This window comes from Camelus dromedarius, chromosome 4 (genome assembly GCF_036321535.1).
Source record: "Camelus dromedarius isolate mCamDro1 chromosome 4, mCamDro1.pat, whole genome shotgun sequence".
Classification (NCBI taxonomy): domain Eukaryota; kingdom Metazoa; phylum Chordata; class Mammalia; order Artiodactyla; family Camelidae; genus Camelus; species Camelus dromedarius.
Window position 1 is genome coordinate 12727903 of NC_087439.1, and position 288358 is coordinate 13016260.

The 288358-nt window shown below is 41.8% G+C and overlaps 1 protein-coding gene, 2 long non-coding RNA genes and 1 pseudogene across 19 annotated transcripts; 2 read left to right on the plus strand and 2 right to left on the minus strand.

The window, feature by feature from the left end:
- Positions 1–6541: 6541 nt before the first annotated feature.
- Positions 6542–22614, minus strand: DDX18 (DEAD-box helicase 18). Its single transcript, XM_010979316.3, has 14 exons — positions 22455–22614; positions 20447–20911; positions 18223–18363; positions 16955–17090; positions 16488–16588; positions 16180–16379; positions 15972–16086; positions 13530–13669; positions 12510–12671; positions 12055–12207; positions 11232–11345; positions 9794–9850; positions 9306–9483; positions 6542–8297 (listed from the first exon to the last, which is right to left on the minus strand). Exons 1-14 carry the CDS (start codon positions 22537–22539, stop codon positions 8155–8157), a joined length of 2190 nt encoding a protein of 729 aa, XP_010977618.3. The 5' UTR covers positions 22540–22614; the 3' UTR covers positions 6542–8154.
- Positions 22615–24026: 1412 nt separating this feature from the next.
- Positions 24027–128094, plus strand: LOC105088470 (uncharacterized). 17 transcript variants are annotated; one of them, XR_010380551.1, is made up of 12 exons: positions 24027–24267; positions 96678–96901; positions 103425–103471; positions 104429–105000; positions 107208–107351; positions 107834–107899; positions 110663–110720; positions 117325–117491; positions 126109–126210; positions 126481–126608; positions 127450–127481; positions 127944–128094. It is a non-coding gene; the product is annotated as an uncharacterized LOC105088470 (long non-coding RNA). The 17 variants fall into 17 exon arrangements; XR_010380552.1 differs by having other exon boundaries at positions 126112–126210; XR_010380545.1 differs by lacking the exon at positions 117325–117491 and having other exon boundaries at positions 24030–24267; positions 104429–104661; positions 104899–105000.
- Positions 128095–176440: 48346 nt separating this feature from the next.
- LOC135321206 (uncharacterized) lies at positions 176441–180782 on the minus strand. Its single transcript, XR_010380769.1, has 3 exons — positions 180712–180782; positions 180443–180578; positions 176441–176645 (listed from the first exon to the last, which is right to left on the minus strand). It is a non-coding gene; the product is annotated as an uncharacterized LOC135321206 (long non-coding RNA).
- Positions 180783–189062: 8280 nt separating this feature from the next.
- LOC105088483 (large ribosomal subunit protein eL19-like) lies at positions 189063–189683 on the plus strand (annotated as a pseudogene).
- Positions 189684–288358: the final 98675 nt, after the last annotated feature.

The window sequence follows — 288358 nt, forward strand, 5'->3', positions numbered from 1 at the left end:
GATCACCATGGAATTCATCTACCCCTTGTTTGAACAGCCTCGAGGCTTTGTGTTCAGACTGGACTTTCTCAGGTTGTTACCTGTCTTTTCTCTTGCGCATCTTCAATCGTGCGATTCAGCCCACTTATTGCTCAGAGCATATCGCTATGGTAACCCATCCTGGCATGTAAAGCAGTTAGAGTTGATGAAAATGAAGGCGGACTCGAAAACTGAGGACTCCAAGCATTCCGTTTATTCCCCAAAGGCACTTAAAAGAATTAAGGGAGACAAATACACGTAGGGATGTCGCTGCCCTGCTCCATCACAGATGAGAAAGGGGTCAATCCAACCAGAATTAGCAGAGGACACTTCTCTGAAGAAGGGGATGGTGGTGAATTTAATCCTGGCCATGTGGGGGTTTGCAGAATAGTCTGTAATGAGACTGCCAGATGTCTAATTTGGGGTCAAAATACAGCTTGTTTAAAGTGTCTTCTTGTCCTATGGCGTTCTGTTAGGATTTAAACTCCAGTTTTTGCAGCTGTGAACCCTGTCCCAAGGTTGAATGCAGAGGTCCGTTTTTTTTTTTTTTTTTTTTTTTTACAGCTTCTCTTCCGAACAGTTGCCAAGAATCCTGGGAAACGTGCACACATATGAGTAAGCCTTTCAACCGGCAGCAGGGGAAAGATGCAAAATTAGTCTCCTATGGCTGCTGTGACGAATTGCCACACACGGTGGTGTAAATTGCCACCACATGGTGGTGCAATCAGAAGTCCAAACTGGTCCTGCCTTAACCTAAGTCAGCGTGAGCAGAGCCTTTTGGAGGCTCCAGGAAGGATGTTTCCTTGCCTTTTCCAGCTTTTAAAGTCTGCTTGTATTTCTTGGCTCAGCCTTTCCTCACCTTCAAAGCCAGCTGGGTAGTGTCTTCCAACCTCTCCCTGACTCTCTGACCTCTACTTCTGTTGTTACATCACCTTCTAACTCTCACCCTCATGCCTTCCTCTTATACTGACCCCTGTGATCACAGTGGGCCCATCTGGATCATCTAGGAAAACTTCCCATCTCAAGATCATCACTTAATTACATCCACAAAGTCCCTTCTGTCATTTAAGGAAAGACATTCACAGTTTCTGGGGATTAGGGTGTGGGCATCATTGCGGGGCTGTTATTCTGGCTGCCACAGACCCCAACACATCTTAGGCACCCCTGTCCTAACCAGAACCTGGTCTTTTCGCCTAGGTTCCTGGAAAAGCTTCCGGGCTCTGGTGCCAGGAGAGCTAGGACGCCACCTTACACTCCACAGCAAGGGTGCCCAGGGATGCTCTTAGGAATCCAACACCTCCTAAGTATCATTCAGAGTGGGGAAGAGGTCCAACAGGAAAGTGTCATATTTAACCCTCTTGCCAGGCTCCTCTGAGGCATCATTCCATCAACTACCCTCATTTTCTCTTTTCCCCCTGCAATCTCTCTCCTTTGCCCAAGGACATGCCTTTGTCTGTTCTACCCAGCAAAGGCAGAGCGCACGGCCTTTCCAGGACACGACAGCAGCCCTTTACCTAGACAAAGAACCATTTTATTTAATAGATCAGTGCTCACTACACAGGACACCGTGGGTCTGCTGTCCAGGACTCTTCACCGCCCTTTGTCTTTGTGTCAGCCTACGGATGCTTCCCACCCTTCTCCAAATACAGAGCCATGGCTATTTTTACTGCCCTGCCTCACCTGCCGTCCCCAGCTACACCCCTCACCATCCTCTCATGCAGCCCAGCCAGGCATTTCCACCATTTTCTCTTGGCACATGCTGTTCCCACTGCCTGGAATACCCTTCCAGTTCTCACTCTTCTCCTTCACCCAAGACATCTCTCCTAACCCTTCCTGTCTCTGGACAACGCTCATGTCATCCATGCATGCTGCCCATCCTCTGGGCTCCCACAGGCTCTGCTCACGATGGATTTACTTCCCCACATCTCCCTCTCCCATAGACCACAAGCTCCTTACGGGTAGGGATCGAGTGGTTCACTCTGCAGCCGCAGCGTTGAGTACAGTGCCTCTCACACTCAGTGAAGTTCTCATGGATGATGGAATGGCTCCAAATGTCCTCTCCTCCAGCTTCTAGTTCTCCAGGCCATTCCCCTGCATATACAGCTGAATTCTCAAAGTCGCTTGGTTCCAAATGAAGGCCCTCTTCTTCCTCATAAGTCAGCACCTCTGCCTGATTTCTTTTCTGTTCGACCCCTATTTATTAAACTCATACTCTATGTGCTGGACACAAGGGCTGGTTCAAAGAGAAATAAGATCCAGCCACTCCCACAAGGAAGGTCTAGGGCAGGGTTTCCCATTCTCGATGCTGTTGACATTTGGGGCTGGGGAGCTGTCTGTCCTGGGCCCTGCAGGATGGTTGGCAGCGTCTCTGGCCTCTGTCTGCTAAGAGCTAACAGCATCCACCTCCCAAGTGTGACAATCCAAAGCGTCTCCACACCCTGCCAAGTGTCCCTGTGACACAAAATCAACCTCAGTTGACGACCAGTGGTCTAGGCTCAGAGACATATATTTCAGTAAGAGGTAGATGTAGGCACCAAGGACAAGCATGATCTGTGAGGAAATTACATGGGAGACTGAAAATACCTGTGTCTACCCTGACGAGCTGGCCAAGAAGCTAACGCTTTGTCACGTGAAACAGCTAAAAGGCAACACAGATGGCCTTATTTCACTCTTTTTTATGGCTAAGTATTCCATTGTGTGTATGTGAGTGTATGTGTATACACATCTTCTTTATCCAGTCATCTGTGGATTGACATTTAGGTTGCTTCCAGGCAAGCTATGCTGTATACTAGAAACTAACACAACATTGTAAGTCAACTATACCTCAATAAAAAAGAAAAAAAAGAAAAAAGACAACACAAGACAGCATTTTCATAATGGGAGGTGAGGGCGTTAAAACTTACTTAGCCTTTGTTAAGGAGAAAATGCTATGCATTCACTGATTTTATTCTCACAATAATCCTGCAAGGCAGGGAGTATTTCCCACTAGCGAGGGGAGGAAAGTGAGCTTAGGAGTTAAGGTTACGGGTTTAAGGCTACACATTGGCTTGTTTGTATTTGCGAATGGTACCCCGTCTCTCCGTCACCTGTCCTTGTGGTCATCACTCTGCCTCCTTTGAGTCACCTCAGCATCAATCAGCATCGTATCTGGAGGACTGCAGTGTCACAGTGTCTCACATCTGTTCTTTGCCTCTCCAAGTCCCCACTCTCCCCGCCTCCAGCTTCCCCTGGTCGTCTCCACCCTAAACAGTAGCCAGAATGAATCCTAATGCACAACTGGATATTGCACCTGCTTTCTCTTCACTGCAAGCCAAATTCAAGGCAAACTTCATGGCTTGGCTTTCTAGTCTCCTTTCTGAGTTCCACCTCGTTTCCTAGCCCTGTCTCTCACTGCCTTCCTCAGGCATACATCGTGCTCTGCTAACAGTTAGTATTTCTGACGGGCTGATTATACTGGTTCATAGACTCCTCACAGCAGCCCAGTGAGGTGGATGGTGCTATTCTTACTTTACTAACGACCCCAAGCTGCTTCCTCTTTCCCTTTGCTCACGCTGCTCACTTGCCTGGACACCTCGTTTCTCCTTTCCTGCACCCCTTTGCTCAGGCAGAGCACCTGCAGGACTCAGCTCCGACGTCACGCCCTCCCAGAGCTGCTGGAGATCAGTTAGCGCTTGGAGACGGGGATCTTCTCTTTAGAGTGTATTGTCCTAGCACTCGTCCCATATGCCTCTCACAGCAAGCTTCTAGAAGGGAGCTGGAATCACCTCTACACCACTGTGGTCCCACTCTTAGGAGATGCTCAAATACACGTTTGAACAAACGAAACTTTTAAATTGTTCTCAATCACAGCTGCCCTGGTAGCCGTATGGATGGGAGCATCAGGGCTTCCAGCCAAAACTCCTGTGCCCTCGCCCGGCACCATCAGCTGTCAGGGCTCAGATGCTCAGTCCGCTGCTGTCTCCTGCCTGCATCTGAGGACACCCGGGGGTGGGGATGATGGAGCCTAGGGAGTGTGCCCCCCGGAGCTCCCTCTACTCGCCCCTCCCCACCCCGTTTCCTCTGGCCAAAAGGCAGGGGGAAGAAACCCCTTATCGTCTTCCTCTGCCAACAAAGACCAATCCTTAGAGGTTACTTCTTTAGGGTCTTACTTACAAGAAACAAAGAGCCGTCCTGAACGATTTAAACTGGAAAGAAATTAACTGAAATGACAGTGGATGGCTGAAGACCTCAGGAATAGGGGTAGGTGGATAACCCCCAGGACCACAGCCCGTCATGTGCCACAGCCAGCCTGGTGTTAAGTCCTGCTGCTGCCTGGATGCGACAGCCACGACCCTCTGCCCCTGACCCAGCCACCTCTTGCTTCTGCTCCTGTTTTAGTACCTGATTCACCATCTGGGGCAGGTATCTGGGTAAACCTGGGTCTCAGCCTCGTCCTGGCTACAGGGGAGGCTTTTCTGATGGGAAGTGATCCTGACGACCCTCTGGGACTTAAACGGCATGGTCTCCAAACACAGGAAGGGGTGGATGTTAGGCATCCCTTCAAACAACGCCCACTAGTGGTCATCCAGTTTAACATTTTTCACATCCCACCTCCCCTCCCTTCAATTACAGAGAAGACAGAGTCCTAGAGGGGATAATGGCTTTCTTCTCAGAGACATCTTCTGTGCCAACACCAGCCAACTGGATCCCAAAGGAATGGAGCACTGCTGGGGATCTTGAGGCTTCGTCTGGCTGGGGGAGGCGCGGGGGCCGAGCGTGTTACTGTCCCGCATTGTGCTTCTGCCTGCGTAAGGCAAACAGCAGCACAGCCATTACCTTCTGGAAAGCCCAAGTCTTAAGTGCCTCCCCTGGCCGCCCTGCTCTGTGGGTGACTACACACACTAACACCACTTCCTGTGCTGGGTATTTTTACTTCGCAAGATGAGAACATTCAAAGATTTAGCAAGAGCCCGGTTCAACATTTCCAAACCCAGCTGTGCACGAGAATCATCCGGAGACTCCTCCGTCCTGCTACAGGCCTCCATGACCATGCCTTGGGCATCAGGCAAGAAAATCTTAAGTTAGGGGCTTCCTGTGTGACACATTTTTTTGGGTGGCATTTGGGAACTCACCTCCCAGAACAAAAGCCAGTCTTCCATAGGCAGAGGTCCCACCCTCTCAACAGCTGAAATCCACCAGAACTCAAGGATGCAGAATTTCCAGGCTTAGAAACAGCTGGAACATTTCTCTCTGTATCTGCATCTGTCACATGACTTGGAAAACAACATCACAATTGTCCATGACACCTGTCTTCTCTAGACTAACCAGGCTCCCGAGAGGCACTCAGCCACAGACATCCGTGTCCTCGGCCGTAACCAGCACCTAGCAGGCTTGTAGTTCACGAAGATTTAGGTTTATCCAGAGTCACTGTTCCCTCCACCAAACACCCAGTACAAACCAGAGCAGCCTTGAAAACTGCATGAACCTATGAGGACAGTGGCCTCAGGAAAGTACCACAGGGCTGGAGAACCTCCCAAAACCTGGGTCTCATCTTCAGAATTCCAGGGGATTCAAACTGTCAGGAACGCTTGGTCTGTACTCCACAAGGCCCAACCTGGCTCAGATTTCTGGTGAGCCCCTGTGCCTGACGCCGTCGGCAGCAAGCCTTTCATGCGGGATCCAGGTTACCAGTAAAGACAGCTAATGGGCACAACGCACTTCACGCCGGGGCCTGCCTGAACACCACACGCAAGCTTGTTCAGTTCTTACCAGCCCAAGAGGTAGGTTTTATTACTTTCTTTGTTCTGCTCATTTAATAGGCCCAGAAAAGAGGGAGAGCTGGAATCTGAATCCAGGCACTGCGGTCCCAAAGAACTCACTTCTAATCATTTTGCATTTCTGAATAAACACAATCATTTTCTGGTTATTCTGAATTCAGCATTACTTAACTAACCTGGCCAGTTAAGCTCAAAATAAACGTATAGGAATGACTTACCACCAGCAGCTCAGAGGACCCAGAGGTTTCTATCTGCACGTAGTGGTCTGCGTGGCTCCTGGCCCACGCTGCCTGGCCTTCCTGAGGAAGCTGCTTAACCTCCTTTGTCAGGGGAATGGCCCCCACATGCCACCAGCAGCTGTGCCCTCAGCGCGGGGACCTGAGGCCGCCTTCTCCTTGCCCACGTGAGCCTTGCAGGTGGTGCCGCCCTGCCCTCGTATCTGACTCTCGTGATGGGCTCCCTCACACCCGAACCCGGGCCTGGTGGGTCAGGTCTGGTTGGCTGTCTGGATGTTCCCTGGCTGGACCGGCCTGCCCGCAGAATCGCAGAATCACACGGGGCTCCTGGCAAGTCCTGAAAGCTGCCGTTATTACAGTCAGTCCTTCCACCTCCTCTCTGTATACTTTTCTCAAAAAATCTCCAGACTGACTCACAGCAGAGGTCAACAATGGCAAGACGGGGGCACCGACACGCTGAGACAAGGAGGGCCGGCCTGGGATACGCACCGTCCACAACTCAAGTGCAGGCAGACCACGGGACACACCAGATACAAAACGGATGTCATTATTTAATGACGCAGGAGAATGACATGTTAGGAAATGACCTGGTTACAAACAGTGAGTAGAGGATGCCTTACTTCACTTTCGGTAAAAAAATTAAAAGTATGTATACAAAACACTGGAAGGTTATGTACCAAAATATTGACAGTATTTACTTCTGTTCAGTGATTAAATACTCTTCTCTTTGCTTTTGTGTATTTTTTTGAAACATGATTTCTGAAACAAAAAAGAAAACCAAATTACTGGAAAGAGAACTAGTTATTAGAAGCCAGGAGTCCAGCAGTCAAGGTCTGAACCCAGGACACGTGCAGCTGGGGAGACAGTGGTGGGGCCCAGATGCAGAGCATCGTTCCTTTCTTCTCCTCCTGGAATGCGGTTGACCGGACAGTTTCTTCCACATTTCATACTCAGTGTACTTACATTTAATAGGAATCTATGAATATTAACTTGCACGACAGCAAAATGATGCTAGCAGCTTTGGTTTAAAATTGCTACAAAATGGTTATTACATTATTACAAACACTAGAAACAGGACACAAAACACACTAGAAAATCAGGGGTTCCTACAGCAAAAACCCCACCTGACTAAAACACTGCCTCTGCTGCTCTGTTCCTTTTCAGTTTTCACCATAGATCTATTTTTCTTTCATGGATCTGGAAGAGGCAGTTTTTCTCAAAAGGATGTTCTGCCCTCTAAGCGCTCTGCAGATTTGGAAGGGCTCACCAAACTTCTAACACTTCAAACAAATCTGCCTAAGGACTGTCACCACCCTTTATGCCTTAAAACAAACAAACAGAAAAAACAAAACAAAAAGCAAAATTCTGCCAAGTTATCAAATGGAGAACAGCAGAGTATTGTACCTGTAAATGAGGCTCAGAACTCTCAGCTCTCCCTCAGCCCTACCTCCAATGCTGGGACTGCTAGGGATACTTTATTCAAGTGATAAAGACAACCTCTATTTTTACTCTTGAAAACATAAAAAGGAGAAAGATTCACTGTTCTAAAAGCCGGTGTTTATAAAAATCAGTGCCACCTTTAACTGAAGGTACTTCCCAGAGCCTCTGCCTTTTTACAGGGAAGCATTTTCAGGAGGGGTCAAGAATCACGGTCAAGGTCCAAGAAACAACCAAAATCAGAAAAAAAAAAAAAACAACAAAAACCAAACTCGAGACAATTTTCTGCATTACCACCACCACTACCACTGCCTGTCCAGGGTGCTAGGTCATTTGCCTTTGAAGGCAGGTTGGCAGAGCAAGCCGTGCCACAAGTCTTCAGACACCAGGGAGGAGAGATACAAAAAGAGTTATACTAAAACAATAATAATTTCGGGGAAAAAGATTTAAACTTAAAAATATTCTGTCATCACAAAGACTAAAAAGGTCCCTTGCCTTACTCTTGGGCAATCAAGAAATATCCAAATGTTTTATATCCCCAAATAGGAGACCTGCTGGAAATACCAGTGCTCAGCGCCTGCAACCCAAGTCAATTTACAGTCATGTAGGTCAGTCCAAATCCCAGAGCAACAAAATTCCCTCATCAGAGCAAGGGAAAAAAATCCACTTCAGGACAGAGCTCTGCACGATGGGAGGGGGGCGTGCCTTCAATGGGAGAACTGCCTCCTGTCGGAAGGTTTCTTGCTAATGTGTTTGAAGATCTTGGACTTCTCCACTTTCTTGGCTTTCTGGTAGCCGAACCCACCGCCGCCTCCTCTCTTTTTAAGTTTGCCGTCATTGCTGTTCACGTCTGAAGGTGAACGTTAAGGAAATCAAGCAACACACAGGCAATGAGCTCCAAGGTACCACCCACAGGAGAACCGCCGGCTGTGTACCACCGGCCCCCCCACCACCTCCCTGAACCACGAACATGGGTGACATTCCCGACAATCAGGAGTGGCCATGTGACCCTGGACTGAAACAGGTGTGATTTTTAAGCCCAGTACTAGTTAGATTAGTTATTTTCTCCCCGCAAGGAAGCAGAAGACACTTACTTATAGGGAGTTATGAGGTCAATCAGCAAGTTTGTAGGGACACATTAAAAATTACCCTCAGTGTCCAAATGACCTTTGCCCCTGCTCAGACCTGATCAGGAGGGCTTTGCCAAGGGAAGGAGCTGTTCTTCCCTTTACGGGACTGGACGCTCACTCCAAGCCCACGATGGGGACAGCCACCCCAAACTTGGTCCTCTGGTCCCCTCGGCAGTTACGACCATCGTGTTCATGAGCAGGCCTCGCTCTGGCTTGTGTGCAGTGAAGCACGCGTTCTAAACCCCAACAAAGCAGCCAGAGGGGAGTCCTCTGCCTTTTATCTTGAGTAGCACTTCTTTTACTCTCTTTTGCTGATCCTGCAACTTCCTTGTAGGAAATGCTCCAGTGGCTCTGCGAGGATAAACTCCTTCAGCTTCTTCAGGGTGTCCTGCTCCTGTGTGCCCTGTACAGGGAAGCTAACACCCGCCTGGCCCTGCCTGCCATTTTACCCCAAGCCTCTCTCCAGAATGTACAACTCTCCCCTCCGCAATCTTCCACTTCAATTCCTTTGCCTTTTTTAAAGTCTAAATCATGAATGGTCTTGTTTCTGCAGTCTCCACCCTGACCTGAATCCCTGCCCACCCCAAGCGGGCACTGACACACGGGCAGTGAGAAGGATGAACGCCTGGGCCCCCAGGCCTCAGCCAGAGCGCACACCCACCCAAGTGCTAAGCCCCAGTGCAGCCCCGAGTTCCTGGATGAATTCACAACCACAAAGAAAAGGATACTCAGGTCAACAAAAGGAGGCACCTTGAAACCGAATGACAGAGCAACTTGAGGCAAATTTAAGTTATTAACGTTAAAGATCTGCTTCAGAGAGTGGGAATCATACGCTCGGATGTATGACTTATACGCCTCTTGGGCTGACTTGTGAAGGAAATAGTTCTTTTCTATCAGTTTTTCAAGCTGAAACAGGAAGAAATACTGGTTTTAATAAAATAAAAAAGCACATTTCATATAAAACACTTGTTCCACTACACTTGCTCCAAGCTTTGTAATATTTGCAAAATCAAGTGAGAATGGTGACAAAGTTCTCGCAAGATATGGACTGAAATGAGGCAGACAGCAAGGGGCGTGGTGGGCAGTGCAGCCAGGAACCCACCCCTCACACAGGCCGAACCGCTCGCTTTATGAAGAGGGAGACCCAGAGGACACGGGCAATGAGACACTACAGAGGTGGCGCTGGAGTGACCTCCCCCGCCCGCCCACTGCATACCTGAGACTGAATGTCTGAAATTTTGGACCAAGAAAACTCAAATTCACTTAATGGAACCTAGAAAACAAAAGCATGAAGATCAGTAACCAGGACGGCACCACTGCTCACCAGGCACTGAAGACGGGGGTTCCTTGGGCCAGACACTTGCTCCCTCTTGTGGAGAAGCCTTACCTTACCTCTGCTCATTGCACGTGACCATGCTACGGACCTTCCTGGAAGAAAGGGGGAGAAACTGGACAAAGACAAGGAGTCGTCGAAGCCCTTTTCTCTAAATAAGGACCTCACCACAACGTGAACAATAAGCCTGATGCTTCCAGTTAAGACGAACCACAAGCCCTTCTCTCCGTGTCAGGAAAGCGGCCCTGTGACAGCAGAGGCCACCGTCCACAAACCCCTTCAGGAAGGATTTCTCACCAGCCATCACTTCTTAGGTAACTGCAAGAGTGCCAGACCCGTGCAGGTGCTGGGGGCACAGAGCAGCTGCCCCGTCACAGCCCTGCGACCCTCAGAGAGCCTGCAGCCTCGGGGGGGGAGACAGTGACGACAGCTCGGCGAGCACTCATGCTGGAGGCACGGGAAGGAGGGCAGGAGACCGGAGGTGGCCGTCCAGGGGAGACGGTGGCCAGCTGAAACCAGGGGCCATCAGGAAAGGCAGGAAAGGACATCTAGGACAAAAGCACCCCGGACACAGGGCAGTTTCTAGGAACAGTTCCCAGCTGGCTGGCAGAGGAGACTCCACCAGGCAGGACACTGCCAGGGAGGCCAATGAGGCAAATGCCACGTAAGAGAAGGCCTGACAAGCGTCCACAAGCCCGAGTAAGAAAGGGGCTAAAGCCACATTAGGGCGGGCTGGAGACCAGAATGAGTGGAAAGTAAATGGAAAAAATGTGAACCACATTTCAAAATGGCAGATTGAAGATGGTGACAAGCTGGAGCCACGCTGGAGTGAGTGGTGGGGGAGTGGGTTTAGGTCTGAAGTTATTTTTCTGCTGAGACTTGAGACGGTGAAGAGTTAACACAGGGGAGACACAAGGCCAAACAGAATTGATGAGTAAGGGACAGGAGGAGGAACAGGCAGGAGTGGCCAGGCTCCCCATGGCCTCGGGGAGGTAAAGGGCCAGCAGGAAGACAGGTGGAGAAGAAGGGAGCGGGAGGCACACCCTCACCGGCTGTGAGGGGGCCTCGGCGTGGAGGTTTCCGGCAGGGCTGCAGGGAGTGAGGCGGGAGACGGGGGACACAGACACCGAGCCATGGGGGTCATTTTCAACCATGTCAGTCTCATCTGCTGAACGGCTGGACCAGCCATCCTCAGCACCCCAACACTCTGGACTCCTCGGACACACCTAGAAATGGGGCCCAAGGCCAGCTGCCCTGGCAAACAACCCCTATCGGCAGGAATCAGCCCCCAGTGTAAGGTTTTCCAAGCAAAGCCCTTTACCTTGGATTGCTTCAAGTAGCGGAGGAAACCCAGTTCTTCCGGGCGCAGGATGAGCAGAGCGTGCCCTCTTCCATTCAGGCCCCGGGCTGTTCTACCCACACGGTGGATGTACTCCTTTGGAGGACAGAAAACCTGAGGTAGCACACTGGGCCCGGGGGCCGTCTGCCTCCCCAGAGCTTGCTTGGTGGCGGAGCAAGCGTGTCAGCACGTAGGTGTGAGACGGCTCCCGACCCCGACCCGGCAATGGCCTGTCACCACGTTCCCCGAAGCTGGTCCTCCACCCCTTCTGCAGGCAACACCCCAAAGAGGGAACAAGGCAATGACTGGGGCCAAGGAAAGCTGGACAAGATATTCACATCAGCTCTACGATCTAATCAAATGACTATTAAGTGGGCTTCATCTTCGAAATGGCTTTTGGAAACATGTTTAAGGCTGACTGTCAGCGATATAATCTATCGTTTGTTGAAAACACCGAACAGAACTTATTTTACTACATGTACTACAGAATCATATCTGGCTCTGTAAGCCAGTTTTATATCCTTCTGAGGCCCACTGCTCTTCACAGATCCTTCCAAGCCCGTAACATTCCTAGGTCCCACCATGCCTCTCAGATCTCCCTGCACACACCCTCTCTGGGTCCTGCCAAGGCCCTAAACAGGCATCAGCAGCAGAGAAATACTGCAGCCCTTGTACAGTGAAGCATGACTCGAACAACGACAGGATAAACCTTTGAATGTGGAACGTGGTACTTGTCAGGGAACCTGCAGGGTGGTTCACTCCCTGACGGAGAGCCATTCTCGGACACCCCGAGGATGCCAGTTACCTTGGGGTCATCTGGAGGGTCATACTGAACAATCCAGTCGACTTCAGGAATGTCCAGCCCTCTAGCTGCCACGTCTGTACACAGCAGTGTCCCCGAATCCGCATTGCAGAACTGGAAGAAGGTGGTCGTGCGCTTGTTTTGTTTCTGCCTTCCCTAGAGTCAAAGTGAGACACCCATTACAACAGGAACCTTGGGGCTACTTCTGGGGGGTCTCGATGAGGAACCCCTGCACTCGGCACTACTAACCTGCTTTATTTCAGGTTCACCCCCAAGGGACAGCGTCTCTTCCTCCTTTCTGGTCCTCTCCCTCCACCCCCAGCCCAGCTCCCTCCACACAGGATCCACCACCCAGTACCGCCCAAACTTCTCAGAACTACGCTGGAAGCCTCAAACCCCAACATCTATATAATGTGATAGACACAACCTGTTTTAGTAAACTGATCACAGTCACTTACATGAATGGCCAAGACAGGCAAATCGATGTAGTTCAGCAACTCGTAGTGGTATTTCACAGACATACAGGATGAAAAGAAGACCATGAGCTTCTTCTTCCGGTTCTTCTTAAGGAACGTAAAGAGCAAGAGGAATCTCTTTTCCGAGGGACAAATAACATATCCCTACGAGAGGTGCAAGAGAACAGACACAAAATAACAGACACTTGCAGCTTCACGAACCAACAGGATCTGACGGAGAGCACAGGTGAATACCGCACACACTGCCAGGCCTCACCTACAGCAGAACTACTGCCTTCGCTGTAACAAAGCATCCCTAAAGTAAGACTCATTTGGGCTCTTTTGAGTCCTTGTAACGGCTGCAATCACTGGATACGAAGCACTTTTCACATTACTGAGACCACTGGTTATCAAGTTCTTGCGGCCATCATAGACCAACGTCTCTATTAACTGGAACCCTCAGAGTGTATCAATGACCCATTCTTGGAAGGTCCAGCAAGATGTCACATAACCACAGCCTAAGTGTGTTGTCCTAAACAGAACAACAAAGCTGGATGAATATATTTTTAAAAAATTAAAAAATCCACAAAAGCCTTTAAAGCTAAACTGTTACAGAAAATACTTTATTCATCAAGAGAGTCAATCTCAAAGCTCTATTTTTAAGCAAACTCGTTTGGGTCTTCATCACCTCACTCCCACAGCTACATGCTTGAAAGCAGCCTCTCCATCTTCTAACTCACCTAATGGCTCAGAGCAAGAGATTATTAAACAATACATGTTTTCTTTTAACTTGTCTACAATGGGTAGTGATGTATTAATACCAACCCTGTGGCAAGCAGTGTTAAGAGACAAAGAGCTGATCAAATTAGAGTTAAAGACACTATACACCAGGAGAGTCAGAGACCCAATACCCAAGTTCACACATTGGAATTAAAAGTTTATTAACCGTTTGCTTTCTAGATGGTCCTCCAGATCTGCTGGGAAACACCAAAGAGCCTTAAAACTGAAGGTGCTGACAAGTACCTGCTCAAGACCATCCACTGTGGCGTTAGCTTTGTCATCATCAACACCAACGTACAAGGGCTCCTTTTTCAGAGAAATCCTCGCCAGGTCTTCAACCTTCCGCGTTTGTGTGGCAGAAAAGAGCATGGTCTGTCTGCGTGCTGAAACACACCCGTATAAAAATAACCTCAATCTTTCAGGGTCTCTTTAGAATCGATTCATAACCAAAATGTTCCAAGAATCATCAGGGACGAGAGATGTGGTATCATTGCAGATAGTAAGAAAAAATATCACCAACAACTTTCTGGCTATAAATCTGACAACTGAGATAAAATGGACAATTTCCTTGAAAAAGAAACTGTTAAAGCTCACTCAAAAACAAACAGCCTGAACAGCCTTGTATCTTATTAAAGAAATTATGGTTAAAATCTTCACATAAAGACTCCAGCCCCAATGGCCTCTCCTGGTGAATTCTATCAAACATTTTAGGAAGAAATATTTCCAGTACTTCATAAACTCTCCAGGACACTGTAAAGTGCTAACTCACCAACTCACACTTTTAACACAATTTTAGCGAAGCGAGTCCAGAAATACATATAAAGGATAATGCATCATGACCAAGAGGAGTTTATTCAGGAATGCAGGTTGGTTACAGGTTTAAAAATTAACCAGTATAATCTGCCATATTAACAGACTAGAAATTTAACATTTATTTCTCATTTAAGAAAAGTCTCAGCAAAACTAGGAATAGAAAGGATCATCCTCAGTCTGAGAAAGAGCATCTACCAAAAACCTACAGCTAATGTCACCCTTAACGGTGAAGACCAAATGCTTTCCCGCCTAAGACTGGGAATAAGACAACACTGTCTTCTCTTGCCAGTTCTATTCAGTACTGTTCGGGGGGTTCTGGCCAGTGCAGTCAGGCAAGGAGACAATTAAGTGGAGAATTTTATTTATTTTTTTATTTGTAGATGACATGATTGTCTCTACAGAAAATCTAACAACTAGCTGCATTTGGAGGGTCCTCCTACTGGACAACCCAGTTGGATATAGCAGTAAGTAACTTCCTGGATAAAAAACAATATGCGAAAATCAACTGTATTTGTATATATAAGCCACGAACATTTTGAAATTAAAATTTTAATGAAAGATTTAGGGATAAATCTAACAAAAGACATGAAAAAATCTGTACACTGAAAACTCTGGACCACTGCTGAGCAAAATCAGGGAGCTAACAAATGAAGATACACCTCATCCATGTGCTGAATGGGTCAATGCTGTCTCTTAACGATGATCTGCATTCAGCACAATCCCAACCGAGCCCCTGAAAGTGCAGAGACTGACGCACTGGCTCTGAAATTCACACAGATATGCAGAAGATAAGAACAGCCAACATAATTTTGAAAATGAACAAAGCTGGGGGGTCACATTGCCTAATTTCAAGACATACTAGGAAGAACCAGAGCTTCTATACACCGCTGACGGGAATGGAGAACGGCACCAGACAAACACACACCAGCCCCTCCACTCCTAGGTAATTACCCTACAGTACGGGGAACACATGCCCGTGAGAAGAGCTGTAGATGAATGTTCACAGCAACTTTCCTTACAGCAGCTAAAACTGTACATCAGCAGTTAAATGGATCAATAAACAAGCTGTGACACATTTATGTACTAGAACGCACTGAGGAATAAAGCAAAGAACCACTCATACGTGGAATGGCACGGGTCAGTCACAGAAGCATTAGCTGAGCACAAGGAGCCAGACAAAAGGAGAGTCATACTGTATGGGTCCATCCACAGAAATCCCTGGACACCGTGACCCAGGCTGACAAAGCAGATGGACGGTCTCCTGTGGGAGAGACACGAGGGGCTGTCGGAAGCGGTGATGGCGCTGCCGCTGAGAGTCACAGGGAGGAGTTAAGAAGGCACACAAAGAAACTTCGCAGGGGAATGGAAAAGTCTGCTGAACTGACTGCGGTGATGGTTTCAAGGAGTAAACAGGCCAACACCCACAAAATCGTGTATTTAAAGTAGGTACGGATTATACAGTCAATCATACCTCAATAAAGCATTAAAACCACATACTGCACTGAACCATGGTCTTATTACAGCTATAAGCAGCTTATAATGCTGCAAGGGCTATAGCCACGGTATAATGCAAACGTAACAGAAGGCAATGGTCAACAGCCACCTGGGAGATGAGGGAAGAGAAAGTAAGATGAGAGTGGAATGAGACGTACGTTAGGACTGCTTGACTTGCACTGTAACCGTTCATAGAGCAAAACCGCTGTATTAAGTTGCTAATAAGACTGGCGCTTGAATTGCAAACTACCTCTAAGGTTGACTGGCACCACTACTCGGCTATATTAGAATTCTGGCATTAATAGTTCTCATATAGGAAAAACTCTCACCTACTGCCAACAGCTATTTGCAACCCACGTGCAGATGCTACCTACTTACTTGGCAGAAGTTTAATAATTTGCTTTAATTCCTCTTCGAACCCAACATCCAAGATACGATCAGCCTCATCGATAACCAGACACTGTAGGTTTTTATACATAAACCCCGGGGTGTTCTAACAAGACAAAGGACAAGGAACAACTGTTAGCCGTCAAGTGTATGTTTCACACGAGACAAAAGACGGGCACTACAGACAGCGTCCTCTCACCTGCATGTGGTCCAGCAGACGGCCTGGCGTGGCCACAATGATGTTGATCCCATTGGCAAGTTTCTGTGCTTCGGCAGACCTGTTACTGCCGCCCATTATTAACCCGTATGTGTGAACGTGGTGTGTCATCAGCTCTTTAAGAACACCGAAAGTCTGCATGGCCAGCTCCCTGGTAGGTGAGAGAATCAGGACTCCTGTTCCTAGAAAGCAAACAATGATTCTGGTGAAAGTCAAACTGCGGTCATCACCATGAGTCCATTAAGAGCTCCAGTGAGACACTGGCAGAGACAATCGGACCACGGGCTTACCATTCCTGGGCATGAACTTCAACTTCACAATGAGTTCAACTGCGGGGATAAGAAATGCCAGAGTTTTGCCACTGCCTGTTTTTGCAGCTGCTAGAAGATCCCTACACGTTAAAAAGGAAAAGGAGAGAGACGCTCAGTCTACTTAAAAGTATTTACTGACTGCCCACCACGTGCCGTCACACACGCGGCAGGCACCAAGCCTAGATCGTAACAAGAACAAAGTCCCTAACTTCTCAATTGCTGAAATCAAATATGTAGGTCAAACACTTAACTCAGAAGTAAGAATTGTGCTAAAAGCAAAAGTCAACACTTTTCTCCAAATCTCGGTAAATAACCTAAAACCTATAATGAAGGCTGGATATATTACCCAACACGGTCCAAAACCAACAGAACACACTGGTATTTTCTTTCCAAAGTACGAGCACTAAAAACAGACACTAATGGCTGAACCTCAATGTTAATCATACCTGCCTTCCAGAAGCGGTCTGATACTTTTATGTTGAATTTCAGTCATGTTTGTGAAGCCCATTTCTTTTATTGCCTTCAGAGTGTTCTCATTAACAAGATTAGCTAGCGAAGCAAATGAAGTATCCTCAAAAGCTCCTAAAAAGATCATTTCTCATTAGCAAATTTAGCTTCTCTCCATAGCGAGCCTGCTCTAGTTACCCACACGAGTTCTGCTGAGGGGAAAGCCTTGCTGGGCTGCTGTCTAGCTTAGAAAAGCTTCTTCCAGTAAGAAAAGACAAAACCCCAGCCATTACCATATAGCACCAAGATAAAGACCCCACACTTTCGAAGCCTCTCCACTGCTGATGGCTGTGGGACTCAAAGCCCAGAGCCCACACTGTAACAAAATCATAAGGGAAGGAGAGGAGGTACCATCAAGGGACTTGCATGGAATGAACATGTCAAGGCGGGGTGGGGGTGGGGATGGGAGTGCAGGGGGAGAGTTCAGAGAGGAATGATATGTTTATGTTCTGTGGCATCTCTGACCTCTACCCACTAGATGCCAGAAACCCGCCTCCAGTTCTGACAACCAGACATGCTGGCTGCCAACCCTCAGTTTGCCGGGGACAGAGGAGGTTTACAGGATGCAGGACTTTGAATGCTTAACTGAGATGAGCTGGTCACCCTACCTGGGAGGCAAAACTGCCCTGGTTGAGAACCACTGCCATAACCTCTGCAACTGCGATTAAAGCAAGTCTCAATATTTTAACAAACCAAAAACTCCAACCAAACAACTTGAGTAAAGTCCAGACATTCCTGGTTGGAGCAACTGATTCTGGTCTAAACTCTTGACTTTTTATTGTAAAGAAACAGAGGCCAAAGGAGGTGACCCTGGCACAAGCCCCTCCGTGACGTTAATTCCATCCCTCTCTTTAGTAACCGAACCAGTGTTAAACCTCTGCTCTCCAGCTTCCAGGCCAGTGATCTTCCCACTACAGCGTGGAATGAGCCTGAGAAAGTGGCAAACCAAAGGAACAGAGGAAGGACCTCAAGAGCTGTTTGGGCGTATGTTAAAATATTTAGTGTTAGGAATAAAGAAAAAGGAAAAATAGAGATAGAAACCATCAGAACGAAGGCACACAGAATGGAAGACAAAAAGCAGCACTTGGATGTAAAATCATTTCCTGTCAATGCTTGTTTTTTCCAGGTAAATCAAATATCACCACTGAACCTCCAAACTGCACAACCCAGGGAGGCGTGACACTCTAGAAAATGCCCTGAAAGTTACCTGTCAGTCCCAGGGGCAGGCTGGGCACCTCGCTGCCATTGTCCCCGTCCTCTGGCTTCTCCACACTGTCTTCTGTTTCCTCAGGAGCCTGGCCATTGTCTTCAGAGTCTCCTTTGTCTTCAGTTTTTGCTTTTTTAGTATCTTTGGTTTAAAAGACAAAGTCCCCCCCCAATTTTTTCTTAAAATAAAAATACCAAATGAGATCACAGAATAAAAATGTATGATGCAAACAGCCGGATATGCAAAAGCTTAACACATTTCCAGTTTTAATTTGCCAAGAATCTCTTCTTCATGATTAAAAATTTGGTTACATTAAAAAACCTGGGGGGACATGTAGGCTTGCCAACAAAACTTTATTTTTAAGGCTTCTTAATATATTACACCATCTTAAGCAACCAAGAAATTCTTTCATAAGCTGAACTAAACTATTTAAGTATATTCATCACACCCAGGTCTATAAACTTCACTGAGGAAAAAATTCAAGGGTATGTGATTAATTTTTTTTAAAAAACTCATAACAAGCATCAATTTTTCCTCCTACTCTATTAAACATAGTTTCTATAAAAGCTAATTTTTAAAAAAAGATGAACAGAAACACCAAAGACTCTTCATGTTACCAGAGATAAACCTCAAAGCCAAGCACGACAATCTACTTAGCTGGACAGAAACTGGCCTGTTCCCCGAATGTCAGCAGTTGGGGGGATGAAAGGGAAGGCCGGATGGCTTTTTATTTGGACATTCACAACTTTCATGACATAGTCGTCTAAGTTACCTTTCCAGAGACAAACCGTCACACTCTTAAGTGTTCCACTCTGGGTCAAATGGGTCGGCCACCATGCTGGGGCTTCCATACCTTTACGGCATTAGTGATGCTAGTCAGAAGAGAACTGACTTACACCAGAACTCAGGACTCTCTGTAGCCCAGGACTGGCCTCTTCCTTGGGCCTTACCACCACCCTCCTGGGAGATGGTCAACTCTGCGAGACCCACACGTTCAAAGGCCACAGGTATCATCAGCTGGTCACTCAAAGGTTCCCAATAGGAGTTAAACTCCCAGCCCTGTACTATCATTCCCTTAGGCACACTCAGAACAAGATTCTTAAAGGCACTAATAATTCTAGAATAGGGTGCACAATCACTTTAAATCAAAACCGTAATGACAAATCCTTATGCTTTTCTCTATCTTGTTTCACTGTTTCTTTAAACAATTTCTCATAACTTCCAGGTGTGCTATAGCATATAGGCAGCAAACAGACAGCCATGCATGTTTGGAAAATTCAGAGCTCTTTTCTAAATGAAACCTTTATCTCAGATAGGAGCTGAATAGATATGCTAACCCAGGTGCTGGCAAACTTTTTCTTTAAGGGGCCAAATAACCATTTTAGTCTTTGCAGGCCATGGGGTCTCTGTCACCACAAAGGACAAGTAGACAAATGGGCACTGCGGTGTTCCAATAAAGCTTTATTTGCAAAAACAGCCAAAAAGGCGGACTAGTCTGCTGACACCTGTTCTATCCTCTCTGGAAATCTCTGCTTGCTCACATCTCAGTTAAGATGCCTACTCTTTCACCTAAGCTTATTCATATCCAAACATCTTCCGAAACAATACAGCGCCGCTGCCCCCCACTCAGCCCCAACACTATCCTGGCCATTCTACTCGCTTGGAAATTAAAGTTCCGTTTATTCAGACGTCTCCTAACTGCTAGTTATACATCTTGCGTATCCAAATTAAAACAAAGTCTCCTTTCAAAGGCAGAAATTTATAGGAAAAAGAAATGGGGCAAAATACAGGTAAATGCAAAGTCCTTTGATCCATAAGGACCCAAGAAGATAGATCTTACCATCAACCAAGATTTCTTCCATGACAGCAACCCACAACTCTCTCTGCAAATACGTAAACCTAAAATCCTACATCATAGTATGTGCTGTTCATCACAAAAGCCCAGTTAACTGCCAAAAAGAGCACGTTTCTGTCATTCTAAGGAGATTCTTATTTAAGAGCGAGGTTTTCTTCAAGGTTGTTAGACATGACATGTCACTAGGTAACTTGAGAAAACTTAAAATGCACCCCCACCAACGCTTCCTTTAGCTACCAGACTAGTTTCCAGTACGCCCGTGAGTATGGCGGAGTCTTGCACGTCATCTGGACAAAGTAACAGAGGAAAGGCAGAAAGATAAGTATAAAACACTGAATGGCTTAAGTTCAAAGCAAACAAAGCACGTACCAGGGCCAGCATCATCCACCATTTTTCTCTTTTTCTTCTTCTTCTTTTTTGAATCTGAATTGGGAGACTGCATCGCTGCTTCCTCACTGGTCAGTATGGTAGATTCCTTGGAGGATTTTTTAACTTTTACTTTTCCCACTGTTTCTTTAGCTACATCTCCATTTTGGGCTTCTGACAAGCCCGCATTCACAGACGATTTCATGGATTTTTTAACTTTTCCAACTCCTACTGCTTCTTTAGATATGTCTCCATTTGGGGTTACTGTCAAGCCCTCATTCATAGACTGTTTCAGGGATTTTTTAACTTTTCTACCACCTACTGTTTCTTTAGATACATCTCCATTTTGAGCTTCTGACAAGCCCACATTCATAGACTGTTTTAAAGACTTCTTAACTTTTCCACCTCCCACTGTTTCTTCAGACACATCTCCATTTTGAGTTTCTGAAAGGCTCACACTGGAGGCCCCTGTTAAGAAACAGAACACACACTGTGACAAAGGAGAGATTTACTTAAAAACACTAGAATCCCAAATGAGAAATTTCATGGCTACCAGGACTGAAATGATTTAACTTTTTACTTCCTTGTCACGTACGTTAAAACCACTTCCAATTTTACAGTGTTCTACTACAGGACAGGTACAAAATTTTTTTTAAGTAACAATGCTGGAAAAGGGAAAGCTGCATTGATTTCTTAACTTCAAAAAACCACATCTCTGTCTGTAAGGAGTTAAAAGTCCAGAACAAGAAAACTTCAATGAGGTGAAATATTTAAACAGATAAGGCCAGAAAATGGTAGTTACAAAATATACATTGTAATGTTAGGTATTTGATAAATATACTTTCCTAGGCATCAATAAACTGAAAATTCTGCCTATGAAACCACTTATCTGTCCCAATGTTTATCATATATAAATAACTAAAAATGTCTTTACCGAAGTTTCTGTTTATATATAGAAAAAGTTAGTGGCATCTTTTAATTCTCACCTTTAAATACCCAGAAATAGTTAGTAATGCTTTATTATTCTGTAGGAAAAGAAAATCTAAGGGAATTTCAAAAACATTATTCTTAAAACCCACACATCTCTTTTCTCCTCCAAGATTTTTTTTTTCAGTCAACTGATCTATTGAAATTGACTAGGGTAAGGCATTATGCCTCCAACACTGACCTAGGGGTTTACCCGTTACACAGAACCTAAAAAGGTTAACATGAACAACTTCAGGACGTCTGGTTCACTATCAGGAAACTAGGACTGCAAATGAGGTAGGAGAAAAAAGTGACGTTCATGTAAAATCCTTTTCATGTCAGTATGTGCTAAGGATGCAAATTTGTAGAAGCTCTCAAGAAATTCATAACGTAAAATTAGAAGTGACGGGAAGGCAGGGCAAGAGAGCATAGAAAGCAATTGGGGAGCTGAACGTGAGGAAGTTCTACAGGAGTTTGGATAGAGTGGAGAGCAGAGGAAAGCAACGGGATCAGGAACGCTTTGTGAAAAATGACGCTTGGCTTGTTTCCAAGCGATATAGACATGAACTAGATGGGGAGAAAGGGACAGGCGTAGAGGTGAGAAAGTCCCACGTGTCTGACTGGAAATGAGAACTGGGGGCTGGGGGGAATGAGGTGGTGCCTGAAGCTGGTGAGGGAGGCAGAAAGGGGAGGGTGGAAGTGGAGCAGGCAGGTTTAATCGGAATTGCTGCTGGAGGCCTGGGAAGGACCTCAAGAAGCCTCCTGCACAAACTCTAAGGAGGAACCGCCGCTCAGAAAGGTCAGGGGCGCATCTGGGGCCACGCGGAGAGTGGGCGCCTGCACCGGACCCGACTCGAGGCCGCCCGGGCTGCCTTCCGCGCCCCGCAAGCGTGCGTGCTCCGGGGGAAGCTGCCGGCGCTCCACCGGGGCCGCAGGGCTCCGCCACCCGCGCCGCGGCGCCCGCAGCAGCCGCCGCGCGTCACGGCCCACGTGCGGGCTCCCTCCGCAACCCTGGCCGCCGCCACACTCCGCGCGCGTATCTCACCCTGTAGCTTCAGGTTTCGCTGTCGCAATTTGAGGTTCCGCTTCTCGATCTTCTTGCGTAAAAGTTTCATCGGTAAATGAGACATGTTGTCGGTGAAGCGCCGTCACGGTGGGGCCACAACCTGGCTCCTCAGCGCTCTGCAGTGACGTCACTTCCTTCCAGACCGCACGTGCGCAGTTGAGCCAACAGGAAATGTATCGCAGAAACGCTTACGGTAGGCAGAAAGGAAATGTGTCCGGTCGGAAATGCTTCCGGGCGCCTGCGCGTCGTACCCTTGGAGAACGGATTCTTTGGAACGCCCTCTAGGGGAGCGGAGGCCCGGCCCTGCACCGGGTTCCCATCGCGCCTGAGCTGTCCGCGTACTGGGGCGATTTGGCCGTTTGAGTTTCCCCAGTGGAAATAGTGAAGAATCAAGGCTGAACACAGAGCCTTAGGGAGTCTCCATTTTTATGTTCCTACCCTCTTTGGATCCTGGATGATTTAAATTGAGTAATACCTAAATTTCATACATATATGTGTTTCTAAATTTGTGTGACCTCTCTCTTTCGTGAGAAATACACTTTCCCTGTCACTTGGTACTTGGTAATCCACACTAAATATAACATTTCTCAAAGCAATATTCTTACTCTTGTTTCACACTGATGTTTTTCCTTTGATGGATGTCACTCATTTCCTCCTAAATTCCAAGTCCATTAAAAGTTCTGATTAGCATGCATTTAGATTAATTTTACTACACTATTAATAGATTGGCTGCAGTTTGAAAAACAGAGGTTCATAATCCCCAGAGCTGTCACCCACGGCTCCTGTAGGAGTCCAGGTCAGAAATTAGTCTAACTGGCTAGTAGACATTGTTGTGTGTGTGTGTGAGAGGGTATATTAAAAAAAAAAAAAAAAAAAAAAAAAAAAAAAGATTGTTGCCAACGTTAAAAAATTGAGATAGTTCTTGCAGAAATTCGTATTTTTCTTTCAAAATTGGTCCCAATGGGCTCAAGTTACCTTTGGCAATAATCAATTTGAGCTGAACAATAATTGAAAGAGTCAATGAAAGCTGATTTGTTCACCTGGAGTGTCAGGGCATGAGCCTGTGGGGATTAGACACAATCGCAGAGAAGAGGGGAGGGGGAGAAAACTGGGGAGGGAGGTTAAACAGAACATAAATAAAGCGACTGAGAAAACACTGAATTGGACTAGAAAACTGAGACAAACAAACCATGATGTGCTTAAGTTGTTAATGATTAGGCAGGCTAAGGGATGAGAAAGAAATTTAAACTGGCATATAACACAGAAACACACATCTCAGTTCAAGTATATATGTGTCTGTTTAAATTGATATGTATCAGTCTTTATATATGTGTTTATGTACATTGTATTGTTTATATTAATTTTTTTATATATTATGAAGTTTTGACATCTTAAAAAAAAAAACCCTTTCTGGCTGAAAAGAGATTGCCCCTCCAGGGATTAGCCAGTTTTTAGAGCCAGCAAAAGACTCAGTCAGGAGTGCGCCTTTAAATATGCAAACTAACTAATCCAGAGCCACACCTCCTGCATCTGGCCTGTGTACCCGGAGACAACGTTCCTCTGCCTTAATCATCCCAAGGCCAGGTACCAAGCAATTTAGAATCCATCTAAATTATCCAAACCAGTCAACCCCAAAGTGTTTATTTTGCCTTGCCTCGCTTTTCTTGAGGACACACCAAACAAGTCTTGACCTAGTCTCTCCCTGTGGTTCTGCCCCTTCTGCCTTTATCAGATGCTGGTGCTTTTCCCGGTGGCCTTGCATGGTTTGACATGCCTTCTATTTCTAGGACCGGTGAGTATAATAGACTATGTTTTCTTGAGTCTCTCCTGTTCAACTCTTGTGGCCATACCTGACTGTCACATACAAGAGCACAGAATATGCATACGTATCTGTTTGTGTCTCCATTTTACATAATATATTTTTGCAAAGAAAAGAACAAATCTGACTTCATATTAGATCTGTTCCTTTGGCTCTAACACTGTGCTCTGTTTTCTGTACTGGTTCTGCACCTTTCATAAAAGAATGTTGCCTGGAGTCTGAAACATACAGGATCACCTATTCTCAAGGCCCTGAGCGGTATAACACTTTCCCATTCATAGAAAGATAAAAAGTTGCAGGACAGAAAATAACATTTGTTTCATTATAGATTTACAGGGACACCCTGACCTGAGCCATCTGCAAGAACAAAGGGTTCCGACACCAGAAAGTTTGCAACAAACAACCACACTCCCACCACTTTTTAGTATAAAAGGAGCCTGAATTCTGACTTGGGGAAGATGGTTTTCTCAGGCTGCCAGCTTTCCCAGTAAAGTTGGTATTCCTTGCCCCAACATTTCGTCTCCCGTTTTATTGACCTGTCCTGCAGTGTGCAGAACCAGCTTGGACTTGGTAACATTTTCACATGATTGCACATCTGAGTGTTGGGTCTGTGACTTTGAAATTCACAACCATCACTCTTAGGTGCAACAATTAGCGTATCTCCCATGTTCCCTGAAGGTGCTTGGAAATGCTAAATTTTAGGGATTGACAACCTTTCAGTTGACAGATAAAAGGCTAGTGATTCCATCCCCTCCCCACCCCTCCCAGATTTTAGGAAAGGAATAGGAAATGATAACCTTGCATCTTCTCTCAAAACCGGGGGTGGGAGTTTTAATAGAGTGCATTTCCCAGACCAGGTCTGGTCAACAAGTCAGTATCATTGGAATGGACTTAAGAAAATTACCTGTGAAGTTTGGGGAAGTGGCAAGTAATCACATGCCTCTGAAAATCCTTTGGCCCCTCACTGCTAGAGTCTGTTTTAGTACCTGTTCATTATAGGTTTAAGTCCTTAAAACTTTTTGCTTGGGCTTCCCATTTCAGATATCTCCCTCCCCAGAATATATTCCTTTCTCTATTATTCACTTATTGAACACTTATTTCCTGACATGTTGGTGCTAGGAGTATGTGATTGCTGTGTGCTAAGTTCCAGGAAGAGCATTGTGGGCCAGGATCGACATGGCCATCTTCTTGGAGCTTACAGGGCTTCCGTGGAAAAGATAGACAGTTAAACAACCAAGGGAGGCTGGTGATAAGGGAAGCCTGTGACAGGGCAACACCCTCATCTGGGAGTGGGGTTGGGAATGAGTTCCTGGTTCAGTACCCGCTGTGCACGTGCACTGGGCTAGCGGCAGACAGAGCAGGGAGCAGAGATGCTGCCTTTTACCTGCCTGCTAGAAATTCTTAAATTTAACATGGACCATGCCTTACCCGTAACGTTCTTTCAATTTCATTTGTGATCCTTAAACCTCAGACAAGTGTTTGTAAAATGAAAAGCAGGTTTGTGCGCGCATGGTTTCTTTTCATTTCAAATAAAAAAGGGAAAAGCCTCATCTCACTGGGAAAAGAAATCAGTCTATTTCACAAACCCCTTAGAATGTGAGTCAGAAATAATTGATCCACTCTCTCCAATCATTGCATTTGGACACATGAAATGACTTTTCTGGAAACTCTCAAATGCTATTTTCTAGAAGTTTAACCACCCGCTAGTGTGTAGGAAAGTGCAGCCTTACTGTAAGTAAGCAGGGAGTTGCATCCTTCACGTGTCTTGACCCTGGTTCTCTGCAGGTCTGCGTTGTACTAAGCAGGCAGCGGGTGCTTCACAAACGTCTCTTCAAAGAGCTGATGGATCTGAAAATGAGAGGAGCATATTGGGGAGTATTACCGCACTTCTCCAAGTGATTATTGCCACAGTAGTTTTAGAGGCTAGAATGGGAGTGACAGACTCAACAGAAATCTTTCTCTCAATAAGTGTATTCATTTATTACTGAAAGATCTACTCTGTGCCAGGTACTATTTTGAGCCCTGGGGATCAGCAGTGAACAAGACAGGCAAGATTCTTGATTCCAGGGAGCTTCCTGCCTGGAGACGGGAGACAGATATTAACAAGGGAAACACGTGAATGAACAAGGTAACTTTACACAGAGCTAAATTCAGAAAGACGTTGAAACAAGATGCTGTCATATAATAGAGAGATTTGTAAGGGGCGCAGACAGCATGCTACTCAGGATAGAAGGTGTTTTTGTGGAGACAAACTCAGCCAGGCAAAGACCTGAGGCCAGAGAAAGGGCCGGCAAAGATAAGCCTCAATATTTCATAAAATAACAATACAGGACTGGGAGTGGGGATGGTATGGCTCAGTGATAGAGCACGTACTTAGCATGCATGAGGTGCTGGGTTCAATCCCCAGCACCTCCATTAAAGTAAATAAATAAATAGATAAGTAAATAAATAAATAAGCAAACCTAATCACCTCCCCCCTAATAAATAAAATAAAATTTAATTAGTAAATTAACTAAGGAGGACAAGAGCAGCTGTGCAGGGGTGAGTGCAGGGCTTGGGCCAGGCTTGGGGAGTGAGGCTTGAATATTAGTAGGGGCTGGTGGTGGGGACAGTGAACCCTCCAGCCTGACCACGGATTCTTGGATCACAGACTGACCCTTGTTCATCTAGTACCTTGTGGAAATAAGAGTTCGGAACCGGGATTTATTTTTAATGCACTTTTTATTCGGCATGACTTTGGACTTACAAAAATGCTGCAATGATGGTACTCTGCACCCAGGCTCCCCTGGTGTTAACAACTCGTGTAGCTATGAGCCCTTTGAGAAAATTAAAACATTAACTTTGGTTCATTACTATTGACTAAATTACAGATTTACTCAGATTTCACCAGTTTTCCCACAAATGTCTGTTTTCTATCTCGGGATCTAATCCAAGATGCCATATCGCGGATAGAGAATTTTCCGAAATACGACTTTTGCCATTTCCTGAACAACCTGTGTGAGTAAATGTGGGTAGTGGCTACCAGCTGCAAGCTGGTAAGTTCTACAACTTACTTCCTAGCGGTTCATTTTTACTGCTGCTTTATTTCACGTGAGTACAAGCCACGTCTCCCCTCCCCTGTGTTTGCTCACCCCATACTTTCCCAGCGTAGTGTTGGGATTCACCTAATGGTCCTTTCATAGTGATTTTAACAACCACTGGGTCAACTTATTTCCTTAAAAGTTTTAAAAAAATGGACTACTTTTGCAGAATGAGTTTTAGGGAAGCAACCGCTGCCTCCCAACCCTTTATCTGGCTATTTCACTCCAGCAAAACCTGTGAGAAGTCTGACTCTTCATCACCTGGTTTTGTGCAGTTTATCAAACTACCTACCCGTATCACACCTGTTGTCTGGGTCTTTACTTCACAGCTAATTTCCCTCTCTTGAAGACAGGAATGTTATTTTATTCATCTTTAGAGACCGCCTACACTTAGAACGTTCCATTTATTCACTGATTCTTTCAAACTGGTACCTAGTAATTCACGGGGATGTGCCAGGTAATGGGCTCGGTGCTGGCAAAATAGAGTTGGATTAGCCAAAGCTCCCACCGCCAAAATGCTTGTGCTTTTGGTGGAAGTCAGAGATGTCTTTATTCCCATTTAGACTTCCCACACCAGCACGGCACCTGGAGTTAAGTAGGTGCTCCGTAAATGTTTGAGAAGAACTGACAGCAGTGGAGAGAACAGGCAAGATGCTCAGGTGTCTGATTCAGTGGTTCAGTAGGGTCATTATGAAGGTCATGGGACTAGGACAGAGTGAGTTTTGATATACTGTGTGAGAAAGAATTAGCATAGCTGGGTGACCAATGGGATGGGGGAGTTAAGAGAGAGGGAGGAGGAAGTATGCTTCTGAAATTTCCAGCGTGAGATATGTTGTCTGGGATACAGGAAGAGGAAGAAAGCTTGGAGAACGGTGGTGGAGAGGAGGAAGGGAGATGGGAAAATGAGTTTAGCAGGGAACATTTAGTTTGAGAAGAATTCCATATCATAGATGATCTGCAAATACCTCTTGGATGAGTGAAGGTAGGAATGGATTGTTACTTGAGTATCAGTGGGCAGATGGGGAGGATGGACTAAATGGGGAGAATTTTTTTTTTTTGGGTGTAAAATTCTGAGTTTATGGTGCCAGTGGCCCAGCAGTTTTGGCAGCTGGAGCAGGTAAAGGAGGGGCAAGGACAGGTGGCACAGGAGCTGGGCCCTAAGCATGGATGGAGTTTGGTTGGGGGGTGATTTAACAGAGGTGTAAGGTGGGCTTGAGCCTCCTGTCTGCAAGGGAGTGGACTCATCAGAAGTTTTTGAGGGAGAGTTGGGTAAGTACTAGTGAAGATAAGGAAATGTGGGAACAGATCACAAGGTCCTTACATAAGAGGCTGAAGTTTGGGCATAATTTCTGAGAATATAGGCTTTTGAGAAGAGCGGTGAGGGTAGTCAAAATTATGCATTTGGAGGACTTTTTTTTTTTTTTTTTGATCAGCGATGTTCAGATATACTTGGACAAGGGGATCTGGGGGCTGTTTGGTTAGTCCAGGAATAAAGGGAAGGGATTTCATGGTGCTTGTTTCATGCCCCCTTGTGGTCTCCGTTGCTTGGCACACCCTCCCCCACTTCCCTGCCTCCTTTTAGTTTTGCGCATGCGAGGGTCAGCCTCCTTCTCATCATCCCTTAAGACTCAGCTTCAGTGCAGCCCCCTCGGGGAGCTTCCCAAAACCCCGGGGCAGGACTGCTCCCTCCCTCCTTGGCGCTGCCCCTGCGCTGTGTTTCTATGCTCCTCTCACACTGGGTGGTAAAGTGTTCTCTTGATTATCTTACTTTCTAGTACACTGTGAGCTACTTAAGAGACAGACATACCATCCTTGGGTTCCAGAACTCTGCCTAGCACATAGTAGGCACTCAATCAATTGATTTAAATTATATTGGATAAATTAATGACAGGGAAAATGGAAAGAAAAGAATGAATCAAGGGTGTATTTGGAGGATAAAACTGGTAAGATTTAGTGATTAATTTAATTAAGAGAAGACCTGTAGAGTTGATGTATTCATTGAAGGTAGAGTGCAGGTGGTGAGCTGTCTGGGAGTAAAAATTCCTGCTATTCATAGTACATATATGATATTGTTCTGAAAAGGTACCATATATGTACAAATGTATAGTAATATATAATACATAGATATATTAAAATAATAAATATAGTACACATAAATATGAAAAATTATTATACATGTAAATTATATCCATAAAATGCTGTATATATAATGCATATTTAGTGTAAATAGTATTTTATAGTTGCCAAACTAAATGTTTTGATTCCAAGAGAAGAAAATTAAATTTAGTGGCTAAGGACTCAGGCTTGGAGTAAGATAGCTATAAGCTTGAATTCCAGCTCTGGCATTTACTGGCTATGTTACTTTGGGCAAATATTTATTCATTTTTGGCCTCAATTTCTCTATCTGTAGAAGGGACATAGAGCTGTGTGGGGCTTCAGTGAGATTATATTGGCTAGGCACATTTACTATGATGCTCAGCGTTTTAAGTGACAGCTGTCATTATCGTTCATGCACATGGAGCAGAATTAAAAAGAGAGTTAGGTAGGAACAGGGTCAGCCCGTTACAACTAACAACTGTGGGGAAGCCCTCGAGCTGAGGACTGGAATTTCTTCTAGGGAGAGAAAATGAGGGATGAGGGAAATAAATCTCTTATAAATTCATGTAATCAAGGAGGAAGGGAAGAGCTCAGTGGTAGAGCACATGCTTAGCATTCATGAGGTCCTGGGTTCAATCCCCAGGACTTCCATTAAATAAATAAATAAATAAATAGACCTAATTAATTCCCCTCCAAAGAATTTAATTAAAAAAATTTAAAATAAATTCATGTAATCATTCATTGAGTGAATGTAATTAAACTGCACTTATCAAAGCATCTGGTGGAAGAATTTCTGTATTTTGTACCAGAAATTCGGGTTGAAATTCTAACTACGTTCATGTGACTAATTGGGAAGAGTATATCCAAGCCAGGGTCACCTTTCTGCATCAGAGCAAAGAGAGTGTGTTAGCCCTGGGTAGAGAGTTATGATTATTGAGATGAGATTTTCTTGAAACCCCATGCTGAAAACTGACACTGCTTATCCATTTTTAGAATACAGGGGGGGGGGGGGAAATCTGGTTCCTGAAACCTGAGAGGAGTGCATCTTCATATACCTTAATTGAACATTATACTGAAAATATGAAATTTATGAGTAGCTGGTTTGATTCTCCAGCTGATGACCCGGAACAGTCTGTTGCAAACTTCCATAGGTTCCCTTGCTTAGGTTTATGTAAGGATGTGCAGAGACTAACTCATCCTGTTTGCCAGAATTTCTAACTTGTTTCCCCAAATGGGGGGCCTGGGAGCCCAATCTGGGATGAGAAAGCCAGGGGTATGGTGTCCGGGAGGACCCGTGGAATGCCAGGGCTGGACGGAAGGGTGTGGCATCAGCTCCTCAGAGCAGAGCCTCGGGGGGGGCATCTGTAGATTCCTTTCTCCTGGGAGAAGATGGAGCAGGGTTCCCTCTGATGCAATCATCCAGCTTGATGATTGCAGAAAAATTTGATTCTGTGTTCTTACGTATTCCACACACACTGGAAGGAGATAGTGAAATGGGGGTCACACATCTGGCTTTAGACCAGGAAAACAATTCTGCTAAAACAAGGGGGCCCCGTGCCCTGGGTAGCTCAAAGGAAGAATTAGGCCCAGTATTGGTTAGATCTTCACCTTAGCCTGCACCTTCAGGTTAAAATATATTTTTTTTAAGGCAAAAAGAAACATGAAGGTACATTTTCTTTATTTTTAAATTTTTTTCTGCATCAGTTAGCATCGTTTTTAAAAGTTTCTTTTAATTATTTTTTTGGGGGGAGGTAATTAGGTTTATTTATTTATATATTTATTCATTTATTTATTAATGGAGGTCTGGGAATTGAACCCAGGACTTCATGCATGCTAAACGTGCACTCTACCACTGAGCTAACCACCCTCTACATTTTCTTTAGATAATTTAATATAGCAATCTAGTTGTCCTTTAAAAGTTGTTTCTTACTATCTACAATTAATATGAACTGGGAAATAACAAAATACTGATGCTGGCTCAGTGGCCAGTCTGGCCCAGGGTTTAGGTGCAGATCCAAGTGGAAATCGTTTTCTTTTTCTTTGAAATCACAATGTTTATTGCCAATGTCATCTGTCACATGGGTTTTAATCCCATCTGTCACATGGGTCTTAATTGCTCGTTTCTGTCCAGGACACCCAGGATATATTTTATATCAGGTATTTATTAATGGCATTAATAAATTGCAAGTTTTATATCCAGTATCATTAATGGTATTAGAACATTGATAATTAGAAGTTGAGTTAGCCTCAAACTTGAATTATCCAGCTTAGGATTTTACAAAAATGCCTCATAGTCGGGATTTGAAGATACATCTTGAGATTATTTCCATATTCATTGAATAATTTTCCCCCCCATACACCAAATCCACCATAACTGGTTTGATGGAGGGATCTCAGGCTCACTGGGCTGCAAGCATGGTAGAATTTGGCTTTTTAACTCTTACCTTGTCCTGTCAGATCTCTGGATCTGCTGTGTTGTGGGGCCCCTTAAAAATATTTCAGTTTGATTTTTGTAATTTTTCATCTTAAGTTATTAAAAAAAATCTACCTATTGAATCTGTCAATCTCTTATTCAGTTCAGATCTCCCTCCTCCCTCTAGAGCAGTCTAGGTGGTCCTCGGCAAAGATCTGAAGGGGAGGAATGAGGCATTTGTCTGCTACTTTCTTCTTCCTTCCTCCTTCTTGTGCTTGTTCCTTGGACATTGCAGTGAGGAGGAGGAAGAGGAAAAAAAAAGTAAAGAGTCATTGACTGTCTTGATTTTCCTTGGTGAGCTGGTTCTGCTTTGTTTTGTTGTTGGTTGGAAGTGCTTTCTTCCCAGGCAAACAATCACTTATTGGTGATGGGTGGTTACCCTACCTGTTTTCCTAGTCGTCACCCCTTATCTAACTCCTTGCCTCAAGGTTGGAACAGGGGGAGGCCCCAGCCATTTCCATGGGCAAGGAACTGCCTAAGAAGTTCCCATAGGCATTGGAGGTCCTTCTGTGATGCACCTGTATCTTCCAGTGGATCCCGAGGTGGCAGCCTCAGTGCATTTCCCTATCATGCACATGCCTCATTATCCCCTGCAGTAGACATCTCTCCAGCGCGTCGACGGCATCAATCTCATCTATGTCTTCCGGGCCCTTTAGTTCCTGCAGTGGTTTATCTTCCACCCATTTTCTTAGATAAGGCACTGCAGTGGAGCTAAAGGTGCTAAAGAAGTGTACATGGTTAGTTATTTCCTCTTGCCTTTTTCCCCCTCTTTTTTTTAAAGTCCTCTCTGCTCACCCTTGTATGAACAAGCCTTATACTTAGTGCTTCATTATCATGCGCAACTTTTTGCAAGTAGCTGGCTATGCATTTCCAAGCATAAGACTTCCTGAAGGAAGAGGGCAGGTGTAGACAAGGGAGGCCTGAGCTCTGAGTGTGGTATGTTGGCTCAGTGCCTATTAGGGTAGCTGTGTTGGTGTTGTGCCCCTATGTTTGGGGAAATTCTCTGTGACTGTACAGTAAGACTGTCTCTTTATTGTCCTCCACCCTTTTCTTCTAATCTGCCTCATGTCTGTGAGAGAGGGATAACCAGCTGGCATCCCCTAATCCGACAGCGTCTTAGAGTCAGGCTGTATAAACTTGGGGCCAGTTACTTACATTTTTCTGCTTTGTTTCCTTATCTGCAAAATGAAGATGATGTTAGTAATTACCTCGTAAGGTTGTTCAGGGAATGAAGTCAGTAAATACGTGTCGAGGGCTTGAAACAGTGCTATCAATAAATAGCGTATAATGTCAATAAGGTGTTCCTTTGGCTTGCTATTTTGTGTCTTTAAAGAAACCCTCATGCAGGCTGGAAGTAGCCAGAGAGCTCATCAAAAATGTGCTTCCTGTACTCTGAGCTCTTGGCACATGTTCTGTTTGTCTTCCAGCACGCAGTGTGGTGCTTGGCACGTAGTCAGTACTCAGTGGGAAGTGACTGAATGAACAAACATGCTCTGAGTCCTCCTTTCCTCCTTGGCGTGCCCTCTTAGGCACACACACGTGAGTCATGCGGTACAGCTCAGACACCCTGGGGAGGGGAAGAGTGAAGCCTCTTCTGGGCACAGGATTTAAACCATTAAGCACTTGCAAAATCTTAGGGTCAGGCTATATAAACCTGTTTCTTTATATCGACCTGTTGTGCTAGATTACCTCTCTGCCGACCTCACCATTTACTTGGAAAGCTTCAAAGAATTTTGTCGTTGAGAACCTGCTTCCGTGGGTTTCTACTCAAAGCAACGTTAGGACTGAAGATCTTTCCACTTGCTGTCAAGGCTGCCAAGTAGGGTCAACTGAATCATGAGCAGATTAATCACAATTTCAGATGCTGCTTCTAACTCATTACTTATAGCCTGACAGGTTCATAATCCTGAACACCATAATTTTCCCTAGGGTACAGAACTTTTTTATAGTAAACTATTCTTTTTTTTTTTTTTTTAACATGAAGTCTATAAAAGAAACACAATCTCTACAATCTCTTTTTCTTCAGTAGGGTGCGCTTCAGTTCTGTATACCTATTCAGCTAAAAAAATATGTGTTTTAAGAAGTCACGGTGAGAGATGAATTCATGCATGTACACCCACAAGGAGACACAGGGGCTAAACCTGTAGACTTAGCTCACTGTTTTCAGTTCATAAAATAACTTATGGTCACGAAGTCACCCAAAAATGTGCAGTTTAGCCTTAAGTCACTATGGTTGTGGGTTTGAAGTTTTTAGTTCACAGTCTGCTCCAAAACCATTGTCTGATAAAATACAGCCCTAACTGCTGAAGTTCTGCACTTGTGTTTAAGATCTTGAGAACTTGGATTTTTTTTTGACTGAAACAGCATACTAAATTATACCATTTTTAAACAGGGCTTAGAATAAGATAAATGCATCCTTTAAGAGTTCATGTGGCTCATAGTCTTTGATTATGGACCTTCTTAGAAGCTTAAGTATTAAGAAGTTATCAAGATAATAGTTATATATAATGGAAAGAAAAAAGTATTGTGACATTTACAACAAAAAAATAAGTCTCCCACTCCAATCTTTATTCCAGTGGCGACTTCCTTTACCTTTCCCATCTCTCTCTTCTGGTAGATATTATGATGTTTCTAAGTAACTTATATATTGCCATGTCTTAATCTAAAACTTCTAGGCTTTTGTGGCTTTTATGATAAGAGCTTTTTCCTGTATTAAGTACAATCGTTTCTTAATTCTTCATACAGTTATGCTATCTTTCTTAACTGCTGATTAATGCTTCACTCATTGTACACATGCAAATGTTGTTTGACAGACACATGCAGTTTTATCTTTCTTAGACATTTCACTTGTCCTGTTTCTCACTTAAGTAATTGACTGTCTACCTATTTTTAATTTTAAAAAGATGTGTCATCATGCACATTTCATAACCATGGAATTATATTTTCACCCAGAGCCATCTCTTCTCTGTCGTGTTGTTTCAGTCTTGCCTGTTTGTCCTTCGAACCTGTTATCTAATGCCACAATTTTCAATAAATTGGGGCAGATTTATATGGCTTGACGATATCACCTTCTAAATCATAAGAAATATGTTGAGAGAAGAAACTTAAACATATATCAGTTTTAATGAGGACACCAAAAATGTGTATCTTTTTTCTCATGTGTGACTTGCGCTCAGCCCATCATGAACCTAGCGTGGTTCTGGCTAGTTCTCAATGGGTGTAACTTGCAGTAACCTGGGCACTCTTTCTGGTCCTGATAATCACATGTGACATAAAGCAGTAGTGATCTGAATGATTTCCAGGTGCCCCATGATCCTGGGTACTCGTAGTCCTTGTGAATAACTTGAAGGCAGCAAACTGAACCGGAAGCTCTTTTGTTTCCTCCTCCAGATTGGCTTTTATGGCACACTTGTGTTCTGGTCCTTTCAACCACATTTGAGGGATTATTACGGATGGTGAGGTTGGGCTTCTACCTTGGCATTGCTGTAAATGAAAGCACAAGCTTAACTTGGCAATTCTCAAGGAAAAAGGAAATGTATTAAATGTAACAGACGTTATGGACTGAATGTTTGCCCACAAATTCTTGTGTTGAAACTCTGCCCTCTTCATGTGATGGTATTAGGAGATGGGTCTTTGGGACGTGGTTGGGATTAGATTGGGTCACGAGGGTGCAGCCCTCATGAATGGGACTAGTGCCCTAATAACTATTTGAGCTTACTTTCCCTCTCTCCTGCCTGCCATGTGAGAATGCAGTAAGTCAGTTACCTGTAGCCAGAGATGGCCTTCACCTTGCTGGCACCCTGACCTTGGACTTTCAGCCCCTAGAGCTGTGAGAAATAAATTTCCATGGTTTATAAGCCACCTCATCTGTGGGATTTTGTTACAGCAACCCGCTCGAAGACAACAGGACAGATACACATGAACTCTAATGGTTAAGGCAGTGGTCTGTGTTGGCTGTCCTGGACGCTGGCTGGTGCCTTCTCTGGCACTAGTGCACAGCCAGGCACAGAGCTGTCTGCTCCTTCAGCACACAGCACCACAGGAGTTCTGTCCAATCATTTGTTCAGCAAAATGGAGTGCCCACTGTGTGCTGGTACCATGCAAAGCACTTGTATACAGTGGGGAGCAAAGCACAGACAGACTCTGCTTTCCTGGTGCCCTGGAGGTGCCAGATATTAGTTGAATATTTACATGTGGATGTATCATTACAAAGGAAAAGCAGGGTTCTGTGAGTACACATGGGATGTGTAAGTACCAAAGGGCAAAGGCTACTCTTACCTGCTCATGGGGGCAGGGCTGGCGCCTAAGAGGAACTTTGGAAATCCGCAGGAGCTTGATTGTTTGCATCTAAAAATGACTGGAGGCATTTTGTGGGAGAGAAAGAGTGTTAGACAGCCTACAGCTCCCAGGACAGCCCTCTACACGAAGTATCGTCTCACTTCACACATGACTTTCAAATATCCTTCTGGATACTTCTGTGTCTAATTATCTGAGCTTGGAACTGAACTCCACTTTACATAGCAATAAAACGTATTTTTGCATGATTTTAACATAACGTAGAATTTCCCAAGAATGTTACTTCAGTGTAAATTGTTATAAGAATATATACTTTATTTGTTTGCAACTTGAGTGGAAGTTGTTCACCACTTTGGAAAATGGTGCTTCTGGTGGCAAAGCTGCTGATGTCACCAGGACAACAAACATGTCTTGGTCTGCATTTGGGGCTCTTTTTTTTTTTTTTTTTCCTTTTTTTGTTTATCATTGTTCCCTTCCTCCCTCCCTCCCTCCCTCCCTCTCTCCCTTCCTTCCTTCCTTCCTTTCTCTCTCTCTCTCTCTCTTTCTTTTCTTCCTTCCTTCCTTCCTTTCTTCCTTCCTTTGGGGCACTTTCACTCACAATGTTATATGTATGGAATCACATGCAATATAAAGTATTAATTTACTAGACTTTTTCATGTGGTCACGACTCATCATTTACACATGGAAATACATACTGCTTTTTATTATATTACTTTTCTTTCTGCTCTATAGCGTGGCTTGGGCACTGCGTTGATTGTTTTTAAAATTTTATGTATAGGGAGATTATAGGATTTGTAAATTTAATTTTAAGACAGTAAAGGAGACATAAAATATTTGTCATAAAGAAAGTGTTGGGTCTTACAGAGTTGAGAAGTGCACGTGTGTAACAAAGAACTTTTCAGAATAAGTAACACTTCACTGGAAGGTTGAATGATAAACAGGGGTTAGGGGTTAACTAGGCAAGGGTGAGTGGAGGGCGGGATGGTGCGCAGTGTCAGACAACATGGGCCGGATCTCTCCGGGGGATGGAGGCAGGAAACTGAGAGAATGCTCGTGGGGTTGGTGCTCAGAGAGCAGGACAGAAAGTAGCATTAGGCAAGGCTGGTGGAGGCTGGGGCCTTCTAGGACTTGTAAACTAAGTTAAGTTAGATTAAAGCCATTGAAAGGCAGAGGGTGAGGTCATCAGATTTTTGTTAAACAAACAAACAAACAAACCTAAACTGCCTGTAGTGTGGAGAGGAAACTAGAAGGGTTGGAGGCGTTGAGATGCAGGGTGAATTGGGGAGAATGATAGTCCAGGTGGGAGATAACGGTAGCCTGGAATAGTAGGGAGGTGGTGGTTGTGAGAAATATTTGGGAGGTAAACAAATAGACTTTGGAATGAATTGATTGTTAGTTATGGGCAGAAGGGAGGGGACGGTGTCACTTGTGACTTATAGGACTTCGGCCTGTGCAGTTGGGCAGGGAAGCCATTCGCTGAGTGACGGAGCCCTGGAAGGCAGTGGACCTGGTGTGTGTAGGGTCAAGATCCCGAGTGTGGTAGAGATGACGATGCCACTGAAACCATGAAGTGGAGAAGCTGAGTAGGCAATGGAGCATAAAGGAAGCTTACAAGGGGTCTGACCTTGAGATAAACTTGGGGTCATTTGTGCAATTTAAGGGGAAGGCTTTGTTGTAACTGTATAGGAGGAGGGTGCAGAGTAAAATGAGGGGACAGCCTTGAGGGACCTCACAACGCAGTGGAGAATGGTGGTTCCCAGAATGTGGTCCTCAGACCAGTGGCAGCAGGGTCACCTGGGAACTTGTTCCACATGCAAATTCTTGGACCACCCCGCGCCAGACTTGCTGAATCAGAAACTCTGAGGGTGGGGCCCAGCTTGCTGTGTTCTCACAGTTTACACCACTGGTGTAAGAATGGGAAGGAGCAGCCAGGGAGGTTAGGAGAGGAAAGAAGAGAATGCGATAGCACAGAAGCCAAGGATAAAAGATGAGTCCAGAAGGTGTGAGTCCACAGCAAAATCCTGCTGAGAGGCCCACCAGTAAATTTGACACCTTTGAGGGTTGAGTAACAACAACAAAAAATATAACTCAGCAACTTTATAACTTCAAAGTTACCCTGTGAGCTCAGGTTTCATAATTCTTGTGAGCATGAGATTTCAAAATTTATGACTGGCTGCAACCCAACATATTAAATGGTGGGTAGCGTTTATGGTTGGCTGTGTTACAGTCCTGCATGTAATCACAAAGAGGAGGGGATGGCAAAAGCAGGGGAAGATGGACATAGAAAGTGACCCTTTATCTATTTTATATATGTTAGCTAGTATCTGCAAATCTCTAACTCCCAACTATGTTAAATATCCTGTAGTAACTTATGGTGGAAAAGATTATGAAAATGAATGTAAGTATGTTCCTGTGTGACTGAAGTATTGTGCTGTACACCAGAAACTGACACAACATTGTAAACTGACTAAACTTCAATAAAAATATATATTAAAAAATGAGAAAGATAAAAAAGAAAGTGACCCTTTGAAGTACGGACTCAGCCACATCCAGACATGGGAACAGCCTGACTGACGGCCTAGCTTAGGGCCCCTGGGACTAGTGTGGGGGTTCCCAGCCCTGACTCTCTTTAAGAATGATCTGGGGACTTTTACAAAGTACTCAAGTCCAGGCCTCACTCCAGGCCAGTCAAATCAGAACCTCTAGAAGTAGGCTGGCTTCCTCATGTTAAAAACACTTCCCAGTTGATTATGATATTCAGCCAAGGTTTGAACACCTTGTGCAGGTTCTTTGGTGAATTCGGTGTCTACTAATTGGACCATCTACCTCTCAGGTAGATTTAGAGGAGTGGTTTATGGGATCAACCTCACCCGGCTAGGTAGAGCATGCCAGATTTAATAGGCCATTGATTAGCTCCTTCTTTGGGGTTGTAATTCCTGTTGACCATCAGTTGCATACGCTTTTCTATCCTGTTAAATCCACCACTCTTGGCAACATATCGACACTTGAAATATTTAAGCGAAGAGTAATCCATTTGCCGGTGCTGCGAGTGAGTAAATAAGCAGATTCCACGCAGATTTATGAGTTTGTATTGCAGAACATTTAGCACACTGTTGTACAATATGCTTTTGGTTAAAATTATCGCAAGAGGGAGACAGGGAGATTTATTTGTGTCAAGGTGCTAACTGTTCATTTTTTTTTTTAAGTTGTAGCAAATTGAGAGGCACGAACAAACATTTTGTTGCGGGAGGCTGCATGTAGAGAGATTGAATCAGCTCCGGTTGAGGTGGACAAACTAAACACGCTGAAAACGCTGAGAGTCACGTCGAGGGGATATTAGTTTGTAGAGCCTGGTCTTAGGTCCTGGCTGCTTTGGTTTATTTGATTCATGATCATTTTTTATCTGGTGTCCAAGGTCTATAAATCACCACCAGGGGGCCCTGAAAGCGTTTCTATCTGATTTCAAGGATCATAGTCTCTTTGAATGAGTAAAGCTGATAAAATATCCCCAGTGCAGATTGGAGGGGTGCCTTGGTCCCTGTTTAAAGTTTAGCTTTCTCCCGTGGACTCTTTCGTGCAGAATGTAGCAGCAGCTGCTGAAATGGCTTTGATGGACTCTGGCTTTTATCTTTTTTTTTTTTTTTTTTTACTGTTAATGTTGAATAATCTTTTATGCCTTGACTTCTTTTTGATGAGCTAAAGTTTTGTATAAATTTGATACTTGTTGTGGTAAGAAAAAAAAGGTTTATTTTTTTTTTCTTCAATTAAAGGCAAAAAGAAAAAAGTTAACTTTGTTTTTCTACCTTTTTACTGAGTTAGAATAACAGGATTTGCAACGTCTGGGCTGAGTGTGTGGTGAGTTTTCTTAACACTCCATTCTTTGCACCAGATAGCCTGAATTTTCCTATAGGTCTATTTCAAGAACCTTGAATTATTTTCAAATGAATAATTACTTGTGGTACCTACAAGGCAACTGTTAATTGCTCAAAGAGGATATGATTTGTAGCCATAAAGTATTTTTATTAATCTCAGCAGTTCATTTAAATTTTTAGGGAAATATTTCTCACATTCTGATAGGTCTTAAAAGATTATGTATCAGTGGCAAAATATTGTTATTTTTTTTTAACTGATCTCTTTTCAGGAGGAGGGATTCACACTATTTAAAATGAGATACAGGAAGTAAGGCTCTATTACTGTGAAGAAATGGAAGATTATCTGTTTATTCTGCTTATATTTTGAATTGATTTCTGTAGATTTTATACATATGTGAAATTAGATACTATATTCAGTTTCATTAAAATTGTGGTTTCCCCAAACTCAATAGTTTTGTTATAGACAAAATGTTTTTTTGTGATGTGAAATAAACCTGAAGTTGAATTTGCAGGATGCTTAAGGCCCACGGAGAAATATACAGTCAGGGTTAAGTAACTGAACTGACTTTATTTCTATAACTGGTCATTGGATGTAACTGAGTCCAAGTGCCTTTATGTTTTGCTTGCTCTGTCCTGCCAGTATCTTTTAGATTTTCCTCTTAGAAGTGTATTTAATGCATTCTTTTACCCAATGCTCTCGTAATATCAGGAAATGATGTCAATTGACTAAGATGGCCACCATTATTAGGGCTCCAAAATGCCAGAGATGAACATATCATCTTTGAATGGATTTAACAATTTGATTTCTGGGGACAACTTTCACTCAGTGAATTCCAACAATTTTGGATTAGATGAAGGACACAGATTTCATGTTTATATGTGTGTGTGCGAGGTGGAGAATAACTTCTCCACCAGTATTTTATAAAAGTATATTTAAATGTACAGGAGTCAACCCAAATATTTGCATTTAAAGGTTACTAGTAGATACAGTTCTTAGTGTGTGAGATCCTAGAAATATTTCCTTAGTTGAGAAAACAGAATCACTACCTACAATGCTAATTCAGGCTCACCTTGATGGTAGAGAATTTCCTGACATATCTAAACATCCCAATCTTTTAATATACATTTGACAATACGGAAATTAGACAGAAAAGCTAATGTGTGACTGTCAAAATAAATACTCAAGGTCCAGAACCTAAAGCCCATGTCTTTTATTCAAGAAAGAGCTTCTCCAGTCCTTACCAGCCTTTGGACTCTTGGTCTACCCACACGCCTATGAAGAGTGGTGCCTTTGATTTCTCATCTGCAGAAACCACAGATGTGGGGTGGTGGGTGGGTGGAGGAGGGCAGATACAGGGAGCCACGAGATAGGCGGCAAGAAGCAATTGCTGATCTTGAGAAGGACGCTATGAAACACATTCAGACTTAAAAAAACAACAGCAATTTTGGATCATGTTTTAGGATCATTGAGCATGGGAGCAGCCGTCTGTCTCTTAGCAGCCCTTGAGAGTGTTACAATGCGGCTCCAGAAGTTTCTTGTGATGATTCCTGGAGTCTTGGTGTCCCGTGCTCTCCCAGGGGTGCCAAGTGGGTGGGATTGGGCCATATCCTCATCTCTCACTTCAACTCTTTTTAAAAAATCTTTTTTGTATGTTAAATAGTATAACAAGGCTTCTCAGCTAAAATATACAGTATTTGAAAGCCAACATTTTAGAGTATAGTTTGTTTCCATAATGAGGCTGAATCATAAAGAAAAGATTAAATTATGCTCAGCATTCTGTGTGTACAAGGCAGAGAAAGATAAAAAATATTTCAGAAATATTTGCATTAAAATGGTAAAAATAAAAGTTTTGGCATGGTAAGCTCTAATTAAATATTTGTTGAATCGATGAATTACTAAATGCCAAGAGAGAAACTCAATGTTTTGAAAATTCTGTCTTCCCTCACACACTGAATAAATAAATCAGGACCGAACATGGCTCCTTTGTTGAATTTTGTTGTGTTTGTAGATACTTGGGTTCAGTCTTCTAAGAACAACTCAGAGGGAAGTGACAACATCTGGCAAGGCAATTGCTCACAGTGCCCTCAAGTATCATCTTGCAATCTTTAAACCGTCTTTAAGAAATACATCATCAAAGTATTTGGGGTGAGAGCTGATGACCCATTCTCTTGCAAATGTGGAAATTGAGACTAATGTCAGCTCTAGAGGAAGAACAGTTTGTCTGTTTAATTAATGTATTTAACTAAAGAGAAAGGTGCTTGTTTTCTTAAAGGTAATTGATTCATTCATTATTTTGTGCATTGAGTGTCTCTTGCCAAGAATAAGGCAGAGTTAAACATGGAATATACATATATTATATATATATAGACACACATATATATACATAAATATATATGTATTTTACAATTTTAACTATGTTAAATTTTTACTATGTATAGTTAAAATTGTAAAATAGTACATGTGTGTATGTAAACGCCACATGTACATTCGTGTGTGTGTGTGTGTATCTCCTTGGTTTTGTCTCTTGACATCACAGCCTAAAAAATTTAATATCTGGCCCTTTACAGGGAAAGTTTGCCAACTTCTATTCTGCGGTCTCACCAACCAACATTGGATGTTGCCAGTCTTTTTAATTTTAGCTATTCTGATGGATCTGTAATTATGTTGCATTGTAATTTTTATTTTTATTTGTCTAATTTCTAAAGACACACATCTCTTTGCCTCCTCTGGGCCAGTACCACCCTGGCTTATTCTTGTAGCCTTATCATAAGTCTGGATACGCGGTACAGTAACATTCCATCCTTCCTTTTCCTTCAATATACATTGATGACCAGCTTGTCAGTTTACATACACACACACCCCACCCCATCCACACCCACACACACACAATCTATTGGAATTTTGCTTAGAAACGAATTAAATCTATAAATTGGTTTGGAAGAATTGATATATTAACTAATTCAGTGTTTCTCGAACTCCCCCCCCCCAATATTTCTCCTAGAGTCTTTTTTAAACATTTCCCCCAATTACCCACCCTCACCTCCATGAAATTTTAATGCCACAAGATATACCGTATATCTGTGCTTGTACATAAGGACAGTTAGATTTTTCATCCCCCTAGAACCGATTTTTACCCCTTCTGGGGGAGATCACCCACCATTGTGAATACGTACCTGAATCCACAGTATAGCTTTCCATTTATTTAGATATACTTTGGTTTCTGTTAGCAATATTTTCTAATTTTCTGTGCAGCAGTCAAGCAGACTTATTTTTAGTTGTTTGATATTTTGGAATGTAGGGTTCATGCCCTTCTGGGTTGGCTGTGCAGCTCCCTGCAGGCTCAGCTGAACAGGTGTGGTCACCGCTGTGCCGGGCACCTTGGCCTCTTTGCTCCGCACCCATGTGCCGGCCACCTGGCATGGCCACCTCATCGCCCCTCGATTTGTAGACTCCATGGTTCAAGACATATACTTGAAAGTCCTAGTGTAATTTCACAACCATTTGTCATTTGTGCAATAAAGGAAACCATATATGTGATTTTAAGTACAGAACAGACACCTGGAAGGGAGGGCCGCACCTTGAAACGCGTTGGTAATTAAGGCATCAACCACAGCGATGATTTTTTTCATGGTTCACAAGGACAGTGTGGAGATGTGTCAGTAGATGGCGCTGTTTCTTAACAGATGGAGAAAGGAAGCCCAAACGGGGTGGAGCAGGTTAGAGGAACATGGGTGTTTCCTTTTTGTTGTTGTTAAATTAGAATGAGGCATAAGATAAATAAAACCAGAGGAAGTTCTGCAGGATCCCCTGTGATCTACTTCTTTGGTGAGCTTAACTAAAGTCAGTGAAGGAACTCGAGCGCTCTCAGCCCCTCCCTCGTGGTGGCTGCTGCTCCGTGCCTTTTCCCAGGCCAGGCTGAAGTAGGCGACAGCATCGTGGGCAGTTGGTGTGGCCAGAATGAAATCACCCAGATGGAAGCCCCGGGTGCCCTCCTGTGTGTGGCCCTGTGCTCCTCACAGAAAGCAGCGCGGGCTTTCACTTTCAGAACCATCTGTGTGGGAGACAGCAGGCAACAGGAAAGGAATGGAACCCAAAGCCTCCCCTCCCTTTGAGAGAGTCAACGATTTGGTTGCAAATCCTGCCTCTGCCGCATCCTAGCTGTTTGATCTCATCAAACAGTTTAATCTCTCTGACCCCAGTGTCCTTACCTGAAAAACGGAGAAAATATCTCCAGGACACAGGGTGTTGTGAGACTAAATGAGGCAACATCCGCAGAGCTCCTAACCTGGCACCAAGGAATGACAGTGTCCTATTGTTGGGATTAGTCTATGCTCTTTGGAGCTTTGAAAGTGGCACTGAAAGTAGACCTCGTGGGTGTAAGTGGTAACTGTCATGTGCCCTGGTGACACATGTCATCGAACCTGGATACTTGTATTACTCTCAGGTTTTTTAAAAAAATTTTTTATTTGTATTTTTGGGGGGAGTGTAATTAGGTTTATTTGTTTGTTTGTTTGTTTGTTTAATGGAAGTCCTGGGGATTGGGCCCAGAACCTTAAGCATGCTAAGTGCACACTCTACCTCTGAGCTATACCTTCCTCCTGCTCTCAGGTTTGAACTCTGCAGCCCAGACATATGGCCTTAAACAGCAGGATCCAGACCCCTTTGCTTCCTGGTTCCCCTGAGGAGCTTGCAAAGAGCATCCATGCCCCAGCCCTAGGGATTCTGATTTAACTGGTCCAGGGTGTGTCAGATCTGAGGTGACCCTAGCTGGCAGTGACACTGAGATGCTCGGTTTACAGCGTGCCATCTTTACATGGGGTCACCTGCAGAGGTGAGACCTGGCCTCAGGCTTGGAGTGTGCTTGCAGGTTGGCACGTGTATGTCTGGGAGGTGTTGCGGCCCCTCCTTTCCTTCTGGGCGCTTTGCAGGCTGCTCGGGCAGCCGGCTCACAGGTCTCTTAGACAGCCGGTTCTGACTGGGCAGAGGAGCAGTTGGGATGTAAGGGGCATGTTTTCCCCTCAGATGTGCTCCCGGAGAGAGAGAAATGAAGCTCCACGAGCGAACTGCAGAGAGCAACATCTTTTTTCCTCTCCCTTTTTCTGTCTTTGTGCTTCTGCCTCTGTGTGCACTTGTCTGTGTGCATGCCTGTCTGCTCTTCCCGTCTTGTGTGTTTGTTTGTTCCTTTTCTTTCTGTCTGCCTCTGTCTGTGTGTCTCTGCTCTGTGCCTGTCTGCATCTGTTTCTGTCTTTCTGTCTCTCTGTCTGTGTGTCTCTGTCTTGATTCCTCTGTCCTGGCAGGGTCTAGGCATTTATGCACCCCAGGGTTACCGAGTATTCTGCAGAGAAACAGAAACAATAGGAGCTCATATATATGATCATATATATATAAAGAGATTTATTATAAGGGATCATGGAAGCTGACAGGTCCCAAGATCTGTAGTCAGCAGGCAGGAGACCTGGGAGATCCAATGTGTAAGTTTCAGGCTCAGTCCAAGTCTAAAGGCAGGCAAAGACTGGCAGCCCCATCGAACAGTGGTCAGGAAGAGAGCAAATTCTCCCTTACTCAACGTTTCAGTTCTATTCAAGCCTTCAACTGATTCCATGCTCCCCACCCCCCACACTAGGGAGGGCGATCTACTGATGTTAATCTCATCCAGAAACACCCTCACTGACACACCTAGAATAATGTTTGATCAAATGTTAGACATCTTATGGCTTGATGTAGTTGAAATTAACTATCACACCATAGAAGTCCATATGTTCACCACCCTAGAATTTCTGGGTTACCGAAGTCTTAAACTGGCTGACAGAGGGTCAGATCCGGCTCTCAGGCATGTCCTGTTGGTATCCCATTTTCATGCCTATGTTACGCCCAGTGATATTACATCCGCTGAGCTTCACTCTGTGTGTTACCTGCCTGATCACTTTTTCTAGGTCATGACTAGGTAGGAGGTCACTGAACATGTGACCTCTTTCCCATTGATCCTGACAGAGTATAGCAGAGTTTGGTTACTCATGGCTTACTTACATCGCTGAGAAAATCTAAACACATTTCCAACTTGCACTGGCAATATTACTGAACAGCTGAAAGAATTCAGCAATTTGACTATGCAACTACCTGGCTTCTTCCCTGTCCTCTGTCTTGAGAAAAGACCTCACTTCCTGACTGCTGTCTGTGGAAAGAAGAGGATTTCAGTCATTCACACCCTGCTTGCCAGGGTGAACCCCAGGGCATTTTAATCTGTTGTCCATCAGGAAAGAGGGTTTTCGCCCGATGCAATGTCTCCCCATCCTGACTCTTTTTTTTTTTTTTTTTTTAAGGTCATCTCACGCTCCTTCTTCGCTGGAGTTTTGCCTGACATCCCCAGATAGCTAAATCCTTTATCAACCAGGACACATACCCCTGGGCTGCTGTCTTCTGGAAATAGCTTAGAATTTGAAAATACAAGTTTGTCACTACCCAAATGTTTTGCTGTTTAAAACAGAACTTAAAAGGTTTTGAAACAAACTGTTCTATCCAATGGGCATAAAAGAAAAGGCAAGTCCATAACTGTATAATAGAAATATAACACCCTCAGCTAAAGACTGTATGATTATGCCAGTGTTTTACATACTTTTCTGAAAATCTTTGGGACAAATTATTACAATTTTCTTGTTTTATACGGTACATTGAAATGTTTCCAACAGTGCTGTGTTTTGGAAAGCGTAAGGTAAAAAGCAGTCTCAAATTATTAAAAATTAAAAAAAAAAGGAATAGTTTCTGTGCCCTTGCTGCTTGGCAGGTTGGAGACAGAGAGATGAGGGCTCTGGGACAGAGAAGATTGAAAGAGATACAAGTGTATAGAACTGGTTGGGGGTTGGGGGAAAGCAGAGAAGGCGAGGTGTGGACGATGGGAACCTCTCGGGGCTTCTACCCTCGGGATGTTCTTGACAACGCTGGTCAATGCTTAAACTATCCCAGACAACGTCTGTGTGCCTGCAATCTCTAGGAGCAATTTCAGAATCAATCCGGGCCATTTCCAGTCAATTCGGCAGTACATCTAGGTCTGTGATGGGAACTGGGGTAAACCAGGGCCATTCATTCTGCTGGAGTTCTTCAAGCCTCCCAATCAATTTAGAGACAGATTGTTTTTTTTTTTTTTTTTTTTTTTTTTGCACTTCAGAGGAATCCAGCTTTTAAAATAAGAATTGAATCAAGAGGCAGGGATGGCCCAGTAGCACTCTGTGTTTTAGGGCTGGCTGGGCACAAGTCAAGAATTTGGTTAGTGGCACCACAGAAATAGATGAGAAGAGAAACAAAGACTGTGTCATGAAGAGATGACTGATTTGCTCTGAGGAAACCTGTGTAGGAGGGCTCTAGGGATAACCTGCTACTGAGTGTCAAAAATAAGTTAAGTCTGGTACGTGGTTGGATCACTTCCCAGCAGCCTCTCTGGAGCACTGTCTCATGATCTCTGCCTCTCTGGTTTGGTTTCAGCAGTGACTCCCACAACACCTCTTGCACTTTTCTTGGCTACTTTCTCTGTGAGTTTACGGACCCAAAGACTCATTTCTGAGAACTGGAGGAAGCCTAGTGATTTGCGTGGTAGGAAACCCACAGATACATCTTGCCACACTGCAGTTGCTGACTCTTGTCTTTCTCTTCATTGAACTATAAGCTCCTTGCAAGCAGGGTGGCAAAGACTCTCTCTTTGACTAGTCCTCTGAACCCTCTTCTTGGCTAGACCCCAATTTAGACCTTGTACCTAGCCTGATTGGTTCATGGTTTAAGCAAAATTCCTGCTGAGTCCATTTAGGGAAAATCCCCTACCCTTGATATCCAGTCAAATTCCTTATCCTCCACCCTCAATATCTTACCACCCTGGTCTTCCTTCAGCAAGAATATTGTTGAGTTGGCTTAGCAAGAATTCCCCTTATCCTTACTATTTCCTCTTAGTACTTTTTCATCCACTGATCTCCACCCTGCTCTTTGGCTATAAATCCCCACTTGTCTTTGTTATATTAAGGGTTGAACCTGACCTCGTTCCCCTGTTGCAAAGCAACTCCCACCCTCATTGCCTTGAATAAAGCCTTCCTTACTGTCTTAACTAATGTCAGAATAATTCATTTTTTGAAAAGGGCCAGCTTGACTTTGCCTCCCTAGAATCTAACACGAGACCTGAACCATAGTGGGTGCTCCATTCATAATTTTTGAAGAGGCAAAGGAATGAAAGAAATAGGTAGCCTGATGTAGCCTTGCAAACAGGGGCTTTGAAACCCACAGACCTATGTTCAAATTCCTATTCTGATATTTACCAGCTATGAGATCACAGATAAACCATTGAAATTCCTTGTGTTCCACTTCCTCAGCTGTCAGGAATGAGGAGCAAATGAGATAATGTGAAATGTCAGGAACTTGGGTTTTGATCAACAATGGTTATCATTGCTGTTGCTATTAGTAACAACGATGGCAAAATGACCACCCAGCCTGGGACATGCAGGAAAGGTGTGGTTCTGCCTAAAACGTCTCCACGTCTCCCAAGGAGTTCCCATTCTGTAATGGACAAAATTGTGTCCCCCCCCCCCCCAAATCCATTTGTTGAAGCCCAACCCATACTCTGACTGTATTTAGAAATAGGGTCTTTAAGGAGGTAGTTAAGGTTAAATGAGGTTATAAGGACCAGGGCTAATCTGATAGGAGTGATGTCTTTATTAGAAGAGCAAGAGACACCAGAGAGATGCCAACCCTCTGCCCCCACAACTTGGCCATGTGAGGACACCATGAGAAGGTGGCTGTCTACAAGCCAAGGAGAGAAGTTTCACCAGAAACCAACCTTGGCACCTTGATCTTGGACTACCAGCTTCCAGCACTGTGAGAAAACACATTCCTGTTGTTTAAACCTCCTAGTTGGTGGTATTTTGTTATGGTGGCAGGAGCTAACTAGTGACCATTCTAAGCCCCCTGCTGACACCCAGCTCCCCACTGTGTAAACAACCCTCCTTTCCCCATCATAGGGTAATTTCTCCATCCATCACTGCATTCTTTACTTACTCAATCTGGTTTTTTTTTTTTAATCAGTTCCATCCAAGCCTTTATACCCTCTTCCAGAATTTGGCTTTTCAAAGACTATGATTATTTTCTCATCAAGCTAAGCTGTCTTTCAAAGGAAAATTCGTATCCAATATTTTGAGTTTCTAATTTTATGTGATCAAGGGACTAATTAATTTTGTAAACAAAGCTTGGGATGGTTAGAAAAAAGTACAGAGAATTAGTACAGATTAGGAGGTGCTATATCTTGTGCTAAGAATGGAGAGGAGTTTCCTTATTTTGGCCAAAGAGAAGGTGGACGGCAGCATTTTTTGAGACATTAGTATTTGTAATTCAACTTTTGAAAGAGTCAGTCCCTTTCCTTGACCTCATTTGGGTGAGTAGATGTTCCAGTTATTTGTTGCCTAACAAGCCAACACATAATTTAATGGCTTACAATAACAATGATTATTTATTTTGCCCATGAAGTCTGGCCAGGGCTTGGAAGAGACAGCACGTCTCTGTGAAGGGAACGGGGCCACGTCCACCATGGGCTGGAGGAGCCACTTCCACGGTGGCTCATTCACACGGCTGGCAAGTCTGGATGCTCAGCTGAACTCTGGGTCAGAGCCTTGGTTTCTCCATATGGGCCTCCCCAAAGGCTGCTTGAGCTTTCTCACAGTAAGGCAGCTGGATTCCAAGAATGAGGTCTTAAGAGACAAGAAGGAGGTGCAAGCTGCCTGTTGTTGAGGACGAGTCTTGGAAACTGGCACAGCATCACTTTTGCCTTAACTTATCGGTCAAGTTGTCATGGAGGGGCCCTAGACCTCTCCTCTAAATGGGAGGCACGTCAGAGGATTTCGGGTCCATGTTTTAAATCTGGCACGACAGTTAGTCTATATCAGAGGTTCTCAAATCCTGGCTGTATTTTACAAACATTTTGAAGTTAAAAATAACATACCAATGCTTGTGACCAACTCAAGAGATTCTGGTTTAATTGGACTGGGAGAGGCCTGGGAATTTATATTAAAACAAATTCAAAGTGATTATGACATGCAGCTTTGGTCTGTGGGCCAAAGTCCCTGTGTCCAGGGATTAACAAAAATGAGCCTTGAGCCTAAGGGTGAGAATGAGGCTCCTCCGGCCATCCGGAGCCTGATGTGAGGAGACACAGCTCAAGAAGTTGACCCAGGAGTTATTCCGACACCACTACCTACAAGATAAATTGCTTCCCAAAGAGCAGAGGGGAAAAACTTTCCAGGAAACTGGCCTGCCACCATCATACACTCTTTTTCTCATTTCACATTTTACCTGCAGTTTGTAAATATTACCAAAAAAAAAAAAAAAATCAATATTGCCTCCAAACTTTGATCATCTAATTTGTCTCTTCTGATTGTGTAAAGCATGGGTAGGCGTCTGGCATCACATTTCCAGACCTCAGAGAGCGATGTTAAACATTTATAGCACACTTAATCATCTGTCAGAAATGTACAAAGGCATAATGTCTCATTAATAATTATTAAATCATTGAGTTGCACGGAAGGCGATGGTCCCCCCTTCACTTACATAATGACCAGTAACCACTGAACGCAGGTCATTTCTGATGCACGACCAGCACATCTGATAGTGGAAGTCTGCTTGAGGAAATTAATAAAAAATCTTATTGAGTGATAGGCTTTTAGAAGGGAAGAAAACATGCATATGGATGCTGTGATATTCAGCCAGGGCAAACAGACGCTCCCTCCCTGTTTCGAGTCAGGTTAAAATTCAGTCAGGTAATTGCTAGGAGTGAAGAGATGTGAAAGGAAATGATCTTATTTGCTTTCGGAGGTTAGATACCTCATTTCAAAATGCCCAGCTTTGGGCTTTTATTCGTAAGTATATGTATCATTTTATGAATAAAAGACATACATATTTTGATTTGGAATGAGGCTGGGATGGACGGCACAATCTCATTTTTTTCAGGACTTGGGTTGTATTTCTGATGCTGTTCATGAGGGTTTTTTTTTTATTTCATAAGAACTTTTAATATCAGGCAATGTCATTTTTGCAACATATAATGAAAGAATTGAATTACATCTGTTGTAAATTCCACCCCCCTTCCCCGGTGTCTCCCAATATTCAGCCTAGAGAATTTAAAATTTTAGCCTTTAAAAAATTTACTGGCTGTATTTGTCTTTACAGCAGCTGAAATGATATCAGCTCTTCTTATTTTTCATTTTCAACCTTAAACTTTCTTCATGCTGAGTAAAAACGAAGCTTCCTGATCTAAACATGTGACATTTGCATGAGCCAGTCACCAAGGGGGTAGTTCAAGGTTGTGTGGAATCGTGATGGGTCTCACATGCCGTCTGTTTTGGCCTGATGTGACATTCGGCGCCACCAACATTCCTTTGGTCAAACTCTTAGAGTCTTTCAGACCTTGCTTCTTACCATGTTAAGGCTGGGCTTTGGCAAAAAATACAAGACACACAATATTTGCCTTGGGTGCTCATCCTTCCAATTCTGGGCCAATAATCAGCAGCCACATTCCTTCCTGCCGTTAGTAATCTCTCTGCACTGCTGTTAAGCACAACGGTACCCACAGACCTTTGACTCATTGTGGGTTGAAGCTCTTCTTAGTTGCCGCTTACGAGGAAGATCATCAGAGTGTCTTGTGTATGTTACCATGTCTCCCTAAGGGTTTGGGAAGGAGGACCATGTTTAAAATGCCTCTTAAAATTTGGTAAGATTAACTTTCACAGTAATTTGCCTTGAACAAATGAACACATTGCCCATGAATGATTTAAAGCACTTCTAAGGATACATGTAATTTTTTTTTTAAAACACCATAAATAGAATTAAGTGAGGAAACAAGAAGAACAATTACTGGTGGATATATGAAGGAACCAGGAATGAAGGCAAAACAAAAATGCAGACCATATGATCTGTTACTCTTGGAACAGATGGGCCTCAAATTGCCCTGTAAGTATTCTAGAAACTAAATGAAAAGAACATTTGATGGGTTACACTATTCAGAGTTCATGAGAATAAAAACAAACCCATCCCAAAGGAGACGCACAATTCATTCCGTTATTATGGCAAGAGTAACGTTCCTCCTGGGATTCTCCCTGATGAGCACACTGTGTCGTGCAACACTGTCCTCAGCCTTCTCCGCGTAGAGACCTGGGGTTCTGCTGGTCTCTTCTTGTATTTCACAGTGTAGACTGATGGTGTCACACCAAAGCCCAAGTCAGTGAAAGCCTCTGAGAGCATGAAAGGGAAAAGGGGGCAAAGACAGTCTTAATTCACAAGTTTCTGCTGGGCTGCCTTAATTGAAGAGCAGACTTTAGAATATCTGGGTAGAAGGATAAAAAGGATAGATTTTACCCATTCTGCAAAACAACTTTTTTTTGTCCTCTAAATTGAGGTTTTGGTAAATACCAGAAAGCGGCAGCATGTTTGAGGTTACACTTCTGTGCAGATGCTTCAGGTTGTGGGCATTTGTGTCACCAGTTAAGTATGGACCCAGAGACCCTAACAGGCAGTAGCTGGGGGTAAGGTTGACATACCCTGTGAAAACAGGTGCTCAGAGAGGGCTTACCTGAATCAATGCCCACTTCAGTCTGGAAGGGGGGAGCTGAAAGAATCTGTGTGTAAGGGTAGAGGGCTGAACTTTGTTTTACCATCTCTAAGCATTTTTGCAATTACTGTCACAGGAACAGGAGAATCAAAGAAGTCCGGCTGACAAATGGTAACAGTCAAGGTGAGTCACGGCCGGAGGCAGAGTGAGGGAGGCAGGATGATGGCTGATCTGTGCAGATGCTAAGATACATGTAAATGGAGCTTTCTGGCAAAGCAATTGGCTTACTTGTCCCTCTGTTCCTACAATACGAAGCCCTTGAGCACTAGCACATGGTAAGCATTGTCCTAGGTACTGGACATGCCAATAGGAAAGACACATGGTTTGGTTCTCTCTGTCTATTTTTTAAATTCTCACCTTCCACAGATAGATCGATCTCCCTGTACCTTCCACTGGAAGTCTTGGAGCGCACAATTTGTTTTCTAGCTTCTCAGCACCAATGACCCTCAGAGAGCAGGGGGCCAAGCCTACTTGTGTGGTCGCATACAGACTTCAATTGTATGTTAGGGTGATGACAGAGGTGCCGGTGTTAAGGAGAGCATTGTTTCCATTTTTTTTGTTTTAAAATTGAGTAACAAGGTGATGGTTAGGAATTACTGTTAGCAACACAGATATGAAAGGGTCATTCTCACTAGAATAATTGTTGGGAACCCATAGTTTTATGCTGAATGATTTTGAGACCTAATTACTAACTCTGAAAGGCTGTTTTTTAAATGTCAGTAATGGTAGAAAAAGATCCTTTATTCTTAAGGACCAGCAGGGATGAGCAGTACAAAATGTTCTCATTAAAATTTCCCTTCTCTTTTAAAAATAGATGATCAAAGACATCCCAGTGCTTCCATCATTTTAGGAGATGTGTACATATATGAGGAATGGCACACAGGGAGACTCAGATCTTTACAGTGGCATGTGGAAGTCCACAGAATAAGAGAAAATTCAAGCTGGAAGGCAAGGAAGTCTAGCCCAGCCTCCTCATTTTGCAGATGAGGAACCTGTGATCTAAAAGAGGGGCATGACTTATAAATGTCACACACTTAATGGCAGACCAAGTACTGAGTTCAGGGCTCCTCCTCCTTCTGAATCGCAAAGCCTGTCAGTGGTGTCTAGTAGATGCCAGTTGCCCCATTCCTCCTTGCTCCTATACTGTCCATGTGAATGAAAAATGTACCCTGCCATATCAGTAAACAAAGGACGTTGCAGCCTTCAGCCACTGCAGCCAACCCTGACGGTGAGCCCCGAGGGAACTCAGGATGGGAAAAAACAGGATATTGGCCCTAGATGGCTAAGGTGCATCTCAAAGGAATGATTTCAATGAGCCTGGACTCTTACATCTCCCCATACATAGAAGAGCGCTAAATTCCTTAACTTGAAATATCTAGTTTTCTTTAATTAAAAGTAATCTTTTGCTGTTCCAATTACCTGGTCTTTGTTGCAAAAACTCCTGTATATCCTGGCTCCTCCTTGCCAGACTTTGGAGCAGTCCCTTAGAGCTATCTGAGAGGCTGTCTCCCAGACTTGAATTCTTCAGAAAAATCCACCAAATAAAACATACTTCTCAACTTGTAGACCGTGCAGCGTTCTCCAGTCACATCTACTTTGATGTTGCCATAGTGTGCGCAGCCCCAGGGGGACAGATGGTGGCTGTCGTGGTAATCACGTGCCTCTTTGCTAACGGGTATGCTGCGGACTCTGATATGTAAGAGGAGCTTTGCTAGTGCCCGTTGGGAAAGTTTCACCTCCCTGACAAGATGCGGCACTTGAGATGAGAGCCCTCATGCTAATACCTCTCTTGCTTTCTCTTTTGGACTCTCTCATGGGAAGGAGCAAGGCTTAGAAGCTGTGACAGCTCCACTTGTGACCATAAAAGGAGGTTGTTGCCATTGTACTGGAGTCTGTAGACTAGAAAGAGAAAATTAGTCTAATCCTTGTGGACATAATTGATTTTCCGAGCAAGCTTGTGACTGACTACATCTTTTAATTAGGTTAGCAGAACACTCCTTTGCTTTAGTCCAGGCAGGAGGGTGCTTGGTATATCCCAGAATAAACAAGGGGCCCATGTGTTTGGAGAGCAGTGAATGAGGCAGTATGGAAGGAGATGGGGATAGGAAGTACCAGGAGACTGGATCAGGGAGGTTTTGCAGCATGGTAAGGATTTTTAGCTCAGTGAATGGGAAACCCTTGGAAAGGTGTGAGCAGAAGCATGGTATGTTCTGACTTATGTGTAACCAGATCACTCAGGCTGATATGTACAGACTGTGGGAGGTCAAAGGTAGAATCAGGGAAACCTATCAGGACTCTATTGTCATAATCCAGGGAAATGATGGAAGTAGCTTCGGCCAGGATAGTAGTGATAAAGTGTCTATAAGTCAGCAGATTCTGGATATATTCTAAAGGTAAAGAAAAGAATGAATCTTGATATAATAAGAGGAGAGCAATAGAGAGAGAGAGAAAGATAAAGAGATAGAGAGACAGATAAAAGGAAAGAGAGAGAGAGGGAGAGAGAATGTTAAGCTGACTATAAGATTTTGGCTTGAGTGATGGGAAGGATGGTGTTGCCATGAACATGAAGTAGACGGGGAAGACATCAAGAAGAATAGAAGTTTCAGGGGCAAGATCAGGAGTTTTGTTCTGGACGTGTGAAGTTTGAGGTGCATATTAGCGAGAAGTTAAGTTGGCCATCAGATCATGAAGTCTGGACTTCAGGGGAGAAATCCATGCTGGAGATGTAAATTTGAGAAATTTTATCAAATCGATTGTATTTAAAGCCATGAAGCTAGGTGTGATCTGCAAGGGGATAAGGATGGATGGGAAAGAGAAGAGATGCAGACATTGATGTCTGGGATGCTCCAACATTTAGAGGGGAGGAGAGACTGGAGTCTGAGAATGAGTAATCAGGAAGCTAAGAGGAAAATCAGGAGAGAGGGTGATCCGAGGCCAAACAAAGCATTCAAGGAGGAAGGAGTAATCAATGTGCCAACAAAGTCAAGTTGGCTCAAATCCCCAGCCAGGGCATAAGGGGATACTCAAGGTCTTCTTCCAATATTTTCTAGTAGTCTTGGCGGGGGTAGCGGGTGGAGAGGGGAAAGAGTACTTGAATTTGTACAAGTGGCCTTTGACTCCAAGACTTGCTTGTTTAGAGTTCTTAATCTCTATTTGCCTTTTGACTCCTCTGTGCACTGTCCCATTTTGCTACCACATCACTATACTGGAGACCTCCTAGACCACCCCCTTTTCCCAGTTTGCCAGCTCTAGGCTGGATGTGTGGTAGACTGAATGGAAGATTTAGGACTCCTGGGGAGTGGCATCACAGAGCAATACAGCATGCAATGGAATGAATCAGTCAGGATAGGCTGGGCTATGCTGTGGTAACAAATAACCCCAAATATCAATAACTTAAACCAAGAAATAAAACTCATCAAATGGGCATATAAGATCTATGTATTTCACTTTATGTAAATTTTGCCTAAAAGAACTGCAAACAAATATTGGGCTGTACTTAGTGATATGCATGCTGAAGTATTTAAGGATGATGTGTATTGATGTCTGTGACTTACTTGGAAATGCATCCAAAAATTAAAAAAAAAAATTTATGAGTGGATAGAAGGCTAAAAGGATGGACAGATCTGTCACCTTTTGTCACGTAGCCTCAGATCTTATGCAGCACGGCTTTCATGCATTCTGTTTGTGGAAGCTGTCACAAAGACTTGCTCAAGGTCAAGGGGAGTGGAAATAGATTCCACTGCTTGATGAGGGGAAGTGTCAACATCCTGGAAGAGTATGTGAAACCAGTGATACTGCTGTGGTCGTTTTTAGAATATGCAGCTGACCACAGCAGAATCTAGCATTTTTCTTAATGAGAATGTGTACAGGAGCAGTGTTGAGGAAGCCTCCAACAGCTGAGGTGATGGTTGGCCATGATGTAAGGAAGGATGGAAGCTGACAGTCTGCTTTAGGAAGGTGGGACATGTTTATTATTCCCATGTTGTATATGGGGGAAACTGAAGCACCGGGGTTGGTAAATACCCTGAAGGTCATGAGCTTTCATAAAGGAAATGCTGGAAGTGGTTTCCTGAACTTCAGCTCAGCTCTTAAGAAAGCCCAGAGGTTCTCACCCAGGTGTGAGGCACTTCCTCAACTTCCTCCAGGAGGCACAGCAGAATCTTCGAGAGTGGGACCTGAGAGCTTTATTTATCAAATGGAAAGATGCTTTTTAGAAAAGGTGAAAAATGCCATATTAGGTCTAACTGCTGCAATGAATTGTAGACCCTTTTGTTGAGTTCTTTGATTCTAAGATCTGTTCAATTAACCAAGAATCCTTAATATAAAATCCCAGATACTGGAGACTCTAGGAAGTATATTTGAATTTAATGAGGGAAAGAAAAACCTTTACTTCTTAAGTTAATTCCTTAAGGAGTTACCAGGTGACTTGACGAAATGAGTTTAGTGACTTACTGCTTTCCCCTTGTGTCTGATTTCTGTAAACCTTTAGCAAGTATTGAATGAGAAGAGTACTCTTTTTCCTTAGAGATCTTCAGGTCAATAAATGTTTATTGAGTAATTTCTCTGTGTTGGAAATTCTGTTATGTGTTGGGGGAACACAATGCACACACTATAGTATTTCCTCTGAAAAAGCTTACACATAGTTAATTTGAATGTCAAACAAGAAGTGCTATGATATTTAGTTATGTACGTACTCCTGGGCTGGTACTGAAATTGGTTTGGGAGGAAGGAGCAGTTCTGCAGTCAGGGATGCTAGGCAGAGTTGGGAAGGATGGGTAGGAGTTCCCCAGGCATAGCTGGTGGGAAACAAGTAGAATACAGCTTAATCTTTTGAAACTTCATGCAAACCAAGAATACCTGGAATGGCAAGAGTTGCGAATAAAATTAATTTCCTCTCCTTCTTCTGGTGCAGTAGATTCATTTGTCCACATCAGTGGATTTTCTTAGCCAGTGTTACCCTGTATGTTTTTGGATTGGATATAGAGCTAATCTGTTTTCTCATTTGCTTAAAATGGTGAAAACATGAATACAAGAAATGAGTAGTATTAACTGTATTTTAAACTTGTTTAGTTTTTAGAGCTGAAATTCCCATAGTTGATCAATATTAACCTTTCCAGTTGGTTTGGGTTTTGGATCCACGGAGTACTCAATCTTTAAGGACTAATTGCCTTGGTTATTCCAGAGAGGATTTGATTCCACTTTTAAATGTGTTTCTCTTTGTAGTCTCCTCCTTAAACTGGTTGATGGGCTGTGTCTTGCTTTAACAGTAATTTCTCAGTTTCAAGCAAGTTTGATTTGTGGCCACTGGAGAAAGCAGAGTCGAGGATCTTCAGACAGAAATTCCAGAGCCTAAACTTCAGTTATAGGCTTTGGATCTCTCTCTCCTGAGATGCTTTCTGAGATAATTCTCAGAGGTCCGTCCTATCTCAGGTTCTTAAATGTGCCTGGGCCATCACCACATGTCATGGCAAGACTGAGACATAAAGAAAACCAGTCACAACTTAAATGTCCAACAAGAGTGGAATGTCTACGTAAGTTACAGCACAGCCCTGCTGTTGAATGCATTGCTGTTGTTAAACCTAATGAGGTAACTCTGAGTGTTCTATCAGAGAAAGGTCTCGAAGATGTACTGTTGAGTAAAACAAGTGAGCTGCAGAGCAATATATGTTTGTGGGAGAGTTCCTCCCATAAAACAGTACTATATATTTCATGGGTCCACGTATCTGGATGTAAATACAAGGAGAACCACTGGAAGCAGAGACACCAAAGGGTGGCATTGGTTTTCTCTTTAGAAGAAAGGATTGAGGGTGATGGCCCAGTAGGGGTTGGAGCTTATCTGTAATAGTTGAGAGATTTCATTACTTGTCTTTTTGTTGTTAATAGAGAAGAGACCATACTCATGTATTACCCACATGACTTTAAAAACTAAATAGAAGTCAGTAAACAAGTGACTGTTCTAGGCAGTGGTTCTGGACCACAGGGAGACAGTTGCCATGGAGCAGGAGTGGGTGGTGGTGGTGGTGCTGGTGGTGGTGGTGGTGGTGAAGTTAACTAAACAAGGAAGCCACTAGACAGATATGGCTCTTCTGCTGTGGAGGTGTCAGGGAGGAAGAAATTTTCCTCTGTCCTTTTAGGTTCTTCTGATTGGTCTAAGAATTAAGTTGACATGAGACAGAGTAACAGGAGAAGATCAAACCAAAGCTTAATAACATGTAGACATGAGAGAGAATCAGGAAAACTGAGTAACACTTCCAAATGGCTGAAACCTTCACCTTGAGTGCCATCTTCAGCTAAAGACAAAAGAGGATGTTGGGGATAGTGGTTTGGGACTTCAAAGGGGAGGAAGGTAATTCACCTAAAGATGGCAAAGCAAATATTTGCTGGAGAGGGGATGTGCAGAGACAATGGGGCACAGAGTGGACTCTGAGCTATAAGCCCTGTGAGTTTCCCCAACACAGCTCATGCATATTTCTTGCAGATGTCTCTGGTGACAGCTCTATTCTGGGAATAGGCCCTCTATCTAAATTCTTTTAGGCAGTTAGGGGGAAGATCAAAGTTTCTTCCTCAGTCTTTTGAGCCTTGATTTTTTTCAGCTCAAAATAATCCATCTACATGCCAGAGACATTTTGGGGTGGCGAGTTTTGCTCCCCTTCAGGGGCAAACCAAAATCTAAGCTTGTAAATGCCTCTAGGTTACAAAATCAAGACACTTAAAGACAACCAGTCACAAACAACTAGCTAGTCTGTAAGCTTCAGCCAATCAAATAATTTCCTTTCCTTGCTTCTGTACTTTCTCTGTTAAGAGCTTTCCCCTGGCTCTTGTTGGTGGAGCTCTCTTAACCACTTCTGGTTTGGCACTGCCCAATATGAATTGATTTGAGCTTCAATAAAATCTTAAGATTTTAAATATATCTTATCTTTTAACAGGGGAAAAGCTGAGACCCCCTCAAACTCTGGTTCTCCTGCTCACAGCTGTGTTAATTTAGCAAGTCACTTAACTCTCTGAGCCCAGTAACCACCACCTTGCAGGATTCTTATGAGAATGATGTTTGATAATTTATGAAAAGCACCAGGTTCTTTTTCTTCCTGCTCATGTATTTTGGGTCCTGGCTTCGTGATCCCAGCTTCATTACTGGCCTGGGACTTTTTAGGGTTAATATCCACTTGGAGTCTCCTATTGTTTATGTGTTTTCAGTGCCTCAGATGGAAGGTCCTCTAAAATTCTACCTGCAGGGTCATTACCTCCATGGGATGGAGACAGTAGCCTCACACAATGGCATCCTTTGTCATTTAGATTCTCATTCATTAACACAGAGGGATGTTTTCAGTTCTTGGCACATTCTGGAGCTTAATTCTCTGCCAGTTGTTCTTTGTGTGGGAAGTGGGCATTTGTAAATCAATGGCAGTTTTGCCTGAGAGCAAACAGCAAAAAGAGAGCCAGCAGTGCCTGCAGATTTGTTGGGATCTGGTGCAAAAAAGGCAGCCTCTTCTGGGGTAAGTTGGCCATGATTACTTTGAGCAGGAGTGGGCCCGCTGCCTCTCCCTGGGAGAGAAGGGAGACTCCTAAGTTTGAACATTCGAGGGTCAGTGGAGGGTTTGCATGGGACAAGAACACTTTAGTTCCCTCCTTTAGACATATTTGTTGTTTTACAAAGTCTTTTCCCTTTGGAGCTTTCCAGGATGATGGGAAATGTGGGTTTTTAATTCCTTTTGTTTTTCACCCCATAACACACAGACAGTAGAATGATTTCGCTATATGCTTGTTGGTTTACAAAGTGTGTTTGAGACCCAGGTTCCTTTTATGCTTATTTCTTGTTTATAATATGAAGAATGTGAATTTCCTCTTGCTAATGGAGATGAAGGCTTTTCTGTGGATGCCTTTGGAAAGATGAACACTCAGCCTGAGGAAGTGTCTGCACTGACTTCTGGAAGGATTGGCTTCACCCACAAATGGTCCATCTGCTGCAGAAGAGTGAGAGTGTAGAAAATCTGGCCTCTTTGTTCAGGAATCAGCCTTTCTTCCTCATTCTTTTACCCTATTACCTGAAATTTCCACTGTTAATGTTGCCGGTAGATGCAACCAGTGTTCCAGGTTCTTGTCCCGTCCCAGAAAGAATTCAGAGATAAGACTTAGAGGTTAAAAAAAGGTAAAGTGAGGATTTATTAAAGGATGGATAGTACATTCTCCGGGGAGAGCGGGCAGGCTCAGGTGAGCGGCTGCCCTGAGTTTCTTTGGCAAGTTAGCTCCATAGGGTGTAAAAATGAATGGGCGGAATATTCACTGGGGAGGGAAGGGTTTGGGGTCGTATTCCCTGATTATCATCCCAACTCCACCTTCCCAAAGGGAGGAGGGATTTTTGTCCTTATTTAGTCTGGATCGGAAGTGTCATGGCGTCAGTGCATGATGGGTACTTCTGATCTGCAAGGCTAATTTTATTGAAATGAGGGCATAATGAGCAAAGGATTATATTCGGACACTAGAAATTCCTGCCTTTTCACACCTTTCTTTGTTCTTCTCCAGGCCACTTGTCATCCCAAAAAGCATGATCCCTTATCAGCCCCAAGGTTCCTGCTTTTCTTTCTCTGCCCAAGGATCCCTGCTGCTTACATGGTGTGTGGTTTCCTACATTTGGCCCGTGCCCCTCCTTTCTGCCCAATTCCTGCCATTTGGTCTGTGTCCCCCTTTCTCTGCTCATATCTAGCTATCTGCCTGGTCTAACATTATGAGTCTTACCCAGGAGTGGTTCCAGTAAAATGCAAGATGTGTTACCAAACCAAACCTGGGTCCACTCGCCTGTGTGCAATAAAACCAGTCCACTGACACTGGGTTGTGGTGAAAGAAAGTGCAGTGTTTATTACAGGCACTTTATCAAGGAGTCCAGGACAGCTAGTGTTCAGAACACCCGAACTTCCTGACAGGTTTCAGCAAAGCATTCTTAAAGGCCAGATGAGGGACGGGTGTCTTAGGGTGTGTGATCAGCCCTTGTGCAATTCTCTGATTGGTTGATGGGGAGGTAACAGGGCGGGGTTAACATTATCAAGCCTTAGGCACCAGTAGGTCTGGGGGCTACTTGCTCATAGTCACCAAATAGTTAACATCTTCCATTTGGTGGTGGATTTAGCATCTGTAAAACAACCCAGGACATGTGTATCAGGTACTAGTAACTTGGTACTTTGGGCAGGAGCCACAGCAGAGGATATGGCAGAGGATTCTGTCCCGGAAGTTCCCACAGGGTCCTGCTAGGTTTCAGATGGTCTAGGAAGGGAAACTGATGAAGTCAGAAATCCTCAAACAAAAAGTTTGTGTAATACGAACTCCCAAAATATTCTTGGAAAAAAGGAAAAAATGAAAAAAGCCTGAGAGATATCAGCGATCACCTATCAGATATTAATAACATAGATCTGCACAGCAAAGGTTTAGGAATTTCCAAGGAAATAAAGTTGTTTAAATTTATTTAAATAGGTGTTTTCCACAATACACAATTTTCAGGGAAACGTGTTCATCATCTTGAGGGATCAGTGTTCTCAGAGAATATGTTCAGTGGTATTTACCAACAACCTGGTGGAATTAGTTCCTTATTTTCTCCAGTCACCCTTGCAAGTCGGAGAGTTCAGGACCAGCGGAGGGCAGGCATTAAGAAAGGAACAAACCTGGAGTTTGCCCCAAGGGAGGTGACTGTTTTGGTGGTGACTGAAGAGCTCAGAGAGCTCTGGTTAATTGATGAGCAAGAAGAGAACCTCCTCTCTTTTAAATATTGGCCCAAAGTTTGTATTAACTTCAAGAAAACTTGGGTTTGGCCTGTAGGAGTGGAAAAAATTTCTGCTTCCTCCCTTCTAGGTTCTCTGGTTGGTCTATAATTAAGTTAATATAATACGGCTTAATAGAAGAAAAACAAATGACATTATATGTAGTATGTGCGTGAGCCCTATAAAGATCTGAAGACTCAAAAGGCAACCAGGTAACTGAAGCTTCATGACATCCTGAGTGAAGGCAAGGGGAGGAGTCTGTGGTTTCAAAGGGGAGGAAGGCCTTTCACAGGAAGGCAGAGGGGAGGTTTAGAAAATCAGGGTTGCTTTGTTATGCAGATACGGTTCTCATAAAAAGGTCTCTGAGGCAATGGCTCTCTTCCTGGTACAGCCCCCTTTTCCATTGCAAATGCAGGCAGTTGATGGGGAGGTAGGGAGCTTTCCCTGAATCTGCTGGGTGTTGATTGCCTTTAGTTGCTCGAAATAAGCCTCATGTCCAAGGGGCACATTTTGGGGTGGCAAAACCTGCTCTGCTTCAAGCCACGGACAGTTATTAACTTGTTTCAGAGTTTTTTGTTTTTGTTTTTGTTTTTGTTTTTGTTTTTGTTTTTGCAAACTGTGAATCCTAATACTACTTATGTGGAATAGATTCCAAATAGAATTATATACTAAACCCAACTTTTACTTCCTTTCTCCCTCCCTCCCTCTTTCCCTCCTCTCTCTCACCCTCCTTCTTTCTCCTTCTCTCTTTTTCTCTCTTTTTCCTCCTTCTCCTCTCCCTCCCCACCTCACCTTTTTCCTTTTTCTCTTCTCTAATTGGCTCATTTAATGAAAGAGATGGTTCCTTTCTCATTCTAGGCCCCCATTTGCCTCCTTATAAAGTTTTCTCCCTTAACCAGTTTGAATAGTTCATTCATTTCTCAGCTTCACTTGTCGTTTAACTCCTTTAAAGTTTCCGTGGTTGAGAGTTTTGTTTTGTTTGCAATAAAGCAGAGTCTGTAGAAATAGTGACTAAGAGAATAGGCCTTGGAGTCAGACCCAGGTTCAAATCCTGCCTTTGCTGTGGTAGACACTGCAGCCTGGCTCCCTCAATTTCTGTCTCCAAAACATCTTCTCCTTTGTCTTAGTCTGGTATCAGAGGCTATAAATGCTAAAGGCTAAAGCAGCTAGAATTGCCCCCAAGACACTGTTCTGGTCAATGAATTATTACTTGTTGATATTATTTAAAAATATGATGAGAGTGAGTGGGGCGAGAGTATGACTTGAACCATACCATACGGGGTACTGGGTGCATTACCACTTTCCATTTCTTCTATTTCCATGGGTGCTCTTGAGCAAAATTTGTGATCTTTTTTCACTGAAATGTTGCTGAAACCTTACTCCCCACATAGTAGAATTTAGTATAAGTTGAGGTCCACATACCTCTCCCAGCAAGTCCTTGGGGCTGAAGAGTCAAAGGGTCTTGGAAGATGGTGCTCTCAGCCATCTCTCTGCCGAGAGCTTTGGCTGCCTGCTTCCAGGTTGCGGGGAAGGGGAGTGGGGAGATTAGGGCTGAGCATCACCCTCAGGGAGCAGGTGCCCGGAGCAGGCTGCCTGAGCTGGGGAGGTAGGGTAGAAACAGCTGGAGTTGTGGCTCAGCAGGATCAGTGTCTAGAGGAACCAAGGTTATACCTGGAGACAGTGCCAAGGCTGAAGAACAAGATGAGGATGGAGCGCAAGTCAGCACACCTGTGATTAAACGTAGAGAGAGGGCCAGGGAGCAGCGTGTAAGTGGTGGCTATGCCGGGCCTCCGGTTCTACGGCCCTCGTGAGCTGTGCTGAGCGTGTGAGCAATACCCTGGCTCACACGAGGGATGTTGAAGCAGGTAGTAGCATTGGTCCTGTTTCCTTGGGGTGGAGTGTCATCATGGAGCATCCACCAAAAGATGTTCTCTATGAGTCTTAGTTGGTTGACAGCACAAATGTGTATCATCCACTCTCCTTGCCAGTTTCCCTGGATTCCTTTTTTCTAGCTCTGAGGAAGCTGGTATGATTAAATGTACCTTGGCTTCACCACATACCCCCTCCCTGGGCATTTGAATAGTCTTTTTATCATCCTCGTCCACAGACCGTGCCTCCTTAACCCTCTGCCAAACATCACTCAGCGAATGAGGCCAAATGTGGTTCTTTCAGTGCTGTGTTGACTCGGCGTAGGAGCCATTGTCTGAGCACAATGTGTGGGCTGTTTTCCTTGTCACTGAGCCGTAAAGGTGGCTTGTCCCTGGTTTAAGTGGAAAGCTGGCATTTGAGTGTTGATGATTGGCTTCTTTTCTCCCCATAAGGTAAGGACCTGCATACTTTTAGAGATTAAGAGAAGAGGAACTCTGTTATTTTTCATATTCATATTGGAGGCTTGTGGTTCACATTCTGATGGATATATCTCATAGAAGACTGCCTGGTGCATAATTCAAATTTGGAAACAGGCACTGTGAAAGCCATACAGAATGCATGCGTTGTCTAAGCAGGTGGACCATTCTGCATCCTCATCCTTTTGTATGGGTTTTATTTTGCATCCTGCTTTTTGCTGTTTGCTCTCTGCTTTCAGAGCCTCCACGTGCAGCCATAAGCTAGGTTTATCAGTTGTGCAGGTTGTGCACTGCAAAAAGGCACCTTGTCTAGGGAGGCTCCATTATGCTGTACATATCATGGCTTTGTGTATGTATTATTAAAATCCTCTGGAAGATGGCAATAAGTATCTTGTTCTAACAAATATGGAAAATGTTCTCACAAATGGCAGCAATGTGTCTTGAGAAAGGGGTACCTTTTCCTCATTTGTGCAATGGCCACTGATGAGCAAACTTCAGATAACCTGAAAGACTAAGGTTTTTTCCCCCTTGCATCAATATATGAAGGTAGCCAAGGGTCTATGTGGCCCTAGATGTTACCTGGGAGATAGAAGCTCCTCTAGCAGATGGATGGAGGTACTTTGAATAGGAGTTGGGGAGGAGGCAGTTCTGGTTTGGCTTTCTTGTTCTCCAGAAATTGGGATGGCTTCTCTGTGATCAGGGAGAGATTGGGAGTGGATGGTGGTCTCCATGAGAAGTGGAGACCCAAGCCCTGCTTGTCCACAGTACCCTGGATGGAATGGTGGCTCCACATAGCCAAGGGAGAGTGGATCCGCTTGGAAGTCTTGGCAAAATATCTCCGAGTCCCAGCTGGATATAGGCCAGGGGCATTCCAGCTCCTAAACAAGTCTGCCCAACCTGAGCAGTCAGCATCTTAGCAGTGTTAAAAAAAATCAAAATTCCACCCAGTGAATTTGAAGGTCTAATTGGCTTTATTTGACAATTCATGAATTAGGCAGCATTCCATCGAGTAAACAGAAAAGGCACTCTGAGGAGCTGTACAGAATAGGAGGATTTTATAAAAATGGGAGGGAGAAGGAGGTTATTAGCAGAAAAAAAGAAAGGATTGTTTTTGGCAAGTTTACCTCACTAGTGATGCCCAGGAAATTCTGGAAATTCCACACCTAGGAGAGGTCGAAGCTGTAGTTATGTCTTTGTTTGCTGTACTGGGGGTGAGTGGCTCCATCTTGGATTCTTTCTTTCTTTTCTTTCTTTCTTTCCTTTCTTTCTTTTCTTTTCTTTCTTTCTCTCCTTCCTTCCTTCCTTCCTTCCTTCCTTCCTTCCCTCCTTTCTTTCTTTCTTTCTTTCTTTCTTTCTTTCTTTCTTTCTTTCTTTCTTTCTTTCTTTCTTTCTTTCTTTCTTTCTTCTTTCTTTCTTTCCTTCTTCCCTTCCTCCCTTCCTCCCTCCCTCCCTCCCTTCCTTCCTTCCTTCCTTCTTTCCTCCCCCACTCCTCCTCCTTCTTCTGATTTTTTTTTTTTTTAACAGCAGCAGCCAATAGGGAAGTAAGAACATGGATCCATTCCTCAAATGTTCTGGTTCATGTAAGCCATTCCTCCCTCTGTAGGACTTCCGTATGAGTTCACATGATATTAGGCGTCTTACCAAATTAAATCTAAAGAAAAAATACAGCAATGTGATGTTTCTTGTACCCAAGTCCAGTGGCGGAGATTTATATTCTGTACACCTGAAGACAAATAGTGCATTTAGCTCAGAATCACAATATTTCCAAAGCAGATCCCTAGTGCCAGTCCCTGAAAGCAAGTGTTACTTTGGTTAAGTCTGTCTGTATCACGTTGTCTCTTTCTTTAAAAAATACCCTTTCTCATTTAGCTGCATTGGCTTCTTCATCCCACGATCCCAGCATGTATCTAGAGCATGTTTACTGCCACAGGTCCCTCTTCTTGCAGGAGGCGCCCCAGTCTCCTTCTTGCCTCACTCCTGACTCTGTCTAAGCATATGTGTCCTGGGACACATCTCTTCCAAACCGACCCTCTGGAAACAAGTCACGGGGGATGAATTCATGACGTGTGGGGAATTAATACGTTACCCTGCTGTCAAAGACCAAAACAAATCAGAGACCCAACTAATTAGTAAAGGCCCTTTATTCATAAGCCTATAGCTGCCAGGGAGCCACCCAATGTCACTTTCCTTTCAGCAGAGGTTTGAATGGGCTGGGAAAGTTTTATAGAATAAAAAGAGGAAGTCCTGTGACAGTCTCTGATCGGTGAGCATCAACCAAGGTGGCTTTCTGATTGGCCTTCAAGTATATTTGGTAGCCTTTAAATAGATCACTGTCCATTTTTTCACGAGGGGCAGAATGGGGAGGGCTTTTCAGCCTTTCCAGGTCTATCTTAAGCTATTTCTTAACTCTGGAGGGCAAGGTGGGATAACTGGGTGTTGGAGGGTGGGGATATTGAATAACATCCTCCGAACTGAGAAGGGACTTTGCGACTGAGAAATGAAGCAGGCAACTCCACCAAATGTAATCATGAAGTTTACTGTGGGTAGCTCACATACAGGCAGTACTGGGCAGGTGGTCATCTGGATGCACTCGTGCCTGCATGCCACACCACCCAAAAGGGTACAGAGGGATTTAAAGGGGCCAAAGCTCAAAATAGAGCCTGACTACTAAGGGAGAAGCTTGTCCACTCCGACAGGACCTGGGGTTTTACCTCCTCCGCCCCTGGGGAGGGGGGCGTCTCATGACCAATATTCTTCCTGGACCATTGACCATCTGCGTCAGCAAAAAGCATTCGCTCTTCTAGTTTTTATACCAAAGGAAGGGAAGAGTAAAATCTGATAGGGGGCTCATCTGCCTTGGGCACATTCCTTGTGAGCAGGGTAAAGCTCACTCATGCAGAAAGGGAGGGGGTAGGACTAGGGGCCTAAGATGGAGCTGACAAGATGGAGCCACAGTGGTTCAGCCACACACTGGGCCTGGCAGACACCAGGCAAGGCTGCTTTCCTTTGTGCAAGAATGTGTTTTAATCACTTCCAAGAATGCAATTCCTCAAGAAATAATTTCTCACCACCGGGATTCTATCCTTCCTTCAGTCCTATCTCAACAGCAGCAACAATGGTGAAAGGAAAATTAAGTCTACTGTGTTCTGAGTACTTCCTAAGTACTTCCTAAGTACAGATACTACAAGGTAAATGTAGTGATTCCCGTTCTGATGAAGGAGAAGCTGGGTTTCAGAGGGACTGAGTGAACTGACCAGGGCTCTTCAGTTATTCAGCTAGTAGGAGTCAGAATTGAGACGGATGCCAAGATCTTTTAACTGTACCACTTCTTCATTGGGTAAAGCCAAGGAGGAGACTGATGGAAGCACCTGGGGGAACTGTTCTGGGTAAACAGTTCCACTAACACCTTCTAAGGCAAACCTTTTGTTAGGACAAAATTTAGCAGCCAGCATGTAGCTCTAGTTTTGCACGTAGAAAGTGTCTGATCTGAAATTTCGCCTTCTTCAGTTTCAGCTGTAGTTGAGTTAGAGAAAAATGGCCAACGGTTGTTTAGGAAGAGGTGGACCTAGCTGAAGGACTCTAGGTTCTTGGAAGGGACAAGTAGACTGTGGCAACCCAACTGTTGCTAAATGCATTTGCTACTGGGATCTGCCACCACCAAAACCTGACATCTTGAGACAGAGGGTCAAAAAAAAAAAAAAAAAAAAAAAAAAAGAAATAAGAAAAAAGAAAGAAAGAAACCGTTCTTAAACTTTCAGAAGGAAAAAAAAAAAAAAATGGAGCAAGAGGAGCACTAAGTTCCAGACATTTTCTCCCTTCATGCACAATTGAGTGCATTTCTTCTTGAGTTTCCAGCTCAGTCACATGACTCCACACAGTCCTTTTATGGACTTATTCCTGCAGCAATTTGACATTCAGGTGGGGTGATAGGGCACTGTGTTGGAACAGCAGCCCCGGAGTGGAGAGAAGTGATAACAACAGAAGATAATGTTCTTTTGAAGTGTGTCTCTGACAGGACCTGATTGTATCATATCTTGTGGCATGTTATAAAAACTCCCCCTTCTTGGAGGTGGGTGGGTGGGTACAGCTCAGGGGTAGAGCGCATGCTTAGGTAGCATGAGCGAGGTCCTGGGTTCAATGTCTATTACCTCCATTAAAAAAAAATTTTCTCCTTCTGTCACTCATGCATCCTTAGGGACCTGATACCCTTGGATCCCAGGTGTCAAAGCCTGACCTAAAGCTCCCTTCTCCACACCCCTTAGGGCGCATACCTGGCGGGAGGCAGGGGGCAGACACTGGAGGATATTTTCAGGAACTCTTTGGCTTTTCATCCACCAGCAGGATGATTCCATCTGCAAATGGGGTATGCCATTCATACTTAAAACCCACCCAAGGAAACTGGTTTTAGTTACAGCTTGGTAAAGGGCCCCTCCGGGTGCACCAGGGGAAATGGAATCAGATGTTCGGCCAGGGGAGGGGTAGACGAGTTAGAAGTTCCTGCCACCCCAACCCAGATGTCTCATGAATGCGGATGGGAGACAGGGGACCAATAAACAGATGTCTCTGTTGTTTGTGAATTTTATTGTGGAGGAGAAAAAAGGTTACCATGTAAATTAGAGCAGAAAGCTAATACAGATTACTCATTACTTTTGAACTGCCACCAACCAAGGAATGTTCTTTTCCCAAACGGTGTTTTGCTGTGTCCCCGTTACTTAGAATTTTGTACTCCCCTTCTCCAGGGCTTTTGAGCCAGCCTGGGAAGGCACAAAATATATTCCTTCTCAAAGCATGATGCCTCCCAAACCCCTGGGCGTGAGCTACCCTCTTAAAGATGCTGAATGTGTGCAGAGATAGGGACCCCACACTTCCTAGGCCACCTGTGAAAGGCGACTGCAGAAAGGAGGGCTCAGGGTTACATTGACAGCTCTCTGGTGGTTCCTAACCTAGAAAGCTAAGCTCTGCTCACTCCTACAAACGGCTCAGAGGAGTTCTGTGTTAACCAGATGTCAGCGGAGGTCTCCTGACCACCAAGATTCAAATGAGGTTGGCTCTGATCCTGTTCCAGAGTCAGTAGGAAGTCAGAGTCATTCCCAGTCTCTCAAGGGATCCTGGGAGAGCGCGGCTTACGCTTCTGCTGGTTGCCTCTGGCTTCGAGCCTCTGTTTCCCAGAGTAATTCAGTTCTCAGGGTACGTTGCGGTCCCCCTCATGTTGTCATGTTCCAAAATGCATCATCTGAGCAGCAGAACTCGGCCCCCTTCCTGGCTTTACAACCTCTTCCCTGTGCCCCGAAACCCCAAGGCCTTGATGTGGTAATTGGCTTTGGTGAAGATTTGGGCAAACAGAAAGAACTGCTATTCCAAAAATCCAAACAACCTAAAATTGGACAACATTCTTTAAACCCCTTCACCACCTCCACCAGCCCGAGCTCCAGCGTCTTGCCGTGTTGCTTGGCACTCGTCCCGCGCTTTTCTGCTCCTCTCTTTTATCCTGTTTGTTCGCCTTCCCTCCTCTACCCTCAACCTCCTCCCACTAAGGAACAACAACAGGAGAAAGCTCAGCTACAGGTCTCTCTGTGCATCCAAGGGCACACAAAAGTGTCCTGCAGCTCAGTGGACCATGAGCAACGGCCTCAGTCCTTCTCCCTCCCACTGGTGACTGCTGAAAGGGAAAAGGAGGAGAGAGAATTTAGGACTCACTGATCTGGTTTATGACACTCCCCCAGCTCCCTCCTCAGAAGGCAGAAGCCTCTGCAGTCCATTTGGTTTTGGTCATTTTTTTCCCCTTTTGATTACTAGCATCCCTTCACTGCATCACAAGTCTTACTTAGTCGAGCTAAGCAGACTTACGTGCTAGGATGTGTCTGTTATGGGAGGTCTCCAAGTATTGTTCCTGGATCAACAGTACCATCTGGGAACTTGTTAGAGATGAGAATCCTCTGGCCCCATCTTAGACCTACTGAGTCAGAGAGTCTAAGGGTGGCTCCAGCAGTCTCTGGGGTCACATGCCCTCCAGGTGATTCTGATTTACACTCAAACTTAAGAACCACTGAGCTAACAGATGGGCTTAAAGTCTTTTGTCCGGGCAGAGAACTCTGGCCACGTATGCCAACAAATTAGGAACTAATTCAAGTACATGCAAAACACTACATTCCTCCTACAGGGCTGATAAGTGTAGGGAGTCTGAGGGCCTTGTGGGTTGTGCCAGGCGAGGAGATAACATTTACTGGGAACTTACTATGTGCTGGGCACTGCTCTAAGTTGTTATATGATAACTCATTTATTTCTCACAACAATCCTATGATGTAGGAATTATTTTCTGCACCTTACAGATGAGGAAAGTAAGGCACAGAGGAGTTAAGTAACTTGTTCAAAGACACACAGCCAAGAAGGGACAGAGCCCACACTAGGGCTTTGTGGCTTCAGTCACCCCTCTTATTCCTTGCGATACCCCTTCTTTTCCACTAGCCTTTTTTGAAAGGGCACTCTGCACCTCCCATTGGTAGTGGAAGAAATGGCTTCGAAAGACTGTTAACTACTCTGCTTGGAAACAAAGAAAGCCAAGAAGTTAGTCATTTCTATGGCTCTCTTCTTACCTGTAAATAGGAAAAAAAATTGGAAGGCGATATGCTAAAGGGAAATCTGTTCTTTGAAATCAGATGGGCATGGGCTTAAAGCACTGCTCACTGCAGGCTGAGTCTCTGGGGAAGTTACTGTCCTCATCTGTAAAATGGGTTTAGTAGTGCACATCTCAGGATTGTTGTGAGAATTAAAAGAGCCTACATATGTAAAGCTCCAGAACGAACAATCCTCTTGAAGAATCCAGAATGAGGAACCCACATTCTTCTGTGAATCTCTGGCTTGCTCCTTCCTTTCTGCTGCATAGAATGATTTCCACAGAAAAGTAGAGTTTAGGAGTAGGTCATAATTTACTGGAGGACTCCTAGATACCAACAAATGAAAATGGAATGACTGATTCTAGACCGTTTCTTTTCAGATTTTCTTCTTCTTCAGCAGAGGTATTTCAAAGCTTCTGATTACTGGTACACCCAGAAGGGTGCTGAGTGCAATACATTTTGATTAGGTAAATTAGGCAATGGTAAAAACCACTAGTCTTGAGCATGGGTTATCAGGGAGCAGAGGGAGCCATGTAAACCTGTACCTGTAACCTGGGCCTGTAGGTTGGTGCTTACCTCCGTGATCGGTGTGTGGAATTGACCTTGGGAACGGCTGGATCATGGATAAAATCTTCACCAGCAGACCAAATACTACCTGCTTCTCTAGGGCTGCTCAGTGGTTTTTCTAGAATCTGTGTCTTCTAAACGTCTCAAAGTCTCTCAGCAGCAAAGAGCAAGAACAAGTATTTCTTTCTTTCTTTTTTTTTTTTTTATTGAAGTATAGTCAGTTTACAATTTTGTGTCAATTTCTGGTGTACAGCACAATGCTTCAGTCATATATAGTCATACATATATTCCTTTTCATATAATTTTTCATTATAGGTTACTACAAGATATTGAATATAGTTCCCTGCGCTACACAGTAGGACCTTGTTGTTTATCTATTTTATATACGGTAGTGTGTATCTGCAAATCTCGAACTCCCAATTTATCCTTTCCCACCAGGAAGGATATTCTTGAGAGGAAATGTGTGAGGGAGATAAATTCGCCATACAATGCTTTTTTTCTTCAATAATCTCACTTCTGAATCCCTCCTGACCTTAAAATGATTAAGATAATAAAAAAGCTTTGTCATTTCATTGACCTACCATTGGCCCTCATAAAAAAGTCATTATGAACTTCAAATATTAGCGTGCGGTTACTAACATCATTTTAACTTTTCATATTCTTTACTTTCTCTAACAACTATGTTCCCGTCAAATAATTTTTTTTCTCAGTGACTATCCCGTGTTTATTATGTGCAATTCCCAAAATTTTAAAGACACGTTCTGTTTGCCTGAAAGATGATTACAGTATTACAGGGAAAGTGTGTGGTTTTTGGGCCCAGCAGAAATGTTCTTTTTTTGTGGCAGGTGTGCCCTGATCCTCCGTTCTTAGCCCATGTGCTTTGAGGAAATGCATCTGCTCCAGGTTTCAGGATGGATCACATGACGCAAGCTAGCCAATCAGTGCATTCTGTCTTCCTGGCTGTGGTGACTGGCTCAGGAAAAGCCCCAAGACCCATGTCAGATCTGTCGCAGTCAAAAAGGCTCCACTCAGGGACTGTGGGAAACGGGGCCTCTCTCTCTTCCTCTAGACATCATATCAGTGGGAATATAAGATGCTGGGCTCAAACCTGAGGATCTTAATGATGAAGTTGTCAAAGAGACTCTTACACGGACACTGGGGCTCCATCGTCATGACCTCATCTGACCCTAATTACCTCCCAAAGACCCCACTTCCTAATACCATCACATTGGGACAGAAAAGGCCCCTGGGACCTGGAAGCAGAAAATAGTCTAGACCAGAATTACTTCTTTAGCCACACTGGTTTTGTTAGATATTTGACAACTACTATCGAGTGAATACTGTGCCCCAGAATAATTATGTCCTAGTTTCTTGGTAAGAATGAAATGAAGAAGGATATCGGAACCCATTCCTCTTTGTGATATTTAGATACTTGTGTGCATAGTAAATTATATTTGTTTTCCCTATGGCGTGTTGGACCAGCCATTCAACAAGTTCTTTTGTAGTCTTTGTAGCATTATTTATCAACAAAAGTCTCTAGGCATTACATATGTGGCTATATCCAGGTGCCTTGATTAGGTGACCTTCCCCTGATTTTTTATAGCCAGGATCTTGGTGTCCCCAGTGCAGATAAGCAAGCTTCCTACAGGATTCCAACTTAACGAGATTTATTTCTGCCTGGTCCTGCTATGCGTTACACGAGCAATGAACAAACCACTCTTGACATGTGTTTTCATGGCTTTCTATGGAGAAACTCCTGTTGACAATCTGTACTGCTAAAGAGTTATGTCTTGTGTCTACAGCAGGCCGGAAAACAATTCTTCCAGCCCTGGTCATTCATCCCCAAATAACATCATCCAGTTGTTTACTTTATAAAAAAAGCATCCTTTTTCCCATGTGGTTTTGAGAAAGCAAGATCTACTTCTGCCATAAATTTAGCTCTTGGAGTGCATTAATCCAGACTATGAATTGCTCCAGAAGGCTGATTCCAAGAATGGTTTCAATATTCAATCTCTTCGAGGCTGTTATTACCCCTACATTGGAGAGAGACACTCCATATCTTCTGGATGATGCCAATCACCACTGCGGCACCACAAAGGTCACCTTCTTTGGAAAGAATGCTTTTCGGGGACCAACATTAATTGAGTGGCTACTATATGCTAAACACTGTGGAGTTTCTACATTCGATGCTCATGGCAAGCCCATGAAGTAGGGATCATTTAATCCAACTTAAAAAAGGGGAAACTGAAGCTCAGAGATTTTTAAATAGCTTGTTCAGCTCAGTCTGATTCCTAAGTCTGTTTCTTCTAATACATCCAAAAACTGTATATGTTACACTTTCCTCTTTAAACACAATAAATTTTGCCTAAATCACTGCCCAACTGTCTTGGATTGTACTCTTAATCTTCTATGCCCATAATGCTGAGATGTTCATGCTAAGGTTTTTTTTTTTTTTTTTTTTTTTTTTTTTGCTAAGGTGTTAATGACTGATTTTACCTTTCTCAGGCATATTTGCATTTTAAGAGCTCATTCACCTAATCAAAAATATTTCATATTTAAATATTTACAGAGAGGAGGCATAGCCTAGCTGTTAGGTATGGGCTGTGTGATGACAGACTGGGTTTGAGTCTTCACTAGCTGTGTAACTTGGTTAAGTTGCTCAGCCACTCTGCCTCATTTTAACAATACAATTATTGTGAGAATTAAATAACAGAAATCACATCAAACTCTTAGAACAGACCCTGGCACTTAGTGAGGGCTCAAAATGTTCTCTGACAGGCAGAGAGTGATACAGCAGCCGACAAATTCCGTACCAGGTACAAGGGATGCCCAGAGTCGCGTGGGCTCAACTCAGCTCTCTAATGATATCAGTTTGGCTAAGTCAGAAATGATTTTTTTGGCAATCACAAAACTGTAATAAAATAGCTGAAATGTACTGAGGACTTATTATATGCCAGGCTAAGAGCTTTACTTGGATTATCTCATGTAATCCTCAATGACTCTGTTTTCCTCATCTGACAAGGAGGGGGCCTGAGGGGCAGAGCTGGGATTTGACACTATCAGTCTGGCTGCAGAACCTACCTGCACGGAACCTCCGAGCCTTCCTGGGGTGTTTGCACCCGATGCCAGCCTGCGTTCTTTCTCACCTCGGTCAGAACCCTGCAGCCTCCCCGATGAGCCCTGGCCTTATTTCCCATATTCATTCACAATGATGTATTGCCAACTAGAAACAGACTTTTTTTTTTTTTTTCTTCTAAAAGCCAGTAGGTCTGCGTTTTAAGAGCTTTGTTTGCAAAAGCAATGGGACAGCTGGCTGGGGCTGCTGTTTGCAGAAGAGACACAGAGGGAGGAGGTACAAGGAATTTGGCCAAATGCGAGTATTTATATTTTTCCAGATAATTAACTGTGGCAGCTTGTAAGTGAAATATTTGCTGGTGCTCATGAACATTACCCAGGGTAATGTGATCTTTTGATTAAATAACATATGGTCTCTAATAATGCGTATGAGGGATAAAGAGGAAGGTGCCAAGATGCTCAGAATTTCCTAGATTTGGTGGGTGTTAGCCAGATTCTCATGTCATTCAGGACCTTCACGGGGGAAGGAGAGACTAGGATTCTGTGGATTATGCTTTGTTCTTTGCCTAATCCACCTACAGACAACACAGTCTATGCTAATAATGTTGGGTAATACTCCATGCAAAGAGCCCTGGAAAAAGTTTGTTAGTAGTAAGAAAAATGAGCAATTTTGTGACTTAGGCTTTGATTTCATTTCTCCATGAGACTCATTGTCTAGGTCAGCGGGTCTCAAACAGTAGCTGCATCAGCGTTACCTAGTGGGCTTGTTAGGCAGATTTCTCGGCTCCACCCAGAGTCTCTGAGTCAGTGCGCCTGGGGCAGCGCCTGAGAATCTTCATGTCTAACAAGCTCCCAGGTGCTGCTGGTGCTGCTGGTCTGGGGGCCACATTCTGAGAATCGAGTTGGAGGTTAGATTGTGTGAAGCAGCCCAGGAACATAGGTTGACCGAGATCCCACTGTGATGGTCAAGTCTTGTCTGTTCTGCTGTGCTCTGAGAGAGTCACATACATTTTCTTTTTATCAAATGTACCAGTGGTTTAATGAAATGGTGTCTGGCATAAAACTCCACTTGGGTTAGCCAAAATTGTAAACCGGATCCTCATTATGAACCTACAAGTTATTTTTCTTGCTGTCACCATTAGTAGATCTTCAGCTGACGCTGTTTTTGTGTGTATTCCTGAATATATTCTGCTAATGGCGACAGCAAGAAAAATAACTTGCAAGTTTATAATGAGGGTCCGGCTTACAATTTTGAGCACCCCTTTGAGCATCACTGGAAAGATGCCTGTCTGTGGGCATCACAGTGCCCAGTGGGTGCTCAAGTTCTCAGTCCCTGGTTGATTCATTGGTGATGCTACTTTCTGCACTCAGCAGGACTTTTCTCTGCAGCTTCTTATAGATTTAAGTTCTCAGGCTATATACTCCAGAAGGCTGGGACCATTGCATGGCTTTTTGGGTTATTCTGAGTGATATTATTAGTATCCTAGCACAGTTACAAGTATTAGGAAATATCTAACTTGAGCCAAATCAAATATGAAGATACGCCCACCAGATTGTCTTTACCATGGCTCACTGCATGTGTCCCATGATCAACAAATACGATTTCTAAAATAAGTAGAGTCAGACTCAGTTTTAAATGGGTGTTAAAACTACAGCATGTCGGATCCAGCATGGCTCCAGACAGAAGTCCCCTAGAACTCAGGAACTTCTTCTCTTATTTCAGTCTAAGGTGATTAACTCAGAGTCATCCTCCTGGTCTCTTATGTTCCATTGCAATTTTAATTCCCTTTTCTGGTCTAGAGCACCGTGAAGAATATGTCAACTTTAATCAGCAGGTGAATTGTCCAGGCTGTTGGATTCTGAAGTGAGGGTTTTGAACAGCCGTGGAGCAACATGAAGACACTAATGAACTCATCTACGAAACAGAAACAGACTCACAGACACAGTAAACAATCTCATGGTCACCAGGGGAAAGGGGGTGGGAAGGGATAAATTTGGAAGTTTGAGATTTGCAAATGTTAGCCACTATATATAAAAATGGATTTAAAAACAACAACAAAAAGCCCCAAATTTCTTCTATATAGTACAGGGAACTAGATTCAATATCTTGTAATAACCTATAATGAAAAAGAATATGAAAATGAATGTCTGTATGTATATGCATGACTGGTACACTGTGCTGTACACCAGAAACTGACACATTGTAACTGACTGTACTTCAATTAAAAAAAAAAAAGAAAGAAATTTCAGTGAAGACGTCTTACTCAAAATAAAAATATTTTCCAAGAAAAAAAAAGACACTGAGGTATATATTTAATATATTTGCCGAGGCCGGTGGTTCTCAACTGGGGCCAATTTTGCCCCTCTGCTGGGGACATTTGGCAACTTTGGGAAACAGTTGTGGGAACTACAGCTGGGGAGTGCCACTGGATTCTAGTGGAAAGAGGCCAAGATTGCTGGTAAATATCCTACAGTGCACAGGACAGCCCCTCACAGCACCAAATTATCGAGCTCCAAATGATGATTGTGCTGAGGTTGAGGAAATGCTGGCCTGGGGTAAAAGAGAGGGGAGCTGAGATGCCCTTGGTTTATTGGGTACTTTAGAAGGATAAGTCCTTACACCCTGTGATGCCTCAATTTCCTACTAAAAGATCTCCCAAACCCTATAATATAACTTGGGAGTGCCTGGTGCTGTCAAGCCAGCCAGGAGGAAGATGTGGACAGAGGGGAGAGTCTATTTGAAATGTTTTGCAACACAAGGCAGCAACTCTCGTCCAGCAGTGTGGAACTCAGCTCTTGGAAGAATGCGGCATTCATTTCAGGTCTGAGAAACAAATAGTTTCTTTCCCATTATCCTCCCGTGGAGCTGCACAAGTTATTAAACGGCATTTTGAGGGAAGAAGGACGATTTCTTTCCCTTCAAACCCAGAGTTCAGTTAATTTATTCTGGCTGGATGTGGAGCCAACCAGTACTGGACACTGTGTGGAAATCCAAGCCTAGATCTCATTATCTCTAATGGGCGTTTCAAAGGCGCTCGCAGATTTAGTGTCCTATTTTGTCTGACTTGTATAACACCTGTCAGTAGGCTGCTTTCCTGCTATGTCATTAATATTTAAATAATGCGATTTAAAGGTCAAACTGTGCCTAGAGCAATATTAAAATACATCATTCAGTTTTTCTAGGTGGTGCTGCGAAGGACTAGGAGTGGCAACTTGCAAGAGACAGTGAAAAGCTAATGGCCCTACCTAGGAGAGAGAAGCAACCATATATATTTTTATTGTATTAGTGTAATTACTATATTAAGAAAGTTGCTTCCCCCCACCCCCAACTCTGGTCAGAAATCTACATCCTTGGGTTGAATTGTTGCAAAGGTGAACTATAGAGGTGAGTCCTGCCTACACTAGCCGGAAGCGAGCAGGAGAGGTTGGGGGACTTCACTGTCTCCCTTCTGAGGTTTCCATCCCCCTCACTTCCATAGTCCACCCTGCTCTCCTCTCCTGGGAAATGCCTTGGCTGGACCGCTCTACCACCTTTGCCTGCCATGCACCCCATTCCCAGCAGAGAGAGCTGGTCTCCACCCTTGTTCTGCTAGCAACAGGATGCTTGCCTGATTTAGGAATGAGACTTCCCAGGGACATGGGACAAATTGGTCATAAAATGCCTCCGAAACGAGGTGCTGTGGAGAGGGAATGTTGCCTGCCATTCCAAGAAATAAATGTTGCCCACCATCAAGCCATCAGCCACTGTAGCCACCTTGATGGTGCCCCTGAAGGGGAATTCAGGATGGAGAGAAACAGGATTCTGGCCCTGGATAGTTAAGATGCATATCAAAGGAATAATTTGAATGAGCCCAGACTCTTGCATCTTCTCATATAGAAAAGCACTAAAATCATTAACTTGAGGTGTTTGGTTTATTTTATTTTATTTTATTTATTTTATTTATTTTTTATGATTAGCAGTAGTCTTTTGATGTTCAACCACATTTTTTTCCCCCCGCAAAACTCCTGTGTATCCTGGCTCCTCCTTTACCTCTTTGGTAGAGTTCCTTACCTGTCTGGAACAGATCTATCTGAGTGGCTGTCTCCTGGGCTGTAGTTCTCAGTAAGTCCCCTGAATAAAACATAACTCACAGCTATTAGGTTGTGCTTCCCCCACCCTAACATTTCTAAGAATTTTTGTTTTTCTTTTTGCCTAATAAAACAGATTTCAAGGAGACTTTTCCTGTTATCTGAGAGTGTTGGCTGAAGACAATGCTGAGAAACAATATTTACACACACACTCCACAAAGCCACACTAGTTTCATGAACTTGAGCCCTTCTACTACCTCCTGCCTTGGGAAGAAAGACAGTACTGCTTTTCTTTTTCTGCTGTGCCCAATTATCACACATTTAGTAGCTTGAGACGTCGCACATTTATCATCTTATAGTCCTGAAGGTCTCCTGAAGTCCAGTGGGTCTCACTTGGCCAAAACCAAGGTGTCAGCAGAGCTGTGTTCCTTCCCAAGGCCCTAAAAAGAATCTGTTTCTTTGCTTTTTCCAGCCTCTATGTGTTGCCCACATTCCTTGGTTCATGACCCTTTCCATCTTCAAAGCCATCAACTGCATCATTCCAACCTCTGCTTTCATCTTCACATCACATCTGATTGTGGATTTACTGTCTCCCATTTTCACTTCTAAGTGAATGATGACCCCGTGATTATATTAAGTCCACCTGGATAATCAAAGACAGTCTCTCCATGACAAGATCTGTAACTTAATTACATGTGCAAAGTCTATTTTGCCATGTTAGGTGGCATATTCACAGGTTCTGGGTGCAAAGATGTGGACATCTTTGAGGTAGCATTATTCTGCCGACCACAAAAGGGACAGAAATTGTTTTCAAATTTCTTTCCTATATGCTCTTTCTAGTCTTCTTTCTTTGCACACTTTTTTTTGTTATAAAATAAGACATAGATCCAGCAAACCAAAACTTTAAGCTTAGTGAATTATTATAAGGCAAACATCCCTTTAACCACGACCCAGATCAAGAAGTAGAATTCTGCCAGATAATCAAGAAGTCCTCCATATGTTCCCATCCCAATGCAGGCTTCTTCCTCTAAATGGAGCCTAACTTTAGAGTAATCAGGTTTTTGCTTTTTTTTTTTTTAATTGTTTTATCACCTAAGTGTGCATCTGCAGACACTGTAGTTTAGTCTTGGCCAATAAGAAAAATTGATAAGTCTTTACATCTCTTTAAATTTAGAGGTTTCTTCTCCATCTCTTTTATTCTTACACTTTATCTGTTGGACTACTTAATCTGCAGAATTTCCCATAGTCTGGATTTTGCTGATTGCATTTTCAAGGCACAGTTCGACATGTTCTTCTGGTTTCCAGCAAATTGGCAGCTGGACCCAGAGGCTTGGTTGGATTCAGCTTCAATTCCTTTGGCAAGGCTATAGGTGGTGGTGTGTTTCATCACCAAGAGCCACATAATGTCTGTGTTTAGCTCTTTGTGTGTGTGTGTGTGTGTGTGTGTGTGTGTGTGATGTCAGCACTGTTGTTGCTCAATGCCCAGACTAATCAATTCACTGGAGCTTTCAGGGTGGTTACAAAATGATGTTCTAATGGCCCAATTTTTAAAAACAGAAATAAATATAGTTTGTGGATTTGTGGATCCTGAGTGTTTGTGGTTATGAGACTTCCTAACCTCTCCTCCTGCCTGCTGCGTCATGAGAGAAGTCAAGAAAACTCCTTTAGATACAGCCATAGTATAGGATGTCATAAGCCCGCCCCTTGTTCCTCCTAAAGGGAGGGTATGAAAGAGTCCCCAGGAGAGCCTGAGGTGCCCCTTAGGATTTGGGGTGGAAGTGACAGAGACAGTGACTGGGTGGAGCTGGGCTGGCAGCAGGGTAAGGAGAGGGCTCCCTGGGGTTGACACATCATGGTTTCAGGAGGCCATTGGTCCTTGTGAGTAGCTGGGTCAGAGCCTTCCTGGAGTTCCTCCATCCCAGACGGCTATCTGCTTGGACCAGGAGACACAACAAAATCGAGCATTGTGGGGAGTCTGGTAGGGCTAACAGGAATCATGGGACTGAGCTGCATGGAGGTACCTGCGGGAGGGTCATCAGGACACCCTCAAAAGCTCCCCCCCAGCAAGAGGGGCACATTTGAATATCTGCCACACGGACCTCTGCCCTTTTACTTGTCTTTCCTTGCTGTGTTGACCTGGAGAACCAGAAGCAGAGCAGTGTGGACAGGAAGAGGGCGGAGGAAGGTGGGAGAACAGAGCACACCCTCCTCACCGCACCCTACAGCTGCCTATAGATCTGTGGGCCTGCCCTGAGTGTGGGTGCACAGAAGCTCAAATAGGGATGGGAGACCCCCTTCCTTGACGCTAGAGAATTGACTGCACTGCTTATGCCTGAAGAAAACACTGTTCATCAGTGCTTGACAAAGACAGGAAAGTTACAGGATCTGATCTGCTCAGGTGGTGGCCAGGAATGAGGCCAGAAGCCCTGATCAAGGATGTCTGTTGCACCCTACCAATGATTAAACTGGTTTCACTTAAGTTACCCAGAGTGAGCTACCAGAGTTGGTTTCCCACACTTGAAACCAAAGCACGGTACCCAATACAAGTGGATCGAGCTTCTCAGAGGTGTTTATGCTGCAGTGCAAGGTAACTCTTTAAATTCAAGGTTAGATTTCTCTGGCATCCTTTGCAGGTAGCAGTGTGGGAGGAGGAGAATGGTAAACTCTCTCACAAAACGAAACACTGTGGGTTCCCCCAGGCTTAGGCTGCCGGGTCCTTGCTGGATGCTGCCAAACAGAGGGCCTGATGGGAAGGTCCACCATCACGGTCAGCTGTGGCCCTGTCTTTACGACTTTAATATTGACCCCATTCCAGGTTATTTAATGACTAAGTAAGTCCTTAGTAAAATCTAAGACTGGTTTTCTTATCTGTAAAGTGGGAATAGTAACATCTCACAGAATTGTGAGAATTCAGTGAGGTGACACATATGAAATAGCTTTTCAAACTAAAAGGGTGTACTAATGGGAAAGATCTTTCTTTTTCATTTAATTTTTGAATGGATAATACATTTATAAGACATGTGGTTTAAGTGAAATATTTTAAAAGATATAAAAAGGAAATTCCCTCTTACTTCTGTCCCTCAAACACCCAGTTCTCAACCCAGTCTCTTCCAGGTGTCCACTGTTGTTAGTTTCTTTATGCGTATTCAAACAAACATCAACATACATTCTTATATTTCTCCCTCATTTGACTCAAAGGTAGCATTTTTCTTCTGCAACTTGCTTTTGTCCTCCTTCTATTGAATTTGTTTCTCTATCAATATATAGCTCATTCTTTTTTTAACAGCTGATTTAGTGAGTCTTCTATTAATACACATCTGGGTTGTTTTCAACATGTTTCTATTGCAGGTAAGTCTGCAAAGAGGCAACGTGTGCGCGCGCACGTTTATATAATGAAATTTCTCTCTTAAAGAGGAAAGACTTTTCCTTTCTTTGTTGGTGCAGGTGCCCTGGTTAGAATAGGAAATCTAAGATAGTGCTCTCTTTCTGTAGCTCTCACCAAGCGCTGATTGTTTTGCCCTGGACAAGGCTGGATCGTGCCTGAGGCCAATTCTTTGTAATTTTTAAATTTGAGGGAGAAAAGGCAAGCAGAGAGGCTTGGTCTGGAGTTGGCGTTCTCTCCTCAGGACACGATGAGCTGCTCCTAGGGAAAAGGGACCAATATTGCTTCCTTTCCGTATTTCAGAGCATTTTTCTCATCCAAGGTATGGGAATAATAACCCACGGAGTTGTCGTGAGGCTGAAGTGAGAATGGAACCGAGCACATGCATGCTCTCTAACTGGTAGCCACGCGGCTGCTCTGTCCACAGAATGATTGATGGCCCCTGGCTCCACGCAATTCGCCACGACAAAGTGAAACACAGAGGAGCAGGAGCTGAACGAAACCGTATGTGTATGGCTCTCGTTCAGAGTTTGTGGTCTCAGAGGCCCAATGACTCCACTTCTGAGCTGTCTCAGTGGGTGTCAGGTAAGCATGCTTGATGCTGGGACAGCTCACCCCGCCCCCAGCAGCGGAGCACAACCTGCTCAGTCACTGGCCATCGGGTTTTGTCCGAAGGCAGCCACTGTGAAACAGAAGAGCGTATTCAGGGTGATGTGGAGCAGTCACTGTGCAGAGGAAATGGTGCTTGTAGAGAGGGACAGAGGTAGTTGCTGAGAAGGGAGGATGGAGAGCCAGGCAGGGACTGGACTGTGACAAGCCTTGATTACTAACGTCAAGATTTTAAACTATTCCAAAAACCACGGGGCTCCACTGGGGAAGTAAGAGCGGAACCTCAAAGGCGTTTGCATTTGCAATGTAGTAAGGGCACTCTGGCACCAGTGTGGACATGGATGGAAGGGGAAGACCATGGGTGGGAGCACCGGGGTGGCATCTTCTAAGGCAGGACGTGGGACTGCAGGCTGTGCCCACCGGGGAGTGCAGAGCGTTAGAAACAGTGAGGAGCAGGAGAGGGCACAGGGCGGGGTCTGGGACGACCACCCGGTTTCCAGCTCTGTTGGCCATGTGGATGGTGGTGCCTTCATTGAGCTGCACGCACAGGGAAAGAAGCCAGTGCTGCCTGAGGGCTGAAAAGCTCTGTTTGGCCGTGAGCCTGAGTTGCTGAAAGGACATCTCAATGGAGAATTCCTACAGGCAGTTTGACATTTAAGTCTGGGTTGGGAGAGAGATCTGGCAATTGCTTAGATTTGTCTCCTCTCCATTTTTTGGCCACTCACTGTTATTTATTTTTCTGAGAATGCTCTTTTCTTTCTCCCCTGTCTGCATCCTCTCCCACCTCCTCAAAACTGCCTTTCCCTTCCAGTGGAGACTGCTCCACCCAAGATCTCATGCTCCTAGGATGCTGTTTCTCAGCTAATGGACCCTTAGTGACTATAATCACCTGCTTGCTGAAACAGTACACATTTGAAGGTAATAAGTTAGCATTTCTAGCCTCTGATGGATGCCAAGTCCACTAGCTACAATCACAAACAATGAAAAGATAGAGTAAATGTCTCTTTCCTCTTTTGATTACAAGAATAATGATCAATTATGCAGGTGTTCATTTTATCAGCATATCAGCAGGCCTCCTGAGTAGAAATTCTTAAACTGCATCCTTTCAAAACATCAATGGCAGATTGTTGCCCCTTGTCGCTCACAAATGCTGACTGTTTCTTGTCTAATGGAATTAATTAATCCTGTCCCTTCCTTTCCATATGGATGTCTACACATCTCCAGGCGAGTGCCCTGGTAAGGAACCCACTTGTTGCGAAGAAAGTGCAAACCCCTTCCATGTGTCTTCTTGAACATTGTAGAACAAGCTTTGTGGCATAAATCACCCCAAATTCATCAAAGCTGGCGTATTATCAAAGAAGAAGAGAGACTTCTAATGCAGTGAGCGAATCTTTGTAAATTCAGTAGCTCCTTTGAAAAAACCCTGACATTTCCCGCTGCCACAGAAACCATCTTTTTCAAGTGGATTGCAAATATAAACAGGGCCCTCTGGCTTTACGTTTATAACATATGTGTCTTCTCTTTTAAATATGGAAAAGTATGCCTCATTTCTCTCGGAGGTGTCTCGTCTGTTGATCTTAATCTCATTCTGTCTGACTGTTGTCATTGGGAAAACTGAAGTTAGTCTTTCTGGGTTAAGAGATAAGCCATCCACGGAACTGAAAGTGACCAATATTCATTTTAATGTAGTCAGAGGTTTTGTGTTCCCCAGAGCAGATGAATCACGGAAAAGAAATTTAAAAAAAGTCTCCCCCAGCATGGCTAAAACAGGGTCGTAGATCTGTGCAGAATTGCTCACAGAACTCCGGCGACATGAAGGCTGTGGCTGTTTTGAGATGTTTCATCTGTTAATGACAATTCACTTTGTGGGGAGAATCCAGGATTTCATTAGGGCAGACGAGGGCCGCCTTCAGTGGATGTTTGCCCTTGGCATATCCTTCTCAGATTTTGACTGGCAGTCCCGTGGAACAGGGTATCTGAGAGTCTGAATCGAGGATGAGAGCAGGGTGGCTGGGAGTCGCTCTTGCCGTCAGCTACACCTGCCAAACACCGACAGGGGGAGGGAGGCATTCTGGGAGACCTGGGGCTTGGAAGCTTTCTTTGCTAAGCTTGAGTTAAAGCGTAACTGATTTTGCACATTTAAAATGCACCCCAGGAAAAGGTCTCCTTCAAAAAGCTGCCTGTTTATTCTTGCTTAGGCTAAATGTTCCTCTTTTGCGTTCCATCTTGTCATTCAAAGAACACTGAAATGATCTGTTTTTGTTTCTGTCTCACCCACCAAATCCCACCCACCACACTTTTAAAGGGCAGGGACAGGACCTGATTCATTCTTATGCCACAGTGTCCAGTCCAGTGCCCCTCACATAGTAGGTCCTCACTAATATCTTTCAAACAGAGCTGAAATGAGTTGAAAGCCATATCCTATTACTAGGAGCGAGCGTCTCCAGGGTGGGTACCATTTTTCATTTATCTTTGGAATAATAATGAAGATAAGAGTTTATATTTCTTGAGAAAAAATATGAAAATGAGTATATGTATGTATATGCATGACTGAGACATTGTGCTGTGCACCAGAAACTGACACATTGTAACTGATGGTGCTTCAGTTAAAAAGAAGAAGAAAGAAATGATAAATAATAAAAAAAAGATAACATTTCTTGGCTATTTGCATACATTATAATTTCTAATTGCCTTCTTAATTCTGTAAGATATCTTCTGTTATTGTCTCCATTCTTCAGATAGCAAAACTGAGTCAGGAAGGTAATTTCTTTGAGCTTGTGCAGCTAGAAAGTGGCAGATCTGGGACTGGGACACATACTTTGTTAATTCCAGAGCATGTGGCCAGTGCCATGACGTTCTACTGCCTCCAAGCCTAAGCAAATCCCTTGTCTAGAGAAGATATTAGCAAATGTTTATCGAATGAATGAATCTCCTAGGAACTCGAGCAGCTCAAAGTTGTCATGTGCCTGGCTTGTTTTTTAGAAGCAGTCCATGCCTTGTTTCTCAAGGTGCTGCTGGTTGATATTTAAGAAATTGATCTCATGATCAATCGTGAGGGCTGGCACAAGTATTTTGGTTCTTGTCCTTCCAGGCACACAGCATAATTCACTTTCCTGTCACTTCCTGTTAGTCGTGGACATGTGACTTGCCTTAGCCCATGAAATATGAGCAGAAGTGATCCATGTCGCTTCTAGGCAGAAGCTTTGAGGACCAAGGTGTGCTTCACCATGTACTCTTTCCCCTGCTGGGCTGAACGTGGCCGTAAAGGCCAGGATGGTACTGTTCTCAGCTTGGGTCCCTGAGTGACCTCAATAAGAGTTCTTTGATAACCCATGTTGGTTTTGCAGAGTGTCAGGGAGAAATAAACCGTTTTTTGCTGTTAGCCAGTGACAGTGGGTTGTGCTTGTAACTATTGCATAACCTCACCTATCTTGACTGAAACCCATAGGGCATATCAAATTATTGCTTTTCTCTCCTTTAAACCATCTGGACATCACTGGCAGTGATGGTCACAGTACAAGAGGTCTTTGGAAGAGCCCTGGAAATTCAACAAATATTAAATGATTTCTCCTACCAGCTCCTTTTAGACTTTGAAGGCTAAAAGTTCTGTCTTAACTTGGAAACTCTTGATGGTACCTACTGGATAGAACACTTTTTTTTTTTTATTGAAGTGTAGTAGGTTTACAATGTTGTGTTAATTTCTGGTGTACAGCAAAGTGATTCAGTTAAATATATGTATGTGTATATATATATACTTTTTTATATTCTTTTTCATTATAGGTTATTATAAGCTATTGAATATAGTTCTGTGTGCTATACAGTAGGACCTTGCTGTTTATCTATTTTATATATAGTAGTTTGTATCCTCTAATCCCAGACTCCCATTTTATCCCTCACTTCCCCACTTTTCTCCCCTTTCTCCCCTGGTAACAGTAAGTTTGTTCTCCATGTCTGTGAGTCTGTTTCTGTTTTGTAAGTAAGTTATTTGTGTCATTTTTTTAGATTCCACATGTAAGTGATATCACATGGTATATTTATTTCTCTTTCTGGCTTACTTCACTTAGAATGATGATTTCCAGGTCCATCTATGTCACTGCAGATGGCATTATTTTATTCTTTTTTATGGCCGAGTAGTATTCCATTGTAGATATATACCACAACTTCTTCATCCAGTCCTCTGTCGACGGACATTTAGGTTACTTCCATGTCTTGCCTGTTGTATATAGTGCTGCTATGAACATTGGGGTGCATGTATCCTTTTGAATGAGAATTTTCTCCAGATATATGACCAGGAGTGGGATTGCTGGATCATATGGTAACTCTATTTTTAGTTTTTTAAGGAAGATATAACTCTTTCTGAGAGTTTTGTTAGTATGATTGCTTTTCTGGATTTGGCTATTTCTTAGGTCGGGTCCCCCAGAAACAGACCCAGAAATGGGAATTCCTGTACAAGCGTTTTATTCAGTAAGGCTTCCCAGGGAGATGAGGGAGAGAGTGGGGGAGTAGGACAAGGAAAGGGAGGAAGCTAAGGGAGCATGTGGTCTCAGGCTGGAGTCTTCAGCAAGATTTCCAGGGAAAGGTGAGTTACACCTTAGTGTTGTCTCACTGGGAGCAGAGGAGTTTGGCTTCCCTGCTTCCTTACTTAACAGCTTTCAAGAAGGCAGGATAATAAACCTTGGGAGCTGGCCTCCTAGGAGGCCAAGAGCATTCTCAAAGAAGATACACTAATGGAGGGAGGGAGGGTATGCACAGAAAGAATTAATTTGGGGACATTTCTTAGCTTTGGCCTCTTTTAACCTCTCTTTGCTTAGACATCTGCCAGGGGGAAATCAAAGATTGGCCTCCCCATTTATGTGTGACAGTGACAGACAGGGAGACATGGAGGCACAAAATGACCTTCCACTCATCAGGAAGGCAGTCACAATGAAAGATGATGCTATGATATTGGCACTTGCGACTTCTGAGTCCGGTGTCAGGGAATTGTCCACCTGCTTCCGGGCACTCTTGGCATGAGAGTTATATCAAACTCTAAGTGGCCTCTCCTTAAATAAAATCTGACATGCAGATGGCTAAATGCTCACAAAGACAAATTAGGGTATGTCTAGTCACATTACAAAAGCCTTGACTGAAGCTGAAAGGTTAAATGCCAGCATTCTTGGAAACAGTTTCCAAGGTACCAAAAATAAGAATCTTCCTCCGTAAACTGATTGAAAAAAAAAAAAGGTTTACTAGAAGAGGTTGGAGGTTTTCTTTCTTTTTTTTTAGGTTTTTAACAAGGAGGTATGTGGGGGCATGGGAGTGTATCTCAAATGGGATGGGAAGGGAATGACCTTACAAGGTCGCTCCTATGCTAAGATGACACCACAACAACAATGAGATTCCACGTAAGTGTGATCAGAACCATTTATGCCCAACACCAGGCGATACACGAACATATGGCAGGAACACAGACCCTGCTGAATGTATAGATTGCATCGTTATGCTTGTGTGATGTCTGTTTTATACATCTGTCACAAGGAAAGAATGAAGCTTGTGATTATCTTTATTTCAGTCTGGCAAATAAATGTGTAGAAGCTGGAGAAAAGACAGACATCGTATTTACCAGAAACTCATAAAACTACCAGAAGCTGTAAGTAAATGTGTGAGAATCAGTTTCTGAGTGCTTGGGAGTGCTATCAGCATTTCCGTTGTAACTGCAAATAACGTGAGATTTGAAGACAAATACCAAGTATGTTCCTGTTTGGAAATGTTTTAAACTTCAGTCTTTATCAATAAATCTAAATCTCTTTGTTCCACAAAAAAGCTCTGACATTTTATTTTTCAAAATGTTGTGTTTTCCTTTGGGCAGACGACTCTCTTGCTCCCTTACCCCTTTCTATAACAAACCATCAGACAAACAAACCCAAATCACCGCAAGCCTGTAGGGTTCATGGTGCTGTGCGGGCTCTGACTCAAAAGTTGTCTGAACTTCTTAGCAGAATCATTTTCAACATGTTTTGTTTTACTGTCCAGCTATTATGTTTAGAAATGCTTTTTTTTTTTTTTTTGAGAAAGGGGAGGAGCAGAAATCAAGCACACTTTTCATTATAATTTTTTTTTTAACCAGTCAGGGCAGACGGCTGTGCCACTGGCTTTTATTTTCTTGCAGTTCTTGGAGTCCCCATTTCTTTGTGGAGTCTTGCTGGGTGCCTCTAGGTCACCTGCTGCAGGGGGACCAGGGGGACCATGCCTCTTACCTCTCCACGTGGAAGGTGCGTGAACACCATGATCTGTGGCAGGTGGGATTAGCAAGATGTACAACATGAAGGCTCATGGGGACAGGTCAACGTGGGTGTGGTGGTTTAAAAGTATGTGCACAAGTTCTAATTCTCCTCTTTTCAAGAGGTAGAGCCTCGTCTCCACCATCCTCCCCTACGCCCTTTCCTGAATGTGGGCTCGACTTGCTGACTTGCTTGTAAAGAATAGAATAAGTCAAGAGTCATGATGGCTCTGATTCCAGAGTCTAGACTCCAGAGACTGGATCATGAAACGTCTTGTGGCTTTTCCCTTGCTCTCTCTGTCTCTGCCTCTGCCTGCCTGTCTGTCTGTCTGTCTGTCTGTCTGTCTGTCTCTGTCTTTCAGATTTGTTCACTCTGGGGTCTGCCAGCTGACACACGTCATGAGGACACTAAAGCTAGCCTTCAGAGAGGGGTCCGTTGCCAAGAGCCATGGGAATGACTCATTTTGGAAGTGGCTTCTCCAGCTTCACCAAGCCCTCAGATGACCTCAGCCCTCGCTGACAACTTCCCAGCAACCTCCTTAGAGACTCTGAGCCAGAACTACCTCTCTAAGCTGCTCCCAAATTTCTGACTCCTAGACACTGTGGCATGAGAAATGCTCACCGTTTTTGGCTGCTAAGTTTTGGGGGGAATCTTTCATGAAGCCATGGATATCTCACACGGTGAGTGTCCAAGTGTTCAAGGAGTCAAGAGAAGCCTGGTGCACGTGTGTTTCCTTTCGTTTGGCCATCAGATACGGAGAATTTCTCACCGGGAGGGTCAGCAGAGCGCACTTGCATCGGGAGGCAGGAGATTGGATTTTTAGCAGAAGGAGCGAATATGCACAGTATTGGATCCTTTTCACTCGTCCCTACAGAGTCACTTTCCTCCAGTGTCACCTTGCTCTGCGTGGAAGGCTGACGTCTGTGACCTGCCTTGATTGGGCCTCCTGGTTCTCTGGTTGCTGTTGGATTTGGCCAGCAAGCCAAACCAGCTGGAAACCCGAGGGTTGGGAGGGAGAGAGGCCAGGAAATTTACCCCCTGGCTCCCTCCCTGCTGGTCCATGGGATGGCGGTGGCTGGATCCTTCCGCCGGAGGCCAGAACGCCCGCTGGCAGCTTCCACAGCCAAGTCAGGCCCGTGCATCTCTCTGCGCTCCCTCTACTTGCCCCTTCAGGTCTAGGAGTGATAAGGGCTCCCCGCTATTGCTGGCCTTGGAGGACTTCATCATCTCTTCAGGGTTTCCCTGAACTCTGGTCACACCTCTGAAAAGAATTCTCAAGTAGTCCTTTTGAGTATGTCGTCTGTTTCTTGGGGGGACTCTGACTGAGCCCATAAGCTGGGTTTTCCTCGGTGTTCTCTGGTGCACATGTACCGTGGAGTGGAGAGAACTGTGTTGGCCTTGAGGCTTGCAAATTACTCCTCCTCCTCTTACTATTGCCACTTCGGCTTCTTTATCTTCTTCTTTTCCTGCTTATTCTTCTGTCTTCTTTTAGCATGGGAAACCTCTTTCTGAATGACATTTTGGGCTGAATTCCAAAATATAAAACATGCATAAAATTATAAAGGAAGATGGGCTCGGATTGGAGTGGAGAAGGGGGTCAGGGGTCCCGGCGTCCTGGGGTCCCACTCATAGGGCCCTGTCTCCATCTTCTCCTTGGTGGGATCCCTTGAGGCATATCTGAGCAATCACAGTGTTGTGTGGAATCCAGGTTGGAAACCAGAGTATTAGCAGAGCTGGAAGTGCTGCGGTGGAGGAAGTTGGAATTCTCAGATCCAGTTTGACTCTGTGGAGCTCCCTCCTCTGCCCTCTACTGTTCCCTGCTATCGACCCTCTCAGATTTCAAACTCTGAGCTTCTCCTCCTTAAACACATCCTCTTCACTGGATCACAATACCTGTTCTTTATTTGAGCAGTTATTTTGTGCCAGGCACGATGCTAAGATCTAGGGCCAATCCTACCACAGAGATACTTTTATTCCCATTTTATGAATGAAGAATTGGGGCTCAGATGAGTTAAATTATATTCCAAAAGTAATCCAACTAGTACACGGAAGACCTAGGGTTCAGATTTATGCCTGCCTGACCATGAAAGCTCATGACTTTAACCACCGCCAACTGGCACGCCATCTTCCTTTTGTCTCTGTATCTGATTTTATCCTCATCGTAACCCTGAGCCTTCAATTTTTCCCCTTCTTTTTCCTTCTTTGTTTGGGTTCTCTTATCCTTTGTCTGTGCCTTTACAGGCACTCAAGTTTTTCTTATTCCCTTACTCTTCCGTTTTGCCTGCTTCGAGCATCCCTAAGCACACACAACCCCTCAGTGTCTGCATCCTGTTTCTAGTATTATTGTGGGTGTGCGTTCTGGTGTAAAACTGAGATGAGACGGTCTGTCTTATAAGTATCCATGCCCTCCTTCTCAGCTGGGGACTCCATTCAGCAGGAAACTCCTTTTAGTTCCATATACAAGCCCTCATCTCATCAGTTCCTCATTCTTTTCTCTCAGTGTATAATCTTACTTTCTGCTTTGCTGAGAAGACAAGTCTTTCAAGGTGAACCCTATCAAATAATTAAATTCCTCACCCTCGTGTTTGTTAGGAAACACCCTTGCAAGTGGGAGCAGCTCAAACAGAATAAGGTCTATTTTCTCTTATGTATAGTTAGGAAGTGGGAGGGTCAGGGCCCTATGTTCATGATCCGCAGGAATCCAGATGCCTTCCAACTCAGCAATCTCCTGTACCTTGGGTGTGGCCTCTATCCTCAGGATCCACAATGGCTGCTTGAGATCCAACCATCACATTCATATTCCCAGAAGGAGGATGAGGAAAAGAAAGAAAACAGGCATATCCTTCTGTTTAAGGACTCACCCCAGAAATCACATTCAACACATCATGTTACAATTTACTCAGGAGTTAGTCCTCTGATTCTCATTAGTCTGAAGAATACAGTCTTCTCTAGATGGCCATTTTTCCAGCTAAAATGTCAGAGTTTCTTTTTCCAAGGAAAAAAGGCAGAGCAATATCACTTCATGATATTTCTGTCCTGTCATCATTCTCTGCTTTATTCTTCTACCTGAGAAAACTGAGCCCCCTTCCTTTCCAAGGTGATCGCTTCTGTACGTGCCTGTGATCCCACCCACTTCATAACTATTTGAAACTGTCTACTTGTTTTCAGAATTATGTTAATTGTGTTTATTTCTCTTTGTATTTCTGACAGTCAACATTTTTCCTGCTTCTACCATTGATCACATTTGACTTTTTTGGAAGCTGAAGTTATCCCACAGAGGTTTAGTCATTATGTTCAACAAATTAACATAAAATGACTTTTCTGCCTGTCTGCTACCCTTTTGGGTCTTTTGAACTTGCTTTAATTAGAAAATGTGACTGTGTATATATATATATAAATATATATGCATATATAAGTGTGATATATATGTACATATATATGTGAGCATTATGCTCATTTTCATACCATTTTAGATGTTTTATTAATGTTTCCATTTTAAAGTTGATATGCTGATTATCAATCCATGATTGGTCTCAGGAAATAGTAAGCCTGCTCTGTCATTCTGGTGGGGCTATTCAGATCTAAGAGATTGTCTGTAATCTTTTTCCAGAGAGGATGCCTTGGAGGTAAATTTCTATTTCAAGATAAAATGTTGTCTGGTCTCAAGATCTGTGCCCCGGTCTGAATTTATAAAGGTGACTGAGTGATGACACAGAGAAGCCAATGAAACTGAAAACTGAAAGGAGAGTTACTGTTACTTATTTTTCTTGAGATAAAGGGGGCACAGCACACCATGTGGGGCTACGTGGGCAAGTGCCAGCTTCGATCAGGAGGTAGAAACAGGAGTGATGGGAAAGTCCAGCCCACAGCCTTACTTTGGGGCTTCCATGGGAAAGGAAAGGCTGGGCAGGACAAACTAGCTATTTTAAGATTAGCTAGTTTGAATAATTTGGGGGGCTTTGGGGCGTAGGGGCTGTCCCTCACTGCCTAGTCCCTGGCCCTGGGTGATTAGGGCAGAGGAATATTATCTCCTTCCAGGAACAAACCGGACAGAGGAGGTGGTTTGGAGTGTGGGCTCTGGACTGGGTCTTTTACATATGGAAGACTTGTTCCTGCCGGAGCCCTTTGTTACCTTAAGGAATCTGCTAGCCCTGCTGGGGGCAGTCTCTCCCTGGCCAGCAAGGTATTAAAGATGTTGAAACACCATAAGGAACAGGAAAAAAAAAAGATGAATCCAGCCCACCATCACTTTCTTGGTTCTCGACTTGTTATGTCACCACCCCATCTCTGCTGCCAGATTATGGGCTCTCCCAACATTCAGACCTAAGTAAGCCCTGATCGTCTCTTAACGGATTTTCAATCTGGTGCTGCCCACGTGAACTTTAAGGGCCTTCATCAGCGCCTCTGACAGGACAGAGGTGTGGTCTTGGCCACATTCGTGTTTCTCTCTGTATCTCTGCTTCTTTATCTAAACAATGGGAAGAGGTGGGGGTGGAAGGCTTCCTTTTTCCTCTAATCTGTGCCTTTCATCTCAGACTCTGTAACTAGCTCCTGCAAGGGGGCCTCTTTCTGAGATAAGGTGCAGGGGACGTTCTCCATCACCAAAGCGTTTACCTTGGAGAGCAGAGACAAGGTGATGGAATGGCTCTGGGTCATACAGGAAAGGAAGGAGTAAGAACAGACTTCAGGACTCTCTGCCATCCAGTCGAATATACAGCACTCTGATTCTGCTTGTGCATTAATCCTTCTGGTGATTAATTTTAGAGCCTGCAATATTAACACCTGCTATTTCCCAACACAAGTCATCAGTTGCAGCCTGACAGGTCTTTGTTAATTGTCTTGCTTATTTCTGCCAGTGCGCTTTCCCGCATCCTGCCTCCTCTGCCTTGCCTGCCCTCCCCACTTCTTTCCTTTGTCGACTGAAATAAAACGTACAACCTGTAAGTTGAGAGCTATGTTTTATTCGGTGGACTTTCTGAAGACTTGAGCCCAGGAGGCAGCTTCTCAGATTGCTCTAAGAGACAGTTCCAAAAGTGGCAAAGGAAGATCCAGGATATATAAGAGTTTGCCACAAATACCAGGTAGTGGGAGCATCAGAAGACTACTGTTAACATTGAAATATTACTGTTAATTAAAGAAAGCCAGGTATCTCAAGGAATTCAGTGCTTTTACAAAGCTCTGGGCTCACTGGAATCGTTCCTTTGCGATGCACCCAGCTGTCTGGGGCCAGTGTCCTGTTCTTCCACACCCTGAGTTCCCTCAGGGCGCATGGTTGGGGGTGGCTGCAGAGGCCGGGCTGCCTGCTCACCTGTATCCTGAGTTCCCTCTGCTCACTGTCGGGGGTGGCGGTAGCAGATGATGACATGATGGCCACAGCAGTCTTTGCTTACTGACTTGGCTGGCAATATTCTTCATTCATACCTTTTATGTTTAATCTGCAAGGCCTAGAGTCTTCACTTCTGACTTTGTTTTCTGATTTTTCTGGCCTGCCTTGAGCTCTAGTTTTGGGCTTAGGGTCAGCACCTAATAAGAACCCCTTACCTAATGTTAATGGTTACACATGTATTAGCTGTTGAAATTGGTCTCTAAGCTTTGAGTGGTCAGAGGCCACTTCATGGATACCCTGTCAATGTTGGATGTTTGTGGCCCCAGTTTAGGTAGCACCTTTTCTCCATAGATCTCCCAATGGCATGATGTTCTTGCTCCTGCCCCAGGTGAGAAACAGGTCTTGTAAATGCCCCGATGCTTCAAAATTCAGTGCTTACACCCACACAGTCCCCTATATTTGCACACTCCCTCTCATACAGGAAAGATCTGGCACAAGAGGAGGGCCACGTCCCAGGTCCCAGGCAAGTCCCTGGGATGCGCCCCACCAAGTGAGGGTCCTTGGCTTCTCACAGGAAAGAATTCAAGAGCGAGCCACAGTAGAGTGAAGGTAGATTTATTCAGGGAGATGCACACTCCGTAGGACAGAGTGCGGGCTGTCTCAGAGGCCAGAGAGGCCACGAGGTGTGGGGGTATTTAGTTTAAGGTAAAAGTAGATACACACTCCATAGATGGAGTGAGGCCCATCTCAGAAGGCAAGAGAGAGCAACCATGAGATACTGAGGTTGTTAGTTTTTATGGGCTTGGTAACTACACATGTTTGCAAGTAGGAGGATTATTCCAACTACTTTGGGGAAGGGGCTGGGATTCCGAGGAGCTGGGCCACCGCCCACTTTTTGACCTTTTATGGCCAGCCTCGGAGCTGTCATGGCGCCTGGGGGTGGGTGCCATTCACCATGCTAATATATTACAATGAGCATATAATGAAGCTCAAGGTCTACTGGGAGTCAGATCTCTCACCATCTTGGGCATCAAGGTCTATTGAGGGTTGAATCTTCCTCCATCTTGCTGCTAATTGCTGTGTCCTTCTTTTAATGGTTGTGCCCTGCCCTGTGTCTCACATCCATTCTGCTACTATTTTACTGGCCTCCCTATGATATTACTACTTTAAAACTCAGTCAATTCTATAAGCTTTGGTTTACTGACTCTCCCTAGGCTGTGAGCCCCTTGAGGGAGGTGACTTGCAGAGCTTGGCACACAATAGGTGCTTAAGAAACTGCTCTTAGCATAATTGAGGAAGCGGCCCAGCTGGCTTTTCACATCTTCTTCTCTCTCCTCCACCCAGGACTCAGCACCTTTTATTTTGAAGGCTGGTATTTTACCAGCACAGAGAGGGACAGAGCATGCGGTGAATTCTGACTTCTATTTGACCCTCGTAGAGACAATCTGAATATTTTCCCTGTGGGTGCTTGAGGGAACCAAATTAGCCCCATGCTTGTCAGATTCCTTCCTCTCTCTGTGCTGCAGATGAAAGTACGAGAAGTGAAAGCGGGAACTCTCTTAACCTTTCCAAGTCTTCAAATAATGATTTTCCAGACAGATAAGACTAAATTGGTATTGGATCTCTGCTCGGGAGCAGGAAGGATGGCTGTTTACAGGCTGCATGTGTCCTGCTCACAGCTTCATTGCCTTCTCCGCTCCCTGGTGGAGGAAATTAAAACTCTGATGGTCAGATTAGGTGGTTCTTAGCCTCTGCCCCGCGCCTGCTGCCGCAGATGTGAGAATTAGGCTTATCTCCCGGTTCAGATGAGGCGGTCGATGATTTGAACACTTGAAGAAATAACTGAGGTAATAAGATCCTTAAAGGGCTTGTGAGTTGTTAAAAAAAAAAATTCACAGCCAAAGCAAACAAACTGCAGTTCTCACCTTCTGCTTCCCATCACAGGGCAGAGGGCCACCTGCCTAGAGCGGAGTGGAGGGCACTGTCCTTACCGTCTATGTCACAGAACTGCCTTCCAGTCTCAACTACCTCTGTGAGTCACTCCTTGGAGTTCAGGCATCCATCTGAAATGGAGCTGCGTGTGAACCGGAAGTCTGCTGCTGACAGAAATTAACATGCCCTTCATCCAGGTGTTAAGCTGGGCTTGGGGGAGCAGGACCACGGGCCAGGTAAGTTTTCAAGAGGAAGGGAGGTTGGCAATAAGCCAGAGGTTAGGGGTTGTGGCTCAAGGCCCATTTTCATTGCATCCCACAGGGAAAGTAACTTCAGGACATTGGCTGATTTCCCGCAAGAGAATATCAGTGGTGGGGAGGAAAGGCCCTCAGACACACGTGCAGTTTATGTCTCAGTGTTGCCAAGACTAGCGATGGCCTCGTCAAAGCATCTTTATCAAGGGCTGTTAGTCAGTCTGCATTTAGTGGGTGCCTTGACTCTTGGAGGAATGAGAATCGGAAAGCCAGACAGTAGAGTTACTCCAGCAGACTTCATTCAGTTCCGTGGTGGGCATCGTTATCAAATCACTTTTTCTATACTTGCTCCTCTATGGTACTAAATCCCCGTATGGGATGGCTTTGAACCTCAGTCACACAACTCTGCACTATCTGGGATGAAGCATTGGGAGAAATGCGCCTGGATAGTCACTCCCCTAAGGTTTAGCAGAATTCAGCCTTTATTTATTTTTTTCATTCTCTGTAGCTAAACGATACAGAGCATCATTGCATCCAGCTCTCACAGCAGCGTGACTTTTCTTCAAAAACCAGTGGAGCAGGATAGGTTTTGTGCAGTTACACAAGTTAAGAATCTGAGAGTCACAGTGGACCACTGAATGACGCCTAAAGAAGACTATTCAAAAAATACTAATAAGATACTGAAATTTTTAGTTCCATCTTTTAGTCTTTTTCTGTCTCTTTGTCTCTGTCTCTCTCTCTCCTGTTTATAGAAGGTTGGGGGCTCTCTCGATAATACATGGTCACTTTCTCCTGTGAGCCTTTAATTTCACTAAAACATCTGTCCTTATTGGGCAAAATTAGGTCCAGAAAAGCATTTATTATTGTTCTTTGGTGTATTTAATGAAAGATGAAATAGTTACTTCTGTGGAGTTTATGATTCTTTTACAGTTCCTAAACTAAATATTATAAAATGGAATGACTCTTTTATCAAAAAGCTGACCAGTTCTGGCATGCAAAGTGTCCAGAGCACAGATGATCAAACTCCCCTTCTCTCTGTCCTGAGCTGACTTCACAGGGTTCCTTCTAGGCCACACTTACTCAGAGGCCATCGACAAGGCCTAGGATGAAGTCACATTGAGAAGACATGTCTGATGAGCTGAAAGGATCAAAGAAACTGTAACTTGGAAAGAAACGACTAAAGTGAGAAATACATTTGTTGTCTGGAGATATTTAAAGTGTTGTTCTGTTGCAAAGAAGCAGACTTTGTCCAGAACGTGGTCTGATGTCTAGAAGTTCAGGGCAGGGAGATCTGAGCTTACACAGAGGAACTATTCCATCAGAACTGGTGAGTAGTGAGGCTTCTGTCACTTGAAGTATTCAAGCAAAGGCTGGATGCTCACTTGTGAGAATGTTGTAGGTGAGAATAGGCTGGGTTATCCTGGATGCCTGAATCTTAGGTGAGGTTTTCCCCAAAATAATCCTCAGAAGAGCAAGAATTCTTTTATATCTTCCTTACACAGAAAATACAACAAATCTCTAGTGAAGACACATAAGTTTGGAAATATTTTAAGGACTTCAGCTGATGCTGTTTTGAAAGCATTAAGATTCAGATAATAGAATCAGTAAAAGATGAAGCAAAGGAATTTCTGAAAAAATTAGTAATGGTTTCTGGATATTTGACTTTGCAATTCAAAATATCGTGGTTGTTATAAATAAATAATTTAAAAATCCTGTGATGCAACAGGACAGTAAGAGGTTATTCTCTGGCAATGGCTGTTAATCTGGGGGTGACTTTTGCTTCTTGGGAGATATTTAGAAATTTCTGGAATCTTTTTTTTTTTTTTTTTAAGTATAGTAGCTTTTCAGTGGCTGAGCTCTTGGGAGGGGTCATTTTTGACCATCATGACTGATGGGGGTTTTGTGTGCTACTGCCACCTAGTGGATAGAGGCCGAGGAAGTCACCAAACCTCCTGCCAGGCACAGGACAGGCCAGAGAAAGAGAATGATCCTGTCCAAATGTCAGTAGTGCTACCGCTGAGAAACCTTGCTTTATGGAAATCAGGACTATCATCACAAGGGTGATAAACATCACCCCAGTGACAGCATCACTCGGATTCACAAAATGTTATATTTTAAGCAGCTATTATGGGAGTAAAGATGATGTGATTTGAAGAACCATGTTTTGTGTTATGTGGCTCCAAAAATGGGCTTTGGTGACAGCCGACATTCTGTTGTCAGCAATATGTGTGCAAAGTTCCAAGAAAGCTGTTTCATAAAATGTGTGAGCGAAGAAAGCAATATTTCCAAATCAATATGTTATTGTATATAACACGTGATTTAAAATATTTACTCGTAACTAATTTAATAAAATAAATGTTATAGTCACTTGGCAATGTAATTCACTCTAATGGTTGATATATTGAAGTGGGTCTGAAACAATATTTTGATCTTTTCACTGGGAAAAATGGCTGCACGCCTTGTATCCAGGCTAGCCTTGTATTTGGATGTGAACAGAAAATCTAATTCTAGGGTCCTAAGCTATATGAGTGTGTGTGTGTGTGTGTGTGTGTGTGTGTGTGTTTGGTCACGGCATACACTCTTTTTTGTCATGATGTGAAATTCCTTCAGTCTTTTGAATCTGGAAATAACTTCCAAAAGTTATCAAGTCTCTCCTACTTTTATTTGCTTTAAAAAATTACGCACTGTAAAATTCAGCACATTCTATGAGTTTTGCCAAATGCATACAATCGTGTAACTACTGCTGCAATCAAGATGCAAAACAGTCTATTGTCCTCCAAATTTCCTCATGCTCTCCGTTGTGATCGTCCCCTTTCCTCTGTGCTCCTGCTTTGTAAGTTTACTTTTACACACCTTACAAGTACAATGCTTATTTTCAAAATACACTCTTACGTGAAGACCCAGTATCTAAATCAGACCCTTGCAGATCTTCTCTTGGCAAAGTGGGACATGGAGTCCTGTGTTCACCTTCTCTGCCTTCCTCTGGCCCCAGCCAGGGCTCTGGGGATTTTTCTGGGAAACTAATGCTCTGCAGAACAGCCAACACCCCTGATTAAATTCTTCCCTTGATCAAATGTTAGGTGAACCCTTACAGTGAGCCAGGTCGGTAGCTGGGATGGAAAGAAGGATGAACCAGATGGAGTCTCTGCTTTTAGCAAACGTAGAGGCTAGCAGTCAGACATCTACAAACAAAACTGGAGCTTTGATAAGTGATAGAAAGGAAGACTACATGGTGCTACGGGAGGAAAAGTCTGTGAAGCTGAGGCAAGAATGATGTCCTCTCTGATGGAATTGTCCCTGCTCACCATTCACGTCCTGAGCAGAAGGAGCTTCATGGAAGATCTGAGGGGGAAGGTGCAACCATGAGAAAGCTGGTGTGGCCGGACAGGCAGGGAGTTCCTGGAGAAGTCATCAGGGGTTAGACTGAGCAGGTCACTGTGTGCATAAAAAGAAAGAAAGGAAGGAAAAAGGAAAGGAAGGAAGAGAAAGAAATGAAAGAAAGAAAGAAAGGAAGAAAGAAAGAAAGAAAAAGAAAGAAAGAAAGAAAGAAAGAAAGAAAGAAAGAAAGAAAGAAAAAAAGGAAAAAAGAAAGAAAAAGAAAGAAAGAAAGAAAGAAAAAGAAAGAAAAAAGGAAGGAAGAAAGAAAGAAAGAAGGCAACATTGAAAAAATAAACTTCATCTCAAGATTTGGGTTGAAGGTATTACATAGGAGAGTGACATGATCAGCTCTCCCAGTTACACTGGCTGCTGCTAGTAGAATGGATTGGAGTGTGGGATGGGCAAATATGGATATAGAGGGGGTAGTGACAAACTGTTTCAGCAGTAACAAGCAGGAGATGATAGTTAGCACAGGGAGGTGACGATGAAAATAAAGACAAGATAGTAGAAGATATGCATCGGAGATAAATGACCACCAGCTTGTTGCTGGGATGAGGGAGGCTGACCAGATGTCTGGTTTGGGGGCTGCAGGTACTGAAGTGGAGCGCTCTGGGGGTGGATCAGGTTTAGGAGGGGAATACCGAGTCTCCCTCTCAATGTGTTAGACTGAAGGGCATGGGAGACATCCAGAAGGAAATGCTAAAGAAAGAGACAGATACCAAGTTCTGGAGCTCTGGAGTTCACCTTCCAACCACTGTCCACTTATTTTTTTGAAAAAGCCCACCACGGCCTGGTCCCTGAGCGAGATGTTGGAATGTAAACACATCTGTGATGTGGTCCCCACCCCGGAAGCCCTGGAGAAGGAAACAGGTTACATTTGGATTAATGTTGTAAAAGAAATGTGTTCATGCAGCCACGGGGGCTCAGCGGAGGATGTGATTTCTCTTGCCTGAGAGAATCAGAGAAGTTGTTCCCAGCTTTGGTAGATGGAGGCCAGAAAGAACATCATTCTTGGGACAGAATGCAGTTATGTACAAAGTTTGCAAGGTATGCACATTGATGGTCCACGCGGGGGCTTTCAAGTAGTCTGATGCCGGCAGGTTGCAGAGCCCGGGGACTAGGGAAAGTGGGTGGAAATGGAGACTTTTGGGTCTAAATGTAGAACATGCAAAATGGCTTGCAAGGGAGAAGCCAGGCGGGGCGGCAGGGAGGGAGGAGACACAATAGGACCCGTGGTGGCAGACTGCAGTGTGGACTGGAGAGCAGGGGCTGGGTCAGGGAGACTGGCTGGGAGGACGCACACTTGTCCAGATGGGAGGGGAGGAGGGTCTCAAGGCCGTGGCAATAGGGATGGAGGGGAAGGGATGGTGTGGGGACTTGGGAGGCAGAGTCTAATGGTCTGGGGGACAGAAGAGATGGAAGGATATTATCTCCATTTTGAACGAACAAGTGGGAGTGATGCTGTTAACTGCAACCTCGAGCTGTAGAGGAGCAGCAGCGTTGTGTCCAGAGTGGTGAATTCTGCTTTGTACACGTTGTGTGTGAGCTCCTGAGGGGTCCCCGTGGACCTCCAGTGGGCGGTCAGCAGGACGTGAGCCCATCCTATCAACTGTGGTTCTCTGGCCAATTGTGACCCACCCAGCCCGTAAGATGCTCCGTCACAGTGATCTGTTGCTGAGTTTCTCTTTAGATGATGGATATTCCCAGGCAGCAGCTGGGCTCCATTCTCCTTTTCTCTCCAGGGCGTGTGTTGTAGAGCAATGCCTTTCAACATTTCTTTACTTCAACCACAGTCAGAAATACATCTTACATCTCAAATCTACCTAAAATTTTTTTAGAAAACATTTACTTAGAGCATCAGCATTTTCTCTTTCTCTTCCTCTCCCCTCTCTTCTCTCCTCTTATCTCTCCTTATTTCTTCTCTTCATTTCTCTCTCCTAATTTTATTTTTAAAACTTACTCTTTCGTATGTTCCCTTCGGGACACGTAAGCTTCTGTCAGCAGCGTGTTAACCACTGACGTAGAGCACAGAGTGTATTAAAGACCCCGGAACCTGCAGTCAGGCTGGCCCGGGTTTGAATTTCACTCTGTCACTGGATAGCTGTACGGCCTTAAGCAAGTCATTTAACCTCTCTGTGCTTCCATTTTCTCATCTGTAAAATGGAGACAAATGCTTGAGCTAAAAGAGCAAATAAAAAGTAAATGTGTTGGTGTATAATTTTGTGCACGTATCTTCTTTTGAACGTGTTTGTAAAATGCACCTGTATTTTGTGTGCTGTGATAGTTCATCATCATTGAAGAATATTCCATCGTAGGCATGTACCATAATATATTTGTTTATTCTGCTCTTGGGTGGTTTCCAGGTTTTGGTTAGTAATAGTACAGCTATGGACACACTGGAACTTGTCCCCTGTGTGCATTTCTGATGATTATATTTCTAGGAGTGGAATTAGTCATAAGGTATGCATATCTTCACCGTTAGTAGATATTGGCAAAAAAGTATTCCAAATGTTTGGAGCAATTTTTACCTTCCCCTCCCCAGTAGCACTGTAGGGGAGTCATCGTTGTTTCATGACCTTACCAAGAGCTGGTTCTGTCTGATTTTTTCATTTTGCTATTCTGGAGGATGAATATTGGTATCACATTTTTTTTAACATTTTTTTATTGATTTATAATCATTTTACAATGTTGCGTCAAATTCCAGTGTAGAGCACAATTTTTCAGTTATACATGAACATATATATATTCACTGTCACATTTTTTTCTCTCTGAGCTACCACAAGATCTTGTATATATTTCCCTGTGCTATACAGTATAATCTTGTTTATCTATTCTACAATTTTGAAATCCCAGTCTATCTCTGGTATCACATTTTTTAATTGTCGGCAGTTCCATGATGTCTAATGCAACTGAATAGTTTTGTATACGTTTGTGGGCCATTTGAGCACCATATATTAATTATGAGTTGTAATACCGTATAATGAATGTTAGACTAACAAATAAAAAAAAGAGAAAGTAAATGTGTATGAACATACATAGGTGTATTAGCTTGTCTTGCTGTCATAGTGAATTACCACAAAATCAATGGCTCAAAACAACAAAAGGTTTTTTTTTTTTAATCTCACAGTTATGCATGCAGAAGTCCAAAACAGGTCTTACTGGGCTGAGATCAAGGTACAGTAGGGCTGTGTTCCTTCTGTGGGGACGATGTGCTTTCTTATCTCTTCTCTTTTCCCGGGGCTGCCTGCGTCCCTGGGCTGGTGGCAACGTCCTCTATCTTCAATGGCAGCAGCATAACATTTTCAAATCCTTCTCTGCCTTCTTCATCCACATTTAAAAGATTTGTGTGCATTAATCTAGGACAATCTCTTTATCTTAACCTGAGTAGCAAACTTCATTCCATCTGCAATCTTAATTCTCTTTTGCCTTTTAATGTCATAATATATTTACAAGCTCTGGGGATTCAGACGTGGGCATCTTTAGGGGCCACAATTCTGCCTACCACAACGGTACAGTGAGTAGAACCTCATGGATGTTCAATAAGGAATTGATACCCTGAAATTTCCTTCTTTCTCTGACAGTCTGCAAAAAAAAAAAGCAATGGAACACAAAACAAAACAAAAAATCGAACCTTTAAATACATGTTCAACTTTAAGCCAGATTCTCATTTAACCTTTGGGAAACTGATGTTTGAACCTAAGTACAGGATTTGGCATTTGACTATCTTATGGTTTTGAACTCAGGCATCAGCAACAACGCATCTTCTTAAGATGTTTTGCTTCAGTTGGGACTTTGTTGAATACGCTTTGTTACTAATATTCAAATCGATGATAAAAATGTTGATTAGGACCGGCCCGAAGCCTGAGTCTCATGGAGTTCTGCTAGAGGCTTTTCTTGACTCTGAAACTGATCATTTATCGATACTTCTGTTTGGCCTAAAATAGAGAAGGAGTGGGCGGACTTAGTGAGACAAGAGGAGAGAGAAATTTATTAGAGGCAAGCTTTACTTCTCAGAATATGACAAAAAACAGATTTCTTTTTCCTGGGGATTGATGGCTTAGGAAAAAAAGTAGAGTTATAATAAGGCCAACTTAATAAATATGAGCTACTTATTTTTAGCATTTCTCATAGACTACGCCTGGCGCTCTGTACAACAGTCTTACTCTTTCATACGGGAAAATCTGCCTTCCCTGCTGATGAGGTTAAAGAGCGAAATCCCTGGATACTCAGCCAGCCTGCGAGCCTGCAGTCGGGGCAGCGCCTGATTCCCTGGTACCTTGACTGCAAGAGATTTGGAAGCAGGGTCGACAGTGGCACAGAAGAATTTGGGAGCTCTGAACGCACCTCCAGCAGCACCGAGAAGGGTGATGTAGGGCTGGAGTTAGGGATCAGGAGGGTGGGTTTATGGGAGCTCTGTCTCCTCTGAGCTGGAGGAGGGGAGGTGATAGAGGGAGGAAAAGCACCACAGAAGCCAAATAAGAGATGGCCAAGGCTGTCACCACTCATTTTACTGTTTGGCCCACGTGGCCTCAAGCATGGGGATTGTGGCCACCATCTGAATGATGAATTGACCTTTTTATACCATATTCGCCCTTACACAGTCATGAAGAATCACAGTTTTCTGTTCTCCAGATAGTTTGCTTCTAGATGCATGATCGAATCATGCCGATTCCAGCTGATGACTGACAACATATTGATTCAGGGTAAGGCTGTTCTAGAACATGAGTTTGGCTGTTTTCCTGAAACCATGACCAGGTGCCTGGTTGGGATTTTTCTGTAATCCAGTGCCTAATCCAGAGCACACCCTCAGTAAATTTCTGTTGAATTTAAGGGGTAATAAATTCAAATGGCTTCTCAACAGTCTTTTTAAAAATTCATTTTTATTTTAATTTTTAACAACTTTTTTGTGGTATAATTTCTGTACAGTAAACTACACATATTTCAGATGTACCATTTGATGGATTTTGATAGATGTGCACACCCATGAAACCACCACCACAGTCAGGATGCTAACATTTCCATCACTCCCCAAGAGGTGCTAGTCTTGAACTCCCAACTTAACCCTTCCCACCCACTTCCCCCAACCCTGGCAACCATAAGTCTGTTCTCTATGTCTGTGAGTCTGTTTCTGTTTTGTAAATAGGTTGGTTTGTGTCTTTTTTAAGATTCCTCATATAAGCAATATCACATGGTATTTTTCTTTCTCTTCTTGGCTTACTTCATTTAGAATGCTGATCTCCAGGGCCACCCATGTTGCTGCAAATGACATTATTTTATTCTTTTTTATGGCTAAGTTGTCAACAGTCTCTTGTACCCATTTTCTTGACTCCTGGTCATTCTGCAAATAATTTTGTGGTCATGAACTCTGCCTTTTGTTGTGTGTGATAGTAAGATTTGATAGTGGTAAGAGATCATGCTTTGGAATTAGGTTCATGATCAAATCTCCATTTGGGAATTTATTTATAATCTTTGAGACGATGATTTAAAGTTTACTTAAACTAGTCAGTTTATGCATCTATAAAATGGGAATAATAATACTTCACACCTTACAGAATTATTATGAGAGGTACTTAAGACTTTTTCTACCCCGCCTGACTCAGGATGTTGTTGGCTGCAGGTAACAGACATGAAATGAACATTGGCCTGATTTATGAAGTTGTTTGTTGTTAGCTTACAAAGCAATTTATAAGTAGACAGTTCAGGGTTTTTCGATAGTTCAACAATTTCAGCAGACTCTTTATGTCTTTGTACTCTGCCATCTTGTGTTGGCTCTTCTTTAGTTTATACCTTATGGCACAAGACGGGTGCTCCAACTCCAGGGCACCATGTGCTCAAGGCCTTGCCCCAAGAAAAATGATGCCAAAGAGCTTCCTTCTCAGAGAGTCTGCCCTTTTATCCTACAATGAAAGCCTCCCATGGACTTCCCCTTATGAATCATTGGCCAGAACTGTGCCCACCCCAAGACCAATCCCTGGCAAAGAGAAATGGATTCTCCATTGACTTAGAATGATCATGATTCATACCTTGGAAGGTGGGGGTGGGGTGCTTGCTTCCTTCTCTGTGATCAAAGTGTCTCTGCCCATAAGAAGGAAGATGGAGAGGACCATCTGCTGGATTGACTGTGAGCAACGTTTGCCATGCCTCCTAAGCACGCTGCCCTCCCTGCCTGCCTTCTGTCCACCTGTCTTACCTGCCACTCGTGCCTCTGATCTTTGTTTTCTTCTAGAGGTCAAAATCCTAAGTTGATTGATAGTTCTAAAGGGTTAAGAGGCAGCCCTCTACAACATGTTTTCTTTGCTTTATTTGCATATTCTATCTCCCTTAATAAAGCATAAAGCCTTGAAAAATGCAGATTGTATCATATTCATTTTTGTCTCTAGTACTGAGCACAAATCCTGGCTGATGGCTTCTGTTCAAAATAAGTTTGTTAAATGAAACGACTGTCTAAGACCAGAAATCTAATGAGAAAATCATGCAGATTGAGGTAGAAATGAGGTTCTAGTTCAATAAAGAACTTATAAATATAGAGTAGGAAAGTGTTTTATGGAAATGGCTGGTAGGTGGAAAATCAGATATTTAGCACCTAACTTGCTGTTGGTTTGCAAAGTAATCTCTTTTGCACCTACAGGCAGCTTCTGCCTGGGAAGGGAGGAATGGCTGGTGGCTGGTGCCAGTCAGATGGGTCTAGAGCAAATGTGCATGTGTGTGAGCAGGTACTGAGTCAGGCAGGAATCTTCAATAGTCTGTAACCTGTAACTCTGGTCGAGTGCGTTGGTCTTTTTTCGCCTTTTAGCCTTGGGACCTTGCCTTGTTTGTGTATGCTCCTCCCCTCCCAGCATACACACAGACAAGTTTAGTGTCATACTCATGTCTGTATTCCCTCCAAAAATAATGCTAGACCATTGCACAGGAGAGCTCAGCGAACATTTGTGGCACTGAATTGGATTTCCTCAGGAGAGGAGGAAAACACAATGGTTCACCTGCATGGAGATTCTTCAGCCAGCTTTTGGAGGAGCCATTCAGCATTGCTTGAAACTTCAACTCTTATTACGTGGTACTTCTTTTTGTTTGGTTTTGTCTTTTCTACCCTCTCCACTGCTAATTCCTTAAGCACTCCAGCATCTCTGGAGCCATGGGTGATGATTATTGCCTAGGATTGGAGAATCCTTTGAAAAGGCTTTTTTTGTTTTCTTCTTTTAATCCCATAGGATGCAAGCAGTCAAGGCTGACATGCTTGTTAAGCCTGTTTCCTCACTCTCTGAATTGCTATATGCTACATGTTCTTGAGGATGAACTGTCAAAACCACATTCAAAACACAGTCAAAACCACACTCTGCACTTTCAGTCCAGTTCATTAGATTCCCTCCCACTTGGGACTCTTATGTGCGGGCAGATAAGTCATTAACACCAATTTCCCCAAGAATGAAGGAGGTTGAAATCATGGTGTGACATATTTATTTGATGTACAGTGTGAATATTTTATAAGTTGCATGAGTCATTGGTGGATGGAATGTCTCAAGGTTTACGTTATTCTAGGTAAACGGGAAGAGGATGTCTGACTAATAGACCTCTCAGAGATCCAGATGGAGCTGAGAACAGTAGGCAAGTAAGAAGATGTCAAGCATGAGTGAGTCAGCAAGCTTTTCCATCCACTGCAACAGAGTCTAGGCTGGGTTCCTTACATGATTCATGAGCCAGGACCACACATTCTTCTCTTTAGACGACCTCTTCCAAAAGATCAACAAAAATGAAGTACATCTGGGAATCGTCAATTAAATCTTTTTCAAATTTAATGTATATGTGTATATAAGGTAGTATTCAGTGAATACTTGAAAAATGTACGAATTGTTCATCCATACCTGTGCATGAACTGTATTCTTCACAGCTTTTGGTTTTTTCATGTGCTCTTTAGGTTTTTCCATGTGCCAAGGCATCACTCAGGCAAGATCCCATGGAAGAAATGACAGAAAGACCTTTTGTTCGGAGCCTAGTGATATTTCTACATTTCTAAAATCCAGCTAAAATCATTGATTCTGACAGTAATCCTGATATTAACCCCATATGCATTATTCTAGCTTTCTAAATATGTCTAGTGCTGAGAGGGTGGATTTGTCTGAGACGGACAAAATGTGAGCCACGTGTAAGAGAATGCTATTGTGAAACACACACCTGGATTCTAAAAACCTGACTCCTTCCCTAGTGAACTGACCTTGGCCAATGTATTTAGTCTCTGTGTCTCAGGTTCTATTATGTAATAAATTGGAGCATTACCACCTATATCTTAGCATTCATGTGAGGGTTAAATAAGGTCACACATATAAACAACATGATCTGGTAGAAGCTCAATGCGTGTCAGTTCTCTTCATTGTACCAGTAAGCTTTTAAAATGTTAACCTACGCGTAATAGGATGTTTTAATGGGACTCTCTTTGTCTCTATTTTGGCTGATACCCAAGACATTAGGCAACAACAACCCTCGTGTAACAAAGTGAGATGCTCTATTGTTGAAGGACTTTAAAGGAAATTAAAGTCCATACGCCCCTTAGGCATGCTGGGGGATGTGGCTGAGATAGGAATACTCACCAGTTGCTTCTGAGATTTCCTTCATCCCTGGCCTCCTTGCGGGCAGGCGGGGCCCCAGGACTGTTCTGGTCAATAGGCTGTGAAGGGATGGGACACCTGTCCCTTCTAGGCCAAAGAGTAGAAGAGTGGGTGTGGCTTCTGCAGGCACTCTCTTCCCTAGTCTCGGTGGTCGAGGCTAAGCCACAAACCTGAAGTTGCCTGGAATGCCGGGTCACCTGGGGAAGAGCAGCCCTCGCCACATATCCAGATTCTCAGCAGGCTTTGCCTGAGAGCGGAGTAAAGTTTTGCTAAGCTGCTGACAATTGGTGGGTTAATTTGTGAATGCTGCCTAATCTGTCTACATAAAGGAGAAGCTGGAAGGGGAGAGGGTATAGCTCAGTGGTAGAGTGTGTGCCTAGCATGCACGAGGTCCTGGGTTCGATCCCCAGCACCTCCATTAAAGATAAATAAATAAAAACCTAATTACCTCCCCCAAATAAAAAATATATACATAATCAATTAAAAAAAAAGGAGGTGGTGGAAAGTCAGGAGAGGATTTCTTTGAGGAAGTTTTCAAGATGTTGGAGTACGTTCTTTCCATTGCTCTGATGGTGAAAGGTAGGTGGGTACTTCCCTTCCACTTCTGCCTAGTGAGAGGGTATTCAGAGGGACCATGCAGAGAGTTGGACCTATTCATCTGGGGACCAGGAGGCACAGAGACTGCAGGATGCAGAGCAGGAAGTCTGAAGGTGAGATCTTGTGGCTCAGCTAGAGAATGGGCTGCTTTGGGAATCGGCTACACTTTCAAAGTTTGGGACAAAGATGGAGGAGACAAAGGGCAAGCCAAGTGGAAGAAAGCTGGCCTGGAGGTCCCTTATAAGGACTTGGCTCAAGCCCACCACTTGCAGGAGCATTAGGACCTAACAGGTAGCCTGTGTCTGGGGGGCTGCAGGGGCAGGGCTGAGGAGGGACCCCAAAATCAAGCAGTCGGAGGAGAAGAAGATGCCAACCACTGGGTTCTGAAATACCAAAAGGGCCCCAAGGTTAACCCTCTGCTACAGCTGGAAGTCATCCTTTCCTGCCCTTGAATTCTCCTCTGTCCTGTGCCTAGAGGAAGCAGAGGCATCCTCTTGAGTTGAAAAGAGAGGCCGATGCTCCAGGTGGGGAAATGAAGAATGTGGCTTTGACCCCCTCCTGGATGAAGGAGCAGCTTTGCTATTAAATGCATTTGAGAGTTCTAACTCTTGCTTAGGACTGAATAGTTTTGTTATGAAAAAAAGATTGAGAGTCTAAAAGTAGAGGATTTTTTTTATACACAAGGATGACAGAAAACATATACATTTTTGATTATAAAGAGGAATTTGTCCTACAGAGCAGGTTTGAAAGGACAGAGCAGAGGAACATGTGTGCTTTTTATTTTTCATTTTTGTTTTGCTGCACTTCCTCTTTGAAAGATATGTGTTCACAAGCATCACAAATGATGCTGTTGATTACATTAACATCAAAACACTCAAAACAGAACAGCAACCTGAAATATGCACTAGAGAGAGGTCTGTTCTTGAATTCCATCGCAGAGTATGACACTGTGTGTAACACACCATTCTTCTATCATAGAAAATAATCTCCTAAAATGGGATAGGATCCTGGAGCCAAAGGTCCATGAACCTTCAGTACAATGTCTTAAAACATTTAAAACAGCAGTCTTAAAAAAAAATCTATTAATTGTAATGCAAAACTGCTTGATAGTTAGAGCTCAGAGAAACATTGACCAACAATTTTCCTAAATGCCTTTTATTGCCCGCAGGAACAGAAGGAGCGAAACTAGAGATTATACCTTACCAACGTGTTCCGTGAAGAAACAGGTAATTACATTTTTATCAACTGCACTTCTAGCCTTTTTTAAAATAGTGTGTTTTTATCCTCCTCTAAAATGTTTCCCCTTATCTATCGCTCCCCTGTAAGAGAAGCAAATAGCGTGGTGATAAAATCAGTAATTATGGACAATGTAGGTTCTGGGAGATTTTCATGGCTGGAGTCAGTGGGCAGCATTATTATCTGAGGCCGTCACACTGGGTTAAGTGTCCTTCAGGATGCATCTTCAGAGGATCTCAGCATGGTTTTCGTCTCATCAGTAGAGCCAAGTGGGAGGAAGTGCTGGGTCATGAGTAAATGAAGGGCTTTGAAAATGGCTTTGAAGATGACAGCCCCCAAACCAGCCCCCACTCTACTTACTGCCTGACGACTGTGCAATTTTGGGCAGGTCATTTAAGTTCCTTAAACTCCAGTTTCTTCCACAGGATAATACTGACAGTTACTCTGAAGTTTAAATGTAATATAATACATATAAAACACGAATACAGGACCAGGTAAATAGCATGAAAAAAACTAATAAAATAAAGAGACTTATTTCAGGATGAGGATACAATGACATGACCGAGAATTATCAAAGAATGGATGCTGCTGAAAAGATAAAACAATAATGATGAAATGATAATGATAATGGGGTAACTGTTAAAGGAGACAATGAGAAAACAATGTAAAATTTATACAATTACAACAAAAGGGGCATATGGCCCAGGTCAAAGGTGTCCATTTTTCCTGTTTCAAATTGTTTCATAGCAATGAAACTCGATTTTAAAATTCAGGGAAGAATGAATAACCCTTTAACCCATTTAGGACTATTCCTCCTACACTGATGTACGGAGAGCGCTTTGCACATTAGATGAGTCAACACAACCTGCTTTCGTCTGGCTTCCTAGTTGGAGTCGTCTTGGTTCGTGTCATAAGATTCTGGGAGGCTTTGCTGATTACCATCTTCCAGTTGTGTCATCGCTGCTGGAGCTGTATTTGTATTTGAAAGACCTTAGAAAGGGGTGGCCGTGCTTCTCTGAACATGAATTTTATTCTCCAGAGGTACTCCTGTTTCTATTAATACAGATAACGTTTTAAATTTCTCTCTCTCTCCCCCCTTCCCCTCCTGCATACAAAGATGGCAGGGGATTTGATCTTTGATGAGAGATTGGCTGTTCTGACCCATCGAAACGACTGTGAATCCGACAAAGCCAGCCCGCTGCCTGTTCCCTCCTGACCCCTGGGTCCCGGGTTTGTGTCTGGGGTCCTTACTTGCAGAGTCAGACCCTGCCTGCAGCTTTGAACCTGCTGTCAGGCGGCCCCAGGCTCAGAGCTCTGAGCATCCCCAGCGACAGCGGTGTGTGTAGGGAGGGGCTGGGCCGCTTGGTTGTCCTGTAAAGGCTGTCCAGCCTTTTGCTGGAGGAGATTTGCGGTGGAAGAAGAGAGCGGAGACACAAACGCCCGGCAACCCCAAGTGCTGATCTCCACGCGCGCCCCACGATGCCCCATCCAGCTGTTGTCTGGCTTCTGCATTATGCAGACCCTTCCTTTTCTCTGTCCTTCCTTAGACGAGGTGCCATCTGGCTTTCCCCTTTGGGTGTTATGTCTCAGACAGTGACAGTGACGAATAATAAACATAAACCATCCTTTCCTCCTGCCAGCGGCTTTGTAACGGCCAGAAAGTCACATGTGTGGACGGATATACACGCGGTGCCCCCACCCCCGACCCCTCATTTATCTGCTTTAGCCCCTGTTCTATTGCCCTGTGTTTATTGTCATCATTAGTAACCTCCCAGAGGTTACAGACAGGACTCAGCTATTTTTCTTTGGTTTTCCTCCCATTATAAAGGGACCATGTCAATTTTAGACAATTTGGAAAATCTGAAAACAAGTAAAATAAAACACTATTCTGAAATCCCACTGCTAAGAGGTCCTAGGTATTTATGTAATGTTGCGTTCCATCTTGGTTTGACCTGGTGCGTCTGCTATGGTTGAAATCCTACTGCATGTCGAGTTTTATGTCTTGTTTTATTTCACTTAGCATTATGTTAGGAGCATTTCCTTATACCGATAAACATGTTTCTTCATAACTTGAATGGCCAATAATATTCCACTGTATGGGTCTTTCTAATTTGTTTAACCTTCCCCTTGTTGTCCTGTGTAATTTTTCACTGTCGTGGACAATGCTGCAGTGAACATCTTTCCCCATAAATCTTTTTCGGCCTCACAGAGGTTGGGATACATAGTGCTAAAAGCTTTCCAGAGAACCTGTATCCACTTACAGTTCCTTCAGCCATATCTCAGAGTCCCTGTCGCATCAAACTTCCTCCATCGCCATGGAGTATCATATTTTACTGCCTATTTTAGGAAAAAATGACATTCTGCTGTTATTTCAACATGCATTTTTTTGATAACAAATAGAATCTGTATGGCTTGCTTTACTTATTCAGGGTACAAATGTGGTTATATTGTTCTAATTACCCCCAGAGCATGATTTAAGCATTTCTAGCCAATATTAACAGGAAGTTCAGGATGTCCTTCTTGAGACCTTCCAGCGACATCCCCATCCCTGCCTCACCTGAGAATCCACAGGGTGGAATTTGTCTGCCTTCCAAATATTCGGGAATAAGGTCATTGGCGCTGCCAAGGTGTGGCTGGTGAGGTTCAAGCTCTCGTCCACGTGCCCCACATGCTCACTCAGTGTTTTCAAGCTCAGCTGTTCTGTCAGGTTGGCTTGGTTGAGGGTGAGGGTCATGTTGATGGCACTGTCCCCTGCCACCCCAAATATAGCCTGTGAGCTTCAGGGACCCTGTTGTGCCTGAGCCATCGGACGCCTCCCACCTTTTGGTGTCCTGAGCATCCTTTCCTTTCAGTGGACCTTAAGGGCCAGGAACACCCAGTCCAGCCAAGGTGCTGGTTGAGAATCTGGGAGCAGGGGGACAGGGCTGTGATCTCAGAAGGTTCTTGGGCTGCTAATGAAACTGATCCTTCCTTCCAAGAGATCTATCTACCAGGGGAGGGTAGCTTTTCCTAAAGCCTAGGTGTGAGAGTGTTCTCTGGGGTCTGACTGCTGGACTTGGAGTTCTGGCTTTACCATTTCTGAGCTGGGTAATCTTGGGCAATTTGCTTAATCTCTTTAAGACTCAATTTCCTCATCTGTGAAAGAGGGTTTATTTAAGTACCTTCCTCTTAGAATCTCTGTGAGGATTAAATGAGATAATACACTTGTGAAGTGTATAATGTAGCCCCTGGCACAAAGATACCCAGCGTAGGTTAGCCATAAAATTATTATGCTATATAAAACTCAGAAGTTCCTATTATGCCCAAATGAAAGTTTTGTTACCAGGGGACATCCTCTCCATTATGTGGAGAACCTGCAGGAAATTTATTTCTTGTTTTAAAGAAAAATCTGTCCTAAATCTGTTGATTAGTAAGGTTGAACATCCCCCCTTTTCCAACTTTGCTATGTTTGTTTCCTCTTTGGTGAACTGTCAGTCAAGACCTTTCCTGTTTTCTGCTTTCTTTTTATTTTTTAATTAAACTTTTTATTTTGAGATAACTGTCTATTCACATGGAGTAATGCAAAGTAAGACGGAGAGAGTCCATGTAACCCTTATCTCAGGCTCCTGAGCATCTGTGCATGTGTATTTATTTATTTTTTCCAGTATCTTTCTCTCTGCTGTTTAGATTGGATCCTTTCTGTTGTCCTGTCTTCAAGGTCACTAATTCTTTCTTCTGTCCTCTACATTCTGCTGTTTGAGTCCATCCAGTGATTTTTATCATTTCAACTTTTGTATTTTCCAGTTCTAAAATTTCCATTTGGTGTTCTGTTTCTTTGCTAAGTCTTTCTACTTTATCATTTGTTCCAAATGTGTTCTTAATTATTCGTTGAAGCATTATATGATGGCTGATTTAAAATCCTTGTCAGATAATTCTAACATCTCTATGTGGATATTTATTATTTTCCCCATTCTAGCTGAAACTTTCTTAGTTCTTTGTATAATGAATGATTTTTGATTGAAATCTGAACATTTGGGGTATTATGTTATGGACCCTTTGTCTTAATTAGACCTTCTGTTTCAGCTGGTGTTTGTAGCATCGCTCCATCAGAGAAGGGGAGCCCACCCTCATTTCTGCCGGGTCAGGGTGGGAATACCAGTTCCTCTGCACCTTCTGTTGATCCCCGAGGGTGGGGCAAGAGAACTGACTCACCTTTAGGTCTTTATCCTCTCCTTGCCTGGGAGGGCAGAGATGCCTTGTCATTGCTCCCACATGGCCTCCACAGTGAGCGGCAGGGTGGCCTCATGATCAGTGGGTGATGGTTGAAGCCCCCACTCGATGCCAGGCCTCCTCTGATCCCCAGCGTGGTGCCTTGTCACTACTGGTAGGTGACTTACTTGGTGCTGCGTCACTGTGGACTTCCCACGTGGTCTCCATAAACTGGGAGTGGGGGACTGCGTGACTGCCCATTACATGCCGGTGACGACAGGCAACTGCTCTGCATGCCCTGCTCCCTACTCTGCCTCCTCTGACATCACCTGCTGAGAGAGTTCAGACTTCTTACAGACCAAAGAGGATGGATGTCTAAGCTCACCACCTGGCCTTCACTGGCATGGGTGGGGTCAGTTTTATCTGTGATGTTTGGCTGGAGGAGAGCATGATTGTCTGAAAGTCATCTGTCTTTCTGGGCTGCTTTTTGAATGGTCCTTTTATTAGGGACAGTAGGCTTTTGGAGGGGCTTTTTTTAGGTCTGTATTCATTGGCATTTCCAGGTTGCCAGTTTATTTAGCTCCAAGTCTGGGGTATGTACATGGGGCAAGGAAAAAACTAGGGGTCTCCCCACTGTGTCGTCCCTTAGGTTCAAGTTTCCTAGCTGGCCCGCTTTTCCCCTCCACGTTTCAGAATCTTCTTGTTTTGCTTTACATGTAATGTCCTGGGCTTTTAGTTGTAAGTAGTGGGAAGACCAGGGACACGTATGTTCCCCACAAGTGGAAGTTTCTCTCTGTCTCCTTTAAAAAACTAAGTTTGCTTTATTGTTTTTCTTATAAACCTTTCACAAGTCAAATGTTAAAGATATCCACCTCCTGCTTGTCAGAATTGTGAAAACAAACAAACAACAACAAAAACTTTTCCCATTTATGGTTATTTGTATGCTTTTTCAAGACCTGTGCTACAGTCACTTAAAAACTCATATTGATGATAGTGGTGATGATGATGATAATGAAGCCGAAAATACAGGCTAAAATAAAGGGCTTAGGTATTTGACCAAACTGAGTTCTCCAAGCTATCTCCTGTTGCCATAGATAATTTTGAATTAGCTCCAGGGGAGTGAAGTCTTGGTAGCAGATTTAAGGTTTGGCATGTTCCTGTCCTCAAGTAAGAGCTGAGACTTTCAGGGGACCAAGCAGGAGCGCCCTGGCCCCCAGCTGGGCTGAGGAAGTTCCTATCAGCCGTCCACGCTGGCTCTGCTGCCGAATCTTAATGATGCCTTAATGTCTTGGACTATCAGAGCTGCAATGAGAAGCTTGTCCCCTTGGCAAAATACTGGAGACCTGCCCTTTATCACTCCAATGCTGCAAAGTTGAGACCCTCCTGGAACTCAGTGACTTTGGGGACATTATATATGTAGCAATTCCATATACATTCCATATAAATCCTCCTGCTGGGCTTTCTGGTCCCTCCAATCAGGGGATACCCTCAGGAAAATTATGACCCTTGGGTTGACGGTGTTGGGTGATTCTACTCCATCTTCACCCTTCTTTCATTTATTCATTCATCACATCTTTCCCATTGTTCATCCACTTATTAGAGTACAATGTTATTTTCAGGAGGCACAGGGGAAACACAAAGGAGAAACATCTTTTTTCCTGACAGGTTGATCGTGAGTAGGGACGACATGGACCATTCCATTTAAAGCCGTGATGGGAAGAAGCACAAGACTGCCTCAGAGTCCAGAGCAGACTAGGAATAGACAGTGAGGAGGGGCTTCCCAAGGAGTGTGACACATGAGCTGAGTCTTGTCGGGGAAAAGGAGTTAGCCAAGTTAAGGGGGAGCAGGCGTGCAAGGCTGCCCACTGCAGCAGAGGGGTGTGGTCCCAGGATGGTGGGACCATAGTGTGGGAAGCGCATGATGTGCAGGAGGTGAGCTGAGGGGTTGAGGGGTCTGGTGTTGCAGGGCTTTATTGTCAGGCTGCCGAGCCTAGATTTCAGGCTGAAGACACGATGCAACCATGGAAGGGGTTTTATGCAGAATAGTAGCACAATGCTCCAGAAAGCTCCCTCTGTCTTGTGGAAGAAAAATGGAATGGAGAAGGATGTGCCTTTGTCTTGAGTGTAATCAATGGCCACTCCAGTCTTGGAGGAATTCAGTATGTTCATTTGTGCTAAGATATTAGTGACTTTCTATGACCCTAAGAGCATTATTTTTGTTGTTACTGTTGTAAATGAGGATTGGGAGAATGGAAGATGGCCTCAGTTTTGGGGTGAACCCTCAAACCATACCATATAGGTATACATTTGCTGAGGTTTGAGACTGGCTGGCCTTTCCTTCTCACAAACCACAAGTAACTGAGAGCTGTTACCATCAGACGAATTCTTTTCCGTCCATCTTTCTAGGTAAATAACAAGAAGGGCCTTTATTGTGAGTTGTAAAGCTTGTCCTGAATGAGAAAGTGGCTGCTTTTCAATGCTTTGGAAAGATAGTAGGAGCTGATGATAAAAGAGAGGAAAATGAAGGCCACCTCCCATTCATTTCCTCCATTTGGATCAGGAACTATTAACATGTAAGTCAAACCTTGAAACATTCAAGCAAAAGTGGGAAAACAGGACAAAGGCTCTTTGAGGCATAACTAGTGTTTGAGGAGGGGTGGGAGGTCGGGGGGAATATCACTGTCCCCAGGAAACAATATTGCTTTCATCAAAAGGAAAAAGAAGAAAAAAGTTCTCCAGTTTCCTATGTCCCGAGGCTGAGTTTAATTAAGGCAAGAAAGGGCAGAGAGAAGTGATAAATAAAACAAAACCTAGATCTGTAGGAAACTGCCCTAGAGAATTTAGGGGAGTGGAAGGCTGGTAATCATCGTTACATGAGGGATGAGCGATGTCAAGGGTAGGGGATGTCAAGGGTAGGGGATGTCATGTGGACAATATAATGGAGCACCAGATGGGAGGAGATAGTAAAACCCAGACACCTTTTATAATAGCAGAACGGGGATGCAGGGTGCAGGCACGAGTGCTGGTTCTTCGCAGTTTGACAGAACGGGTCCTTGATGTCTCCCTCTTCATCAACCTGTGTGATGAAACAAGTGGTACCCACAAGGTGATGCCCTTGGCCCAGGGCCACTTCAGTTTCACTGGAGTCATGAGAGAGGAACACTGAGTGATGTATGGTAAGGATCACACTTCAAATGATCTTGGGGAAAAGGCAATGTGGGCAAAAACATAACCAAAGGCATCTGGAGCAAACGAAAAGCCAAGTTTGTCAAATGCAGGACGGCAGCCACAGGGTTGGACTGGGTGACTTCGGGCAAGCCACAGTTTCACTATTCATGAGTCAGTAAAGGAATGTGGCTCAAGTGCACCTACCTCATTGCTAAGAGGGTTAAATGAGTTAATATGTGTAAGACACTTAAATAGCACCTGGCACCCAGAAAATGCAATGTATAAAAGTTTTTAACCTGTTGTAATGAAAATTGTCTACCCAAGTTTTGGGGGCATCTGGGGACTCAATTTGAGATAGTCGCTCATGTCAGTGATGAAACATGTCCCTAGGAAGCTCTGAGCCATCTTATGGAATAGTCTAGAGTCAAAGGAGTGAGAAATCAACCCTAGCATCCAATGGGGATGGGGAAGATCAGGATGGTAGATGGGTGGCTGAGCCCTGAGTCAAGGGAGGACTGGGGGAGACACGGAACCAGAGCTGGTCTGGATGAAACTGGGGGCGATGTGTAAGCTCTGAGTAGGCAGTGATTTGTGTCACTTTGTTCATTGCTCTAAGCCCAGTGCCTAGAACAGTGCCTGGTACATGGCTAGCCCTCCCTAAGTATTTGTTAAGTAAATGATTGAAGTGTTGAGTGGGCAGCGGGCATGTCCTGGTGTAAAGGAACAGAATCAGGATGGACAACTGTTATAGGGAAGTGATTGCAAAGGCCAAGGTGACTCCCACAGCAAGGAGTCTGGGCTCTTTGGTGTGTCTAGACTTAGAAAGTCCTGAATTTGAGATAATAGGAGAGACCCAAGATAGGATTAAAGCAACGGAAAGTAATATTTCTGGAGAAGCAAAGAATATCTTGAGTGCTCAGAATCATTGAGCTAAAATAAGGAAGTTGGGGAACATCAATTAATATCTTTCTCTCTCTCTCTCCCTCCCTCCTGCCTTTCCTCCTTCCCTTTGGGTCTGTCTTTCATCTGCCAATGTACTCTGACATAAAGGAGGTGGTTGCCACCCAATTTTTCTCTCTTCTGTGGATGGAGCAAGGACACAATCAGTGAGTTTATGGAACTGTTAAGAGGTTTCAAGTAGCTTTAAAGAAGAATTTCTTACCAGCAAGGAGGGCTAGATCCTGAAATCTGTTAGTTACACAGGCAAGTGGGGAAAACCTTCAAGCTCTAAGAGATCTATTCCAGAAGCATAAAGTCTCCATTCTCTAGAATGTTCTGTGATCCCACGTGGAAGGGAGTGAACAAGGAAAACTTGTGAGGGGTCTCTACCTGGGAGGAACGTAAAGATGACTCAAAGATCTGCAGGCTTACCACATGGAACTGGGTGGTGGGAGGGAAAGGGCTGAAGTCCAAAGACCAGGTCTAGGCAAATGGCAGCCTTCTCTTTTCTGCAGACCAAAGAATCCTTGGTGTTTTTGTGGTTAGTTGATTAGTCTGAGTTTTTAGCCTGTTTGGGATATTGGGATAATGATGTGTAGGATGGTGGTGGTGCTGGTGCTGGTGGTCGTGGTGGTGGTGGTGGTGGTGGTGGTGGTGGTGCTGGTGGTGGTGGTGGTGGTCTATGTGTAGGTGTGAGGATGTGGTGTATGTATGTGGGTCTGTATGGATATGTGTGTGTGTGTGTGTGTGTGTGTGTGTGTGTGTGTGTGTGTAGATGAGAATGAAAAAGAGGGATCTACATTTTCAAATGCTGCCAACGTGCTTAGAGATCCTCATTGTGGGTTTCTATGGAAACACGTCTTTTCGGAGATTCTGTCTCTGAAAAAAAATGGCAGGATCCTGGAGAAAAGGGCATGGATACGCCCTTGAATATCTTTTTGTACTCTACCTATTTTTGTGCATTTGTGAGGGCAAGCAGGCTAAAGGAGTGATCAAAATACTCAGAAATGTTTTAATAGTAATTTTAATTAAAAAAAGGAGGACACTGGTCATTTGGCTTTTGTGTGATACTGTGTTCACACAGCACAGAGGTTATTCCCAAGATTCTCTCTTTGATTTCTTACTTTACTTCAGCCTGTGTACCAACCAATTCTTGTTAAATATTTATGGACAAGATTAAAGACTTTATAAAACTTAGCAGCTGGCAGCTGTCCTCGCCTAAAGGATAAAGCACAGAGTTTTCATTTTAATTGGATAACTATGTGACCGAAATATCTAACCCCCAAGGGAAATACAGGATTTAAAATATGTAAAGCAATTTTTAAAAGAGAAAATCGCCTTTTACATTTTGTAGTTTTTCTCTCCTCGTGCAGTTTGTGTGAAGGTGAAGTTACAGTGTTGTCTTTTTTTTTCATTGAAGTATAGTCAATTTACAGTGTTATCTTTTTATCGTTTCTGAAGGTTGAAGACATATTTCAGTGCTTCAGAATGTATCCTAGTAAGATTCAAGTGGTGAAAACAAATTTTGGTCCTTGTTGAATCTTTGGTCCAGAATCGCTCATCATGTTTCACTTCCAAGAATTTTTAATACAGCCGTCTCATGACCAAGTTATAAAATCAGAGAGCAAACTAAAAAGTTCTAGGGGGTGGAGGGACCCATTAAACTGGCTGTTTGACATTGAATGAAACCAAAGCAGTTGAAAGACTGATTTTTCTGTGTTCAAGCCAGTGATTGCCTGATGTTGAAGAGCCATACTCTTTGTTTTGAGCTCCTGGTGATAATCTGAAAGTCCCAGATGTCCTTGGTCAAGTCACTTCTTCCCTGGGGGTCCGATACTCAACCATAACATGTGGGGCTGGGACGAAATATTTCCTGAGTTTTTTTTTTTAAGGGCCTAAGTGTCTAAGTCAGGATTGGCAAGCAAAGGACCATGAACCAGATCTGGTCTCCTGCCCTGCAAATTAAGAATGACTCTTTACATGTTTAAATGGTTGGGGGAACATCAAAAGAAGATTCATATTTTGTGATATGCAAAAGTCATACAAAATTCAAGTTTCAGTGTCTGTAAAGTTTTATTGCAATACAGCCACGCTCATCCGTTGACACAGTATTGTCCATGGCTGTTTTCACACTACGGTAGCACAGCTGAGCGCTCGGGACAGACATCCTACGATCCTCTAAGCCTAACACATTCACACTCTGATCTTTGCAGAAAAAGGTTGCCAACTTCTTTTTTTTTTTAAATTAAAGTATCGTTGATTTACAATATTGTATTAGTTTCTGGTGTACATCATAGTGATTCAGTTATACATATATACATATTTCTTTTCATATTTTTTTCATTATAGATGGTTACAAGCTATTGAATGTAGTTCCCTGTGCTATGCAGTTACCAAGTGCCCCCTCCTCCGTCTAGTCTGGTCGTAACCTTCTTATCCCAGTGGATGCGTCTTCTTCCAAGTCCCCAGTGCATCCTTTCCTTAGACTCAATGTTCTGTCCTGGAGCCCCACTGGACCATAAGCTTCTTGAGGTCAGGGATGGTGTCTTAGGCCTTTGTGTCCCTGCAGCACTGAGCTGGGTGCCTCATGAAAGCAGTGGACATTTGCGGTGAAAAATTACATGGAAAAAAATTCCGTTTTAGCAATTTACCTCATCACCTATATTCTGAGAACCTACTATGTGCTGAAGCCAACAAGAACACACTGAATGAATGCAAAGCTGTTTATGCTTATTTCAGCAGAAAAGGGGCAGATTTGAATGGAGATATAACATCTAGGAACTGTTATCGAGCTAAACTTGGATCTGCTTGCCTGTGCTCAGTAAAGCCAATCTACCGATACTGAGCAAGGAGTCTGGCTAGCTAGGACTTAAAAGACCCAAATTCCTTGAAGGCTTTCAAGGAAAGGTTCTTAAAAACAGGGGAGTTATAGAGTACATTATCAGCTCATGGGTATTGTTCTGATTGGTTGGTGGTGAGGTCATCAGGAGTGAACATCATCAACCTTTTGGTTCCAACCAGTCTGGGGTCCACACGTTTTTGGGCAGCCTACAGTTAACTTCTTCCACCTTGAGCAAAACAGCTCAAGGACGTGGCTCAGAGTATTATCTATTGCCCTTGAGAAGGAACTAAAGGTACTTGATTTTGTTTAATGGCTAGACTATTATTGTTTTGTCCTGCTTGACTGTTTCCCTTTCTTTCTGCATTTTCTCCTTTCTCTGATTAAATGTACTCTTTGGAACTCGGGGAAGGCCTAGAGGACTAAAGTTTTTCTCCAGACAAGAGGCAGGTGGAGGACATGGTGAGGGGATCTGTTCTAGGAAGGCCCCATAGGGTCCTGCTCGATTACAGAATGACATTAAAAAAAAAATAGAAGTACAGTTGATGTACAATATTGTATAAGTTACAAGTGTGTAAATAGTGATTCACAATTTTTAAAGGTTATACTCCATTTATAGGTTATATTCCTCCTATTGTACAATATATCCTTGCAACTTATTTTATACTTAATAGTTTGTACCACTTAGTCCCCAACCCCTATGTCGCCCCTTCCCCTTACCTGTCCCCAGGACAGTGTTTGTTAAAGAGATGCCCAACCCACAGCCTCCAGGAAGCTGCAAGGAGTCAGGCCAAGCGGTGAAGCGTCTGAGCTCCGAAATCAATAGATCTGTGTTTTCAGTACCAGTTCTGTCCGTGACAAGCTGTGCACCCTTGGGCGTTTACTTAAGTTCTCTGAACCTCAGATTCGGCCTTTGTAAAATCAGAGTAAATACCAGCACATACCCCAGAGGACTGTCCTAAGTGTTAGATGAGAAAATGCACCTAAAGCCCTTCTGAGACAGCAACCACACTCCTGATGCTAAGGCAACAGAAGAGCTACCCCACTGTGATTGCTTTTTCGTGACAGGCGTGCTTGTCAGCTCAACTGTTGACGTCTCTATTTACTCTGTGGGTGGCTCATGTGGACATTTGGGAGGGAAGAGGTACAGGAGAAAATCTGAGAAGTCCTGTTCCCCTCCCTGCTCTCCCACACTTCCCTGCCCCAACTTCTGCCCCTACATCATGGGCAGTGGCAAAAGCCTCTTCTGTTTGTTTCTTCAACAAAGCCTTTGCCATACTGGGGAAAGCTGGTTCCGGCATCCATCTGTGACAATCTGTGGCAGTGCCGGGTGGATGGACCACACGTTTATGAGGCTTCCGAGCTGCACAGGATGGGACCCGGGCCTCTGCTACGGTCCAGGCCCCTGATTCCCGCTCCATGTGCAGGGTGGCCTGGGTGCTTGGGTTGGGGACACCTGTTGTCCCTAGCTGGACTCTAGGCACAGAAGACAATGTAGACCGTTTTGAACATTTCCTACGTGCCAGACAGTGTTCCAAGCACTTTATAGGTTTTCTCCCACTGAACACGCACAACCCCACCGATTTTAGAGGTAGGGAAATAGATGGAGAAAAGTTAAGTAACCTGCTCAGTATTACACAGATGGCAGAGGCAGGAATTAAACCTAAACTATCTGACTCCAGAAACCAGGCTGAGACAAACTCAGTGGCTTGGTGTTTTCCAGCTACAGAGTTCGTTCCAAAATTTCTTGCAAAAGTGTGCAGCTTCAAGTGAATACTTTTGACTTGGCTGTTGTCATTCAGATCCCCAGCTTTGTTTTCTCAGGTGAAAAAAAAAAACATCCAACTGAGAAAGAGTGACACTTGGAGTCATCTGGAAACTAATTTAATAGCTGTAATTGTCCTTTAGCAATGAAGCCCTTTCTCACTTTGTGCTCCTGGAGCCTTTACTTCTGAATGTGGGGTGGCGGGGGAGGTGGGGAGCTGGAGGTGGGAAGCTGGATGAGCTGTGAAAATAAGTGGATTTTCTCTGATGTCTAATCCACTAATTATGCAGGGCGAAATTGGATCACGCTTGTAATTCAGTTTTTACTGTTTGCATTAAGAAATGCTGTTGGCAGAGTCGTGTGCAGGAAAAGGGAGAAGGACATTGCAAATCATTACTTAATGTGAGCAGAGTGAATGGTGGTTTTATTGGGCGAGGGGGGAGCTGGGCAAGAGGCTGCATGTGCACGGCTCGATTTAGCTAATGCAGCTGCGGCAGTGATGACGGCAGTGGCAGTGGAGAATATTAAGGAAAGGAATGTGGTAAGGAATTTGAATATAAGTCATAATGACTGCTCTGTGTCTGCATACAAGATGAGGAGTAAAATGCAATACGTGAATTCTTTTTCATTGAGTTTAAAGGAACTGTCACCCTCAAATTGGCTCTAATGACAGAAATTTTAGAGAGTTGATAAACTTTTGGATGAAAACCACAGGGCTCGCCAGCCTTTGGACCTTCCCTTGGGTTTGCTCAAAGCCAAAGGCAACCTGCTTCTCTGTGTCTAATAGTGCTTGTTTCTGTCAAGGAATTACTTTTATGTCCCAAATATCTTGAAGCTACTTGGGGGCGTCCGTTGGTCCAGTCTTCAAGTCAAACCAAATGCCATCAAATGCTAACATTCTAAGGAAAACACCAAGAAGGTGAATTTCTTTGACTTAGAAAAGAGAAAGACACAGAGTGGATGGAGCCCTGGGTGGAATGTGTGTGGGGGAAGTAAAGTTTTCCAGAAAGGTTTTAAGATGTTGAGCTGGGATTGTCCACACCCAGTACTTTTACTTACTCCTCTCTCACTGTCTGTCTATCTCTTTCTATAACTTCTTCCTAGAAATGATAAAATCGTCTTTCAGAAAGAGGCTGGACTCAAAGCCAGTAGTTTGATGTAGGGCCCCGCTGACACCGTTCTCTATGCGGGACAGTGTGTTTCCGCCATCTACCCATGAGCAGGTGGTACCCGCTCTTCCAGTTTCAAGAATGAAAAATGGCCCCAGGCGTTACCAAATACCCCACCGTGAGAAAATTGCCCCTGGTTGAGAACCACAGGTGTAGCCAATCTCTACATGGGTGTGGGTGTAACCCCCATGGAGGATGGGAACTGGGGAGACAGAGGAAGTCTGGTCCTTGGGTATTTCCCCCAGCCTTCCTCAGACTTAAGAGGTTTCCCAGAAGTTTACTCAGAAGCTGACTGCATTTTCATTCCTTCTCCGGGAAGGATTTGCCTTTGGTAACTCTATGCTTAACCTTTTGAGGACCTGCTAGCATGTTTTTCAAAGCAGCTGCACTGTTTCACACAGGAATTTGCAAATGCAATTTCCTTTGACCCTTTCTCCCCTCACCTCCTCTTTCATAACTTGTCCCAGATACCACTTCCTCAGAGAAACCTTAGCTGACCTTCAAGACTAGTTCAGGCCTCTTTATTGTATGCCCTCATCACAATAAAATTTTTGGTATGTAAATATTTGATTAATTAACTTTTGTGTAAGTGTTTTCTATTAACTTTGAGACTCTTTGTGCCTCAGTTTACCTATTTAGGTATTGATTTGTAAAACAGGGGTAGTACTGTCTAAATTGCACATGAGAATTCTGGACTTCAAATGTCTAGCATCTCAAGACCTAGTACATAGTAGGGCTAAAAATAACAGTTATTTTAATATTCTCTGTATGGACTGTAAAACCAGAACCATGATTGCATAGTGAATAAGCATGAAGCAAACATAACTGGGTTTCCCACAGTTTTTTTATTTTTATTAATAGCTGTTTGCTACTTGCTTTATGTTTTGTTGCTCAGGAACATTTACCAGCAAACAAAGTGGTGACAGAGGCATAGGAGACTATGCTGGGAAGAAGATGTACACAGAGGAAATTCTATTTGTTAATTTATTTGAGTTTGGCAGTTTATTTGAATTGTGAAAATGACCAATGTTTGATTTTAGAAGGAAAGACTGTGGTTTACTTTAGCTAAAGGAACCAGAGGACTGGGTGAGACATACTTTATAAATCATGATTACTAACAACATATACAGAGATTTTTTTTTTTTCTGATTCTTTTGCACATCCATTAGTCCCTGAGATGCCTGAAGAGCCAATCCTCACATTTGCTTTGGCTTTTTTCCCCCTGAAGCTTGGCCACGGCTAAAGCCAATTCCCCAGCATGGCAGTGATTCTCTCCAGCTGTGAGCTGAGCTGTCTGATCTGTTTCTCAGCAGCTCTGCATGGGGTGGCTCTGCTGAGGAGAAACCACAGAGAATCATTTGGAGGTGAAGGTTGGCGGCATCTCATCTCTTGCCCACATGTGCAGCTTTGGTGTAAGTATCATGCTCCAGACAGTGCCAGCATTGCTAAGAAATTAAAGGGGAAATGCTGGTCAGGGGCTGTCATAGGGAAGAACAAATCTGACTCCATATTGGATCTGTCTTTTGCTTTACTCTTTGTATTCTACTGCTTTTGCTACAAGTTGAACACTAAATGGATGCTGCATATAAACTTAAATTATACATAATGGCCCATCTCTGGGAACCCTACCTACCAGGTAATGAACATTAAGCTAAAATACCTTTGTTTAACATCCTGACCAGGCCGATCTGTGAATGACTTCAGAAAGGAAGGAATTAACACATCCCCTCTGGAGGCTGACCAGAAGCAGGAAATGTTTGATTTTACTCCTTCTCCCTTTAGCATAAAAGAAGCGTGAATTCTAACTCAGGTAAGATGGTTCTTTGGGACACTAGTCCACTATCTTAGTCTGCTGGCTTTCTGAATAAAGTCACTTTCCCTTGCCCCAACAATTTGTCCGTTGACTTCTTGGCCTGTGGAGTGGTGAGCAGTATGAGCTTGGACTTGGTAACAGGGCTAGTAGTTGGTGTAGGGACTGTTGACAGCCCTTTGTGACCTGGAGAGTGAGGAGTTGGGATCTTGTAGTCACAGTTGAGGGAAGGCAGATCAGAGCTTTGAGGGTGCTTCCCATTGCTAGAGTCTAAGGCTTTTCTAGGCCTAATGCTGGGAGAGTGCAGAATAAGTTGGGGGAATACTCCTTTCTATCCAGGAACTGCCATAGGAGAAGTAGTTTATTGGGAACCATCCTTGGGAATATCCCAGGCTGATGTACCTTTGTCCCTCTGGCCTCATTCTCTTTGTCTTCCAAGTCTTCTACTGAGTGCCTGGCGGTGTCAGGAACCCCAGGCTCCCTGCTAGTCCTTGGCCTGTAACAGATGCTGTTGGTACCTGCCCAGATGCCTGATGATAACCACTCTGGGCTGTCTCCCTCGGCCAATGTAGCTTCTCAAAAGGAGGTGGTCCCTTGCTGTCCCTACCTCTTCCCTCTTCTTGCCTCAAGGTGGGACCAACCATAAATTAGACTTAAGCTCATCTCCAGCTGAGACCACATCCTTATCTTTTCCCCCTGTCCTATCCTTCCCTCTGTCTCCTTTTCTCAGAAGCATTCTTTCATAAACCATTTGAATAAGAATCCTTGTCTCAGGCTGTGCTTCCAGGAAGCCAAGATGGTGTCCAGGCTCAAGCCTTCCTTCTGTTTTCTCTTCAATTAGGACCTGGCCCAGCTTCAAACTTCCAGTCTCTGGTAGGTAAAGATGGGTCATATTAATAATTAATCATAAATAAACCCTCCTAGTATATTTGCAGGCTAATGTGTTACTCTTTCCTGATAACATAACATCACTAAGAATTTATTTTTAGGACTTGCTTAAGTAGTGATCCCAGTGGGAAAATACCAATGGAATTGGACGAGTGTGGCTGACAGGAAGTACCTGCAGGAAGAAGGAAGGGATGCTTTTGGTCAGGGGGCCTCTTAGCATCCATTCCAGAAAGATGTTCTGAATCACCCTCGCCATCTGCAGTGCACTGAGTGTCTGTGTCTCTCCAGATTCAAATGTTAAAATCTTAATCCCCAAGGTGATAGTATTAGGAAGTGGGGACTTTGGGAGATAATTAGGTCACAAAGGACGGAGGGGAGAGCCCTCAAGAATGGGATTGGTGACCTTATGAAAGGGATCCCAGTGAATTCTCTCTGCTCTCTACCAAGTGAGGATGCAAGGAGTAGTCAGCAGTCTGCAACTGGAACAACCTGGAACAACCTGGAAGAGGTCCTTCAGTAGAACCAGACCGTGCTGGCAACCTGATCTTGGACTTCCAACCTCCAGTACTATGAGGAATAAATTTCTGTTTAAAAGCCATCTAGTGTATGTGGTACTTTGTTTTACAGCCCAGACTGATCAAGACCCTATCCCTGCCCATCAGTGAATTGAACTTTCCTTCCTTGATCTAATGAGTACTGCACTTATCATATTGCATGGCAATTTTTTGTTTTCTTGACAGTCTCCTCACCTAGACTGGGGGTTTCTGGGGAGCAGAGGCATCTCCGACTCTTCTCTACATCCCCAGAGCCCAGCAGAGTGCCTGGAACCTGTATGAACTCAAGTCATGCATGTGACTGATACAAGCCCACCTCCTTCCCCTCCACTTTCACATATATTGGGACCTGACATTTTGGGTGGGATAAAATGTTTAGAATATCAATCATTTGGTTTCTTCTTGGTATTTCCCAAATTTTGAGACTGCAAAATGATACCGTAGGTTGAGGGAGAGAATAGAGAGAGAGGTGATAAGAACTGGAAAGCTGGTGGGTCTCTAAAACAGGTTGGGAGGGATGATGGTCAGGGCAGAACCCAAGACAGACTTTGATCCAAGAGCAGTGAGGGCCAGTGCCATCTTTCCCTAGTGGGTCCTCTAGGAGGAGGTGAGACCCAGAGGAGATGCAGGGCATGTCATGAGTCTAAGCAGAGAGGTCTTACATAGAAACTCGGTGTTTCCTGGGAACTAGGTCAATCTAGAGGCAACAGACACTTTCCTATACACCCAAGGGGTCCAGGTGTGGCTAAAACTCAGGGGCTCAGTGGGTAGAATAAGTTAGGACTTGACATCTCCCTGATCTTACAGACCAAAAGCTAACCAGATGGAATAATGCCCTTGAAGAGGAACAACTCCCAGCTCACAGAAATTGTTTTGCCCTTCTTGTGGATTAGGGAGTCAAACAAAAATAAAGTTGAGTTACAGAAAACATTTTAAAGGTTCCATTTAATGCACAGCTCAATTCTGGGCCAAGACTTTCATTTACTTTATGCTGAGAAGTGAAAGTGAAAACTCGGGGCAAATCAATCAATGTTGTCGATCAGCAGTGGACATAAGGGTCAGGGAGATGTAGGCTAAAGGAGGGCCTGGGGTCTGGGGCATAGCTTAGACGGGATTTCAAGGGCCCAGTGAAGTCAGGATGGAGCCCTTGAGGTGTATATCGGTTGCCAATGAGGGCAGGAGGAGAGGAACACAGTAGGTGATCTCATCTCCTGGGCTATTTTGATTCCAAGCACACCACCCATGAACATTTTATAAGCATAATAGGGAGGCTCAGACATTTAAGAAAGTCAACCAGAGGAACTCTGATGCAGAGGTATCCCCAGGCACTGTCAGGGTGGGGAGGATAAAACTGCTGTGGCTGTGAAAACTGAAAGCCATGCCAAGAACTCTCTTGCCTGGAGTCAGAAAGGCAGCCTGGAAAACTTCACTTAATAAATCTAATCATTATATTTTTTCCCTCGGATATTCTTGAGCAGATTCAAGACTTCTTGGAGAAATGGATATCAATACATAGAAATAAATACCAGCACACAGACATAAATGCACACAGATAAACACTCACATGCAGACATAAATATACAGACACCATCACTGATTACAGCGTGGGGGGTTCTATATATGATTTCACATATATTATCTCATTTTGTTTCTCCCTTCGACAATGAAAGATGAATGATATTAATCTGTTTTTACGCAAGAGGAAATTGAGGCTGAGAATGGTTAAATAACTTGTCTGGGGTCACAAAGCTAGAAAGGGTTAAGCTCTTTCCACACATTGTACATAATCAACACTGACCCTTCTCTATGTAGTTATGGTGGGTGGATTTATTTGAATGACCACCCCCACACAATTCTCAACCCTCATCATTTAGCTCATTTTAATTACTTTATCAACATTATTGGCAAAAGCCATGTGGGAATGATCCTAACATAACTGTATGAAATAGAGAGGCAGAAGGTTTGGAGAAACGTTATTTATATGTGTGTGTGCACGCACACACACGTACATTTGCACCAAAACAGGTACACATGTTGTGTTTCACACACGTGGAAATAGAAACTCTGAGAAGAAAAGAATCTGTGCAAGGGTTCAGGAACCAAGGCCAGGGGGACCCTAGAGTGCCTCTACTTGAGTGATGGAGTTGGTCTCCAACCCAGTCTAGAACTGAGAGGCTGCCCAATGAGAGGGCAGGGAGCTGTTCAGCTTGCTAACTCTTCCTGAACCAGCTCTCAACTTGAGAATCTGACTGCAGTGTGACTTTTCAGAACATCAGATATCTCTGCCTTAAGATGAAGGCACGAGTAAATTTTCCTAAGCCAAATTGAAATGGATTTTGGATTATCTCCTATTGTTCAGAAAGAGCCTCTCTGCACTGGTTGCTTTGAAGTTTCCTGGCCTCCCAGTGCCCTGAGTCTCCTTTGCTCTTGAGAGTGCCCTATTGGCACTCATTCCATCCCTGACCAGGTAGGTCCATGGGCTGACCCGCCCTCTGCCAGGCCCTGAGGTACAGACAGGACCTACGTATTGCCCTCAGAGCATCAACCCAGCCCTTGCGTCTCTCGTAAGAATGAATCTTGGAGACATTAATATATATTTTTGTTACATACATTTTAAAAAATAAAAATACATTAGAAATATAAATATGTTCACAATCACCCACATGCCTTCCACCCTGATTTATTTATTTTTTTAAGAAACATTACAAATATAATTGAAGTTCTTTATGTATCCCTTCTGATTCCCATCTTCTCCCAGAGGCAAGTACTATGGCGATGTTTATAACTATTCCATGTGTATTTCACATTTTTATGATATATTTGTTAGCATATGGAAGGACCCCTAAATTTGGAAGCCCACCAAAGTGTGGGTCCTCATTGCTGGCTGTGAAAGAAATTGCACAGCAGAGGCAGAGGGACGAAGTGAACAGCTGCGTTATTGCTCAGAAGGGGAAATGGAAGGAAAGTACTCCAGCAGGGTGAAGGGAAGAAAAAGCGCTTGTGTGAAGAAGAGGTGCTGGAGCCGGGAGCTGTCAGCCAAGACGGGCGGTGGAGACAGCTCCGGCCCAGGCCGGGCCAGGTGGACTTTTATGAGAGGCTTCTGCCATCATGTCCCTGTTCTGGGTGTGATGGAGCCAATCAGTCACTGTGTGGGCTTTTCTGGTGATTGTCATGGCAATCGTCAACTGTCATGGCGCTGGTGGGTGTGTCACTTAGCATGCTAATACATTACAGTGAGTGTATAATGAAGCTCAATGTCCACTGGAAGTCAAATCCTCCACCATTTCGGACTCGGTGGGTTCTAACCAATTCTTGTTTTATCTCTGCAGCTGCCTCCTGAGACTTAGAGAATGTTGGGCCAACTGATGTCCTTCAAAGTCCAACAACCCCCATTTCTGGGCTCTCAGAGGTCTGCCTGTGATCCCTCAACAGATAAAGTACATTCCTTACTCGACGTTTCTCCTAATAAACCAATAGCCCTAGATAATGCCTAATCTTGAAAGAGCTCAAGCTGGCTTATTTCAGCCCACCTTGTCAGAGTCATAAACCCTACTGCCCTTCACAGACCCTAAACCTCTTACCTCACCCACAACCAATCAGAGACTTGTGCACAAGCCGATCAGACACCTTGTGACCCGACCTGTTAAAAGACCCCAAAAACCAACACTCATTGCTCACACAGGCACCTCTCCTCTGTGTGGCCCACTGTTACCTATGACAGTGTAACTTAATAAACTCCTTTCTATTCCCATACTTTAACTCTGGTAAATTTTTTACCAACCTGTGCCTCACCGTGTCACAGACAGGCTGCCGCACTAGACCCACAACAGAGACGCGTAATTGTTTTTCACTTGTGGGAGGGGAGGGGTATGATCCTGGAGGCAGCAGCCTTGGAACAAAAAGGAAAGTTGTTTTTACCCAGAATGGCTGTAACCCGGTGCACCCAGCATTTGCCCCCTCCAAAAAAAAAAAAAAAAAACAACCAAACAAACTCCAAAGATTCTGTTCAGCCATGAAACTTTTAAAGGAAAATGAAGGCGTAATCTCTCAGCTAATCATTGAGATAGGTGGTCAGAATCAACATCACCCGCAGTGCCTGCAGGCTTGTCCTCATCAACTGCTTGAGCCTGCTCTTCTAAGACTCAGGGAGGCATGTGAGAAGTTGGTTTTTCCGTAAACAAGAGATGGGGGTGGGATGGAGGAGCCCAGAGGGTCCTGCTTCCTTTCATACTCATATTTACATAAAATATAAATTTAAAAGACAAACTCATACTGTGTAGGAATTAAGTTTTATATTTAATATAGACATAATTTATATATGTTACATCTAATTATATAAAATTATATTCATATACAGTATAAACTTTACACTTAAATTAATCATCATTTTAATTAAAAATTAAACTATATATTTATAGAAACATAAACTAACATGTTTATTACTATGTGTAAATGCTGTATGGACATTAACATTTATACTGTATATATTGTATGTAAATTAAAATTTATAAGAGTAGTAGTAAGCTCTTCATATCGTGATGTAACTTGCTTCTTCATTCAAAGCTGTAGTTTCATTTCTGTCTATTTGGATGTGTGTTGTGTCCATCCTTTTATTCTTTTGAATTGCTGTGGAATAGCTCATTACAGAAATATGCCACAATTAATTTAGGATGGTCCTGTGGTTTGCATTGTAGAGTTGTTTGAAATTTTTCATCATTACAAACACTGCTGCCACCCACATTCTTGGGGATGTCTCCTCCTGCACACATGTGAATGATTTTACGACCAATACCTGGATGTGGGCTTGCTTGGTATTGTCAGATTGTTCTCCGAAGAGGTGTGCTTGTCCCACCCCCTCACCCCCAAGAGGAAGGAGATGAGGCCCTCACTTTCCACATCCTTGCCAGCACCAGACCTTGTGAGACTTGCATTTCATTAACAATTGTATGGGCGTGAACTGATTTCTCATTGGTGCTGTCAGAGAGGAAGAAACTTTCCTCTACCCTTCTAGGTTCTTCTGGCTGGTCTAATAATTAAACTGACAGGAGACAGATTAACAGGAGAAAAATCAAACAAAGTTTAATAATATGTATACATGGGAGAGACCCAGGGAAACAGAATTGAAAAACTCGCCAAAATGGCTCAAGCCCTCACTTTAAATACCATCTTTGGCTAAAGACAAAAGAGGGTGTTGGGGGTAGTGGTTTGTGATTTCAAAGGGGAGGAAAGCAATTCAAAACAAACAAACAAACAAACAAACAAACAACAAAGGGTTTGCTGGGCCACGTAAAGACAATGGGGCAGAGTGGACTCTGAGCTCTAGGTAGTGTTCCCCCAACCACACCTTGCCCATATTCCTTGCAGATATCTCTGTGATAGCTCTGTCCCAGGAACAGTCTCTCCAGCAAAAGTTTGTAAGCAATTAGAGGAAGGTCAAGTTTCTTTCTGAGTCCTTTGGGCCTTGACGGTTTTCAGTTTGAAATAATTCATGTACCAAAGAAACATTTTTTTTGGGGGGGCAAATTTTGTTCCCCTGAAGGGCTTCACTCTTATCTTCCTGACTACTGATGACTTTGACAGTCTTTTCATATGTTTATCAAGCCTTGGTGTCTGTGAAGTGCCTTTTATAGCTTTTGTCTATTTTTTTGAGTTATTAATTTATAGGAGTTTTTTATATTCAGGGTTTTAATCCTTTGTTGGCTTTGAACTTTAACAGTGCTTGTTCTGGTTTGTGACTTATCTTTGAGTTTTATTTTTTATGCCTTTTGTTATGTAAAAGTGTTAAATTTTGAGGTAGTAAAATTTACCAGCTGTTATCCTGATGATATATGTGTTATGTCCTGTTTAAGAAATCCATCACCTGCCTCTCACTGCTGACGTTGCTCCATTGGTAAGGTGACATCTGTGGGTACATATGAGAGGTGGGAAGGGGCTTTTCTTTTGCTTTCCAAATTCTTAATTACAACAACAATCCAATAATTAGGCAAGTTCAGGTTTGCTCTAATGATTTCAATTATTTTCTACCATAGGGTATAGTATAGTGCTTCAAGATATGAGTTCTTGAGCGAGACTGCCTGTGTTTGAACCACTTACTTTGGGTGAGTTACTTAAACTCACTCTGGGGATGAAACTATAGTATCTACCTTGTGAGGTTGCTGTGGAGATTAAATTAGTTTCTACATGCAAAGTACTTAGAAGAGTTTCTGGTACATCGTGAGAGCCAATTGTTATATACTATTATTACTGTTAGCACTGTTTTCTCATTATCCTTCCCAGTTTACCCCTGGGCTGGATTCCTAGGGGCTACCTAGAGACATGAGACCTGCCATTTTTTACATGATTCTCTGTGCCTAGACTGAAATCACCTTGGTCTGCTTGGCCATATGCCACCTTAGGGGACTTAACCACTGGGAATTCAAGAACTGAGAATGCTCATGGTCTAATCATTCCATCTTGTGCTCCAGTTTGCTGGTACCAGACATTTCATCTCCTATAGCTTTCAGGAAAAGTAGAGAATTAAAGGTTTCAGAGGGAAAAGTGTTGTGGGACATAATGGCGGCTGGTCGGTGACATGGTGACAAGAAGTTGGTAAAAGAATTTACCGGAGATGAAGGATGAGAATAGAAAAGGAGTTTATCAGGGGTATGCTGCTATAGGCAACTGTGGGCCACATAGACTAGAGGTGCCAGTGTGAGCCCTGAGGGTCAGTTTTGGGGGTCTTTTAAAAGGTCTGGTCACAAGGTGTCTGATCAGCTTGTGCACAAGTCTTGGTTGTAGGTGAGGTAAGAGGTTTAGGGTCTGTGGAGGTGGTGGGGTTTATGATGCTGATAAGGTGGGCTGAAACAAGCCAGCCTGGGCAATTGTGAGACTAGGCATTCATTACCTAGGGTTATTAGTTTGTTAACACAAACATCCAGTAAAGAATGTCAGACATCTGAGAGCCCAGAAATGGGAGTCGTTGGACTTTGAAGGACGTCAGTGGGCCCCACAGCAAGTACTATCTGAGTTCAGCCAGAATCATCATCCTTTTGAATCTCCAAAGTGAGACAGGCATTAACAAATTTGACTTGCAAGGATCTCATAATGTGTATCCACTGTGATTGTTTGTCCAGTGCCCCTTTCCAGTCTTCTGGCTTGGTCTCCCTTCATTCTTGTGCTTCTCAAGCAAGCTGTCAAACAAAGCATCACCTCTCTCCCATCCAGAGGGATGGAGATGTTATCCAAATTGGATTATCCTTCTGGCTGTATTAATTTTTCTAAGAGGTGAGCATGCAACCCAGATAGACCAACCAGAGACTATCCCTGGAATTTTTTGAACTTGAGTTACTGGAGAAAAGCCCTTTCTTGCCTGGTGGCAACGTGAAAAGATGGGTCTGTGAGATTCTGGCCAAACTGTTGTGTTATCAGCCCTAGATTTGCTTGGCTGGGACCAGATTTTTCATCTCATACTTTGATGAAACATCTCAGATTTTCCATGCCTGCATGGAAAAGCCTATCAGAGCAAAGGAAGCTGGCCTCAGAGAAGTGAAGAAAAGAGGCAGATGTGGTCCTGGGCGGTTCCTGCATTTTATCTGATTTCCTTGGAAATTGAACTGAGAATGGAGCTGGAGGAGTTTTCAGATGTTCAGATCGCATGATTTCCACACCCAGGTTATCAAGCTCTTGTTTTGAGTCTGTGAGTTTCTCCAGGACCTTTATAACCTCCTTTTATCTTTAAGCAGGATCCAGTTGGTTTTCTGCCCCTTGCAATGGCAAGAGTTCTGTCTACTGAAGACATATATATATATACAGATAAGATGTATAATGAAAAGATTAAGGGCTTTTCTATCAGTTCTGGGTCCAGATCTTGCTTTTATCCACTTATTAGTTATGTACTTTTTACCTGTGACTCAATCTCTTCATCTGTAAACAGTGGAAGATAAATACTTTGTAGGGTTGTGTTAATAAGACGATGAACATAAAGGACCCAGCAGAGTTCTTTGCACATGGTAGGCACTAATATTTGAGCTATTGCTATTATTGTTTTTATTACCACCACCACCTACTACTACTGCACTAAGTAAAATTTTATCATTCAAATCTTACATGCCAGGCATCTCTATAAACCCATCAGCTTTTTCATCTATGTGCGTGAAGAAAAATAGCTAAAATACAGTGCAGCGCATATGGAAAACAATGTGGAGATTCCTCAAAAAACTAAAAATAGACTTACCATATAATCCAGCAATCCTACTCCTGGGCATATACCCAGAGGAAACTCTAATTCAAAAAGACACCTGCACCCCACTGTTCATAGCAGCACTATTTACAATAGCCAAGACATGGAAATAACCTAAATGTCTATCGACAGATGACTGGATAAAGAAGATGTGGTATATTTATACAATGGAATACTACTCTGCCATAAAAGAGAATAAAATAATGCCATTTGCAGCAACATGAATGGACCTGGAGATTATCATTCTAAGTGAAGTGGGCCAGAAAGAGAAAGAAAAATACCATATGATATCACTTATATGTTGAATCTAAAAAAAAAATCCAAAACACAATGAACTTATTTAAGAAACAGAGGCAGACTTATAGACATAGAAAATAAACTTATGGCTACCAGGGAGGAAAGGGAATGGAAAGGGATAAATTGGGAGTTCGAGATGTGCAGGTACTAATTACTATATATAAAATAGATAAACAACAATTTCTACTGTATAACACAGGGAACTGTATTTAATATCTTGTAGTAAACTGTAATGAAAAAGAATATGAAAAGGAATATATGTATGTATACGTACGACTGAAACATTATGCTGTACACCAGAAATTGACACAATGTTATAAACTGACTATATTTCAATAAAAAAAGAAAAAAATAGCTAAAATATATAAAAATAATATTGATTACTTTGCCCATGCAGAGTATATTATGAAGTGGCTGGGAAGAATGTCAGTCAGATTCTTGAAAGGAAGCAGAAAGCATAGGCAAAGTGTTTAATTGAAGACAGCTTAATAAAAGGACTTTATGAGCGAGTGGGCAAGATTAAAGGGATCGACATGAAATGGTGATAGACTCAAGGACCAGTGACAATGCAAGACTATTATGCACCCCTGCCACCAACTTCCCCCGACTCTGTGCAACCAGGCCTAAAGTGATATGTGCAAGGGGTAAGGTTTCAGAACTACACGAGAACTAGAAGCTGTAAGGGTAGGTCACCCAAAGTACCAAAGCTTTAGAGAAACTCAGCCATTGCCAGATTATGGCTAAGTGGGGAGGCAGGAAACACACACTCAAATCTTTCTTTCTTCCTACTCCCCAGTTTTCTTCTGGTGCCTTTTATTGGCTAGCCCACTCAAAAGCCATAAGGCATGGTGTCCTGGGTGATGCAGTCCATGATGCGGTCAGCTTGCTGGGCAGAGATCAGGTGTAGCATGGCAGGGAGTGGAGCTGGAGGGGAATTCAGAGAAGACTAGCACAGAGAGTCATGAAAATCACACATCTAGGTAGGGCGAAACAATTGTATGTGCGTGCGTGTGTGTGTGTGTTTGTATGTGAGAGAGAGAGTAGAGAGAGATGTGGCGTATTCCACTAATATCTTCCCAGTCAAAATTTTCTCAGTAGTCCACCATTGACTTTTAATACTCAAATTTTATATAACCTACAAGTCTTTTCGTATAATTATTTTGACCATGGTTTATATAGGAAAACTTCATATTTGTGTCCCCAAAACTCAATGCAATGCATTTTAAACAAAATTATATGCTAAGTCTCAACTTGTGGTACATTCCAATTTAAATAGTAGAATCCCACGCTGATGTTTTACAAAGCACACCAGATGTCAACAGAGGAATGAATATTAACTACATGCGAAGCAAATTTCGGTTAACACCGTATCAACTGTCTAGTCATCCAGAAAGCAGTGTCTTAAACATTTAACACCTAAATCTGATAGTCTATTATTTATTTACAGGCACTTTACTGCACTTTAATACATTGGTCAGGGGTCTTAGATTGGTTTCCATTTAGAAGTCTAATTTTCAGGGAAGGCTTTCTGACATTAGGGGGCGCTGCCTGAGTCAATTTCTAATGTAATCAGATGTCACCAATTTAGACAAACAGGAAAATGCAAGTTTGAATTGAAGATTCTGTTTAAAAAGATGAAGTTTTATTATCTTAACTCATGTGGAATTGAACATCAGGTTGACAACCTGTTGCCTAGAGGAAATCCTCAGGGATCTACAATAACGAGTAGAGAAAAATGGTCTAAAAAGAGCATAAGTGTTCTCATAAACAGCAAGTTCTAACGTGTTTCCTTGTGAGGGTTAACCACTCTTCCCTCCCTGCCTCTGTGCAGCCATGCACCTGTTTAGCAAACCCTTTCCTCAAGGTGCTATAAAGCTAGTATTCTGTAACCCACAGCTCTGCATTTGCACTTCATGTACTTTGCATTTGTTTCATTTTCAGCCTTCCCTGGAAGAATTGGAGCCCTTGGGATGGAGGACCATGTCTACCTTGCTTGCTAATTTTCCTCTTGCATCAGAGAACCCAGGGCCTGAGCCCATGACACATGTAATTGAATAAAATGGTGCTTTATCTCCAGAAAGCTGCTCAGCCAAACCTGTTGATAATCACTTTGCACTCTCCTGGGTCCTCTGGTTTAGGGCCTCAGCTTCTATGGTTCATCTAGAATACCTGATTGACCAGATTTGAGTTTGACCATCAGGCTTGACCTGACATCCCTTCCAGCACATAATGTATGGTGCCCATCCTTTTGCTCCATCCAGAGGACTGCAGGGAAGAGTCTTTTTCTATGTGACCTGCTTCAGATTCTTCTGGACTGAGCACCTGGGCTCACCCACTCCCACCCCATCTTTAATCAGGGGAGGAGAAGTATTCAGTCAAGTTCAGCTTATGCTCCTTCTTTGTAATCATAGATTCTGCATTTGTGGTCTCTGAAGTGTGACTGTACAACAGGAAGAGGCATACACTTAAGTCGGCAAATGAAGGAAAAATATTTGCGTATGGAGTTCCTTTTAATCTAGTGGTTCTCAAACTTCAGTGTGCACTGAAATCATCTGAAGGGTTTGTTCAATCCAGATCACTGAGCCCCACCCTCAGAGTTTGATTCAGAAGGTTTGGGGTGGTGCCTGAGAATCTGCATTTCTAACATTCTTAAGTGATACCAATGCCATGGATTGGGGACCACATGGAGAATCTCTGTTTTATTTATGTTCTTATTGAGCATAGGTGCTGGCTCTCAGGATCTGATGGGCTTTGGGTCAGGACAAGTGTACAGATCTGAATTAGAAACCACAGTAGGTATTTAAAAGGGACTCAATACAGGGCATCAAGGGCTGATGTAACTGTTGGGAGGGCTGGAGGTGGGGGAACAGCTCCTGTGGTGAGGTGTCTGCACCGGCCCAATGAAGGCACACCCACCTCTGCCCCAGCGAGGGAGAAGGGGGATCAGGAGGCTGCCACTAGCTTTGCTGCTGCCATCCAGGTACTGCCACTGCGTGACTGCCTCTCCACACCACGGAGCTGCTGACTGCTCGCAGCGTGGCTACAGAAGAACCCCACATGTCTATGACTCTGTACCCAGAAGGAAATGTCCGCCTCCCTCTGCCTTCCAAATACCACACATGTGCCTCAGGAACCCTGGCACAATGGGTCTTTTTTTTTTTTGTTTTAATTTAACCTATCAAGGGATGGCTTAGGGAGCTGTGGTTGGGAGAAGTGAGCAACTCAGTAGGAGCCTAGCATTTGGAGGGTAAGGGCTCAAGACATATGGTGAGCATATGCAAGTTCCATGGACTTAACTTATTCTCAAGTATGCCATCCCGGCACCAGCCGTTGACTCTTTCTGGGAGTCAGTCCACTGCCATTTAGACAGTGAGAGAAACATCTGCGTCAGGGAATAAGAGAGGAAGAGTGTGAATACTCTTTTGTTTTATTTTATACTACCACACGTTTGCTTCATTTATTCCAGGGTTTCTCACCCTTGGCACTCTTGGCACTTGGCATCATATATGTATCCGTTGTGCGGGGCCATCCTGTGCACTGGTGAGTAGTGAGCAGAGTCCCTGGCCTCTACCCTCTAGATGACGGTTGCATCTCCCCATCCCAGATGTGAAAACCAAAAACGTCTCCAGACATTGCCAAGTATCCCCTGGGGGACAAAATTGCCCCAGTTGAACATCACAGATATATTCAATCTTTATACACATGATATTTGAGCAATTGTCATCACTGAGAAGAGAGGGAGGGAGACAGCGAAAAAATAAATGAAGCATCTTTCCATTCCAGGCACGGTGTTAGATGCCACCTAACCCTTGTCCGCTTTCAGGCACAGTGCTGTGGCACCAGAATGGTGTGGAGAGGCAGGTAGACCTGGGTTCAAGTCCTGGCCCTCCAGGATCTGCCTGGCCCTGGGTGAATTAATGTTTGCAAACTTATGTTGTTTTATTTTTATTTTTTACCCCTGTAAACTGGAGCTAATCTTTCAGGGCGGCTTCAGGGATTAAAGAGGTGATTTATGGAGAGTATTATCGGTGATTATTTTGTAGAATTTGCCCATGGGTGGAGACATGCCCTTGTGGTCAGTGGGTGCCACTTCCGGTCTTCCTCTTCCTGTCTTACGCTGAGACAGTGGACCAGAAAAAAAAAAGGACTATATTGTTAAGGGCAAAGGAGAAAGTGAATAATGCAAAAAGCTTGGCACCTCTAAGTAGTAGAGTTTTCTTTCTCCTTGACAGGGCTGCTGACAGACCCATTAACAACACAGAGGCTAATTACTTGCCAGGAGTAAAAGAAAATGTGTCATTTGGTTGTTCTGGCTTTTCCCAGTGCAATAAATCACAGCCCCGGGACCCTGGCTTCATTTGATTTAATAAAGATTTGAAAGAACAAGAAAGTTCTTTTCCTTGTTTTTATTGAGAAGTGTTGGCCATTTGTGTGTGACCTACTCACATTGCAAGCCACTTCAGGCACTTCAGAGTTCAGTCGTTTGCATCTGTGTTTGCTCACATCACCCTCTCACTTCTCTATTGGACCAATAAATCCCTGCCCTCATCCTCCTGGGTCCCCGGTCCCTCCACTCTGTTCATCAACTTCTGATACCCCGAATGAGGCTCTCCTTACTCTGACAAGTCATTTGGCCATTTGGCTTTCCTTCCCTATCTCTAATTCTCACACTGTCCTCTGAAAATAATCTTGCAGTGGCCTGCTGGTCCCCATCCAGCTGTGAGTGACAGGTCTGTCTGCTCCCCACCTCACCCACCATCACCCACCATTTCTCATAAGAGACCTACACCTCCTGGGTTCTCCACTGGGCCTCTGCACCAGGTAAGAGGTATCAGACAGTTTGAGGGCAGCAGCAAAACAGAATGGGGTAGGTTAAGGCTCAGGGGGAGATTTTGCTCTGGTTACTATTCATCTCTGCCTTGTTTCAGGAAGGCTTGGTTTCTTCTCTTTTGAATTTTTTTTTCCAATCACTGTTTCACATTGAAACTCACCTGAAATGAAACCTCTGACCAAAGGGAGGTGAAAGGATATAGTAGTGAGGTTTCAGGACCTAGCGTTTTCAGCTGGAAGGATGAAGCTGAATTGGCTTGATGACCCGATGCTAAGCAACCAAAGAGGCAGTCAGAGGAAGGCAGGGCTGAGGGGTGAACACACCACCCCATTTCCCTTAAGCTTGACCTATCTTCCACAGAACAACAGAATGCCAGTACCAGAAGATGACTTTGAGATCAGAACACAAATCAGGGAAATTGAAAGTCTAGCCCAAGAGCATCCAGTTACCTGGTAAAGTGAAGAGGGCTGGAACCCAAGTGTCAACTCTTGGTCCTTTTGACTTCACATAGAACTGAATTGGAAGTGTCATTGCCTGTAAGGCAGTATTTTCTTTGTTTTGAAGCAGATCTGTGGGTCTCTTTTGTATCTGTTTGTACTGCATTAGAAGCTAGTGTCTCCTCCCAACTTCAGTAGGGTGGGGTTTCTATACAATAGTGTTGACTTTTGATTCCAGATTTCTGTCTGGTTGAAAGTTGATGTGCAGGTAAACTCTTTCTTCATCCTGGTAAGACAGTGCCCCTGGCTTGTGGGTGAGCTAACTCAAGTGTGAACTTAGACACTACTATGTTCCTGTGAATCCCTCATACTGCTCCCTGATACCCAGCACCATCCCTCTCTCTTACGGACCCTCATCTTCTCACTCCTGGTCTTCTATGGACAGTGCCTTAACACTCTGAAGTCCTCTGCCCACCCCAGCTAACTAGCCAGGTCTGAAATCATCTTATAAATGAATTTATTCTAGAGATGCTGATTACTGGTAATTGTTTCATTTTTCACTTTTGCTCAAATTTTTTGCATTTCAGCAAGGGAATTTCTAGTACTACGCAGCTTTGATAGACTGTGGCTGCACATGAGAATTAGCTGTAGAGCTTTAACAAACTACAGGAGCCTGGGGTCCTCATCATCAGATATTCTAATTAAATTGGTCCTGAAGGGGCCTGGGGAAATAGTAATTTTTTTTAAAAGCTCTTCAGGTGACTCCAAAGTATAACTAATTTGAAAACCCTTGCCTAAATGTGAAGGATGACATTCCCAAAGGATTATGGATTCCTATGGGTACCAGGAAGATTTGGTGCAGTGAATGCCTCAGTCCCTTCCTAAGACAGAATATATAGTGCCTCATACTGCTCCTCTGTGTAGGGTCCAAGGAAATCTCAGAGAAAGTGGAGTAAACAGAAGTTGACCAGGGAGCCAAGGAAACTCCCTGAAATGGAACATTTTTAGTCAACCTGGTTCAGCTTAGTCATAGAATGTTTAGTTTCATCTAAATCTCTCCAACTAGATACAGATTAAATTGGAGGTTGAAAACTGGCAGTGCATGGGCCAGTTCTGGCCCACCTGTGCTGTTGCAAATGGCAGGGGTTTTCTACTTTTTTATGGCTGAATAATATTCCATTGCATATATATATACATAGACATATATATATATGTCTATTCATTAGTAATGGACATGTGGGTTGTTCACATGTCTTGGCTACTGTGAATAATGCTGCAATGAACATGGGAGTGCATATATCTCTTTAAGACAGTAATTTCATCTTCAGATATACACTTAGAAGTGGAATTGCTGGATCATATCGTAGCTCTATTTTTAATTTTTGGAGGAACTTCCATACTATTTTCCATAGTAGCTGTACCAATTTAAATTTCCACCAATTTGCACCAAGGTTTCCTGGTACATTCCTTTTTTTTTTTTTTTTTTTTTTGATAATAGCCCCTCTAAAAAGTATGAGACATCTCATTTTGGTTTTGATTTGCATTTCCCTGATGGTAAGTGATGTTGAGCAGTGTTCCGTGCCCTCATTGACCATTTGTATTCTTCTTTGGAAAGGTGTATGTTCAAATCCTCTGTACATCTTTTAATTGGATTATTATTTTTTGCTATTGAGTTGCTATATGAGCTTTTCAATACATTTTGGATATTAATCCCTTATCAGATACACGGTTTGCAAATATTTTCTCCCATTCCGCAGGTTGACTTTTCATTTGGTTGATTGTTTCTTTTGCTGTGCCGAAGCTTTTTAGTATTATGTAGTCCCACTGATTTATCTTTGTTTTTGCTTCTTGTGCTTTTGGTTATTATATCCAAAAAATTCTTTGCTAAGGCTGATGTTGAGGGTTTTTCCCTTGTGTTTTCTACTAGGACTTTTACACTTTCAGGGCTTACGTTTATGTCCTTTAGTCCATTATGACTTAATTTTTGTGAGTCGTGTAATATAGAAGTTTAAATTCATTCTTTGCATGTGGATATCTAGTTTTCCCAATACCCTTTATTGAAGAGACTATCCTTTCCTTATTGAGCATTATTGGCTCCCTTGTCAAGTATTAGTCGACCATATACGCAAGGATTCATTTCTACACTCTCAGTACTGCTCCATTGTTCTGTGTCTGTTTTTATGCCGGTACTATATTGTTTTAATTACTATAGATTTTTAATTTAGTTTGAAATCAGGAAGTGTGATGCTTCCAACTTTGGGCTTTCTCGAGACTGCTTCTAGGATTACTTTTCTATTTCTGTGAAAAATGCTATTGGAATCTTGATAAAGATTGATTTGAATCTATAGATAGATTTGGGTGGTATGGACATTTTAACAATGTTAATTTCTGATCAATAACATGGGATATTTTTCCATTTATTTGTGTCTTTTTCAGTTTCTTTCATCAATGTTGTACTTTTCAGGATATAGATGTTTTACATCCTTGGTTAAATTTATTCTTAAATAATAAATGTTTTTACTGTTAATGAGATTGTTTTCTTTCTTTTTCAGATAGGTCATTTTAGTGTACAGACGTGCAACTGATTTTTGTGTGTTGATTTTTTTTATCCTGAAACTTTACAGAATTCATTTATTAGGTATAACAGTTTTTTTGACAGAGTCTTCAGAGTTTTCTGTATACAAGGTCATGTCATCAGCAAACAGAGACAATTTTACTTCTTCCTTTCTTCATCAGATGCCTTTTATTTCTTTTTCTTGCCTAATTACTCTAACGAGGACTTCCAGTAGCATGCATACTATATTGAATGGGAGTGGTGAGAGGGGGCACCCTTATATTGTTCCTGATCTTAGACAGAATGCTTTCAACCTTTCACTCGTGAATATGATGATAGTTGTGAGTTTGTCATAAATATGGCTTTTATTATTTTGAGGTATGTTCCTTCTATACCCAATGTGTTGAAAGTTTTTTCAAGAAAGGATGTTGAATTTTGTCAGATTTTTTTCTGTCTCTATTGAGAGGATTGATTTTTGTCTTTCATTTTGTTAATTTTTTTTAATCACATTTATTGATTTGTATATGTTGAACCATCCTTGCATCCCAGGGATAAATCCCATTTGATCATAGTGTATGATCCTTTTAATGTGCTGTTGAATTCAGTTTACTAGTATTTTGTTTACAGTTTTTGCATCTTTATTCATCAAGGATACTGGCTTGTAGTTTTCTTGGAGTGTCCTTACCTGACTTCAGTATCAGGGTAATGGTAACTTGTAAAATTAGTTTGGGAGTGCTGTCTCCTCTTCAGTTTTCTAGAAGAGTTTGAGGAGAATTGGCCTTAACTCTTCTTCAAATATTTGGCAGAATTCACAAGTGATGCCTTCTGGTCCTGGGCTTGTCTTTGTTGGTAGATTTTTGATTACTGACTCAATATCCTTACTTATTATTGATCTGTTCAGATTTTCTATTTCTTTGTAAATCAGACTTGTTAAATTATATATTTCTAGGAATTTACTTGTTTCTTCTGGGCTGTCTAATTTGTTGACTTATAATTGTTCATAGTAGTCTCTCATAATCCTTTGTATTTCTGTGGTATCAATTGTAATGTTTCCTCTTTGGTTTATAATTTTATTTAATTGAGGTATTTCTTTTTTCCTCTTGTTAAGTCTAGCTAGCAGTTTGTCAATTTTACTTATCTTAAAAAAAACCCCAACTATTAGTTTTTTGATCTTTTCTCTTGTTTCTCTTATCTCCATTTCATTAATTTCTTGTCTGATTTTTGTTATCTCCTTTCTTCTGCTAACATTGGGTTTAGTCTGCTCTTGTTTTTCTAATTCTTTTAGATTCTTTAAGATATAAAGTTAGGTTGCTTACTTGAGATTTTTCTTTTCTGCTAATGTAGGTATTTATCCCTATGAACTTCCCTCTAAGTGATGCTTTTGCTGTATCCCATAAGTTTTGTTATGTTGTGTTTCCAGTTATGTTTGTTTCAATATATTTTTTGATTTTTTTTGTTACTTCTCTGACAAATTGTTTGCTCAGGAGTGTGTTGTTTAATTTCCATGTATTTGTGAGTTTTCCAGTTTTCTTTCTGTTATGATTTCTGGTTTCATACTATTTTGTTTGGAAAATATACTTTCAGTATATTTTCAGTCTTTTGAAATCTGCTGAGATGCATTTTTATGACCTAACATATGATTTACCTTGGTCCACGTGTGCTTGAGAAGAATATATTCTGTTGCTTTTGGATAGAATGCTCTGTGCGTCGAATGTTCATCAAAGCCTCTGATGTCTAAGATTATTTCTGAATGCAGTCCTCTGACCTCCATTTTGCCCAGGAGAAATAGCACACTGAATATATTTTTCTTTATGCTAACAGAAACCACAAATTATGAACCCATAAGCATAATGGCTTTCTCTTCTACCTGTCCCACTGAGTCACTTAGAATTCTAGGCTCACTCTCCTGAGAGAAAGTTACAGGGCCTTTGCTGTATCTAGTGGGAAATATATTTTTTACCTACGGTAGAAAATCTGTTTAATCATTTCCACATAATAGACCATATGGTGGTGCAGGGCTGGGAGGTGACACCGTATAGGCAGAGAACATCGATTGTCGCAGGTTCGGGTGATGAATGTATCAGGCAGGTCTTCACCCTGGACATAGACTCAAGTGTGCTCAGGTGGGGAAGACTCTTCCCCCATCACTAACGCCTTGACAGTTATTACAGAGGTGGTGTAGGGCAGGCAGTCATTGTGCTTAATGAAACATTTAAAAGGGCAAAGTCCCTGCTCTAGCTTTCTCTAAAATCATATAGGGAAAGAACCAGAGTTATTTTTTGTCTGACCACATCACTTGAAAAAATCATGAAGTCATAAAAAAGTCTCTTTGGTGCATGGAAACTTCATGTGTTCACAGGCAGCAATGCTCTTTCCCACTTTTGCTCTTGCCTCATTGTTCACTGTGCCTAGAAGGTACCTAGTTAAAAATGTATGTGAAGAAGAGTAATTGATGATTGTAGCAGCTAACCTTGCAGGAAAACTTACTGTGTGCTTTTGCACATGCATCATCTCTTTCTCTCAGCAACCTCAGTGGGCAGAGTTATACAGGCGAGAAGGTTTGGGGAAGTTGAGAACGCATCTCGGGATGCAGCCATTTACTGGCAGAGCAGGGATTCAAACCCAGGTCTGTCTGACTCCAGACTCTTAACATTTTTCTCCGGATTACTTTGCTAAACTTTGTGGCCTGAGGGTGTAACTGTTGACACAATGCATGTTCTGAAGAGGTCTGATGAGTGTGTGCTTGGCCTGTATATCAGAGGTATTCAACTTAAACAATTGAAGTGGAGGGAGAAGAGTGGGTGTCCCTCATCCCCAAGCATGGACTTGGACTATGGGTTCACATTTCTTACCTCATCCAGGACGCTCATCTACAGTTGTCCTTGCTCCCTTCCTGCATCACCTCTTGGCACTTTGTACGATCATTATCCAAAACACTGTAATCTTAAAATTAACCTTCTCTGAATCCCACACCCCTCCCCCAGGTAACATCTTATTTCTTTCCTTCCTTGATGGCCAAACCCAAGAGCTGTCTATGCCCACTTCCTCCACTCTTATTTTTTCTTAAATCTACTCTGTTTAGACTTTTGCTATCACTTCTCAATAAGATCATTCTTGCAAATATACCAATGGCCTCTGTGTCACAGAATCCAATGTCTCTTTCTTAGTCTTCCTTGCACTCATCCTATTATCAAGATTTGAACCAGTTTCCCCCTTGAAAACACTAAGCTTCTAGGACCCCACTTTCTTTCTATACTGCTACCCTGACCAATCCTCAACTTCCTTTGCTGGTCCATCCTTGGGGTTTATGCTTGGCTGCTAATAAGAGAGTTCAGAAAAATAGTGGCGTAAATGAGATATTTGTTTCTCTCTCTCATGTAACTTGAGTCCTAAAGGTAAACAGTCCAGCCTGGTAAGGTGGCTCATGTATTATCAGCGTCCCAGCTTCCTTCCTTCTGCTTCATTTTCCCTAGCACATGGCTCCTAGTCTCCACATTTCCTCATGGAATTAAAATGGCTGTTGCAGTGCTGGTCATCATAGCCACTTCTGGTGAGAAAGAAAAGGAAAGAGGAAGTACAAAAGGGCACACTTTCAAGTTGAGTCAACTTCCTTTGCAAGGTTACCTTAATACTCTGTACTTTTCTACAAGGAAATCTGGGAAATGTAGTTTTTTTTTTTAAATCTTGGAACATTTCTGTTTTTCAATAATATCAAGGTTCTCTTATTAGGAAGAAGGGTAAAGGGGCATTAGAAAGGCAACTAGAAGTCTTTGCCCATTCATCATTATTGTGACCTCTAAAACTTAAGTCTTCAAACTGTGTTTCTTCTCTGTCTATACTAGCTCCTCAGGTGTTCTCATCCACCAGATATAAAATCCTAACTCCCCAAATTATCTCTCCAGTCTTTTTTATTTTTTACATTTTTTATTGAGTTATAGTCATTTTACAATGTTGTGTCAGTTTCCAGTGTAGAACACAATTTTTCAGTTACACATGAACATACATATATTCATTGTCACATTTTTTTTGACTGTGAGCTACCACAAGATCTTGTATATATTTCCCTGTGCTATACAGTATAATCTTGTTTATCTATTCTGCATATGCCTGTCAGTATCTACAAATTTTGAAATCCCAGTCTGTCCCTTCTCACCCTCCGCCCCCTTGGCAACCACAAGTTTGTATTCTATGTCTATGAGTCTGTTTCTGTTTTGTATTTATGTTCTTTTTTTTTTTTTTTTAGATTTCACATATGAGCAGTCTCATATGGTATTTTTCTTTCTCTTTCTGGCTTACTTCACTTAGAATGACATTCTCCAGGGACATCCATTATTTCTCCAGTCTTAATCTTTCCTCTGAACTTCAAAATTGAATATTTGGTTATCTGCTTTATGTCTCTACGAGATGTCCAATCCAACTACTGCTCACCTCCTCAGCTCCTCTTCCCACCATTTCATTTGTTGTCACCTCCCTGGATTGTGGTGGTAGCTCCTAATTGATTTTCACCCTTGTCAATCTACTTTATTCTCCACTCAACAACCAGACTAATCCTTCTAGAAGATAAAGGGGATCGTGTTTATTTCTCTATTCAAAGCCACCCAGTGTCTTCTTATCAGAGTGGTGTCCAAGTCCTTACCCTAAGCCTACAATGTCCCTTATTACCCGGCTTCATTTCTCACCTCTCCTCCCTGTCTACCTTCTTCACTCACCTTCAGGTGCTCTGGTCATCTTGCTGTTCCTTGAACACACCAGGCATGCGGCAACTTTAAGGTCTTGGAACTATGTCTCTCCTTTTGCCAGTGCATCATTTCTCCAAATATCTTTATGCAGTTACTGCTTCAATATCGTCTTTTAGGGAAGTCTTCTCTGACCACCTTAAATGAAACCACACCATGCCTTCTCAATAACGTTCTTGTATTTCTTCTCTGCTTAATTCTCTTAATCTTACTTATTGGCCCCTGACATACTCTTTGTTTATTATCTGTCTCCCCCTCCTCCCAATAATGTAAGTTTCATGAGAACATTGATCACGTCTGTTTTATGTCCCGCTGTGTCTCCAGCTTTCAGAACAGCAAATGGCATAGGGTAGATACTCAGTAAATACTTACTGAATTAATGAATGAATAACCATCTTGGCAATGGTGTTATGAAAATGTGAGAGTTTAACTTCCCTTCAGAGAAGTGGGCTATCAATCTGTTCCACCTTTAATACAAAATGCTTCCCCAGTACTTGGAGCTGTAGCTTATCGCCAAACAGGGCAGCAGAGCCGGTCTGCTTCAATAGAGCTGTTGAGTTGGGATTTTCCTCTGCGTTTACCTTGACTGATGGTTTGGTTCAAGTTATGCTTTGTGGAAATTCATTCCCCCCTGGAGTTTCTTCTGCCAACAGAAGGAAGACAATCATTTCTTCTTGGCATGATTTCCAACTCAATCTTCTCTGTCTTTGAGAACTCAATTGCAACCATACAACTGTTCCAAATCTCATCTTGGTCAAATCAAAGGCTGCACTTGTAATTTAACTATCCTCCCCCCACTGCATCCTGTTCTCCTTATTCTCTCAGCTCCATTATGGAAGATTGATTTGCTTTGCTTTCCAGTTAGATCCTTAAGTCCATGGCTTTGGAGTTCTGGTTATGAAATGTTTTATTTCCTCATCATATATGTGTTGATGTGTGTCTTAAATTCACATGGAATAGCTAGAACAGGGATTTTTTTTTTTGCACTTAGACATAAAATGTTTGAAATAAAAACATCAGATGTAGTTAAAAATGTTTGATTTACATGCCCATCTTGGTTCTGGACTGACGGTATCTAAAACCCTTGCCCTTTCTGGGCCTTTTAATAAATTACCCATAAGAAAGAGTTTAGTAATTAGATTACTTAATACTTTTTAAAAGCACCCATTACAGATAAGAGAAAATTGATCATTTTTATTTTGCAGAAAATTGTATAAAATAGTAGAGTAAAATTTTGATTAAGCAAAGGAGGGAGGTGTATAACTGTGTGGTAGGGCATGTACTTAGCATGCCCAATGTCCTGAGTTCAATCCCCGGTACCTCCACTAACAAAAAAATATATTTTTTTTGATTGAGCGAAAGTAAACCACAAAATTTTATTTCTGTTTGCCACTTTGAGGGGAGGAATCAAATGACCTCCACCCCCAACAGAAATAATTCTTGTTCACTTATTCACTTTCAAACGATATCATATTTCCTGTTCATAAAAAAAAATGCTATGAAAAACTTGCAGTTATAGGATCTAGAGTTGGAGAAGACTGGTAATGATTAGGATTAGATTCAGATGTAATAAAGAACAAAACAATAGCTTAAACAAGCCAGAGGTTTCTCTCTTACATGTTGATCTCAAGGTAAGCATTACGGACAGCTTTGGCATTCTGTGCTTTCAGGCACAGGGTTTCTCCTCTTTTACTGCTCCACCAATTCTAGAGTGTTGTGCATGTCTGCCAAGTCCACCATTTCTTGCCATCATCTCTGCATTGTAGCTCTCAAGAATGAGTAAAGGGACCAAGAAGGGCATGACCTATTCCTTTAAGAATGTGACTGGAAATTGTACCTATCACTTCTGGTCACATCCCATTGGTAATTAGTCATATGTCTTAGTCACATGGCCGTGTCTAGCTGCAGGGGAACATGGGAAATACAATGTCCATGCCATGCGCCTAGCTGAAATTTGGAGTTCTAATACATTTTTAAAAAATGAAGGATAACTAATAGTTTCGCCTACAGATAAGAACACTAATTTTATAGATTCACAAACTAAGGCCAATAGACATGAACTATATGGTCTCATGCGTTACAGCCCAATCATGGTGGAGCTCAGTGTAGATCTCGGTGGGTCACAAGGTATGACGGAAAGAGAATGGCTTTGGAGCCAGACAGTCCTGAGTTAGAATCTCAGTTTTCCAATTATTGACTGTGTGATTTGGGGGAAAATTTATTAACCTGTCTGAGCTTTGACTTTCTTATTTGTGAAATGGGGATAATTTCTCTCTCAAGATTGTCTGGGATGATAAGTGAGTTGAAGCGTGAAAGCATCTGTCAGGGTACTCAGCACATCACAAGCACCAAGTCAGTGGTAGATTCTTTCTTTCCTGACCTTCCTGCTATAACTTCATGCACATAATGTGGATAGATTTAAACACACACAGGTATGACCCTATGGAAAAGCATCGTATTCAACCCAGATCTTTTACTTTTCTGTTTCTGTACAATTTGAGTTAACATTCAGTTATGATTTCAAGGTACTCTAAGAGATGGGTATAAAAAAAGGGAAAAGATGTTTGAGGAAAGTTTCAATTATCTAGAAAATTTAAGTTAACTGGAATCTCTCAAGCTCTGAGCATTCCAGTTAATGAAATGAATATTTAGCATTATTTCAGTAACCCATTATATCTTGCCCATAGGCTTTGTATTAATGGCTTTTGTCATTTACACTTTTATTTTCTTTTCTGTGATGGTTCTTTCTCCAAAACTTAATTCAACATCCAAGTTTTATTTTTCTTATAATGGTTTTGGAATTTAAGTGAATTACTGTCCAAAGTTTGGAAAACATTAGATTGTTTATTTTAAAAAAATCTGAGAGAGTGAAGAAATGTTTTTCTTGGGTTACTGTCTAAACTTTTTTAAAAAAGTAAGAATATGTGAAAGAACACAGACAGATTCGCTTGAGAGAAATCCCTCCAGTCTGGGGGGAAAAGAATGACTCAAATTCAAACCATATGTGCTACATAAAGTAGAATTTTGAATATTCATATTATGATGTGAAAAATGGATCCCCGGAATGGTAAGTCTTACAGAATGAATGGAAATGAAAATAGTAGTATGAATGTCACTTCCCTGATGCATAATATTGCAGTTCTATCGAGCATCTTTTTTTCCCCTAGATTGGATCACTAGAGAACAATCACGCTTACAGACATGGAAAACATGCCCTCATTCTAATTACATAAGGCGCTTTGGAAGGAAAACAAATTTAGCTCAGTATCTTTCTGAATGAATTCTAATTCTGGTAATGTGACACTATTATTCTTGTCCATTCCTCTTGCTTAGCTGGTTTTTGAAACATCAGCATTTCATTTTGTTTCTACTAATTTTTGAGTCCTGGTTGAAATCACCTCTGAATTGTATTGGATGTTTGTTTGCAGCCGGCAAATTCACACTTCTTTTTTTTAAGCTTCTGTTGTTATGCCAAATACTTCTTTCTTTACTTTCATTCATCTTGTTAATGTCCCTGTCAACAGATTTGTCCCAGAACAATCTAAATCATCTTCATTTTTTTTTTTTTTTAATAGAGGGGAGGAAAAAAATTGGACAGCTTTACAGGAAGTATCCTACCTCACTTTTAGGATGCATTTCACGTATTTATTTTGGCACACCTGGCCAGTACGTCTTAGCATTATTCATCTCCATTTACGCTGTTAATGGATTTTCAATTGCAAATTATCCACAGAATATGCATCAGAATACTTTTTACAGCTGTATGAAATGATTTATGTGCCCATAATGTTCAATCAGCCTTTGGCTTGTATCAACAAGTTGTCTAAAGTAAGGATTCTTACCCCTTGGGAAGCAGTCAGCTAACAGGAAGCCCCAGGAGACTGGTGGTTAATGGTGATCCCAGAATATTCTCTGTGTAGACAGAGCTAGAGGATTCTTTCGTCACCTTCAAGGGTTATACTTGAGTAAGAGAATTAGAAGATGGAAACCTTGGGAATTTCAGGAGAAAGAGCTTCATAAATATTTTAGTGTTCATAGTGAAAGAATGAATTCAGCAGACAAAATTGAGATATCAGTAGTCTTTTTGCTGTTACATGGTTAAAGACTAAATGCTGGTTCCAAAGAGAATCTAACAGCAGATTCCTCTTCTCTAAACCACTGCTACTCTAAATGTGTCCTTGGGCCCTGGTATAAACTTTCATTCAAGTGAGATGAGTACAGAAATTGAGATTATTTAGAAACTGGCACAGAGACCTGCTACTGCTGTAACAGCCACGTGCATGACCAGGGGACTTTTCCTACTGAACAGGAGATACACTAGTTTGCTGGATATTGATGAGTTCCTTTGTGTCCTGTGTCTGTTTAGTAAGATTATGCATCAGTCCAAGGTGGATTTGAAACAAGCAAAAAAAAAAAAAAAATCCATCTATATCCACAAGGAATATAGGAAGCACGCCTCTAAACAAGTGGGGGCATTACTGAGTTTAATGTTGCTTTCCACTCCCCTAGAGGTGGAGAAGGAAGAAAATGGGGTCCCCTGGTGGCGGGAGGGGCAAAGGTTTTCGCTGTCACAAATACAGACAATGTATGGCAAATCCCGAAATGGATCGGCATTACCGAGGCATCCATGAGACCTTGAGTTGCTGTGGTCAGTCTGCCCCATTCAACCAGAGAAGGAGAGTAGTTTTGGCTGTAGATTCTAGCAGGTGTGACAGCAACTGCATAAACCTGAGCATGCCTCTTGCCATTTAAGTCTGGTCTGAAGGGCGTCATGGGGAAAACTTCCTGGAGCATCCTGGAGGGAGCTTCACTTTCATGGGGCAACTTGAGTGTGGTCGTGGCTCTCAGCAAGAGCAGCAGATAGGCATTGGGGCAGCCTAGGCACATCTTAACTCATCAGACTCATCAGTCCTTTTGGTGTCTATTGCTAAAAGCCAACCATCCTCCTTATAATTAAAACATTGTATCTGAAGCTACATTTTAACTGCAACACAAGAATAAGTTTATCTTATAAGGCTTAAACTTAATACTTACAGACATCAGTTACATTAGGCTAGAGTCTAATGACCAGAGAGAAAGTCCTGTACAAGTGGCATTATTTGATTATGTACAATTAATTCCGTTTGCTTTCCACATTTCTCTAGAAACTTTTTAGGACCTTCCTCTTTGGAAATTTCAGCATAAAGCTACTGAATTTTTGTTTTAAGATAATATATAGATCCATTAAATGGGTAATATTTTCCCTTAAGTATAGTCCTTCCTACAAATTCCATACTCCCCACTGTGTTCCCAGGGATGTTCAATAACTTGAATATTTGAGACAGAAAATGCACTATAACCTTTATTTAAATATCTTAGCTGTCCTGATTGAACAGATGTTTCTCAAAAATTTACCCTAATGGTATGTGGCTTAACCTCACTCATGAAAACTGTGGCTAATACTGTTAATTGGCTCCTCGACACCCCCACCCCCCACCCCATTCTCTCTCATAGTATTTTGCAATATAGAGGCTGATCATTGAAATATTCTTTTATCTAAGCCTTTTTTTTTTTTTTTTTTTTTTTTTTTTTTTGCAGCTATATATTGCTGTAGGACCCAGTTCTGGCCATGAGCTTACATAGAATTCTGCTGGGGGCACTTCTGGGGAACCATCTGCTTTTCTGAAAATAGGAATGTGTTGGCTAATACAGCCCGGTGCTCTTCTCCCCTGCTGTGAGTGAGGACCGATGGCAGCGTCTGCAGCAGTCATCTTAGACCCACGTGCTAAGAGGAAAAGAAATCCTTTTTTGTTGGAATCAGTGTAGTCCAATTACTTGCAGACTATTGGCTTCCTTAGTAATGCTGAAACCTTATCCTCTGAATAACATATTTACAAATTTCCATAGCACTCTTCTCAAGTTTCATTCCAGAATGCATTAGAAAGTGGTAGAACACTTGGGCCTGGCTCGGTTAGGTCCTAATATGCATGTTAACTCCAGCCAATCTAAAGAGTGTAAACGTGAAACTCTATGGTTCAATTTCTTCCAATTCTTCTGAGGCTATAACATAAAAATGGTCTGCTCTAGCACCGCTATCCATTTAACCTTCCTCAATTTTCATTTCACAATTCTAGGGTTCTCTCTCTTATTTTCTCATCTTGAGGTATCTGCGATTTGAGCTGAACTAAGTAACTAACCTAAAATTATTACTGTCATCGTAGAAATACACACAGAGGTAAGCCACTTATATTAGACTTTCACGTGAAGGGTACTTGTATTTGGCAAGGGTTATCATACTTTTCAGAAGTTCTTGTTCCCATATTGAGAGGGAAGATTCAGAGACATCATTTGAAGCGAGGCACTGTCCTTGAAGTGGCTCAAAGTGACAGAGTGGAAAATAAAACAGAAGATGAGATGATAAAGCTCTTTATGGACTTGGTTGGTTCAGTCAACATGTTCAAGGTAGCTCAGTGACGTTCTCTAAGCCCCCTTTGCGGATATCCAGGCTGCTCCTCCTCTCTGCTCCCAAAGTGTCCTGTGTGCTCCCCGACTAGAGCACCTGCCACACCGCACTTTAATTTATTTGTTCACACATAGTCTTTCCTTTGAGGGCCAGTGACTCTGTCCCTCCATCCCCAGTGCCAGTAGCAAACCTGGCACTTCCTGGAGTCTCAAAACTGATTTAAGGACAGATGGAAAGAATGAAGGAACTGCCTAAGAATATTAAAAATAAAGAATTATTTATCTTAAATAACTTTGGACCCAGAAAATGAGGGGGTAAGTCATAGAAGTACATTTGCCTGCAAGAAACATGTACTTTCTTTTTTTTGACTCCCCCGAGGGAAAGGATTGAATTTATGGATATTCATCTTGATTATTTTTTTTCCACAAATGAGAATAGGTCACATACGATAAAAGACTTAAGTCTGTTACAAAGCATGCCACGCTGAGCAGCTTGCCTTCCTTTCTCTGTTCCTTTCTCTCTCATTCCTCCTTGCCTTTTCCTTTTTGGAAGCCTTGAGCTCTTCTACTGTCCCCTGGCTATGGGGCTGTCTAAGCTGGAGTACCCAAAAGACAACGCTGCAAGGCCCATCATGTGCTTATCTCTCGTCTCATCAATATTTGCCAGATTTATCTCCTACCTCAGAGTCCCTTGCTCTTTGCTGGGTTTAATCCCATAAACTACTGTAATTGACCATGGTAATCATTATCAATTAGAAAGTCTCTCTATTTTGTTATCTTCTGCACATGGAAAATATCCCTGATGCTTTAATGCAAAGGAAGGTGTGGTGGAGGCTGTGGAGCAAAATCCAGATCCCCTCTTCTGCACAGAGACCCTCCCTCCCCTGGCTGCTCAGTGTTGGCTGCTGATGACTTACAGGGCATCCTGCTCTAAGAATCACAGGGTTACCTTGCCCAAATGTGCACACCAACCATATTCAGTGACCAGTGATGCAGGAGTACATAGGCCAGTCCCCCTTGTCACCTTTGGGGACAACCCTGAAAGGTGCTCCTAGCTGTGGATCTCCCTGTGGGCTTGGCTGAGCTGGGTGTTACTGACGCCCGTAGCTCAGCTTATCTGCTCAACTGGCTTCCGCCACTTCCTCAGAGGTTTTGTGGCTGAGCTGCCCTTCTCCAGGAAACTGTTCTCTGCAGTTTCTTGGTACGAGAAGTGATCCAAGGAAGTGGTCTCTCAAATGAGATTTTGGAACTGTCTGGCAAGGAGGACCCCATGGTCAGTAGTAGGTACCATCATCAAAACTGGGGTGGGATGTCGGTAGAAGGGAATGCACTAGCTGGTGTACTATTCACATGCTTGGAAGGTAGAGGGGAGGTAGTGAATGGAAAGAATATGGAATCAGATAGTTGTTGCTAAGTACTATCAGGGCACTGGAGAAAGACAAAAAAAAAAAAAAAGGATGAAGGTGATTAATTACCAATTTAGGAAAAACTGATGATGTTGGATGGTGTGCACATTTGGGTAAGGTAGCCCCATGATTCTTGGAGTCATCAGTGTCAGTGAGAAAACCTCTTTGGTGGCATAAAAGAAACGCTAAGTCTTTCACAGCTGGAGAGCAGAGAAAGTGGAGGCTCAGATTCAGGGTCGTGGAAGTTGCGAGAAGGTTAAATTCTAAGCCTCGTGAAATCTTCTATACCAAAATCAGGACCCTGGTTTGGATCCAATGGGACTGTTAAATCTTGAGACGACGACATCTGTGTCAGTGCATTCAAGAAATTTGAAACTGTCCCTCTCTTTGCACTCCTTCCTTTGAAAATCTGGTCTCCTCTTCCATGCTCGAAGACAATGCCGAGACCTCTGCCTGCAAGATACCACGTACTGAGCTTCTGATGAAATTTTACTCCCCCTTCTTGGCCACCATACCCGTAAATATTGTCAAATCGTGACATAACTTGGCCAGTGAGGTGCTGGGTCTGTTCAGGGAAAAAACAGACTCTATGCCAAAGGCACTGCAGGACCTCGCCATTACATACCTGCAGAGCTGGGATAGCATTCGTCGGATTGCTCCTGAGGGTGCTGAATCAACGGGTGATGCAACAAAAAGTTGGATAAGGGAGAATTGATGAAAATGGGAGCACTCTCCGGTGATACAGGATTTAACTCTCCCATGATACAGAAAAGAACCCTGGGGGACTGTGCTAACAAGCTGCTGGAATGACTCTTGGAAGCTTAGAGAAAGCAATGGGAAGTAGAAACACTGCAGCTGCTGTGGCAGACAATAGAAGAAAGGCTCAAAAGTCTCAGAAAAAAAGAGCATGTTAGTGTGGATATGCTGCGAAAAGGAAGAAAGCTGACTGTTCTTCAGGAAAGCCTGCAGGCCACTTCGTTTACCAAAGCAATTAGGGATGCCCTGGTGAGAGGGGACCCAGCAGTACCGAGGTTAGTCCAGGGCTGACGGTAGAAGGTGCTGTTATAGAACCACACTCCCTGATTGCGATGGAGATGGCCAGATCCTGAAATAATAGAGGCTGGGCGGTGACAATCAGAAGCAAAAATGGGTAAAATTGTGATGAGTGGCAAGGTGGAATAGCAACCTGGGGCACAACCCACAGAAAGTTCTAGAGATAGTCAATAGAGCATGGTGTCCCTAGGGGCAAGAAGTATAAGCTGAAAATGAACTAATGCTACATTTATGCCCCATTCAAGGCTTTCCTTATGAGACAACAGCAATGGGAAAACTTTTCAGGGGCAAAGATTTGGGTGCTGTAATCAATTGTCCACTTTGTTTGGAAATAGAATTGGCCCTAGGTAAGAACATACATAAACTCACAGACATTGGTGAATGTCTTGGCTGATTGGTAAGGGGTCTGGAATGAGAAATATTAAAAGATTTGGGGCATGGAATTGTGTAAATGGACATAGAGGAGTGGGCACAGAGGGTGATCTTTGTAAGCCAAGTTAATGCCCATCAGTGAGCATCCACCATGGGGAAAGCACTAAATAGTCAAAGAGAGAGATAGTCTTGGCCAGTTACATCAGCCAGTCTCGGTCATCAACCACTCAAATGTAGGTGCAATGGGCTCACAAATGAGTGCCCCGATGGTAGGGATGGAATTTACGCATAAGGCCAGCAGCGTGGGTTTCCTCTTACCAAGGCTGATATAATTGTGCTGCAGCAAAGTGTTCAAACTTCCTGTAACAGAGACAAGTCCTGAGCCCCTGCAGTGACACCATCCCTTGAGGAGAACAGCCAGCCATTTTGTGGTATATTGATTACCCTGGAGTCCTTCCACATTTGAAGGACTGTGATTTGTCTTGGGTGAGGTCAAAGAACATTCCAGATATGATTTTTCTTTCCCTGTACCCAGTGCCTCAGCCAGCACTAGTATCCAAGGATTTACAGGGTGTAATTCATTGACAAGGGATTTTGTGTAATATCCAAAATGAAGGGACCCACAGTAAAGGAGGTGAGGCAGTGAGCACGTGATCATGAGATCCTCTGGCCGTATCTTGTAGAAAACCACCCAGACACTGCTTGATGGAACGATGAAATGGCTTTTGGAAGGGGCAGCTGTCACATCAGCTTGGTGGATGCAGTATTCACTCTAAATCAGCAACTGTTGGTTAGATATATTACAAGGGTCTGAGAAACAAGGGGTAGAAAGAAGTAAGAGTGGTGACCCATTTGGGGAATTTGTGCTTCCTGTCTCCTCACTTTATTCTGTAAGTCTAGAGGACTTTATTCTGAGAGAAAGAATGCCTCTATCAGGGGATACAATAAGAGTCCATTAATGTTTGGTCTGCTGTTGCTACCAACCTACTTTGGGCTGCTCATGTCAAGAGGCCAGCAGGAGGAGTCACTAGCTGGCAGGAATCATTGATCCTGTTGCTTTATGATAGGGACAGGGAATTAGATTGTCACCCAGGTGATCCACTGTGCCACTGTTTGTGGGGGGGTCCTCTTGATAATCTCTCACCCAACATGACATAAATGGTCATGTGCAGAGCTTGAGGAGGGTGTTGTGATTAGGAGATCAGACCTCTCAGGATGAGGGTCTCAGTCATTCCACTATGTAAGCCATCCAAACTGATGGGGATGGAAATCTAGGGTGAGTAGTAGAAAAGAGAGGCAATGAGTATCACTTGTGGTCTGGAGAACACGCATAGCAGCAGGAGATACTGTTCATCCCACAGACCTTCCACCTGACGTTTACCCAGGAAACAAGCCCACCATGGGTCCTGGAGCTATGCCTAAGTGGGAGCCTAAGTGGGAATGGCTGCAAGATGGATGAAGCAAGTAGATCCAGAAATACTGATGCAGTGGAAGCTACACTACGCTGGCACCACCTCCCCACCTCACCCCACTCCACCCTCTGCTTATGATGGACACACTCATCCCTCAGCTACTGAGAATATCAGCTGTTGATGACTCTAAGCTACATCCGTCTCCTGGCATTGTCTTCATTGTCTTTGAGGCTGACTCAGCCAAGTTCACGGCCCTTGCAGGGGGCTGTCTGCATCTAATATTGGCTGATGCTGGGGCATAAAGGTCCAGCTTCCTTAGCTCAACTGGGGGCAACTCTGAAGGGCTACACAGCTCCATAGCTTCCTGTAAAAGCAGCAGAGACCTCTCTCAAAATTGCACTGTGGTTCAACTCCTCCCTTTATCCCTAACATCTTACTCCCTTGCATCTATTATTCTTGAATATACTCCCCACAAAACTCCTCCATACAAATCTTTACCTCAAAATCTGTTTCCTGGGACTTGAGCTAAGGCAGAGTGACAGGAATATTTTGAGAACAAGTAGAAGTTTCCTTCAAATCTCACCATATATGTAGGTGGTGGCTCTTCATTGCCTTAAACAGGGTGGGCTCTTCCTTAAGAAGACGTTTTTCTTGGGAGAATGGAGATGGAGTTCTAGGAGAGAAGACACCTCAGTAGATACGACTCAGCAAATGGACATTGTCGTGATGATTATTATGTTTACTTTGTGTCACTAATCAACTTGAAATGGTGTAAGAATTATGTTTATTTTAACAAAATTAATGACATGCTTTGAATCAATTAATATTAATTCTAACTCCTAGTTTACATATAAGTTGGTGAGAAATCATGATAACATAAAAAGAACTTGACGTTGGAATCAGAGAAGCCAGGATTTAAGTTCCAAGTGGCCATTTACAAAATATGTCTTATACAAAGATCTTTTCCGGCCTTTGGTTTTGTTAATCTCTAAAAAGGAAATAATACTTACATCATGGTTTTGTTGTTGTTGTTGTTGTTGTTGTTGTTGTTGTTGTTGTTGTTGTTGTGAGAATTAAAGAAGATAATGTCTACAGAATCTCTAGGTCTGTAGCCTTTAAGCATGACACATGGGCTCATCCTTTTGCTCAACATCTATTCAGCACAAATCTTTGTTAAGCAACAAACATGTATTTTGTGCCAGGCCCTATGTCAGGTGCTTGGGGTAGACAAATGGCCAAGCGCAGGTCCTGTTTTGGAGGAGTTCACACTTTAGGGTAGGGGGCATATACATAAAGATGACAGAGCTGCAGTAAAGATTGTCTTGGCCCGTTAGGGCTGCTGTCATAGAATGCCATAGACTGAATGACTTACAAACAACAATTTATTTCTCACAATTCTGGAGGCTGGGAAGGCCAAAATCAGGGGCAGCAGCAGATTCAATGTCTGGTGACATCCCACTTACCGTTTCATAGACAACTGTCTTCTTGCACTGTCCCCATGTGGCAGAAGAGAGAAGAGAGCTCTCTAGGGTCTCTTTTACAAGGACGCTACTCCCCGTCCTGAGGCTCCACCTTCATAACCTAATCACCCCCTATGACTCTACCTCCAAAACCATCGCATAAGAGGTTAGATTTCAACATGTGAATTTGGGGGAGACACTGACATTCAGTCTATGGCATCTTGTACAACTTGATGGTAATGCTCTAGGTCTTCCGATGATTTTTTTTTGAAGTAGGCGGGGCTGGATTAAAGGTGTAGTATTCTGATGGGTTTCCAGGGAGTCCATCTGTGAGGAATTAAAACATCCCTGGGTGGGATGGAGAAGATTGCACTTCCTGGAACTTCTCCTGGGGAGAGTGAGTTTCACATGCTTGGGGCCAGAGCTGTTGCTGGAGTTGATGATGGAGAGTGTGAGCATTGCTACCCTAGTCCTCCTCTTCTGCGCTTCTGCTTCACGGTGGTCTCCAGCCCCTCCTCTCATCATGCCTTGGACAAACATTAAAAAAATATCGCTTTAAGGAGCATCTATTCATAAGCCTGTTTTAATCCAGCCATTGCATCATCAGTTTTAGTAAAGAAACTGAGGCTTAGAAAGAGTCAAGTTTACATCTGGTGTGTAAATGGCAGACAGAACCATTCTAGGGACTTAACCCTTTCAGACCCCAGCTCGTTTTATCATGCCCTCCCTCAACTCTAAGACACTGGCAAAAAATTGAGGCATGCGACAGTGATATAAGCTCTCAGCATACATTATTTTTAAAAAACAACCTTTGTAGTGGTCATTTTGCTGTCATGGTTGCCCCAATCAATGAGATGGATATAAGGTCTCGGGGCTGCAGCTGTTTGTCTGATCATTTAACCTTTGGAAGCAGATCTTATTAAAGTGTTCCTGTTGCTGAAAATGAATTACAAAGCTTTCCCTTTTCTGTAGGAAATAAGAGTGCCCAGACGAGATTACATGGCTTCCTATGATATCTAAATAAGATTAGTTTGCTGAAGATCACATTAAAATCCCATTAAAGAGCCGGTTCCGCTCCAGCCCCCCTTCTCCTCAGGCAAGTTCTGAGCGAGTTGATGAAAATTGCTCAGGGATGACACACAGGCATTGAGCACCCTGTGGAGACGTGGGGGTGGGAGTGGAAATAGTCCCCGTTCATCGCAGGAATCGGATCTGTGTACATGGCCCATTACTTAGAGATGACAGTTCCTGACTCTAAGAAGGGAAGACTTTAGGGAGGAAATGGTAATAAGATGAACGGATCAAGGGATGAAGGCATTGAGGTCATCCCTAGAGAGGAGCCAGGAAATCATTAATTCTCTCTCTCTGTCTCTTTTTTTTTTTTTTTTTTTTTTTTTGTCACAAGGATAATCACATCATCGATGCCTAAGTATTTATATGGCCTTCCCTCAAGCCTGCTTCCGAGGAGAAAGGATACTTTGGTCCCAGGAGGCTGCCAAGCTTGGAGTTTTGTTGTGCTGCTCTGAGTAATCAGTGTAATTTTGGATTGGGGCCTGGCAGAGTTAAACTGATTTTCGTTAGGAAGAAATAGGGGCCACTCCTGCAGTGCCCAAACAGGAATTTTGAGAGAGCAAAGGAGAAGCCAGGGGAGAGAAAAAGAAAGGGGATTGAGAGGGGCTATGGTGACAGCTGCGCCATGGAGAAGTCAGGCAAGTGGTGAGCTCGGCTATGCAGTCACCCTCATCATCCCCTCAAGGGTCTTCTTTGAAGATCTGAAGTGCTTTTGATAATTTTTTGGATGTAGAACTGAGATTTTTGTGAACGGCTGTGTTGTGCTCTGAAAATGGCCATATTGCATTTGCTCATTAATTTGATTACTAAATTTCCTTGAGTGCTAATGTCTATTAGAGACATAAAGAGGATGGGTAGAGAGCCCCCTGCTTGTGGAGCCGGCTGGCGCTGCCCTAAAGTCATAAAGCCCCCACTCCAGTGCTCTCCCTGTGCCTGGCCTGGAGCGGACTAGCACCTTTAACCCTCACACCCCACTTCCTCCTATGCCTGCATTTCTTTAAGATAAAAAACATCTTTGGAGGGGAGGGTATAGCTCAAGTGGTAGAGCGCATGTTTAACATGCATGAGGTCCTGGGTTCAATCCCCAGCACCTCCTCTAAAAATAAATAAACCTAATTACCTCCCCGCCCCCCCCAAATAAAATAATCAAATAATAAAATAATAAAGATAAAAAACATCTTCCCTTGATGTGTATTTACCATAACAAAACTAACTGCCCCCCAGGAAATAGCTAATCTCACAGTGCCCTAAGAGGACCAGCCTCACATCCTGCCCTTAGCAGAGTGGGAAATCTCATTACTCAAGTCAACCAGTCAGGTACCTGTGCATGGACTGATCATGCAGCCCCCCTACTCCTTGTGTGCATAGCCCCTAGCCCCCTAAAAGAGACCCTGCAGGCTCTCCCTCGGTGCTCACACAGGTACCTCTTGTCTGTCTGGCCCCCTGTTGCCTGCAGCTGCATATCTATTAGAGCAGGCAGGTAGCTAGATATGAACAAAGGGGGACAGGGGCCAAATGGCAGAAAATCATATGTCTCATGAACAATGGGGGTCCTTGGACAAACCAAGAGAAACAGGATTCTCCGGACTGATAAGAAAGCATACATTCTGCGTTGACAAGTGTCCTGGAGGCAAAGAAGGGTGGGACAAGACAGGAAACCCCACCATCTGAATGTAACCTTTTGATCTTTATGATCTCATCAGATTTCCTGATCTAGACTAAATAAGGACAAGAAATTCCTCCTCCCCACTCCCTCCCACCCCCAAGAAGGTGGAGCTGGGATGAAGATCAGGAAAGATGACTCCAAACCCCTCCCTGCCAATGAAAATTCTGCCCATTCATTTTTACACCCATATGACCAGCGTGCCAGAGAAACTCAGGGCAGCCACCCACCTGGGTCTGCCTGCTCTTTCCTTGTGAGCGTACTATCCATTCCTTAATAAATCCTTGCTTTGCTTTCTTGACCTCCATGTCTTGTTCCTGAATTCTTTCTGTGACAAGACAAGAACCTTCTCGCCGACAACATATCTATTAAACTTTCCCTTTGTTCTTGGCTCCTCGTGGTCTTTGGCAAATTCTTTTACTGCCTTCACACCAGCCCACCGTCTTGTCCCAGAACACCGCTCAGGGGTTCACAGTCACGTTCTGGGACCATCCTAACAAACACATAGTGCTGCAGGCGCTTGAGTGGAAGGCAGCACAGGGAGCAAAGAGGGTGTCCCCTTGATGTGACAATCCGAGACGGCTTCACAGAGGAGTCCGGGGCCATGACAACTCCGAGGGCTCAATCTGCCCCAGGCTTCCTAAAGCTTATGCTTGGGTGTTTTTGATTGGCTGCCAAAGCACTTCTTCCTGTTTTGGTTCCTGCTCACATCCTGTGGAGGCTTGATGTTCAAACTTTTTATGACTTTCTCTGCTGATGGGAGATGGTGCATTTTATCAACAAATATAAATAAAAAGAGACCATCTTTAATATTTAGTGTCCTTTTGCTTGGAGGGCCTTCATGAAAACAGATCTGATAGACTAGCTAGGTCTATCAGAAGACCACGCTCTTCTCCCACTTCTCGCAGGTCTCTTTATTAACTCTACCTAGCTTTTTTTTCTTCTTCTTGTTACTAAGACGATAGATGGAACTAGGTTCAGTCAGTTGGAATTCTTTGTTTCCTTTTATTTTGAAATGAACATAATCTGCATTGTTAAAGAATATACTCTGCATTATTTATTGACACTTCAGGCCATTTATTTTTTATAGCCATATGAGTACAATTGAATGAAATATAAAATAATAATAGAATGGGTCAATCAAAAACTAGCTCTTTAAAAACATAGATAATTCTTACCAAAAAAAAAAAACAAAACAAAAACAAAACCTAAAAACCTCAAGCTGCACAAAAATAAAGTAAAATCTGTAAGTAAAAACACCAATTTGCTAATAGCACTTTTTTTCAGGGCAGTGCTACCAGTTGGGGTGGAGATTAATTTTATTCTTTATATTTTTCAAAAGTTTCCAAATTTTCTAAAAGTAAACATGTCCTACCACTTTAGTAGTCAGAAAAAAAAATAAATCTTATTTATATAAATTTGATACAGAGGTCAACTGGGCAATTCAATGTGTCTGCTCTTATAAGTCTATCTCAAGTCATCAAAAATGTTTAGTATTGTTTATTTTTTCACTGGCTATTTTTAAAAAGATGAAAATAAGCCTTCTATCTTTGAAATCTGTGTTCAACTAAGTAACAGTTAATGAGACTGTGGAACAGGTTTCTCTAGTAGCGGTGGTGGTGGTGACGGTGGGTGTGATGAAAATATTGGCGATGATGACTTTATAGGGCTGCTGATTCCTGCAGAGTCAGGTGAGGCCAGCTATGAGCTCTATGTCACATGTAAGGAAATAACAATTTAGATGTTTACTCAAACGTACTTCTCTTCCCAAGGTCATCCACCACAGACGGAAATGAACCACAACCCAAGTCTTCAGATTTCTAGTTAGTGTCGCTCGCCATCACACCACGCTATTACTGGTTTATTATTGTTAATGCTTCTTTGCCTGCCAGAAACTACAGTGATTAGTTTTCAGCATGTTTATTCCAGCCTTTGTAGACTTTCATGCTTTTGTATGCTCATGCATGAACGTGGGTGGTTAGCCCTAGAAAATGAATTTCTTTTTCTTTCTTTTCCCTTGAGGGCAGCACGTGGTAGGAGTTTCTTTCTTTTTTAGCTTTGATTTTGATCGCTTCGAATGAAGACTGGGTTTTTGTGTTTGTTTTTAAGAAAACAGAGGCTTATTTCAATCAGCTCAGTGAAGAGAAAAATTATCCAAAACCATAGTTCTGTGTCATTTCATTGAAACTGCTGTTTGAACTTTCCATTTTCAACTGATTGCGCTATTGTGTGGACACTGTTTATGTGCAAAACTCTGATCCCATTTGTACTGTCAGGTTGGAGGTAACGCTTGTGTGATGTGGGAGGTGAATGCCGTCTGCTCCAGGTCACAAAGGAGCTCTGAACAGGAGGGATAAACATAATCAAATTCATTCAGAGAACTTAAGGTCCCCAGGTTTTGTTTTTGGAGCACCTGACAAGAGGACTAACACAAAATTAATCAATTTTCTATTTTGGAATTCAATTGAATAAATCCTTGTGGTTTGAGTGACAAAGTGTAAGCAGTTTAGATGGCGATCTTCACCTTGCTTTATCCTTATTAGAGACTTTGACTTTGGCGAGGATACAAGTCAGGTATCTTCTGCTTTCACTAGTACCTCACAGTTGATTAATTCTCTTCATCCTCAATTTTCTTTACTGTGTTTATCTTAAGGCAGATTAACTTTGGTCAGATGTTCTATCCTTCCTGTGCTAAAATGGACAAACCATGATTCATTTCCTGCTATTTGTTTTATTTATGAAAATAAGTTTGACCCAGATGTAAATGCATTGTGTGCTTTTGACTTTCTGGGATACTTTAAACTTCAGCTTCAGAGAAGGGAAAAAAAAAAAAACCAAACTCAGCCAGATTAAATAAGGGCAAATGAATGATAAATAAATACTTTAAATAATGAAAGTACAAAGGAGTATTTTCTTTGGAATTGAAAAGTAGTCACTTAGCTGACTTCTCTGCCAGTAAGATGACTAACACATTTCTTCCTGCATCTGTAGATGTCACTGTTGAGATGCACGGCTGAAATAAGCTGACGGACGTGAATCTGAGACAGAGCTTCCAGGATGGGTTTTATATAGTGCTTTTGACTAACTCTTGTTATATATGTGTGTGTGTGTGTGTGTGTGTGTGTGTGTGTGTGTATACACATACACCCACAATTTTTTTTCATATAAGCATAATACTTAAGTCTGATTTCCTGGCACAATTAGAACAACTAATTCAACTAATTGAGTGTTCTATTCTTTTGGGGCAAAGAAATCACTTTGGACGATGACTACAAGTGCAGAGTGGACTAAAATGTAGGAATTATTCCTTAGACTTTGCCTCAAAACTCCTAGATTAGCAGTTTGGAGAAGCTAAATGCTTTCTTGCTTCTTTGTCTCCACTTCCCACTGTCAACCCAAGCCAGCTGGAAGCTCTGATCTTGTGAGACCTTCTGTGTGCAGGGGTTCACTTCCAGGCAACATGCCTTCCTCATCAGGACACTTATGAGAGAATCAAAACAGTGTTTAATGGACATCCCTGATTTTCTGAGAGGAATTCCTAAGTTAGAACCAGGATAAATTTCAACATATTGAGATTCCAAGACTCTAACTTTATAAGAGTTTCCTTTTTATCTTTTTTGTTCACAAAATTATTTGAGGATTTGGGGAAATCTCTTGTCAGGGTTAACCTTCAGGAAACTGTTAAGCAGTGATCTGTGTTTTATGCATAAGGAAGTGCTTCTAATTTCCTTATTTTTCCTTCTCACCAATATTTGAGTTAATTAAATTATTAAGCAGTTACTGCTCTTCTGTTACATATGTTTCATTTTTCTGGAGGTTAGTGGTATAGAGAAACATCAGAGACAATCCTTGGTTCAAGATTCTCAGCATTCAATAGAACGAGAGACCAATGGGTAAGCTGTGAGAAAGAAAGTCAAGTGTTTAGTCTGTGTGGAGTGTAGCATGGAGAGCTGTCAAATTTGCTTCAGGGAGAAGTTGGCTGAGTCCAGTTGAATGGCATTTACTGTGAGGAAAGGGTGGTGGGGAGAGATGGAAATATTTGAGGTGGATGGAGCGTGACTCACGAGGGCCACAGACACAAAACACCAGGAGTGTTAGGGGATAATGAGTAGTCAGATTTGACTGAAGAACAAGGTTGAGAGTGAGGTGGGGGAGGCGGTGTTTCCGTGACATCCCTTCTGTAGGATGCTTTGAGCGCCTCACTGTTTCACCAAAGGAGACTGACCTCACACGCTAGTATCACATATGCTCTTGTTTCTTTCTTTTCCCCCAACAAACTTAACTGTTCATGTTTAGTTCCTTCAAAACAGAGTAAGGCAGGTTTCTGAATGGACAATTTCTATGTCAGAGTCAACGCTCATCCCTGGGTTTGTTTTAGATAGCAGTTGCTTCAACTGCTTTTAGTCTTAGCAGATGAGGAGGTCAAATGGAAGGACTGCATTGGTGGGTTTTCTGCGACTGATGAGGTTAACTAAAACATTTCTGTTACAAATGGGCATTAGGTGTCCTGCTTTGCACTGAACATTAGCCAGCCTTTTGTAGCTTATATAAAAATAGACAATACTTATCTAGTTCTTACTGTGTGCCAGACACTATTCTAAATATTTTATACATGTTAACTCATTTACTCTTCCTTCCTAACCACTCTGTGAAGTAGGTAACATTATCATCCCAATTTTATGCATAAAGAAATGAGGCACAGAGGGTTAGATGATTTTCCCAAAGTCATACGAGTCATAGACGAAAGAACTAGGATTTCAATCTGGGTAGTTTGATTAAGGTTACACATTATCTAGTAATTGGCCATTGCATAGTAGCTTAATTGCACCCTATAATAACATAAGTTACTTTTAGTAATTTTTATTTATGGGAACGAGGGATAAGTGTAAAGGTTTAATCTGGGTGGATATCTGGAAGAGCATTCAGGGGAGATAGATATATGGTCAGAAGAAGTGGGTGGATATGTAGAAGAGCAACCAATGGAGATACATGGTCAGAAGAAGTGGAATTGAGGCTATTAACAGTTTCTCTGACCAATTCAGGAAGGCTTTCTGGATGACAAGTGATTTCTTTACTCTTAGAGGATGATTAAAACAGCAAGCTCTGGAAAGAAAGAAGTTTCTGTCGTCTTCTTAGAAATTAGTTTCTAGGTAGCTGCCGGGAGTAATCCCAGCGGGATGCATCAGACGCAAGAGGTTTGACAAATGTCCATAGCAAACTATGATTAGTACTATTTTATTTCATGTCTATGGAGCAACAACAGTATCCTTGGGGCTGTATAGATTCAAAACAACATCATTCCTGCCCAAAGGGTTTACCGTGCAGTCAGATTGGCACTGCTTTCCCAGATCCAAAAGTCTGACGGTGCACACCACTTGCCCCTCTCTGCTTCTCTCCATTTGAAATTAGCATGCACTCCCAGGGCAACTGACACTCCAGTATCAGCCACAGTGAATTTGTTCAGTGATTTACTCAGGGGAAAATCCGAATATGCCTAAAATATTGTTTTTTTTTTTTCTCCTTGCCAGTTGAACATCAGAAATGATATTCGCCAATTTTTATGTATGTGACAATTTGCTGTTCCATTAGCTTTCCCTATTAAGCTGAAATATCAGATCAAGAAGTGAAGGGATGAGAAAGAAATACTGGGACAATCCATTCATCTGTAAATTCACCACTTGTCCACTTGCAGTGCTGACCACATATGCATGCACAGTAGGTGATTTAAAAGTTCCTGGCGTTTCTTGAGAGTCTGTTATGGATAAGCAGATGTTTCAGTGTGGAAGAAGCATTTCAAGATTGGCGAGGCTCCAGATGCCCAGATCGGAGGTCGGAACCAGGCTGATCTCTTTGCACATTCTATGTTGATTAATATTCCCAGAGAATCTAGAGGATAGGTACTATTTTACAGTCAAGGAATTTGAGATTCAGAGAGGTTACATGACTGGCTGAAGCTCACACAGCTAAGAAAGTTGAGACTGTGATTAGATTATCTTGTGTAGCTTTAAAGCCATGCCCTGTCTACTGTGGACAACACATCCATTCATGGTCAAATACTGTAATCTTCTTACAGCATCCCATTGGTTACTCTCACTAGTGGTCGTATTATACTGCCTTCTTTTTTGGAGGCAAGACATTAAGATTACTTTCCTAGCTTTCCCCTAATTGTTTTATTAAACACTCGGAAAACTGCAACATTATCATTGAGATTTACATTTAAATTCAATGTTGAGATTTGAATCCTCATTCATACCCTCTTTCAAGAGCAGGTGAGAAGATGGCAACGTAGGTTGTTCCTAACTTCAGTCCTGCTCACAACTAGCAACTCTCCATAAACAAGACACCATGTGATAATCCCAGAATCCGAGAGTGAGGCCGAAGCAAATGCCTGGACCACAGAGACGGAGAAGGATTGCATTAGAAGGGTAAGAAGAGCAGTTTCACTTTGACCACGTCACTCTTTTCCCAGGTTGGCACAGCACTGCACCGAGACGGCCCAATGGGCCTATCATTTCTCCAGTGGAAAGAGAGCCCAGCGTGTACCATGCAGTGTCCCCAGCATTGTGGGATACTTCCCAGGAGATTCGCTTGGGTCTTGCCTCATGAGGGTCACTGGGGAAATCTACTGGGGATCAGACAGAGATGAAGGGGGCCAGGGCTTACAATGACCAGTGCCCAGATCCTGGCAAATCAAATTCTTGCTTTCAGTGGTACCTGAGGAGAAATCCTAGACAGTGGCTCTGTCCATCTGCAGAGCTAAGCCAGTGGCCCCAACTATCCAGGGAACTTTGTTTGGCAGTTCTGCCAATGGCTATAATAGCCATGGAGCCTGTTCTACAGCCTTGCCTGGGGAGGGAAGCAAATTTACAGCCAAAAATAGTCACCAGTCCTCCCTCACCAGAGTGACTGGACAGCCAGGGAGCCCATGCTACAGCCCTATTTGGGCACAGATTCAAGCCTGCAGCCTGGCTCAACTGTTGAGCATTGCCTATGGCCTCACATAACCAGGGACTCTGAGTAGTGACCCTGAAAATTTGGAAGTCAGCCTGTGCCCTTGTCTGATCACTGAACACAACCAGTGACCTCATCTGACCAGAGGTATTTGCAGGGTCCAGCTAGTGCTTCCATCGGACTATGAAGTGCAGCCAGTAGGTCATCACAGCCACAGAGCCCAGTCAGCAGCACGTCCCCCACCTCAGGGCAGGGACACTGTTATTTTCCAGCTAGAGACCCTAATAGGAAGCCCCACCTGCTCATGGATGCTACTAGATAACTTGTCAAGTACCGCAATCTGAGCTGACCAATGGACTGTCCCTGATAATTTGAGCCTGTGAAATCTGGAAGAAGAGACTGCTTACTTACATGCATAGACACCAATGGAACAAATGAAGATTCACAAAGAATCAGGGAAAAATAACACCACCGTAGGAAACTAATAAAGCTCTAATAACTGACCCTAAAGAAATAGAGATCTATAAACTGTCTGATAAATAATTCAGAATAATTCTCTAAAAGAAGCTCAGTGAACTACAAGAACACATAGACAACTAAATGAAATTGGAAAATAATACATGAACAAAAGGAGACCTCAAGAAAAAAATAAAAACCATCAAAGAATCGAAATAAAACACCAAACAGAACTCTAGGCGCAGAAGAATACAATGGCTGAACTGATGAATCCAACAGAGAGCTTCAAAACAGACTCAAGCGAGCAGAAGAAAGAGTCAGTGAACTTGATAATAGGTCGTTTGAAACTACTCAGTCAGAAGAGAAAAAAAAAATGAACAAATGAAAAGATTGAAAAAGAGTAAAGAAAGCCTACAGAACTTATGGAATATTGTGAAAAGAAACAATGTATGCATTATTGGAATCTCAGAAGGAGAAGAGAAAGATAATGGGACAAAAAGTCTATTGAAAGCAGTATTGGCTAAAATCTTTCAAACCTGGGGAGAGAAATGGACATCTAGATTCATGAGGCCAAAGGATTCCCAAATAGGTTGAATCTGAAAAGGGCCACACTGAGACACATAACAATTAAGTTGTCAAAAGTCAAAGACAAGGAGAATTTTGAAAACTTCAAGAAAGGCCACTCATCGTGTGCAAGGGAGCCCCCATGAGACTATAAGTGGGTTTCTCAGTAGAAACTTTGCAGGCCAGGAGAGAGTGGGAGGATGTATTCAATATATCGAAAGAAAAAAACTATCAAGCAAGAATCCAGCAGGCAAAAGCTGTCCTTTAGAAATGAGAGAGAGAGAACAACAGAACAAATAAAAGCTGAGGGAGCTAATGACCACACGCTCAGGCTTACAAAAGACGACCCTCTAAGACATTCTTCAGTCAGAACCAAAAGGATGCTAATTAACAACATAAAAACACAAGTGTACGTAAGACTCAATAATAAAGGTAAATATATAGTCAAAGTCAGATTCTCTAGTACTGTGATGTGGTTTATAAATCACTTACAACTTTAGTTCAAAAATAAAAAAACCCCAAAGTATTAAAAATAGCTATAACTACTATAATTTGTTATCAGCTATACAATATAAAAACAATATAAACTGTAACATTAATAACCTAAAATGTAAGGGGCAGAGAGGAATAATAGTATAAATTCCTGTATGCTATCAAAGGTAGGTTCTTATCAACTTAAAACAGGGTATTATACCTACAAGATATTTTATGTAAACCTCATGGTAATCAAAAAGGAAAAGTCTGTGGTTGACACATGAGATGATGATGAAGGGGTCAAAGCATGCGACCACAAAGATTACCACTAACAAAGGAAAATAACAAGAGAGGAAACAAGGAACAAAAAAGGATCTGGTAAACTGTCAGAAAACAGTTAACAGAATGGCAATCGTAAAGTCTGACCTATCAATAATTACTTTAAATGTAAGTGGATTACAGTCTCTAATCAAAAGACATAGACTGGCTGGTGAAATTTAAAAAATCCAACACCATGCTGCCTACAAGAGACTCGGTTTAGCTTTATGAACAAACATAGGCTGAAAGTGAAAATATGAAAAAAAATATATTGCAAAAAAATCGCAACCAAAAGAAAACAAGAATAGCTACACTTACAGCAGGCAAAATAGATTTTAAGCTAAAAATGGTCAAAAGAGACAAAGAAGGTGAGAAAGACGAGATGAAGGCTGAGGGTGCCCTCTGTGCCCATGGCGCCCCCTTGATGGTGTCTCCTATCGCATTCATTTGCACATGTATCTTCTCTTCTCAACTGAAATATATACTTGGCATGTGGCACAGAGAGGGCAGTTAACACACACTTGTTAGATAATGAAGACGTGGTCTTGACACGTGGAAATGTCACGGAACTTGCTTCCACTTATTGGGCACATGCTAGATCAGACCCCATGACTGATCCCCAGTTCTCACAGTAAGGATGCTATCATTTCATCTTCTTTGCAAGATGGGGAAACGGAGGCTGAGATGGCAAGTGGTTTTCTGAAAACACTCAGGTAGTTAGTGGTGAGAGGCTGAGTGGACATAAGCCCAGGTCTGCATGGCTCCCAAGTTAATCACCGGACAATTTTAGTGAAGCGCTCTTGTGTAGATCAGTGTTCTTCAGGGTGTGAGTCCCCAGTCAATAGTAAGGAAGTACCAGGGAACTTGTCAGGAGTGCAGTTTCTCCCACCCCTCCCCAAGCCCATAGAGTCAGAGACTCTGGGGGTGGACCCAGCTGCCTGTGCCTTAACAAGCCCTCTAGGGGCTGCTAATGCTCAAATTTGACAGCCCCAAGTTTATGCCATTCTCCCGGGATGTACTTCTCTCCTTCCTGTGCCCTGTTATCTTTATCTTTTCCCCACATATGAGGATTTTCTATATTCCTCCAAGCCCAACTCAAATATTCCTCCCTCATGGAGTTTTCTCCACACCCCTCAGCCCACAGGGATCCCCTCCACTGATGGCTGTATTTCTGGATGTTTCTTCTTTCCTGTGTGAAGGTCCCCTGTCTCTAGGCTGCCCTGGAAGCTTCCTGGGTTTTGTTACACTTATCTGTAGTCCTTACGGTCTTTGTACATAAGAAGGCACAATAAATGCCTTGTGGTGATTGATGGAACATTGAGTCTAAATATTTTATTTCTGACTATCCATCATTTTACGTGCCTGTGTGTAACATAAAAGGGAAAGAATTTTTCTGGTAACAAAGCGGAAATCTGTTTTTACTTTGTTATATGGCTTCTTGTTCCAGAAAGGATTTAAGAAGGCTTAAAATGTAGCAAAATAACATATATTGAAAATAAGAAGGAAAAGAAAAAGGCAAAGCAAGGTTGGGGACATAAAATGGATCCAGGAGTGAGACCAATGCAAAAAAAGCAACTACATAGTACAGTGCACTCACTACAGAACCACCAAATAGTTAGTGCTAAGCTTTCTTGTCAGGGATTTGGAAAATAATGGCTTTTAGGCCCCAAACAGAAGTCCGAATAGACTTGTCTTTCACGTAAAGTCCACAGTTATTTCCTAGTTCTGGTCCCTGCTTTTGGGCTGGACAAACAGCTGCAGGGTGCCAAGAAGCCATCTTGGGTGTTTTTGAAAGAAGATTCCAGAACATGATGGTCCTCGTCACTGCAGATGGCAAGGTGGTCACTACTATGAATAAAGATATCAGAAGTCTCCGCGCTGTCTGCCTCTGAGGGGCTGGGAAACACCCCAAGGGACGTAACCGAATGGAGCAAGAGGACCCTGGCCTCCTGCGAGCAGAGGGATGTGGCCTCTCTTTTGTGCCTTGTCTCCATCGTCAGCAAAAGCATTTATTCAAGTGGGCGGGTACCTGTATGTTTTTTGGATTTCAGGAGCAGAAGCTCACGTAAGCTAGCTGTGGCACAAAGTGGGGCTCTATCATAGGGACAGTGGAGTGCTTCAAGGAACGTCAGAGGCCCCAGGGATGGACGGCACCAGAACGTGGGAGCGGCAGGGAGGGCTTTTATTTGGCCCCTGATATCTTTTCTTCTCTCTGCATGAGTGTTCCGTCTTTTCAGCAGACTGCCTTTCTCAGAGCCTCAGGCCGCAAGGCAGGGGGATGGTAGCCACCTTAGTAGCCATATTCCAAGTTCTCGTCACCTCAAGGAACTATAAACCGCTCTTCGCCCCAATTCCAGCCTCCTCTGGGAAGGGGCTCTGGATCTAGTCCTCCCTCTGGTCCAGTAGATAGAAATAGATAAGGACTCTGTCCAGTAATCTGGATAGAGAGCTGGGAGGCTAACTGCTAGAGAGGTTCTAGGTCTTGGATTGAAATCAGGACAGCATCTTCTACTTCTACTAGAAGTGTGCAATTATGTTCCCACACTTCACTCATGTTAATTTTCCCCATATTTCTCCAGGGGTAAGGAAACTGGGGTTCTATCTCGATTTTGTATAGGAAATGAAAGCCCAGAGAGTCTAAGTGACCTTTCCACAGTCACACAGCTGGCTCCCCGCAGGAATGAACTAGGAGTCAAGGAACCATTTTACACCTGTCTCTGCCACTCACTGGTTTGTCATTTTGTTGTACCTCACCCATCCTTACTTTCCTCATCTATAAAATGGATTAATTATTTCATCCAAAGTGAGCATGAAGCTAAAGATCAGAAAGATGAAATTATTTGCCTGAGGTTGTACAAAAGTGATGGCAAGAATCAAATGAGTGGTTCTTGAATGTGACTGAGCATTAGAATCATATACGGATCTTTAAAAAAAAATGTAGGTCCCAGGACTCCAGTCCTGCATATTCTGATTCAGTGGATCTGTGGTAGGACCCATCCATGTGTTCCTATAGAAGTCTCCAGGAACCTGTGATGATCAGCCTGGATTTGACTGGAGGAGGAGTAGCAGCTGTAAAGGTTGTGTTAGGCGTGGTGTCTTGTGTGTATTGCTGTGGATCAGGCGCTGTGTTGGAAGATGATCGCTATTACTAACAGCAACTCTACAAGGTAGGTGTCACAATCCCATTTTACAGATGAAACTGAGGCTCACGGAGGCTATGAAAGTAGCCTAAGACCACAAGACCCTCAAGTGCCAAAGTGCAGACTCATTAGAATCCAGGTCTGTTTGTCACTTGGTGTCAGGCAGCGCTGCGTCTGTCTTCTTTCCACGGTTCCCCACCGGTCCCTGGGTGATGGGTCTTAACTGATTGTATTTCCACCTGTTTTCTCTCTGCCTCAGCAAGACTCTTCCTTTCTTCCCTGCCTGGCATTTTTGTTCCTTAATTCAGAAAGTGAAAGAGACATCAGCTATATCGGTGTGTGCCCCTTTAGAAGCAGAGAGTTTCAAAATTAATAAGTGTCTCTCGGAGTTAGTCAAGGAAGTAATTAACACTGGGGCACAGAGGGCACCCTCAGCTTCCAACGTCTGGCACCGGGAAAGTCGACTGTTCATCATTAGCAATGATGAAGTAGTGTCGCATATGAGGCAGTACTTGTGGAGTGCATGCCCTTGTTTGTATTTATTTGATTTTTTGTTCTATTTTTCTCACAAGACCTGGAGAGGGTGGGTGAGGAGCTGTCCACAAGGGCAGACACGGGAGGGAGGTCTCTGGTCTGCATGGGGCCAGGGTCAGGAACAACTGGGATTAGAAAGACAGTATCACTTATCGAGAACCCTGATGTAGGGTGTTAGTTTCATCCTCATTTTCGTCCAGGTAAGACCTAAGGATCAGAAAGATGAAATTATTTCCCTATGGTTACACAAGGAGCAAGACAAGGATAGCTTTTGCTTTAGTCTGACCCCAAATTCAAGCTGTTACACTTTAAATCTATTAACAGGACACTGAAGCAAAGGTCAAGACATGGGAGTGATCAGAACGCCATCAAAATGGAGATGGAACCAGAAGAGGAGGAGTCAAAAGACTGACCAAAGGAAAAAGGCAAGTGTGGCCGGTTCTATTTCCTAATCACGGCCACACTCTATCTGTTCCACCCCACTTCCTTTTCATACAATATAATGTTGAACTTCACCATTGACAGATAGGGTCTATTTTCTTCCCCTTGAACCCAGGCTCACTCATTCTTTGGAACATGCGCCTTGGGAGCCCTGAGCTCTGAGAAGTCTGACTACACTGAAGCTGCCTTGCTGGAGAGAGAGAGAGCTCATGGGGAGAGTACACAGAGATAGAAATTCTAGGAAAGCTCCAGCTGTCCGGCCCCCAGCTATGGGAGTCTCCTCAGCCCAGACACACGGGTCAAGTGAGTTTTCAGAAGATGATTCTAGCTCCCATCTTGAAAATGCCCCACTTGCTACAGAGAAGAATGGGACATATTTTCTCTGCTGAGTCCTGCCCAATTTATAGGTTTGTGAGCAAAATAAACGTTGTCAGTTTTTAAGCCACTGAATTTGTGGGTAACTCATTGTCGCCAAGCCGCAGTAATTTTTCCATAGCAATGGTGATCTTCAGCCGCGTTCCTTCTGTCTGCTGCATTTGAGGATGACAGCCATGTCCTCTGAAGCAGCACAGTTCCAAGTTGTCTTTCTACATTGTTGCAACTGCCATGTCTCCCAAACACTGAGCACTAGCTTGTGCTGGATACGCTACGTACTTCATGTCCATTCAAAACATCCCTCCCTGTGAGAGTATCAACATCATTTGCAAATGATGCAAACTGAGGCTCACAGAAGTTTAGTAACTGTGGCTAATCAGAACCTCATTTTGCCTGACTTTGAAGGCACTGCTCTTAATCCTTGGGCTGAATCGACTCCTTTCTACACACTCCTGAGCACCCACATACTGTCACTAGACATTTTCACCTGGCTGGTTTTCTGTAATTTCTGGCTTATTTGTTCAAAACCAAATATTCTCCTCTGAGAACTGCCTCAGTTCTCAAAACCAGAACTACCTCCAAAGTTCATAAACATTTTTTGTCAGCCTTCCTGCTATTCCTCACCCCTTTTCCCCCAGTGGAAAACACCACATCAGGACAAGGATAAAAAGGTCAATTTGAGGAACGATGATCACTGAGAGAGAGTAGACATCGCTCTGCCCCTCTGGAATGGTGGCCATCGCATGAGTTTGTGAGTCAGAACAAGGCTGCCAGCAGCAGAGGACAAATTTTGCCTGTGCAGCTTTGAGAATGTACAGTCGGTGGTTGAAAAGAGGGCTGAGGATTACAGCATGCAGCCTGCAGACACAATAATGGGCCTCTCTGATGAATGCCCTCCACAATCCCAGGCACCCTCCTCTTCCCGTTCTTACAGCTGACCTGGGGAGAGTAGCCCCCAGTCCTGGTCTATCAACGGCGGAGTGTCGGAACTGTGGGCGTCCTTAACAATGATGTCAGGCGAAGCACCTTCTTTTACAGATGAGGAAACAGGGCCTCAGAAAAGTGAGGCATATCCTCCTCCATGAGGTCTACCCTGACCACGTTTAAAAATAGCTGAAGGGTTCCCTTCACCCGTATTTCAGACTCTCCTCATTCTTTTTTTTTAATTTTATGAAAGCATCATTTTTTTCTTGAAGTATAGCTGATTTGCAATGTTGTGTTAATTTCTGGTGTATAGCATAGTGATTCAGATATATATATAATATATATATATAATTATATATATATTCAGATGTATATTATATATATATATATACATATATATATATATTCCTTTTCATATTCTTTTCCATTATAGGCCATTACAAGGGATTAAATGTAGTTCTCTATGCTATGCAGTAGGACCTTGCTGTTCATCTATTTTATATACAGTAGTTAGTATCTACAAATCTCAAACTCCCAGTTTACCCCTCCCTCCCCATTTCCCCCTGGTAACTGTAAGTTTGTTTTCCATGTCTGTGCAGACCCTCCTCATTGTGCTGCTTTCCCTTTGCCCACGGCTTGTGTGACCCTGCAGTCCCATTTGCTCAGGACCATTGCAGTCCATAATTGCTGTTTCTGTATAATTATTAATAGTGCTTCCTTTCACCCTCAAGGATCCCGGTTTGGAGGATAAAGTATTTGGTGACCCTATCCAGAGGTCCGAACAGTTAACCTTCTCCTCCGTGGAATATTTCCTTTCACAGGGGCTCCACAAGAGCAGACAGAACAATCCTTCCTTGACGTAAGTCAAACACTGTCATTTCTTTGCTCCAATTGCTTCACTTCTTCTCCCAGACTGTGTGATCACACCTTCTAACTTACCATGTCATTTACTTGTTCAGTGTCTCTCATTGATTGTCTGACTCCATCTCCTCCCCTAATAGAAGGTCTGCGTGGACCAGGATCTTTGTTTTGTTGATTGCTGTGTCCCTCATAATTAGAATAGTCAGGGAGTGGGGAGGGATGAATTGGGAATTTGAGATTTGCAGATTCTAACTACTATCTATAAAATAGACAACAAGGTCTTACTTATAGCTATATTCAACTATATTCAATACCTTGTAATAACCTATAATGAAAAAGAATATATAGATGTAAAATTGAATCACTATGCTGTACATTAGAAATTAACATAACATTGTGAATCAACTATACTTCAATTAAAAAAAAAAAAAGAGAGAATGCTGAAACCACATGGTAAATAAAACTGATAGGCAGGCTTCTGACCTCCCCACCTTCCTCCCTCCAGGTCTCCCCAGCACGGGGGCATAGTGGGCTGGGAGGTGGAATGAAGTAAGTGGAGTTTGGTCAAGCAAAGACCCTGCACCTGCAAAGTTCCAAAGAGTGAAGGGTGGGGTGGGGGTGTGTGGCTCCCAGCTCTGCAACATCCCTTTATTTCCCAACTCTGAGAGACACAGAGGGATTTAGGGATGTAGGAACAAAGTGAGCAAACTTCTAGGAAGACTATGTTTCTTCCTGCTCATTATGTCCCCTCTCCCCACCCCCCCAGCTTCCCACGTAGTTTCCTTGCCCACCTTGACCTTGCACTTGCCCTCCAATTTCATATATACACTCAGTTCCCTGAGATCTTTATGATGTAGATGCTTTAAAATTATCTTAAGCCCAATGGAGGCGGTCATTTATAAAAGTGGGATTTTAGGTTTTATTTTAAGGCAAAATGAGCAAGAGTGACTCCCTGCTCCCCTGACTGTCTCCAGAAGGCTGCAATCTGTCCCACATGGGAGGAAGAGTTATTTTTGCCGGAAACATGCTTTTTTTTTGGTCTCTATTCCATCCCGCAGATCAAATGCAGGAGCATCGGTGGATTACCAGTGGTGTCGCAGGCTTGTTGCCCCCAACTGTGAGATCATACTTTTTCATTTACAGTCAAATCATGGAAGGAATCAGAAAGGATTATATTGTCAGAGGTAGCAGGAAGGATGTAAGCAAATGTCTTATTAAACAGCCTCTGTGGGGCCTCCAGGTGCAGGCTGATTTCCCTGCTGGGGGGAAGGAAATAGAATCCCTGGCATTTTTGACCAGACCCTGGAGACGAGTTGCTCCGTTATCTGTGCCCTTGCCCAGCTCGGCTGTGGGTGGATATCACTGACACATGTATGACTCGTGTGCAGCCCAGGCCTCCCCACCTTTCCAGAGGTCCCCAGCAGGGGAACGGTTGTGGGGCCCTGCAAGTAGCTGGAACCGAGGCTTTGAGAAGAGAGTCTCCAGGCACTGCTCCCAGCTGGAGGGACTGACGCGCGTCTGGGCATCCCAGAACAGCTTCTGCAAGGAAGGAGGAGAGCGGAGCGATGGGGAGAGGTTCTTTTCCAAGCTTGGTGTGTTATTACTTATTACCCCAATACCACATGTGTTCCCAATCCTGTGCTTCTTCTAGAAAGTCCTTTTCTGCCCTTACCTCCTCTGACTCTTCCCTTCATGGTCCAGCTCAGAGCCCACCTTGTCTGGGACTCAAAGGTCTCTCCTTCAGTGCTCTTCTGCTTATGCAGCCTGTCTGTCAGTGACACTGGGTGCTGTTGGACTCTGACCTGGAAGAGGATGTGGAGACCATTTTGGCCAGCCGCTTTTTTTTTTTTTTTAAACAGAAATGAGGATCAAGAGCCAGATAGATAAAATATTGCATCAAAAATTACACAGTGGAATAGTGGCAGAATGAGTACCACATAGGGTTCCCATCTCCCACGAAATTTTCCTTCATGAAGCCATTCTGAGCGATGCTAAAAGTGGTGAAGTTCTGAATGATACAGGCTCATTATGCACAGGGTACCCTGTGTGCCTAGCTCCATGTGGCTGTCTTGGTGATGTTGAAGTATCTTATCTTTCATGTGCATTAGAGTACCGTACTTTTATGTCTGTGCCTTTTTTTATTTCATCAATTGTTGTAATCCTTGTGATAACTATCTATCATTCATGAAACTACACAAATACTGAACACCTATTATATGTGAGCAAGGTGCTAGGTGGTAAGGATACTGCAATAAAAAAGAAAAAAAAGGACAAAATTCCTGCTTTCCTAGAGTTTGACTGAGCTGTGATAAATGCTAGGAAAGAGAGGTCTGGGTTACTGAGTGCAGATGCATGAAGGGGATTCAGCCAGGAGGGGCTCAGGGAAGACTTCCTTCAGGAAGTGATATCAGTTGAGAATGTCTGCAGAAACAGGAAAGGTCATTTAAGAAATTGGGGTACTTTTAAGTTTTAGATGAACTGTTTTGACATCAGAGACATGAATCTGGGGACAGATCAGACTTGAATTTGGAAAACATTTCTGTGTTTTCAGTGTGGAAGCTTGATCAGAGGAAGGCAAGGGTGTGCCTGCATCCAGGCAGGGGTTCTGGTGGCCTGGACTTGGGTGCTTATGGTGATGGAGAGGAGTGGGTGGCTTCTCTTAAGAGATATTTAAGGGTTAATATGAAAACGAATATATGTATATAAATGCGTGACTGGGACACTGTGCTGTATACCAGAAATGGACACATTGTAACTGATGGTATTTCAATAAAAAAGAGATATTTAAGGGCTAAAATTGATAGGAACAAGTGATGGTTTAAGTGTCTAAATGTTTAGAGTGGTCAGAGAAAGAAGGAGACATATGGGTCAAAAGGACAGACATAATAATAATAAAAAAGTCATAGTGATTGAGAAGAAAATCAGGGATTGATTTTATGCATTCGTTACACAAGACCATGAGCAAGACAGCTCTGAAAACAAAGATATGACCCTTTTACAACCACTTGGATTAAAAGGCTACTTTTGCTAGAATTTATCATGTGTTACATATTTTACTGAAAATTTAAAAGTACAGTTAATCTCAAACTCTTCTATTTTTCTCATTACCAATGGGAGAAAATCTCAGTTTGTTGCTCGGCAGTATGAAGAGTGTGATATTTAATTTCACAGCAAATGGGTTATCTATTTTCAGGTAATATTCTAGTTCTTCTATTGAGATTTTCCTACTGAAGACTTTATAAAACCATGTTGCAACAAGTTTTCTACAGTAGTCATGAAATGTGCTTCTTAAACGTTGTCCACGTGTGGGAAGGAGTTACGCTGGGAAAAGCCATCTCTATGCCTTGCACAATAGATAATGAGACTGCCTTTCAGAATACACAGATTTTCTGGTTCAGCAACCTTGCTATTGTACTAGACATTAGTCAAAACCAGGCATTCACAGTAGCAAAATACCTATGCACAACAGAGATTGGTTCATTGAAATACAATTTACCAGAACTGTTGACATCTTTGGGCATCTACAAACTAAATATAGCAACTATAATTAATAAAAATTGTTGACATCTGTACTGATCTTTGGAGTTTCCCAGTGCTATATGTATTGTATTTTTTTTTTTTTGATCCTTAGAAAACCTTGTGAGTTAGGTGGCTTTGTCTTCTTAGTTTTAGAGCAATCTGAGTTATCTACTTCCAGTGACTTGCACTGTCATATTGCTAATGAGTAGTAGGGTGGGAATTCCGACTCACCTTGTGAGTTTCAACTTCCTTTTGTTACATAATTTCCTTTGAACTGTTAATAAAGATTAATTGCATATAATTTTACCGTTAAGATTAAATGTAATATTTTTGAAATTGCTTTGATACAATGGTATATGGATAGTAAGTGTTAAAGCAAAATATTTAATTATCCATTCTCTGCTCTGACAAGTAACAGAACATTTGCTCCGTTATTACATACAAGTTCAAGGCAAATTTGTGATAGAAAAGACATTAACATGTCAGGCTTTCTTGGGCAGGCAATTGGCCTTTGGATGTTTCCCTTTTCCCAAGTGCTGGGGCAAATAAACAAACAACAACAACAACAAAAACATAAGAGGATTTGGCAGCTTGTAGAAATTATTTATCTGAGACAGGGCAGTTACCCAGAATATTAAGTGAACTAATGTTCTCATTAACAACTGGGGACAGGTTCAACATGCTTATTGGTCCAATAAGGACCTTTATTTCCTTCATATTTAGAGAAATAAAGATATTAACAGTTGGCTGCCTTCAGTAAAATTCCTGGTAAAACATAATTTGGTCATTTAGAACAAGAAACTAGGTGAAGATACAAAATATTACAATACTTAAACACACACACACACACACACACACACACACACACACTCTCTCTCTAATATCTTCCCATACAAATAAACTCCCACCTGTCATCCTTTACAACACACAATTTTACCCAACAAATATATCTCTAGTATAATATTCTATCAGCCTCGTGTGAAAACAGACATACCTACACACAGACACACAGATGCACACGCCTCCACAACACACCCATAATTTAAACATATTCAGTATCACACTTAATTCCTAACGTCCCTTACTTCCACCGGTTAATGCTGAGTTGCAGACCTTGGAATATATACCTCAGCAATTCCCCCACACACGCACGACCACCCTTGCATGCAACATATTCAATGATTAATCCACACAGCAGAAAAACATTTCCCTCCCTCATACACCGACATAACAGGGTTTTTAATTCCCGTGTCTGTGAAGTCGTCTTCTCTGCCTAGAAGCTGCGGATGCTTGTTAATGCACTTCGTGTAGCTAATTTTCTATTTTGCAAGCACAAATCTCACTTGATCCCCTATTAATCTAGAGGATGCTGTTATCAGGTAAGAAGAGGGGAAAAAAGCATAACTAAATGAGTCTCCTCCATTTTTCATTCATAAGGTTAGTCCATGTTTCTAAGTAAATAGATTAAGTGGAGGAGTTTAGAGGAGTCTTGAAGGAGAATGAGGACATCAAAAGGTTGGTTTGTTCTCTGTGTTGTGTACCAGGAAGCAGAACACTTCTTTAGCAAAGCTCTTTTTTCAAAATTAGTTTTCGATAACTTCCAAAGAAGGTATGTAACATGTATGCAAATGAGGAGCGTAACAATAATGCACCATCTAAGTTCTAGAACATAACCAACACTAATTCTTTGTTTTCTCCAGCCATCTCTTTTTTAAAAACTCCTTTGGTACAAGAACTTCAGAATATTTTAACTCTGATCACCCAGGCACTCCCAAGTTGCAATTTCTGTCCAGCATTTTATTTCTGTCCTTTGAAGCCCCCACATTTGATATTATTGCTATTTTTAATATTTTATAAGAAAACTTTGGGTTAGATTTATACACGTTAACAATTTAAATAAATTGTTCAATTTTCTTATCTCTATGATCACTTCTATTTCTTTATTTAGTGGTTTTTTTTTTTTTATTGGAAGTCTAGGTATGCAATTCTAGGTTTAGTGATTTTTCTTTGAAGATATTATCCCACTGTTTTCTGGTTGAGAAGCTAGCTGCCAGCTTTGTATGATCTTTCTTTTTCTCTTAAATGTCTTCTCTTTTGGCTCCATAGTCTGTGTTTTTGCTAAAATATACCTAGGTATAGGTTTCTTTATTTACCCTGCTTAGGACACATTATGTTTCACGTTAATCAATAGTTATCTCTTCAAGAATTACCTCTGACCCATTTTCTCTAGTCTCTGCTTTTTGGGACTCTGATGAGATGACTGTCAGACAGGCTCATTCTGTTTTCCATCTCTCTTAACTCCTTGTCGCTACTTCCCATCTCTTTGCATTGTCTTCTTGGCCAGTTCTTTTTACTCTTTTACTCTTCCTTATGGATCATCTGTTTTACTGTTTTACTCTTCCTTATGGATCATCTGATATTTAACGCAAACGTTAATTTTTTAAATAACTTTTTTATTTCTAGAAGCGATGACAAACGTGCCTGGTCACTTTAAGTATTTTCTTAATTCTCCTTATTTTTATGACTCCAGTTTGTATTTCTTTATGTGTTACATTCATAATTGTATTATGGTCTATATTTGATGATTTCAGAATTCGAAGTCCTTAGAGCTCGACACCCGTTGTTTATTTCTGTTGGGTCTCACTCCTGATGGTTTGTTTGGTCTGTTTTGTGACCTTCGATTGTGTTGAATTTGTTTGATTTTGATTTTCGGTACTCCCATGCGCCTATATTACAGATGACTTCTTTCAGAGAAGGGATGTGTTGGCTTCTGTTGGGGGATTCTCACAGTTTGGGGTTATACTGTGTTCCTTTGATGGTCTCTTGCTTGGCTGTGTTTCAGATTCAGTACCTCCACTTTCCTGCTGTTCCCAGAAGTGGTCTCTAGATTTCAGTATTGCTTTCACGTTTGCTCTTAAGGAAACCCTACCTCTAATGTGCTGACTACTACCAGACACATTTTCAGCTTTGATGGGAGGGTAAGGACCTCGGAGATTTCCATTTCTTCTTGGAGGCTTAGCCATATATTAAACAGAATATTTTGTATGGGGTGTACTTGTTTTAGTATAATAGTTCTTCAGATTATGTGGTCTGCAAATCTGCCAAATATGGATTTGCAAACCCTAATTTTAATTGATAATCTGCTCACTCTACTGATACTGAAAATCTCCCAGTAGGATCTCTGCTTATAAAAAGACTTTGATAAATATTTCAGCGGATATGACCATGGGAGCTTACAGACTGATGCAGGAAATAAGCCAGGCAGGCATACTGAAGAATAAACATGTAGCCAACAAAGATATAGTCATCACTGCTGAAGACTGGAAATTGGCTCATGTCAGCAGAAAGGAAAGCAAGTGTCCAATTTGTGATGAAGGTTGTTTTACAGTATCTCGTTGTTAGAGTATTATCATAACCTCTTTAATGAGGCTTCTCTGATCTCCCCCAAGCACTTCCCGCCCCACCAGCCCCAACTCAGCCCAACTGGACTCTGAGTCTCTCTGTGTACCTATTAGTAGTCCTAGGCTGGTCAGTAAACTCCCTGAGTTCAGGGGGTGCTCCACATGCTTGTCACATCATCCCAGTACTTGGCATAGTGCCTGATAAGTCACAGTGCTGTGATAAACCACATTTACCAAGTGAGTTAATTCTATGTTGAACTGTAGCCATTTAACTTACATTGTGAGTTCCAAGACTGGGTCTTATTTATCTTTGCATTCTTTCAACACTTAGCACAGAATCTTAAATAAGACAGGTATTGGAGTGGGGGAGGGTATAGCTCAGTGGTAGAGCATGTGCTTAGCATGTACAAGGTCCTGGGTTCAATCCCCAGGACCTCTATTTAAAAAAAAAAAGAAGACAGGTATTAAGAAATATACATAAGTGAACTAGGTAAATGTTAAGCAAATATGTCTTTGGATATTGATGAATTGTTTTAAGCTCTTACGCTTTTATGAAAGGTACTAGTGTCTACAGGTAAGTGAAAACGAAGTTTGCATTTTTCCTAAGTTGATACAACCATCTCATCCTGCATTTCCTGATGAAGACTCGTATCGAGTCACTTTTCTCATGTTCTGACCTTGGTACTTTGTACCGCAAATCATTATCTTCCCAAATGTAAGTGTAAATAGAATTGGGGATTCTAAATTTCCTCTTATTCTTACTTTAAATCATTAAGATAATGCAAAATGTCATAACAACTTATTCCTCATTTTTATAAGTGTCTGAAGGATTGGAGTGGCTACGGAAGGGAAAAAAAGGAAATAAGAATGTGGGATATCTCCTGAGGAATCTCCACTTGCAATACATTTTAAATGAGACTAACAATGTGTCTTATTTGAGACGGGCATGCTAGGTTAGAAGGAAAAATAGGCTGAGTTTATATGGTTATTCCTTTCATCATTCAAGAAATACTAAAGATTTCCTTTCAGTGCTAGGCACGGGGGTCTACTAGATTCACAACTAAATGAAAAATCTACACAAGATAGTTCTTCAGTAAATTGTTGGAGACCATAACAGATCTGTTTTTCCTACTCAAGGAAATGCATTTACCTTCCTGGATGGGCACTTATTAATCTCCTTGACTAGTTTGGGTGGAGGAGGATGCATGAGAGGAAGCCATCCTACAAATTATGCTTATATTACTTTATTATGTTTTAATCCCCTGTTTGGGGTCACATGCTTAAGACTCGCAGCTAACCTGTAGTTTTTCTTTGTGTCATGTTATTCCACGGTCATTCCTGATATTTGGATGAGAACCTCCACCTTGACCTTGGACAGTTGGGTAGATTTCTTGTGGGGCTTTCTCTTGAGCCAAGAAATTGTTTTCTTCTCTAAACTGAAGTAAGATGCTTTCCCTGACAAATGAAGCCCACCAACTCCTATCTATCTGAAACTGAAAAAGAAAGGGTGTCAGATTACCCTTGAACTCCTTTTGGGAAGGATCATAGAGATGGACCTTCTGCATGTGTGAAACTCAATGATCATTTCTCATAACTTCAGTATATTCCAGCAGATGGTTTGCAGAGCAAGCCTGTTCTATTTTCATTGATCGTTACCATTTAAGAGTTCACAAAGGAGCCAAGTGCGAACATGGAGTATTCCTGTGTCCTATATTATTGCTCTCTTTTGGATTGGTGAAAAAGTGAGGCTGCTGACTTTTTGGAGATTTAACTAAAGCAAACGTTTTATTTCCATCTAGGAGGAAAAAGAGCTGTGTTGTCCTGCATCTGGTTTCTAGGTCCGGATTTGAAATGGAGACACCTGTAACTGGTTTGATATTGGCATTTGCTTCTCCAACTGACACGGGATCTATTTCAGAAAGATTTAAAGAACTGTCTCTGTTTCTTAAGTTATGCGAGGCACTGTGAGAAAGGCAAGAGAGGTTTACAACATTGTCTCTTTGCTCTGAAGCTTTCGTCTCAGCTTCTAGACAGAAGAAACAGATGAAACTAAGGAGTGATGTGTGCTAAATGCTAACCTTATCCGGGTTCTAGAAATTTTGGAGTTTTTTCTTTGTTGGTAGTTAAAGCCCATAAAGTGCATCTGTTTTGGAAGAAAAAACAGAACTTGGAAATAATCTTTCAAATACTGTCTGATTTTAAAGAGGAAATAGTGTGGCTGAACCATGAAAGCTATCTCGGAGGTGAACAAAGACTGCTTTCACTGAAGTCATGTCATGTTACAATGCTCCGGTTTGCCTTTGATTGAGCCCCCAGGACACCTCAGAGTAACATGCTGAGGACTCAAGTAAGAGCTCTCATTGCTTTTTATAACCACAAAGAAATACGTTTTCTGGTAGAAAATCTATAAAATATAGAACAGGAGAAAACTAATGAAAATCACATGAAATTCCACTACCCAGTGATAAAAAAATTAATAAAAATTAGCTTTTTTTTGCATTTTATTCTAACTATAGATACATAAATAGTTATGATTCAAATGTATTTTTGAAGCTTATTTTATTTCATCTTATTTTATTAGCTTTTCAGGAAACGCCAGTTACCTGTACTGTGTATTTCTTGTTTTGTTTTTTTTCCCTATATCTTCTAAAATTTCCTTACCATTTCCTTTAGCATTGCATGTGGTACATTTTTACTTCTAATTTAGCTTAAATTTCTGCAGTGATATTATTTTCCTCCTGTTTTCTTCCTTAGCACCTCACACTCCTTTTCACCCATTCTATTGCCTCTTATATTTGATCTTTTTTTTTTTTTTTATTGTCAAAGAAAGTCTCCATTCTTTTTAATTTCTCTGGAAGTTCAAAGCAGTCAGTTGCCTAAGATAGCCTTTATCTTCCAGAGAAATGTTTTTGTTGACTTCTCTTGTTTCTTTCCTGTGTTAGTCTCATAATTTTTGCTAGATTCAATGTGGGTTTAAACAAAACATCTTTTTCCTTTGCCTGCAGGTAATTTTTTTCGGCTCAATGGAACTTTTGTTTGTTGGTGTTTTATCCCATTCAAAACAATTCTTTCTAAGTTTTCTTTTGCTGCTGTAGCCTCAGCCATGAGTATGCTCGGGCTTCAGAAGAAGTTTGCTTCCAGTGTCCTTTGCTGTGGCAAAAAAAAAAAAAAAAAAAATCTGGCTGGACCCCAATGAGATCAATGAAATCACCAATGCCAACTTCCATCAGCAGATCCCGACTGTCCATTCCCAGGCTCAATGCCGGAAGAGCTCCGTGGCCCACTGGAAGGGCAGGCATATGAGCAGAGGTAAGCGGAAGGGCACTGCTAATGCTCCAATGCCCAAGAAGGTAACCTGGATGAGGATTCTGTGCCGGCTGTTCAGAAGACACTGTGGATCTAAGACTGACCGCCATATGCATCGCAGCCTGTACCTGAAAGTGAAGGGTAATGTGTTCAAACACCAGTGGGTCCTCATGGAACACATTCACAAGCTGAAGGCAGACAAGGCTCAGAAGACACTTCTGGAGGACCAGGCTGAGGCCCCCAGGTCTAAGACCTGGGAAGCAACAAGCGCCGTGAAGAGGGCTCTGGGCCAAGAAAGAGGAAATCATCAAGACTCTGTCCAAGGAGGAACAGACCAAGAAGTAAAGTTCTTCCCCTCCTGTCTGTACATTGTTGCCTTGACAATTACATAGATCACTCATTCTATAAAACAAGCCTTGATCTGTCTAAAAACAAAAAACAACTATTTCTCAATCACACTCAATCTTTCTTCTTCTCAGCCTGGCAAATTTGGCTGGCTCTTCTTTCCTGACTTTGGAGTGCTCTCTGTACTTATCGGGAAAAGAGATGCAAGTGCATTTTGCCCACCTTTCCTTGTCCACTCTCTTCCTAGCACCCATTACAGACGAAGTAACTGAGGCGCAGAGAAGTCAGGTGGTAAGTCTTGGTTTATAAATTCAGTGGTAAGGTAAGGTCTTGACTGTTGTTTTTGATGAACTCTTGTCTCAGAGTTTACTCTACAAACCATACCGTGTCAGAAAGTTCATAAGAACTTTGACCTTGTTACACTAGTCAACCATCCAAGACAGATGAAAGTTTCATGTAGATATCTGCTTCTAGGACTGATGCTGTCTCTGTGGTTGGATTTATAAATGTAATGGTTTAGCCAAGGGGGTGGAGTTACCAAATGTTGCCCTGCACCATAACATGAACAATTTATCTAGCTTCCTCTAGGTTATTTCTTGCCATTTTTCCAGACTTGTGTAATAGTTTCTCATGATTTTTCTAGCATTCTAAACCCGTTTTCTCAGTATTTTCTAGTGTCCTGTCTTAGTCAGCTTGAGCTGCTATGACAAAATACCATAGGCTGGGTATTTTGCCTTATAAACAGCAGAAATTTCTCATAGCTCTGGAGGCTGGAAGGCCAAGGTCAAGATCCAGTGTCTGGTGAAGCTTTGCTTCCTGGTTCAGAGATGGCTGTCTTCTCAGTGTGTCTGCATGTGGTGAAAGAACAGGAGAGTTCTTTGGGTTTTCTCTTGTAAGAGCACTAATCCCTTTCATGAGGGCTCCACCCTAATTACCTGATTACCTCAGAGGCCCCACCTACTAATGCCATCACCTGGGGGTTAGGATTTTGATGTATGAATTTTGGGGAGACACAAATATCCAGTCCATAACATCTCCTATGACAATTTCCTTGATGTCTGTTAACCATTTCCAATACCAATTCCATATTTGTTGGGTTATTGTTTTATCAGAACTCACATTTAGTATCAACCTTTGTATCAGTTATCTATTGCAAATATATAGTGCTGCATAACAAGCAAAGCACCAGATGACAGATGATTGGTACAAGGAATCCCTGTTTGATTAATTCAACAGCCAAGTTATACTGAGCCCCTCCTAGTCTTAAGTCTTGTTCTAGATGCTGAGATTGACCCTTGAACAGGGTTGATGATGAGAGTTGTCAAGGAGAAGAGAGGAAGTTCTATGCCGGGGGAGGTGGAATACCCAGACGATCACAAGTTTGCCAAGGAAAGCATGGTAGTAAAACTCAGGTAACAGTTCCTCAGGGACATCCCACCCCTACCATAGACACTGTCGGCCTTTTCTTCACAGAGAGTCACTTGACAGCTGCTGTTCACATGGGAGACTTCCCAAGAGACACCTTGGTCTGGTTATGACCTTTGTTTGGAATGCTTTGTTTAACATCCTCTTTTTCTCTCCAACTCAAGAAAACATATCAAAATGTGAATATGAATATCATTATAGGACTAACTTTGAATTTATAAAAATGATCATGTAAAAATCTTAGTTATTTAAATTTTTATTAGTAATACCTCACTTATGAACTATTGCACACCTGGTTGTGAAATGCCAATTTATCTCCTGGTTGGCAGGCACGATGATGGAAAAATGTTGTCTGATGAGACAAGGCCCAGATTTATTTATTTTTTGTTTGTTTTTTTGTTTCTTTTTTAGTTTTTTAAACATTTTTTATTGATTTATAATCATTTTACAATGTTGTGTCAAATTCCAGTGTAGAGCACAATTTTTCAGTTATACATGAACATATATATATTCATGGTCACATTTTTTTCTCTGTGAGCTACCACAAGCTCTTGTGTATATTTCCCTGTGCTATACAGCATAATCTTGTTTATCTGTTCTACAATTTTGAAATCCTGTCTATCCCTTCCCACCCTCCGCCCCCTTGGCAACCGCAAGTTTGTATTCTATATCTATGAGTCTGTTTCTGTTTGGTATTTATGCTTTGTTTGTTTGTTTTTGTTTTGTTTTTTTTAGACTCCACATATGAGCGATCTCATATGGTATTTTTCTTTCTCTTTCTGGTTTACTTCACTTAGAATGACATTCTCCAGGAGCATCCATGTTGCTGCAAATGGTGAGGTCCAGATTTATTAACATTCATTGATGCAAGACTCTCCATGGTATCTTCTCTGCTTGACTCTCCCCCAAGTCTAATCGTTCTGCATCTGGTTTACCAAACTGATTGTAGGGGCAACACAGTGGTAGGAAGACAGAAGACAGCTCTCCCTGGAGGTCTTGATTCTGTTGCTTTTCTGTTGAGGGTGCTGCTCATTTGATTATCTTCTAATTTTCCATCCAACCTTTTCCTTTTTCATTTAATTAAAAATGCTTAACATATAGCTATTAAATTGTTAATAAGCAGAAATAAGTATGTTATTATTTTTAAAATATTTTATTCAGAGAGTGGACTTGCTGTAAGATTTCAGTGGTAGCTGCACAAAAATTAATGAACTTAATTTCCAGCGCTAAATGCACGATAATTTGAGGGTGAGTTTACATGCTTATTGCAGTTAAGCCCCAAAGAGAGTGTAGCTTCTTTGACTGCCATCAGCTATTTATTTTTGGTTTTCATTTTGACAAGCACATGTCCTAAAAGTGAACCTTCTAGGAGTCTGAGTTGGCAAGAACACTGGGCCCACTGGGCCTCAGAAAGCCCCTGAGAATGACAATGATTGGCTCTGGTACAAAAGGGCACATGCAGGCAGGCCTGGGTCCGGGGGCCACCTTCAGCTCTTGCTCCCCATGTGATCTCGAGCCAACGGTTCCACCCTCTCTGAACCCTTCTTTCCTCATCCAGTAAAATGCTTGAGTCACAACTAAATGACTTTAAAGGACCTAGCACATAATAGATGCTTAATATACTTGGTGCTAATATTGTAATTTTTTTTTACTACAATTTTACTACAACAGAGTTGAGGGTATCTATGCCAGTTGCGGGCTAAGTGCCACATACGTTGAGATTCAGCCTGTCTCTCCAACTCCCCCACGACTGGCAGCCTGGCTCAAATGCTCCAACTTTGAACTACTATTCTTATAGCAACTTGTCACTTGCTACCCTTTTGATCCATCACCTGCTGCTTCTAGGGTAGAAAATGAGAAGGGCTGTCATCTGCAAAGGCTGGATTGCCGATGGAGGGGACCCTTCTGGCCCCAGGGCTCTGGCCTCCACTTGCTTGACCTCTCTGTGGCTCCCTGTTACCTTGGCTTCCTCATAAAAGAACCCCTTTACAAAACCCCAGACTAAAGGCAGGCGGGCACACTCTCCATCTTTCATTATGCATTTTCCCCCTGCCGCCTGGAATTGCTTTCCATGGCAGCAAACTGAAGAAGAGCGACGGGGGGGGGGGGGGGGGGAACTCTGTGGTTTTGATTCCCACGGCTGTGTGCTGCAGGACCAACTCCTCGCCAGCGTGCCCGCTAATTACACGCCACATCCACCAGAGGAGACTCAGCACATTCCAAAGCCCAGCTAGCAGGCGGCCTCCACCTTCCCAACTAATTGAAAGGCAGCAGAGGGGCTGAACTGCTCATGTACCGGCCATAAAAGGCTTCTGGGGTTTGCGTGTGCCGTTCTCACTGAGAGAGTCTTTGTCTCCGTTCAGGACACTGTGCTTGCCTTTAATTAATTCAATGTTTCTTATCAAGCTAAAGTCAGGAAGGTTTTCAGGTCAGCTGGCACGGGGAGGCTCCTTTAGCTTTGTTGGGTAGTGAGTTTCGTAAATAAGAAATAGACAGAGACCCCTTTAGTGTGGATCACAGGAAAGGCCCAAACAAGGAAAACACCATTTAACTGGATTCTTCAGTTGACTAAATGGCTTTGTTTTCAGTTTTCGGAGAAAAAGGTCAGATGAAACTGTTGCAGTTTAAAAGTGTGATTTTTCTCCAAAGAGGAAATTCTAGCCTGTGATTTAGGATTAAGGTACAGTCTTCATTTCCCTTTAACAGTAATCTCTAAAGTCCCGAGTGATACTTTTGAGGCTGTGAATGATTCTGATTTATTAAAGGAAGACAATTATTTTCCATAGGTTGCGTTGGGACCAGCTTTAGCAATGGGCAGAATAGTCTTTGGTGATTGGCTGTGACTTCCATGGTTCTAGTAATATATCTCCTTTTTAATTTGTTAAAGGTTTAATGTCCCTTTAACTAGTCGGAGAGACTTTTATTCCTCATCTGAGATTAAAAAACTTAGAACTCAAGCCTGATGTGAAAGAAGGAACCCTAGACTTGCACACTCTCCTAAAAATGACCTTTACGAGGTCTTTTTTTCAGTTTTGCTGAGGAGGAAGGAAGTTGGATACAAAGCAGGGGATACTCAGAAGTGGACAGGGCACCCCCTAGAGGGGAATTGGAGGAAGTTGCAGAAAGGAGGCTGACTCAGCCCTCAATTATTTTCTAATTTGCTCTCAGCTTCTCTTTAAATATCCAGGTGTCTATTGGCTTTCGTTTCTCTGGCCAGAATCAGTCAGATAATGGTCTAGGTAGATATTTCTTACACTTGTAAGTAGAAGCAGTCATTTCAAAAATTGTTACTGGTGTGTGTGTGTGTGTGTGTGTGTGTGTGTGTGTGTGTGTGTGTGTGTGTGTGTATGAAGGAGATTTACAGGGTGGAGGTCTAACATTACAAATGGTCTGGAAACAAAAATCAGGTATCAAACACCTTGAATGACTTTAGAGAGGTAATCAGACTAAAAGCACATGGGGCAGGTACTATGAAATCCCATAACCGAGGTTTAGAAAGGCAAACTAATTTCCACAAGATCACACAGCTAGAGACCAGAAACCGTGGGCTTATCTACTTGACTAACTGCCCCCTGGAATCAATGACATGGCCCTTAGGTTCTTAGGAGCACTACGGAGCTCTTATCCTTGAGTTTCTTAGGTTTCTGGGTATTTGTTGATCCCCTCAAGGCTGCTGGTGTACGGGACTGAATCTTGCTTTACACCAGTCAGTTGAACGAGATCTATTGTCATCTTATTCCTCTTCACTCTATATTTCCCCACCCTGGGCCCTAACTCTCTTTGCTCCTGCCTTGAAGAATGAAATTCTTTGGGTGACTTGACTTGGTGTTTAGCACTCCTACTGGTTTTGCTTTTCTTCTCCAAAGCCACCTTCCTGACATGGCCGTTCCGAGGTTTCTGTCATTCTAGATCCTGGTTTTGACTCTGCAAAAGGTTTACCCACTCCCTGTTGTCTCTTGCAATTTCCCGAGATTTTCCTTCTGTTTCTATGCTTGTCTCATGCTGTATCCCCTTCTTTCTTACAACAATGCCAGCCCTGGGCTTAGAAGAGTCACTACCATCAAAGTAGCTCATTGCAAGGAAAATAGACTTCCAAGAACATTGGATGAAATAAAAACTTCAATTAACTCACAATCTAGTTCATCAAAAGTTGCCTTCTATTCTCTGCACATTGCAATCAACTGGAGCTTTGTCCTAATATGTTCAAAATACTGATATAACCAAGTAACCCCACTCCTGGGCATATATCCAGAAGGAACCCTATTTCAGAAAGACACCTGAACCCCAATGTTCATAGCAGCACTATTTACAATAGCCAAGACATGGAAGCAGCCTAAATGTCCATCGACAGATGACTGGGTAAAGAAGATGTGGTCTATTTATATAATGGAATACTATTCAGCCATAAAAATGACAACATAACACCATTTTCAGCAACATGGATGTCCCTAGAGAATGTCATTCTAAGTGAAATAAGCCAGAAAGAGAAATAAAAAATACCATATGAGATCACTCATATGTGGAATCTAAAAAAGAAAAACATAAATACAAAACAGAAACAGACTCATAGACATAGAATACAAACTTGTGGTTGCCAGTGGGGAGAGAGATGGGAAGGGACAGACTGGGAGTTCAAAATTTGTAGATACTGACAGGTATATATAGAATAGATAAACAAGATTATACTGAATAGCACAGGGAAATATATACAAGTTCTTGTGGTAGCTCACAGTGAAAAAGCATGTGACAATGAATAGATGTATGTTCATGTATAACTGAAAAAATATGCTCTACATTGGAAACTGACACAACATTGTAAACTGACTATAACTCAATTAAAAAAAAAGAAAGAAAAACAAAAACAAAATACTAGACCAAAGGAGGAAATAAAATGCAGCATTATTGAGACGATTAAGTCATCTTTTTGACCCTGGAAGTTTGGGTGTCCACGGTGTGGAGTAGGGGAGGTGGGCTAGGTTTGGGTATTATGAAATATCACAAACCAGTGTTAGCTTTTTGGAGAAGATGAGGGTTATCTCACTAATGGTACCTGATGCTTGATGCCCTGCTGAGCAGGGCATGAAATATTTACCATCTCCTTTTAGGTGAGAAGGAAGAGCCCTCATTAAACTTTCATATTTACATTTCCAACCATCAACCTCCTTTCCCATCTGTACCATGTTCTCATATTGTTCAAAGAGCTCATCTCTTCAGGGAATGAATTTTGAGGGAGGCTCTACCATATGTCTATTGAATCTTCCCTAGACTGGGATGGTTGGGAAAAGCTTGAATATTTTATGGATGGGGGAGGAAGTCCATTTCTGCTTCTGTAAGGAGCCCGAATCTTGCAGAGGGGCCCACACAAGCAGTGACCACTTGTATTACTATTATAATAGACAGGAGTCTGTTCTCTGCGACTCAGAGAGCTTAACCAGCCAGGATTAATGGTAGTGAATGTGGACTTCATCTGTCTTAATCTCTGAGTGTACTGTATTAGCTAACTATTTTTTGACTGAGCTGACATATTTTTATGTGGGAATGATGCTTTTCATATGCAGGGAGTCAGACTGTCTCTAGTTGCCTCCCCTCTTCCCAACTCAAACCAGGAGCTGCCCTGGTTACACATGTTCATTGTGAGGTACAATTTGTGGTCCATCGATTTGTTCACACCTCCTTTAATCATTTTCACAGTTTAATACTTAATTATTCCACCTCTTTCAAGGATGCCTGACTCATAGTCTTCATTAGCTTAGGTTTTCTGCATTTATTAAACATTTATGAAACATTCATTTGACAAATACTGGGTAAGTACCTCCTAGGTATCTGGCCCTATGCTGGGTGCTAGGGATACAAATATAATCACATGGTTCTTGTCTGTAAGGTTCTGCTTAAAGAGCTAGAAAAGTAAATAGAATGTTGCAATTGTATATGTGTGTGTGCACTTGTGTACCTGAAGTTCCAAAAGAGAGCCTAAGCTGGATTGTACAAATATGCTTGTCCTCTGGGGAGAGATGAGAACAAAAAGAAGTCAATTTCAGTCATGGTTTCATTTACATTCTAGGAAGACTGGTCAGGATACTGTAGGAGGAACCAAAAGGATGATTTCTATGCCTCTGTAGAGACAGAAATGGAGGCAGAAAAGAAGAGGCAAAGAGAGGGAGAGAGTGACAGAGAGAAATGGAGAAATAGAAAAAGAGGAGCTGAAAGGGAGACAGAGCTGGAGAAAAATCCAAATTCCTTGCTCTGCCTCTAGGGAGCTCACCACCTATGAGTGAAAAAATGACCCGCTGAGCAGGAGAAAGGACAGGCGGAATAGTCACGTGGGCGCAGTTGTGAGGGGACCCCTGAGATGGAGGAGAGACAATAGCTAGAGCCCCAGTGTTATCACTTCTGACTTGTCAGGAGGAGTCAACGATGTGTCAGCTGGTAAATGAAATCTGCCCTGGACGCTGGAGGTGCTGGTGGAGGAGTCACACTTCCCCGCAGAGCCGTCTGCTCCCGGGACCTCCCGTCTGTGCCTGTAGGTGATGAGCTGACAGCTCTCCCTGCATGTGAGGACCTAGGGGCAGGAATCCCGCACCTTTTTCACTTTTGTTCTCACATTGGAGGGCCTACTTTAAAAATCTTGTGAGTTTACTTTGTATCCATTTTAGTTCATGGTATTTTTACTTTTGAAAGTGGTTTGTAATCCTCCCTCCGATTATTGTTTTAAAAGCTTATCTTTTTGCATTTTAATTATTTTTTGAAGTATAGTTGGTTTACAGTGTGTTAATTTCAACCATACAGCAAAGTGATTTTATATATATATTTCATGATAGGTTATTACAAGATATTGAATATAACTCCCCGTGCTATAGAGCAGAATCTTCTTGTTTATCTATTTTATAAATAATAGTGTGTATCTGCAAATCCCGAACTTCCAATTTATCCTGCCACCCCTCTAAAAACCTTAATTTGGTTAGTTAGGGGCAGGCAGTGTTCTGTTTAACACATTCACTCAGAGAATGTTAACCTTCCCATCTGGAAGTCAGAAACTTCATTTGATCCTTCTTCCTTAGTGCATGCTGAATCCATTTGTTTCTTTTGCTCTCTATTGCCACACCCTGGTTAAGCTCCTCCCCCCATCTTCCTTCCTCCCTCCCTTCCTCCCTTCCTCTCCAGGAACACAGCATCAGCATCCTCATTTGTTTTCTTGCCTTTAGTCTAACCACTCCCTCCTCCTCAGCCTCCTTTTTATTCTGCAGCATCTCTGATGTCAGAGACAAAGCTAAGTCCAAGACACAGGCTGGGTATCAGAAACTTTCGGAGAGGGAGCCGTCGGCTGTCACTTTTGTTTCAGCAGAGTTTCAAAGGTGTAGAAAGGAGAGTCAGTTTTCTAGAGTAAAAAGAGGAAACACGGAGACAGTCTCTGACTGGCAAGGATTCTCCTACGTTGGGAGTTTGGGGACGATTTTCTGATTGCCCTTCAGTGCCTTTGGCAGACATGGCTGCATGGGTACAAGCAAACACTTTGGGGACATTTTGAAAGATGAAGGGTGGGTCATTAGCATAAGTGGAGGATTTTTTTTTTTCCTGCAGGCTTTTTCTGTGACCTGCTATTTCCTGGAAAGAGAGGGAGTCGGCACAGAGGTTTTTAGGGTAATGGTCGGAAGGAGACACCCAGTGCTACAGTGGGCATTTTCTCAAGGCTAATGTCATTCTTTGCCTTAACCTTCTCCAGTGGCTTCTGTTAGCCTTTAGTAAAATACCAATTACCTTGGCCTGATATACAGGCACTTTTAAAATTCTTGAGTCTCATAATTTATTGGCAGTTGGCCAATCACGTGTAAGCTCTCTTTCTCTTGGAATTTTACATATGTTTTTCCTTCTGTCTGGAACATTCTGCCTCCCCATCATTATTTCCACACCAAGATGCGTGTGCACATACACAGTCATATACACACACACACATGCTCTCTCCACACCTAGCTAACTTTTACTTCTTCGGGAATCAGCTCAAGCATCTTCTCCTCTGAGCAGACTACTGGACCGCCTCCTTGTCCAGGCTGCAAAGCTCTTCTGCCCCCACAGCACCCCGTGTATTCCTAGCACATCACATTGCATTATCTTCCTGGTGCTTATTTTTAGTTGTTTACTGTGGGTCTCTCTCCCTCCGCATTCTTAAGAGTAGGGACTTAGAAACTGTGTGTCATCATCTTTGTAGAGTCAGCGATTAGGCCTTAGCAGGAGCTCAATAAATATGGGTGAGCTGATTAAGCCATTAATTAATTCCTGCTTGGAGTTTTCCTTCCACACTGATCTATACCTCAGTATATTACAAAAAGCTGTCTCAAAGGAAATGAGGATTTCCTGGGCCCTGAGGCCCTGGATCCTTGCTTTCTGCTCAAACACCACCCGTAATTGCAACAGCAACCCATACTGAAGTTCCCCACCAGGTACCTTTTTATGGCATAAACAGCCCCTGCATGCTGGATTCTATACGCAGCAGTCATTCAACAGACATATGTTTAGTTTTGTTCTCCAGTGACTGATGATACTGCTTTTATTTGGAGAGGCAGACTTTTGCAAAAACAATTCAAGTCTCTTGTTGAGGAGGGTGGTGGTAAATGCAGGGCTGAAAAGGCTCCTAACAGACTCCTTTTTTAATTTGTATGCTGTGTACCGCAATCCTGCGGCTGATAGATCATCAGGGGTGGAAGCAGCCCAGCTTCGGGGTTTCTGACGGGATTGCCTGCAAACATTAAGCATTGGTTCAAATGTGCTTGAAATCTAAGATTTTTTCTAGGGTAGGGAATCAATGCTTAGACACATTTATTTATTTATTTATTTCTCTTGCCAGTGCTAATGTGATTCTCTTTTTAACAATCGCTATCTAAATATTTAAGAGCAAGTCTCCCCCGGGTACAGAGTAGGTGGCAGAACCTGCCACACGGAAGAAAGGAAACAAAGGAAAGGAGTGTGTGCTCTGGTGCCTCTCTCATGGTGAGTAACTGGTCAACTTCTAAAGCGTACATGCTCACATGAATTTTGTATTTACTTTTTGCCTCGAGTACATCAGAAAATGCTGTCTTATAAACTGTCTGAGTCCAAAATGAAGTCTTAGCTAACTACATTCAACAGAATAATAAAAATAAAAGATACTAGGTTGATTTCAGGAATGTAAGAAAGCTTTAACTTTAGGAGAATCTATCAATATAATTCATTACATTAATGGACTAAAGAAGGCAAAAGTGATTATCTCAAGAGATAGAAAACAAGAGCGTTTGGTAAAATTCAACACTTACTAGTAATAGAAAAAAAAAAAAACACACACTTAGAAAACTATGACCAGAAGGCAATTTCCTTAACTTGACAAAGTCCACGTATAAACATCTTACGTAATGGAGAAACAATATATTGCTTTTATGACCAGATCAGAAATAAGACAAGAATGCCTTTTATCACTATGACTATCTACCATAGCATTAAAAGTCCTGGATAAATAAATGAGAGGTGAAAAAAATAAAAGGTAAGAAATTGAAAGGAGAGAGGCAAAATTTGCTCCTTAAAGAGGATATATATATCTACATAGATAACTCAATAGATTCTACAGACAGAACAGAGAACAAATCAGAGCATCTTGAAAGGTCGCTAGATCCAAGATATATTAAGAATAATCAATGGCATTCCTCCAGCCCTGAAATCATCTTCACACACTAACATCCATAAAATAACATTCTCACTGGAGAACAAAAGCAGCCATAACTTATGGACTCATCATTTTTCTTTGAAGAGAAAAAATGTGTGTTTAGTAAGGCTTGAAAAAATAAAGATTTATACTGGATTTATGATGGAAAGAACTAATCCTATAAAAATGTCTTTTGGAATTAATTTACAAATTCAATGTAATTCCAGTAAAAATTCCAAGAGGAATTTGTCTTTTGTAATTTACAAATTCAATGTAATTCCAGTAAAAATTCCAAGAGGAATTTCTAAGTAACAACAAACATGGGCAACTTATATCTAGGTGAGGATAAGTGTTCACAAATAGCTAAGGTCAATTTTGGAAGAGAAGAGTGAAAAATCGATCTTGCTATTCCAGATGTGAGGGCAAACTATAAGTTATTACGATTCAAAACAGTATGGTACTAGCGCAGAGGCAGAAAAATGCATCAACAGGAAAAACAGAGATAACAAAAGACTCACATGTATATGGGAGCTTCATGTGTGATAAATGTGGCATCAAAAATCAGGAGTAGGTTGGTATAATATTGTGATTTATATATGTCTCAAGTACCTTGGGTCTTCAACTATGGTTCCTGGCTCACTGCTCCCCAAACTCTTAGAATTCCCCAAGTATTGAGAGTGATGAAAGTGTCTTTTGTTATGTTAATGAGGTGACTTTAAGAATGTGTCTGAGCCTGGGGCTGGTTGCCAAGAGAACCAACCAGGAAATTAGAGGTTGGAACTCTCAGCTCCACCTCCTGACCTCTGAGAGGGGAAGAAGAGCTGGAGTTTGCATCAATCACTAATGGCCTTTTTTTTTAAGATTCCACATATAAGCGACATCATATAATGTTTGTTTTATTTATCTTTCTCTGTCTGACTTACTTCACTTAATATGATAATCTCTAGGTCCATCCATGTTGCTGTAAATGGCATTATTTCATTCTTTTTTTATGGTTGATTAATATTCCACTGTATATATATATACCACAAAAAAAGTACAAATTTTATTTACAAACCAGAAATAGACTCACGGACATAGCAAAAAAAAACTGTGGTTACCAAGAGGGAAAGGGAGGCGGGAGGGATGGATTAAGAGTTTAGGATTAACAGATACACATTACTATATATAAAATAGATAAACAAGAAGGACCTACTCTGCAGCACAGGGAACTATATTCAATTTCTTTTAAAGAGCTGCAATGGAAAAGAATCTGAAAAAAAATGTATATATATGTATAACTGAATCACTTTGCTATACACCTGAAACTAACATTGTAAATCGACTACACATCAATAAAAAAACAAGAATTAGGAAAAAAAAAATCAAAGGTCAATGTTTTAATCAACTATGCCAATGAAACCTTCATAAAAACCGAAAAGGACTGGATTCAGAGAGCTTCCAGGTTGGTGGACATGGGGAGTGGGGACAGTGGTGTGCTTAGAGAGAGCATGGGATCTCTGTACCCTTCCCCACACCTTGCCCCATGCATCTCTTCCACCTGAGCTGTAGCCTTTTTTAATAAACTTTTGACCTAGGAAGTGAGATGTTTCTCTGAGTTCTGTGAGCCACTCTAGCAAATTATTCCAACCAGAGGAGGAGGTTCTGGGAAGTTCTGGTTTCTATCTAGTTGGTCAGAGAAGTAGAGGTAACAACCTGGACTTGGGACTGGTGTTTGAACTGCAAGGAGCAGGTCGTGCTGTAGCCAGGTCAGATGCCCAGGTTAACCACTGGGCTTGTGAACTGGCATCTGAAGTTGTTGGGGGGCAGTCCTGTAGGACCGAACTCTTAACGTGTGAAATCTGATACTACCTTCAGGTAGTAGAATCAGAATTGATTGAGCTCCTGGATACCCTACTGGTGTCCAAATGATTGCTTGTTGGTGTGGGGAATTCCCTCCTCCGCACATTGAAATTGCTGATCAGAACATCAAAAATAAACAGTTGGGCTGGAAAAAAAAAAAAGGCTCACACTATGTAGAAAAATATTCACCCCATATACGAAGATGAACTACCCAGAGATTAAAGCCCACTTTTGAAAAGTAATACTATAAAATTAAAAAAAAAAGAGTAAGACTTTTAAAACTTTTTTCCCCATGATATTGGAGTGATCCCCAAAGCACACCAACCATAAAGTGAAAGATTTATAGATTTGTCAATATCAATCTTAAGCACTTCTGTTTAATAAAAGGCACTCCAGACACTTAACAGAAGGGTGACAGTCTGGGAGAAGACATCTGCATGATCTGAAAACAATACATAACGAAACCCAGAAATTACAAAGAATGGCTGAAAATTAACAAGAAAAAGATGGGAAACGCACTAGAAAAAAATAAGTATAGGATATGAGTCAGTGAATGAATGAGGGAGAACACTGGAATGATAATCATGAAAACAAATGGATGCTCAGCCACAGTGGTGATTAAAGAAATGCAAATCAAAACAAAAAACAAAATACCACTTTACCTTCATCAGATTGCTAAACGTCAGAAATGTGGCTAATTCCAAATACTGTGAGAATGTGAGGAAGCAGCAGGATCCCTCACACACAGCTAGCGAGAGGGTATAATGATATAGTAACCGCAGAGTCCAAAATGACAGCAAGAAGGGGACGTAAGTAGATAATAGTCTATGACCCAGAAATCCCACTTCAGAGAAACCCACACAGGTCCCTGGAGGGATATGTTTGAAGGTGTTGGTGACAGTACTCTTGTTGGCAGCAGGGCGTTGGAGGCATCCCAGGTGTCCATTACTGGGGGCATGGTTCGGTAAAATATGATGAAATACAAATGATAGATTAGTTTTGCAAGAATATTTTGTGAACTAGATGCTCAGATAATAACATAAATACATTGAAAAGCAATATTGAACAACAAAAATAGGAAACCGAATGAAATCCATTGCATAAAAGACAGCATTTTGCATTTTTCAAGGAAACATACTAATCCACTGACATATATGCTTATACGTTGTTTTGGAACATATGGGGGCGGGAGTTGAAGTGGGAGCTAAAATAAATGAAAACATTCATTTAAATTGAATTCTTAAAAAGAATAATTTTTCAATTGATCTTTTCTCTGTTTTGGTCATTGTGCTCTTATGAATAGCCACGCTAATCCAATTATAATCTGATTATAATAATTGAGGTTAACATATTCTTTAGCAAATAATCATTTTTCTGAATATAAGTAGAACTTTTCTCCAAATGGGAAAAGCATGAACTCTTATTAATCATCTGCTTTGTCATCATTTCATCACCCTCATCTTACTGAGTGCCTTGAGGGTGTTTCATCAATGCAAGGTTTAATTTTAGCTTAACCAAACTGAGCGCCTTTGTGTTGACAATTGATAAGTGCTATGCAAAAATAGATGGGAACTGGAAGGGGATGTCACTATTATTTTAAAAGACAAGAGTTACCTTGTCTTTCGCAGAGCAGGAAACTCTCCTTGGTTGTGACATGTAGTATTGGGTCCAGAATCATTATATCTCTTGCTTTCCATTCATTCTTCTTGACTCTGCCGTGGGTGGTCTGGACAACCACCTCCAGGAGGAGTAGTACAAGACACAAGTCAGGGCAAGGGTATTGCTGGCACATTTAAACATTTGTAACTCAGTTGACCTGGATAACTTTAAACACCTTTAATTTTCCTCATATAACAAGAGTTTCATTTTGCCATCTCCTTGCTTTTATTGGTTGAAACTAGGACAGCGATGTCTTTTCAGTTTCAGAGCTGTGATCTGCTTTAAAGAGTAGATGGGGAGCTAGTATATCTGGAGTTAACCTTAGATCATCTCTGAGTTTGACATACCACATGCAGCAAGCTTATTCTCTTTCTGGGGGCTCAGGTTCCTTTGTGAAAAATGAGACAGTACGGACTCCTAGGATGGTGGTCGGGATCAAATAAGAAGATGCCTGTGAAGCACTTTCTAAAAGTGTAAGGCAGTAGACAAGCCTGAGTGGGTTTTTATGTTGATGAAGAAGCTAATTCATACATAGAGGTACACAATTGATTCGTTTAAATCTGTTTGTAGTTTTGATCCTTGGTTTCTTATACAACTAAATTTAACTTGATTAATTCTCTTCAAGGTAAAAACACACTCTGAGAGTTTCTACCATCACGATCCAGTTGTAGTTCTTTTTTGTTGTGTTTTTATTGTCCGAATCAAGCTAGTATCAACACTGTGTGACAAAGATGTGTATGTCATCTAAACGGCAGACTTCTGGAAGCCAGAATTAGATGCCTAATGGTAGTACTAGGTATTACTTGTTATACATATTATGTGTCACCGTAATAAGTGCAATGTATGAATTAGCTCATTGAATATTCAGAGAGGTCTTATGAGGTAGATTCAATTTAGATCCATTTTATACATGAATAAACTAAGATCTAGAGAGGTTCAGGTGGTTAGTAACCAAAGCTAGCTCACCTACACTCCTTAGAGAGGCAGTTCTGTGCAGGATCACGGACCTGAGTTTGAATCTCACCTTCACTGTTAATTAGCTCAGTGACTTTGTGTGAGTCACTTCAAATGTGTAAGCGTCTGTATCTCCTTTTTTCATGAAATAAATAAGTGTGAAAATAATAGGTCATGGTAAAGATCAAGTGAGATTTGTGGTGTTTCTCACAGGGCTTAGAACACTATAAACTCCCAATGAAAGGCAGTTGACATTATGATTATTATTATTTGTTGCTTTAATGATGCTTTTTTTTTTGTACTCGGTAGTTTTACAAAAGTAAATGAAACAAAGTCCCTGATTGCAAGGTGTTTAAATTTTTCTGTAGGTTTTCCTTTAATCTACTATAGTCACTGCTGAGCATAATCTGAAAAGTGTCAGTTGCCTTGGTTCCCAATCACTAGCCTTTCTTTGCTTTACCAGTTACCAACCTAGTTACCCTCATTCCCATCCCCACCATTTCCTTAGACCTGATGCCGGCCTGTTGTATGACTGAGGCTTTGAGTCTCCCTTAATAGTGATTCTGGCTCTTCTTCAAGGTTATGTTGCCTTGGGTGGCTCTGGAGGACACCTTTTTTTTTTTTTTTTTTAAACATTTTTTATTGATCTATAATCATTTTACAATGTTGTGTCAAATTCCAGTGTACCCTCTGCCCCCTTGGCAACCACAAGTTTGTATTCTATGTCTATGAGTCTATTTCTGTTTCGTGTTTATGCTTTGTTTGTGGTTTTTTTTTTTTAGATTCCACATATGAGCGATATCATATGGTATTTTTCTTTCTCTTTCTGGCTTACTTCACTTAGAATGACATTCTCCAGGAGCATCCACGTTGCTGCAAATGGTGTTATGTTGTTGGTTTTTATGGCTGAGTAGTTTTCCATTGTATAAATATACCACTTCTTTATCCAGTCATCTGTTGATGGACATTTAGGCTGTTTCTATGTCTTGGCTATTGTAAATAGTGCCACTATGAACGTTGGGGTGCAGGTGTGGAGGACACCTTCTGCTCCCACCCAGGAACATGCTGATTCTCCTCACCACTCTGTTCCATGCTGCTTCCTGGAAGTACCTTAAAATGGGATAGTAAGAGAAGGGAGTGATAAATTGCTAGAGGAAGTCTCTTTTGGCTTCAGAATGAGTGGGTGCTTACTGTGTACCAGACCCAGGGAAAAATAGGCTCTATCTTCTTTGTGAACCACTATCCAGAGATCAAAAGAGCATTAAGAACATAGTTGACCATCATTAAATGTTTGCTGAATGCATGAACTTTCCAATTTTATCTTCACGACAACCCACCCAACAGGTAAATGTTATACACACTGTAATAAACTGTGCAAACTGAAGGTCAAAATCATTAAGTCATGTTCCCTGGGCTGATGGGTAGCTGCTAAAAGTTTGAGTCAGGATTGTAATCAAAGCAGTCTGACTCCAGTGTGTGCCATTCCATGACTATGAGATATGGTCTCCCAGATGCTTTGGGTCTCTAGGAAAAGTCTATGCCTTTTGGGAGTGTAAGAAATGGCTTTGATTAGAGTTAAAGGTCAGATTCTTTACTATGTCTACAAGTCTGATTCTGTTTTGTATATGAGCTTATTAACGTCTTCTTTTTTTTTCCTTTTTTTTTTTTTTTTTAAGATTCCACTTATGAGTGATATCATATGGTATTTTTCTTTCTCTTTCTGGCTTACTTCACTTAGAATGATGATCTCCAGGTCCATCCTTGTTGCTGCAAATGGCATTATTTCATTCTTTTTTATGGCTGAGTAGTATTCCATTGTATGAATATACCACAACTTCTTTATCCAGTCATCTGTCAATGGACATTTAGGTTGCTTCCATGTCCTGGCTATTGTAAACAGTGCTGCTATGAACATTGGGGTGCATGCATCTTTCTGAATTAGATTTCCCTCCGGCTATATGTCCAGGAGTGGGATATGGTTAACTGGGGGAAGAGGGTGGGAAGGGATAAATTTGGGAGTTTGAGATTTGCAAATGGTAATCACTACATATAAAAATAGATAAAAGACAAACCTCTTGAAAAGGTTGGCTCTAGTTGCTGATTTTGTTTCCTTTCCTCTCAGTCCTTGACTCCCTCCAAGTAATGTTCAGCTTCACTGACCTACCAAATCTCTCCCCCAGGTCTCTTGAGACTTCTGTATTGTTCAGTCCAGGTGGGTTTTATTCAGTGTAGAATTTGGTATTCTCATTCTTGAAACAATCTCTCCCCCTTGATTTTTATGATACAGGAATCTCTTAGTTTTACCCTGCTTCTGTAATGACTCCTCTCTCTATCTCCTTGGAGGGAACCCCAATCCTTTGTCTAAGTATTACTATTTTCATTCTTTGAGGCTCACTCAGTACCAGACATTCTTTCTCTTTATCCTCTATTCTCTCCCCAAACAATTTCATCTATGCCCAAAGTTTTAATAATAAAAGGTAGGGGACTTATAAACATATCATCAGCTCAGGTTTCTTCTCTGAGCTCCAGACATTAATACCCATCTGCCCTCTTGACATCTCAGTTTAAAACTCTACATGTCTGGAATGATCTCATGACTTTCCATGCAACATATGATTACTTCCAACGTTTCTTATCTATCCTGTTTTGTGGTCGTATCTGACATGCTCCTTTCCCTCATACTGATGGATGCATCAGTATCTAACATTCCACAATTGATTTCACCTCTTAAGTATCTCTCAGGAGTATCCACATCTTTATCTTCACTGTCATGATCCAAGTCCAAGCCAGTATCATCTCTCACCGTGATTTTCATTATCACCTTTTAGCTTATTGCTCGGCATCCCATAGTTCCTTCTCTGACCAGAATGACCTCATAACAGACAAGTCTGTTGTGTCAGCTTAAAAACGATTTACTTATAGGATAATCATTATCTTGGACTACAAGGCCTTCTTTGATCTGGTCCTTGCCTAATTCTCCAACTTAATTAATTCATCCATGCACTCATTCAATAAATATTTATTAAGTGTCTACTACATATCAGGAAACTATTCTTACTGCTGGACATGTAGTAGTAAACAAAACTCCTTGTTTTGATGGAGCTTTTATTTATATTGGATACATATACAAAGCACACACATGTATAAACAGTATGTATATTATTGCTGCTATATGGGAAAATGCAAAATGTATTAACATAGGGGACAGAGAATTATGGAGAAGGTGTTATTTTAATAGGGTTGCAGGGAAGACCTCACTGGGAAGGTGACATTTGAGCAAGGACCTGAAGAAAACGAATGAGCAAGCCATGCCACTTCCAGGCTTAAGGAACAGTCTCTCAGTGCTCCATCCACATCCTCTCAATCCCTCCAGGGTTTTCATGCACTGCTTTTAAACCCAACGGCCAGCACCTGTCTATCTGTAGAGGGTTGCACTCAGGTTTCCAGAACCTGCAGAAGTGCTTGGTAATTTGGGTCTCCCCTGGGATACTCTTTACACAGTGACTGATAGGGGTGATGGGTGCATAAGCATAAATACTTAGGCTCCCTTGTCCCTGGTCAGGAGAACTCTGGGTGTGACCTGGCCTGTTTGCCGAGCTCCCCTTCAGGACTAAGTCAAAGTTATCCTCTGCAAGGACTGCCCTTGGCATCAGGCCCTCACTTGGCTTCCTTCTGTGCTGCTCTCATTTCCCCTACTGGTCTTTCCTGACGGTGCTTCCTAATAAATTCCAATCAATAGAATCCTTGTCTTAGGGACTACTCCTGGAGAATCCAAATGCAGTCAGATGCTATACAATACACGATAAAAGTTTTGCATTTGTTTGAGAAGGGAATTGCAAAAGCAGAATCAAATCATCACGCAGCATATGGTAGTAAGAAATGCTGAACTAAAAGGGCTAATGACACATGTGTCTCGCCATTTGTGGCACATCTGTGTGTGAATTAAAGATTTGGATGGATCAGGCCACGACACACATCACCTTGTAACAGATCATGAGCAGCAAGTATAGCGGTAAATATGTACTGAGAAATTTTTATGTTCCCAAGCTCAGTAATAACACACTAAGTGACTGTTTAATCCGGATTCCAGTAATGCCACAATTCTCTCAGCATGCGCAAGAAACTCGCTTCACAGAGCTACTAGGAAACATCCTATTGAAGCTGCCACTGTAGTAGAGATCGCTGGCAGAGCTTTGAGTGAGTATAAGGTTGCAAACAGAGCCTGGAAGTTATTAATACCATTTTGTAGAATACGCTTATGCAAATAGTCACTCCTTACATGAGCATTACAAAAAGAGATTAAAAATAAAATTGGTTTTGAGGTTATATGTTTTTTTTTTTTCTTAAATGCAACAATGGTCCTTTAATTTCAGGAGAACAATATGTCACATTAAAGTTAATGTTTTAATTTAAATTTTATTAATTTCATGCTTTTGTTTGTATTTAATTTAAACATGGTTTAGGGTTTATTGCTGTATATGAGCTATATGCATAAGAAGTTTGTAGTTAATTTCACATCTGTATATTTTAAGTAATATTGTAATAAAAACGGAGGGGAGGTGTTGGTGGTCTCAATAATGTATTTCACTAAAAGTGGTCCATGTATCACCGAGGTTTGAGAAACAGTTCTTTAATCTATTTAATTGAAATCCATTTAATGCATTCCATTTAAAATGTGATCCCTGCACCAGCAGCAGCATCATCAACTCGGAGCTTGTTGGAGTTGCAAATTCTTGCGCCCCAGCCAGACCTGCTGAATCAAGAAGCTCTGGGATTAGAGCCAAGCAACCTGTGGTTTCACACGCCTTCCTGGTGACTCTGACGTGCGCTGCACTGAAGTTCCAGGGCAACCGCTCCAATCCTTCCTCTCCTCCTCTGTTTGGGCTCTCATCCTCTGATGGGTCTCTTTACTCCTAGCCCTCCTCTGCATAGCTGTGAAAAGGCTCTTCCTGGAGCACATTTATCCTCCCACTCCCCTTTAAGTACCTTATATGGTTGACTTCTCTAAAACTGTTATCTGTAAAATGGGAATAATAATGCCCTTCATCAAGTTGTTGCTAAGCATTAATGAAATGGTGACAGTCACTATTATTATTTCTCCCATCGTATTTGCCATCAGCAGTAGCATCCTCCGTTGCCTAAAGAATTAATTATACATGTTTTATAAGTTTGGGAATTTATCTACTATATGAGTCTTGATGGAAGATGAGCCGCAATTGTACCAGCCTCTCTTGTATCAGGCATGTAACTGACGTTGACTCCCGGACGTGCCCGTCCCTGGCTCTGAACTGGGAGCGAATGACTTGGAGCAGCAGGGAAGGGTTCACACTGGCCTTGGGTCAGCAGCAGTGACAGCAGTTTTCAGGAGCAGCAATGATAGAGCATCCAGAGGCATCCAGCATCCAGGGTCCAGTACTCGTGGTGTCTGTGGAAGAAGATGTGGGGACAGTGGTGTCATTCCAGGACTAATTTTGGGGATGATTTTAAAGATAACTTTGGGGCTGCTTAGCTTCTCCTTTTCTTGCCTGTCTTCTGTGTCTGATTTTCCAGGTCCTGAGGAGACCCTGTGACCTAAACCTAATCTGTTTAAATCTCTATCTTCTTTCGGGGCATCAGTCAACCAGTCACAGTGTCAACTGCTTACAACCAAGAAAACTGTTGGTACAAACTCTAAATACAGTTCTCATCACTCTTTCTACCTACAAGCCTAATGTTTTGACAGTCCTGGAGCGTTCATCTTTTCACAAATATGTCACAAAATTTTATGCTTCTTTATCTGTGCTTATGATGTTCCTTCTTCCTTGGAAATTCTTCTTGTCACCTGTTTAGTCTGGTAAAATGCTATTCATGCTTTCAAGACCCACTAATTCTTGAGAGGTAATTTCTCACTATTGATGACCAGGGATCTAATGGGTGGCCTACCTGTATTCTGAACAAGAATAGTGAAATGAAATATTGAGATGTTTAGAAAAACAACTAGGAAAAAATAACAAAATTTCATTTAGCTAGTAGGTGAGGAGGACCCAACACATCCATTATTTCTGTACCTGACAACTGTCTGCTTTCCTCCTGGGGGATTTATACAATTTAGGCATCGTCATTGTCATGGGAGATAGTACATTTTAGCATTATATAATAAGTAGCCCACTAAAATAATCATGAACCTGGAATACAATGAGGAATATTGATAAAAGGAAACAATGTATGAATAAAGCCACAAGGTCAACTTGTCCCATGTTGTGCTTAGGCTCAGTTCTGGATATTCCAGTGCATTTCCATCCTCTCATGTGTGCAGCAGCTATGGGGATTCTGGCTTTAAAGGTGTACCCTAATTAGTTTGGGGCAACTGATCACTAATGGTTTAGGAATCCAAACTTAAGCCAATCATACACGATATACTTGTCTTAGTGAATATGTTGACCCGATCAGACTGAAAGACTTTAGATTCTCTCTCCCTTACCCTCTTCCTCTATGATCAATCGATCTATCTATCTATCCTATCTACCTACCTACCTACCTACCTGTCTATCTATCTCATCTACCCATCTTCCTGGACAGAAAGCATGAAGATTCGGTGACCATCATGAACCAAACCACAATCCCAAGTTTGAAGCCAACACTGAAGATAGCAGAACAGGAAGACAAAAAAACAATCTAGGTCTTGGTGACATTGAACTAATTCACTAGCCCCAGACCCTACCCAGTGCAGCTCCACTGCATCGCACCATGCAGTTTACACATTTTATAACTGAATTTACATAGACTAGGATGTGACTGGTGGCTTTGAGGTCCTTAGGCGGACTTACTGATATTAAAAACAACGTATCACCTTTAATGCTCAAGGCAGTTTGCACTTTCTCAAAGTTATTACTTGCAGACAAAAGCCTGATATCCACATTACATATATGCACCGAATTTCCCTTTTTTATCATTGCAAATTACATATAGCTCCCTGAATGCTTTGATATCTCCTTGAGAGGAGGTAGCGTATGTGTCATTTTTGTGTAGCTTGGATATGTCCTAGTACCTGGCACAAAAGAGGGATTCAATAATTTTGGTCAAATTTTTACATTTATGTTCAATCTCTCTAACTGGATTTAACAGCATTTGTGGGGAAAAGACAATACATGATAGCGTATTTATATCTCTGCTACCTTGTATAAGAAATATGCTTGATATAATTACTTGGTTGATAATAATTGATATTATAGTTATCATCTAGTAACAACCTGTTATCTATCAGTTGTGACTTCTAATGCTTTATGTATTTTAACTCACTTAATCTTCACCCAAAACTTTCTAAGTGAGAAACAGTATCTTCAATTTGCAGTTGAGGAAACAGAGTCTTAGGAAAGTTACTCACCTGTCACATGGTCACATGGTCATCATAAATGTAAGATCATGATTGAAACCCGCGTTCATCTGGCTCATTGATAAAGATGACAGTGATAACAGTGCAACATGTAACTTCCCTCCCCGCTCTGAAGTCTATGATTAAATAACTTTATTCCAAGAAAGCAAATCTAGGCTCCAGGGAATTTATGTTCAAAGACGAAAATGAGCCCAGTGATTGCATCCTTGCCCCAGGGCACCACCCTCCCACTCAGAAAGTCAGCAAATGGTTTAAACCACCCACTCTCTGGAATGGTCTGGAAACCCAGTCAGCAGGGGGAACACCAGAGGGGCCATGACAGCCAAAGTGCTAATGAATGTGCATCTGTACTGAGCAGCCATTTACTGGGAACTTCTGCTTCCATAGCTCAACAGAAAATGAAGCATGAGACAATCACACAAAGACACCTGTGTCAGATCCCCAGTGACTCAGGCACACAAAAATCCTGACCAAGTTCACATGCCCAGCAGTGGGCCAGGCCAACAGGAGGCTGTGATGCAATGGGGGAGATGAACAAAATGTTACATGAAAACACAACTAACTAACAAGGTGATGTATGCTGAAAGCTAAGTAAATCACATAGAGAGGAAATATGAGACTAAGAAAGAATTTGAACATGAAAGGTTGCTGTGGGCTGACCTGATTAGAAGAAGCTTGGAAAAATGGCAGAGCTTGACCTGGGTCTTGACAAGCAAAGAATACGCAGACAGAGAGGAGAAAAAAAAAAAATTGACACCAAAGGTCACCGTAGAGCCCAGTATGTAACCAAAGTTCAGTTTAGAGGGTGGAGTGCGAAGATTAATGAGTTCGATGGGGACAGACTTAAAAGATCTGGAAATCCAAGATAGTGCATTTGGAGTTTATCCTATAGAAGTGGAGTTTCTGGAAGATTTGGAGCAAAGAGGTGAGATGAGGAAATAGAAACAAGACTGACTTGCTAATGGACTTCATAGACCTGAGTTTTTCTGTGTGTGTATAACTCAGCCTTTACCAGTATTTGAATAAGCATGGGTCACATAAGACTGATACCCCAAATATGCTGATACTCTCCCCTAGAACCTTATCTCTCTGTAATCTTTCTGAGTCTCCTGGACTCATGGTGACTTGCTCTGCTTTTATCCTGGATGGTCAGTGACTATGAAAGGGCAACACCTCACCACCTCCACTGCTGATGGGGCCAGCATAACGTGGTCAGGATGACTCTGAATCAGGTATCATCCCCAGGGCTGTGCTGAGCTATGCTGGCACTGTTGCCTTTGCCATGTCAAAGCCACCCATAGAAGTGGGTATGAGGCCAGCACCTCCACCCACTGATCCTTCTTCTCACCTGAACTTCACGTCCTTACTGAGTGCCTTATGAAAGCAGGACATTCAGCTTCTCTCAGGGAAGGGCTCAGATATATGACTAGATCCAATATCTTACATAAATACCATCTGGCCTTCCAATTCCAGTCATCTCCCAGAATCCTTTGGGTAAAAGCCACAAAGCCAAAAACACAAAATCCCTGTGCAAGTTGGGTCCTGGCACCTTGCCCACTAGTCCATCAAATGTGCTCAGATACAGGTATTTGCAGGACGCGTCTCAAAGACTAGGCGTGCATGTACTGGTGGGTAACAGTGCAGGACTGAGGATGCAGGGTTTGCCTTGAGGAACCCTTGGATGAGTTTTTTCTCACCAGGCTCTACCTAATTAGAAACACAATCTCATTGTCTCTGCTGCTGCACCTATACATTTTGTAAACACATGGCTTTCCTTGTCCTAGTTACGTAAAACCATGAAAGTACCTGCATCCAATGGCACCATGGTCAGGTGCCTCCAAACACGCTCTCAAGTCAGTTTCACACATGGATGGTTTGCAGGACTAAGAGGCAGCCAGTCACTAACAGCATCATTTCACTCATTTCTCAAACTCATGTCTTATCAAACTCATGTCTTATCCAGACTGATAAATTTTGCTCGGCTAATTGGGAAGAGGATTGACTAGCAGGAAATGAGGATTCTTGGAAGAAGACTGGAGAAAAACAAACACATAAAAATACACAATTATCTTTGATGCATTTTTCTTATCAAAGCTAACTGTTAAACTTGGTTTTACAATAGATTTTCCCCATTGCCTGGAGTTAACCTCATATACGATCCACAGAGGTTAACACTTGCTCTGTGTTGTCTGCAAACACTTCCTTCAGGCCCTGGAACACAATGCCCCTTGGCCTTTCAAGTCCAGGATCATAAATGCAAAATGACTGGAGTCATATCATCTGTTTATATCAGGGGTGCCATTACCTTTTATATACCTCTCATTGGCTTCAACTAAGCACCCACCACCAGGATGGTGACGTAGTTTATATCTCCACAGGACACTAGATTTCAAAACTCTCTTAGTATTGATTTAACCAGGAGAATGCTTTGATTTATTTCTGAAGCTGGTCCTCAAATGCTTAGGATTCTTTATCGGAGTTGAGGGTGTGGGATAGGGATGATTAAAGTTGCAATAAGCAAAGGTTGTCACCTACCCCAGTGCTTCTTTAATATCCATCCTCCTGGATGTCATTGCTCAGAGGCTGGGCAAGACTCAGATTGCTGTGTGAGGTCAGCTTCTGCACTGCAGGATGGTTCTACCCAGATATTAGTCATGATATAGTAGGAGGCATGCAGCAGTGTTGTTACTTGTTAGAATGTGATTCATATACTGTTAACACTGGCATCACCCAGTTTTTATAGGCCTTCGACACGCAGTGGCAGGCAAGCTGGATCTGCCTGAGCAGACATTTTTATCAATGGGCAGTCAGCAATCTGGAATTCAGGTAATCACAAATGAACAGAGAAGCAGGGATTCAGAAACAAGAAGCAAATAGAAGTTAGGTCTGTCTGCCCTAAGCTCCAAAGATGGCAGGAGGAAGAGGCAGATTAGGTCTGGGCACAGGGAACATTTCTTTAGGGCAGTAATCCGTGAACTTGAATGTCCTCAGAATCACCTTGTAAGTCTGATAAAACACTTATTTCCAAGCCCCAACTCCAAACTTTTCAGTGGATATGAAGTGAGACATGAGACTTTGCTTTTTTTCTTCTTCTCTGTTTTATCAAGATATATTTGACAAATAATATTGTTTCAGGTGTACACTGTGATGATTTGATACATGAATTTATTGTGAAATAATTACTGCAGTTGAGTTAGTAAATACCTCCACCAGCCTACATAATTACCATTTTTATGTGTGGGGTGGAAACATTAAAATCTACTCTCTTAGCAACTTTCAATTAAATAATACGTTATTATTAATTATAGTTGCAATGCTGTGCATTGGGTTCCCGGAACTTACTCATCTTGTAAGTGGATGTTTGTAATTTTGGACCAAACATCTCCCCATTTTCCCACCCTCCAGCCCTGGCAACCGCAGTAGATCCCTTGTCATTGGAAATATTATTTTACTGATCCATTTCCTGCTTTTCCAGGGCCTTCGTTCTGAATCTTGACAAAGTTGTCACCAATGGTTATGTCATCGCCATCCCCCAGTTTCCTAAATAAAAATAATCAGACCTTATAACTAGGGGAAAAAAAACCTTCCCCAAACACATTAAACTACTCCCAATTATATAAAAATTGATTCTTATGTTTTCAGAGAGATGGACATACAATGAAATAGAAAGAACTTTGACAAAAAATGTCTCTTGACCAGAGTGTGTATCATTTTTATATTAACAACGGGATTGTCACCCTTTAGGTAGGCATGACACACGGAAGGACTTTTATTTCTTTCAAAGAGCAGCATGAATGGACCAGAGAAGCTGGGGAGGAAAACGGCCTCACCTGCCAGATAGAAACTGGACACGAGAGGAATTGTGAGAGGGGACTGGCTCCTGACCCGCAGGAGAGCAAAGAGCAAGGACACCTGATGTTCCAGAGGCCACATTTTTACCAAATCAGCTTCTAACAGCATTCCGGATAATGGTTTTACTGAGAAGCACAGGTAAAGGATCTCAGGATGTTAAAAAATAACGTGAGGGCTCCCGAAGCACAAGCTTTGCTCACTGAGTCCTCAGTCATCCAAGTGACTCAGGTGGCTGTCCTTTGAGCCTCTGTGTTTTCAAGAACAGATGGTCATGGAATGAACCAGCCATGATCTGGGGGAAATGGTCTTGAAATGCATTCACTCTGTGGGAGAAAGGACCTGCGCTGATGCTGCCGGTGCGTCGGCCTTTCCCTGCTGCCTCGGGCATTTCATAAGGCAGGTGCTTCTCCAGGACTCCACCGATGGCCTCACTCTGGTATCAACTATTTTAATTTTGCTAAAGAATAAAATGCTTTTTAACTGTAACTTTGCAAACTGTGGGACTGTGAACTAGGGAAACTGAATTTTTAACATCAGGCATCCTTACTTCTTGCTCTCCTTTGGGTCAGGAAGCAAAGGCCCCAAAGGAGAGTTCTCTACTGCAAAAATGGTCACTTTAGAAGATCAAGGCTTTAGTCCAATGGTTGGGCCACAGCTCAAAACATTAGTCTTCTTTCTTTGTGCGCTGCCTTCAGAATTGGTCTACAATACTCACAGGTAAGCCAGTCTACGTCTTTGCTAAAGTCATTCCTGGAATAAATATATAATATATAACCTACCAAGGTGGCTACTTTGAAGGGGGAAACTCTGACTGTTGATATGTAAGTTCTGATGCGTTTGGTTAAAAAGATTTAAATCATTCTACCATATAGTCATACATTTTATATTAATTTGTCTTTATCTGTAACACAGGGTGACTTCTTATTTTAGATTCTACTTTCCATGTGTACTTCTTAAATTTCTGGGAGCTAAGGAACCACAGCCTGGTATCTCATAAGTCTTTGAAATGTGTTTGTTTCATGGCTGTGTTTTCCCTTTTGATGCTAAAAAGCTACTGCCATCCAGCAGTGACGTAACTTGATTCACTGGGTATTTCAGGTGAATTTGAGCACAAAAAGATAAATTAAGATCTATTGCAAGGATATTTTATTTATCTATATATCTACCTCCCAACTTGTTACTTGTGTCTATCTAGCTCCCTGTGTATCTGGAAACAAAGGAGAGAGGGCAAGAGGAAGAGAAGAAAGAGGAAGAGGAGCAGAGAGAGGATGAAGAAATGAATGAATTAAAGTCTGCAAGGAATTCTTCATCTTAGAGCATGGAATTTTGATCTCCAATAAACAGTGCTTTCACACTTGAAAGCTGAAGTCTCAGAAAGGCCCAAAATGATCTGTATTATCCATGATCTTTACAGAAAAAGAATTTGCCCTGTCATGCCATCTTCTCAAAGAAAGTATCCCAAATGGTTAAGACTTAACACATGGTTAATAAAGGGACCCAATATGCAAATAAAAATGCTCCACAAAGAATTTGGAATCTCAAAGTTGGTATGGAAGCCTCTATTAGAACCAATCATCAGCCAAAAATACTTGCTGAATGCCTTTCCTATTTAGGCTACAAGTCACTATGGCCACGCATGTTCAGGGCCACATTCCAAACCTGGTCAGTTACCAATAATGGTACCCACCAATTTCAAGGATCCATCTCTGAACACTTTCTATCTTTCCAGAATATTCCCTCTGGGTTGTGTACTTTAATAGTCCTTCCATCTATTGACCCAACCAGCTTTCAGTGCCCAGCCTTTCATGCCTCTTACCCAACTTACATCCGATGGCTCTCCAGCTCCCTTTTTCCTGCATCACACTTCCTGGCAAAACCCCAAGGTGGTTATATCCAACTCTCTAACTTCTGGGCTCCTGACTGCAGGCAGCTGTACATGGATATGGAAAACACACTGCCATGCTAACTGGCCTAATGTTAAATAATGACCACTGATTTCCAGTGGGTCATTATCATGCTTGTAAGTCTCACTACATTTCCCTAGTCAATTTGCTTCCCCACTCTTCAATATAACTGCTTTACACCTCCCTCTCAAGGAATTTCTTTTTTTTTTCCCCCACCGAGGAAATATATTTTTTATTGAATTGGGGGTTGCTTTCACTTTGGTTTATTACCAGCAAACGAATCATGTAAAGGGTAGACAAGGTCAAGATGGCAAGTGAGTAGATGCAGCTGTCCGTGACCTCCCTAGTTCCTCTCAGACACACTCTAAGTTTAGTTGAAAACAACCTGCATGGATTGAGGCCCCTACCAGGTTAGAGGAGCCCGGAAATGCACAGGCCTTTTATACCTTTATTCAGGGAGCAGTGACAGCAACACTCAAGGGTCTCCTCCATTAAAATAAGGGATTTCTCTCACAGCTCATCAGGCACTACCTTCAAAGCACATTCCAAATCTGTTACCTCTGTGGCACCTACCTTAGTCCAAGCCACCATCATCTGTGGGCTGGACTGTTGCAGAAGCCTCCATTTCTACTCTTACTGGCAGCCAAAATAATCCTTTGAAAGTAGAAATCAGTGCATAGCCTCTATTGCTCCCTACCTTTCGATAGTCTTCCACTGCACTTGAAATAACATCCTAAGTCACTATGATGGCCCCATGCGTGATTTGCCCCGGTTGCCTTTCCAATGTCCTTTGTTACTCCTCTTGCATCTCTGCTCTTCAGCGGTCTTCTTGCTGTTCCTCGATCACACCACATATGTTCATGCTTTAGTTCTTTGTCCTTGCTGCTCCTTTAATCACCAATAATTCTCATGCCCCAGATCCTCATGTCTCATCTCTCAAGTGATTAAGGTCTCTACTCAAATATCACCTCATCAGAAACGTCTTCACTGATAACTTGTCCAGAAGTGTTTCTGCCCTCAAACACAGCCACTGCCTATTTTCTTCCCCTGCTGCATTATTTTTCTTAGCATTTATCACTATCTGATCTTATGCATTTATTTATGTCTTTCTCCTTCACCAAGATGTAAGATTGTAAAGGCAAGAACTGTTTGACTAACCACTGAGTTTCTTGCCTCTAAAATTGTGCCCATCACCTTAGGCATTTAGGAAAATGTTTGTTGAACAGATGAACAAATTATTAGCATTTTACTAATTCTGTCATATTTTAATCAAAACATTTTGATAGAAATTATCTTCTATCATTCTCTCCAATAACCTATGAGGTAAGTGGTGCAGATTATTGTGCTCATTCCATAAGTAATGAAGACTATGTCTCAAGATTTAATACACCACCCAGAATCACCCAGCTCACGATGGTAAATCCAGAAGCTTGTCTCCAGAGTCCTAGTTCTATGACCACATTTGCCACTCTGAGCAAGGCATAAATATGGACTGAATTTCAGTGAGCAGCTCCAGGTCACCTTACAGGACGAATGTTCTAGAATGCTACTTTGCATTAAAAACACTCTCCACTCCTTTACGGTCTTCAAATATTGAATGTTTTCTAGACAAATATGTTTATAAACCTCACTAGAAAAAAGAAGAGTGGAAGCAGTCTTATTATTTTAAAAAAATACATAAAATTTATGGTACCAAGAGCATTTTTATTTTATTTTTTCCTTCCAGTTTTGAGATATAATTGACATACGGCTCTTTTAGCATGCTATAGGACCTCCTCTTGCAAAACACAGTCTCTGCCTTAGTCTCTTGTCTCTCCTGCCATGGAAATTTAATGTGAGAATATTTATACTCCTTTTTTTTTTTTTTGTACAAGGCCCTCACCACGTTCCCAGTTCATAAACACTTCTAATTATTGTAAAGTAGTTTCTGCAATTTGATGCCACTTAGCTACCTTTTACTGATGGGTTTCCATAGCAAATCTTTCCTCAAGATTTCTTCATAACTGTAGGATGTATGAACAATGAGCTGTTTTCCACCTTGCTGAATGAAAGCACAGGATTGTGATTCAGACAACCATTTTAGCTCAACAATCAGCAGTATTCTGAGACCACCAGCAGCATTTGCCTCCCTGCTATGGTGTCCTAGAGATTTCTAGTGCATCGTGGCACCAGGTGGTAGGCAAGGTGCCTTTCAACGCTCCCAATAAAACGTTGATGAAGACAAAACAGACTCTCATCACTCATGGCAACTTACAGATAGTGATGCTTGAGGGCTGGAACAATTAAGAACCATAAAATCCTGCAACTTTGCCTTTCCATATAACTTGCTGCCGTGCTCATGTTCTCAAACAAGATGCCAGTTCTTTGTACTCAGCTTTACTTATAGCTCCCAGTGGGGAATAAAGGAAATCATATTTTATACTTATATCTCCCTCAGCATCATGAATGTCGACATCTCTTTTGCATTTCTTACCATCAGCATTACTGTCTAACTGGTTCAGGGATAATAGTTAACACCACAGGACAAACGCTGAGTGCATTCACAATTCTATATATTATAGTATAGAAATATGCTCCTTTGCTCTGTACATGGACTCTTCTAGTTAATATTCTGTCATGAGAGTGAATCTATAATTAGTGTTTGATTTTAAGTTTTGTACCAAGGGAGGATGTTTGATATATTAAAAATGGAGGTTATCAAGGTAAAAATGAATAATTTTTTCCTACCACATACATTTACATCTGGACATCTAGAGAGAAAGTAAAGAGAAATCTCTAAACCACGTTGTTCCGAGTTGAAATGTAGGTTCAGTCCCTGCCCCATAATGAAAGATGTAGATTCAGTGGAAGGCGATAAATTTCCATTACCAGGGAATAAGGCTATGAAACTATTTGTGAATATTTGGAACTGTGCTCAAAATAATGGATATTCTTGCTTCGTTATGCAGTGCCGGATGCTTCTAAATCCACTGATCATGTAAGAATGGTTTATTTATCTTGAAAGTGTTCTTCCTCTCCTTTGTCACTGAAACTTACATTCATGGAAAAATTCCTAACTTCAGCAGAAACATAAGTAAAGAAGCAACCTTCAGAGTTTCAGGAACAGTTCAGCAGCTAGAAGTTTTGGATCTTCAAGTCAGTCTGGCCATCGCTTTCTTTTCACAGGTGAGGAGACTGAGAAGGAAGGAAGGAGGGAAGGAAGGAGGGAAGGAAGGAAGGGAAGGATATAGTGACTTTTGTAGTAACTCGTGTTTTATGACCTTTCTTCTCCACCAAGATTTAGTGCAAAATCACGGTAGGATTAATTGCACTGCGTGTTGTTTCATAAGTTTAACACAGTCTAGTTAATATTCTTGAAGAATAGTAATATTCAGACATGAATTTGTAGTAATTAAAAAGTGGTTATTAACACAAGCAGGCAGACAAAAAAATTCAAGAATGTCTCTTTCTACTGACTGAAGTTTCTTAAAATAAAATGTCTATAATTGCCAGTCCTTTGTATTTTTTTAATTCATATTCACAACTGACAACATGAGAATGTCCCTGGTAATGTTCTCCTGCTTTAGTATCATTTATGATTCTAGATGAGTATAGGTAAAAGAAAGAAAGTGAAGAAGGTAGATGTCTCCCATGTGACTCATTGTGATCATTCTGATTCTGATGTTTGGTATGAGACATAGTGATGTCTGGCTATAGTATATTTAGAACATTAAAAGGATTAAAGATTTGGAAAAGATAGAGTCAAGATATTCTTGGGTTAATTTTTTCCATCTCTTCTCCCCTCCCTTGACACTTCTTAGCCATCAAAAGATGTGGTTAGTTCCGAAGGAAGTTGTTGGTAGAACTTGGCTTATAAAATATTTTTATGAATATCTCAAGTTGGCCAGTCTTGGGTGGCTCATTGCCCAAATCTTATGGAATTCTGTTTTTTTTTTTTTGTGCTTTCCAAATCCCAAGTGTATGTGTTTTAATTTACCTAACCAATTCCAACCACTCATATTGGCCATAATAGCTACTACAAAATGAAATGGTCTTAATTGTCAAAATGCACACAGTGACTACTTCTGTTCAAGTGCAGAGTCTTAGATCCCATTTAGTTGATCATAATCATACAAATGACACTCTCCAGTACAGACTTTTCTTTGCTTAAAATTCTAAGTAATTTAAGAGAAAAATTGTTCTCTATATCATTATACCATTTAAATGTCATTTTGGCAACTACACACACATCTGTGTGAATCTGAAACTGAAAAATTGTCTTCAGATTCCAAAAATTTCACCAATGTTGTGAAAAAATATTGTGTTTAAAAAAGGCTCCTACCTTCTCCATGAATCTGCCTGAATCACTCAACATTTTGACTAATATTTCCCTTGGATGAACAACAGAGCTCAAAATGACACTGCTTTTTAATTTTTTTTTTTTTTGTAGTTTCACATGTTACTCCTTTGGTAGTTAAAAAGCATTTCTTTGCATATCATAGGAATCAGAATAGTACATGACAAATGCTGTCTTAACTATAGTTTACATGAATTATTTTTTAAATGTATTTGCCTATGCTGACAGATGTGTTGAAGAGAACTTAAACATCTTCTGGCTTACTGACAGTATTTTCTCATTTAAAGAATCATTGCTAATTGTTTAAAACCCTTCTATACATTTAAACTACAAATTATGTAATTAAAATTAGTAATATTACAATTCTTCATGCTTTTTTGAGGAAAGGAATATAGTGGAGTGGAAATAATCTTAGAATTCTCAGGTATAGCCTCTAGGCCTAGCTCAACCTTTCATTAGCTTTAAAAATTTGGGCAAATTACTTATTTTTCAGGATTTTGCACATATATTCTGATTTTAAGATTTTGAGTAAATATAGAATTGTGAATTGAAATTCATTATTGATAGAAATGTTGTCAGAAGTCCCTTAAATACACCTTACATATATAACACATTGAAACATAAAACTACTTTGTCTTCTGATTCTGTCAGTTGTTGGTAAAGAGAGGTCACATGGATAAATACAAAGGCTTTGTGGATAAACAATCATTAACTTAAACCTTTCTTTTAAAGCCCATCAAAATATATTCATTGTGTCATTCTATTATATTCTCAATAGCTTATTTCATTGAAAAACTGAGAAAAATATAAAATAGTCTAAAATGATACAGTAGGAATGATTAACATGAAATATTTGAGAGAGAAGAAAACATATTACATATTTTACAAGAAACCAAAAATTTTCCAAAGAGTTACTCCCCTAAACCACCAGACCCAGACAACTTCAGAGGGAGATATTGCTTATCTTCAGAGGTCAAATTTCTCAAATGTTGCCAAATTATTCACAGAATTAAGAAAGATGGAAAATTTCCAATTTGCTTTCCCTGAGGCCATTATTGCACTGATAACGTTGTATCAGAAAACTATAAAACAATCTAACTTATGAATATTGATATGAAATTTTGAAATAAAATATTACACTGGCAAATGTAATTCAGCAACACATGAAAGAAATTGAGTACAATTACATCAGGAATGTAAGGATGGTTCAATTTAGTAAATCTATTAATAAAATTTGCTGTTAATAGAGATCAAAGGAGAAAAGTCATATAATCCTTTCACTATAAGAGGTGTTCCAAAACAGTATTTGATAAAACTTAACAGGTGTATTACATAAAAACTTAGTCAAATATTCACAGAAATAAAGGGCTACTTCCTCAAAATAATGTAGATAATATATATAAATTACTAAAATATACATAAAGAGTACGTATTTCAAATGAGAAACCAGAACCTTGCTTAACAAAATAATAGTTTTGTAAGTGCTAGCTGATACAATTAGATATAAGAAAGGAAAAGAAGTCTAAATGGTAAGAGACAGGGACAACATTATGATTACATGCAAATGTTATGATTATATATTTGAGAATGCAATAAAATTAAGTAAAATTATTAATGGAAATGATTTAATTATTTATTAGATTATAAAGTTAATATTCAAGAGTACCATTTGTTTCTAAAGACCCAAAGCTAGAAAATATAATAGAAGAAAAAATTTCATTGTAATGGTCATGATATTTATAAAATACCTAGGAATAAAATTAATAAAAAATGTATAAGATCTGTATGAAAGAAAAACTTTAAATGTCTACTGAGAGACATCAAGGACTTGATATTTTTATGTGATTAAATTTTTGTATCCTAGAAGAAAAGTATAGAAAAATGCAGTAGTGTAAAGATATTATCTCTAAATTGAATTATAAATGTAACTTAATACACATTTTTAAATGGAAATATTAATTTGTTTGGAAAAAGATGATATCTTTATATGTTCATATGAAAAATAGGATAGATAGACAAGACATTTCTGAAAAAGGAGAATAAAGAGATTTTTTGTTATTTATTTTTAAGTCATATTAAGTAAATTTTGATGAGGGATGTATCATCCATCCATCTAGCTGTCTGTCTATCTGATTGTACTATGTGAAACTGCTGATTTTCAGCCCTTTGCGACCTATGAAAATGGTGAGTTATATGGCACAACATAATAGGTACATAGCATTTCAAATCAATGAGAAAAAGATGGCAATTCACAAAAAAGGCATTTAAATGCATGGAAAACAACTAAGCCTCATTTATAATTAATGGAAGTCATGTTTAAAAATAGCATTTTCAAATGGACCAAGTAAATTAAGTGTAAATATACATTGTGTTGACAACTATAAGGAAAAATAGGGAATATCCATTACTGGTGAAAATTTAGATTGGTACTAGCTGTTGAGAAGGCAATTCAGTAATATTTATCAGAAATGCATGTTTTTTCTTCAAATTTTCGACCAAAAGATTTATCTTACAGACAAATTCGAACATATGTGCAGAAAAATCTGCATAAGAATATTAATGCTCCACTGTTTATAATAGCCCAAAATAGAAAACAGTCTACATGTCAATCAATAGGGGATAGGAAAAGTAAAATTTGGAGTAAATATATTATGGAATGATATGTAGCCACTGAAAATTAGGGTAACATTTGTGTGCCTTTAGGTAAACATTTCTTAGAAATAGTTAAATGGAAAAAAGCAAGGTGCACAACAGCAAGGATGGAAAGTTGTGTAAAGGATGAAAAAATACATCTTTGTAAAAGTGCAGATGATCTCTGGAAGGGGACCTTAAATAAGAAATAGTTATTATTTCTGAGAGAGAGAATGAGGAAACCAGGGATTCTGAGTGGGAAGGAGACAGACTTTTCATGTGATGCCCCTCATACTGTTTGAATTTTTGTGATATTAAATATATCAATACTTTAAAAATAAAAACAAAACATATTTACTGTATAAAATTTTGGGAGAATTTTTGGTTTTATTTTTACCATTATAAAAATATGATATATATTTAGAGGGCTTTTTGTAACTCTACTACAGAATAAATGAAATTGACAGGCAATATCAGTATGGAAAATTGAACTTGGCCAATAAATACAACAACTAAAAATATACATATATATATAAATAACTCTTTTTTTATGATTACCTTTTTTCTAGTAAGGGCAGGACTCAATGTTCCTAATGAATAATGGAAAAATTATCTGATATTTTTTTCTTGGTGAAAACCTGTGGGCTACAGCATGCCTATTTTCTTGTACCCCACAAATATTTCTTTGAATGGGGATATATTGTCCCAGGCTCATTGCTGAACCCACATGTAAAATTTGTTTTTGTCTTTGGAAAGAGAATATGAAGTCTGAATGATGAGAAATCCCTTTTTACATTTCCTTCTCACTCTGCAATAGTAGCACCAGCAGGACTGGAAAATAATATTCGAGTCTGAAGGCACATTCGGTAACTACAGAGACCTCCTTTGATACTTCTGAAGTCATTTTAAATGGGGCCGTCCATTTTGTCTGAGTCACACATCTCATCCAGGACCTGGCACAGTCATCTATTGTCGCCCGCTGATCACCCGTTCCTCCCATGATCTTTGCGTTTGATCTTGGAGACATTAAGCAGCTTGGAGAGCAAAAGCTTCATTGGGTACCCTGCCACCTGCCCTTGTCAATCGACTTGATGGAGAGAACCTTTTTATTTGCCATTTACCCACTGCCAGAGAGGGTATGCTGCGGCGAGTAGTCTATGTCTGAAGATTTCAGCAGGGGGTTCAGTCTGCAAAAAGATAACCATGTTAAAACACAGAAAGCGGTAATGCTTTTAAGCAAGGAAGTGATGTCAACCACCAGGTGATCCGCTTTAAGAAAGAAGTTCCACTAAGAGGCTTGTACAATTGCTTCATGGGATATCTCCGCTCTTTCCTTGAAGGGTCAACTTGGTCTGGGAGTTCCTCTCAACAGTCCCAGCAGGTAGTGCCAACAACTCCCTAGCTAATGAAGAGCTTTTTCTCTTTCTTTCCCCCCCCACTGGACTGTGATACTGAAGTAACTGCCTTGTGAAAGGCAGCCTATGCTAGGGCACTATTTTCTGCCCACGCAGCTGAGGTCAACAGCAAAGGAACTGGTGCCTGGAGTAGTAGACAGCTGGGGTTGGGCACACCGCCTAACAGCGGAAAACTAGACGAGGCTCAGTGTAAATGAGGCATCTATAGTGGAGAACAACAGCAGTCAGTAGCATCTGCAGAGAACTGGAACATTCAATCACCTCTAGCTTTTGCACTATAGTAAGGGAGTCCTGGAAAAATCAGGTGCAGCCTCTTAGAGTCATGGGTTAAGGACTACAGTCTAACATTCCCTGACCCTATTGTTTTCAATACATTCAAATGAAAAATAAGAAATTTGTGCAGTAAAGGGAATTCTGTCTTCAAGGGTCTAAATCAAACTGAAAAATACACATTTTTTGGAAAATATGACCATTTGGACAAGAAAATTAAATTCACGCCAATGAAATTAAAGTATTCTTTCTTTAATGAGATATGTATTTGTTATATCAAAATAGATATTATTCGTAGCATATTTTATTATGCAATGTATCTAAAATCCAGTTTTTTAAAAATTAATTAAAAGGAATATGTGTTTTTTATATATCAATTAGATAAACTAACCAAGAAGGTAAGACCATCCATTTTGCAACACAATACAAGCAGCAATGGAGATGGTGAGCCAGGTTTTGTCTCCGGCCTCTGCATTAGTCTCTTATCAAAACTTAAGCTCACACATTGTGCTGGAGGAGAGAGATAGGAATTGAACTTGGTCAGTGTGGACTGAAGATTGATGACATGAATGTTCTATACAATAATTCTTAGAAAAGAGGGTAATGGTGGGAATTCCCCTTCACCATTGACTTTGATACACTACTCATCTGCCATGTGAACATTTCCTCGTCCTTTTCTGTGGCTATCATTCTAATGAAGACCCTACCAATACTTAATTAAGAAGCATCCAATCTCAGAATATGTTCATTTTCATACTCTTTTTCATTAGAGGTTATTATAAGATATTGAATATACGCATGACCAGGACATTATGCTGTACACCAGAAATTGACACATTGTAACTGACTATATTCCAATAAAAAATAAAATAAAATAAGCCCACCCCATAAAAAATAAATTTCTTAAGCATGAAGTATAAAAAAAAAATAAGCATTCAATCTCAATACCTAGATTTAGGGGACTAATATAAAATTGCTTACACTTTAAATTCAAACATGCTGCCCAGAAATTCCCTTATGGATTTTCTGATAAGAAACTCAGCAATGATTTTCAGATGCCACAACTCCTGTGCCAGAATGTCTGGTAAGAAGAAATAACTGGCTTGTTTTATGTAGGTATAGATAAATATAAATGTACATGCATATATTTATTTTATAAATATATATACACACACACATATATATAAATTGTATGTATATATTAGAAATAGCCACAGAAAAGAGAAGCCCTTGGTTCAAAATGCTGACAAAATTTCTGTCCCCAGAGTCCTTTCCATAGATGGTCCATAGTCTTGATTCATCTGCTATTATTCTCCCAATGGGACCATGGCTCAAGCATTAACAGACAATTTCTTTTTTTGGTTCTGCTTAGCAGAGCTGTAACATTGTGGCATTTCTGATAATAACATTACCAAGATAGCAAAAAGGCACAGTGAAAAGTTAAAAGCATTTTCTCTTCAGTGGATGGTCTCTACCCTCTAGCATGGGTCTGCTGGTCCGACCCTCTGAGGTTCTTTCCTGGATGTTGTCCTCCTGGTCATTTATAAGAAGCAGGTGCCTCTAATCTCCTACCACAAAGAATCAGCATTTAAATATCATATTTTTGCTCGCAGCTACCTACCTCACATCTCCAGTCCAGACCTCACCTTTGAATTTCAGTGCATTTGATATCTTCATTTTGAGATCCATTAAACTTAAAAACTCATATTCCTTTCTCCTCACACTTTGCAAACTTCCCATTAGTAAATGAGGCTATTACCTAATTTCTCAGGCTGGAAACCTAAAACTTGATTTCTCCCATTCCTCTTTCACTGCTCACTCGATAATGAATATAGCGATGTGCACCAGTGCACACGCACACACGTCTCATTCTCTATCAAGTCCTGGGGATTCTGCTTCAAAACAGATTTTAAATTGCCCCTTAGCCTCTCACTTGGATTGCTGAATTTGTTTCCTAACTGGTATTCACACGTGCACACTCACTCTTTTGCCTCTGCAATCTTTTTTCCAACTGAGAATTGAGAATGATCTTCCTAAATTAAAAAGGAGGTCATGACATTCTTTTTCTTTTGAAATAATTTTAGACTTGCAAAAGGGTTGCACACATATACATCTCTGATTGTACAGAGAGTTCCCATAAATTGTTCACCAAACTTCTTCTAATGTTAACACCTTACATAAGCACAATACGATGATCAAAACCAAGAAATTAATGCCATTAACTAAGTACAATACTATTCATTAAACAGAAGACATTTCTGGAATTTCTCCAGTTTTTCTCCTAATGTCCTTTTTCTGTTTCAGAATCCCATCCTCCGAGCACTTTGCTGCTTTTAAAAGCTTACAAGGATTTCCTACTGTACTGAGAATAAAATCCAAATTTCTAATCACATTTTATAAAGCACCGCATGCTTTCTGCTCAGCCTGTCTTTATAACTTTATTTTTCTAAATTCTGTCCTTTGCTGTGCTCAACCTTATGAACATCTTTCATTTTCTTGAATACTCTGAGCTGTTTCACACCTCCAGGTCTTTGCACGCCTGTTCCCTCTGTATGGGTTGCTCTTATTCTGGTTCTTTGAGCCTCCAGCTCCTTCTCTTCCTTTTGGTCAACTTAAATATCATTTTAACCTACAGCTCTTAATATACAGATCCCCTCTGACATTCTCTGTTTTGTCTGTTTGCTTATTTTTCACACAGCAGTTATGTTACACTTCACAATTATTTTGTCAACTTACTCTATTGTCATCTATCCCACTAGAACGTAGGCTCCGGGAGAGAAGGGAACACACGTCTCTTAGTTTTCTGTTGCTGCTGTAACATGTTGCTACAAACTTTGCAGCTTACAACAGCACAGATTTCTTATCTCACAGCTCTGGATGTTAGAAATCCAGTGAGTTCAGCTGGTTTCCCTGCTCAGAGTCTCAATAATTGAAATTAAGGTTGTCAGCAGAGCTGTATGTATCTCTTTCTGGAGGCTTAGGGAGAGTTTCGGGGTGTTGGTACAATTCAGGTCCTTGTGGTTGTAGAACTGAGTTCCTGTCAGCCAGGGTCATTTTTATCATCTAAAAGCCACCTGCATTCCATGGCCTGTGGCCCCTTCCAGCTTCAAAGCCAACTATAGCAGGTTGAGTTTCTCTGATGCTTCAAATTTCTCCTGCCTCCTTTTCCACTCCTTTTCCCTGACTTCAGCCAGGGAAGAGTCTCTGCTCTTAAGGTTGGGCTCTCCCTGGATAATTCAGGCTCCTATTTGTTAGGAACAGATCTGTGTTTCCCCCGAATTCGTATTTGAATCCCAAACCTCCAACGTGACTATATTTGAAGCTAGAGTCTTGAAGGAAGTCAAATCATGCCATACAGCTGGGACCCTAACTTGGTAAGACTGGAGTCCTTACAAGAAGAAGAGGCATCGGCGATCTCTCTCTCTTTGTGCACACAAAGAGGCCATGTGAGGACACAGCGAGACAGCAGGCACCCACAGCCCTGGGAGAGAGGTCTCACTAGAAACCAGCCCTAATGGCACCTTGATTTTGGACTTCCAGACTTCGGAACTGTGACAAAATTAATTTCTGTTGTTTGATCCACCGGGTCTATGGCATCTTGTTAATGCAGCCCAGACAGACTATTTACATTTCTAGTCCCTCAATCCTAATTACGTCTATAAAGTCCCTTTTCCATGGAATGTAACATATTCACAAGGGTTTGGATCAGAGACGTCTTTGAAAGGCCATTAGTGAGTCTACCACACATCTGTCTTTCTGTTTTATCACTCAGCTCTAGCTCACATAGGCATTGAATAATAAATGGTATGATGTAATTTACTTGAAAATTATTTCAAGAAAGCCAACTCATCTACTCCCAAACATGGTAAAGCCATCTCCTCCCCGTGCTGATGCCAGATGCTGCTTTACCCCGTGGGCTCCTGAGTCCCAACCAGTGAGTAGATGGTTCAATTCTGTTTATCAGAAAAATTAGACCAGTTGGAAAATGTTCTCAGTCACTTGCATTTACAGTGGTTGAAGCAGGCATTCCATCAAGGGTATTTTTGTAACTGTAGGTCTTATTTCCAGTGGCGACTAGAAACAATAGTACATGTTTGGAAGAAAAACCAGAAATCCACGTTTCTCTAGTGTCGACTCTGCTGTCGACTGTCTCATTCTCTGTGCAACTTAACCTGAGCACGGCACAGAAAACAAAACAAAACAAACCCCCTAACTTCTTGGATAACTTGTGTTTGAAGAAAGCTTTCTATGCACTCTTCAGCCTTGGATCACTTCCCTTGACTACGTCTCCACATCGCCTCTGTCCTCCCCAACTTCACCGCAGCGGCTGATGTTACAGTGGGGATTAAACGCGTGAAGCATGTGGACTGTTGCTTGCACCAGTCTCCTGTCAGGTAACTCTGCACAAGAAGCCCTGTGACGGCTGCTGTTCCCTTGAACTGTGATTTTCAACTTGCCCTGCTCTTTAGCTTAGTGTGTATCTCTCCAGAGAACAGTACAGGGAGTGGAAGAAAGCAAGTGTTTTGTAACGAGCAAACTTAAATTCCGATTATGGCTCTAAATATGAATAGCTCTACATCCTTAAACTGCTTGAGACTCAGTTGCCTCGTGTTCCTCATGTACCAGTGCATCGAGCCTGGTAACCATGCTTTTCTTACGATGCTCACATGTGGATTAGTTCCTGTAATCTCTCCTCAATAAACTCAGAAACAGCGTGGGAATAGAGATTTCCCTATCCATTTCTTATACATGCGAAATCCTTTGCATCCACAAACACACATACACTCACAGCCTGACATAAAGTCGGGGTCAGCAGAGGTTATCATTTGATTTGGTCCTGGGGGGAGAAGTTTGCACAATGAGGAGGATCAGAGAGATTAGGTAGATCTAGTGAATCAGAGATGGGGAGGAACTTGTACCAACTGTTGGGTCCCAAGGTCCAAAGGGGACCTGAGGGCAGATCCAAGGAAAGATTTTAAACCAACTTATCTCTTGCTGTGAGGGGGGGGGTCAAAAATGTAAATTGGGTTTCTGACCCATTCCTGGCATTTCTGTACGATAGCTAGATAGATTTTTGCAAAAGGAATAAAGTAGGATGTGGTGGGCAGAGGTGGAAAATGAAAGACAGGAGAGGAGTAGAGGGGAGGATTGATGATTCTAGCATTTTTTTTGCAGTGCTTCCCCATACCTGCCCACACGCCTACAGTTTCCCCTCTGGACGCACTTGGCTTTTCAATCCATCTAGTCTCCTGTTGTGAAATTTTGTGAGGCAACACGAATCCCTGAGGTACACTCGGCCCCTCACTCAAAGAAAAGTAAGTGTTGAGACACCATTGTCATCAGGTCCCCTCACAAAAGCGCAGTGACAGTTAGCACATGAGGCAGCAGGTGCTCAGGGGAGCCCCTCCATCACCGATATCAATGGACTTGGGTCATGGGACCCCCAGAGAGTTTGTCACCACCAGTGGAGAAAGCTGAGTGGGGTTGCTAAGAAACTCGCAAAGTTAAAGATGTCTGTTTTTCTGCAAACGAGTTTCTGGTAATGGAGGAGGAGATAATGCATTTTGAATAATAAGGCCCGCTGAGCATGAGACTGAGGCCGAGTCAAGGGACGTGAGGGAATCTGCGCTTTCAGAGCAAATGAGCTGAAACACTGGCAGCTAAGATGCACTAACAGGTCCTTTTGTTTTTCAAAAATAAGCTCAGGTCTGAGAAGATCAACACCGCAGGAATCAAAGCTGGCTGCTGACAGGTAAGTGCGCTTAGAACAGTAGCTTGTTGAAAATTTTGACGAGGGAAAAAAGTATTTTCTCTTCAAAATTGAAAAAAAAAAAGAAGAGATGTAGATTTAGTTGTTTGTCCTAAACTGAACCAGCCTTGAGAATGCAAATGATTTCTACCTAAGATCTTAGCCTGAGTAAGAACCTGGATGCTGTCGCTATGTATGTGTTTGCTTGTTTCAATCTGGATGTGTTTATTTTTATGGCTCTTTATAAAGTAATAGTTTTCAGTGCCAGAATCAGGCCTCTGGTACCTCTCCTTTTCTCAGATCTCACATTTTCAGTGATGTTAGCACTTGTGAATCCTTTTCATTCATGGCTTCTTACGGGCAAGAACGGGAGGAATTTGACAAAATGTAACCATTAGGCCACTGAGCAGGTTAAAGGGAAATTTATCTTGATTCTAGAGAGGAGAGCTAGATAAAAAGGTTAAGAGAAAATTAAAATGTAGGAGTCATTAATCTTCAGGATTAAGCTTTAGCCATACCTCTTGTCTGCCATCCACGTGCCTCGCCGGTGCATCAGCTGAGACATGCACACGTGGATTTGGACCACCCGAGTCTCGGACTTGAGTTTTTCCTAGCAGAAAAATAGGAAAAAACCTCCAGAGTCCAAGTTCCAATATTCCTTTCCTTGTCTGCTTTTTCTTTTGCCTTTAGTGGTCTTGGACACGCATCTGAAATCCTAGATACCGGGGACCAATCATGTGTCATTAACTTCTTACCGGTTCCAGAAATATGACTGCTTTTCCCTCAAACTCCATTCCCAGGACCACCTGGGCTTTCTGGCTTGTACCATTTGAACTTAACTCTACTTTAAAATGGCCTCTTTCAAATTTGGGAACCTGGCTATTGGATTTCTTCCCAGTATGCACTTGAATTAATTCCTAGGCCAACCTTGGCTTTGGTGACTCTGTCTTACACCACAGCTGTGGATAAAAGATACAAATGCTCTAGAATCCTCACACTACCACGGCATACCACTGGGATGGAGTCCCTTCCTAGTGCTTTTAAGAAGAGAAACTACAGGGAGAATGAAGACTAAAGTGACTACCAGTATCCAAGGAACAGAAGACTCTATAGTGGATGAAGGCTTTAGTTTTGGTCTTTTGTTTGCCTTTAGGATCTATAGGTTCAAAGATATATATATCAGCAGAGGAAAGTTGCTAGAAAAGAAGAGAAAAATTTACTGTGCAAAAGAATAGGAAACTTATTAATAGAAAAAGATCCTAGAGGAGGCAAATGGGAAGGCTTGACAAGAGGAACTCTCTTCCCTGAAAAGGAGAAGAAACTCATCTCTCATCTGACAGAAGAATAGAAGATGGACAGTGCATGAGGATGGAGAGAAACTGTGAGTTGGGAAGGAATGCAATAGATGGTATCTCTTTCCACTAGCCTTAATGTTTCCTAGGAATAGTGATTTCAGATTTGATATACATGGGGAACTGCAAAAGAATTCGGAACAATCTTGGGCAAGATAGGAGATGTTAACCAGGATATCCTAAGTTTAATTCACTAGTGAGTAAAATGTTCCACAAAATCTGAATGATATGAGCCCCCAAACAACACTGTGAAGTTTGCTCTCTTCCTGGAATGTCTGCATGGGTTATTTATTCCAGGAGCATGGAGGAAGGGTTTGTGAGTCCTCAATGAAAGGGCAGCAGCTGGGTGTGAATCAGGATGGCAGGCTGATGGGTCCACTGCTGCCTCATCCAGACCACTCCTCTTCAGGCTCCCTTCCACCTCCACTGTGCTTCTGCCTTCCCTGCCAGCTCCTTGAGAGGGATAAGCCACCGCAAAGGTGCTGGGCCCCCGGGACATGGCTCTTTCCAGCTATTGGTTTCTGCTTCTCATGGCACGTGGGAGCTCTGGGGCAGGGAGGTGGACCGGATAAGAGAGAACCACACCTGAAACTGCCAGCTACTTCTTCTGATCGTGCCACTTAGTCTCGCCCAGCCTGTCAGACTCTGGTCTCAGGGGCCTTATTGTCTTGTTTAACAGTCTGTCCTTCCTCAAGCACCTTTATTCCAAGGGAGGTTTATATCTCTCTACTCAAATAGTAAGCTAGATCCTTATCAACAGGATTCTTTTGTTTCTTTTCTTTTCTTTCTTAAGTGTAGTTGATTTACAATGTTAGTTTCAGGTGTACAGCAAAGCGATTCAGTTACACATACACATACATATATGTTTCTTCTTTTCAGATTCTTTTCCATGATATATTATTATAAGAAATTGAATATAGTTCCTTGTGCTATACAGTAGGTCCTGGTTGCTTATTTTATATATAGAAATGTGATTCTTTGACTGGTGACAATGAAGGGGTGTGGAAGGACTTCTGTCTCAGTGACTCAGGCATGAGAACAAGGTCTCCAAGGACCACCCCTTGATTTGACTGAAGAGTGTGCTGACTGTGCTAACTTCCAAAGGAGCGTATTGAACTCCTGGAAGTGGATGCGTGGGAGTCCAATGAAGTGATGCTCTGCTTCATTTTCACCCCTCCTAGGAAATTTGATAACAGTTAGGAATGAGGTACTTTCTTCTAAATTAACTGGATGTTTCAGTGGCTTCTCAAACCACTCCATAACTCTCCATTCTTAAGAATCAGTTGAAGAGCATGTAAGAGCACCACAGCTCCAAGATCTAGCCCCACACAGGTTTAAACCTAAGATTTACACTCTTACTGTGTTCTGGGGAAAACCCCAGACAAAGAAATGAATGTATCATCAAACCATGTGACTTCAGGTTTCTAAAGGTCCAACCGCACTGACTTCCTGTGTTGATACTCTGTCGTGCATAATGGAACAGAGCCACAGCACAGGTCACGTGAAGGCCTCACATAAAGTTAGACTGCATACATATTTCACAAGAACTTGAAAAAATGCTGGGATCCAAGAGCCTGGTGTCTTACCTCAACTGGAGACAACTCAGAAGGGCCATTTCAGCTCCAGCTCTGTCTGTCGTCAGCTTTGGGGAATGGAAGAGGAGTGATGGGAATTCAGTTAGCCTGGTACCTACAGGATTTTCAACTATCATTTTTAATACTCTATTTCTTAAGCACAGTGGCCAGCACTCAGATGTTCATCACATTACATATTATACTGTGACCTGAAAACTGGGTTCGCTTCTTCGTGGATGTCCAGCCAAAAGACACAACCAGGTCAAAGAGCAGGAGAAGGAAGGATTTTATTACCTACAACAAGTAAGAACATGGGGAATGTTTTTCAAAGCAATGTCTCGCCGAAGAGCAAAACTGGGGAAGATTTAAGCTGAGGTTGCATGCATATTCTTGAACGGAGGGTAGAGTCTTTCAAGCAGAGCGACTAGAGTCCTTCGTGTGCTTACGTGCTGAAGAGGAGATTTCAGCATAGAATTGGGGCAGAGGTCATTCCAGTTTGACAGAGTCCGGGCTCCAGTTGATTAAAGTCACGAGGGCCAGCAAAGGTCAGCATCACTGACCTTGTTCCAGTTAATCTGGCGGTTGAATGCCCAAGGGGGTCTGAATCCTGCAAAAACAACTCAGAAATGTGTGTCAGGCTAATTTTTACCTTTGAAAGAGAACTGGGAGTCTTTGTGACTGATTTATTTTCTCCCCTGTGATTAAGTTATTTTCCTGGCTTGGTGATAGCTGTTTGTTCCTACATTCTTTTGTTTCCTTAAAATCATTAACTACTGAGACCTGTTCTGTATGGGTTAGCATCAAGGTCGGGCTTGGATCACAAAGTGGCTTACGCCCAGAATGGCTTCTCTTAGGTCAAGAAAGCAATCTCTGGTTCTCTTCCTCCAAGGGTCCCCACCCTATTAGCCTCCAAAATCTTTGTGTGTTTCTAAAATATTAATGATAAGTAAATAAATAATTTAAGAGTAAACTGATATCAAGAGCTTGTGCTTTGCAGTTGAAAGGATCTAAGTTCAGGTTTCACCTCTCCATCTCATTTACTTGACAAATCATACCTCCTTGAGCCTCAGTCTCCTTACCTATCATTAAGAATATAAATCCTATTATGCTAATTTTTGGTGCCTATCCTGGTCCCCAGGTTTTTAAAGAAGCTCAGGATGTTTAGTTAAAAATAAAGTTCTGGAGGAAGAGATCAGTTGAATACAATGCTGAGGTGATGGGTGTACAATTTAAACCAGAAAAATTTTACTCACTGAGAGATGAAAGTTCTGTAATAATTATCTGAAAGGTTCAGTCAAGAGCAGTAAGTATGCAAACTGTAACTCATAGGATGAGAATAGGAGCAATGGTCCCCTCTGGGGATGGTTTTTAGGGAGATGAGTGGCTAGGGAAAATCCAAGTCGCAGTTTGGATGAGCTGGCCACAGAGCATCTGTGGAAAGGTGTGGACTTTCAGGAGTTCAGTTTACAATGTAAAAGTCTGTGCAGAGAGCTAGGGCAAGAGTGAGTTGAGAGAAACATGGCCTGTGAAAAGCAAATAAGAATAGACTTGCAGAACCCTGGTGGGGCAGGAGGTTGCACACAGAAAGACAGGTCTGGAGAACCAGGAGGACAGAATCGAAGGGTGGAAGGAGGATTTAGGAAGGTGTTAGTGTTGAGAGAGTGGTAGGCTCTGCATGGACCTGACTGGGCAGGGGTGTTGGCTTTGCACCCTTCTTTCTCCAGAGTTTGGTCTGGAAATTTCTGTGGGAGCTCATGATTGGGTTAACAAATTGTAACAGACCCCAGCCACTTCTGGGCTGGTGGTCTGCTTTAACATATCTATAAGAATGTATATTATTCCCCTCTCCCCATGACTTCCCTAAAGGTAAACTGTAGGCCCCCAAAGGAATGAGTCTTGGGCTGGAATGATAAACAAGTTATAAAAAGCTGCAGACTCAGAGGTGAAAAGGCTGGTTAGCCAATGACGGGTAAGACCCCCAGAGGGGGGCAACCCAAGAAAGGCACAGCCGCCTGAGTCTAAGAAAAATGTTAAAGCAGCTACTTCTCAGAAGTTTTGCCCTGATAAGCTGTAAGGCTCACTGATGTCAATACAAATATGACTTGCTAGAACCTAGAGGGCCTTCTGATCTTGAGCCAGACTCTACAATCTAAATCCCACCCTGTCTTTCCCTAAATTCCTGCATTCCATCACACAATGGTCAGTGATTTCCTAAATTCCTGCATTCCATCACACAGTGGTCAATGATTTCTCCTTTGATTGTAGACAATAAATATGGGAGCAATTGAGAGGTTCAGGAGTTGGCTCCCAACTCCCTCTCACTCTCTTGACTTTTTCCACAGACTCTTGAGTAATTCATTCCGTTTTGGTGGGACTTCTGCTAGCCAGAACCCATGACTGGTGACGAACCCACAAATTTCCCTTCTTGTACCTGTTTGAACAATGCTGATATTCTAAGTTGAAAAACCTTATTCCTTTTAGGTATCTTCTAGTCTAGTTCTGTGATACAGGAAAAAAAAAAGAGAGAGAGAGAGAGAGAGAGAAAGAAACCTATCAAATATCTTTCTTGACACTGGCATGGCATCTTTTAACCTGACAGAGATCTCTTTAGACTAGATACAGCGGTTCTCGACCTCGGCTACACATTAGAATCACTTGAGGGCCTTATAAAAAGCCCCATGCCTAGGCTCCACCTTCAGAAATTCTCAGACGCTTGAGGTGAAGCCCAGGCACAATTTGATTGCAAGAATTTGGCAGGTGATTTTAATTTACAGCCAAAGCAGGGAGACACTGGTCCAGAGTTTCTCAAATCCCAGTCCACCTGCATCCAGCTTTTCAGGCTCAATCGCCAAACCATCAAATCAAAATCTTGGAATCTGGCTGCTGACTCTTGGAATCATAGTGCTCTTATACACTCCCCAACTGATTTCTTAGGGGAAATTATGGAGTGGTATGAGGGCCACTGCTTATAGATGGAAACACTCAGCTAATTCAGAATAAAGGACCTCATTCTTAACCCTTAAAAAGTTTACTATGTCTGTGAGTCTGCTTCTGTTTTGCAGATGAGTTCATTAGTGTCCTCTTTTTTCCTTTTTTAATTCAGTATCTTGTAATAACCTTTAATGAAAAAGAATATGAAAACGAATATATATATTCATGACTGGGACATTATGCTGTACACCAGAAATTGACACACTGTATCTGACTATACTTCAATAAAAAAAGAAAAAAAAGTGAACAACAACAAAAAATGTTCAGCTGTCTTTTTCAAGAGGGATCAGAATGAAACCCAGCATCATTTCATTTTGACTCCCACCCATCAAATTTCAAGAGTTGAGTAAATTCCTTTGGGAATTAGCATAGTCAGCACATTCTTCAGTCCAACTGAGGAGTGGTCCTTAGAGAATCAGTTTTTGGAGATCCTTGAGCTTGGCCACAGTAAAGGATTCTGGCTCCAATTGGCATCTTGTTCTCTGATTTCTTTCCTCAAACAAACATTTGACTTCAAACTAAGCCTCTACTGCTGATCACAAAAAAATCCTCTTTATTGCTTAGCTGCCTGATTGAGTCTCTCTTCTCATAAGACAATTTGCTACTTCCTAAAAAGTGAGACTTCTGAAACACACACACACCAAGAGCAATTACCTTTACCTTAGGAGTCCTTGAAAGTGTAAGCTCAACTAGCAGGACATGACTTGTCTGTACCAAAATGACACACTCCAGCAATAAATGTTAATCTAACAATAGAATTGTTGAAGCACCTTCAACATTTTTTTTAATCGTTTTTATCATTACAACAGCTCATGCAAGATAGCAAGCTCTAATATCTATTTGGCAAATGAAGAGCACTGAGTTCCGAAAGGCAAGCTAACTTAACCACATAAACTCAGAAACATAGTCATGTAGTTGAGACTTGAACCCAGTTCATACTGAAACCAAAACTTGGGCTTTTTCTACAACACAGTGCTCTGAGCAATTTAGTGGAGATTGGATCCTGAAACTCACTTGCTGAGTTTCTTTGTATAAATCCTCCAGGAGTCTCAGTTATCCTACTTGTAAAAATGTGAATGTGTGTCTAGACAAATGATTAGAAACTGAAAACTCACACTCAGATTAAGGACTCATTTTATTTGGAAAATCCAGGTTATGTATGCATTTAGGAAGAATGTGATAGTCAATACTACTATTATGCAAATATTTCTACATATCCTCCTCTGGCACATAATTAAATTGCACTTCTTCACTCCCTTGGATTTTTTTTGTATCTGTGTGAGTTGCTTTGGCCAATTAAACACACGACGAAGATTTGAGAGCCAGTGCGCAATTAGACACATTCTCGTTTTTCCTGGGTCATGACAAATGACAATGTTTAAGATGGTGACTGTTCATCAGTCTGGGTCCAGGAGAGAAGAATGTGGAACAGAGCCCACAGCCACCCCAAAGCAAAAACATGTAGCCTTAGCATGAAATGGTCTTACATTGTTACAAGTTTCTAACGTGGTGGAGGTTGTTTGTTTCAGCAGCATACTATCACCTATCCCGGCTGCTATAGAAATTGGTGCCTAGTAGTGGTGTCAGCACCACTGAGAACCAGGAGGCAATGATCTAAGTTCCAGTCCAAAAGCCAACAAGCTCAGTTGTTATTTTTGGTGGTGTTGGCAAAACTGAATATATGTGTATTTCCTTAGTGGCCGCTTGGCAAATGGGAAGGAAAATGATATTAAAAGCTGGAGGGATGGTTTTCTATCCTATTCAACATTGGTTAAAACATTTGGTTAAAAATGTTATCTGTAGTAACTGGAGGATGAAGTCAGAAAGCAGAATGTTAGTACTGAACATGAAAGAAATGAGCTCAGAAGACAACTGTCCAGTTTTCAAAAATGAATGAAAAGGAATAGAAGAATTACAAAATTCAGGTATTTGTAGGTTTAGAAATGACAGTTGCTTCTTAACCCTAACAACTAAAACAATAAACCAACAGGGCTGCTGAAAAACAAAAATTGGTTAGAACTCAGTCTTATTATGAGGATCAAATCACGAGTACAATTGAACTAAGATGTCTCAGAATAATGTTGTGGTGTCCAATGAATCCTTCAGTTAAACAAAATGACTCAGAGAAGAGGTGACAAGGGATTTTCACTGAAGCCTGCAGTACTTCAGGTACCCACAAATAAATCAAGAATGCAACAATGTCAGTCACGGGGTTGAGAAAACAAACACACACAAGCCACACACATACATAAAAACATAATCTAGGAAGTATAACTAGGAAAAAAAAAAACAGCCAAGCAGTACTGATTAGAATATAATAGTAAGCTTGCAATGGTTAATTTCGTATGTCCACTTTACTGCACCAGAGAGTGCCCAGATGTGGGATCAGACATTATTCTAGGTGTGTCTGTGAAGGTGTTTTTGGAGAAGATTAATATTTGCATTAGGAGACTGAGTAAAGCAGATTGCCCTCCCTAATGTGGGTGGCCCTCACCCAATCAGTTGAAGGTCTGAATAGAACAAAAAGGCAAATGATCCCTCTAGTAAGAGGGAACTCCCTCCGCCTAACTGCCTTGAGCTGGGATAGCTGCTGTTGTTGTCTGTCTTCAGATATGAACTGAAAGATCAGGTCTTTGGGGGTTTTGAGCTTGCTGGCTTTTGGACTGGAACTTACACCATTGGTACTCCTGGTTTCAGACCTTTGGATTCGGACTGTAACTACATCATGGGCCCTCCTGGCCCTCCAGCTTGCTGTGTGTAGCTACTGGGATTTTCTTCAGCCTCTACAATTGTGTGAGCCAATTCCTGGTAACAAATCCTCTTTCTCTGACTAATACACCTGGTTAAGCTTCTGTGAGAGTTGTGCAGCCAAAGAAACTTTCAGCATGTACTAAACAATTGGTGATCATACAAATATTAACCCAATCCTTGGGCCCTGAAACGTTCTGTGATCAGGGCGTGGTCTGAGAAAGCTCTTCAGCTCCAAAGAAGAGGTTTCTTGTCTAATGGCTTTGGCAGTATGTGTTTCAGTTATATCTGATCAATAAAACAACAAAGTCATTCATTCAATTTTTTGGATGATGCTTGAAAAACAATATCAAATAAATCACCACTTAAATGTGTACTTGGAACATCCAGCAATGACTTTTACATCCCACATGAGTTGTGAAGGGTATGTATTAAGGCTATGTCAAACAACAAAAACGTACTTTTCTGAGGAAGAACTTTGTTTTCAGTGGTTCTTCCTGACTAGCAGTTTAAACGAACTTGATTTAAATCAAAATCAGCTGCCACATATCTTTAAATCTATGAATAAAACATTGGATAGTGTACAGAGTGGGGTCAATTAAAATTACTTTTGTTCTCTGCCTCTAACTTTTCTGAAAACTTGCCAATGTCTGTTTTTTCATTATTCAGTGCAATATAATCTCATTTATTCAATAACATCAGATAGTGGATCTTGATTCCTGATAAGCCATGCTTCTAAATAAAGTCAGCTCACATCTTCATATACTAAACCTTTATTTTTTAATATATTTTTTATTTTTTTAATTGAAGTATAGTCAATTTATAATGTATTAATTTCTGGGGTATAGCATAGTGATTCATTTATACACACATATATTCTTTTTCATATTCATATTCTTTTTCATTATAGACCATTACAAGGCATTGAATATAGTTCGCTGTGCTATACAGTAGGATTTTGTTGTTTATCTACTTTATATATAGTAGTTAGTACCTACAAATCCCAAAATCCCAGTTTATCCCACCCAACCCCCTTACCATGCTGGTACCCATAAGTTTGCTTTCTTTGTGTGTGAGTCTTTCTGTCTTATAAATAAGTTCATTTATATCCTCTGCATCTTTTTTTTTTAAAGATTCCACATGTAAGTGATATCATGTAGCATCTTTTTTTCTTTCCTTTCTATCTTACTTTACTTAGAATGATAATCTTCCTTACTTTACTTAGAATGATGATCTCCAGGTCCATCCATGTTGCTGTAAATGGCATTATTTTATTCTTTTTTATGGCTGAGTAGTATTCCATTGTATAAACATACCACAACTTCTTTATCCAGTAATCTGTCAATGGACATTTAGGTTGCTTCCGCGTCTTGGCTATTGTAAATAGTGCTGCTGTGAACACTGGGGTGCATGTGTCTTTTCAAATTAAGAGTTTTCTCTAGGCATATACCCAGAAGTGGTATTGCTGGATCATAGGGTAAGTCTGTTTTCAGTTTTTAAGGACTCTCCATACTGTTTTCCATAATGACTGCACCAAATTACATTCCCACTAACAGTCTAAACCTTTATTCTTAATGACCATTCTTTTCTTGGATGGGAGTCTTTAAAACTGCATAGCCCTCTAGCATTTTTTAAGTACTGAAAATACATAACCACTGAAATACTTGAGCATGATCCATGCTAGCTCAAGGTCTACCCTGTTGAATATTCGTTTTCATTCTCCATAGAATTACAGTGCAGGAACTACTGAGCAATATATGGGAACTATTGAGGTACGTCCAGAACGGCTTGTCCTTACTCTAAATGATCCCACTTTGTTGAATGTATTTCTGTTTCTAGATTCATTGTACTCTGCTGTTTGCATTCTGCCCATATTCTGTCATTTCCTCCATATTTTAGTCACAGTTAAAAATCAGTATGTTTACTATGGAGGAAGAAAGTGAGAATTAAGTGAGAAAGTGCTGAAAAGCATTTTTCTCAAAAATTCCAACCGACTGCTTATTTACCTGATTATTGAAGAAGCTGGAAGTGCTGTATTATTTAATTAGTTTAGGATTTTGTTGTTGTTGTTGTTCTGATGGGGTGGTTAGCTTTTGTCCTTTTTTTTTTTAATATGGTAAAATATATCTAACATAAAATTTACTATTTAACCACTTTTAAGTGTGCAGTTCAGAGGCATTAGTACATCCACATTGTTGCACAACCATCACCACTACCAACCTCCATAACTTTTTCATCATCTTAAACTGAAACTCTGTACCTGTTGAAGAATAACTCCTGACTACCCCCTCCCCTTAGTCCCTTATAATCATTATTCTCCTTTCTGTCTCTATGAATTTGGCTATTCTAAGTGCCTCATATGGGTGAGGACAGTATGCCTATTTCTCTTAGCATAATGTTTTCAAGGTTCATCCATATTGTAGCTTGTATCAGAGTTCATTCCTTTCTGAAGATTAAATAATATTGCATTGTGTGTATGTGCCACATTTTGTTTATTCGTTCATCCATCAATGGACATTTGGGTTGTTTCCACCTCCTGGCTATGTTGAACAACTCTGTTATCAACACTGTGGTACAAATATCTATTTGAGTCTGTGCTTTCAAATATTCTGGGTGCATACCCCAAAGTGGAATTTCTGCATCATATGATTCTATGTTTAAATTTATGAGGAGCTGCCAAACTGTTTTTCACAGCTGCTGCATCATTTTACATTCCCACCAGCAATGTATAAGGATTCCAATTTCTCCACATGATCGTCAACACTTGTTATTTAAAAAATTTAATAATAGCTGTCTTAATGGATGTGAAGTAATAGTTTAGATGAATTTTGAATAATACAGCTTTAAATGTTAATTGATTGGGCTGAGTTATGAGGATATGCAGCATTTGAACAATGTCTGCATCTTCTCATCTCCAGTAATAACCTCCCAGATATAAAATTAAACTAAGATACATTCATTAACTAAATAAATATTATACCACTCACTGTGTTGGCACCATTCTAGGCATAAGAATATTGTCATGACCCGTGACAAATTCCAATGTATTTGATAAATTAGGTCAAATGTCTCTTTAGCAATGGCCGTAACAATAAGAACAATTTGTCTGTTGAGATGTAGGGGCAGTAATATTATCTTACATTGGATTCTTTGTTCCTGAGCTTATAAGGTATTTTGACACGTGCCATCACATTTGATAGAGTCTTTGTCCTTGTGTGTAACACAGTGATAATCATCTCTGAGAGGTCAGGATGTAAAATTAAAAAGTGTATCAACTGTTCTCGATGGCTCCACCAGACCCGCACAAATCCTCTGGGCTCCAGGACATACGAGAACAGCATGGAGATGCTGCCTGGATCTGAAAGCACCTCAGATATAATGTCCTAGATCCTCACTCCCCATCTACCTGCCTCTCTCCCTTATTAGTTGGAGCCTCATTTAAGGCCATGAATATTACAGTGAGCAGAAATCCAGCCTGGCCCACGGCCTGACTTCGTTAATGAGTTATTGTGCTGTCCCTCTGGGCCCGGAAATCACTGTAGCTTCTTTCTTGGCATCACTCTGAGCAGCCACTAGCAGTTTTCTGTCTTGGCCCTCAAGCTACCTGCCAGCCTGCCCTGGATTTCTGACAAAGGTGGAGTTCACCTTTCTTCCTTATCCAAGAAAAAAAAATTTGTCAAAACCACTTTCTTCTTCCCTCTGGAAGCCAAATATCTTTACTAGGACACTAAAACCTAGAACAAAAGTTCTGACTGTACATTTACAGTTTCCTTTTGCCGACTTAATATTTGCTCAGCACATTTATCCTGTGATTTTCCTAGTAATACTGTGTTTGTAAGCCTCACTCTTTTCCCATGAACTTTTTAATTTAACTAAATAAATTAAGAGGATAGATATATCTGAGAATTGAAGCTCCAAATGTGATCTTCCATAACTTAAAAATATTGCAGTCTGGCCATGTCTTCTGAACTCCAAATATTTATCTTAGGGACAATCTTTCTTTGCCTAGCAACACGGGGCCAAGCTTTAATTTGGCAGTCAACCAAACCCTCCCAGGTGACTTCGGTCCCTGAGTGACTGACTGCCTTTAAATGGCTCATGTTTTATTAGAGTGCGTGATTAAAACATGAAGGCAAGTGATAAAATCATGGCCAGGGAGACCATCTGAATATATGGTCTAGTCTCACGAGAGGATTGATGTGGGGTCCATTAAAATGAAATTATGCTGGGTCATAATGTAGGGCAGTTGTGTCATGAGCCCCATCACAGAGCATTTCCATATGCATTGCAGTGCTGGATACACGAGGGATCCCATCGGCAGATTCCTGTGTTTCAGTTCCATCACCTAGAGGAGTTGGTCTTGCCCATGGAGCTCGCTTTTATGCAGTCTTTAATAAATGACCTTTGTCTCTGCCTTCTCTGTCTTCTCTGACCCCCATCCTGGGTACATTATCTTTCTCTGTCCTCCCATTATGCCCTGTGATTATCTTTGCTGTGACTCTAAGCACGCTTGGGTGTAAATGTTAACGCTCTTGTTTGTCACACCCGGGAGATTATATAATGAGTTCCTTAAGAACAGGAAACAATTTTCATGTACTTGGATATCCTCAGTGCCTGACATAATAGAAGGTGCTTGATGAATGTTTGCTGCATGCGTGAGGATAAATTGTGGGGGAAAAAAATCCATGAATGTATTGCTTAGTTGGTCTTTTGTTTGTGCCTATCTCTGTCATGGTATTTAGCGGATGCCTTTGTAAATATTTAATGACTTACCTGTCGCCCTGCTGTACTGTAAACACCTTTGAGGCAGGAACTGTGAGGCGTTCATTCAGGTGCCCCTGGTTCTTCTCCATAGTAAGGACCCAGCAGGTGCTTGTTGGAGGGTCATGACCTACTGCCACCCTCCTCTCCAGCATCGTTTTGCATCACTTTTCACCTCTCTGTCTATGTCGGGTGACACTAACCATCTCCTGGGTGGTTCATTTTTTGCTTCAGTTTATTTGAACTTCCTACTCCCTCTTCTGCCCTGAATTCTCCTCTCCTTCTTACCCAACCGCTAATTTCCTTCAACATCACATCTTTCATATGGACTTGCCTCCCAGCCCTCTCGGGCTGGGCTGGACGCTCCCACGATGTGCCCATGCAGTCCCTGACACTTGCTCCGTCATCACCTTTTATTCTACTGGCGTCATTCCTTTGGAAGAGAACATCTTCCTTTCTAGACTGTCAGGTCCAGTGATTCCCTAGCACCCCCCACAGTGCCTGGCATGTATTAGAGGCATGATAAACATTTTTTTAAGAAATAAAATTTCCCACAGTCCGGCTCCACCCTCCCTGATTTGCCACCTTTTTCATGCTTCCCAACTTAACCTCTTCACTCCATAAAATTTACAGTTCAGTTCCTCCCTTAGTTCTGCTGCGATACCTTTCCACTTCGTCCTAACTCTCCTTAAAATCTATTTTCTCCAATAAATTTTCCTTGGCTTTATCAGCACCCATTATTGTCTGAACCTCAGAAATTGATTACTTCATCGCCTGCACCACACAGATTACCTCCTGAGAAAATTCCACCTAGCATTGCTTATTGAATGTGGCATTTGCCTCCCCAACCAGAAAATCTGGTACCTTCCCCTGCAGCGCTGGCCCTAATCAGTGGTGCTTCCTTCCCACACCAGGTAGTTCAAGCTGGGCAGCCTAGATTCCATAACACAACTTAGTTTTTTATAATTCATTGAAGGGAAACAGAGGGCATGAAGAGCAACTTGAGAAAAATTGGTTTTGATAGCGCAAAAGAGGCATCAATGTAGTCATTGCAGGTGGCAGAAGAAAGAAGGAAAAGAAAGAAAGAGAGAAGAAAGATAAAGAAAGAAGAGAAAGAAGAAGAAAGAGAGAAAGAAAGAAAGAAAGAAAGAAAGGAAGGAAGAAAGAAAGAAAGAAAGAAAGAAAGAGAAAGAAAGAAAGAAAGAAAGGAAGAAAGAAAAGAAAGTGAAGGAAAGAAGGAAGGAAGGAAGGAAGGAAGGAAGGAAGGAAGAAAGAAAGAAAGAAAGAAAGAAAGGAAAGAAGGAAGGAAGGAAGGAAGGAAGGAAGGAAGGAAGGAAGGAAGGAAGGAAGAAAGAAAGGAAGGAAGAAGGAAGGAAGGAAGGAAGGAAGGAAGGAAGGAAGAAAGAAAGAAAGAAAGAAGAAAGAAAGAAAGAAAGAAAGAAAGAAAGAAGAAAGAAAGAAAGAAAGAAAGAATGAAAAGAAAAGGAAAAGAAGGAAGGAAGGAAGGAAGGAAGGAAGGAAGGAAGGAAGGAAGAAGAAGAAAGAAAGAAAGAAAGAAAGAAGAAAGAAAAGAAGGAAGGAAGGAAGGAAGGAAGGAAGGAAGAAAGGAAGGAAGAAAGGAAAGAAAGAAAGAAAGAAAGAAAGAAAGAAAGAAAGGAAGAAAGAAAGAAAGGAAGGAAAGAAGGAAGGAAGGAAGGAAGGAAGAAAGAAGAAAGAAAGAAAGGAAGGAAAGAAGGAAGGAAGGAAGGAAGGAAGGAAGGAAGGAAGGAAGAAAGAAAGAAAGAAGAAAGAAAGAAAAGAAGAAAGAAAGAAAGGAAGGAAAGAAGGAAGGAAGGAAGGAAGGAAGGAAGGAAGAAGAAAGAAGAAAGAAAGAAAGAAAGAAAGAAAGAAAGAAAGAAAGAAGGAAGGAAGAAGGAGGAAGGAAGGAAAGGAAGGAAGGAAGGAAGGAAGAAGAAAGAAGAAAGAAAGAAAGAAAGAAAGAAAGAAAGAAAGAAAGAAAAGAAGGAAGGAAGGAAGGAAGGAAGAAAGAAGAGAAGAAAGAAAGAAAGAAAGAAAGAAAGAAAGAAAGAAAGAAAGAAAGAAAGAAAGAAAGAAGAAAGAAGGAAGGAAGGAAGGAAGAAAGAAAGAAAGAAAGAAAGAAGAAAAAGAAAAAAAAATCAGAAGGAAAAAACAGGATTTTATTGAACATCTTTGCTCTTATTTTACGGTTTTGTGTTGACTTCACTTCTTTTTCTTTTCACTATCTGTTCTGTGTTTGAGGGCTTTACATTTAAGCCTAGGACAGGTTTAAAACAAATTATATCTGCCTTCAATTTCAGATCATTTTAAAGTCGACTGGGAAGTAGAAGACCTGAATTCTAGTAGCTTTGGGTTCTTCTGCTAGTCACTGATTCTCTCTGCATCTCCATAATGAAAGGTGATGTGACATGGCCCAGGTAAAGATGGTACATCTTTCTAAGTCTTCTTCCATCACTCTCCTCTCTCACATTTATCATTCTACTCAGCTAATGCAACTTCACTCCTACCCCTTAACCAGCTATCCTTCCAATCAGAAAAGCCATCTTGATTGTTTCCCACCAACTGAGATGCACATCCCTGCCCATCGTGACTCAAAATTTGCTCCTTCAAAACATATCTAAGTGCCCCACAAGGATGCTAGTTATTTCCTTTTGCAGAGTTCATTTGATAAAATCTTTAATTTTCTAGTCTTCCTTCCTACAGACTTCTTTTAAATTTCCCAAAATCATAATCTCAAATTTTCATCAGATCTTTGTCTCTAAAACATTTATAACCACTGCACAGTATAACACAATTATCTCCTCCTAATAGTAAGAACCAGGAGTGCCACAGCTCAGGCAAAATGATAAAGTTGGCAAAAAGGGTTAAGGTTTGTACGAAGGAAAGATTTCAAAGGAAAGACTGACCTCTTCCCTCCTGTCTTCTGTGTTTAAGAGGCTGGGTTTTAAACTGCTGAAGACTGAACAGCCACTGATATCCTTGGAGAAGGAGGGTAAGAATGCACCCAGCTGTATTAAATACTTAAGATCCAGATTAAAATCAGTGAAATCACAAGGTAGATAGGATATAGGACTGCACATTTATTTCAAGTTACTGCTGAGAATCATGAAATATGAGACAGATATGAGAAGGAGGGAGGGGGCTGACTGAGAGCAGGAAAAGTTCAGGGCGGCAGCTCACCAAGGAGGCAGGGAAAGGTAGAAGGTAGGGCTGAGGACAGTGCATTCTTACGTTAGCTTGTCCAGATTTGCATTCTGGCTCTAGCACTCCAGCTGTTGGCCTTAGGCAATGATTTACCTCTATACCTCTATTTCCTGAGCTGAAAGATGGACACGGTAACAGTTACCTTTTGTTGGTTGACATGAGCACTAAGTTAATTAACATTGCCAAGTGTGCAGACTAGCGCCCACCAAAGGGTGACACAAAAGAAATGTGGGTACACGTTTCCTTTTGACATGGTGCTTCAAAATTCTTGAGCAGACTAATAAATGGGTGTCATTTGAATATTTTTGAATACAAATATTGATTACTGGGTAAGCCATGTGTTCTCAGTCAAGCAAGACTAAGATCATTACCTGCTTGATAATTCACAAGATGGCAGATCAGTGGAATTCTACAGTGTCTGTCTACGTTCAGCCAGGCATGAAAGGATCCTTCTCATCATGATCACATAGATACGATGGGGACATAAGGGGAAAGTTCAAAAGCCCATTACAAAGAGATGAGGAGATAAAACAACTTTCCCAAAATCTTGTTGATTAATAAATTGCCATCAACCTGGAGGAGAATCTTTACATGTAGAACACAGGACTGTTCTAAGTTTTATCTTATTCAAAATGCTAAGCCTATCACCTGTGTAAAGCATAAAAGACAAGGTAATTAAGTCCGTATCTTTGACCCACAGGTGAACGTTGTCATATAAAGGAAAACAGCCCAAAGATTTTGATTATCTTTAATGTTAGAGGAATACCAAGATGGTTTTAGGGGTTAAATGTAAAATGCTACGTTTAGATTGAAAGAGGTAAGAGGTATTCTGGTTTCCCAATGACCTCAAGTCTAACAGCAGATAAAGATATCACATGTTTTCAGGATACTAATAGAAAAACATTCTTCAGACAAAGGAAAGAGATACTCCCTCTGTGTTCTCCAGTTGCTGTTGGAGCAGCCCTGGAGAGGAAGCAGGCCCCAACCTGCTCAGCACTTGCTGTGTGCCACACATTGTTTGGCCCACTGTACAAATACTGATGGATTTTTCTCTGTCTGTTTCTTCATGTGACATTTTAAAATGGTGGTTGGGAACCCAGACAAAGCCCACAGGAAGTAAGCAGGATGGTAAGGAGTTAGGATGACCCTCAGGGAAGTAAAGATGAAGAGGCTATAAACACCTTCAATTTATTTTTAAATACTATTCTGGAAAAAAAAAAAAGACCTTGGATCAAGAGATGGATGTCACAATGAGGTCCAGTTTAAATAAAACCTTTTAGTGAAACTAAGAGAGAGCTCACTGACCCCATGGGGGTCCAGGTCAAGCTGGAAAAACCTCTAGTGAAGGTAGCTGTACATCAGACACTGCCCCGATGGCATTAGATGACTTATGGGTCTCTTTCAATTCTTCATCCTGTGGCTCACTATTAACAAATGATAACTGAATCCTATTTTGAAATTAAAAACATAAGATTTTGTGATTTATGACATTCCCTCTAAGCCAGAAAATGTATTTTCACTCTCCAGGTTCCCAAAGCACAAATACACTGTTAAGATAAATCACAATTTTAGATGAAAGGGAAGTCATATAATGACCCAAAAAGGTATCATATCCAGGAAAATGTCCCTGGTAACCACTCTTTTCTCTTCAAGTCCGTGAAGAAAAGAGACTTCAGTTCTAACTCTGTCCCTCACCTGATGTCATAAATACCCTGTCCCTGGGTACAGAAATAGGGAGCTATCCTATGATCTTTCTCTGTGCTTTTCTATCCTTCATCTTCACAGAGGAGTGTTATGGAACAGAGGCGATTATGTGCCATCAAGCACTTCTGGAATATCAAAATATGGCTACCCTTAAATAGTCCTTTTCCCTCTTTAAGGTTACAACTCAGAATTGTTTTTTGAGCTATGGCTCCTTTACAAACTTTTCTCTTCATTCACCATTTTCTTACAAACTCTGGGAAGAGCCATACGTTTTCAGCTGACTTCCTGTCTATTTCTGCTGTTATCTGTCACTTCACCCTCCAGATGAAAACGTTTGCGTGCAGTGTCTTTTAAAGATAAATATGCTACCCGAACTGTACCTGTTCCAAACGTTGTTAATAATTCTTCCCTGCACCTTTTTTTTTTCCCCCTTCTAAAGTAAATGGCTTGTTGCAACCAACAAAAGCCTGACTCTATTTATAGGGAAGAAGCAGTTTCTATTCTGGAAGATTTTATCATTCTTTGGCATGAAGACAGACCTTGGTTTATTGACCCAAGATGATCTTCAGAAAAACTGTGTCCACATAACTGCAGAAGTAATTAAGCTCACGTTGGGGCTCTCTGTCCTGCTGTCAGGGAATGGGGAAAAATCTCTGGTGCAATTTAACATGGAAAATGCTGACACTGGGTCCTGGAGACAGAAGATAAGAGACATGCTCAAATAGGGGAGTCATTTTTCCTCCAGAGGGTCATTGTCACCCATTATTAAGTTGAGCCTAATTCCAAAGACAGCAAAGTGCACTGAATTCAGACAGAAACCACATCTGCCAAAAGTTCTGTGTTCAAAGCTCAACAGAAATCAGAGGAAACCTGATAGCGTGATTTGTATTTGCCAGACTTTCTAGGCAGGGGGGCCTATAGGATAGGGGTAAGAGGTTGGGCAGTGGGTCAGTCGACCTGGGTTTGATTTCTGCCTAGGAATTAAGTCCCAGGTTGATTGTAGTTTTGATTTGAATTTCTCTAATATTTAGCAATTTTGAGCATCTTTTCATGAACCTTTTGGCTATCTGGATGTCTTTTTTGGAGAAATGTCCAGTTAGGTCTTCTGTCCAAGGTACCTGTTCCATACCCAGCAGAAGGAGACGGGAAGACCAGAAGGCCCATGGTGTGTGCATCACATCCAGTGTGGTTATGCTGCTCAGGCAGACTGTGAACGGTCACCTTCAGAGTCAGAGCAGAGCGAATGTGGACTTAATTACAGACATACCAGGATCAAAGTTAGCTCTGCGCAATTTTTATTCACACTAATTAATTAATTCATGCATTCAAAAATATTTATGTCACCAGTTATATGCCAGGTACTGTACAAGCACCGTGTATGAAATACTAAAGAAAAACAGCAGGATCTCATCTCCTGCGGAACTTACTTTGGAGAAGGGCAAACAGGCAACAGAGCAAGCTGGCAAACGGATTAAAAAAATGTACTTCACATATGGGTAAGTGCTGTGATGAAAATCAAACAGGGACATGTCACTTGCCTCCTGTCAATCTCAGTTTCATTATCTGTCAAATGGAATTCATGCCATCCAACCTGCGGGATTCTTGGGAGGGACATTCCAAGCGCAGTGCTTGGCACACAGTGGGTGCTTGATCAGTATTAATTTCTTTCAGCATTCTCTTTGATATGATTTCTCTCCTCGCTCCCATTTTTATAATGTGGATGAGAGCAATATGTAATAAAGCTGGAAAGAGAAATGATCACAGAAGAGTAGTACCTAGTCTGAAGGCCATCAAACAAAGGGAAAAGAATAGTTATACTCATTTGACTTTCTTTTTAGAAGGAAGGAAGGATGCAGGTGGTTGCCCGTACATGAGTGTTAAGACCAAGCTTAAGTATAAGCTGGCAAAATTACCTTCTGTTTTTTTTTTTGTTGTTGGGAGTTCCCCTGAGTACCCCCTACCACCTACCAGTAATGAAAGCCAGATCCCCACTTCTATCTCACAACTCTCCCCAAATCCAGTCTCACCACTACATACTGAAAAATCGCTTTTATCAGTTGTGGTAAGGATACTGATGACATGATTTACTGAGCACTTACTATGTGTAAGGCTCTGTGCTCTACACAAACCATTTCGTTAATTCTCAAAAGAGCACTAAGAGAGGAACAGAGTCACTCCTTTTCTTTTTTTTTTTTTTATAGATGAAGAACTTGAGAAAGAAAGAATTTAAGATACTTGACCTATCAAGGGAATAGTCAAGGCATTGTGTGAAACTGCCTAGGAGTTACCACAATGATCTTATTTCAGTTTACCATCTTGCTCCAGATTGACCCAGCTGCAGACCCTAATGTTTGCTCTTAAGCTCGGCTTCCACCCTTAGCTCCTAGCATCTCCTGTCTTTGCCAAGTTTGTATCTCAGTCTGTCTCAGTATACACTTTCCTCATACATCTCTCATGTGGGTTAATTCAAGCAAGGTTCAATTCACTCTGACCTTGATGCAAATTCCAATGTCTACAGTGACTAGGTAGATAGAATCAGGCCACTGTGTAACATTAGGGAGTGGTGGGGACTGTGGCATAGAAAACACCTACCCCCTCTAAATAGGGCAGCTGCTACTCAACTCAATTTTTTTTTTTTTTTGCCATATGATTAAGCAAGTGTTGTCAGTGAAGCTGAAACTTGGGTTTGAATATGCAGTATCCTTATTTTTAAGACACAATTAAGTCCAAATGATCTAGGTTGTACATTCATAGGCTGCCAGGCTTTGAGCTCTGAAGTTGATCATTCAAATTTCAAAATATTAGGAGCTCAGGTATATAGTTTAAACCCTTGATATGGCAAGTGTCTCTTTATGCTTGTCGTATAACATGAAGAGGGAAATGACTTATTTATGGTCCCAGAACTAATCAGTGGCACAGCTGAAGCTCCGCCCAGCTCTCCCAGCTTTCAGACCAGTGGTCTTCCTGCGATACTGCCACTCTCAGTGACATTTTGGGCAGGTACCTAAGACTAACCAGAAATAATCTTCCACACTTCTGATTGGATTTGGAGGTTAAAGAAGGCAGGGTAAGAAAAGGATTGGATTTAGAGGGATTACATGATTGATTGGACATAATATTTCTTAAACTGCTGTGTAATTGAAATCATCTTTATAATATCCTTACCCCTTCACAGGTGCTCAACCTTGGAGAACCATCACCATTCCTACACAAATCAAAAAAGTTTTATATTACATAGGGTCCAAAAAATTAGCTGTGATATACAACAATGCTAAAAATCTCAGTAGTGTACAGTGTGCTTTCTTATTGATGCTAATTACAATGCAGAGATTCCTGGTTGGCTGGCTCTCCTGACAGGAATTTCTCCAAAGATCTTAGGAGCCCAGACTCCTTCCAGCCTGGGACTCTATATTATTCTCACATGTGGCCATTAAAGAGGGAGCGTCACACCTGGGAGACTTTTATAGTGGGTTCAGCCTGGGAAAGGAGTACATCACTTCTCCTACATTCTATTGGCCAGAACTGGTCATGTGACCCACACCTAAATGCAAGGAGGGTGGGGAATGTTCCCAGAAATAGGAAGAAATGGGTTGGTAAACACAATATTGTTTTTATGAAGGAAAAAGTAAAAGAAAGAAAGAAAGAAAGAAAGGCCACCATTATTCTGCAAACATAATTTTTCCCATTGGAATTTTGTTCCCTATGATTAAATTATGAGGATTACATTCTCTTGCAGGGGACAGAATTATTACTATATATGCACAGCAGCAGGTGACATGCAAGAGACTGAGGATGAGGATGTTAAAAGCTTCTGCCAGCTGCCTGCAGAAGGACATCCACAGGCATGGTGGACCCAAGATTGCTATGCAAACCCCCTGAGGTTGACTCTCAGTGGAAATGTTCCAGACCCTGGAGGGCCAACCAATCAGAAGCCCTCTATGGCTTGGTCTCAGCCTCTCACAGGGAGGGGTGTGTGAGAAAAGCTGGCCATTTTCAGAGTATGAATCAGTGTCTTCTAGTCTGGCATTCTTGCCTTCTAAAGACACTGGGAGACTTGGGGGTTTGTTTTATAATTACAGAAGCTTTTCTCCACCAATTTTTGAAGACAAATACTTCTGTTTATTCTGAGACAGACAGAGAAAAATCAGTTAAGAAATAAGGGAAATAAAATGCCCTATGTGTAAACACAATGGCTATAATCAGAGGGAAAACATCAGACATAAAATGGTCTTTAATTAAGAATAAAACCACTAAGCAGACTGGTACGAGAATATCACCTTTGCAATTAATACTCAGATTAAGTCCCCAGGCTCCAGACACCCTCTAAGTTGAATTACTCTGACCAAATGAAGTAGCCATGATTTGGTTTATCCTCAGGAACAGTAAGCTGAATTTACTCAGATCCGCCCCTGTGTCAGGACATTTGGTGCACTATGAATATTTCTCCTCCTGTCTTTGTATCTAAGTGCCCAGGAAGGAGCTCTGTCGACGATGGTCATTATCTCAATGCTGAGAATTCTAAAGTTCAGAATCAAGTATCTCAGAATCTCTATTTATCTTCTAGGGCTGCCACAACATGTACCACAGATTGTGTGATGTACGCAACAGGAATTAATTTTCACAGGCTTGAAGTCCAAGATCAAGGGTCTCAGCGGGGTTGATTCCTTCTGAGGCATTTTTCCTCGACTTGTAGATGACCATCCTCTCCCTGGGTCTCCACAGGGCCTTCCCTCTGTACATATCTGTGTTCGAATTTCCTTCTCTCATAGGGATGCTGGTAATATTCGTTCAGGGCTCATCCTAATGACCTCATTGTAATGGAATGACCAATTAATTAATTAATTAATTATTGAAGTATAGCCAGTTTACAATGTTGTGTTAATTTCTGGTGTACAGCATAGTGATTCAGTTATACATATATATATATATATTTCTTTTCATATTTTTTGTTATAGGCTATTATAAGGTATTGAATACAGTTTTCTCTGTTATACAGTGAGATCTTTTTGTTTATCTATTTTATATACAGTAGTTAGTATCTGCAAATCTCAATCTCCCAGTTTATCCCTTCAGCCACTCTTCTGGTGACCAATAACCATAAATCTGTTTTCTAAGTCTGTGAATCTGTTTCTGTTTTGTAAATAAGTTCATTTGTCTCTTTTTTTAGATTCCACATGTATGTGATACCGTATGGTATTTTTCTTTTCTTTCTCTTTCTGTCTTATATTACTTAGCATGACAATCTTCATTTCCATCTATGTTACTGCAAATGACATTATTTTATTATCTTTTATGGCTGAGTAGTATACATTGTGTATATATATATATATATATATATATATATATATATATATATATATATATATATATATACCACACCTTCTTTATCTAGTCATCTGTTGATGGACATTTAGGCTGCTTCCTTATCTTGGCTATTGTAAATAATGCTGCTATGAACATTGAGTGCATGTATCTTTTTGAATTAGAGTTTCCTCTGGATATATGTCCTGAAGTGGGATTTCTGGATCATATGGTAAGTTTATTTTTAGTTTTTAAAGGAATTACCTATTTAAAGATCTATTTCCAAATACAGTCACATTCTGAGGTACCAGGGGTTAGGGCTTCAACAATTGAATTAGTGGTCAGTCTTATTGCTGCTCAGGGAATGCATTGTTCTGTTTTACTGATAAAGACACTGAGAATGAGACTAAGTTAGGCAAAGTCACACCATCCATGCTTCAGTAAGTGGCAGGGCTGGTGTCCAGTCTGGGCTGTCTCTCAAGCGTACAATTCTCTTTGCCTCAGGTCTCAGGTGGCAGATGAAGCAAACCCACTTCATCCACCAGTGAAGAAGATTCAGGCACTACCATGTCATCCAGTCCTTCCCGGGCTCTTCTGAGGACCAAGGGAAATCTCTCTTGAGAATAACCAGGCTCTGCTAAGAGTGCAATTCTCAGGACCTCCTGAGTTTGGCCAGACTAAAGTTAAGTTATTGAAGGGCAAGCTGTGGTTTTTAAGAATGCACATGTTTAGCTGGCTCTCGTTTTCAGCAAACTTAAGATTAATAAAGGGCAAATTTACAAGGCATATTTTACATGCCCCATTAAACTGGTGGGATTATGTGTGCACAAAGAGTAATTGCCTTTTGATGTGAATAAAGCACAAAAAGCCCAGGCAGAGAAAGCGTGTCTCCTAAATTTATGGTCTGATAGGAATCTTTCTCTGTAATTATCATCTTAACGTCAAAGAGCATAATATACAGTAACGCTAAAAGGTACACAGCACTAAAGTCACTGCGTCTTTTGACTCTTCTAGGAGGGCAAACTGTTCTTCCTCTGGTCCAGGCCCTGCAGCTTCTCCCTAGTGCTGACAGCCTTCACAGCAAAGGAATTCAGTCACTCCTGGTGGGTTGTTTCCTCATTGATGTCTCTCATCATCTCCTGCATGAAAGCAGGAGGCACCCAGGACTATGGTCTTGGCATCCTATTTCCCAAGGACCATCCAGGCTTCCTTCTGGGCAGAGATACACATCATATCCACCTGTGTCAAGGCTTCCAATTACCTTGAAGGAAATCATAGAGGTCAATCAGAATCTTGTAAATGACGGACAGCTTGGAATTCCCCTCCAAGGTCTTAAAATTTGAATTTGCAGAGAAAAATCCTAAGGGATTAATGCAAAAGAATGAATAATAGCCCAAAGACACCCTTGAAAAAAGAACAATCCCTGGAACATTTTAACGTGCAGTAAAAACTCTATGAAAGGAAATTCTTTGAGAAAGAAACATCAGAAGGGTAAGATGAGTCACTGAGTTTTTACGGGAGTATTGTTTGTGTTTCAATCACTGTTATTGAAAATCTCTGTGTTCTTCATAAAAATATAGCTGAAGTTATTAGCAATTATGCCATCAAATGCTCATTATTCAAGGATTTGAATAATAAATCCTTGCTTAAATTTTCCTGTCCTTTCCCCAACTTCCCCCAAAAGTTTGGTTAACTATATACTTTTTTGACATAATAATCAAAAGATTAAAGACCCATTTACAGCCCAAGAGTTTCAATATATTCAGTTCTGAAGCTTAAAAGACTCAATTCTGTCAAATGGACTCCATTCTATCATATTCCTTTTTTTCCCATTCTCTTGAAATTTTATTAAACAATCACGACTCCATTCTATCTCATTCTTCTTTTTTTCATTCTCTTGAAACTTTATTAAACAATCATTTGCAGGACAAATAATAGAAAATGCTGTTACGTATGTGCTAGAAAAATACATGGGGCCTGTAGCATGATAAGTAATAGTTTAGAAATAGAAACATTCTTAAATGTCTTACCCTGCACTGTGCTCTCAGCTATATACTGTCACAAGTCCTTTAAGAAGTTGACAGAGTACAAATCTTAAATTCGATTTGTTACTAAAAATCTATTCAGCAGCAGAAATCATGGAAACAGAAGGATTGAAATTGGTTTGAAAAGTCACCTAATCTCACCCCCATCAGAACCTTGAATTCCCGGGATGCACTGTTGTCAAACGCCTCCCTCACTCATGTATGAATGATGAGTGCGCCCTCACTCATTCTGCTGTGTGTATCACTTTGCCTTTCTTTAGTCTGCCTTGTAAGCTCCGTGATGGTGGGAGTGTTCCACCCTCAGTAACACGAGAGTACCACATAAGCCAACAGTCTCTCATTTGGTTGGACATATCAGAGCTTCCTAATGGTTTCTCGACTTGAGTCAAGTGCCAAGTCTCCTGGCCAAGCCAAATAGCAATATTTGAATTATTCTTCACTGATCATTGTGGTAGGCAGAAGACTGGCTCCCAATGATGTACGCACCCTAATCCTCAGAACCTTACTTGGCAAAAGTGACTGCAGCGGTGCGATTAAGTTAAGGGTCTTGGGACTGGGAGGTTCTCTGGGCGGGTTCAATCTAATCACAAGGGTCCTAACATAAGAAGGGGACAGAAAGGTCAGAGTCAGAGAAAAGATATGGAGATGGAAGCTGAGGTCAGGGAGGAAAGATCTGAAGATGCTAAGTTGCTGGGTTTGAAGATGAAATGGGGCCAGGACCCAAGATTTCAGGCACCCTCTTGAAACTGAAAAGGCAAGGAAATGGACTTCTCTCTAGAGCTTCCAGAAGGATCATAGCTCTGCTCTTTATTTTAGCATGTTTTTGACATCTGCCCTCTAAAACAGCAATATAAGAAATAAATTTACATTGTTTTAAGCCACTAAATATATGTTAATATGTTACACTGGCAATGGGAAACTGATAAACCTGTCCAGCCCATGGTCATCATTCTTAATCTTGGATTGGCTATAGAGTCCTAGAAGAAAAGAAATAAAGGAGACAGAGTGGAATTTGTGCTGACTAGAGGACGTAAGACAGAATGTTTTTAGTTTTTGTCCAGAAATTTCCTAATATTAATGTGTGTGTGTGTGTGTGTGTATGTATGTGTATATATATATATATATATATATATATATATATATATATAAAATTTTCCTCTTTTTATTTACTGAGAATTAAATATATAAAAAGTTTCAGGTATTTGAAGATTCTGGTTAAGTTAGAGTCATTCCAGATTTTAGTGTACTTTCTTTGTAACTTCTGAGTGTATGTATATATTATATCTCATATATACATTCATACAGGCAATGCTAGACATGAAAAACTATGTATGTATAAGACATTTCAAACTTCAAAGGCTGAAAGGAAAAGTGGAAATGCCTTTTAATATTTTAATTAGTATCACTGGGTCATTTATCATCTGCAAATATAAATTTAACAAATACGTTGTCAGAAGGAAGAAAGGGGTATAAAAATAATCCCCTCAGAAAAATTGTCATTCTACATTTCAAAATATACCATTTAATTAACAAAATTCATTGGATCAAAATGATATGTTAGTTCACATTTACTGTTTACAAAGGGGTGGATGGGAGGGGATTTATATCCACCTTCAATTCTACTGGAAAGAAAATGTGAAACACAGAGTAATCTGGAAGTCTTGCTTGTAATTCAAAGCAAGGCTTCCTTGTTTGCCTTCATACCATCTTTGAAGACGAGACTACAAGGAAAAAACATTTGTGAGAATCATGCTTTAAATAATTTAATGAGATGGCTCTGATTCAGTTATCATGAAACTCAACGTAAACCTTATAATGACCCAGAGAGGTAGGCATGGATCTGAGGGATGCAAAGATGAACTTCAGGATGTGAAGTGACTGGCGTAAGGTCGTTTAGCTGCTCTGAGAAGCAGTAACTGGAAACCACATTCCCTAACACTTGCCCCTCCTGCCACAGCCCGATGCCTTAAAGGGGAGACATTCTGTGAAGCCCAGAATATCAAACGGCATATTCTTGCCAGTCAAAAAGAAAGCGGGTATCAGAGAAAAGTCTTCAGAGGGAGGAGGAAAATCTCACGCTATTTTACTTCCTGGTGCTCCCCACCATAAACCTCTGGATACAGACAGAACATCTTCCTTCCTTACTCCAGAACCTACTCTATGCAGTCCTTCCTCCCTGGTATTGTTCATGTCATGTCCCTGTCTGGCATCTGCCAACAGTGTATCCAGGCAAGAATTCCTGGCCTCCTGGTTAAGTATCTTAGAGGATGCTCTTAGCCTACTCTGATTTCCTACTGAGCCCAGGCTTTGGATCACACAGTAGCTTGTTCGGGACACCTGTGTGATCACCACTTGGAGAACTGCCCCTGCCCATCGTTTGTGGTGAAGGGCAGGCCTAGGTGGTCACAGAGTACCAACCAGACTTCTTCCCTGGGAGGTTGGACCTCGGTCTCTGGTAGGGGTTTCAGATGAAAACTCTTATACACTCAATGTTGGCTCAGCCATTCTTGGCTAAGTGCAAGATAAAAATACTGGGGGATGAAAGAGAGATTGAAAACATTTTGAAGAGGCAATCCAAGAGAGAGGGGAATCTGAGATGCGAAGTTGATATGAGAGGTGGAGAAACACTCTGTTTCTGGTTGTCGAATGTCCAATTCCGTCTCTGGAGACACTGGTTACCCATCCTGCCCTTAGATGAAGCTTTGACATGAAAAAAAAACTGGGTTTGCCTCCCAGCTCCACCTTTCTCTGTCTGTACAAACTTAGACAAGCTCCTCAGTAATTATGAAGCTCAGTTTTCTCATTTACAAAAGGGGGGTATTCATAGCACATATCTCATAATTGGCTTATTAGAATTAAATGAGAATAAAAATTTGGGATTAATAGATACAAACTACTATATATAAAATAGATAAACAACAAAGTCTTACTGTATAGCACAGGGAATTCTTTTCAATATCTTGTAATAACCTATAATGAAAAAGAATATGAAAAAGAATACATATATATGTGTGACTGAATCACTATGCTGTACACCAGAAACTAGCACAACATTGTAAATCAAATATACTTCAATAAAAAAATCTAAAGGAAAAAAATAAAAGTGTTTAGCACAGTACATGGCTCATATTAAACACTCAAAACTAGTACCTGCTACTCATGACATTTTTATTGTGATGTGCATCCACATTTCTTCCTTGAATTTGTTTTACTCATAGCAATTTGTAGATATCTTTTCCTTGAATCTGATAAAGGTTTGAAGACACATTGCTCTGCACTGGTCCCTAGTGGTTAGACTTGCATTTGTAGGCAGAGGTGCCTCTACAAAAGCTTCAGCGGCAGGCACTGCTGTTTCTGATTCCCTCAAAACCCTTGAGAAGTTAGGGTGGAGCTGCGGTATGATTGAAATCAACATTAAATGGATATCCTAATATCAAGTAAACAATATAATTTAACAGCGTGAGCAGGAAATACCTGGTAAAAATTGACATGTGACAATAATCGTATGTCTCTGCCTTTAACCTGTGGTGGTTTTTTCTTGGTAAGTGACACATAGAATTACTGTCATTTTATGAAATAATGTGCCTATAAAACTGGCTTTTTAAAAAAAAAGGATTAAGTGGTGTTATGCTTAAAACAGCGGGAAAAGATAAGAAAATACAATCTTTTTATTTGTTAAGTCATTTTATAAAACTTATTTTCTATATGGAAGCTTTCAAGTTAAATTTTTCAATATAATAATAATAATAATGACAACAAAAACAATAATAATAACAACAACACTATTATTGAGAAAGCATGACATAGAAATTGGTATTTAATAAGAAACAAGTGTATCATCAATGAAGTCCTTGGAAACCCTTGGTCGTCTACCCTGCTTTATTTGCCGATGCTGCGCTCATCCAATGTTCATTACTTCTGGCTCCTACTTCTCATGCACACAGAGAAAGACCATACACTTCCACAGAATGCCTGCTTTACCAACTCTATTGTGGCTAAATACCTTAGGTTTGGGCCAGACCCTCTAATATTGGACCTGAAATCAAGTCACTCTTTTCCACAGATCCCCTAACTCCAAGCAGGTCTTTGCTCTTTAACAAATCTTAAAAAGTATAGTCTACACGCCTGAAATCAAGCCAGGCTTCACCGACCCAGCCACGGAAAGTGCTCAGTGAGAGCAATCATCTTCCAAACCTTGCTGTCCTGATGAGCAAAACAATTCTACATGCACGTGCCTTTCTTCCTCTTTATCCTTCCCTAATCCTGTCAATCAACAAATACCCCAAACCACATAAAGTTAGGACCCTCGGTGTTAGATGTCAGAGGAACCCATTTCACAGTTGGCTAAAAGGAGCCCTGTCCCTAAACAAAGCAGGTATGTCTGGATCCAGGTGCTCAAACCAACTCCAGTAATCTCTTTCTTAAATTCACTGTTTTCCTCTGGGCTGGATTTATTCTTCAGGAAGCTCACTCAGGCAATATCAAGAATGGCTGCCCCCAACTGTAAGCATCTACTTTATCAGTTTAACCCTCCAGTGAATGACTGGAACTGTTCTATAATTGCTCCAGCAAAAACCCTTGGGGTGACTCTCACTGGCCTGTTACGGGATTGATGCCCACATCTAAGCTAGAAGTCTGTCTAGCTGGGAAAATGCCTCTAACCCCAGCCTGAGGATGCTGGAGTGTGGGATGAATTCTCCTGAACCCACATGGGCCAATGCTAGAACACTGGCTTCCTGAAGACAAATCAGAGTGCTGCCACCTAGAGGAGGAGGAAGGGACTCTCAGGGGACAAAAACAAGGGTTCAAGGATGCCCTCTCTAATACTTGTCTCTTCATCTTTATCTTTGTTACACCTCATTTAGTTCTTGATCACTCAGCTTCTTTTTCAATTGGCTTATGTATTTGTTTGTTCATGTCTGTATCATTCTTTTTCCTGCTTCTCTGACTCTCTCTCTGCCTGCCTCTTGGCTCCTAATTTCCTGCCACCTACACCTCTCCTCCATTCTTTCCCTCTCCTAAACAATGTGGAAACGGACCCTTTCAGCCTGTAGCCCTCAGTTTCTTCATATACAATATATCCCCATGGCCCTCTATACTTTACCTTTCTCATCCTCATTGTGCTGGTCTTGACCATTTGGGGTTGTTCTTTTTCACTAACTGGAAGCTTATGAGTGTGAAGGGGCCATAAATCATTCATTCACCAGTGAATCACCAGGACCCTGCAAAACATCTGATACATGGGAGGGACTCAGATACTCTGTTGAATAAATAAGAAAATGACCCCAATGAGAAAAAATTTATATAGATTTGGCAACATACATTTTACTTTTCAAGCTATCTTCTCCTAATTAGCCCCAGGAGATGAGAGAAGAGGAAAATGAGTAATTGGGGTCAAGACCAATGACTTCCTCTAATCATCTTAAGGAATTCATGTTTTCAGGAGAAGTAATAAATCAATAGGCAGCTTATGGAACTGTAAATTTCTAAACAAATATACAGATAGACAAACTCAGGGTCAACTGGCTGCTAAAGATGTGATACCAAAATACAACTCTTCAGCAGAGACCACCCATAAGTGCACATATTATTCAGTAGGACTTGATGTAAAATAAAAGTTACGTTTCTATTAATTAATAGTTGGCAGCCACTGGTTGCCAATGAGTTTGACCTAAAAACAGAGACCAGGTAAAAGCAACTCATAGAATCCTGTACTTTAATCAACACTTCATCCAGGTACTTGCAAAGACAATCATTTTAAATGTACTCAGTTCCTAAGTCCAGTTTCATTTACTAGGGCTTGAAGACTTTCTGGTAAGTCATCCTATAGTCACAGGTATCTGAACCCTAATACCTTAAATGTAACCTCCCTAGTTATTCTATTGGATAGAGCTAAGTACAAAAAAATTCTGTGTTTCACTTAAATAGATTAACTCAGCTTCTACAACACACTAGATAAAATAAGCCTTAGGTTATTTCAATCACCCACCAGAAAGCTCACTTGAACCTTCCAGGGAGGGGTAAAGAGAGGCAGTGAGTCCTGTAGCACATGCCTCTACATTCACACAAGCTAGGATCAGTTTTAAAGATCTGGGCAAGGAGGAAGGCTATTTAGAACAGACTCTCTGGCTCTGTAAGTTTCTGCAGGCTCACTTTTAAGTTTTTAGTGTTCTACATGATGGTCAAAATTACGACGCAACACATGGTGCATAATATTCTTGTTAGTTGGATTAGGGTAGAGCATTGAGATACTGAGTTTGGAAGAAAAGAGAGACAAAAATAATCTCTTTGAAGAGACATTATCCAGATGAAGAAATACATATATATCACATACAACAAACACAGACATGAGCATACATATAATATACATGTATATTTGACAAACATATGTGTGTCTTAAGATCAAAAACTAACATTTACTGTGACTTAGAAGGAAAATTAAAACTCTCTGGCAAGGACAAAAATATAAGCCTCTTAGACACAAATTTCAAATTCATTCTGACGAGGCCAGAAGCAAAGTTTAAAAAAAAAAATTAAAGGAAATTTGGAGACTAAAGACCTAGTTCCAAGCTTCTGCTAAGCTACTAACTTTGTGCTTTTTGACAAGTATCAGTTTTTCTGTGCCTCAGTTTCTTCATCTGCAGAAACAGGTGGGGGATTTCAAGAGAAATTCTGATGCAACAGTTATTAAACTTAATGTCCTATCCAAATACTAGTAATTAATACCAATAGAATATTAGATACAGGGAACAAAAGGCTCAGTATATTTGAAATGTGAATTTGTCATAAGGAAGGACACAAGGCAAAGTTAAATTAAAATGTTTTAAGACTTTTTCTGAACAATAAAGGTATGTGTATACCCTTATCTATAATCTACATGGAGAAAGATATCTTTCATCCAAAATTCGTAGTTGGAATTCATTACCTGTATAAACTAGTCAACTAACTAAATGTAACATATTTCAAAAATAATAATGCTGAGCTTGTCTATTACAACACACCCTAAACCTAAAAATCAATCTAGTTGGGCCTCAAGAAAAGCAAATCATTATATTGATAAGATCACTTGGTCTGGTAGAAAAAGGACTGAAGTTCAAATCTAAAATAACAATTTGAGCTTAAACGCAGTCCTGACGCTGACTATCAGTAAGACTTCAGGCCAGGAATTTAACCTCTGACCTTCAGTTTCTTCATCTGTGAAATCTATTTCATTTATTTTGAGGCAAAAGTTATTTAAAGGAAAGAATAAAGAGATGAATACAATAAGACCAAAAATATGTTAACCATAGATTTTGGCAAAGAATGAAAATTTAACCTTAAAATTCAGATGTTCCCAACAAATAAATAGGAGCAGATGAAACTGAAGCATAAATAAAAATTATACTCAAAGAGGCTTGGAAAATTTGAAAAAGATATGAGTCATTGATGAAATATGTTCATAATTTTAAAAGTAGAGTTAATGTAAATGGACTTTGTCTACTCACATGCTGTTTTAAATACTGGATATGCTGGATACAGGAAAACAAATAATATGCATTAATTCATGTAGCATGTATGAAAATATGTACATAATATGAGAAGTATTGGTCAGAAGTGAAACCTGTCATACTGAATGGCAGAAATGAATTAACTTTAAAATTTTTTAATTGACATATAGTTGATTTACAATGTTGTGTTAACTTCAAGTGTACAGCAGAATGATTCAGTTAGATATATACGCACATATGTGTATATATATTCTTTTTCAGATTCTTTTTCATTATAAGTTATTACAAGATATTGAATATAGGTACTTGTGCTATGCAGTAGGAACTTGTTATCTATTTTACATATAGTAGTTTGTACCTGTTACTCCCAAATTCCCAATTTATCCCTCCCTCCTTTCCCCTTTGGTAACCATGAGTTTGTTTTCTATGTCTGTGAGTCTCTTTCTGTTTTGTAAATAAGTTCATTTGTATCTTTTTTTAGATTTCACATATAAGTGATAGCATATATTTGTCTTTGTCAGATTTACCTCACTTGGTGTGATAATCTCTAGGTCCATCCACGTTGCTGCAAATGGCATGATTTCATTCTTTTTTGTGGCTGAGTAGTATTCTATTGTATTTATATATCACATCTTCTTTCTCTTTGTCTGTCTATGGACATTTAGTTGGCTTCCATGTCTTGGCTATTGTAAATAGTGCTGCTATGAACATTAGGGTACATGCATCTTTTCAAATTAGAGTTTTTGTCTTTTCTGGATATATGCCCAGGAGTGGGTTTGCTGGACTATATGGTAAGTCTATTTTTAGTTATTTAAGGAACCTCCATACTGTTCTCCATAGTGGCTACACCAATTTACATTCCCATCAACAGTTTAGGAGGGATCCTTTAAATATTTTTAATTAGAGGATTTATAAAGGTAAAATTATGCCATTAGGTGAAGTGAAAGTCAAGGCAAAAAAACTAAAAAACAAAAACCGGTGACCAGAACAAAAAAAATCTCCTCTTATTGCTATGGGAGATAAGAATCTTGAGTTGTCTGAGCACCTGAAAGGCATTTTTAAATTAGTTAGTTAAAAACAAACTTCACTGAGCACTCTACTTAATGTCCAACATGTCACTGTGTACTTTACATGTATAAAATACATCATAAAAGGAAAATAAATGGAAATCCTGACCAAAATGAAAGAGTAGACAAAAACATAAGGAATACTTGATGTTCTTACATATGCTATCTCATTTATTTGTCACAATAATTTGTTGAGGTTTGGATGAGCATGGGAAAGCCTGAGTGCAAACTGTATTAACATGCTTATTTCCACTCTTTGGGGTTATAAAAAAAATAAGAGAATGAACACAAGGAGATAAAGTGAAATCCAAGTGTTAGTTTTAGTGTTGGGCCAAGCCACCCCTAGAGAATAGGGCCTCTGCTCTAGCTGGATGGGAGAGCATGGGGTGGGGTTGGGATCTGGTCAGAGTGACGGTGTCCCTGGCGTTCTTTAGCCTAATGTTGGGGGCACACCTGCAATGAGTCCTAGGTCTACAGATTAGACTCTGATTTTCCCACCCCGCTGCAAGTAGAGCAGGCATGTCTTCCCAAACTCATGAAAGTGCACAGTAAAAATATCAATCTCCACCATGCAATAACCCTGCCCAGGTGTGCTAGCCGTTGGGCAGTAGGAAGTGGAGGTGGGGCTCCTTCACCTGAGCAATCGTGGTCTAAAAGACGACATGAGTGAACAGTAACTTGGAACATTGAGACTCTACCCAAGGGTGAAACACGACCGAATGAAAGTGAATTTTTCAATTTTTGAACCAGATCCTGTCTTGGTGATGACAGCAGGTAGAGGGAGAGTTATGTAGAAGACACTTCTCGAGCATGTTGGCAGTGGGGGAAAAAAAGGCTTAATTTCATTTCTCTGGAGACTAAGGTAGGAATGTGACACATAAAAGAGAGGGATGTCTCCTTATAGAACCCATCAATGTCAGAAATATTACTCCCACTTTCCACAGAAGGAGACCATGCTGAGAATGATTGCACAACTTGCCCAAAGGAATAGATCCAGTAACTCTGACGTGCACATGAGATAATCATAAAGCAACTAAATCCTAAACTGCTTGAGAGTGACTTAGATGTAAGGTGTTCAGAGAAGTCAGATTAACATGGGATGCATTGAGCAAGGAAGGGAAAGCTCAGCTGTCATTGAAACCTGAGGGGAAAAGAAGGTGGTGTCAACAATGCAAGTCAAGCACCAATGGATGGCATGGATGGTGTGTCATCAGCACAAATGACATTCAGAATCTTTCCAGGTGAGCAAGCATCCCAAGCTCCCTGGAGCTACAGACACCCTGGGAAATCAAGGAGCTAGAAACCTCAATGGCCATAACACATACACAGATGGTGGCTGTTGCCTGCACTGCGCAGTGAAAGGAGATTGAGAGGGAAGGATGCAGATACAGGGGACCTGATCATACTCTATATGATCCACTTCACATGAAAGCAATCACTCCTTTTAGAAAATTCCTTTATTTTTTTATGTAAGACAAAATTAAGGTTTCTTTTCCTTCGGTAGGTCTGAGCTTTACAGAAGCTCTTCATAGCATTGGCTAATCAGACTCATCTGAATGTAGAAGTGATCCTTGTATAATTGGGAATCTCAAAGAGCAAATGAGAAACGATAGAAAAAGAAAAGTGAAGGAAGGGTTCTACTAAACTGCCTTCTATTACTTATACATTAAAATAAAGAAATCCACTAAAAATTTTAACATATAAATGATAGTACCCTTTTCAAAAAAAAAAAACAGTCCTCAGAACTGTCATGGGAAAAAGATAATATTTCTATAATGGTCACTTACATCATTTTTAATACATACAAGTGATACATTTATTACAGGAACATCACAGCAAAATATGCTGTAATGAGAAAACACAGGCACATTACGCCCACAATCCATTTCATTAGTATGATTGCTTTGCAACCATTCCATGATTGCAAGAAACATCTCTCTTCCTAATGTGTAATCCTTCTGCTTTAGGGCAAGGCAGTCCATGGATGGCAGCAAAACAAAATTGAAAAACTGGGAAAAAAAAATGCGGCTCTCAAACTTTGGTTATGTATGTAGCATCCAATTCTGAAAAGAGCAACACAGCCTTCCAGGATCTTTTAAAGGCCAACAAGAGTCAGCGTTCACAACTGTCTTCTTGTGCCTGGTAGAGTAATGTGAACATAAGCATTGAGGAATTAAAATGTGGTCTGAGCCTGATATATCACATCAAGGACCAACATTAACCTTCAAAAGTTCTGCAAGCTAGAGGTGGTGCTTGCAAGTCAGTGTTTTTTATTCACCATTTGATTCCTAATCCTAAATTCAGTCTCTGGTACATAATAAAGCCCCTTGCAAAGGTATTTGCTGAATGAATGTTGGAAGGCTGACCTGAAACTGAAGTTCACAGAGAACTGCAGGGAAATGGTGGACAGAGATCTGGGCATGGGTCTAGATGTAGAGCCAATGTCATGTCAGAGAAAGGTTGGGAGTGTGTGCACGGAGTAGGGCTGCTCCAGCTTGGCAGAAGCTACTCTACCAATTTAAGTCAATAAGAGGTCAAGCCAATGGAAGTTAAGTCCATAGAGGTCAAGGTCAGAAAGGAATGAGAAATACAGTGAACACCACAGACCCAGGCAGGCACCTTCCAGAATCTGTTAAATCCAGTAAAAATGGGCAGCAACCTATTCAGTTCAACACAGAGACTTTTCGCATGTGTACATTTACTATTTATAAAATATTACTACAGCAGCTTACACAAGACCAATGCAGTATGGGTCTTCCTCTCCCCAAGGAGCTGTCAATCCATCAGGACAGACAGACATTTAATTATTGGACTTACCATAAGGCAAATTGAAATATGTTCTTGTTAGAGGTTCATCCAAAATGTGATGGAAGTTGAGAGTAAAGATTAAATTGATTTTGACCTGGAAAATCTAGAATTGGAGATGGTATCAGCCAGAACTTAAAGAACAAGAATAAACAATATCACCTAAAGATGTTGATAGGAAAATAATCATTTAAGGCTGAGGGAATAGCATAATAGTTTTTGAACTTTGGGGGAGTTATAAACTCGTTTAAGAAGCTGACTAGGTACACATGCAAACTGGCATATATAATTTACATGAAGTTACCAAGAACTCATTGTTTCCATGAAACCCATCCTTGGATGCCTAGATCTATGGACTGCAGGCCAAGAATCCTTGGAGAAGTGTGAGCAAACAGGCAGACACACAGCTCTGAAAAGTGACTTGAGTATAATGTCTGATGAAATGGAGGGGAAGTTTGGGACCTGGCGAAAGAAAGTGCCAGTCATCATATCAATGATAAATGAAAAGGAAACTAAATATATAGTTTCTACTACTGCTAATAGCATTCCAAAGTGATCATCAAATGGTCAGCCCTAGAAGAATTTTGGTGTTAACAGACAGATCTGCTTGACCTGATCAAATCACCATCCTAGGTAGCATAAAATTAATGAGATAGCAAGTATAGAAAAATACATGAAGAGAGGTTTCTATGGTGCCATGTTGCCTCCCCAGGTCCTGCTCCCGCTCCTCTGCCAAAGTTCTTGCAGATGGGGTCATGTGGTGCACAGACTCACCAAGGAACTTCTTCTGACAGAAGATTTAAGTCTGTCTTTTCCTGACACCCTTACCCTACCAGTTATCACCGTCTACCTGCCACTCTTACTCAGGAGTGGTTCTCAGCAAGCAAAAAAATACATGACGGTAACTAATATGGGGACAACCTGATGGTCAACTCTTTGTTGACCTCGCTTTTGGCCAGTGTATTTTTCCTGACCTCAGGGTTGTCTATTTGTGTCCTCAGCTTCTGCTGCATTCCTCTCTCTTTAGGTCAGCCACCTACCCCTTTGCCCGCCTAACCCTGCTCCCGGACTTCCAGGATGACGTGTACCCAAGTTCATGGGGGCTCACCTATTCTTGGAATTCTTCCTTGATTGTGCTGCTCCGTGAGTCTATCCTTACATTTGTTACTTGGCCTCTGATAACCCCCTTAACCGTTACCCTTTACCTCTTCAGTGTCTTTTCAACCTCTGTACTTCTTTTTCCTCTCCCAGTAACTCGATCTTGCTTTTACTCACCCTCTGGCATAATGGGCAAGAACACCAGCCCCGCAGGTGTCTGTGCCAAGGTCCACCACAAGGAAGGGACACGATGAATGCCAGCCAAAGTGAGGACACTTCTCACAATTAAATCTTGATGGAATGAAGCAGGACCTGGATTCTACTGAGAGCGGAATCAGGAAGTGAGTAAATGAACAGGTGTCTAGAGGAAGGAGGCATTGAGAGGGGACAAAGCTTGGCAGTGGGACAGGAAACTGGAAGAATTGGGGCAGAGATGATCAGTATGCAGGTCATAGGAATCAATGATTCAAACAAAGAAGAAAAGTTGTTTAGAGGAAAGTGGAACAATTTATAGAGAGAAAAGTAAATATGAACATTTTAAAAAAGTGTACAAAGTGGACATCCATTCTCCTTCCTTTCTTTACAGGTGCATTGAACCCTAAAAAATGCCACATTTCAGATTTATGCAATCAATATCTTTTTGAGTGTCTGCTCTGTGAAAGGTACTTCTCTATGTCCTTCTGACTTCATCACAACAAAGATTTCTTCCTTCACAGAATTTCATTCCAGCCAAATGTCTCCTTCCTGACCTCCACGGCTCCCATCACATTTTATATGAATCTAAATTGGGTTTTGGAATCAGAAACCCATGTTCTAATCTGATCTTCCACTTTCTAGTCATGTAGATTTGGACCAGTCACAGGAAAACTTTCTAAGCTTCAGATTTCTTATCCGTAAAGGGGTCTGGTGCTAATTCCTCATGGCTTGTGTAAGAAATACCTAAGTTAATACATGTATGCTTTCTACACAATGTCTGGCATTTGCAAGTATGTAGTTATTGTTATTATAGATATTTGCTGAGATAATTATTTGTGATCTTATGTATGTTTTTAGATGCTGTAAAGGGTACACGCAGCGTTATTTGGGATATTGAGAATAAAATATATTTTAGAAACTTAAAAAAAAAACCCATATGTTTTGCCATTGCCTACAAGGCCCTATGTGGTCTGACCCTGTCTCTGGCCTTGATCTCATCTCAAGTAAGTCTTCTTTCTTACCCAGTAGACTCTGGCCACCACGGCCTCTTTGCTTTTCCTTGGCAGCCCCCAATACTCTCCTTTCTCAGGGTCTTAGCCCTTGTTGATATCATCGCCTGGAACTGTCTTCTTCCTGGTCTTTAAACAATTGTCTCCTTTTCTAATCATCCAATCATGCATCCAATTCATGCTTCTGACTCCCCGTCTCCCACTTTTCTTTATCACGTTCCATATTTTGTTTTCTTCATAGCACTATTACTCCCTGAAAATTGTATTATTTAACTTTTGTTCACTTGTTCCTTGTCGTTTCTTCTATAATGTTTCATGCACACAGAAACCTTGCCTGTGTTTTTCATCCCTAGAAGAGTCTAGAAGAATGTCTGGTGCATAGTATGCCAAAAAATTTTTGGATGAATGGATAAATGAATGAGTGGAAATGGATGTCTTGTTGAGAAAAAAAAGGTGACGATTCCTTTGATCTCAGTCTCATCCTGATATGTTGTGACCATGACATTTTCTGTGAGCTCCATAGATGGGAATACCCTACACAAAAATGTTAAAATCATCACTTATTTTTCTCTTTGCTTTTGCTTCCTTTTGCACATTGTCATGCAAGCATTTATGTATTTTACCTGTCCACTTATTTTGCAGAAAATATGGATGCTTTTGTAACAAACTGTGTGAAGATATCTTGATACAATTATAAAATTAAATAATACTTCACTGTGCTTTTTTTTCAGAGGCCACAAAGACCATCAACTTGGTACCTCATCTTTTTAAAAGACATAAACTTTAGGGAAGGCCGGCTGCTAGCCAGTTAATCACATTATTTTTACAGTCGTAGAGAGTTACCTTTACAAATTCTTCGGAGGTTGTCCAATGCAGATCCCTCACTTAGCAGGTGAGCCAGCTACAGTCCAGAAAGGTCAGGGATTGCCACCAACCACATGTCTACTCATGCAGGGACAAGCCCAGAACACTGGCCTCCTGACTCTGAGGTCAGGGTGACATTTGCCTTGTGCCAAAAGTGAGGAAATGATATTATTGTTGCTTTGTTGGGTATGGAGGTAAGGTTAAGGAGGAGCTGATGCCATCTGGAGGCCTTGATAAAAGTGATTCAAATCATAACTAAATGAAGGACTGATGCCTGATGGACATTTATAAATATTCAAACCCTCATGGGCAACGGCTCTTCAACAAACATCCATTTATATAGCATCCGTGCTTTTCACATGTGCTGTAAAGAGCCCTGTCTTTATTTCTAGGACTTAGATAACAAAGGATAATAAGGAATTTCACTCGTGTAATTTGCAGTAGATTTCCTTTCATTGGCAGGTGAAGCAAAAAAAAAAAAAAAAAAACAACCGGATTTCTCATGAAATACCAATCAACATTTAGAAGCTCAGTGCTGTTGTAAGCGAAAGTAGCCATTATGCATGTTCTGCTTCAAGGACAAGCTGATTTTTAAAGAGTTTTTCATGAGAAGAAAATTGCTAAAAATTAGACCATTTTGTGGGTAGGAAACTATAAAAATTAGCCCACTTTAAATCCTGGCTTTGTGTACATTTCTGTAATTCTGTCTTACATACATTATTATTGACTGTTAAGCTGGCAGCAAAAATAGTGCAGACCAACAAAAATCTGTTTTACCTAAAAATCAGGAATGGAAAGACACTTTATATTCCCTTTTCAAAAGGTGGAGGAGTGGTACACTTAACTTGAAATATTTTGCATACTAAAGTTGCACTTGGTGGGAGTTAGAATAGCTGAGTTCACACTTTGTCTTGCAGGGTGGATAATAAAATGTCACAAGCCTTCCAGAAGTGTCGTGCTCCCTGAAGTGATGTCACTCATCACTAGGAGGTGGTTCTTATCAATCTATCTAATTGTACTTTTATATTCCCTTCCAGGTCCCCTCAGCCTCCTGAATATTTCACAGGATGTGTGAAGACACTTGATCTTTTAATCAAAATGCCAGCCTGAAGAAGCAGGAACAACTTAACAGAAGTCTCATTTCAGTTTGTGGAAGTGAAAAACAAACAAATGAACTAACAAAACACAAACCTTTGGTTCTTTACTACAGGGATATGAAGGAAGTATTAGATATTGTAGATTTTCTTCTTTTTTATTGAAGTATAACTGATTACAATGTGCATTAGTTTCAGGTATTCAGCAAAGTGATTCAGTTATACATATATATATATATATGTATTCTTTTTCAGTTTATTATAAGATACTGAATATATTCCTTATGCTATAGAGTAGGTCCTTGTTGTTTATTTATTTTATGTATAGTAATGTGTATCTGTTAATCTCAAACTCCTAATTTATCCCTCCCCTCCTTTCCCCTTGGTGACTATAAGTTTGTTTTCTATGTCTGTGAGTCTATTTCTGTTTTGTAAATAAGTTCATTTGTATTATCATATGATATTTGTCTTTCTCTGACTTAACTTCACTCACTTAGTATGATAATCTCTAGGTTCTTCCATATTGCTGCAGCTGGAATTATTTCATCCTTTTTATGGCTGAGTAGTATTCCATGGTGTATATATACACCACATCTTCTTTATCCAATCATCTGTCCATGGACATTTGGGTTGCTTCCATGTCTTGGCTGTTGTAAATGGTGCTGCTATGAATGTTGGGGTGCATGCATCTTTTCAAATTAGAATTTTCATCTTTTCCAAATATATTCCCAGGAGTGGGAAGGATATTATAGATTTTCTACCCTCTTCTCCACTTAAGTGATATCAGTTATCCAATCAAAGATGTAACAATCCCTTTCTTTATTCTTAATCATTTGTTCTCTTCAGCTCTCCCCTTTTGACCTTTTCTTTTTTCTCCTCTGCATTTATTCAAAGAATTTCCATAAAAATATTTTTTTCTTTTTCTCTGAGACACTGAATATACAAATGGACAATGGCCAGACCACCTATGACAATAGATCTTTGATCTATAACCTGCAGCAACCAGTCCAGGAAGCCAAACCGCACTGCCTGCAGCAGTTCCCAGAACAGTCAGCACTTCGTCACTGACTGCCAACCTCCCCAGCTTTGCCCTTGTTTCCAGCTCACGGCCAACCAGAGAAAGCCAATATGTTCCCCAAACCATCACATGAGATGCCCCACTTTTAGTCTGATTAATTCCCATTTCCCCATGCCAACAGCCTGCAATCAGTGCATACCTGAGGCTCCCTGTCCTCCAACCTTTTTTTCTCACTGTAAAACTTTCCCGCTCCTCTGCCTGCCTTTGGGTCTCTTCCAAACTCAGGATGTTGCCTGATTCCCTTGCTAGAACAAGTTCTGAGTAAATAGCCCTTATTGTCCTCATTTGAGTAGTCTTTATTTACACGCATCCCAGTAACTGAATTTCTCACTCTGGACTTTTGCTTGTTGTCCGTATATTCAGTGAAGCATGACAGAAAGAACATTGACTGCGAGACGGAGCAAATTACCTGGGGTGCTCCCAGGTGACGTTCTGGGGCTGCATCCATTTGTAGTTCTTTCAAGAGTTTGCTGCTCCATGTCTCATTGTCCTCATCTGGCTGCTCTGTCTGATGTGTGTCTTTGAGCACCTACCCTGGGCCTGGGATTCCACTAAGAGCACCCAGGATATCCCAGACCTCTCTGCAGACAAGATAGATGCATCCCACATCCTCTCATCTCAGCCAGAAGTTTTCTAAATTGCTGTCTCCCAACCAGGTCTCACACACAGAACCAGATAAGGCTCACCAGCCAGGAAAGGAGGCATCCTTTCAACTTTTTGGTTTTTTTTTTTTTTTAACACCTTGAGTTTTGTGTAAAGAAAATGTCTGTGACTAAAGGCATATGAAAGGGCTCAACTTTCAGAAGAAGTTATCCCTGGTTCCAGCTAATGCCTATTAAAACATCACCTATTCTCTCTTATATAGTCCCTCCCTGTGTTGTCTACATCCTCTTTCCTCCATGCAATAGACTTAATCAGAGAAACAAAATGAAGTGGAAGACTTTGCTAGGGAATGTACTTCTATCTGTGATATGGAAAGAAAGAAAGAATGAAAGTAAAAGACTCGAAATCTCTATTTAGTTTTTTGTTTGTTTGTTTGAAATTGGTGGGCCAAATGCTACACCTGTCTCAGGGAGCACACAATTTCTTCTGTAAAGTTACAGAGAATAAATATATTACTTTTTGAAGGCCGCAGAATTTTTGGAGCAATTACTCAACTCTTCCTCTGTGTGGAGCTTGAAAGCAGCCATAGACGATAATTAAACAAATGGGCGTGGCTGTGCTCCACTAAGACTTTATTTACAAAAGCAGGCAGCAGGACAGATTTGGCCCTAGAGCCGTAGTTTTCTGAATTTTGGTCTATGGTGTAAGATGCAAGTTCAGAGCACAGTGTGTGTCAGAACAGAAGCCTTAATGTTCGAAGGTGCCCGTAGACATTGTTAGGAACTCCATTCATTCAACAAATATTTATTGAGCCTGGTGCTACCCTAGGAGGTCAGCTAACACAGCAGACAAAAATTCTTGCCTAACGGAGTTTATGTCGAATTGGTAATAGCTGACAATGAACGACAAATGGAATAAATAAGTGAACTTTGTTAAAGTAGACTTTAGAGAAAGAGGCATTTGAGCAAAATTATGAAGGAGGTGAGGGAGTTAGCCATCCGGAAATCTGGGAGGTAAGTGATTGCCTCACTAGCCTAGGGAGCAGGGGGATGAGAGTGGCTGGAGAGGAAAGGGACAAAGTCAGACCATAAAACTGAGATTAGAAAGATGAGGCACCTCTGAAAGGCTTTTAACATTTGCTCTGAGTAAAATGGGATAGCCTTGAACAGTTTTGAGCTGAGGAGGGATGTGAGCTAACTGACATCACTCACCTTCGTGCTGAGAATCACTTTAAGGCGGCAAAGACCTAAGGATCGAGAGACTGATCGATTGATTGATTTTGCCATCCACCCACTGGGGCAGTGTCTGACTTTTAATTGATAAATTGATACATTTATATTTAGGCTGATGATTATTGATACAGCGAGTTGATATCTACCATGTTTGTAACTATACTGTTCATTGTATTTACTCTTCAGTTTTCCTTTTTTTTTTTTGGTCTTCTCTGAGAGTTTTTATCTAGATCTGACTTTCTGGTTCATGTTGTTTTCCTTTTTTGTTGTTGTTGTTTTTAAGAACTTTTCCTAACATTTCTTTCAAGGCAGCTTTGCTGCTGTTGAAGTCTTTCATTTTTTGTTTTTCCGAGAAATTTTTATTTCCCCTTCACATTTGAAAGATATTTTGCTGAATGTAAAATTTTAGGTTGTTAAATTTTTCTTCCTTCAACCCTTTAGATATTTCATCCCATTCTTTTCTTTCATGGGTTCTGTTAAAAAAAAGTCTGTTGCAATTCTTGCCTTTATTCCTGAATAGAAAAGTTACTTGTTTTCTTCTCACTTCTTTCAAGATTTTCTCTGTCTTTGATATTATGCAGTATGAATATAATATGTTGAAGTGTTTTTTATGTTGTTGTTTTTGCTTTTGTTTTTAATATTAATTGCTCTTGTTATTCTCTGAGCTTCCTGGATCTGTGCTTTGGTGTCTGGTAATGGAAAGCTCTTGGACATTATTACTTCAACTATTTTTCTGCTTTGTTCTTTCTTTTCTTTATTTCTGTTATTTCGAGTACTCATCTATCAAATCATTTCAAGTTGTTTCACAGTTCTTGGATTTTATGTTTGGCTTTTTTCATTCTTTTATTTTCTAGGCATTTCAGTTTGATACTTTTCCTGTCTTCAACCTCACTGATTCTTTCCTTGGATGTGCTGGACTGTTCAGTCCATTGAAGCCATTTTTCATTTCTGTTATAGTGTTTTTAACTTCTAATATTTCCTTTTGATTCTTTCCTAGTTTCCAGTTCTTTGCTTATGTTACCCATCTGTTCTTGAATATTTTTTCCTTTAGATACTTAAGCATACTATTTAGAGCTACCTTAAATTTCCCATCTATACTTCCAGTATCTATGTCATATTTCTGATGATGATTGCTTTGTCTCATCAGACTGTATTTTTTTTTTTCTTTCAGTGCCTTTTGTCATGTCTTATAATCTTTGGTTTCACAGCCAGACATGTTATAGCAGGTATTAGGAACTAAGGTAAATAAATCTTTACTGTGAAGATTTATGTTAATATGATTAAGATTTGCAGGGTTTAACATTTGCTATCGCTATAAATACCAGTGGTTTCAGTTTCCTCTAGAGTCCTGGATTTTGTCTTTCCTTTTGACTTTGGGCTTTGTTAAGTACTCCTCAGGAATAGTCTTGTGTCTTGCAGAGATATCAGCTGTAATTCACTTTGTTATACGAGAGCCTTGTTGATGCTGCATTAAGGTGTGGGAGAGGGCGAGCATTATATAGCATTCCTACTGAATTCCAGTCTTTGGAGCTGTGACCTTCACGAGTATCTCTCTAGTCATACGGTTTCTTCTACTTCCCCCTACTTCTTTCCTTGGATATGATATTCTCCATCTGTTTCCTTGATGCCTGTTAATTACTTTTTCCTCCTTAGATGAGACAGGAAGGCTGCAGGGGTTGGACTGTGAGGGATACCTTTCCTGTACCTGGAATAAGGCTTTGGCAGTGTCTTTTCTTGGAGAATGCTCTTCTTTTGTTATGGAGAACGCTCTGGGTGTATTTCACAATGACTTTTCTTCTTCAACTGAGAGGAGACCTAAGGAGATCTTTCTCAGAAGTTTACCATGAGAACCTGGTGGGATTTTTGGAGGTAAATCCCGCACAGGTGTGGGGACCTCCTAAAAGTATTCCCCCAGGAGTTTCTCACTCTCAAGCTAGCCCACCTCAGCATCCAGCAATTCCTCAAATTTACCACTGAAGTGTTGCTACCAGTCTATGGTTCCAGTAGCTTCTGGTCTAGGTGAGCAGATCTCCGCTCTGGCTCTCTGGAGATGCCTGTCTCTCTAAGTTTGGCGGTATTAGTTTGTCCTGAAACATTAGGTTTCTGATTGGTCTAAGAAAAATTAAGTGATTTATCAGTTTGTCCAGCTTTTTCTTATTGTAAAACGGAAGTGACTACTTCTAAGCTCTTTGCACATCAGAAGTCTGACACTAGAAGTCTTATAAGGCCTCTTAAGACCTAGTCTCAAACCTGTTAAAATTTCACTTCCACCCACATGTCATTGGGCAAAGAAAGTCACATGTTGAAGCTCAAACCAAAGGATGAGGCCATAGCAAGAGTGTGGACAAAGGGAGGAACTGAATTGAGATCATTCACTCCATGAACTTCAGGGAGGTAATTTCCTGGAATTATTAATCTCTGGGTTCTTTCACCGTACCATAGATTTTTTCATTTTTCCCATCACCTCTGTAACCTATTTGCTGTGAAAATTTCTCTTTTTGAAACTCCTAGGGTTTTTCTTTTTTTTTTTTCTGACTGGACCTTAACTGATGCAGTTCCAAATTCAAGAAAGAGGGAGAGCGGTGCTACTTACTGTCCCTCTAAATCCACAGCAACTCTCTCAATAGTGTCTTAGTTAAGATTCTTTTGTTTGCAAGCAAAGTAAGCTACACAATTGAATTCAAGGAAAAAAAAAAGAGAAGCAGGTTCAGAATGAACCAGAAAGAATCCAGATTAGTTCACCAAACTCAGGACAGAAGGATCATCAAGCCTCTCCAAGGCCTGAAACCTGAAAGTAGAAATGGCCAGAAGCCCCATGCAGGGCTCTACCTGCATCTCTCCTCTCTGCTTCTCTAAGCATCATGCTGCTTCTGCAGACTGGCTTCCTCTTTCATGGGCAAAAGCCAGTCTAAGGTACTGTCCTGTTTCCCTCGAGTATTTTTCTCCTTCAGGCGGGAGTCCTGCTGAGGAAGAAAGATTGGCTTTCAATTTTAATTTCATCCTCACAAGAGGTAAATTTTGACTGGTTTGGCTTGGAGCGGTGTCTCCCTCCTGATCCAGTCGGTGTGCACTGAAGCGGAGGTCAGGTAGCCCACACCTGGCTCCTGCGGTGTGGAATGAAGACTAGAGAAAAGGGCTCCTTATAGGCTGGGTCCATAGTTCTCAACTGGTGCAATTTTGTCCCCTAGGAGAAATTTGGCTTGTCTGAGGATACAACTTGGGGGAATGCTACTGTCATCTAGCGAGCAGAGGTCCTGGACGCTGCCAAACATTCCAAAATGCGAAGATTACCAAGCCCCCTCCCCCAACAACAACAACAAAGAATTATCTGGCCCAATAAGCCAATAGTGCTGAGACTAAGGAACCCTGAGCTGTGCTAACTTCCCCAAACCTAGAATTGATGAGTACCAGCCTAGCACTGGCAAGGGTGTGGGGAGAACACGAGAGAAAGGAGAGAAGACAGACAAGTAAGTAACAATTGCGACGTTTAATTGTTATTTACTATATTCCAAATACCTCCTTAAGTGTTTAACCAATATCTTTTCACTGATTCTCCACACCAACACTGCAAAGCAAGTCATATTATCTCTGATTTATGGAAAACCAAATATGACTCTCCCTTGAAAGCTCCTATTCTTATCTAAAATGAAAAAGTGAGACTGAAAAATCACTCTGTCTTTGTGGAACTTTTACCTGTGTTCAGCTAAAGGAGTTAGAAAGGTATAAGTGGATTCTTAAGTACTGAACTTGTGAATCTAACAAGTGATGGGAAATAATAACATCTCTGTCACTGGCTGCCAGGAGGAGCTGTAAAAGTGACCGTCAGATCACGCCGCCTATCAAAGGGATTTGAATGTAGCATAAGCAGCTGCACAAATATGCAGGCTCATGCGAACAAGGAACGGAGAGGAGAAAACTCAGGCATGAGACATGCTGGAACCCAACAAGGAGTCCTAAGGCTGATGGTCTTATGTTTTCCTCCCTCCCAAGCTTGTAGGTCTCAGTCCACACTGAGTCTGTTTCCACAATTTCAAGTAGGAATGAGTGCACCAGATTTGTAGGATTGTCATGAAAATTAAACCCAGAAACATGCATAAAGCAGGAGCTGGCAATTGGGTCAAATGTGGTCCATTGCCTGCTTTGGTAAACAACATTTCATTGGAACACTGCCATGCCCTTGAATTTATGTGTTATCTATGGCTGGTTTTGTCCTACAATAGCAGAGCTGTGTAGTCATGACAGAGATTCGGGGTATGTGGTCTCCATATCCAGAATATTTACTATCTGCCCATTTCCAGAAAACGTTTGCTAACTCCTGCTGTAAAGCTGTGGTTCTGGCACATAGCAGACGGCACAGCACCTTCCCTTCCCTGACTCATGGGGTGATGGACAATTCTCTCCATATTGGGAGATTTTCCTCCTCATTTGTTTGATCACAGACTTGTTCAAGGTGTTCCAGCCAAACTGGCCTTGGGCACCGTCCCAACTGTGATTTAAGCACAGAATTAAATGGCACATGAAAGACAATCAGGTAAGAACACCTTTACCTGCAGGAGATGGAGAGGGTTTGCTTTTGCTCTGCAGTGGGAGGTGGGCAAGATAGGGAGTTTGGACTTTACAGTACTAATTACAGGGCAAGGTAAGGAGTTTCAGGGAGGGAGAGAGCAGTTCAAATCTTAGCTACTCTACCTGTTAGTTGTGTGGTACTTTGGTCAAATTTCTCAGAATTGCTGGCCATCAGTTTTCTCATTTATAAAATGAGATGAACAATACTACTTTTTGTGGATTAAATGAAATAATCTATTAAGAACTGAATAAACTTTAAAATGGGGTATATAAATGTTATGATAATAATGTACTTATTCCACAGGTATTTACTGAATATTTATTACAGAGATATTTTGGGTTAAGTCTCTGGCCCCACTCTTTCCCCCATGGCACTAAAATATTGTAATAAGAGTTAGAATTTATTGAACATTTCCTATATACTCTGCTATGTTTTAAGTGCTTTATTTGTCTTGACAAATTTAAACCTTGCAACAATCCTTTGAGATGTGTACTATTATTGTTGGTTCTGTGTTGGATATAAGGGTGCTAAGACACAGGGAAGTGGATTGCCCATGGTCACACAGCTAAGAAGTCAGGCAGAATTAGGATGATGTACTCAAGTCTGGCTGTTGAGCCCACAGTCTTCAACAGTGTCCTGAGCATCACATTTACCAGTAATTCATTTTAAGTCCAGGTGGTTTCCCTGGTTGAGGGTTCTGGTGCGTCTGGGTGTGTGTGCTGAACTTACTTGGCATCAAGTATCGCTTTTGGCATGGGATCTGTGGGGTCTCTGGGAATAGGGCCAACACAGGATTAACACGTGGCAGCTTCCAGAAGTGAGCAGGAATTCTCAGTGATGTGGAAGAGTTTACCAGACCCTAGTCTTCAGAATGCAGGTCCAGATCACTGAGAGAGACAGTAAATGAAAGAATTGTTTTTCTAGGACCTGAATTACATTGGTACCTATTGCAGGCTGAATCATGTCTCCCCAAAACACATGTGTTGAAGCCCTAATCCTGGTATCTTAGAATGTGACTATATTTGGAGACAAGGCCTTCAAAGAGGGAATTAGTTTAAAATGAAGGTTTTAGGGTGGACCCAAATCCAATGTGAATGGTGTCCTTGTAAGAAGAGGAGAGTAGGACCTAGAGAGAGACACCAGGGGTGGGCATGCACAGAGACATACCATGCTAAGCTGAACCAGAGAAGGAGGCCATCTCAAGCTAAGGACAGAAGCCTCAGGAGAAATCAATCTGGCCAACACCTAGATCTTGGACTTCCAGCTTCCAGAACTGGGAGAAAATAAATGTCTATTCTCTAAGCCAGTCAGTCCGTGGTACTTTGTTGTGCAGCCTGAGCAAAGGAATACAGTCCCCCAGCAATCCTCCATTGGAACAGCTTTGTCTGAGTCCAGAACAGAGAGTCAGGAGTCTCTCTGTCACCCTGCCATACACCACAGAGCAGATGTTGTACTACGGAAGAACAAATCTGACTCCATATTATATCTGTCCCTTTAGCTCTAACCCTGGGCTCTGTTTCCCGTGCTGAGTCATGCTGGTTCTGCACCTTTTGTAAAATAATGTTGCCAATAGCCTGAAATATACATGGTAGCCCATTGTTGAGACCCTGGCTTTTAAGGGTATGACACTTTCCCATTCACAGAGAGAGAAAAAGTTGCAGAGCAGAGAATTTGTCTTGTTGGAGATTTACAGGTACACTGCGACCTGACCTACATGGACAGCTGCAAGAACAAAGGATTCTGACACCTAGAAGTTTGCACAGCAGCCAACCACACCCCCTCCCCTTTTAGTATAAAAGGAGCCTGAATTCTGCCTTGGGGAAGATGGTTCTCTAGGACATTAGTTGTTATTCCTTGCCTCAACATCCTGCCTCCCAATTTATTGGCCTGAAGGGTGGTGAGCAGAATGAGCTTAGACTCGGTAACAATTTGACTTCCAGGGTGTTCAAGGTGCCCCAGCTGAGAATCAGCAAGGGGGGCTTGGCACCCGGAGGAGCAGCAACCTGTAGTGACAGTGCCTGCTGTGCTGAATGGAGCCATTTACAGGGAATTGCTGCATCATAAGGAACCCTGGCAGAGAAACACAGATCCTGCTGAGGATGTGGCTGTGGCCGGCAAGGTGGTGCAGAACCCAGGAAAGGGCAGCATATGTCACCCATGCCTATGGAGATTTTAAACATTCTTAAGAGGAAATTTTCAGGACACTGGGGGTTCATGCATCAGCAGTTTGGGGAAATGAGCCAGAAAAATTAGGTATCAATATTAGTGCTCCCACATATGGACCCAGAGGGTGGTGAAGCTTGGGGAAATGACAGTTCCACATGGTTGACCCCAGAGCAGATGTCTATGAAGATCTAGCTGAAAAGCTACAGAAGGTGTATTGCAAGAAACAAACCGACGGGCAAATAATGGTGAATCAGGGAGGAAAGTAAGAGGGAAGAGAGTTTTGCAAGAAGCAGAAAGGGAGGGCCCAGGAAGGTAGATTAAAATCAACCCAACCAATTCCCAAGGTTATTAAGGAGGCCCTAATTAAAAGGACTTTGTAAATAGGGCAAGCTATTTAGATGGCTTAATAAGTAAGAAAGCTGAACTTTATCCAAGATGATCACAGGCAGGAATTCAAGGGCCTGAATAGGAAATTCACTTGGAGGAAAACAATAGACTAGAGAAAGAAAGCAAAGCAAAACAAATCAGGCAGATTCAAAAGGAACCAGTTTAAAAAAGAGGGGAAAGGGGAGAGATTCAGTATATGTGTTCTAGAGATGGAAAAAAAGGAAAAAAGTAGTAATGTTGTTAGAGCAGGCAGGCAACTAGATATGAGCAGAGAAAGGGGACAATGATCCAAATGACAGAAAAACCATACATCTTGTGAACAATGGGGATCCTTGGACAGACCAAGAAAAACAGGATCCTCCAGACTGATAAAAAACCTTGCATTCTGGGTTGATAATTGTCCTCGAGGCAGAAGGGTGGGACAGGACAAGAATCCCCACCATCCGAATGTAGCCTTTCGATCATTATGACCTCTGTCCAAATGTAACTTTTGCTTTTGATACCCTCAACCAAATGTAACCTCTTGTTCATTACGACCTCATCCACCTTCCCAATGTAGACTAAATAAGGACAAACCATCCCTTCTCCCAACCTGGGAAGGTGGAGCTGGGATTGAGTTCAGGAAAGATGACCCCAAACCCTTCTCTGCCAATGAATATTCTGCCCATTCAATTTTACACCCATATAATGAGCTTGCCAAGGAAACTCAGGGCAGCTACCCACCTGGTCTGCCCACTCTTCCCTTGAAAGCATACTACTTACCCTTTAACAAAGCTTTGCTCTGCTTTCTTGACCTCAATGTCTTGTTTCTGAATTCTTTCTGCGACAAGACAAGAACCTCTCACCGACAACAATGTGCTGACCTTCCTGTGAAGGAACAGATAGAGGGTGAGTAGGCAGCTTGGCTCCCAGACGGGAAGAATGGCGCTGGAGGAGGCTGCTGTCTACACCATCATCAGGGTGCCAGTGGGAGTTGTAAGGAATCAAGTGACAGACCGGTCAAACTCATGCCAAGAGCGAGGCTTTCTGCCCTCCAGCCATCCTTTTTCAATCAGTGGTAAAGACTGGAAATTAAAGAAAAGGATCAAACATTTTCTATCCTCTGCTGACTGGGTGCTGGAGGCAGTTAGAGGGCAGTGGACAGCAGGCCTTTTTTACAAGTGGCTGAGACACTTAATACTCATTCCTCCTGTTTTTATAAGGAGAGGAGCCTTCCCTGTCTCTAGGAGAGCATAATGATGGAGGGACATCCCAACCTCTCTCAGTCCCCCGTCCTTTCCTCTTCTCACGTGGGGCAGGAGTGACGTGGAATGGGTGGAGCTGGGGCTGCCTTTTCTCTTTCCTTCTCAGATATGCCTTTGAAACATCTCTCTGTTGTTACCCCCATGTAGTAACATGCTCTGGGTAGAATACAAGGACTGCCACTTCCCCGCTTTCTTGAACCTGCTTTCTCCATGGGGTGTTGCGGCAGATGGCTGGATGATTTGGCCCAGAGTCCACTTTGCAGATGCAGTGTTCTCTCCAGCAGGTCCCAAGATCCACAGTAGGAAAGTATCAGGAGGGCTAAGGCATAACCTTCAGCACAGTATCGTTGGGGAAAATCTTCATCTGTGTGCAGTACCTTCTCTCAATTTCCTAAGAATTTAAGAGAAGAGGTTGTGACTATTTTGCAATATCTAAATCACCAACAAACTGCCCAAACAACCATTAGAAAATCACTTCTTTGTGTGAGCCTCCGTTTATTCATCTGTCAAGTCAAGAACAATAATTCTTATCGGGAAAGTCTCTTCTGAGAATTATATTAAATAATGTATATGAAGGCAACAAATTATAGTTAGTATACAGTAGATATTAGTTCATTGCGTGTAGTTTGGAGCGTTGCTTCCAAACATTCTATATTTCAGTTTCCCCAACTTTAAAAATGATGTTGCTAGTACTTACCCTTTCTTGACAAAATTTCAAGTGTAAGAGTGGGATTCTTGGGAATTACTAACTGAAGTGAATGGTTTCCATCTGTAGAGCAGGTAAACAATCTATAACTTGAGGGGTCCAGCCACCACGATGTCTCAAATCTATGCAAACATGCAATTTGATTTAACAAGTGTTTCAGATGTTTTTAATGCTTTTAGTGCCAAATCTTCAGAAAACGATGAGTGCCTCTTCCAGCTTGAAGATAGTGGTATCAAGTCTGACCTTACTATTTCTCCTCTCCAGAATCACCCAAATGCAGAGAAACATAAGAGAAAACACAGTTTGTTTTTTTTTAATTCAGTGAAACTCAGAGAGAGCTAACACTCTGAGCAATGACAAAGGTGGGAGGAGCGCAGGAGGCCAGGAAGGAGTGTACAGTGAGGGTGTCCCTGGCTGCAGATGCCTGAAGCAGCCCCCTGAGTACCCTTCTCCAAAGTGACGTCCACACTCTGCAGTACAAAAATTCGAATCTCTTGTTTGCAATAATGGAAACCAAATGCATGAACTGGTGACAAGAGCTTTTGTACGTATAGTTTGGAATCAAGAAGCAGGTGAGGTGGAGCTAATTAATAAATCACACAGATAAGACATTTTGCCATCACAGCAAAGGGATAGAGAGAGCCTTTCACCCTGAGCAATCCCCCTGCTGCCTCACTCCTTTGTCTAAGAGCCACTAGGGGTTGAAAGAATGTGAGCACAGAATGTTGGATTATAAATGAACATCTTGCTTTTCTGAAATACAGCACTGAACCCTCAGAAAGAACAACAGAGAATCTATACAAAAGTACAAAAGGAAGATTACAAAGAAATAAACAGGGGAAGCAAATGTGGGATGAAAAGTGTTCACTGGGATAACATTTCCCTAGAGCAGATGATAATTTTGTCCAAACACTTTATCATATAACTACAAAATTTAGCAAAGCAATCATGCCTATAAAACAGGAGCTCCAGAGAGAGATTTCCGAGCACAGGAATGAAGCAACTGGATGGTGAGGGAGTAGAAAATGGTGAGGAGGTAAATGTAGAGATTAAACTGGAAGTCGCTAAAGGAAAAATAACACTGAAAAAAAATGTAAATTTTAAAATAAATGAAATACATAACATGCATTTTATCTTCTCAGGCCAATTAATAAAAATGCTAAAAGCTGTATTTAATCCTCTTGGGAATGATTTGAATTTTTCATTATCAAAATCGCGTGCTGTTCTGTTGAAGTGATGTAGGAGGCTTGGGTGGCCATTAGGATTTTAAGCTGACTTTCTTCTTTTCTAAATTGTTTGAATTGCTCAAGGATGTTACATCTTTGCTAATTCCTTTGATTCAGGTTTTCTTCTCATCCTGTTTTCTTACTGGTTATTGTGATTTCCTGTTCTCTGCGTATGTACTTCTTATCTACTCCTCTCTATGGATTTTCTAATTTGCTATTTTTAATACCCTATGAGCTAAAAATGCCATATAGCCAAATGTAACCTCTGTGTAATAAATACAAGTTGATAATGATATGGCAATGACCTCAGTCTCTAGCTTGTTATTGAAATTACATAGAAGTTGGCATATCGTATTTATGAATATTTGAGTGCTTTTCAGGGACCCCTTTTTGCTTGAGATGAGGTTCTAGGTTGGTGAACTGTCGATAAAACTACCTTCTGGAAAATAAAGTACTATTTTACGATGATTATATTTATCAATAAAAATGTTTCAGTGTGTTATTCTAGTCATAGTTTTTCATTGTTGCTGTTTTGTTTCTCTCTTTCTTTTTGTTTTTAATTAAAGAGTAAATCATTACTGAAATCACTAAGCTGATGTGAATGAAATTTATAGAGTGAATTTTTGGAGAACTATACTGAAATTGACTGCTTGGAATGGGATTGGATAAGACACACTTGGAATAGAGTTGGATAAAATTTGTGGTCATTTCTGAAAGTTTGAGACCCATGCAGTCTGGGGTCAAGTTCTGGTTCTCCTAATTATTATCTAGAAGACTGTGGGTGAGTAATTAAATCCTCTAAGTTTCAGTTTCCTCATACATATAAAAGGATAATAAAAATGTCTACCTCAGAGGGTTGATTATATGGCCACTAACTGTGCGGATGCGTGTTTGGCATTCGGTAGGGTTTACTGTGTAGTCACAGTTGGTATGCAATAAATGTCGGTAGAAATTATTCAAAACATTAGGATCTAACTGAAATTCGTAATACTAATGGGAAATAATATTTAAGAAATAAAACTCTGCTATGAAGGGTTATAAGTAGGTTAAAAGTGCGTGCCCAGATGAGTTAAATGTTAGACAGTTAGACTTGTAAAGTTATATTAGAGAGAGACTAGGCAACATTTTCAGTTCTGTTATTGGGT

What these genes read in the sequence shown, in the direction of transcription:
- DDX18 (XM_010979316.3), bottom strand. Translation starts at nt 22,539, where the DNA reads ATGTCTCATTTACCGATGAAACTTTTACGCAAGAAGATCGAGAAGCGG. An exon ending in AGACCGCTTCTGGAAGGCAG is followed by an intron (nt 16,589 to 16,954) that starts GTATGATTAACA and finishes TTTAACGTGTAG; the next exon opens with GGATCTTCTAGCAGCTGCAA. An exon ending in GCTACTTGAAGCAATCCAAG is followed by an intron (nt 9,851 to 11,231) that starts GTAAAGGGCTTT and finishes TTTGTTTTCTAG; the next exon opens with GTTCCATTAAGTGAATTTGA.